This window comes from Carassius auratus, chromosome 16 (assembly GCF_003368295.1).
Source record: "Carassius auratus strain Wakin chromosome 16, ASM336829v1, whole genome shotgun sequence".
Taxonomy (NCBI): Eukaryota; Metazoa; Chordata; class Actinopteri; order Cypriniformes; family Cyprinidae; genus Carassius; species Carassius auratus.
Window position 1 is genome coordinate 20,731,045 of NC_039258.1, and position 288,358 is coordinate 21,019,402.

Sequence of the window (288,358 nt, forward strand, 5' to 3'; positions counted from 1 at the left end):
TATTGTATTATAAAGTTTATATATATATATATATATATACATACACAGTTACAGACACAGTTTCTATAGTATGGTGAAAGAGTCTCTGAGCTCAGAATGATCTAATTTCTGTGACGTGAGGCATTTAACAGACGGTCTGTTTAGCCAGTCTGTCTGCTTCCTGACCTGGGCCCCAGTTAGTCAAGTACAAATTCTAAGACTATGTGACTACATTTCTAGAGAGAAGAGTGTCACCCCAGGATGGATAAAGACCATCTCTTTCCAACAGGTCAGGTCTTTCCCAAAAGCTTGTCCAAGTGTCTATGAATCATATGTTATTCTGTGGGCACCACTTAGACATCCAGCCCTTGAGTGATTAGAGTCTGCTATGTATCTCATCGGCACAGTAAGCAGGGAGGGGACAACAGCATATTACAGCGTCTGACATTGTACTTTCAAGTTCACACACCTTTTTAATGTTATTGTTAGTGAAATAGTGATCTCTGACTGGCAAATTCGAACATCATTAGTGATACATTTGTAATAGTCTGTATTCAGTCTGTTATCAAAAGGTGTGATGAAGTATGACACCACCATAAGGGTTTTTGCTACAAAAGAGATTGCTGTTGATACAATAAAAGTCCTCACTGTACCGTATGACTTAATATGTACTGTTGTTGACCTTTAAACTTGAAGGGTGTGTTAGAGTAATGTGGCAGTTTGATTGTAATATACTTTAAACTTTTTTTTTTTTAAGATTAAACACTTATTTTGTTGTTTGAAAAGAATCCTATGGCATTTTGTGTATTGTACTTACAATGTTTAAAATGTAAAATGCTGTATTTGAAATTTGATAGTAACCGCATTATAAAACTAAACTTTCTTTTGGTGTGAACTAAAGGGCTGAATGACACTAAATATTCTGGGAGCATTACAAGAGATAGAAATGTTGTTTACTTCTTTTCTGTCATTTTTCCACACTTGATTTAGCTACGGCCATCATCTTTGCTTTACAGTTTCCTTTTTAAAATTACACAACTTTTTAAGGGGTAAGATCAAAAACTGATAATCATCATGGTGAATTTCTTATCAAGGGAAAGCATGCAGAGCTAATCTTTGAACTATGATGTTGATCACTTAAGCAAGATGTTGAGTCTACGTAAAACCATTAAGAAACCAATTATTCACACAACATCCCAAACCTAAGGTACGGTTCATTTTCGCCATATGCTCAGTATATTTTAGCATCAAAAGCCTCAAGTATAACGACGGACAGTGCTACAGTGTGTCTCATTTGAGCTTTTGTTTATGTGTCACATCTTGTCAATGTGCTGTGGCCACCTGGAGGGCGGAGAGTACACATGACATGCCTAACTAGCAGCAGGTTGCAATTAATTGAGACTCTACCCTTATTATTTTGCTCATTTGCTGAAAATGGTTGTCAGCTTATTGCTAATGAGCTGCCAAGGTCATTGCTAAACAGCACTTGAAATTAAATGCAAAAGGACAAGCAATCCAGCTGTCTTTTGCTGGCTGAGAAAAGTCATTTTTGTAATTGTCAGTGATTTTATTATGTATCATGGGTAGTGCATATTTTATGTACAGTTCATTGATAACTAAACAGCCAGTCATTACTTTCAAAAGCACTTTAAAGATTGCACATCAATGAATTTCAAACACAGTATATAATTAGATTGGTTTTAATAAGATAAATTATGCATTACCTCTTTGTGGACCTGTGTTTACCTTTATTTATTAGATTTTAAAATCCAGTAAACGCTGTAAATTGACATTAAGATTGTTTCAAATCAAGAGAAGCATAATAATTATGCTGCAGGGGCTATTAATATCCCATACAGCTAGCTAGGATAGATAGATAGATAGATAGATAGATAGATAGATAGATAGATAGATAGATAGATAGATAGATAGATAGATAGATAGATAGATAGATAGATAGATAGATAGATAGATAGATGGGCTTTTATTCAGAAAACGTAAAGAAAACGACACTTACCTGTCTTATGACTTGAAGCAAACATCCATCCCTAATTAAAAGTCTGTGTTAAAAGAGAGCTGCCTTTTGTGCTATTTAATTAGGCCGACTGCTGTAGACTATGTCCATCTTAGGTGTCTTTTCCCTTTATTTTGTATTTGTATATACTGTATACTGTTTGAATGACAGCTTCTTAAATCTGTTTGCATTTAAATATTCAATATCGCTACTCATCATAAGTACTTGTTACATTATCTGTGTAGCGCGAGACATTCAAACTAATAGCAGGTAATTTACATCTCTATGATAATTGGTTGATTTACCAGAAGGGAGACTATCCTCCCTTATGAGGTTTCCTTTCTCAACAATCCTCAATGCTGAAAGTGAACACTTGATGCTGATTGGCAATTTATTTATGTAATTTTTTTTTACCAATGAGGGCACAAGAGCTCAACTCTCTCCCGGCCTCCCCCTCCCCTTCTTTATCGTTAGTAATTAATTATTAGATGTGATTACATCAGCAAATTCGGCACATTTGCAGCAGAAACACGATGCTTTACAACTTAAGTAAAATGTAATGGCATTGCAGCTGTGAAATTACAAAGAAAAAAATTGCACATTCTGAGACATGAACTGAAATGAATTGTGAATTTTATTAAAATTATATCATCCTCATTTTGACCTCAAAATGTTAGGAAAGCGGTGCCTCCATTGCCTACCACAATAAGCCACCACTGATTTTGACAGTATTGCATGCAACCAAAATGTCAGAATAAAGAAACAGGATTAACACTAAATTTGTTGCAACTAATTTGATATAATCTATCAGTTCATCTGAGAATTATTCCAATGATTTTATTCCTCTGTCTCATTAATGGTATTGTTGAGGTGTGGACTGTGGTATTCGTTTAAATTTAGACAGATTTTTAAAACTATACCTTTATCATTATCATTATAGTTATGATCCTTGGTGTGCAGGGGCCTTTTGTGAAGTTTCATAGTCTTCATGTGAGGAGAGCTTTGTGGGGTGATTTTAAAGAATGTGCGGCCTATGGAGCTTTTCAGATCAGTCACTTGTAAGGTTCTGTTTCACTGCTTTAATAGTTGACATAAACCATAATAAGCTCAACTAAGAGCTATGGTCTATATGTGGAGTATGTCAGTAGTACTTATATCTTTAACATGAAGAACAGTTAAACCTCAAAGTCATTTCCTACCTAAGCTCCCAATTATGAGGAAACGTTCATTCAAGTATATCTGTCAGGCTTTTTATTATTATTTCTTCTCTAATTTTGACATGAGAATGATCTTATGTGAGGCCATTGAAGAGAACTAAGACATTAAGAAATGAAACTTCACTGAATCAAACCAATGTATAATACAACACAATTTCTAGAACACCACTGTTATTTCTGCAGTCCAGCACCTGATCATAAAGAACTGTTTCAAATGATGATCGTTAAGCCGGTGTGTGTAATGGAGTGAACGGAGCACACCGTTCTGTCACACGCTTGGCTTTGAGCTGTCAAACAGAGAACGAGTGGCTACACTCCTCCTCATTGTTAAAAGAAATGTTCTCCTCTCAAAGCCCAGCCTCATTATGTCCAGCCAGTGCTTTAGCCACTCTACAGTCTGAAAGATACCTTGCCGAGACTCTGCCAACCCTCCAACTCTAAAGAACCGATGAATTTTACATTTACTGTGAATGGAATGCTGAAAATAACCACTGAATGATTCTTCTTCTGGGCACCTATTATTTTTGATAAATGTGAGCGATATTATCATCCTGGACGAGTATACAGAGCTGCTTTATGAATGTTTGCTACTTCTTTATGTTTAATTACCCAAAACCTATGAACCTTAATTTTTATGTTACTCTGTAATAGATTTCCTGTGCATTGGAGGGATATTTGTGGTTTCAACATTATAAGTGGGTCACTAATCTTTATTGTGTAAAAGATAATGTATTGCTCTAACTTGGATATTTTTTTTTTTCCCCACTAAATTATAAATGTGTGGCAAGTTAAATAATAAACAATAAATAATGTTCCACACCGCATAATTACAATAAGTACTAAAGCCTGGCCCACAACACTTAACTGCCCATGCTAGTCATGCTTCACTTGAAAGCTCTGATAAAGGAGAGTTGTTACTCTTCTTATAGTGGCAAGTGATAAGCATTTATTAAAACCTTACCAAGCCCAGTAAACACTGCTCTGTTTCTCACTGCACGACTAATCATTCTTTAGTGTATGACATTTACATGCATTCACATGGGTTTTTAATGTAAATGTTAAGGGATCTTCAATTGGTATCTTTAAGGCTTTGTATTATGAAGATATATTAGTGCAAACTAAAAAGCACTGCAATTTGTAACTATTTTATGTTTTGGTAAATTGTTGGTGAATTCCTATGATTTGACACATACACACACAAAAAAAATAAAATAAAAATAAAAATATAAATAAACAAATATAATAATACAAAACTTAATGATATATGAAACAGAAAATATGAATTCAATGTTTACCTGCTCAAGACTGCATTGGTTATGCTTAATGGGTCTGTCATGTGATTAACGAAAGACTTGAAAAACCCGAAGACTCAAGAGATAGACTAATCAATTTTTTTTCCGGCTCAGACTGCATTGACTGAAACAGGTGAACTACTAGACTAATTCCAGAACAAAACCTAAAGAATTTTGCGCATGTGCGACTGAACGAATCAATTCCTGAGACGACTCATTCTTCCTAAATCACATTAAAGATTCGTTCAAATGTCATGGTGAGAAAATTTTATTTCACTTTCGATTTCGAATTTGTGATATTGGTGTCATTGTTATACAAGAAGAAGCAGCTTTGACACAATCTTTGTTGTATAAAGTTGAATAAATAAATGTGATTTGACTTTAACTTTATAAGAAAAGATTATTGTCTGCTGCACTTATATCTTTACACATTTAACTTTCTAAGACTAATATGAATGCTTGAAAGGCGGATTCATTTTTATTCTTAATGGAAAGCACAGCAACAGTAAAACAGTACAATAACAAACCAGCTTATATAGCATTTGTTAATAAGAACAAATAAGATGAGACATGGTATACAACACATGGTGCATTACATAACATTCCATAAATAATATTTAAATAAACAATCAATCAATCAAACAAACAATAAATAAAAAAGCTGTCACACTTTATTTTAAGTTCAATTTCTCGCTATTAACAAACACTTAACTATGAATTTTGCCTCAATAAACTCCCAATTTGCTGCTTGTTAATATTTAGTAAGGTAGATGTTTATTCAAGTTTAGGTATTGGTTAGGATTAGGGATGCAGAATATGTTCCCTATAACTACTTATAGTCTACTAGTCAGTATGTTAATAACAGTCATGCTGGAAAGGAACCATTTAATAGTGAGAATGGGTCCCTATACTAAAGTGTTGCCAAAAAGCCTCCCACCTTGTAGTCTAATGACAGGTAAACAGCAAACGTCAACAGGCTTTTCAAAATTAAAACAAAAAGAAAATTACCACTAAATTGGCTGTTGCTTACAGTTCTTATATGCTTTCTTTTGCAAGAAAACCAACATTTTCACCTTCTCGAGTCTAAGACGTGGACTTTAATATCTAAATATCACCAAACATGCAATTTTACATTTTGCATGGAAAACCAATCCTCTGCCATCATCAGAATTTTAATACCCCCATGAACCAGGTTTAACTCTTCATTTGATAAGTACAATTTGATTGCTGTTGCTTTGTTATGGGACTTCGCAGCTGGTTCTGTATGAAGCAGAGCAGCCATTTTCAAATTTCAATTGTAGCAACCATTGTCCAACTGAACGAAATGGGAATGAAATGCAAAATGACAGTGGCATCAGTACAGTGGTGGGCAAGTAATTGATTCAGTCTATGGTTGAAACATGGAGGACTATGTGAAGAGTTCAGATGCAAAAGCCTCTAAATGCCATCTGAAATTTTAATCTAAAATTTTGATTTTTATCAGGCTCCTATATTTATGTTCAGTTATTTTACTTTAATAGCCTGGAAAAGGACCTGCACATTGCAATTAAAGTAAAATGACTCAACCTAAGCATAGGAGCTTGATAAAAATCCTAAATTTAGATGAAAATTTCAGATGGCATTTAGAGGCTTTTGCATCTGAACTCTTCATTTATAAATAGTATATTTATATTGTTACATTGTTACATTTAATTAGACACGTAATCTACAGGGATTGCATGGATTACTGTTGTCTTCACTTTGTGTGTTTTTTGAAGCATCAACTTTGGAGATGCCATATAACTGCAAATGTATCTTACCACTTTTTCTAAAAGTCTCCAATTGAGAGTTCATCCGAAGAAATAATGAAAGCCATATATATCTGGGATGGCATGAGAGTGAGTAAATAATGAGAGAATTTTGGTTTGAGTCTCCCTTAAAATATTAATTTAAACACTCACAAAACTGTCACACTCACGAGTGACAGCTGACCAGCATTGTTTTTTTGATGAAAAGTGGTCTTGCTGGTTAGACATCTGGTTGAGACAAACCAGAACACCGGCATCTAAAGTAGAACATATGCTGGTGACCAGTTCTTCTAATCTTTTCAACATGGTATAAATGAAATAAAAATGAAAGAAGGAAAGAAAATTATGGAATTAAAAAACTGGATTAAAAAACTGAAATCTTTTCATGGGCACTGAGAATTTCACACACACAAAAAGAGTGCCAAACACCCCCCCCCCAACCCCCCCCCCCCGTGCAGATTTTACCTACCACTGAGACGGACAGCTGTACCGAGAGAAAAACGCTATACGAGCAAAGACAAACACACTCGCCGCCTCCTACGAGTATTGTGAAATCAGGAAAAAGTGCCATTTTTGAAAACTACTGCAAACAAATGAAACACAAATGCTATTTGTTCTTTTGATATGTTAAATTCATTCACAACTTTGCAGAACCCTTATGGTGAGGCTGTGCACATTTTGTTTTGTGAAATCTCAGTATTCTACTGAACCCTTGAACAGCAAATAATTAAATAGTAATAATAATAATAATATAAAAATCCCTGTCCATCTTAATTCATTGATTTTCATAAGGGAAATCAAAACAGGACTATTTCAATATCAATGGAAAAAACGGGGGTAAAAGGTTAATAGTTGCCATTTCTCTACAGTGTTTGTTAATTATCCAAATGCCAAACAGGGGAGGTTTAATCAATGCTCGCTGCCATGCATTGGAGTTATATGCCACAGCCTGAATATGTTCATTAGATCCTTCATGTTTTATTTAAGCAATCAGACGGCAATCTTTTCCCATTCATGCCGGTGAGTGGCCGTTTTGATCCAAAAACAAGAGAGCAGAATGAAGTTTATTATCACAACACCCTGACGCCGCTCTTGGATGATTATGACTTATACAACTGGAGATGGGTTATTTGGTATGGGTGAATTATGTAGACAAGATGAATTATGCTTTTGTCAGACTTCATTAGCCATAAAAATGTGCATTCTTCCTATTCAGAATCTTAGAGTGTGAAACTACATGCAAGCCTGTGCAACGTTGTGCTTATTTTGCATGACATGCTTAGACTTATAATGATTTCTAGGGAGGCTGCCTATGAGAAATGTCAATCAATAGAGGTAAACAGCAATATTTTGATGAACTTTCAAGCAAAGTCTGCTTCATTAAGAACATAAATAACATTTTATGATATTTATCAAACTACCTGTTGTCTAATTGACTGAAAAAACAAAAGTGTCTGGCAAATCCAGTTCTTTTTACTGTAACAGGGTATAATATTTACATTCACTATATGAATTCAGCAGAAGCTGTTAGCCAAAGTGGCATTGCATTTCCACATATACAGTACATGCAGTCCCTTGGAATTTTTTACTGGCATTAAATTGACAATTCTCTGTAAAAATAAATAAATAAATACATAAATAATAATAATAATAATAATAATAATAATAATAATAATAATAATAATAATAATAATAATAACTAATAATAATAATCTAGATGTTTTGTGGCTAAAAACTGTGCATTTTATTTTGTATGTATTTATTTATGTATTTAAAAGGAAATTTGCAATTATTTCATATGCTTTATACCCTGATTGCTGTCTATTTAACAGGCTATGGTGACTTGCAAGTGACAACCATGATGGCAAGGATAACCTCAGATTAATTTTTTCTCTTGTCACAGACAGAGCAGCTCAAAAATAATCAGCTGCTGTTAGCTGAGGCCATTAGCTGAAGCCAAAGCTTTAAATAGTTCATTAAGAACATTAAGAACACATTTGAAGTCCACAACATAATGTTCTGGGTTACATAAAGCACATAAAAATGAATAAAGTAAAAATATTTTAAATGATTTGCAGTCTTTGAAGCATTCTGGGACCCATTTGAGCTATGAAATCCTGAGTCACTTATCTTGATAAATTAAGTCAACAAAAGAGAAATTGTCTTATATGAAGTCAAGTGATCCCAAAGGGTAAATCTACTCAACAGAAGATCAATTATAGCATTAATGTATTATATAAAGGATTTTCCGAATGATCCATGGTAATGACATTATGATAAAGTAACCATTCAAAAACAAAGTTAGCATTAAGGCACAACACATGAATGAGCAAAATGTACCTGAGAGAGTGGCAAAATGTATTTTGTAATTAAGTACTACTCAAAAGATTGCATCTGCAGAGGATTTCAAACTTAAAATGCCCCTCCAAGAGAGGGGATGACATTACATTGAAATCTAAAGGGTCTGGTCAGGAATAATAACTTTACCCAAGCGCATTATATTACAACACTTCTGAAGAGATGGCTGAGAAATGGCAGCTGTTGGAAATAATGCAATCCATTCTGTATTGCTTCGGGATACTACCGGGTCCTAAATGAAGCATGTCTTCTATTAGACCCCTAAAGAAACAAACTAATAGCCTGCAAAGCCTTGCCATTTGTAATATGACTATAACTCGCATGATTCATTAAGCAGAAATGGAAAATGATAGTATAGTCTGATTAAAAAAAGACCTTAGGGAAATTAGCACTAAATTTATTCAAAAAAAATCTTAAAGCTGGCAAAAAAGGCAACTTTTCTTCATTGTGATTGTGTTTGGCATTCATATTTGATTGCATTGACTGTCACAGTATATAGGATTTATATCAATATCATCTTAATCATAATTTAATTAATAAAAAAAATATGTTTCTCATTTAAATTATTGAAAGTATGACTGTTGTAGTGTTTTATTTAATTAACAAAAATAACAGTTTTGAACTATACAGGATATCAGGGAAATGCAGACTCTGAGTGCAGAATGCTAATTCTGTAAAACGTTCAGCTTAAAACATTCTCTCAAGAAATGTGAGCAGCTTGGACAAGTATTGTTTAAGTCGTGCATTGTGAACTGAAAACAAATAGGCTAAATATGTTGCTAATAAAACTGACCCACTTTAGCACATTTTTACTGAGTTTTACTGTAAGCTGTTTTATTAAAATCTCATTTTCACACAATAAGTAAATAAATGTTTAAAACATTTCTTAAAACACTTCCTTATGAATGGTCATACTGGAAAAAAAAGGGAATCTTGCTATCTTATTGACATTGCATAGATTTCCTTTGATGTCATATCAGGTTAATGATATTGTCACATGTGCAGAATACTGGATTAAAATAAAAACATATTTTGTCTGATTTATCAGTTAAATGTCCTCACTTGTGGGCTGTCAAAGTATTTTATGAAATATGTGAGAACATTTGCACACACACAAACGCACACACACACACAGTTCACACTGTAGTCCCATGCAAAATCCACAGCAATCCAAAGAAAGCATAAATCACTGCATAAATCTCTACCTCCTCACCAGTGCTGGTCAATCCTGTAGAGAAGTTCTTGAAGCCACCATGGATTCTGAAGTACAGATGGTCTGAAGAAAAAGGCGGAAATATATATATATATATATATATATATATATATATATATATATTGTAATGACCCGGAAGTCAGCACTGGCAGCCAGGTGCATTTGTTTAGTGTTCATTTATGGGTTATTAAAGCAAGATGGTTGAGGTTTTGTGTTAGTAATTTTATGTGTGTTTATGTTCAAGTTAATTTGAGTTGTTTGGGTTCATTTACTTCTCTGTTAAATAAAAGGGTGATTGTCACCGTCATGAAGAGAGATGTGTAGAGGAGTGACTTTTGATATGGCCTTGCCTGTGTAAGTTTGAATACTGAGTTCAGACTTAAAAGAGAGAAAGACAACACTGCCTCCTTCTGGCTGATTTTGTTAATAATTCTGTTCACAGAGACACTTATGGTTGTGCGGTGTATGGGACATGAGTGCTTGCTCTGCCAGCTAGCTAAAGTAAAATGCGACGTATAGGTGCTAGCACCCTGCTAGCCGTTAGATTAGTAACAGTATAACAGCCTAGCTTAGCTCCGGTCAACCCATGGTTATAGGACAACCGCTAGTTCTTACACTGCTGTCAGAAGTGGGATCTAGGCTGTTCAGATGACTCTGTCATGGAACAAAGTGTAGGCGAATTAGACCGTGCCTCCAGAGAGAACAGCATCATGCTGCTCAGGGCTCCGCACGAGTCTGATGGTGCCAGTGTTCCCGGGACTGTGTACTGTTCTCCTGGGCATGGGAAGAACCAACCTCTGGCTATCACACCAACACTCCAAATTAATGGTCAGCCTGGTCTCATCACATGATTAATCGCCAAGCTGCCACGATACAGCAGGTTGACGCCACTGGAGCCCTACCTGGCCCAGGTCAATCTGGCCACTCTCCACGATGGATGGAGTCGCGAGGAGACCTCGACTCACTTGGCCCTCACCTTGGAGGGTCCTGCACTTAAGGTCCTCATAAATCTGTCCCCCGAAGAGTGGCGTGATCTCACCACTGCCCTCAACAGCCGCTTCAGGCAGAGAACCTCCGCAGAACAAGGAGGAGCTTACTGACCAACCTCGATGTGAAGGAGAGAGTGCCGGTGCATTTGCCGCTGACATACGTGTCCATGCTCAGAAAGGCTACCCTACTTTCCCGGCCACAGCGAGGGAAGAGCTGAGCCTCCACGCTTTCCTGCGGGGCCTTAAACCTGAGTGGCTACGCCAGCATGTCTGTCTGTTGTCACCCCAAGATCTGAGTGAGGCACTGAGAGAGCCTGAGCAAGCTGAGGAGGTGCTGCAGGCTGGGCCTGCTGTTGAGGAGTTAGGGCGGCGAAGCAGTGAGCATCTGAGCGTGATGCAGCAGGAGCAGCTGTAATGTCTGTTGAAAGACTTTGTGGACATTTTTGCTGCCCGAGAGGAGGACAGTACCAGGACAGCTTTGGTGCAGCATCACATTGACACTGGTCCCGCTGCTCCCATTCCCATTCGCAGTGTTTTCGTGTTATTTATCTTGTGAGTCGCAGTGTTTTTGTACGTCATCATCGCATTTACCTGTCTGTAAGCATGCATACAGTCGGGAGTTTCTGCTCGATGTCAGCAGAACCACATTTTTATAGTTAAACTCTGCCCAAGCAGAACAGCTGCGGAATCTCCACTACTGGGAGGAAGCAGAAAAATACTGGCTAACTTACGGTCGTTGGACAATAAACTGGACTACATTTTATTACTACGTTCAGCTCAGAGGACTGTAAGAGACTGTTGTGTTTTTGTGTTCACGGAAACCCTTAGCTGGGGATTTCAACCATACTGACTTAAAGAGTGTGTTTCCAAAAATACACCAACACATTAACTTTCCAACACAAGGTAATAACATTTTGGACTTTGTTTACACCACACAGAGAGGAGCTTACAAAGCCTTCCCCTTCCCCAGCCTCAGCTTAACAACAAGTGTATTGATGATGTAACAGTCACAACAAATCACTGTCCAGGCCAATCAGAAGCCATGGATGACAGGGGAGGTATACAGACTCCTGAAGATGCGGAACACTGCCTTCAGAGCTGGAGATGAGGTGGGCCTGAGAACAGCCAGGGCCAACCTGTCCCGCAGCGTCAGGGAGGCAAAAAGACAGCCCTCCAGGAGGATAGCCCATCAATTCAGCGACAGCAGAGACACTAGGAACCTTTGGCAGGGGATACCTGTGATGACAACATCTCTCTGCTGAAAAAGCTTAACACCTTCTTCGCTCACGGTGCGACTGTGGAGAGAGTGAGCAGCACCAAGTTCCTGGGTGTGCACATCACAGAGGACCTCTCCTGGACTGAAAACACAGCAGCACTGGCCAAGAAATCACAACAGAGTCTCTACTTCCTCCGCAAACTGTGAAGAGCCAGAGCCCTGCCCCCCATCATGTACACCTTTTATAGAGGCACCATCAAGAGCATCCTGTCGAGCTGCGTCAATGTGTGGTATGGTAACTGCAACGCTTCCTGCGAAAGACTCTGCAACGCATAGTGAGAGCAGCTGAGAATATCATTGGTGTCTCTCTCCCCTCCCTCAAGCACATATATGGAACCCGTCTCACTCGCAAAGCCCTCTGCATCACAGGTGATCCCACTCACCCATCACACAGCTTCTTCAGCCTGCTGCCATCAGGGAGGAGACTGCGGAGTCTCCAGGCCAGGACCAGCAGACTGAAGGACAGCTTCATCCACCAGGCTGTCAGGAAGCTGAACGCCCTCCCGAACTTGCCCCCCTCCCCTCTTCTGCCCCAGGCACCACTGAACTTTGGCGGTCATATAAGTACAATTTAAATCATGCTAATGCACTTCCATTAATCCCAACAAAGTGTTCAAGTCTATGCAAAATATATATATATATATATATATATATATATATATATATATATATATATATTTTCAATTGTGTCAAACGCAGCACTAAGATCAAATAGAACTAATAGAGAGATACAACCACAATCAGATGATAAGAGCAGGTCATTTGTAACTCTAGGGAGAGCAGTCTCAGTACTATGATTCGGTCTAAATCCTGACTGGAAATCCTCACATATACCATTTTTCTCTAAGAAGTAATATAATTTTGAGGATACCACCTTTTCTAGTATCTTGGACAGAAAAGGGAGATTCGAGATTGGTCTATAATTAACTATTTATTTGGGGTCAAGTTGTGGTTTTTTTTTGATGAGAGGCTTAATAACAGCCAGTTTGACGGTTTTGGGGACATATCCTAATGACAATGAGGAATTAATAGGGTCCAACATACACGTTGTTGATTTAGATGATTTAACAAGTTTATACAATTCTTCCTCTCCAATGGTAGAGAATGAGTGGAACTGTTCCTCAGGGGGTCTATAGTGCACTGTCTGATGTGATAATGCAGCTGACGGCTGAATGGTTACAATTTTATTTCTAATAGTATCGATTTTAGAAGTGAAGTAGTTCATAAAGTCATTACTGCTGTGATCTTGGGAAATGTCAACACTTGTTGAGGCTTTATTTTTCGTTAATTTAGCCACTCTATTGAATAAATACCTGGGTTATGTTTGTTTTCTTCTAAAAGAGAAGAAAAGTAATCGGATCTAGCAGTTTTTAATGCTTTTCTGTAGGATAGGTTACTTTCCCGCTAAGCAATACGAAATACCTCTAGTTTAGTTTTCCTCCAGCTGCGCTCCATTTTTCAGGCTGCTCTCTTTAGGGTGCAAGTATGCTCATTAAACCATGGTGTCATACTGGTTTCCTTAATCTTCCTTAAGCGTAAAGGAGCAACTGTATTTAAAATGCTAGAAAAGAGAGGGTCCATAGTTTCTGTTACATCGTCAAGTTTTGGATATGCTAAGGAATCCGGATACTGCAGGAAGATAACTTAAAAAGCAGTCTTTTGTGTTAGAAGTGATGGTTCTTCCATACTTGTAACAAGAAGTAGAATTTACCATAATGCTATATGAAGTTTGCAAAAAAACTAAATAATGATCTGAGATAGCATCACTTGGCTGAATAATTTCAACACCATCAACATCAATTCCATGTGACAGTATTAAATCTAGAGTATGATTTCGACAATGAGTAGGTCCTGAAATGTGTTGTCTAACCCCAATAGAATTCAGAATGTCTATTAATGCTGATCCTAATGCATCTTTTTCCCTATCAACATGGATATTAAAATCACCAACTATTAAAACATTATCTTCAGCCAGAACTAACTCGGATATAAAATCACCAAATTCTTTAATAATGTATGGTGCCCTGGTGGCCTGTATGCAGTAGCCAGTCCAAACATAACATGGGATTTATCATTATCATTTGTTTCTCTGGATAATGTTATATGAAGCACAGTTACTTCAAACGAGTTATACTTGAAGCCTGCCCGCTGAGAAATCCTGAAAACGTTGTTATAAATTGAAGCAACACCTCCCCCTTTGCCTTTTAGACGTGGCTCATGTTTATAACAGTAATCTTGGGGGTGGACTCATTTAAAATAATGTAATCATCTGGTTTTAGCCAGGTTTCTGTCAAACAGAGCACATCTAGAGCACATCTTTAATGTTATTTTTTGATGATTTCCGACTGGCGAAGTCGAACATGTTTAGCATAAACCCTATGTTTAGCATTGGCCAGCACTTTTAAATTTGCCAAGATGCCAGGCGCTCTGGCTCCCGGTAAACATTTGACTATGGTGGCTGGTGTTTCTATATTCATTTTCCGTACAATAGGCTGACAGAGATCCCACATTGCTGGAAGCCTTCCACTCCTCTTATCTCAACCATCTTATGCCCCAAGGAAAAGGTAGACCACCATAATGTTGGGGTCTCCGGCCCTCAGAAATGTTGCCATGTATGGGAGGCGGGAGGGGTGTACTGTCACAGAGTGGCCAGGCTCACTCACCACCCAATCGTAGCACATGTCCTAATCCTGAGTATTAATTATACATACATTCAACTCGCCAGCACTCTCATAAAGCTGTATTCATAAACACACACCTCACACCCTTCTGGTTTTTGGTCGTTTCTATGTATCTTCACCCTTCATCCATTCCATCCACGATCTCCTGTAAAACCAAAGCCTTCATAACATTCTTCATCAATCCAGTGTACTGCTCCATTGAACTTGCTACTTACCTGCTGTCTTCCCCGTTGCATCTGTTGTAACTTTTGTTTCAGTAAATATTATCCTGTTTATTGTAATCCTCTGTGTGAATCTCGTTTCATAATGACTATAGCACTATTCGGACGGGACTAGTTTTCTAAACTACGTTTGAGTTTCAATTCTTACCACCTGACGTCTGTGATTTTCATGTACCAATTCGGACGGGACTAGTATCTCCGTGTTTATCACAGAGGTGGGAGGGTCTGATTTGTGCATCTGGGCGTCACAGAGATCACGCGCTCTGTATGCGTGCATTGCATTCATTCAGAATGATTGCCTTAGTATTATTACACAATAAATACTAAATGGCTAGTATAACAAAACCATATTAATGTGTGGTTCCTTTAGTTTAACTTGTTTTCCTTCTTTTTTTTTCTTTTTTTTATTAAATGTAATTAAAACATTATGTAACTGAGTACATAAATGAACGTGAGTAATCTTACCTGAAGCGGCGGCGGACTAGGGGGAGGGACGGAGGGTCAGAAAACAGAGACAAACAACCAGGTGGAATGGAGAGACAAAGACAGGACAACCAGGTAAAATGGAAGAAAACAGAGACGGAACAACCAGATGGAATGGCGAGGCAGAAGCAGGAGAGGTGAAACACAAAACAAGGAGTCCAGGAGGGTGGTGGACCGGCGGAGGAAAAACAAAGGGGAGGGACGGAGGGTCAGGTCCAAAGGAGGAAAATAGAAAAACAAATGAAAACAAAAACATGGGTAAATGGAGGACATTAGATGATGCCCACCCAGGCGGAACAGAGGGCCATCACACCCATGTGGTCAGGGCAGAAGACCCCCCAGGGCGGAGCGGAAAAACCACCACCTCCTCATAGTCAAGGCCAGAGTCCCCCAGGGCGGAGCGGAAGACCACCACATCCTCATAGTCAAGGCCAGAGTCCCCCAGGGCGGAGCGGAAGACCACCACATCCTCGCAGTCAAGGCCAGAGTCCCCCAGGACAGAGCGGAAGACCACCACATCCTCGCAGTCAAGGCCAGAGTCCCCCAGGGCGGAGCGGAAGACCACCACATTCTCGCTGTCAAGGCCAGAGTCCCCCAGGGCGGAGCGGAAGACCACCACATTCTTGTGGCTGACCCCATGGGAGGACGAAGATCACCAGTGACTTGACTCAGTCCTCGAAGATCACCGGTGACTAGCCTTGTCTCTGGAGAGTTCATGGGAACCGGACTCGACTCTGGAAGGCCATCGGTGACTAGCCTCGACTCTGGAAGGCCATCGGTGACTAGCCCTGACTCTGGAAGGCCATCGGTGACTAGCCCTGACTCTGGAAGGCCATCGGTGACTAGCCCTGACTCTGGAGGGTCCACGAACACCTTACTCGACTCCGGAGGGTCAACCGGGAACTGACTCAACTCTGAACAGTCAATGGGCACCTGACTTGACTTAAGACTGCCTGTGGAGACGTGAGACACCTCTGCTTTGGGCACTGCCTCTGGAACTGCATCGGGCACCGCCTCGGGAACTGCATCGGGCACCGCCTCGGCCTCGGGAACTGCATCGGGCATCGCCTCGGCATCTCAAACAGCATCGTGCACCGCCTCGGCATCTCGAACAGCATTGTGCACTGCCTCGGCATCTCGAACAGCATCGTGCACTGCCTCGGCATCTCGAACAGCATCGGGCACCGCCTCGGGAACGTCCTCCTGGACGGCAGCGGCCCGCTCGGGAATGTCCTGCTGGACGGCAGCGGCCCGCTCGTGAACGTCCTGCTGGACGGCAGCGGCCCGCTCAGGAACGTCCTGTTGGACGGCAGCGGCCCGCTCGGGAACGTCCTCCTGGACGGCAGTGGCCATCTCGGGAACGTTCTCCGGACCTTGAGTAACGGCAGACGCCTGTCTCCTCCTCCGTCCTTTATGATGGCGAGTCGGTGGCACTCAGGAGACTCAGGTGTTGAATCGGCCATCTTGTGCTGTGGTGCTAGGCTGGCGGCCATCATGGGTTGTGGTGCTGGACTGGCGACCATCTTGTACTGTGGCGCTGGACTGGCGGCCATCTTGTACTGTGGCGCTGGACTGGCGGCCATCTTGTGCTGTGGCGCTGGGTAAGCGGCCATCTTGTGCTGTGGCGCTGGGTTAGCGGCCATCTTGTGCTGTGGCGCTGGGTTAGCGGCCATCTTGTGCTGTGGCGCTGGGTTAGCGGCCATCTTGTGCTGTGGCGCTGGGTTAGCGGCCATCTTGTGCTGTGGCGCTGGGTTAGCGGCCATCTTTTGCTGTGGCGCTGGGTTAACGGCCATCTTGTGCTGTGGCGCTGAGCGGGCGGTCATCTTGTGCTGTGACACTGGGTCGGCGGCCATTTTGTGCAGCAGCACAGGACTGGCGGCCATCTTGTACTGTGGCGCTGGACTGGCGGCCATCTTGTACTGTGGCGCTGGACTGGCGGCCATCTGGTTCCACGGCGCTGGCTCGGCCGATCTGCATTTCCCCTCTCCTCTCGGGACATACTGGGGAACTGGCAGCCCCCAACCGAATCCCGGGTCGACGGGCGCCCACAGTGGAGATCGCTGCCGGACCTCCTCCCGGCTGTTTGTTCCGGAGCGACCTCCCCTGGTTCCCCGGAACACCACTAGGCGAGAGCCCTCGAAGTCACCTTTCTCCCTCTTGCTGGCTGGGGAGAACATGGCAGCAGACATACCGCTGGATCCTTGTTGATGGAGTCCTTCTGTGATGGTTGGGTTTAGGATAAACACAAGGAGAGGGCAGGATCCAATAGCAAGGTATGGGTTTTATTAACAGAAGGGTAAATACAAAATAAACAGTCTTGATAGACAAACAAACCAAAAGAGGGAACCGGATGAAACGGGAAACTCGGAGGAACGAGAAGGTAGGTGAAGTCTCGGGAGACGAGAGCATAGACACATAGGATAAGGACTCCATACAGACAACAGAGAAAGACAGCTATATATAGGGAGACTAATGACAAAGGATTGTCAGAACCTGTGCGATTTAATTGGAGTGCAATTACTGTGACGACATGACCAGACTAGCGGAATTAAAGTGCCTATGATGAAGTGCCTAAGGAGAAGTGAGCTCACTAGGGGACACCCAGGAAAACAGAGACTGACAGCGTGACAATTACAATAGCCGGTATTAACAGTTTACGTGATCTTGCTCTTGATTTTATTATTTGTATTATTTTTTTATTATTATTTATTTGCCGCTAAGCAAATATATCACACATCCGCGCGGTATGAACATCTACGGTAATTCATGTTGGCCAAAACACACATGGAAACGCGTTGTGAAATAAAATATCACCGGCAATCATAGACATTCGCATTCGGACAGGATTAGTTTTCTCAGAGGATCACTGAGTTTGCTGAAAAACGGTAGGTAATTTGCTCTGGAATTATCACAGAGGTTGTGTGAGAAAAACACAGACATGGCAGATTCGGACGGGATTAAAATCACCAAGTACGTCTGTGAAACGCAGATTTCTCTAACGACCCCCTGTAAAACTAGTCCCGTCCGAATAGGGCTTATGTGTCATTTCTTGGATTATCCATGACTGCTTTTATATTTTGTGGTAGTTCATGAGTCCCTCGTTTGTCCTGAGCAGTTCAACTGCCTGCTGTCCTTCAGAAAAATCCTCCAGCTTCGGGACTTTCTTTGGTTATCCAGCATATTCTGCATATGTTAACCCTTTCCAAAAGTGACTATGATTTTGATATCCATGTTTTTACATTGAGGGCAGTTGAGGGACTCCTACACAACTACTACAAAAGATGAAATGTGATATTTTTTTTAAATTCCTGATAATTTACTCACCCCCAAGTCATCCAAAATGTTTGTCTTTCTTTTTTCAGTCGAAAAGATATTAAGGTTTTTGATGAAAACATTCCAGTATTATTGTCCTTATAGTGGACTTCAATGTCTACCAAATGGTTGAAGGTCAAAATTACAGTTTCAGAGCAGCTTCAAAGAGCTTTACACAATACCAGGCGAGGAATAAGGGTCTTATCTAGTGAAACGATCTGTCATTTTCTAAAATAAATAAATAAATGCTTTATAAATGGAAATGTTCACCTTGCACAGCTGTGCGATGCGCATCCACGACTTCACATAATACGTAGTTACGTTGAAAAGGTCATTCTTGACGTAGGCGGAAGTACTGCATTATAGGAAAAGGTTGTCTTGATACTTTAAACTAGGTCAGCCATAGCTACAATGAACCAAGCTGTTTACCTTATGGCAACATGCATATTTTCAGATAAATGGATGCAGGGAATGCTCTAGAGACCATTGAATGACTGAATTCAGAAGGAGGGAAAAAGACTATTAAATAAAGAGCTATTAGTTCTGCATATTGTTGAGTTAGAGTGTGCCGGACCTCCGCTGGACTAATTGTCAGGCCTCCTGCCTTCTGTCTGGAGGATAATTGCCCTCTGCTTTGCCATCGTTCACCTTGCAGCTGTACAACTCCCTGTGTAAGATGAGAAACTACTGCAAAGTGTGTGTGTGTATCCACCTGCGCAGTGCAGAAGTTAGTCCATTCATCACACCACATTAAAACTGCTCCTCTGGTGGTCTTTGCTGTGGGGTCTTTTGAAAGCTATACATCGCCCGTCATGTGTACTCTTTGTTAGCTGGAGCATAATTTGTTAATTACCTAGTGCAGCCTGTCAATGCAGGTCATATATCACTGGCCTCTGGTGTAAACACTAGACTGTCTGATATAGTGAAAGATAAACTTTCACCTGTCTCCTCTTCAAGGGTAAACCAACTGCCTAGTATGAATGCTGAATAATATAATATAATATAATATAATATAACATAATATAATATAATATAATATAATATAATATAATATAATATAATATAATATAATATAATATAATATAATATAATATAATATAATAATTGCTCTATAACAACACTATGGCAGACAATATAATAATCAGTAAACAATTATTCACTTCTAAGCAATGTATCTTAATAACATTATACTTCAAGAGTCCATGTAAAGAGGCATGAAAATTAACTTAATTTGCATATCTACTTCTTCCTTCTCAGTTCACTTGTCTAACAAATTATTTATTTATTTATTACCCCAGCACAGGGGTGATTCATTTTTATTTAGAATATTTATCCAGACAGACATTAGTTTATGTAATTAGTCTTTCAATAAAATATTAACAGACTACTTTTTTATGATAAAACATGCAAACAAATGTTCCAATGACAGTGCAATATATTGTCCTTATTGAATATAAATATATTCACATAGATCATTTAGCCTACAGTATCTAAACTAAATGCATTATCAAAGTACTGTATACAGCAACATATACAAAAATAGTCCTTTATAGATTGGACAGTTTAACTGACTTCAGTTTAAGCTTAAAAACAGTAATGCAACAAATCCAAATAAACACATTGATGTTCTTATGTTTGATAACTATATCTGAAAAGCATGTGCGGTAGAGCAGGGGTGGGTAATCCTGGCCCTTGAGATTAATTTTCCTAAATTAGCTCAAGCCCTTACCAAACTCACCTGAAGGTCTAACCAAAGTCTTGCAAATGTACTTGAAAAGGGTTGGTGTGTTTGATTAGGCCTGAAGTTAATCTCAGCAGGATTGTGGATCTCAAGGGCCAGAGTTGCCCATCATTTGATGTAGAATGGCATCTAGCCAACACCTCACTTATTCCAGAACTACCTTCGTTGCATTACCAATAGCATTCCATCTAGACAAACGTCATGTTCTTTTTTTTTTTTTTTTTTTGAGGTTTGATAACAGGCAGTAGGCAGTGATTCAAGATTTTAATTTTATAGTGGCAGGATGTATATTGACTCTTACCAGCACTGATCACAATAAGGGAGAAAATAATCCCCATCATCCATGTAATCTGTCAGAATGGTATTTGAATTCAGAATCTTGAAATGGTTGGATGAATCAATGCAGCCTTGCAAAACTGTATTCATAACCTGTCTCCAATAGAGTTACATGCGTATATGGCCACACTGGACACTGTTGCATTACAGACTGCAGTTTACACCCATACATAGAAGGATGCAAGCAATACCTGACTGAGTAGCATTGTCCTGCTAAAACTAAAGAGGTGTATGTTGTTCCAAGACATCTTAATACCTACCGAAGTGAATTTCTATTATTTTCTTCTTCTTTTGAACCCAGCCTCTTGCTTTCTGATGTATCAAGTCATTGACCCTGTCCTGTCTCTGTAAATTATGTCACCCATGCAGCACAGCATTAATACAGAGTTTTTAATGCTCCAGGCCCCTTGCCTCACCTAGACAGTTTGGCATGATGTTTTTATTGAATGCTTCTTCAAATATAGAATAAGCTGTATGTTGTCAGATAAATAGATCATTGTGATGAAGAACATCTCTGTTCACAAAACTCAGTTTAATTTGTAAATTCACAGTACAAAATATGCTCTCCAATATATAAAAAAGACAAGGCATTGAATATATTAAGGGCTGGGCAAGTTGTTATTATTAAAAATGCGTTATTATCACATTAACGCATTAATTGTGTAACGCCTGAACTCAGACAAGCACTGTAGATCCAAATGCGAGCTTTATTAAAACACACCGTGGTCAAACAGGCAAGGTCCAAACACAAGCAAACAGGAATATCCAAGGGCAAAACAGAATTGTAATCCAGAAACGTGCAATGGTCAGGGCACAAAACTCAAGGCAATGGTCCAAGGTCAAAATCCAAATGGGCAATCCAAAGTAACTAAACCAACAAGACAAAGGAAACAAGACAATGGCACAAGACAATGGCAATGGCAGGGAAAACGCTTGGTAGAGTCCACAACAGCAAAACAATACTTCGCAGTCTGTGAACATGCTGACTCGTGTTAAAAAGTGCCAGACAGAAAATGATTGTAGAAGCAGAGGGAGCGGTGAACAGTCAGTACTCAGGTGAGGGCTCCCTTTGCTGGCGTGGTGTTACAGACAGGGTTCTAAATTAACACTCGCCAAATGCGGGTTAAAATTCATTTTGGCGGGTGTTAATTAAAACTTACTAGCCAGTTCGGCTGGTGATGCATGACATGAGGCTCTGTTCTCGGTCATTTATCCCCCTGGCAGCACTTCCTACATTTCCCATGAACACTGTGCTGTAATGCTACGTGATGACGTTTCATATGCTCATTGTCTGCACGCAGTTTGCAGTGAAACCAGCGCGAAAAAACATGGAAACGAATAGCGTCCATCAGAAAACACAAGGAAAAAGAACAAATGGAGCCAGAGCAGGGAGCATAGACTGAAAGAGGAGGGAGTTAGCTATTAAAGAAAAAAATTAAGATTAAACTAAATGTGGCGGTGGTTGGGACAGATTTATGGGGGCAAAAAGAGGAATGAGGCAGGGGATGAGGATATTACTGAGAAAAAATCAATCCGTGATGACGGTTTTGCAATCCATCCCCTCAGTTTATAAACTGTACTCACAAATTCATAAACTGTTCCCTCGGTTTAACAAATTGTACCCACGGATTAACAAACCGTGCCCACGAATTCCCAATCTGTGCGCTCAGATTTTGTAAACCGTACCCTCGGTTTTTGAAACTGTACCCACGAATTCATAATCCGTGCGCACACTTTCACAATCCGTTCCCTCGGATTTGTATTTGTAAACTGACACGCATTAGTAGCTCCGCCCCCACCGGCAGGTTCATTTCTGTTTATTAAACATTATTTTTCATAGTATCCAATGAGCCCACGATCAGCATTCACAAATAGTCTTCTTTTTAGCGTTTATTTTAATAGTGATTATTACATTAATCACCAATAGGATAAGACACAGCCGCCTGTATTTTATAAAAAAAAAAAAAAAAAAAAAACGCTAAAAAGAAAATAAGGGTAAAAAGCAATACAAAACAAATAATATGCCGGTTATGTTTTCATTCCTTTTCTCTCTAACTGAATGCAATGTTATTTTCGGCCTCATTATTTATTAATAACATTAACAGTGAAACATGCATCTAACTCCGGCAGGTGGGGTGGATGGAGCTTAGTATAATAAAATCAGAAAAATAAGTCTTCATGCATGATAAGAAAGAATTGTAGATAAGCATTTATAAAACTGTCAAAGTTTATTTAAAAATAAAGAAATTCATGAATTATTTTCTTGTACTCATTTATTTAGCCTACAAATTAAAATGATAAAAATAACTTATATATTATTATATATTATTATACAGGTTATGCATAAGAATCTTTTATCCAAAACAATTTACAACAGAGGAAAAAATTACTCCAGAGTTAGTCACAATGCCAGGTTTATTGTACAATAATAATCAGTTGCTATTATAAGATTATTCCTTTATTATTATTAAACCTATTCCACATAATAATAGTCAATAAAACTGTATGTCAACAGGAGCTTGCTGCATGAATCCGTGAGTACGGTTTACAGATCCGTGGGAACAGATTGCGAAAGTGTGCGCACGGATTATGAATTTGTGGGTACGGATTCAAAAACAGAGGGTACGGTTTACAAAAACTGAGCGCACGGATTGGAAATTCGTGGGCACGATTTGTTAAACCAAGGTAACAGTTTATGAATTTGTGAGTACGGTTTATAAACGGAAGTTTTCCATGCCAACAATGTTAATAAAATGATCAAATGGTACTCATAATTTGTTATTTTTACCGGGAAAAAAAAATGGCTAGTGGAAATTCTGATTGGCTGGTAACTTTAGAAAGTTACCAGCCACATTGGCTGGTGATCAAAAAAGTTAATTTAGAACCCTGGTTACAGAATCCCCCTCCCTATGAGTGCCTCCTAGCACTCAGCGCGGACGTTGTCATGGTCATTGTGCTGGTCGAGCAGGAAGTCAAGGTAAAGCAGAGACATAGACCGACCACTTGTCTGTGGCAGAACAGGCAGAGAGTTTTTGAATGGCCTCCGTGGCTGTAACAGGACAGAAAGTCAGTTCGGGAACGGCCTTCGTGGTTATGACAGGACAGACAGTGAGTTCGTGGATGTACTCCGTGGCCATGACAGGACAGGCAGAGAGTGTGTGGATGGCATCCTTGGCCGTGACAAAGCAGACATAGAGTTCCGAAGCGACCGCCGCCCCCTCTTGGGGCACTGGAGTGAGTTTATGATCAGAAGCGGCCTCAGGAGCAGACTCGTGGACAGAAGAGGTCTCACAATGTGCAGCCCACACACTCAAAATGGTGACCGCCATTACAGGAAGCACTGAGGTCAGTGGAATAGTTTCTGTGACTACTATGACAAGGCGAGGCTCAGGCGTGGCGGCCATTTCAGCCGGGGATTCAGGCATGGCGACCATCTTGGGTGAAGGCCCTGGCTTGACAGGCCTGTCGTGACTAGACTTTGGAATGGTGACCAGGTTGTGGCGAGACTCTGAAATGGCGGTCATGTCGTGACAAGACTCTGCAATGGTGGCCATGTCGTAACGATCAGATCAGATAATCAGTCTTTTAGTCCCTTTCAAAAAATATCCTTAAGGGCAACATCATTAAAGTCCAACATATAGTATACCTCACAAAAATCTGCCACATAATCCTCTATAGCCCGGTAACCTTGAGGAAGACAGAGGAGGTGTGAAACTGCTGGGTTCATGCCAGGGGTTGTGTGTTCAAAGCTACTGGATCTATGGTCTGCAAATTATTCGCTTGGTGGTGTCCGCAACAGCAAAACAATAGTTTGCAATCTGTGAACATGCTGACTCATGTTAAATAGTGGCAAACAGGAAATTATTGTAGAAGCAGAGGGAGCGGTGAACAGTCAGTACTCAGGTAAGGGCTCCCTCTGCTGGCGTGGGGTTACAAATTGATTAACGGCGACAATTATTTAATTTCGTGTTAAAACAGTTTTTTAAATTATTATGAAAGTCCATTGCTCACTGGCTCTGAATACACATACAGAAAATTCATGGGTCACACAAGGGGATGCTCACGATCAAATTATTTAGGCTAAGCATCGGCACAGTGGAGTGCATTGTTTTTATAACTTTCTGGTTTATTATTTTGAGTCGTATGGGATGCGGTAAAACACGGCCCTCTCACAATATGTTGCTTTACACATCTATTGTCTTTCCTCTCAGAAATATTCACACAATCATGCAGCACATATCAGAAGATCTGCACTCCCCCTTTGGGGGTCAAACACATTCCAGGACAGTTAAAATGATCTTGTGTTAGAACACCCTAATTATTTTTCCGCATTCCGCACACATGAGTCTCTACCCTCACATCAAGTGTTGTCCCTCACCGCACTCTGTTGCGATGGGTCCCGCAATCATGCAGGTCTCTAATAGGAAGGTGCCTGTTAAAATGTTATGATAGAGGCTCTGTACTCTGAGCATAACTTGTTTTTCTATGACAAATTATAAAATATTTTCTATAAAAATGTCCTGGCAGCAACAAATAGCTTGTTTTACTGTATATTTAATTTAATAATATTTATGTTATAAGTTAAGATTAACAATAAATATTTTAACTGCTACTATGTAAAAGGAATACTGCTGTACAGTATAAAAGCACATTATTTGTTTAAAGTGTTTGCAAACCATATGTTATTGCATTTGTTTTTCATATAGCAGTACTTTTAAATGAAAAAAAAAATCACAACTTTTGAATAGATTATTGTGCTAAACAATGCAATTAATCTTGATTAATCGCAGACAATCATGCAATTAATCAGGATATATATATATATATATATATATATATATATATATATATATATATATATATATATATATATATATATATATATATATATATATATATATATATATTTGTTTTATTGTTGTCCAGCACTAATAATCATATTACATCATATTATATTAGATATAATAATTTCATCTTCATTTATTACCAAGTTTTTTGTACTTTGAGTCCAGCTTGCCTGGGTTTTCCCATCTTCCACCCAGTCATTATTGTGCTCTCTTTACTATTTTATTGATAAAAATACATAAAGACAAAAAAATCTACTGATGTGTTCTGATACATACGGTTGGTGCAAGGTTTTTGAAACCAGTTTCACTCGTGCACACACAAATTCAACTTGACTGTACAACACTCCTCTGTCACTGATTTGCATATGTTTGGGTGGTAATACACTGAAAGACCCACAGTCATTCTTACAGTTTACTCTGAAGTTTTTGCATGGTGCTGTTCACATGTACATTGTATATAATGCATTTCCCCCCTCACAGTTTAGTCCATTTAAACATGGAAACTACTAGAAATGTGCCTATGTTGCTATATATTTGAAATCTATGCTGCAGGTTTCAGCAACTTTTGAACTATTGTCATTTTTCTACACATACTTTTTGTAAAAACATGTGCAGTGAGGAAAGGTCAGAATCCTTTTTTTAAAACATGAATATAAATTGGTGCTTCAAAATCCAGACTGCAGGCAAACACAACACTTCCCTTCTTTGGAGGTTGTTCAGCATTTCATCGCTGCATTTCAACTCTAACTTTCCTTTCTAATATGTAAAGTAAGCACCCACCTTGTCCATTCTGGAGCAACCTCCAAATCAAAACCTGAAAACAGTGATCAATAAAATCTCCCATTACCCTGAAACATTATCTCTTTTTTTCCAGCAACTTTAGAACTGATAGTTAAAACTCTTCATTTTTGCCACCCTCTTTGTGCTTTTGATGTCCTCAAATGCCTCCAGGTCTTTAGACCCATTGTTTTGCTCTTTGAGAAAAGAACTTCATCTCCGCTGTGAGGTTTAGCATCTTTAGCTGACAATGCTGTCAAAGAAACCTGCCCTCTCACTCACACTCTCCACCTCTAAAGACACCCCAGGCACCAATTTAAACAGCAGCCTTTAAGTGCCAATACCTAGTGACTGCAGATGACAGCCTTAGAGAAGACCGATGGGGCTTGGAAACACAGAATACCTGTTCTGGCTCTGTTTACTGCTTACTGAACTAATCATGAATCAGTATTTTGTCTGTATGTACAAAGTGTGAATGTATATTAAAGAAGGTGAGAGCGATTTTTCGTACCATGTACCATTTCAGCTGAATCCCAGAAATGTGCCTGAGCGTTCAGCCTTGTCATGTTCGATCTTATTATGTAGCTATTGGAGTCTTGAGAAATTACACGTCTCTTTGACAGTTTTGTAAACAGAGTCAGGAGAATGGCTTGCGCCTTTCTTAGGCAATCAGAAAACACTCCCTGCCTGTGAATCATTTTGCACATTTTGGTTTGCTGACATCAGGTTGTCTGACGTGTCTTAGAAGGGCAGAGTATTGGAGAGAGGCTTTGTGGTTGAAGAAATGGAGGTGCTCTAATTCAGTGGCTAAAATATTCTAGTGTAATTGAAGAAAAAACTGGTGTAATCCCATTTTGAAGATATTGGATCCTATTTTAACGTTCTAAGCAGATGATCTAAGCGTATGGTCTCCACTTTTGCTAGTTTAACGACTGGAAAACGGTTGGTGTTCCCGAGCGCATTGGTCGAAATAGGTTGTTCCTATTCTCTTATTGAGTAATGGGTGTTTTTAGGGTGGAACGTGCAAAGATTGTCCGTGTGTCGTCTCCCATTCCCTTTAAAAGGCAGTTGCGCTCGTTCCATGGTGGATTTGCTATTTACATGGTGGAATTGGCAAGCTCAAAGACAGAACACATCTCCAGAGAGGAAGCGGAGCTGCTCGTACACGAGCAAACAGGTAGCCTAATTCTGATACATGCAATGGCTGTCCATTATGACATGTAGGCTTTTTTTATATTCATTTAGTCTACACATTTATAATCTTTAACATTTAAATTTTGTATTGTTTCATATTTAAAAAAATCTTTGTTTGCTGCTGCGTGTCCCCCTGTGTAATAAGCAAAGTGAATGTGACATTGTGGACCCGCTGTAGCAGAAATGAGTCGAACCAGACAAATCAAAGAGTCTATCACAGCTGTGTGCATTGAAACGAGAGCCGAACTCCTCAGGAAGTCATAAATCAGTTCTAGTGCCACAAGAACCAAGCAAGATAACCAACCAACCAACTTGTTCACACAACAGCTTTCAACATTAACACCAATAGAACAATTATTGACAATTTTAATTCGAAGAAGAGATTGTCAAATTTATTGTTCGTGATTGAAATGCAATGCTGGACATCACATGTAAACCCAGGAGATCAAGTTAAATACTTGCATTGACTTCCCCCCAGTCAGCAGAACCAGACTGAAATTCCTAAGGGGGAAGGGCTTTAAACCTTTGTCTTCACAGAAAAGTCCCTTTGCCAGAGAATGGCAAAGAAACTGCTTTTTGTACATTATATATGGACCAGAATGAACTCAAAAAGACTTATAAATGAATCGTTCCATTGCTTAACTCCATATTCATTTATGTGTAACCCACACATTTGACTATCATGTATAATCACTTATTGTGTATGTCTTTTTATAACTATAGGATACATAGTCATGTCTAGTATTGATATAATCGAATTTTCTTGCTTGATGTTGTCCTGACAATCATTTATTTGTAAAATATATCATAATCATGTTATAGGAATCATGTCCAAAATTAGACCCTGTGAGGCAAGAACCACATGCTTGGTAAGATAAACAAATGATTTATGACACCCCAGACCCAAGACCATATCTGATTGGTCAAGGCAACATTTGAGGTGTGGCCAACAAGGAAGTTTAAATACTTTAGACCCCATGAGATTTGGCTTTTAGTTCTAGCATTGCTTGTGCTATCAGTCATGCCTGCTCTTAGCTTTTAGCTTGTAGCTTTGCTACCTAGCTTTAGCTTGTAGCATCTAGCCATGCGGTTAGTCATCATTGTTCTTTGAGCGCGGTTCCAGCGTGCATGCCTGCTGCTACTATGCCACGATGAGAAGGAACACAACCTAGTCTCGTCAAACTTTATTTCTTTTCTTTTCCGTTTGAGAGTTTCGTGTTCTGAGTTAAGTTTTGTAACGTCGACCTCGTCTGCGCGTTTGAACTCCAACCAGCCACACAACTCCAGCTTCAGCCAACGCCCAAGCACGGGCTCCCGAAGAAGTCACTTCAGCCAACTGAACTTCCAGCCAATCAGCGACACCGGGATACCCCTTTCAACTGGAGTCCTTTTCACAGCAAACGAAGGCAACGTATCCCCAGATATTTGTTGTGCTGGTGTATCTAATATAATTTTAACCCCATTGAGGAACTCAATGCGAGCGCTAATTACGTGATTGATGGTTGTTCATGTTTATGCAATTTAACGTTTTGCTGTTAACTTGGGATTCCATATTTCCATTCTCTTAAACTCATCTTTCCCTAACTTTCGACCTTCCTGCAACTTGTGTGAATGTGTGTGTGCGTGCGTTTATGTGTTAGATTAGTTTATATGTCTTAGATTTATCTAATAAAGCCTTATTCATATTGAAAAGAGAAGTATCTTGTGTTTTGTGCTTACAAGTTAATGTCTTAAACTGCCAATCTTGTTACTGTGCTAATTGATAGTGTTTCACTATAGTTTGGATATTAGTATCCAGCGCAGATTTGATGTTAAACGGCTAGTTCACTGAATCGCAGGGCGTCTCCGTGACCAGCCGTGAAACAGTGATTCTGTTCAAATTCCCTTTAAAATCTTAAATGATTCCCTTTGAGCTAAATTGACCTGTTTCCCTTACACCGCCCAGAGGCGTATTTTCTGCTGACATGCTAATTAAATACAAAATATTGCGCCATTGACTTTAGACTTTAGACCTGGATTGAGTTGGTCTATGCCGCAGTCTATTTTCAGTTCCTCAAAATAGCAAAATGCCAACCATGTGCCTGAAAGCACCTATTTTTTTTTTTTTTGACCAGCATGCCCATACAGTAGGTGCACAAATTGGTGCAAATTCATTTGCTATTGATAAAATGCGGCGCATGATGGGAGAATGAAAACTGCGTCGGGCTGAAACTGGCAAAAACACTTGTGCTGTACCTTGCACTGCATTGTGTCGGGTGTATGATCGGGTCCCTTCAGGCCAAAATGGTGTTCAAATTGAGTTCATTTCAAGAGTCGCGATTTGCTGAGCTTGTACAAACATATCCACTTGTCTATAATCACATGCTTTCCCAACTGCTGTGTTCACATCACTGTCATTTTTGTTGTGCGTTAATGTTGTTTCTGAGAAGGACAGCACACATTTATGTATCCACACCTGTGGTCACAGCATAAAAATACTAGTAAAAATGAATGTTGAAAGAATACCTCTTTATATTGCCTGCCTTTCTATTAGTGCAATACATTGAATGACAATCATCTTTTGTCTACCAGTGATGTACTTCATGGGCAGTATGGCATTATGTGACTGAACTCATCTTATTTGATTTGGAACCTGTGCAATGAATTGTGTGTGATTGGAAGACATGAAGGATATACTTGATGCATCATTCAAAATGCACTGAGAGAAAGAGATGAAGGCTGATGTCCAAGGATCCTCCATATTGAGACAGGCTTTGATGGTACTTGATGATGTGGCAGAAGCCTTAGTAGGGCTGTTTTTTACTTGGATTTTATATGCCTTCCCTCGCTAACTTATCTCCTTCTCATTTGTTTTACACCTACTACTGCCAGGATCCTTGCAGTGAATTGAATTAGAACATCCCAAGCCCTTGGTCACATGGAATCGGCAATGGAGCCAAATTAGTATTTGCATGATTCATGATTCTCCTACTATTCTGTGTCCTTGATAATTAAGGGACTTTACAAAGAGACTGCATTTTACAGAGTTGTTTAGTACATAGTGTTTTTGTTGATTCGTTGCGATGACATTTATTTTATCAAGTCAGGTTAATGGTTAAACACAAGTAGTCATTCACATGGTTTTGTTCTGTCATATTGGTTCAAAATAACAATAGTTATAACCGTAAAGTTCTGAGTCATTATGGCCATTGACTCACATAATTGGATTAACAAAACATAATGAGCAATTTCAATGTGGATTTGCATATAATGTCACAGAATTGGGATCCACTTAAGACGGAAACAAGTAAATGTGAATTTTACCTTAGAAAGATCAATGTGAATCAGATATGGTTGATGTCATATGAGTATAGTATTGATGAATTCAGCAATACATATTTATTGATTAAAGTCCATAAAACACACATTCAATGTCCTATTCATTGGCACACAGTTTCCTTACTCCTCTCCTAATGCACTGACAGGATAAAGTATGCTGCATATATTTTGTTTATGTTCAGCTTTATCTAAATAAAGATGGCATAGGTTAACTGGGACTGTTCATTTAACATTTAACCTCAGTGCAATTAAAAAAGAAGTAAACATTTCTGGTGTTGACAACGAGAAGAAAACTCATTGTAATCCATGATCATGAAAGAAAAATGTGCATGCAATTTATTTGCATGTTTTGACAGAATGCCAAAAAAAGGTGATGAGTGAAGCAACTAAGCTCACTGTAAAATTGTATATGGCAAAATTTTAAGAGAAAGCTCAGTTGAATGTATCAGCATAATGATTTTAACAGCAGAGCCACAAAATGTGTGAGATCAACTGTGTAGTTCCCATTTTCTCCAGCATGTAGAATTTAAATTGCCTTTGCATATCATAAGATGATATGACACCTGACAAAAAAAATAAAATAAAAAATAAAATAAATAAATAAATAAAAATCACTGGTTGGTATTTATGAATGCTCAGGAAAGAAATAGTGCAAGTGTGTGAGGAAGAGAAATTAATATTCTGATTGTAGCAATGTTATTCTTAGCCCTTTCAGATGAACATTTCCCAACTAATCAAGCTGTTAATATGAAGAAATCTAAAGCCAATATATATGCTAAAGTCAATTTATTAACTATATAAGTTTTGTTAAAAGGGATAGTTCACTCCAAAATTAAATATTTTTATTATTCAAACCATTCAAACCGTAAGCTCTTGGTGCATAAAGAAGATCTGTAAAGTTGCAAAGACTAAAGTCTCAAATCCAAGATCCGAGATATTCATAATAAAAGTTAATAGTCAACCACTACCCCCTAAAACTTGCATGCAAACATCCTAAAATGATCATGCAAAGAAAGAAGGTGTGACTTTTATTTTCTCTGTTGCCGCCGCTGACATGTCGTGGAGTCGCTGTGTGTTTTGTTGTGAAAGCAAAACTACTTGTTTCGCTTTCCAAAATAGGAAACGACTAGAAATCAGTGGTTAAGTTGTATTATAACACTGTTCCAGAACAGTTCAACCCAAATATTCGGATGTGTGCTGAGCATTTTATGGAGTAGCTTGCAATGCGTCTGCACAGTGGCTGTTTCTATAAAGTTGGGCAGTTCAAACATTGCAAGGACAGTCTGGCGCTTCTGACTCACAGCTTGTAAGTATATTATTTATATTTAAATAAGTTGGCAATGATGATTCAAACGTAAGTTTTGAGCAGGGTTTAAGGGTAGGGTTGTTTGTTGTTTCTCAGATCAAAACTGCAGACATGGATTTATGTTTATGCAGCCCAACACGTAAAAAGACATTATAAGTCATTATAATCAGTAATCATTTCCTAACTGGATGCAAAAATATGCCTTGTTTGTAATGGGTTTTATTGGTTTTGTCTCGTCTAGTGATGTCCATATCGCAAACAAATCTTTCTATTTAAACGGATCTTCTTCAAAGATCTGAATCATTTGAAGTACGCACTAATCCACACATTACTTATAAGTTATTTGGTTTATAAATGTGCCTTACACTTCCTCTGGCACAAAATAAACCAATATCCCGAGTTATTCAGTTACTTCAAACAGTACATTGACTGAACTGCTAAAAAAGAGCAGATGATGGGATGTGCACGAGCAGAGCAGCTGGACTGAGTCTCATGCTGCCGGCCTGGGAGAAGGCATACTGTATGATAAAGACCATAACATTTCTGTCACACGCTTGAGGCATTCGGCCAATCACAATGCACTGGATACCTGGCCAATCAGCACACACCTCGCTTTTTCAGAATGATGAGCTTTGTAAAAATGTACGCCTTTCAGAAAGCAGGGCATAGAGGAGAAACAAAAATGTATATCATATGGAAAATAATGTTTTTTTTTTTTTAACCTTAATCGGCATAAACAAATTGCTTTACTTCAAATACACAAAATAATGTTCTTTGTAGCAGCATCATATGACCCCTTAAACCTGCATCGTCCACAAGAGCACAATCACCAGTGTCATGGGTCCAACCACAATTTCAATTTCAAATTATTGCTTGGGGAGAAATAGTATCTTCTCAGTATGGTACAGACATACTCAATTTTATTCCTTGTATATATTGAACATGTGGCTTTTAATTTACACAAATTGTTGTATGGTCCTGTGAGACACGGCATTTTGTTCCTCTGTATGTCCACACATGTATAGTAGCAGAATGACAATAAAGCTCAACTTGACTTAATTTACACAAAACTCACCTGATAATATTGACTTACTGCATAACAAGTGTAACATTTTCCTTCAGGAATAGTAGAGAAGTAGGTTAGATGATAGAGCTTGTAAAGATCAATTTAATATTTAAACAATTACATATCTTTTTTACAATGGTCATGTATTAAAGTATGTGCCAGGTCATAATAAAAAAGAAAAAGAAAAAACACATATATGCAGCTGAAACAAACATTACTTCTTTATTGCAAGTTAATTACAGAAATTAGCATCAGTAGAAAAAAAAAAAGTTATCATCAGCCCAGCTGCTTCCATCTTGATGGAATGTACTGCTTCCTTCCCTCTCAAGTACCTTCAGTCTAATTAGCCATTTGTAACTGAGTTTTGAGCTTCCATGCTAAACCAAACCACCAGCAGTTACCATGGCAACTATACATTTGTAAACCCCTAAGAATCCCTCTTCCCTTTTCAGAGTCAATCATTCATGATCCTTCAAGTCAAGACCCTACAAGCTTTTCGATCAGGCATCAGTGTTTGACCACATCTGCTCCATCTCTGAATGGTCTGAACCCTTCCTGCCTTTCTGAATTAGCAGCACTCCTGCATTAATGCAGATTCAGTCCCATCACAGCTTGAATGCACATGTAAGTTTTGATAAACTGCAGGAGGAGGGCTGTTTGTGTTGGAGAAACCAGCACAGCATGTCTGCAGCAAGGTTTTTACTTGTCCTTCCAGTTGCTTTTCACCTCTGGAGTCATAATAAATGCACACTAGATTTTGGAAACTTGGGCAATGTGCTCTTGATATAACTTATCAAAAAGCGACTTCTCCCTGCAGCAAAAGAAGTTTAATACCAATTAATCTCAAACTACAGCAATATATTGCCCAAATTAACAAGATGTCTTCTCTTCTTCTTCTTTTTTTTTTTAATGCTTAAAGGGACACTAAGTAGGAATTACTCCCATCTAGTGGTGAAATTGTATTTTGCATTCAAACTAATTTTGCTCTCCAGCGCCTCGCTTTTTCAAATGCGCGTTGCATCTACGGTAGGCGATATGTACCAAAAAGCTTTGACGGGATGTCTTCTAATAGCACTTCGTCGAGTTTTCCTTCAGGTGAACAGGTGTGTTATTTCAAACAAACTGCAACATGACAACTAACAAACGAATGTTACAGTATGAATTACTGACTTAGGAAAACATGAAATATTGTAATTAGTAGTTATGTCTTCTTTATTCATTATATTTTCTGAATAATGTGCATTGTTAGATATAAAAAAAATATTGTAATATAGATTGTAACACTGACTTACCTGTCGAGAAGAAAACTGGCCACTTCAGCGTCTCTTTTGAAATCTTTATCCAGCATTAGCTCTTTCCACCTAGAAAAATCTTCCCCGACATTCACTCTTGTTTTCTGTAATCTACGGTCACGTTTCCTTTTACGTTCTATTTTTGACTGTTTTGGCAACGATGTTTTCTTCTCCTGTGGCGTGGCATATGTATGGTCCATAATAAGAATGCAATCCAGACTTTTAAACTTGCCGGTGCAGTTTCAGGCGCCTCTCACTGCTCTGCACCTGCGTTTCTGGCTCTGACCGAAAACGCGTTGTGGAAACGCGTTGGCTCAGTACTTTTTGTCCCTCTCTGCTGTTTTGCAAGATGGCGGAACTACATGGAAGCCTCCGTCGACCTACCCGTCCCATGTATATAAAGATAATAAATTCTTCATTTACGAGGATTAGTTTAAACACTGGCATAGGTATTTGTACACCATTGAGGGCATATTTATGAATAAAAATATTGATTTTAGATAATGAAATACCTAAAAAGTTACTTATTGTCCCTTTAAACAGAATTCTGTGAGATTGCTTCTGTCATTGTGCAACAGTATATCCAAGGTCAATGTCTGTAGGTAAAAACTTGAATCCATTTTGTTTCTTTTATATTTTTAAATAAATACCTGTTGTTTTTCACTATACATTCTGTAAAAAAAAAAAAAAAGAGGAGAGTTCAAGTTGCTGTTAGAAATAAAATCCCACACTCCACAAAGTTGCAACATGCTATTTCCAAGACCTAGTTTAGTTTAAATAAAATATCTCTATTAAGATACAGATATGAAATATATATATATATATTATACAGGCATGAATTAAAACAATGTGTGAAATAAATACTGTAAATAAGATGAAACATTAGCAGTTATTTATTATTTTTTAAATATATATACTGTATATTTTTTTTTTTTTTTTTTTTTTTTGCTAATGGATCATTGCCAACCCATACACCATTGATTGGTGTTTGCAGCTTCACAAACTTGTTGTAACTGCAGAATTAGTTATATGGGCTGCACAAAAAAAACTCTAAAGACAAACTGAAATAGCTGCCATCATCAAGAGCACTTGATTTCTTCATGGGTGAATGAATGCCCTTTGCATATTATTGGAAGCGTGCTTTTTGGCATCCTCATTAGCCATGTTTGGCCAGTTAGTTTCACTGTCAAAAACTGACTGTCAGAATCACACACCCACTGGTGCCAGGAAACTAAGATAATTGGCAAATAAAAGCTTTGCATATCAGTTACATATTGCTTTGGTGGTTGTTAAGGCAACACATTATGAGGTGATTTGGGGAAAAGCCTCCTGCTGTTATCTTTTTATGTTGTATAAGGAATAAACATCCCCTGATGTTCTTGCAATCTAACGTATTTAAATTTATATTGTTAACTTTATAAAGCTGTTCATTGTGTGTCCTTTAAAGCATTCACACACCAGATAGGAATGTTTTCCAATTAAAGATGCTATCAGAAGAGAGTGTGTGTTAAGTTGAGGACAGCTGGTCACACGGACGGCTCCTTCTTGATCATCAAAGACGGCAAAAATTATGCATACCTCATCGCCTATCAAACACAAAGGAGGATCAGTGTGTCTTTTATGAGACAGCCAAGTGGTTAAAACTGTTAGCGAGTGAGATTTCGTTTTCAGACAAGGCGTACACACCAAAGAGACAAGAGAAGAGAGTAGTCTTTCATGTTCTTATTGATGTTTAAATTGGGCATTTTATACACAGCATGTGCATCCATTACCATCCCACCAAACTATCCTAATACAGCATATGGAAGGCATGAAAATGTAGTGAGAGAGGATGTAATTGTTATAAATGGTATATTTTCATCCATATTTTCATAAAAAAGGCTTTGTGCTATAGTTGTCGAAATTCTGAAGATGAACAAAAGATGTACTGTGGCACTATAAGGTGTAGTGAAACATCTCATTTCTAACCATTAATATAATATATATATTAGAATACCAGATTTAGTTTTATTGTCTACCGTCCATTGTCAAATCGAAGTGAGCAGATGGCTGAGTAATTTATAGCATTTACAGCATATGCAAATAAGCACTGGCAAATATTGTGAAGGTCTGTTTCCTGTTCACCGTCTTCTCTTTTGCCATCTGTTAAATTTGAGCTCAGGTTTCCCTCCGTCTGAATAATAATTGTAGCTTCACCTGAATCAATTGGGTGATGGAAACCTTAAAAATTCTGTTAAAAGTATTTCTTATTTAGTTCCTAATTTAGGGTTCCTTATTGAATCCTCACGCTGCTCATGTAGTGGTAAAAAATTACAGATTTTTTTTTTCTTCCATTTTTCATTTAAATGTACTTTATAAATAATTTTAGTTTAGTAGCATACATTTTGTATACATGTTGTCACGGTAGGAAATCCAGTGTTTCCTCCGTGTCATGTTTTGTTATTGTTTTTGTACTTACGTTGTCTCCATGTGCTCGTTTAGTTGATTGTCATCACCTGGGTGTTGATTGTCTCGCTCCAGCTGATCGTCATCATACCTCTGCTACTTATACTCACCTCGCTCTCTCTCTGTTGTCAGATCCTCTCTTATGTCTCCATGCACTAGATGGATTATCGTCTTCCGTGTTTGTGTGCTGGTTTGGATTCGTGTTGTCGTCCGCGTGTCAGTGTTCCGGTCTGTTCCTGGTTCCAACCATTGACCACCTGCACCGCTGACTTCACCATCCCGCTCTTCTCACGCCACCGTAGACCTTCCTTGCCATTGCCAACACTCTGGACACTCTTTATCAATAAACTACATCTGATTGCCTGCAATTGCTTCCTCCTCTTTTATCTGTCGTTACAGTAGGATCTGACCATCATGGAAGCAGCAGGCGATCGCTCCCCATCTCATCTCGAAGAATTTCTGCAACGAGCTGTGGGTCGTATGGATCGCCAAGACAAGGCGATAGATGAGATGGGTCGAGCCTTCCAAGCAATGGTGACGAAGGTGTCCGAGCTCGTTCTCCAGACGCAACAACAACAACAATCGTCACCCGCTGCGCCTCCCACGCCACCCACACCGCCGATCGTCTCCGGGGGGATTTCCCAGCCCGAACCACGCCTCCCCATCCCGGAGAAATATGCGGGTGAGCCAGAGTTCTGTCGATCTTTTCTGTCTCATTGTTCTCTGCACTTCGCCCTGCAGCCCCGCACGTTCTACACCGAGGAAATGAAGGTGGCATTCGTCTTATCTCTACTTACGGGAAGGGCTGCCCTCTGGGGGACGGCGGTGTGGGAGAACCAAGACAGCTGCTGTGCCTCGTTCCACGCACTTTCGGAAGAGATGAGACGGGTCTTCGACCGCTCCGCCGCCGGGAGGGAAGCGGCTTGGCTTCTCACGGACCTACGTCAGGGGGAAAGGTCCGTTTCCGATTATTCGATTGAGTTCCGCACCCTGGCGGCGGAGTGTAAGTGGAACGAGGAGGCGCAGTGGGATCACTTCCTGCATGGGTTGGCTGACCGCATCCAACAGGAGATCCGCGCCGTCGAGCTCCCCACTTCTCTCAACAGTCTGATTGACCTAACCATCAGAGTGGAGAATCGACTCGAACAAGCCACCAGACGGAGGGGGAGAGCAGTTCTCGCGAACAGACCGGAGGCTCAGTATCAGCGCTCAGATGTTGCGGTCAGCCCACCGGGAGATCTTGAACCCATGCAGGTGGGGCGAGCTCGGCTCTCCCGGGAGGAGAGGATCAGGCGGAGATCCCTGGGACTATGTTTATACTGCGGCAGTCAAGAACATCACATCCAGCGTTGTCCGGTAAAAGACCAAGCCCGATAGTAAGACGGAGGCTACTATCGGGTGGGATCTCTGCCAGAAAGACCTCATCTACATCGACACTCCTTCCGGTGAGTCTACGGTGGTCCACCCACGCACTCGAGCATCACGCCTTGTTGGATTCTGGGGCAGAGGGTAATTTCATGGACTTCCAGTTCGCTAGTAAGCTTAACATTCCTCTCACCTCCCTCAAACACCCCATTGCACCCTTTGCTCTCAATGGACACAGACTACCAGTCATCACTCAGACCACCTTACCTGTTTCCCTCACCACATCTGGCAATCATACTGAGGAGATATCATTCTACATTACGGACTCACCTTCATCCCCCATCGTTCTCGGTCACACCTGGCTTCAGAAACACAACCCCAGCATCAATTGGCGCCTTGGATCTGTGGTTAGCTGGAGCGAGGAATGTCATTTGTCTTGTCTTTTGTCTGCTGGTGTTAATGTTTCTGAGTCTGTGTTTCAGGGGGAAGCAGTGGATTTGGCTAGCGTGCCCGCGGAGTACCACGACCTGAAGGAGGTGTTCAGTAAGTCTCGTGCTGATTCTCTTCCTCCTCATCGTCCCTATGACTGTGCGATAGAGTTATTGCCAGGTACTTCTCCGCCTAAGGGCAAGTTATATTCTTTGTCTGTTCCAGAGACGGCGGCCATGGAGAAATATATATCCAGTTCTCTAGCAACGGGGTTTATCCGCCCTTCCTCTTCTCCAGCGGGGGCGGGGTTCTTTTTTGTGGGAAAGAAGGACGGATCCTTGCGACCTTGCATTGACTACCGAGGGCTGAACAACATAACGGTAAAGAATACCTATCCTTTGCCGCTTATGTCTTCAGCTTTTGAGAGGTTGCAGGGAGCGTCCGTTTTCACTAAATTGGACTTACGTAATGCTTATCATTTGGTCCGCATCAGGGAGGGGGATGAGTGGAAGACTGCCTTTAACACCCCTAGAGGCCATTTTGAGTACTGCGTTATGCCGTTCGGGCTAACCAACTCGCCGGCAGTCTTTCAAGCACTCGTTAATGACGTGTTGCGAGACATGGTCGATCTGTTCATATATGTTTACCTGGATGACATATTGATCTTTTCTTCGTCTCTCCAGGAACACGTGCAACACGTACGACGAGTGCTTCTGCGGTTGCTAGAGAATGGATTGTTTGTCAAGGCGGAGAAATGCGTTTTTCATGCACAGTCTGTTTCTTTTCTAGGACACATCATTTCGACTGAGGGTGTTCGCATGGATCCTGAGAAGGTTAAGGCTGTGGTAAATTGGCCATCCCCAGAGTCTCGCAAGGCCCTGCAGAGATTTCTGGGGTTCGCCAATTTTTACCGGCGTTTCATTCGCAATTTCAGCCAACTAGCCGCTCCTCTGACCGCCTTGACCTCCCCTAGTTTGACGTTCAGGTGGTCAGACGCAGCTGAGGCTGCGTTTGCCAAACTGAAAAGCTGCTTTGTTTCAGCTCCCATTCTCGTCACCCCTGATCGCTCACGTCAATTCATAGTGGAGGTCGACGCGTCAGAGGTGGGGGTAGGAGCAGTGTTATCCCAACGCGCATCCTCAGACGGAAAGGTGCATCCGTGCGCGTATTATTCTCACCGTTTATCTCCTGCAGAAGTTAATTATGACATTGGCAATCGAGAGTTGTTGGCAGTCAAACTTGCACTGGAAGAATGGCGTCACTGGCTTGAAGGGTCGGGTGTACCTTTCATTGTATGGACGGACCATAAGAATCTCGAATACATTAGAACCGCCAAAAGACTTAACTCCAGGCAGGCTCGGTGGGCATTGTTTTTCGGTCGTTTCGATTTTACACTTTCTTACCGGCCGGGTTCCAAAAACATCAAACCCGATGCTTTATCCCGTCTTTTTGAGCGTTCCGATCGTACTGCTACTCCCGAGCCCATTTTACCGGGGACCATCATTATCTCCGCGCTCAGGTGGGAGGTCGAATCGAAGGTGTTGACCGCCTTAGAAGGGGTAACGCCCCCGGCTCGTTGCCCACCGAACCGATTGTTTGTGCCGGAGAGGTTACGGTCAGACGTCCTCCAGTGGGGTCATTGTTCCAGTGTTGCTTGTCACCCAGGGGTTAGTAGAACTAGATTTCTGGTCAAGCAACGATTTTGGTGGCCTGGTATGGCTCGTGACGTCCACGATTTCGTCTTGGCTTGTTCAGTTTGCGCTATTGGTAAGACTTCCAATCGACCTCCAGATGGGTTACTCTTACCGCTGTCTGTCCCTTCAAGACCCTGGTCCCACATTTCGCTAGATTTTATCACCGCCCTCCCGCCCTCTAAAGGCAATACGGTGATTTTAACCGTAGTGGACCGGTTCTCGAAGGCGACTCATTTTATTCCCTTGCCCAAATTACCTTCAGCCAAGGAAACAGCGGTAGCTGTCATTGACCACGTCTTCCGCATACATGGCCTCCCGACAGACGTGGTTTCTGACAGGGGTCCCCAATTTGTGTCCAAATTTTGGCGAGAGTTTTGTAAATTGTTAGGAGCGACTGTTAGTCTTTCTTCCGGGTTCCATCCCCAGAGCAATGGTCAAACCGAACGAGCCAATCAGGATGTCGAGAGGGTTTTGCGATGTTTGGTTTCCAATAATCCTTCGTCCTGGTGTCAGCAACTCTCAGTTGTGGAGTACGCACACAATTCTTTGCCAGTGTCATCTACGGGCATGTCTCCATTTAAGTGTAGTTTAGGGTACCAACCACCTAATTTTGTCAGTACGGAATCCGAGGTTTCGGTCCCCTCCGCACACGCATTAGTCCAGAGGTGTCACCGCACCTGGACCAGAGCTCGCAGAGCTCTGCTCCAGGCTAGGTCGCGCACCAAGGCTAAGGCCGATCGCCACCGGTCGAAGCCTCCCCGTTACGTCGTCGGTCAAAGAGTGTGGCTTTCTACCCAGAATATTCCGATGCGGTCCGTTTCTAACAAACTTGCTCCCAAATTTATTGGCCCGTTTTCTATTACCAAGATTATTAATCCGGTTACCGTGCGTCTTAGCCTTCCTCCGGCGTACAGGAGGATTCATCCCGTGTTCCACGTCTCCAAAATTAAATCGGTGATTTCTTCCCGTCTTAATCCGCCTGCTCCGGTTCCCCCCCCGCCTCGTCTCGTTAATGGGGAAACCACCTATTTGGTTAATCGTATTCTGGACTCTAGACGGAGGGGACGCGGTTTTCAGTACTTGGTGGATTGGGAAGGTTACGGTCCGGAGGAGAGGAGCTGGGTTCCTGCTCGGGACATATTGGATCACCACCTTATAGATGATTACAATCTACAGGTAAAGCAGGCTGGGAACGTCAGGTGACGTCCTAGGGGAGAGGGTACTGTCACGGTAGGAAATCCAGTGTTTCCTCCGTGTCATGTTTTGTTATTGTTTTTGTACTTACGTTGTCTCCATGTGCTCGTTTAGTTGATTGTCATCACCTGGGTGTTGATTGTCTCGCTCCAGCTGATCGTCATCATACCTCTGCTACTTATACTCACCTCGCTCTCTCTCTGTTGTCAGATCCTCTCTTATGTCTCCATGCACTAGATGGATTATCGTCTTCCGTGTTTGTGTGCTGGTTTGGATTCGTGTTGTCGTCCGCGTGTCAGTGTTCCGGTCTGTTCCTGGTTCCAACCATTGACCACCTGCACCGCTGACTTCACCATCCCGCTCTTCTCACGCCACCGTAGACCTTCCTTGCCATTGCCAACACTCTGGACACTCTTTATCAATAAACTACATCTGATTGCCTGCAATTGCTTCCTCCTCTTTTATCTGTCGTTACACATGTACTTTAGTTTGATTTGATGAAACTTTTGATTATTATAAAATGATGATACAATTATATCTATGCAATAGTTATTATTAATTCATTACCTATTTAGCACTTTTTGAGCATGGACCTGGTAATTAAATTCTCAACTGTCATGCTGTCATAAATCTTAAGTGCTTTGGAGCAATTGAATTTTAATTTTAAAGAAGACACGTAACATGGAAATACTATTGATACATTTTATATTTAAAATATATTTTCCAAAACATGTTTTAAACAAGATGTGTTCCAAATTTTATTGTGTTATCTCAAAAAATCTGATTTCAATAAGATTTAGTCTATATGCAGTACCAAACGTCTCCACTAGATGAAATCTGAAATGTACTTCCTATTGGTGTGTGTGATTGTCTCTCGCCCCCTCCTTTTTCCTCCTTTTAGTATTTTCTTTTAACCTTCATCATTCATTCATTCATTCATTCATTCATTCATTTCAGTACACATAGTGTAACATGGAGTAAGAGACGTTCAAATCCATATGCAGTGGTTTAATAAAGAGAATGGTCAAACAGGCAGTGATCAGAGAAAACAGCGTCAAGTATGTCAGGGATATCCAGAATCAGCAACAGTAATAAGCAGAGGTCGGGGTAGGCAGCAGAAAATCAAAGTCGGTATAAACAAAGTCAGACACGGGAGGAACAAACACAAGGAGAAATGCTCGGAATTGACAGACTTCGCAGTGAGTTGGCGTGAGTGTGCTGCTTATGTGTGTCTGTGTGTGTGTGTGTGTGTGTGTGTGTGTGTTAGCTGCAGGTGGGTGTGTGCAATCAGTCCCAGGTATGAGGCAGGATGGGAATTGGAGTTCTGAATGGAAAAACAAAATGCCAGAGTCTGAGTGGAGTGCCTGCTATAGTTCATGGGCACTCCAGCTGGTGATCATGACACATAGCAAGTGACAAAACCTTTAAGGAGTTTTGTACCATCTGATTTTTACATCCAATGATGTAAATATATATATATATATATATATATATATATATATATATATATATATATATATATATATATATATATATATATATATATATATATATATATTACGCCAAAATATTTATTATTATTATGATTAATATTAATAATAATAATAATACACTACCACCACTACTACTACTACTACTACTACTATAAAAAAATGTCCATATAATAATAATTATGATTTATTTATTTATTTATTTATTTATATTTATTCTTTTCTGGAACTGTGTAATCAGGGTTTCCATGTCTAAATCATGTGTGTGATTAATGAGAAAACTTTTCTGTCAGCATTTGTCAGGTGAACTCAATGCTTTAAATATTGGTCTAAAAACCTATAAATTGCAAAACGCTCTCGGAATTATATTAGCATAAAGGCCATCTCTTTGTTAACAGGGTGCTAATGAAACCTTCACACAAAGCGTGACACAATTTATATGTATCATTACAAAATGACTGAAAAGGCTGGGTTTAGTTCAACACAAAAGGCTTGTGCAGTTCAATTATTTAACACACTAATGACTGGTGGATTAAATCAGACTCTTAGTTTCAAAGTTTGTGGTACACTGCTAGCCTCAAGAAAACCACATCGATAAGTTGTTGTCGAGGCACTGGAGTCTGCTTAGCTTTATTTAAGGGGGGGGGGGGGTGAAATACTCGTTTTCACTCAATATCCTGTTAATCTTGAGTACCTATGGAGTAGTACTGCATCCTTCATAACTCCAAAAAGTCTTTAGTTTTATTATATTCATAAGAGAAAGATAGTCTGCACCGATTTTTCCCAGAAAAACACGACAGGCTGGAGGCATGACGTGTGGGCGGAGCTAAAGAATCACGAGCGCCAGTAGGCTTTTGCGTTGAGAGCATGTGGAAGCTGTGCCACAGATCCAGAGGCTGAAATTTAACAAGAGCAGCATCAGCAAACGACGTCTCTATGCAGAGATGTATAGTAACGAAGTAGAACTACTTCACTACTGTACTTAAGTACTAAAAGGCGGTATCTGTACTTTACTAGAGTATTATTTTTTTCTCCTACTTCCACTTTTACTTCGGTACATATTTTCGCTGAGTTTAATAATTTTACTCCGATATTTTTTTTATGTGCTGCATCGTTACTCGTTACAATTATAATAATGTTACGAATCATTCCATTACAAACCACTGCCAGAACTGTAGATGCGAGGTTTGATGAAGCTGGCACATCATTGAGCGAATCAAGCGAGACTGCGCGTGCTGACTGAACTGCTGTGAAGAGTGAGATGAACACCGAGCCGAGCCAGATAACGACTCGTTCACGAGTCAAGAACCGGTTGCATCGGTTCTCGGGTGACCAGTAACGTTAGTTCTTTCTGACAGTTCGATTCAATAAACCAGTTGAAGAAAACAGTTCACCGATTCTTTTGCGCTCGATGCAATGGCGTCATTGGCGTTGACTGCACCTGGGCTCATAACATTAACACAGAATCAGTTCAGAATCAATCACCAAAAGAATCAGTTCGGTTCAGACGCTCTGTGTATCGGTTTGCTTCACGCTAAATCACACATGCGCAGTATCATCAGCCCCTCGCTTCACGAATCAGACCTGTCTGACAGAAACGGTTCTTGACTCGTGAACGAGTCATTATCTGGCTCGGCTCGGTGTTCATCTTCAGTTCTCTCTTCACAGCAGTTCAGTCAGTGTACTGTTTGACTCAATGAATTACTCCAGGATATTGGTTTGTTTTAACTCAGAGGGAGTGTCAGACACATTACACAAGTTAACAGCTTAATTAATCTGTGGATTAATGCGTATTGGAGACGCGAACTGTTTAAAACGATTCAATTTGATTTGGTGGACTGTTTCAAAAAGATCCGGTTACATCGAATGATTCGTTCGCGAACCAGATATCTCAAACTGCTTTGTTTTTAACTGTCTTACAACAGACACGGAAGAGAAGACAATGCTGAATAAAGTCGTAGTTTTTGCTATTTTTGGACCAAAATGTATTTTTGATGCTTCAAAAAATTCTAAATGACCTTTTGATGTCTTACGGGTTTGAAACAACATGAGGGTAAGTTATTAATGACATAATTTTGCAAATTGGGCTAACTAACCCTAGTAACCATTTTGTGTTTACAAGAAGTTACAGTCAAAGGAATTGTGATTGTCCTTTAGGTTAATCATTTGAAATAGTAAAAACAATATGTTCAAACTTTTGACTACTTTCTTTAATAGCTACATAACACAATACTTCTACTTTTACTTTCAGTACTTGAGTAGTAAATTTTAAAATAGACTACTTGCAATACTTAAGTACAAAAAATGTTGAATACTTTAGTACTTCTACTTAAGTGTGGTGCTTAAAGAGCACTTCTACTTCTACTCAAGTCACTTTTTTGATAGAGCACTTGTACTTTTACTCAAGTATGGGTCTCTAGTACTTTATACATCTCTGTCTCTATGTGGTATGTACTAAAACTGTATATATTTGCTTAGCGGTTTTGGAAAATGACTAAGTTCCACTTTATGTCTTCTTTTTTTTTTTTTTTTTTTAAGCTGTACATGTGGAAAGTGCAGTTTGATGACAACATCGCATGTTGTTTACTTGATGTGCTTACACGCCGATAGCTAAGTTAACAACACAGAGATATTTGAAGCAGTTTTACTCACCGCCTGCGGTTCCAACACACGATCGTGACCCTTTTTCGTTGGGACTGCATTATCCTTAAGAAATAAACGATGTGCAAATCCGGCGTCAAACTGGGCCTTGTTTGTAAAACAAGCACCTTTGAAATGCAGGGAACAAACACAAACACTTGCACAACTCCGTTGATGCTCTGTAAAAATAAACTCCATCCACTGGTCCCTTAATGCTGTTTTTTTTTTTTTTTTTGGTAATCTGTGCAGGGTTGTCTTGCCCTGGCAACCAGAAACACACTTCTTTTGTGACATTTCGCGACACTCTCGCTCTGATCAGTGAAGTCTGTTGTGCTCTCAGTGCTCTGCTATACGGGAGCGTGCGCTCTTCCGGCAGAAGTGTCCTCAGGACCCATATAAGGAAATTCCGCTCCATCTAACGTCACACAGAGCCATGCTCGAAAAAAACTTTCCGAAACTTGTGACAAACCGGAAGGGGTATTTTTGGAACAAAAATACTCCTTCAAACATACAAATTAATTTTTGTATGTTAATTAATTTTTGTAAATTAAAACTTTGTCCATGTTTAGCATGGGAATCCAACTCTTTAACAGTGTAAAAAACTCAGTATGCATGGAATAGCATTTCACCCCCCCTTTAAGCATTAGCAGACGATTGACAAATAAAGCGCTAACAAGACTGCGATCAGAGATTCTCAGACTGACAGCCTTGATAATCTGGCATTCCCATTCCATGTTGCTTCCTGTAATCTGACTTCACATAATACTTCTGTGTATTTCGTTTTTATTCCTTCCCAAAGCCCTGATCAAGTAAAACCATAATTATGCCTAATGAATTCTCTCCAGAGCTCCACAGTAAACACTATCAAAAACCATCACACCAATTCTAAGAAGGATAAAGACATCCAGTGAGTAACACAATTAGCAGAGAAGCGATAAATAAATATTTAAAGACGATTTCTGGCCATTCCATGCCTTTGATCAGCCCTGTACAGTTTGCTGAGAATAAAGGAGTGATGCCACGATTTGTCGCTTTGTGCTGCATGAAACTACACTAAGTAAAAATGAATGAAGTTTTTTTCAGGGCCACTAAACAGTTTAAGCAGCATCCAGGAACAACCCAACCAATTAAAAAAATAAATAAATAAATGCTACAAAGAGCCCTTCAATGCAACAAATCAAAAAACTAATTTTTTAAAACACTTTAATGTTAACCAATGTGAATAATCACAATCAATCATTTGGCAGCACTAGTTTAGCCTAACAAAAACATGAATTTGCAAAAGTGATGACGTCATGTGCATGCATATGCACCTACTTGTCTGGCATTCATAGTACAGCATTCTTTAGTCAGTTTTGTGGACTTACACAATGATAACTTGTAATAATCTAAATACAGTATGTTAGTGTAAGAAATTACTGTTTAATCATGCAAAATCCTGGCAACATTACTATTAAATCTCAGTCTTGAGCATTGATTACCAAATAATTACTACACGGATATAGAGTAGTTGTAGCACATATGTGTTAACAGACACACCAAATGTACACACTTTAAGTATTTTAGGCCTATCTATGAGTATGAATGATATCACCTTGATTTTGTTAAAATATTTGCATGCAACATTGACCTTTGAAGAAAAAAAAGAAAAAAAGAAATGTGGAACAATCAAGCCATTGCTTAGGGTGTTTTAAGATGTTGTCATATTTCTTTACAGCTGCTAGAATTGTACGGCCATTGGCTAACTGAAAGACAGAACAACATTCTGCCTCATGTACTTCAATGATAAATCTTCCCATGAGACTGGAAACCACCCTATGCAAATGAGGACATTTTTGGCAATGTGGTATCTGTGTTTCCATTGTGGAAGTAGACATATATTTATGTGCACTTGAGTATTTTATTTTATTTTTTATTTTTTTCTGCCTTTTTAAAGTATAATAGAGGTGCAGCTCTTGATAAAAAAATACACATATATGTAGTTGTTTTCTTGGTGTTTGGCTTAGTGTTATGTTAGAATCATTACTCTTATACCTTTTGTTCTTGTTTGCATTTTTTTGTTTTACTTTTAAATGTTATACGTTTTTAAATTTTGTTGTATGCATTTGTCATTTTTATCTAATTTCCTTATTTTTAAAATGTGTATAGGTAGTATTTATAAAGTGTTAGCTTTTAGTTTTGGATCTGCTTTTAGTTATATTAATTCTACAATTGATTGTTTCTGTTGTCCTCATTTATAAGTTGCTTTGGATAAAAGTGTCTTGCTTTGGATAAAATACTGGTAATATTATTATTTTTTTAATATTTATATATAAACACACACACACACACACACACACACACACATAAACACACACACACAGATGTTTGTTTTTTTATGAAAAGTGGGTTCATCCCATAGGCGTAATGGTTTTTATACTGTACAAACTGTATATTCTATCGCCCTAAACCAACCCTACACCTAAACCTAACCCTCACAGGAAACTTTGTGCATTGTTACTTTCTCAAAAAAACTCATTCTGTATGGTTTATAAGCGTTTTGAAAAGTGGGACATGGGTTATGTCCTCATAAGTCACCCTCTCCTTGTAATACCTGTGTCATACCCATGTCATTATACAGAGTTGTGTCCTGATATGTCACAAAAACATGCCCACACGGTTCACACACACATATTTATATGAACAAAAACTTTTATTTTGGATTTGAGTTTGTTTATTAACATTTACAATTTACTCTTCTACTTTTACAGACACACACACACACAAACTCAAGGTTTATATTGCTCCATATACTTTTCATATTTGGCACAAGTTTCTACTTTAAATCTTGTAGAGGACATCAACAGGAATATTACAGGACTGAAGGAGAGTGTAAAGAAAGTACACTTGTCACCTGAGGCATTTGTGAATAATAAGAAAACACTTTCTCATGCAAGTGAGGAGGCTGAATCCCCTAAATACACTTTCCTATGAATACTCCTGTCACTTTAGTAGTATCCAGAAATGTTCCACCCCACCTTGTGGATGTACAGCAAACAAAGCTCTCTGGTTGTCCATCAAGACACTGTTTGTCAAGGAGAAGCAGTATATACATGCACAGACACATTACATTATTTTATTCTTTATTTTAAATATTCTTGTACGTAGATTTAGATTTCTTGATTTCTTGATTTTTGATAACACATCCCTTCCTGTTTTCACAGCACCAAAGCAAAATGCTTTTTTTTTTTTGTCCGTTTGTCAAAAGTGATTTAAAGGCAGTGAGGCAATCTATCCGGATTAACACACGCCAGCTTTTGTGTGACAAACAAAAACATTCTTTGGAGATCTGGTGCCCTGAGAATAGATTGTCTCCAGGTCATGGTTGTGGATTAAGTTCCTATTGAATGACAAGGCAATCTATATTTATATAGCATTTTATCTGCAGGAGGTCTATCTGATTCAATAGTGGCTACCTCACGGTTCGCTGAAGTCAAGGTTTGCACAAACAACCTCATACAAATCCCCTGAAATACAGCGAGCAATAACAGCAGCACACCGGTTTGACCTTAAAACCCTGTGTGATTCTAATGACCAGAGCCAGGCGCCCTCAAATGGAATGGCCTATGAACTTCAGTAACCAGAACATTTCAGATGGTATTTTCTATTGAGCTTCTCAGGCAGGTAACTAGGGAACAGACTTGGGTTCAAAACAGGGTCAGGAAATGGAAGTAAAGAAGAGTTTAAAAACATGAAAAGATTAAATGATGACACACAAAGAGAATAAATGACAGTATCTTTCAAGGGGTCATATTATGCCCCCTGTACAAAATGTAATATGTAATATATGTCTTCTAGGTGTCCCAGGAATGTGTCTGTGAAGTTCAAAATACGCCACATATCATTTATTATTCCATGCGGTAAATGTCCCTTCTCAGGTGAAAGCAAAAACTAACAAATAAACAAACAAAAACATTGTTTTTTGTGTTTGTTTTATTTTCAGTGCAAAAGAGCTGCTGAACCCCATCCCATTTTCTCTCGGTGGGTGGTGCCTTTTGAAGCTCAGTCAGTTCAAACCAAAGCCTCATATTACTTAAGAAATGCAACATGGTGGAATAGTCCCGGTATAGTTTATATATATATATATATATATATATATATATATATATATATATATATATATATATATATATATATATATATATATATATATATATATATATATATATATATATATATATATACAGGGCCATAGCTGGGGTTTGTGGAGCCCCAGTGCAGGTTGTACCAGTGGGCCCTGTTTGAAACTTCAAATTTGTTTAATTTGTATGTTTGTTCTACGTATTTATTTGTGCTATTTACACAATGTTTATTTTTTTTATTTTTTTTAAGTTTGTAGGTGTCCAGGTATAGAAACCAAATAATAAAATAGCACTGCATGGTCTTCAATGTAAACATTAAATATACATTCAAAACTAAATGTATTCAGACACTTTTTATCATTTCTTACATTATCACAGTTTATTTGCAACACTTTAGATAATGGTGACAAAATATGACAAGAAGAGTTAACAAATTTGTTTTGATAATGTCAGCTACCTTTGATAGAAAGGTATGTAATGGATTACAATCAAGCAAAACTTCAGACAATTGTTAGTATGACAATATATACACAGCTATCGATACTTTGTTGACCAATTACCAAGCAATGCTTAATTTTGTTTGGCCTGTGGAGTTGCATTATCAATTAAGAAAAAAAAATAAAAGGTCAAAGTGTCTGAATAATTTTTGGTCCCAATTTTCTTTCTTTTTAAATTTTTATAATTTTTACTGGTAGTCCACTGTATGAATAATTTTTGGCTATAATATGTCACAGTTTACTTCATTTTTCTGTATATATACTGTATATATAATTATATATGAAGAGTTTGGTTCCAAAGCGCTATAAATCCATTTTGATTAATCTGAGTAAAATGTGTTTTCTTTATCTAAAAAATTTACAAGATGAAAACCTTTCACATAGCACCTTTAGGTTATAAAACATTAACAATTTGAATCCAGGTTTTGATTTTCAAAGATTTATTATGAAATTTAAATTGAATTTAAAATGTTATCCTTCAAAAAACACACAGGCTGACATAAGAAGAAAGCACCATCCTCCTGAGCTGTCAATATAATTTATAAGTCTCAACCATCTCACAACACAATAGTTACACCTTCTCGAAATTCACTTCAGGTGCACAAATTATATTTTACAAATCACAAATCATGAAACATGTTTTGGTACTATTGCTGCAGTGAATGTGATGGAAAACACATTCACAATACCTGCATCAAAATGTGAAGTCACGGATGAATTATGTACATCCGCAAATCAGGATGTGAATATTTGTGTGACATATGGACCAAAAGTGATTTGTCCATCTTTATACGCAACGGTGGGCATTCTTAATTCAATATTTCAAGTCAATATTTACAGTGTTGGCCCTTGTTCTTCAAAACCTCTGCAATTTACTCTGGCATTCTGGATATTAGCTTCTGGGCCAAAATCCTGACTGATGGTGATCCATTCTTGCCTCATTAGTTCTCAGAGTTGATCACAATATGTGGGCTTCTGCTTTCTTTGTGATGTGGTGCTCCGTCATGCTGGAAAATGCATGGAACATCACCAAATTGCTCATGGATTGTTGTAAAAAGTCTTGCTTGCAGGATTTTTTGATACCATTCTTTATTCATGGCATTGTTTTTGGGCAGAATTATGAGAAAGCCAACTCCCTTGGTTGAAACGTAACACCGCACATAGATGGTCTCAGGAAGCTTCACTGTCGGCACGACACAGGACTCATGGTAGCATTCACCATTCCTTCACCGAACAATCGATTTTCCTGATGTCCCAAACAGTCTGAAGGGAGCTTCATCAGAGAAAATTACTTTTCACCAGTCTTCTGCCATCCAACCCTTGTACATCCTGCAGACTTTCAGTCTGTCCTTGACATTTTTCATAGAGAGAACTGGCTTCTTTGCTGCCATTCTTGACACCAGGCCATTGTCCAAAAGTCTTGGCCTCACTTTGCATGCAGATGCTCTCACACCAACTTTAAATCGTCTTAGTCACATTTTAGTAATTTGACTCTTTCATAGTTTTAGTCTAGTTTAAGTCTAGTTTTAGTCAACGAAAAGCCATTTTATTTTCTGTCTACTTTTAGTAAAACTGTAGTTTCAAACATTTATTTTGGTAGCTATTTGGTCTCCAAACTAAAAAAGTAAAGAATTCTTCTCTGGTAGAGTCCTTGAATTTCTGGAACTTCTCCAGGTACTTGCAGCTCCACCAAAAGGGGAAGGTAATATACCACCACCAGAAACTCCCGGTAAGGACTATCCCATCCCCACTTCCCTCATCAATTCAGGCCCAGGACCCATAAACGGTACTCAAGCACAAGCAAAGGTCGAGAAGGTGGAGGGCAGGACCTGATTCTAGTGGTCTCTAGTTTGAAGGGTCTGAGTCTGGTAGTCTCTAGTCTGTTGATCCTGAAGGACCCGACTCTGGTGGTTTTGAGTCCGGTGGTCCTGGATGATCTGACTCCAGTGGTCCCGAGTGTGGTGGTCCTGGAGGGCCTGGCTGCTGTGGTCCTGAGACTGGTGGTCCTGGAGGATCTGACTCTGGTGGTCTTGAGTCCAGTGGTCCTTCGGGACCCAGCCCTGGTGGTCCCAGAAGCTTCTGAACAGTCCACTCCTTTTTTTTTTTTTTTTTCTACCTGCTGACAGACGCCCAAACTAGCTATTCTGATTGGGCAAAATTCTCAGATTTTTGAAGAATGTCTCTACCGATGCACAAATCACTTTTGCACCATATTTCACAGAGATATGTGGTGCAAAAGGGAGAGTGTGAAAAACTTGTAATTTCCAAGCGAAAAACAGATTAGAGACCCATAGCAGCAGATGTATCATATATATATATATATATATATATATATATATATATATATATATATATATATATATATATATATATATATATATATATATATATATTAGGGGTGTAACGGTTCACAAAATTCACGGTTCGGTTCGATACGATACACTGATGTCACGGTTCGGTTCGGTTCGGTTCGATACGTTTTAGATACAGCAAAATGTAAAAACATCTCAACTTTTCAGAATGCCGCAAGCGCACCGCGGGTCATGTGACAAGAACCAACCAATCAGCTTCATCCTTTCCCGTAACAACGTTGAGAGTTCAGCCAAGATGAAGGAACAGCTGATCATAGTTGTATATGGATTGCAATTTTGAAATAAATTCAGTAGCAGAGCTACTGCAAGCGATTTTTAGAGCTGCAAATCCATTTATCCTTCGCTGAAATTTCCGCGTCTCATGGAGAGAGCACGTCATTGTTGCTTAGCAAAGACAGACGCCTCAGGAGAAAGACGCGCTTAGCGTTTTCCATGCGTTTTTAGGCACGATATGTGAACGGCCCCTAAGGCGCTTGCTCACTCAGCACGCGCTGAAGGCTCGTTGCAAAATGTCTAATGCATTTAACAGACCAGAAATATAAGATCCTAAAATAACCAACAGGTCTGGTGTTTGGGTTGGATTCCCTGTAAGCTATAGTGTCTAAATGCTGCAGGGATAGTTTGCTGCGTGCATGTTTCTCCTTTTTTTCGTCTTTTCCCAGATAGTACTGACGCATATATCCCAGATATTCCCGCTGGTTTTTTTTTTTTTTTTTTTTGTAATCCCGCTGGTGTACCCTGTCATGTTGCAGATGCGACATACCGTTGTTTTTTTATCCACCACTCTCTTGCCATCACCATTATAGCTTAAAGGGAATCCAAAGTGCACCCAAACACCAGACCTGTTGGTTATTGGAGCATCTTCTCATTTCTAGTCTGTTAAATGCATTGGCTATTTTGCAACGAGCCTTCAGCGTGTACTGAGTGAGCGAGCGCCTGCTGAGTAGCCTAACATAAACATATAAGATGGTGTTTTTTTCTTCTTCGGGAGTGTCAGGGGCGTTGCCTGTTACGTTGTTTGGGTTATTGGGCTACCTTGTTGAACGCATATCATTATATTTCTTTCTCTCTCTTTTTTTTTTTTTTTCAAATATAATTAATTACCCCAACGAACCGTTCGGTATACATAATGCGTACCGCGTACCGAACCGAAAGCGTCGTACCGAACGGTTCAAACGAATACGCGTATCGTTACACCCCTAATATATATATATATATATATATATATATATATATATATATATCCTTGACATTTTTGATCCAGGTGTGTCAGTGTGTTTTGCCCCATATCCACTGCAGCAATTGTAGCAAAACATAAAATTCTAATAGTTTCCAACTTTTGTCTGTGACATGTTTACTTATGTAGCTATTTCTACAACTACAGATTCTGCAGATATTGTGTTTTACTTCAGTTGTTTTGCTCTAAAAATACCTTTAAGACTGGCCAGCAGATCTGTCTAATATTGAAAATGTATGGCTCATCATGAAAAGGAGAGTCAGTCAACAACAATCACACACTGCTGAGCATCTGAAGTCATGTGTCAAGCCAGACTGGACAAACTTTTTACTTGCAGAACTTTAACAATTAGTATCCTCAATTGCTAAACAATTAAACATTGTAATTAAAAGGACCGTTGATTAGATAGGATTATAACTTTTGCTCAAGGCATAAATCTAAAGCATTGATTGCCTATTTCTCTGGATTGCATCGCAGGTTAATCATGCCCAGACATCCATATTACAACTTTTGAATATCCGCACACAAGGCAGAAAGAAGTCTGATAAGCTTCATTATTGATGTGCTTCTGAAATGCAGATTTTTATATTCAGATGTGCAAATTCATCACCTCTTTCTTTCTTTCTTTCTTTCTTTCTTCTTGTTAAGCATTTAACTGATCTTTATTAGCTATCCTAAGAGAGTTGCATGTTAAGTTTGTTTGCACATAGCACTGGGGTTACAGAGATTGAAAGTGAAGTATTGTAACACTCTGAAAACAATCACAAGCAACACTGCTCATCACTTAAACTGGCATGCGACTGACATTCACATTCCATGTAGGGTACCCAAAATCCAAACCTCAACAAGAAAATGTTTCAAACTAACTTGTTGGTTCAAAAAAAATAAAATAAAATAAAATGTAGAATGACTTGACTATGTAGTGGTAGTTTATTTAATTAAATGTGTTTCAAGGTTAAAACAGCAGTATACTGTTAGGAATGAAATGAGGGTGAGTATAATTATAGGAGTTTAACTTTTTATCATAATAATTTTAATGCATATTCATTGTTGATAAATATACGTTAATGAAATAGTGGTATAGAGTTTATTCAGTAATAATTGTATAATTAATTATTGTATCTCAAAATCTCTGTCAGTCCCCATGAGAACCGAATACACTCATGTTGACCTTCCGTCCTTGAATTAGAGATATTACTGGGATTAATCTGAAAATATTGGTATTTTGTGAGATAAAAACTGAGATCATTATATAGAATAATGTTAGAAGTAGCAGCACAGAATCCATAGACTAGACCCATGAAGAAATGTGACAGAATCTGGAACATTACGGTTACGCAAAATATACTACATAATTGCATGTAGAGCTACAGTTAGGTCAATATATTTGAACAAAGGCACATTTTTTATTATTTTAGCTGCTGATCAAAACATATTCACGTTAAAGATATAATGAAAATGTGCTTAAAGTGTAATTTGAGGGTGTTCTCATGAAATTTGGAGGAAAGGATTAGGAATTACAGCTCTTTAATATGTGTAAAGAAAATCTGCCCCTTCCGTGCCCATATCTGGATGTTGAACAATCAAGTGGAAATTATAAAAAGGAAGAAAAGATAGGAAAAAGGGAGTAGAGGGTAAAAGCAGTCTCTAAGAGAGAGTTGACTAAGCGGCATCTTAATTTATACATTTATTGTCCACAACTGTGTGTTCACATAATAGGGCCTTTGTTTCCCATCGTCTCACTCCTAAATGAACCTTATCTACATTTCCTTGAAAGAACATTGAGTTGACTGTTTTGTTACTTATTTGTCAGCAGTGAGAAATTTGTAACAAAGACATTATAATAATAAATGCCCACCAAATATTCACAAGCGCACGTGCATACACATGCATACATACTAATACACTCAAAATTTGGACTCAGGATATTTGGCCATTCTATGCATTCCATCTTATGTACAGTATGTCTTCAGTCATGAAGGCAAATCTTAAGTACAGTACATCTATCAGTGTTAATCGGTGTTAATCAGCTCTGACTCTCGTAAACTAAACAATTGCATTTGGAAAAGACACAAATATCAGGAACAAACCTGATCCAGCAGATTAAAATAATGACTCATCTACTGTACAAGAAGAGGCTGAATATCATGGCAGTGCATTTGAGTGAGTGGGCAGAAGACTAAAAATGAGTTTCTTCTCCATTCTGAATTTTTTTTTTTTTTTTTTTTAAGAAAACAATCTTGAACTTAACATACCAATGCATTCAACTAAAGAAAGAAAACAAATGATCAAATTAATTAATTAATATTTCTTGATTTAGTAGTAGACTACTAACTGGAAGCACACCTGACTTTCTCCCTGGAAATATATGAAATACAGATAGAGAGGTATTTTATTTAACTACTGGGGACACATATGTGTCCATATGTCAGTTATATCTGAAAAAAAAAAAAAAAAAAAAAAAAAAAACACATTATTTTACCCACATACAGTATGCAAACTGAATAAATTATTTTCAAGCAAATAATAATAATAATAATAATTAGATTGATAATACATTTATTACTGTATTTATTCATCTTCGTTAATGTTAGTTAATGAAAATACAGTTATTCATTGTTAGTTCATGCTAATTCACAGTGCATTAACTAATGTTAACAATCACAACTTTTGATTTAAATAATGCATTAGTAAATGTTGAAATTAACATGAACTAAGACTTATAAATGCTGTAGAAGGATTGTTCTTGCTTAGTTCATGTTAACGAAAGTAGTTAACTAACATTAACTAATGGAACCTTATTCTAAAGTGTTACCTAGTATTGTTAATTGATTGATTTTGTAGGGGTAAGCTTTGTTAAAGGGTCAATCTATAGCCATTATAGTTTATATCATAAATATATTTTAAAATGTTTCATAATGCTTTTGTCTAGTTGCATATACATAGCAAATTGTTTGACCCACAAATAGTATTCATACTGAATAAATGATATGCAAGCAAGAAGTAAATAAATGAAATGAATGAAATAATAATTTGTGATTTTCCAAGAAAAAAGAAAAGAAAAGAATAAATAAAAGAAGAGTGCATTTTATGTTTAAAGCTCTGGTAGGCTGCAGGTTAAAACACCACCAATACTTGATCTCTAAATAATCATGGTGTGTCCTTGATCAAGGTACTTAACCTCCAGGTTACTCCAGGAGGACTGAGTCTGTTATACTGTAAGTGTACTGTAAGTAAGTGGTTCAGACAGTGCTTGCTAAATTACTACTTCATCTCCGACACTTGAGCCTATCACCCACTTTGACTTTACTTCACCATCAAGGCCCCAGAACACCATGCGATCACCCTTCTGCATCTCTTCACTTACTTACAGTAAGTGCCACATACAATCCCTTTTCTGAGTGCCTAATCCTGTTTGTACACACTCAGTTTGGTTATTTACCGAAGTGACAACAACATTCTACCACTCAAATCACTCCCACAAAATTAATTTCAAGCAGTGTAAACTTAAACTTATTTTAAGAGTGAAAAAAAAAGAAAGGAAAAAAAGTATCATAGTAGTATCACAGCTCTCACCATCTCTGTGGTCTGGAGATCATGTATATGTTATGGATCTAGACAAAGTCTGCTGAAAGAAGCATCTTAACAAGCATGAACAAGCTTGCATATGTTTACAACAGTTTACTAACAATTGCAAGACAATAATTAACAAGTCAGTAGGCTCAGCCTCAAATGGCAACCACACAGACCACCCACAATTCTTTCACTGACCATCTGATGTACACTGTAGCAGCTTGAATATGGCCATATTTGTGTGCAATGATCTTTTGTGAGAAAGTCAAAAGTAAAAAACATTACCAAATAAGGAAAACTCAAAAGGAACAGGAGACAAAATTAGGAGAGTAAATTTACTAAGTCCGAAAAAATTATGCTGAATGTTCGTTGCTATGTTATTAGTGATGGGACGCTTGTGGCCCATCTTCACACACGAGTGCTTCAATTTATTGCTCATGTTGTTGCGGAGAATATATATTAATTCCGGGTTAAAGCACAAAACAAAATACACACAAACATGTCCCTGGCTCTTGATACACTATAAACATCTTTGATTTTAATAAGGGGGGAAATATGCAAGGGCAGATTAGAAGCCACAACCTCTGACTCACCTAAGGAGAATTCTACCACGAGATTGTTTAAGGAAAATCCTGACTGATGCATCACTAATTAGCCTAAATAAAAAGCCTCACATTGGAAGTACAGTCTGGGCTGTCCTTTTCAATCAGTTCTACAACAGGCAGGACTCGTCTTTCATAAAGGCCAATGTCAGAGATATTGTGCTTAAAAAAGCTGTGATGCCGGCAACATTGTAAAACATTCTAGATCAATCTAAATCATGACAGCAATGTTAAAACATGATAGCAACATGGCAAATCATGGTAGCAGTATGCTAAATCATGCTAAAACATGTTAGCATCATGTTAAATCATGCTGGCAACATGCTAGAACATGTTTGTAACATTTTACTGACCTCAAGTTAAATATTCAAATGTCAAGCATTTCAACATTATTTCAAACTTTCAAACATAACTTTGTCAAGGCAACATCAAAGTATGTTTTTTTTTTTTTTTTTAACATCTAGTTAAATAATTAATTTTGATCATTTTAAACCATCATTCTTAGTGTACATTTAACTGTGTCCATCTGCTAATAATATTACTTTTTGGTGTTTCAGCTCCTTGCATTTCCAGCAGTTTTCATCGTGTGAGTACATAGGCTGCAATGTTTTACTAATTTAAAGCGTGGGATATGACCGTGGGCTTATAGAAACAGTTCATTAATTCACTGCAGATGGACTGGACCCATGAATGATGATGGACTCAGGATTAAAAGAAACTACACATTTTAATGGGCAAAAATAATAAGATAACATTTGCAGTGTGGAGAATAGAAAGTCAACACCCCCCCCCCCCCCCCTCCCAAATAAGTGACATAGATATTGTGTTTAACAAGCCAATAACACAACCAGGGGAAGATCATGAACAGCCTGAACAAAATCCAAAAAACCCTGAATTTATTCCAGTTAGTTTGAGTTTGACTTAATAAACCATCTGTATGTTTAAGGTTTTATATTCAGAGTGTTGTCAGTTTATTGATTTGCATGCAAACTCTTAAAACAGCTTTTTATGAGCTAGATTTTGACATTCACCAGCATTTGGTTGACATCAATGCACACACCACTCTCTCTCTATCTCTCTCTCTGTTCTCCTTTCAATAATTTTGTAATTATTCATTGTGTAAATTATGCAATGACTCTTTGGAAGGTTGGCTTTATTAAAATAATTTGCATAGGATTTGTTCAGAGTGAAACTTCAGAGAGATTTTAGACATTTATTTTATTTTTCATAATATAGATAGATAGATAGATAGATAGATAGATAGATAGATAGATAGATAGATAGATAGATAGATAGATAGATAGATAGATAGATAGATAGATAGATAGATAGATAGATTTCAGGGCAATACAAAGGTTTTTATACAATTTTCTTTTTTTTCTGTTTGTGTGTGTGTGTGTGTGTGTGATGTATACTATAATAAAGTGATAAATAATGACAGTTCTTGTCATGTTTTGTCAAGGCACTGCCCGATACTGATTGCAACAAACTGCTCAAGCAGCTTACTGTTGCCATGGTTACTTTCTCAGGAGAATGTGACCTCTGTTTTATTTTTATTTATTTTTTGGCATCAGGTGAAAATATGCTCTGGCTAACTTGTAATCTAAGTTTTATGGTTACTAGAATAGTTGGAAAGATATGTTTAGTTTTAGTCAAAAATAATGTAATCAAGGCTTATTGATCACATTATTATTGAAATATTATCAAGAAAATATGAATACAAATAAAACAATATTATAATATTAACATAATTTTATCATAGAAGCTTAACTTACATTCTCAAGATCAAATAGCTGTTGGAAACAACCAGTCTTATACAGTGGCGGCTCCAGACAATTTTGATTGGGGGGGCAATGGGGGGTCCTGGTCTTTTCAAGGGGGGTCTCATGAAAACCAACAAAAAATACAGTGGACATGGCTAATAACTGCTTATTACTGCTACTCAACAACAAAAAACACATTTGCAATGTAAACAAATTACAGGCTACATTTGTTATGCATATCCTTCACACTTCACTTTCATGTCAGGTATATTATAGATTTTTATTGACATTGATATTTTTACATTTATTTCCAGATAGATATTATTGAGTTTACAGGCTAAAGTGGTCTTGCTGTTGTAAACACTGTTGCTATCGTAGAAAAAATATTTGCATCACATTTAAATTATAATTATATTTTAACTCATTTCTGAATTGTTTTTATTTTTATAATGATAATTCAGAGAATGAGAAAATCTGAATAAGCCTTACCAGTGTTGTGATAATTATTTTTACATGTTAAAAATAAATAAGTACTGTAATATAATAAAAGTTTATTCAAATAACATAAAAAAGACCAGACCCCTCGATGCCTGTGAAACTTTTCTCCCTCAAACAGCACGCTAGTGTTACTTCTACACTACAGGCTACACACAGCAATATAAACAACGTATCTGCATGTTCTCACATCACATCGTTCTTGTAAAATAAATAAACATCAAAATCACTTCGCTGAGAATGAAATACCACTTACCAGCTGCCACGATGTTGAAAATATCCTCTAGCAATTAAAAAATGTGCGTGCAGCATGAGGAATCTTCCTGGTTGGATGAGGTCGTAGTCAGGTGAACGGTCATCATGTTGGTCATTTTATTTACGGCTAAATTATTATTAATAAATTGTACTAATATTATGATTGGGCATGGGCAGGCATTCACAAAAGTTTATGTAATTACAAAAATAATTCGAGGAAATTTTGCTTTGACAAAAGGGCACTTAAGGGGCAAAGGAGCAGGTGCTCAAGTGAACCGGTTCTTTTGGACAATTCGATCAAATAAACCAGTTGAGAAAAAAAATGGTTCACCGGTTCTTTTGCCCTCGATGTAATGCCGTCATTGGCGATGATTGCCCTTCATTCAAGATTTTGGTTTACCCACGCTTATAACATTAGCACAGAATCAGTTCAGAATCAATCACCAAAAGAATCAGTTCGGTTCAGATGCGCTCTGTGTCAGTCTGCTTCACACTGAATCACGCATGCGCAGTTATCATCAGCTCATCGGTTCTCGAATCGGACGCGTCCGACAGAAACGGTTCTCGGTTCAGTGTATGAATAAATGTCGGAATAATTATTATTTATTATTGTTCTGCGTAGTTTGAAGAGAAACATTTTTGGATCTTTATCCCGAATATATATATTTTTTTTTAATCAGGAAGAGGCTGGGGGGTCAAATGGGGGGTCAAGGCATTTTTTGGCAGGGTCTTGAGACCCCCCAAGACCCCCCCTGGCGCCGCCGGTGGTCTTATACCGTAGCTTCAAGGCATACAGTTCTTTCAACAAATGCCCTCCAAAACTAACAATGCTGTAGTTTACCTCTGCATCTGCAACAGACTTTCTTGAATCCAAGTGGGCAGAGGATGAAATTATTCATGTAAAGACTGGAATTTCACCTGTGGTTTAGAAAAAAGTATTAGAATGAAAACTGGATATAGATAAACATATGGTGGATTAAATCCAGTTGAACCAAAAATAAAGAGCTTTATGAAAAAATACTGCAGACAGGAGAAGCCGCTACAGACTTGCAGGTTTGAATTTCTTCTAATAATAAAAGCTAGATTTCCTCAACCACCCTTTGTTCCTTTAAAAGTACTTAAGGCTTCCATATTCTAGTATATTGTCAGAAATAATTTATATGTTCATTGTTTTTTTGTTGTTGTTGTTGTTGTTGTTTTTTTTTTTTGGGCATCTACTGATTATAATATTGGTTTGAAAGACACAATCTAATTTTGCAGCATGATTTAATTGCTTTCATGGAACCATGCATTAGTCTTTTGCTTGGCTTAATAAGAAACTGTTTTACTGAGTTTTTCAATAAGAAATACTTCAAAATTCAGTTTGGTACGAAAAACAACAAAATAACTGAGATAATGTACGTATTTACGGTTCATAATTCAAATATCCTACAAGTGTCGCTAAAAAAGTTACTGCTCTATTGTGTTCGAAATATCCCCTACACCAAACCCAACCAACACTACCTACCCGATAGTGGTAACAAATGCAAAAGAGATATAAAAACACATGTGTTGATGTGGCCGTGCTATTTAAACTTCCTTATGTGGATTTGAGCTGTATTGTTTAAATGTAGTTTCAGAGGCTCTTCGTCTCTTAAAAAAAAGGCAGGCCGTGGCTTGAAGGCAGTGGTTTAGAGCACAAAGAGTGTTCATTTAATTTGCTTTAAAGATTCTCTTCCTGCTCTTCTGTTGGACAGTTAAGATTAAACTTACATAAGCTACAGCTTGAGTCACTACCTCCAACAGCTCCTCAAACTGGTCAGACTGTGGTGCTAAGTCCAGTCTCATCTCATCATCATCATCAGACTCTAAGCTGACAGATGGCACTGGATCTGGCAGGTGAGGAAAAAGAAAGAGAACTGCCTGTGTCCATTCCCTCTGCCGATCCCCACGATCAGTGCCGCAGCTCTGCCTCGGCAGATGTGGTACCCGAACCAAGAGGAATACAGGAAAGTATTCCTCTCCAGGAGCGGAGTCTATACTGTATGTCACAAAGAAAAAAATGATTCACTATTGTCACCTGTATAACCCTCAACAGTATGATAAAGAATAGTGTTTTTATTTATTTTTTCTCCAAACAATGGAAGTCAATGAAAATCACCAGTCATCCAGCTATTTGGGAAGAAACAGCACTCCTGCTTGTTTAATATTGCTAAAATATTTTTCTTTTTTTTTACAAAACAAACAATTTATTTGAAAGGATCTTCAATAAAAAATAAATAAATAAATAAATAAATAAAAAACCGTGTCTCAAACACCAAATCATCCTATCAGAATGATTACTGTAGGATCGTGTCTCACTGAATTTATTGTTGTTGTAGTTGTTGTTGTTGTTTTTACTATTGATCACATGAATGAGCCCTGGAGGAATTCTTCTAGTGCTCCAGATGGCCAGTCCAATACTGGGTAATAGGCATATCATTAAATCACAGGTTGACTCAACAGAGATATCTTATCTAAGAACAGAAGCAAGCTAAGCTTTGTTAGGCAATAATAGAGCTACTGTTGTTTACAACAAAGAGTGCCGCGTGCACAAGTCACTCATAACAAGCACTAGCCATCTGTCATGTCTAACTCCATACAAAGACTCCTCCTTCTCCCTAAAAGCTGCTGGGACAATAAATGTTCAGTCCCTTCACTAATGATCTGAGTGTACATGAGTAATCTGCTTCTTTTCTTCATAAGCAACCTGGAGTTGAGATATATACAGTAGTTGTCAAATGTGTGGCTCTTAAATTTGTAATGAAGTCAAAGGCGAACCAGCAGCCGGAGGCATTCTCCCAGTGGAAAGAGGGACATATGGCATGAAGATGGAATAACTTGTTTTCCTGTGTAAGTAATCCCACAGGATCAGTTAAACAGTAATGGTACTATCAAATAAATCGGTGATGTCACAGACCTACAGGTAGTTTAAAAACAAAACAACAACAACAAAACCTTTTGTATTGTTATACATTTAAAGACCTTTATTTCTTATCATTGCAAGGCTTTCAGGCTGTCGGAAATTTGCTTTTGCATCTTGATGGAAAAAGGACATGGCATACTGTAAAATCAAGTTGCAATATTTAAGCTTAAGAATTATACCAGAATTATTTATACAAAATATAACCTATAATTTGCAATTAATTTAGTCACTTACAGCTTAATTAAAACCTTAATTAAATTGAGTTATGACTGGGAATAATTATTTGCTAGAATCATTTAGAAATAAATGAAAGGAACAGTGACATTTTAATGAAATGTCCTCAACCTCAGGTCATTCAAGTTGCAAATGAGTTTTTATTTACCGTATTTTCCGGACTATAAGTTGCACTTTTATTCATAGTTTGGCTGGTCCTGCGACTTATAGTCAGGTGCGACTTATTTATCGAAATTAATTTGACATGAACCAAGAGAAATGAACTAAGAGAAATGAACCAAGAGAAAACATTACCATCTCCAGCCGCGAGAGGGCGCTCTATGCTGTTCAGTGCTCCTGTAGTCTACACTGAAAACATAGAGCGCCTTCTCGTGGCTGTAGACGGTAATGTTTTCTCTTGGTTCTTGGTTCTAAATAAATGAGACTTATAGTCCAGTGCGAATTATATATGTTTTTTTCCTCATCATGATGAATTTTTGGACTGAAGCGACTTATACTCAGGTGCGACTTATAGTCCGAAAAATACGGTATTTATTTACAGTACAGACCAAAAGTTTGGACACACCGTCTCATTCAAAGAGTTTTCTTTATTTTCATTACTATGAAAATTGTAGAGTCACAAAGAAGGCATCAAGGGCTATTTGAGCAAGAAGGAGAGTGATGGGGTGCTGCGCCAGATGACCTGGCCTCCACAGTCACCGGACCTGAACCCAATCCAGATGGTTTAGGGGTGAGCTGGACCGCAGACAGAAGACAAAAGGGCCAACAAGTGCTAAGCATCTCTCTGAGAACTCCTTCAAGACTGTTGGAAGACCATTTCAGGTGACTACCTCTTGAAGCTCATCAAGAGAAAGCCAAGAGTGTGCAAAGCAGTAATCAAAGCAAAAGGTGGCTACTCTGAAGAACCTACAATATGACATATTTTCAGTTGTTTCACACTTTTTTGTTATGTATATACTTCCATATATAATTCCACATGTGTTAATTCATAGTTTTGATGCCTTCAGTGTGAATCTACAATTTTCATAGTCATGAAAATAAAGAAAACTCTTTGAATGACAAGGTGTGTCCAAACTTTTGGTCTGTACTGTATTTTTATCAGAAAATATTTGGAGAAATGGATCACTATGTGACTTGCTCTCAATGGATCATCTGCATTGAATGGGTGCCATCAGAATAAGAATCCAAACAGCTGATAAACCACTCCAGTCCATCAGTTAACATCTTGTGAAGTGAAAAGTTGCATGTTTCCAAAAAAAATGAACAATAATTATAATAATAACAAACCAGTCATTAAGGCATTTTAACCTTAGAATGTCACTAAAATATGAGTTCATAACCCATAATACTATTTCTGCCAGTTACAAAGTCCATTTCCTGTCGTCCTCTCACATCAGTCGACCAACTTATTTGTTTAGAACTGTTTTGGACTGTTTTCACTTGTAAACAATGCTTTTTAAGTCCTTTAATTAAGTTTTAAATTCTCGAAGGTAGTTATATAAAGTATTAGAAAAATATGTATTGATTCCTGCAGTGTCTCAAACAACCTTTCATGATCTTTAAAATGTGCATTACAAGTACATCAGTGCACAGTAGACAGACGAGAACAGCACAGCAGTCGTGATCGCCCGAGGAAGTACTTCGGGGACAGAACACTGATCAAGTGTTCTCTCTTCTCATCAGGATTGCCCAGTATGTCAACAAAACAACCTACCATAATTGTCTCTTTATTATAGATTAACATACAGAAAATCTAATAACAACAACTAATGCCATGTTTTAAAAGTTTTAGGATAGTTGATTGTTGGATAATTGTGCTAGAGGCTCCAAAAGACTATTTGAGGAGTTGTACAAAGATAAACCAGACTGTGCTCTAATTATTACTGACAGAAAGTCCTTTAAAATGTCAGCCCCCCTTAAAGCCATTGTATAATTCTCACACTGAAATCAATGATACTACATTAATAGGCTTGTGCTGCAAAAACTCATTAAAATAATGGCAAAGGAAGGTTTTTTTTTTTTTTTTTAATGAAACCCACAACCCTGAAGATACATCTACATTCAATCGCACACTGACTCACTAAAATGAACCAATCATTACATAAATCCATAATGTATAGAATAATTTGATTAATTATTTCAATTGCATAATTTATTGACTTGCAATCTCTGCAATAGATTATATAAATCATTTTGCATGATAGATTTTGATTGATTGATTGATTGATTGATTGATTGATCAGTTGATTCTTTTCTATTATTCACATATTCAGTAAACTGTTTTCAGTGTAAAATCTGTGATGGGAAAAAAGGACATCATCCTTAAATTCACAGCATTTGAATTAAAATAATATCTGGTCAATTTGATGTATTATAGCAAATAGTAATTATCGTATTATAGTAAAATACAAGGTTAGGCCACGTGGCAGTACATATGTGATGACATATCGTCATGCTGTCCTGCGAATACTTTTCTTGATTTCTGTTAATAACCACCTAAGCTGATGGGAGTGTTACCCTTCACACGTCAAAACCATGAGGCCAAAGGCAAGATCACACTTCTAGATCAATGAATATTAAAACAGCAAATATTGTATTTTCAGTAAGATAAACAAAATAAGCAAATGCCAAAAGTAATAAATGCTGATCTTTTGAACCTTCAAATCATCAATTAATCCTCAGAAAAAACATACAAATAAGCCACTGTTACATATAATTCAAACACATGACCAACGAGAAAACCAGAGCAACGTCGATGCAGGATGTTTCTCTTTTGAGCTACTCTGACAGATCTTATTACACTTCTGGATAGATGGACAATAAAACAGCTGGAGCTATATTTTATATCATCTCAGCCTGATAGTATCTTCTGTCAAGGGCAGGGTCAGTAAAATTCAGCGCAAACATTGCCCCCCCCAAAACTGCCATGATTAACATTGATATTAACCATTCAAAATCCTGACCTTAGAATGAAAGAAGGATAAAAAATAAATAAAACGAGGAAATAAATCTCTTGAGAATGGAGCCGCTGCATTGGGCAGTAGTGAGGCACGTCTGAGTGTGCACATTATCAGCATCCAACATCAGGCAGTTCCCTACAGATATCAGCACATTATCACGGCTTCCACACACACTCTTAATCACAACAGACGCAGAAATCCATTACTTTCTGTCAGTCTCCTCGCAACACACACACACATAGCCTCACGCCGATGAAGCCTGATCTCTATCATCCATTTGAATTTTGTGCTCCCTCTCGCTTCTCTTTCTCCTTTTTTATACCGTTATAACCTTTTTAGCCATACAGCTCAGACCATTGTATCCCGTGTAAAACATTAACTGCTTATATCCATTTCAGCAGTGTGGGTGTAAAAAAATCCCCTCACATCACATCACATGCTTTTCTGTCAAAACCTTTAAATACATGTTGGGCTTCCTGTTAGTAACTGCTCTGACAAGTGCAGTGTTTCAGTCTGGCGGCTGACATTTACTCAAGCACCATTTCCAGCCATGTTAAATTGTGTTTGCGTACAATCTGTAGAGCAAATTATGCTGCGTTGTTGGTATGTCACTGAGCATAAACTCTTCTGCTTTTTTTACAACCCACAACTAAAATGTAAAAACCTTTGAAAAAAATAAAAAAATAATAATAATAATCATTTCTACAATCAGTGTATGTCCAAAGACTAGTGCCTGCAATAAATATTTAAATGATAAATAACAATTCTAATTTGTTTGTTTGTTATTAGTTTTTGCAATTGTATTTGATTCTAAATACCAAATACTGTAAATGCCAATATGGTTTCTTAATCATATCTATGGAACTCAATAATTTAACTATGTCTACCTTGAATTTTTTTTAAAAAATGGTTTTGCAGGCTTATATATTCTAAAACTGCCATTTTTATATTTTATAGGGGCAAAATAGTTAATTTACCCATTTGTTAATTTAGCCATATGTGGTTCAGGTGATGACACTTCAATGTCTTTATGAGGATATTTCTATAAATAACCATATTCAGAAAGTAATTTTTAGTATAAGAAAATCTAAGTAACAGTAATTTAAGGTCACCCACTTTTATTAAAATATAAAAGATCAATCATAAAGAAATAAAAGAGAGGTTCTCAGAAAGTTTGTGGATAATAGAATAGTATGTTGTCTTTGACTTAAAGAAGTGTTAGCAGAGTTTCAAACACTGTTGTGGTGGACTGATCTTCCTAACCATATCCAGACAGACAGCCTTCTTCTAGCTTGTAATATTCTGAACAAAGCATACGTTGGCAGAAGTATTCATTGATAAAGTCTTGATATGCTAATTCTAGACACTAGACACTAGAATGACCCCAGAGAGATCACTATACAGCAGTGTTTATTTGACGATGGTGATTCATGTCCTTGATGAAATTACTTGAATTAAATAAGACTTTTCTCTGTCGACAAGCCAAAGGAAAAAAAAATGTGTGACATAAAAAAGTGAAACGTTTGAGAAAAAAAGAAAGAAAGATACAAACTTTGGGAGATTGTCACCACAACTGTAGTGTATGCATGCCCTGAGAAAGACTATTTTTGCTTATAGAGAAATCGATAGCACTTGAGTTATCAAATCCAGTGTGCTTGGAGAAGAGGTTGAGGGTGAGCAGCTGTAAAAATCGATCTGTAGATATTGCCTTATTGAATAGACGCTGTAAATAGCAGCATTATGATGTTGAGTACTGCTGAAGCTATCAGGAGGACAAGATGAGGGCAGGCAGTGCCCAATCTCTCAGACACATACACACTTTTCACATGATCATCTGTGTCCTTTCCTTCAAATTGAACCTTTGCTCAAAGTAAAAAAAAAAATATGTACCATAAAAATTGACAGTGCTTCAGGAATTTTATGTGAAATGAACACAGTACATGTATTTGTGTAACATTTGGATAGTGCTCCTTTTTGACTGCTCTGTTTCCTGAGATCTACCTTCCTGCAATTATCGAGTGTTGCTGAAGATCTTAATGAGCTGTTTCAGTTGCGTTTGATTAAGCTTGGAGCTGAACTTAACAGGAAGCTAAATCTTAAATGTAAACCATATCTGAAAAAAGAAAAAAAAGAAAGAAAATTGTGTCATCTGAGGCTGAGGCTATGAAGCGGTTGATAATTTATTAAATGTCAACCCAGGCCCATTGTATAACATGTCTGTGGTGATGTTCCCGTTTGGTTTTATCAGAGAGAGATAAATGTGAATCTGGCAAAAAAAAAAAAAAAAAAAAAAAAAAATGCATTTGTTGAAGGAATCAGGATATTTTATTATTATACTTCTTTTATTATCACTTGTCTTTCACAAGACTTGTGCTTGAGTGCTTCTTGTCACAAATGTCCAGTAACTTGTACCAGGTGGGCTACCGAGCAAGTTTACAATGTCAAAAAATCTATATACTGTATATGGAGCTGATTATGTGATGCAAACATCAAAATGCATTAATTTAAAAATAATGCACTATAACAAAAATATTCTGATAGTATAACATAGTATCGTACAAATAGCTATGTGAAAATAAGTCTTTATTAATTGTTAATCTACCTCATTATTTATAATTGTCTGAAAGGAAATACAAGTTGTATATGTTTTACTGCCACTTCAACTGGATACTGACTTGTATTTATTTAGTGAAACAGGTAGTGGGACGTTTACAATGAGGATTACTTTAAAAATATTGATACTATGATTCTGATGTCTACCAGTAAACAGCTTGGACGGCTTACTAGATTATGTGTATGTAAGTGTGGAATTCTCAGGTGACAGTGCAGCAGGAGGATCTGAAACCTCATCTGAAATACTGTTTTATGAATTTCCTCCATCTGTTGTACAGCTTTGAATAATGAGTCCAAGGAACATCTGTCTAAGTAGGGAGTGCCACAGATGGTTCTCAGGCAGAGGGTCACTCTCACAACAGGAACAGGACACAATGTCCCGAGGCCTGTATGGAGGGAAGCTATTTGGCACAAGAATTCATCCAAAGCCACAGTCAGGCATTGATTAGCTCTTATAAGTAGATATAATGCTATATGTCTATAGATCACATTGAGCACATTGACAAATGATATGGACAGTGACAACAGATGATGAACAATAGGCAGTTCTTAAGGTGGTCCAATCAAATGACAAATGGAAAGAGTGAGAAAACTTGGCGTGGACATAAACGGGTAATATCAAGCGCTCTGGGGTTATTTTCTATCTCGGCTCATTCACAAGTAAAGCGACCATTGGGACTTGGCGAGAGCAGCTGCACCTGTGTCTCATAGCCGCCGTTTCAAACTAGAAACTGAACATCGACATGAAGAGTGAAGGATGAAAGAATGAGGAGACCCTGATCTGTGTTCTGGGACCTTCAAAACGTTTGTTTGTCAATCTATTCCATTTATTGCATGCTACAGTCCAGTATATTTAATTCAGATTTTTTTAATTTTTATTTATTTATTAGGAAGTAGTAGATTTCATCATGGATATGCTTAATGGAAGTAGCGTATTTTCCATTAGAATCACCACGATGTTTTGGAGTTCAACCATAGACAAATTGTCAATTTAATCTCTAAAAATAAAAAGCCATCTAGAAGTACAAGCTACACTGAAGATGGAGGCTTGCAGAAGAAGAACAACAACAAGGTAAAGATTAAGGTAAAGACAACACTTGAGTTATAGGTTAAAAGGCATACATCTAAAGGAAAGGAAACCCTTTTATCGACAAGCCAGACTGCTCCCATAGAGGAAAACCTTATGGCCACAGCTGATAAAAACTGAAATAGCAGGTAAACTATCAAAATTCTTTCAAGATGCATCAAACATCCCCATACATGGATGACTACAGCACTGTAACGGTGGCTACATACTGGAGTGCATCAGATGAGTTTAGAATAGATGATGTGGAAAAAGCCAGGTCAGGCTGAAGTCAAGCACAACTAGACTTCAGAAAACACAACTCAACCGTCTGTCTGAAGCTCTTACTTGTCAATGGACGTGAATGCTCATGCAAAACTTTCTCAACTTTAGGCTGCCTTTGAACTAGTAGAACAAGATCACATGACTTTTATACTGACAGCTGGAGAAGCCGAAAAGCGCCACGCTACCAACAGTTTTACAAAAATCAAAAAACATATCTATACTGTACATAAAACTAGCTGCAGTTTACAATTAATATTAATTATTTTGGCAACATAAAACTGACATTTTTTATTTTATATGTTTTAAGAGAAATAATTAATAAAATGGTACATTTTGGCATTTCAAATAACCTGCTCCATGTTTATGCCTTTTTTGATGTAGTAAACTTATTTGGTAGCCCACCTGGTATACATGTAACATTGGTAGCTTCAATGAACACATAGCATCTCATAAATAGAGAGTTTCGTTTAGATCCACTTGCTGGACTTTTCATTTCTGAACTGCTGCAAATAACCAACATGAAATGTTTTCACATTCATGTTCAGAAACTCACTGGATGTTTCACTTCATGTTCATTTTGCAGAAATGTTGTAACAGGCACATTGTTCCAAAGATGTATAACTCTGGCTATGGATTCATTTTTATGTGCGTCATGTTAGTTGTTAAAAAAAAATTATTCTGCGCAATTTATTTTAAGTCATTCATATTCATATAATGTAAACATTAACCTCTTCAGGCCAGTCAAAATGAATAGTCTGACACAGCATAAACTCTAATGTAGGCATTTCTAAACTAATCTAAAATAACTGGCAATGAATAAATGTTGAGTTTATCAAATTAGCCCCTTTTTTCTCTCAGGAAGCGCTCCATCATGGCATTCACTCACATGAGTGTTTCTTTCGGAGCAGCTGTTCGGGGTTATTGATAACCATATTAAAATTCTGCCTGCAGCACACAGTGTGCAACGGCAAAACTTGCCCATATGCAACAACACTAACCGTCAGCCCAGGCCACTCAACAACCTCTCTTGTTGTGAGCTAGCATTTTAGCTGCAAAATGATTCTATGAGGAAAGGAGGAGGAGTTACTGAGGGTCAGCTGTCCGACAGTCCCAAAATGAAGGCTTCTCAGTGTCCGTGTTTAATTATCTTTCCCTGCCAGCACAGAATTTAAACAAAACATTAATTCAAAACTGATCAGTATTTTCTTTTCATGTCCCTGGTCTTGTTGTGCATTGCAAATAAGAAAAAAATATATAAAAATATGTAAAATAATCTAAAATTCAGATTATATATAAAATTCTTTCTAACAAAAAAATATATAACTAAATAAATAAATAAACAAGTGAATATATAAATTAAAAAAAAGAAGAAGAAAGTGACTAGTTTCAAACAAGCCTGGTTTCATTGTCTTACTAATATAAGCCTTACAGTTGTGCATATATAATGAACTCAAATACATGTGGTGTCTATCGTGTTTATGGTGTCATCTGCTTTTTGATGGATTCCCACGTTAGGATGCCATATGGAGAATATAAATTATAAAGCTTGCTATTTCTTACAGAAGACAAGGTATATGGGTTGATCATTACATTTTAATTGGCAACAGTAAAACAGCTCGGCAGTGATAATGACGGCGGTGCACTTTTCATTGGACATTTATAGGCCTTGACATAAAACACTGAAATTTAAATATCACTGACACATTCACATGATCTCTACATTACCCAAATCGCAACCAGTACTTTAATCAAGACAGCAGTTTTAGCAGTATAACTGCATATTTTCACTCCTCTATTAATGGTGATCATGATAAAACTGGATAAACAATCCAATTTAGCAAACAGTCATTTAGTGGATGATTTTATCCAAAGTGGCTTCCAGCATGCTTGTTATAGTGTGTAATCCCCCTGGAGTAAAGTGGGGTTAAGTGTCTTTCTCAAATTAAAGAGCACATGGATGACAGCGTATGCCTTCATTCTTGCAGGGAACAAACCTGTTAGCTTCTGCATGATACTGCTATTATTATTATAATTATTATTATTTGTAAAAAAAAAAAAAAAAAAAAAAAAGTTTTTCATTTGACAGAGATAAATTTGAATGTCTTGTGAGACTGCAGATTTTTATATCTAGTGAGCTTTCTATAATAGACAGCATTTTAAGACATCATAGGGGTGCTGATAATGTGTAGACTGTTAAAGTCTACAACTATACTGCTTTGTACACACATCATTTTGACAGGCTGCACTGATTGCATCCCAAAGACAAAATAAATTGCAATTTCTTTCTAAATTTATTGCATATTTACATTGTTACATTATTTCATTATTACGCAGTTATTATACATTAATTACAACAATTAATTCAAGATTCAAGATGAGTCAGGAAATGTTTACTGTAAATTAATTGCAAAGTATTTTCCAATATATTTGGTAATACACAGTACATTTTTATGTTTCTTTTAGTTATATTGAGTTAATGCCAAACTCTTTTGGAATCAACTGTGAATGGAGTCTGTCATGTACTTCTCACAAGACACACTGAGAAGACACTAGTTCCTGTCTATCCAAAATGTTTCAAATCACTTACTAACTAATGAGGTTCAGTTTAGGACAGATGCCTTAGAAGACATCTTCTTATGACAGCAAACAGCAAGACAGCTTGCTTTTTATTTATTTTTTTTATTTTTATTTTTTTAACAGGGCTTTACAGTCTGACATATTTTGATCGTCTTGAAAGACAGTATAATACTAGGGATCTATCTGACATGCAAGGAGGATAAAAACAAAGCTTTTCATAAGGGAAATTGGCTACATGTAAAACTGAATAAGATACATATAAAAAGCACATACCTTTTACTTATACTGTAGTTTATAATAAATTGCTCTGACAAAATGAAACCTTTTTGAACTCGATTTTAGTACTTTTCAAAATGAACTTTTACTTTCTTGGGACATTGAAGTGAAATGTAATTATGACATATCCAGCAACATGCATAGGCAGAGAACATCACTGCCAAACAGCAGTTTGAAGGCAGAATTAATTGATCTGAACTACTACAGTCTCCGTGAGATAGCAGCCATCGCTGCCAGCACCATCCAACTGTCACTTCCTTATTGAATATTTATGAGGGCTCCACATGACAAAACGTTTGCCTTGTTGTATTTCCCATTTCAGGATGCTCGGCACTGTGTCACACTCTTTACGGTTTGTAAGTGTGACATTTTTGATATTCAAGCAGCTTGTAGGAAGTGGCAGAAAACTTGAGTCAGCAGACAAGAGCTGTGTCAGTGTACAGCTAAAATTGGCCTTACCTCATAAAGTCACTTTGGGTCTTTCTGAAAAGTAGGATGGAAGATAACATCCCCTTTTTTTTGAGGAGGAGATACAGTTATTGGGAGATAGGTATAAACGGAGGTCGGAGCCAGCTCCAAATGGGCGGGTCAGCTCCAAATGGGTGGGACTTCAGCTCCAAGTGGGCTGTACAAACCTCCAGAGCCTTTTGATTGGTTTATTTAATGTCATGGGGTTAATGCATGCTGCGATCCCCCCCCCCCCCCCCCACCAAAAAAAAAAAAGGAAAAAAAGACGACGTCAACTTCCCAAGGCTTTTCAGCGTCAAGAAAGAGGAGTTTGAAGGGGTAAGTTTAGACTTGTACAACGTATTACAAGTTGCGAAAAAGTGCAGTATCTTGGCGGTTGATGTTTTAGTCTTGACATAGTTAAATCATGATTACAAGCTCATTGCATTCAAATTTGAAAATGGGAGGACATTCATGTGCAATTTTTTACCTTCAAAACTCATATTTACGATTATTCCAAGAGCACGTTAAGACAGCATTAGCAGCACATATACATTACATCTTTATTGTGTCTGTTACCCTTTTGTGCTTAATATTTCTGCAATACATTTAAGCTGCAGATTACGGACACTGAAGACTATAAGCAGGTAGGCTATTGTTACTAACGTTACGTAAAATATGCAGACCTATGTATTATAACTGCACTGATATTTAAGCGATCAATAACTATTAATAGATTTAGTACAGTGTTCTATAATAGTTAAAACTCCTAACTGATAATGCTTGACTTTAACAAAGCTGGTCATTGTTTCAAAACAATTTTAAAATGTTATCTATTTTTACGTGTAACGTTAATCCAAATAATGTAATGCAATTGAAACATTTGGTTTAATTACCAAATTCATTTTTCAATTTAATAATCATAACAGAGTGGATATATGAGGATAACTGCAGTGTCCACTACCATGCATTACATATCAACAGGTGTAAAATTAATTTTGTCATTGTAGGAAACACAAACAAACAAAAACATTATGTGTAAACTTTGTGTTACAGAAAGTTCAATTCTGGGTGGCCAAAAGTTATATTTCAGTGACCTGGTTACCTTCTCTCTCTGCAAACCCAAAGGATCATTTCCTGTAAACTTTTTTTGTTCTTTCTATGCATCAAGATGTGTAATTTATTTTTTCTGAAGATTTTTGACTAATGTGTGTGTGTATGTGGGTCTTTGTGTGGATAAATTATGTTCATACTTTAAAGGTGGACATTTGCAACAGTGCTTGTCCCTAAAATTGCTCCAGGGGTATGGTCAGAGACTGTCCTAAAGGACAAATGTTGGAATGTAAATGACATTACATTCTGTGGACGTCTTACATAAATGTGCATTGTACTTTAGTTAATGTTAACTTGTCAACAGTGAATAATTTTACGATGTCATTGGACTGAATGTTTAGTGACTAATGACACTTCATTCCAGTAAAAATATAATCCATAGCATTGGAGTGAAAGCAGCAGCAAAGTGTTCCAATGCTGATAAAATTCAAGCAGGTTAAAACCTCAGGTTCCAATATCTGTTCTACAGGACTTTTTGGGGTTGGACAGATTTTGTTATGGTTTTGAAGTCTGATGCTCACCAGCCCTTCATTTATTTGTTCAGAAATGCAGTAGAAACATTCATATTGTAAATTGTAATAATATTTTACAATTACTCTTTTCTATTTGAGGCAGCAGCGGATCTGCCCCAATCATAACTAACGGGACCACAGTGGAGAGAGTGAGCATCTTCAATACCTTCAAATGCCCTGCAAAGAGTAGCTGAGCACATGTCCAGAACATCTCTCCCCTCTCTGCAAGACATCCAAACCAGGAGATGTAAATCTAGGGATGTTAAGATCCTTAAAGACCCCACCAACCCATCTGCTACAGTCAGGCAGACCCTTCTGCAGTCTGATGGCAAAGATGGAGAGGCTCAGGAGGAGTTTCTTCCCTCATGTTATCAGACTACTAAACATGGACATTAAACACACTGAACTTTATAGACTGGTTGTTTAGGACTACCCAATAACTCTCTGCACACTGCGCTTTTTTGACAACCTAACTAGGTATTTCATCCTCACTGCACATTGTGTACATCTCTGCACATTATCTGTGTAGCAGTTTCTGTGTAGCATCTCTACAAATCATCTGTGTAGTAATACAGTATATTGTGAATATTTCATTATTTGTATTTAATTATCTCCAAAAAAAAAAAACTTTGTATTTTTTCCGGTTGTTTCATTATTTGTATTTAATTTTCTCTTTTTTTTTTTTTTTGCACAGTCTAAAAAGAGTATGCCAGACCTACATTTCACTGCTTTTGCATGTCATATAACAAATAAAACTTGAATTTTTAATGGTTTGGAGCGTTACCTGTAATTGAGTTGGTGATAAAAAGGAGATGGGGAAATGAGTGTCTTAAATTGGACTTTGGTACCAATAATATTTTCCTCTTAAGACTTGGAATGTTTTTTTTTTATTTATTATTATTAACTCTTGTATTACTATTTAGATTTGTTTTCTTTTTTTAAATTAAATGTTTATTTGTAAAATGTACTTCCACGTGTGGCCTTTTGTAATGTTGTTTCACCTAGAGCCAAGGGGGTTGTAACAATCTAAACAATATAATTCTCCCTCAGATTTCAAACTTGCATTAAAGAAAAACATTCACATACAGTAAACATTTTATTGCTCTAAATTACTCATTCATTTTCTTGATACTGATATAATTATAAAATTAATATAATTTAATATACTTGTATGTTTGCAGTTGTCACAAAATTATATAACCTCTTGTTAATAAAATTTAAACTACAATGAAGAACAATAAATCTGTTTTTCATTAGTATCGCTTCTTTATGCCATCCTCATTCGCGCGCACCCCGGCAAAGACGCAATGTGAAATTTCCGCTTAAACCCCGCCCATTTGTAAAATCCCGCCCACTAGCGGCAAAAGTCCCTCCCACTTGGAGCTCTCCGTGAAGTCCAGCCCACTTGCGGCAAAAGCTCCTCCCACTTGGAGGTCTCCGGGCTGCAGCGATACCTACTTGGTTATTGGTGATGTTTCTGGTGAGGTTTGGTGGACAAAGGACAGGGGTGTCCACTCCAAACGCAAAATTTAGTTTCAGCCGTTAATATAAAAACATGAACCAGGTTAATAAGATCTTTTACATTACTAGAATCTTCTGTGTATGCTAGGCTAATTCTGCACAACATTGCAAAGGCATGTCTGAAACTGGCCTTGTTTCACATTTAATGTGTTCTTAATATGTGAAAAAAAAAGCCTAAATTACATCTACAAAGTGTCGTTTCTCTTGACTTGGCGCGGACAGCTTGATTCATATGGATTATGTTCACATGGTCTTCTTGAATTTTGGTGTAATAGACTTTCAGTGAAAAAAATCTCTCCCGTTTCATATAAATATCATAATTTAAAGAAAGTCTTATGGGTCCATTTTGGGCTTTTTGGCTCTTAAGCTATTTAAGAAGCCTAGTGGGGAAACCATCATCTCAGACCGGCATTCAAGAGCAAAATCCAATGATAACCAGCAGGTCTGATGTTACAAATTGAAAGCACTGATCACAAATGCAGGCTCCTGTATGAAGTGAAATCTCTTTCATTGTCATGGCTGCCATTACCGTGCACACTACAAAGCTGTTCAAGACTGAAGCACTTACACTAGTACCAAAACAAAGATCCACGGACATATGCAAGCCGACAGTAGCCATGCTGAAGGACCCACACTCATTCTAAAAGAGTACTGATTATATAAAAACCCTTGGAATGAGTGTGTCTGTTAGAACAATTCCTTTTTTTTATTGCGTTGCTTTAGGTATGTAAAGAAGCAGGAGACTCAAGCAACAATCTCAATTTGATCTTAAAGTAACCTAATTTATGTTTGGGAGAAACATTTTTGAGATGTTAAAGAGATCTCACTTTTGACTTCCCTTTCCTATATGTGATGCTATGTGAGTTTTGACTTTTCCAGAAATGTAGATATAGGCACATACTGTATATCCAATGCTTATGTTTTCATAAATTTAAAACCCAGCAGTTTTATATTTTTATTTTTATGAGTGTGCATTTGCTATACTGTACATTTATAGTAAATGTCATTTGGTTTGATGTTTTTATTTATTTATTAATTTGGCACAGTACACTGGATTGCAAATCGGTCTTCCACCTAAAATGACTTCAGGTTCCAATACAATCCATAACTGTACATTACCTCGATAAAGCTCCTTTCCAAAATTGAAAATAAATGGCCAGCCTTACAGGTTTCTTGGACATCAAAAGACTAGCTGTAGGCATTTGGCAACCTTGGAAAAGACATGCAAGCTGATTTTCTCCTCAAGAAAGGAGGAGGGGAATATCAGAAGTTTGCATTTGATGAAGAGCCTCTTCAGAAACCTGCAGGAGCCCCATAGGAAACAGACACTGAACACAAGGCTTGCCATCTGACATTAACCTCTGTAAATCAAGACTGAATCTGATCAAGTAAATAAGCACAGAAGGATGTGATGTCATAATAAAAACTGCCACCAAATCCACAATCTGAGTTAAAGTAAAGGAATGCCTCACTTTTACACAAAATTCTTGTAGAGAAAAACTGTTTAAAAAAAAAAATAATAATAATACCTGCTGATAAATTTACATCCAGCCTCTTTGAAAAAAAGAAAAGACAAAATACTGAATTAATTCCCAGCAAAAGAAAATGTGTCAGAGGTGATTTATGTATATTAACTTAAATGATTGTTAATGATGGTCATCACACATCAGACCCCCACTGATTTAAAGATGATAGGAGCTCATGATCTCATAGTCCAAGTTATTTTGGAAGTGTATAATAACCACAACCAATTAACATCATTCCCAGCTGTCCATGATGGATAATGTTCCTAATGGTCTCCGAAAATGAATTAAATAAATGAATGTTCTCAAAACGCACATGCTTTGCAATGAAAATATTCAAGATTAATTGTATCTCACCCATAGCTCAAATCAGAAATTACACTCATAAAACCTGACCGCATGAGTTATACAGATATATTAGGTAGGTGTATAATAAGATAACTGACTGAAACTCAACATAAAATGTAAGCTAACAAATGTCAACCCATTGTAGTACAATTAAGATGAGTAAAGAATGTAGGATTCCCCAGAAAGCTCTCTTCAAAATAAAACAGAAAAAAAAGTATGCAAAGAGGCTTATACCATAATGACTCATATGAAAAGTGGAAATGTGGAATATGTTTGAATTTTTCATGTTTAAGTTTAAATAATAAAAGGGGCCATAAGCACCAAATTTATGAAGACACCAGTTGTGTGTAGGATATATATATGGAATATATTAATCACTATTATTCACATCCAAAGTAAATGTTTTTGTGTACATACTATATGTGTGTGTGGGCTGTGTATAGTTATTATGTATAATAAAACACACATATACATGTAAATATTTAAAGGGGGGGTGAAATGCTATTTCATGTATACTGAGTTTTTTACACTGTTAAAGAGTTGGATTCCCATGCTAAACATGGACAAAGTTTCAAAAATTAAGTTGTACGTTTGAAGGAGTATTTCTGTTCCAAAAATACTCCTTCCGGTTTGTCACAAGTTTCGGAAAGTTTTTTTTCGAGTATGGCTCTGTGTGACGTTAGATGGAGTGGCATTTCCTTATATGGGTCCTGAGGGCACTTCTGCCGGAAGAGCGCGCGCTCCCGTATAGCAGAGCAGAGAGAGGCTGTGCACAGACAATCACTCATCACAGCGAGAGCGTCGCGAAATGTCACAAAAGGACAACCCTGCACAGATTACCAAAGAAAAAACAGTTATGAAGGATGCAGTACTACTCTATAGGTACTCAAGATTAACAGGATATTGAGTGAAAACGAGCATTTCACCCCCCCCTTTAAGAAAAATATGTTATGTTTATATGATAAAAATATTCACATGTAATCTAAATTATAGGAGGATCCTAGATTTAGGATAAATTATATAGTCTATGCATGTCTTTACACATAAATAATACATTTACCAACAAAAACTTTGGATGTGATTAATCACGTTTCTGGTTTCATCTATGTACAGAAATTTGTTTTACTATATATATATATATATATATATATATATATATATATATATATATATATATATATATATTTTTTTTTTTTTTTTTTTTTTTTTTTTAAGATACCAGATAACTGACACCAAATTTTAGACAGAATTAGCAGGAACGGCATCTGGAAATGACTCGAGCTTTGTTCAAACTGGAAAGGCGCTGAAGTCAAAGCACGTACACTAAGACTAACAAACATCTTATATTAAGAAAAAGTGCTTGACTACACTATATCAGGCACAAAAGAGTTATTGTTGCCGGCTCTGAGGAGGCTTCCAGTGAGGATAGCATCTGCAGCCCTGCTGGGAACAATATCTCCGGTTCAGTCACCTCCTGGGCCAAGGTGAACACCTCTATCAGAGCAAACCTCCTGCTCCGCTTCAGTGCAGCTGCACCTTTCACCCATGATTCCACACAGATGCGGAGAGCGCTGGCTTAACTCATAACAGGTCAGTGATGCATGGCTGCTCAGCTGCAGCAGCGCTCTGCAGAGACACGGACCAGACCAAGGTCACACACAAGTTAAGGTCATGTGGAGAAACTGCGGGTCTTTCCTGAAAATCTCCTGCTCCAAATGCATTAGGAATATTAGGAGTATTTAGAAATAAATATCAAATAAAGAAATAGAAATGTGTATCTATCTATCTATCTATCTATCTATCTATCTATCTATCTATCTATCTATCTATCTATCTATCTATCTATCTATCTATCTTTTTTCTCCTTTTCTCATGGCCTTTTCTTACCCTGGGGGATTAAATGATGGTGAAGAGTTCATAAATCCCCTCATTACGAGGGAGTTACTCTCGCTCATTATTCACTCACAGACCCGGCACAGCCTGTCCCAGAGCTCCTTGAAATGTTTGGAGAGACGTCTGAATCCTCCTCACCGTCAAGGTTAAATTCACTCCAACTGTCTATCTGCTGCCCCATTTTATTACTGGCAACTTGAAGGTAAATTAACACAAGTAAATCTTCATTAATGCTCATGTGAGACAGAACAGCCACATGCCTGGATTACAGATGCATGCAGAACAGCAAACAACATAGGCTATAAGAAAATTAATAGTATCAACTTGAATAGTATATATCTATAAAATGTTGTTTGAACATTAATTTATCATTTATCTATCAATATGTGCTACCAATGCTGTAGCAAAGTTACAGTTAGAATTTAGAGTTTTTATGTTTCAATCATGCTTAGGAGTTAAACAATAGCCATTTGATCTGATTATAGGAAAATACACTTGCATTTCTTATTTTTAAGTTGTTTGTAGCATCTGCTAAATGAATAAATGCAAAGGAATCAGACCCTTTTACACAGTATCCCCAGTCAATTACCACACAACTACTTATAAACAATACATTTACATTTAGAAGATAAAATCGTTCAAAGTTAAGTCCTTCACTTCTGCCAGTATGGATCGATGATTTTGACAACATCATTCTGCACTTCTGCTTCTCATCATATTTTCTGATCAATATAATATTAACTAGAATCTAAAGCAACACTGAAACTCAGTGTCTGAAAATGATTGCTTCTACACACAATTAGCCTGTTATATATGGTGAATGGCACGAATCATATCAACATGCTTTCAATTGGGATGGGTGGTTTTGTGTCAGTGTCAGAGCGTTTAACAATGTGCTCCAGTCCAGAGACACAATAACGCAGAGAGGATTATATGTGCAAGACAGCACGAACCGCAAAATGGTCTGGATCCGTTTGAATCCTACAGAACGCTGCATTTTAAAGCGCAAAGGAGATCAAAGATTGCAAACAGTAAGAGATACTTGGCATTATAAACAGTGATGATTTGGAGAAGCGAAGTCACACCATGCTAATTTCACTTTTACATATTGTTTGAACATAATTATGTGTTGGCAGTGTGTGTACACATCAACCCTATAATGATAAAAATCCACCCAGTAGTTTTTATTTAATCCCTAAAAATAATATCCCCTTTTTCAAATCAGGTCGTTCTCAATTCTTGTCTGTGTGATGTCACACGGACAAAGGCTTCTTCCACGTTAGTTGATTGACAGTGCCGTCTTATCTTAGCCCCGCCCTGAGTGAGCTGTCATCAGTCCGTCATTGTTTCACCTCCGGAGCAGATGTAGACGAGGATGGGTTCATTTCGATTGAGGTATTCTGTTGTTGGATGTAATAATGAACAGTCGTCATTTACTCCAGACATCTGAGCCGCTGAAAATGCAGAAGATTACTTATTTTTGTGAAGGGAATGAGCCCTCTATACACCTAAATCTGTTTAGGTTTAACGCAAATCATTTGGGATCCAGCTTCCTTTAGAACAGAAGTGAGTATAGGGTTGTTGTTTTTTTATGAATCTTTGCTATCGCTGTCCCTAATAACGTGCTACTTAGCAAGATTTGCGGCTAAAGTAAACAGTTTCTTAGAGCATGGTTCTCATCCCACAGAAGAGAGGGGCGGGGTCAGCAGAGCTCATTAGCATTTAAAGCAACATGCAAAAAACAGTGATTTCTGCAGAACTGATTTTGAGGAGGTAAATGATTGTTTATTTTATTTTATTTATATATATATATATATATATATATATATATATATATATATATATTTTTTTTTTTTTTTTTTTTTTTTTTTTGCACTACCATTGAGAAATTTAAACCAAAGTATGTTTTTAGTAGACTTTTCTTTAAGACCCTAAAGAATCAAATCAACTTGTGGAAAATGGGCACCCGATGTCCCCTTTACGGGGATGAGCCACTTGACATGTCCTGCCCTAACTTTCAGTGGAAAATACATCAACATATTAACAAATCTTGTGCTCTTCCATGGGACTGTAACAGACATTTTCCAGTAAATGTTGCACGTGTATAATAAACAAACAAACAAAAACCCAGTATATTATCCAATGTGTTTTAAAAAAGAAGAAAACGTATTACAGGTTTGAGTGAATAAAAACACCTTTTACATTGATGAGTGAAGCATATCTTTTAAATGTCCTTTTGGTCATACATATATGCATTAGACCTTCCTTTTGCATAACTTCATACGATGCCTCAGAACATTCCAAGAACATTGTGTTTTTCCTCGAACACCATACAAACGTGGGCTTTAGCAATCTACACTCTCCTCTGTTGTTCTTTGAAGTGAGAGTGAAATGCTCTCCTAGCATGAGTCTCTTTATCTGAGAGCTGCTGAGCTCAGGTGGACGCTCACTTCAAAGAGCGCTCCTGCTACAGGCAAATTAAAACACGCCGCACAAGCCAAAGTTCTCCAAAACACTCTTCTCTGTGTTCAGCGCGCCCGATAAAAGACCACATACTGACCTTCTTACACTATTCCACTGCAGATGAAGCAGCACATAGACAAAGAGGGGAAAATCGAATGGATGCATATGAATAAACACCCCAGGCAAAACATCAACAAAACATAAGATTTGTAAAAGTTCATTTCATTTTATTTTATTTTTGTTTCACACAATTTTGTAAAACAGCAATGTTCACATTGTTTTTTTTTTGTTCTTTTTATAAAATAGATGTGTATGCTCCGTAAATAGGACTGATTGATCCAATATCCAAAGTAAATGTTCAATGTAATGCAATTCACACAGATAGAAATGAATACGTCATGGTCTTTCTTCAGTTAGATATGACGGCATGTGTGATAAATATGTTCTTCACTCTGTGTTGCTGCAAATTATACTTAGCCATTAATTACAATTAATGTGTCACAGTGTAAATATATGATTATATAATCCGATTCAATAATAATTTTGTAATCTACCACCATGTATTTTCCAACATCCTTAAAGTGCTAAACACAAGGTGACAGCTCATTATTGAAAGTAAAGGAATAGTTCACACAAAAACGAATATATTATTTAAGAACCTTCATGTGCTTTTTATAATGTTTTGAAAATCCTCACATTGCTCATTTCCATTACAACAAAGCTGACAATGACCAAGTTAGTCAAAAAAAATAAAAAATAAATAACAATAAATAAATATATAAATATTTTAAAGCTAATGCAGATGCCTGTTGCTACTACCAGTTAAAAAAAAAAAAAAAAAAAAAAAAAACCTGCTCACTTTATGATTCACTCTGAAGCATGTGCACCTAAAAGTATGACATGTTTACCAAACAGCCAAGCATATGAAACACAGAGAGAGTCAGTTCACTTCTCAGAGTTGGTGTGGAAGATTGAGTGATCATTTTGAGAAATGTCAAGTTTTTAACACATTTACGAAGCAGAACATAATACTGTAGCTCTGTTGCCACAAAACCTTGAAAGCAGCTGAAAGACTACACAAATGCTATGCGACTATGTCAAAGTGAATCAGCTGGATTTATTTAGTAATTGATATGTTTACAACAAATTCAAAAGAAAACATGTAAGCTTTTAACCATTTTAAAAGATTCCTATTCTAATTCTAAAGATTTTATTTACAATAGTGTAAATCTTTTAATTACATCATTTATATTAAAACTTTCATATTAATCGTCAAATTTTCTCATGTGCAATGCATTCAAATGGCTTTAATTTACAACATATGTCTTATTGCATCAGACATGTCATTTTTCGACGACAAACATTCACACCAATTTCAGTTTCCAGTTTCCACCCAGAATAAATCAGAGCAGTTTATCCTTCTTGAAAGAGATAGAGAGAGAGAGAGAGAGAGAGAGAGAGAATAAAAAGAAAACAAAAATCTTGCTTAAATAAAACAACTTCGGTAGGACAAAAATCGATCTATATAAAGTTTCTACAACCTCTGCTTAATATTCAAAGAGATTGTATGATAACTCACAATGAAAACTGTCAGAATGAAATTTGACTTGAGTGTGAATATGTGGAATGGAAAGTGAGGTTTGAAAACTGAACAAATAAATTTCAGTCTGTTCCTCAAACCGAGATACCATGTGGATTCAGAAGACGTGCATTACTGTCACAAGATTTTCTTTATTTTTTATGTTACGTTATGTTATCCTATGTTATATTGAAATAGCTGTGTAAACATAACATTTTTGTTCCACAACATGAAAAACAGCAATGAAAAGTTTCATTTTTGGTGAACTATTCCTTGTATTATTATTATTATTATTATTATTATTATTATTATTATTATTATTATTATTATTATTTTAATCTTTAATGATATATCTTCCTTTATATAGTTTAAGGGGTCTGTTTTGTAAAATTGTATTTTAAAATTTAATATTTAATTTAATTTTATTTTAATTTTATTTTTTGATAAAGGACAGAGTAAGTGATTAGACATAGATTTGACAATGTATAAATTTCTACAGAGTCTATCGAGCCTTTTGGGGAAATAATAAAATAATAATACATAAGCCAATTATGCTTGATGAGTGTTTGTGGAAAATTACACGGTATACATATACTTTTCTGAGTATTCTGTTATGTGTCATATTTATATACATCTGATATGAGTGCATTATGTTGTAGCATATCTGGAGGTCTCACATAACATCACTCAGAATTCCTATCAACTCCTTCTATCAATGGTACTGAATGTGCTGGAACTGGGGCCCTGGGGCTTTAAATTATCGTTCTTTTTTTTTTTTTTTTTTAGTTTCTCAAGAGTAGATCCTATATTACAATATGCATGTACCACACTCAGTACAGCATTGCACAAATTATCAAGAAGAGAAGAGCTGAGGAAAAAAATACAGGTAAAAATCATCGGTATTTAGCAAAATACAGTAATTTTCTCTTCATCTAATATATACCCTACTTTGCAAGAGAGTGTTAAAATTACACAGAATTTGAATAACACTTATACAATGAGCTTTCACCAAAGAAACATCGATTCACGTGGAGTTATTCTGATCGATACACAATTCACCATAAAAACACAAAAATGCTTTTTTTTTTTTTTTGCTTTTTCTTTTGTTTTCGACACAGTCCGTTAGATTGACCTCACAGAGGTCTGTCATTGGTCGAGCTGCCGTGGGCGGGTGGGCAGCGGGTGAAGACTCTTAGCACCTACACCTCATCATGAGAACATTTAGTAGCTTAGTAGAGTTTCCCATATGTAGACAACACATGGATTCAACTACCTATGAGAACCATCACTAAATGCTCATTTGAAAAAAAAAGATGAGATGAGAGGATCCAGTTTCGTACATCTGTATTGCAGTTTTGATGTTCAACATGCTTGTATTGCAGTTTTACTGTAGCTATCACTCTCTTGAATGAAGAATCAAATTTGCAAATGTGAAAGCCCGTTTACCCTCTTACACCTAGCATCGTGATTATCTGAAATCTTAATGTCAGGTTTGGATACAGGAGGAGAACAGTCATGCAAAATGAATTTGAGAACAGAGGGAAATACTTTGAAATGAAGCACACCTAAATGATGGAATTAAAATATGAACAATACACATGGAACGTGGAACATACCTGATGATTAAGGAATGCTATTACAGATAAAAAGTGTACAGAAAACATGTACAAATATAAGAAATCAATGAATTCACTTAAAATGAATTTTTGATTGGGCCGAGTCACCCACAGGTTGTCATTGTTTACTGATCCTAATATAATTTCAAAGGGGTGAATATTCTTTCTTCTGTGAAACCCAAAATACATTTTTATCAAGAATGTCTCAGCGGGAGATTATTCAGTCTGCCAAACTCCAACAATAACAATAAAGGCACCATAGGCCCAACACCATAGGTTATAACTATAATTAAACGTTTTTTTTTTTTCAGCTGATACCCAATCAGAATCCACCTGACTTTTGGTTTGTACATGGATTAATTTTAAATCAGAGTTTGGTTAATTTGGATCACTGTATTCTGAATGCGCACCCACGTGACACACTGCACAATTTTGCAACTCTATAAGATCAATGCATGTCACATATAAGTGTGATGTGGCTCTCATAAACTTGGCTATGACGTGTGTAGACTGTACAATGATGACACCTATTAACTCATACAGTACAATACGACCTACGTTACTATATACGATTACAACGTCATCAGCATGTTACCTAGTGGTAGCCTAAACAAAAAGAGCATGATAAATCGCACTTTAGCAGTTTGGATAAGAGCTTAAGGTAAACAGTTTTAGCGCCACGTCACATTTTCATTGGTTGGTCAGTAAACCGTACCAGCAAACACACTGTGCAATGATCATGCTGTACTGCAGGCTATCTTTGGTCGCAAGACTTTGACAATGGGTGTCTTTGAACCTCCTTCACTCTACGATATAGGACCACCGATTAGGAGCCTAATCACAGATATCGCCACAATTGTTTCACAATCCTAATCTTTTGTCTGGGACAGCCGAAAATCTCGCAGTGTGTTTTGGGATTAAAAAGGATGATCTGGGATATGGTTAATGCGAACTCTGGTACAGTCTCCTTCTGATTTGAACACAATTGTACTCAACTGAGCTGGGATTTAGCTGCTATTAATGACATATTGGTTAAACTGTGCATTTATGTATTTTCTCAATGCTCACTTGCTTTTTCCTATGAGGTAATTTGTATCTCATTTCTGCTCTCATAAATTGACTCCAGAATTCTTCTGAAACCTGTGTGATAGTCAAGATAAATAGACGCATGTCCCGCTCTGTGTTGGTGCTTTGGAAACAATTTTTCAAACTTCTAAGTACAAAAAGGAAGCAAGCATCCATTTGCTTTGCCTTCTTCTGCATAGTTGTTACCCAGAAACAGAGGTAAACAGCTACCGCTCTGATGACGCAAACGTACCATGGTTTGGAACCAAAAACTACCGTGTGAACACACTCCAGCAGGGGTGTGTGGACAGGGGATCAGTCAAACTCTGGTCTGGAATAAGCAATCAAACCACGTTAATGCACCCTTAAGAGCTTAGCATTTAAAACAGCAGACGACAAAACTGTATGCGCACAGAACATTACACTTTTTGACACAGCTATCATTCCATTGGTGTGGACGCTAATATAGTAATTGGCATAGTTTGTTCCTAGTGTAAATGGGCCTTAAAATTATTCTATACTTGTATATTATTTGCAACTACATGAGAGCTATCTGTGAGAAACATGCCAAAATGCTAAATTCATTATTCAAGATAATCTTTCTCTATGTCATGGCAGAGCCAGGTTTAAGGTGCATTTTAACCTTTTTGAGCTTGGCAGTATAAATCACTTTGAGCTTTCATTGTATAGATAAGTGTGGCTGAAACACTGTCCAACATCTTATTTTGTGTTTCAGGGAAGAAAAAATTAAATAAAAAAGGTTTTGTAACTATGTGATTTTCAATTTAAGTGTATCCCTTTAAGCACATTCATTGAGTTTGTTTTAAGTAATCTAAGAACAAAAAAAAGTGACAACAACAAGAATGAAAGATGGAATAATAAGACAAACAAAAAAACACCCTGATGTTTTCTTATAAAATTTTCTGACAAAGGCCACGCCATTTACAAATTCTGTGATTCAAACAAGTTGACACTGAAAGGTCTCATGCAGATGCAGATGGAGTAAGCCACTGTAATCAAAACAGACTTGTCGAACAGATACTCAGCAAGAGACATTCTCAATCATGTATATCTTAAAATGGTTTAGTTTCCTTTGTATTATCTCTCTACCATACGGCAAGCTCTGTGTTTTTGTCGAATCCTCTGTATGTACCATGTGAAGCGAGTATTCTTGATATGAGGGCTGTGATTCTCAGGAATAACTCATTTAACAAACACAGCGGAGGCAACATGTCACTCGCTCTCTTGTCTGTAGGGGAAGCTGTGTTTCAAGTGTCTAAATCCATTTGGACGACAGATCTTTGGCAACTGTTGTGTTTATCCGTCATTACCATTAGATCTGGCTGTGTAAAAAACATCTGCTGGCAATGTATGAAGCATGAATAAATCAAAATGGGACAAGTCTTGCTCAAAACTGCCGTACAGAATTTTTACTCGTTTTTCAATTTGTTTAGGTGGCTCGAATGAAATCAACCCTGTTAGTTTGTGCATTTCCGTGAGCGTAGGATGTCGCTACACTCTTTGTAGCCTTCAGGAACTTGCTGTCTAAGGGTTTTCTACTATTCTAGCAGGTCACGCTGACTGCTGTGGTGCAGAGTGTTAAACTAAACTGCTCTTACGGTCCGACGCTTACCTGTAATGTACATCGCATTCACAACGCTTTTTTTTTTTGTTGCGTCCCCACCAAAACGCCGAAGCATTTTGACGAAATCAAAAGATAAATCGTCAGAACTCTTCGAAAGTAACTTGATGTGCTATAAATGATACTCTAAGGAAACTACTTCCATTTGAGTCTGTCCGTAGTTTCATTTATTGCCATGCTCAAAAAAAAAAGCCTCTTTTCCACATTTTCACATTGTTCCAATGAGAAACATATATTTTCGTTTGATCGGGGGGCTTCTTCAAGTCAGATCTGAGCTTCGCTTTTGAATGCCGTTTGTAAACATCAGATTCGGGTGCGGATAGTTTCGCAGATGTGGCTCGCTCTCACAGGAAGGATACTGATCGGCCTCCCTCTCGCAATGGCATGGTGGGATACATTGGTTTGAGGATGTGGTCACTACCTGGTTTGCTGCTACTGCCACCGTTCTGACTGGCCATTTGGTGTCGGATGTCTCTGCGGTTGATGGTGAATGCTGTAATCATCTCAGGGCCGTAGTCCCTGCTCTCCGGCATGGCGCCGGGGACGTGCCTCAGGTGGCCGTCGCCCAGGCAAGTCATGGATACACGGGCTTCATCGCGGTGTTGCAGCTCATGTTGTCCTTTCCTGGGAGGCGACGGTCGTTGAAGGAGTGCATGTTGATCACTGCGTCCGTCTTCACCATGGCTGGCGGCTGGTGGTGGAGCTTGTGTTTCACCCGTCTCTCGCATGTGAACGACAGTTTGATCTCTTCCATCACCGCACTGCAGAAAGTCCTCTTGATGGAAAAAAAGGGACATGGTTGGGGGGGGGGGACAAAGAGAAAAGAGGAAGTAAGTACGTTCACGTCCATTAGCTGAGGAAGCCATTCTGGGAGAGAGCTAAAAGTAACTGAGTGTGTCAGGATATTATTTTTTTTTATTTTTTTTTTTCTAGCCTTGCTTTTGAAAGAAGTTTCTTATGTTAACAAAGGCTGCATTTATTTTATCAAAACTACAGAAACAATTAAAAATAAAAAAAAATTATTACAATTTAAAATAGATGTTGCCTATATAAATATATGTTACAAATTAATTTATTTCTGTGATGCAAAATCTTCAGCAACATTGCTTCAGACTACAGTGTCACATGATCCTTCAGAAATTGTTCTAATATGACGGTTTAGTGGTCAAGAAACATTACTGATTATTATCAATGTTGTAGTCAATGCTACATTTTTTTTTGTGTACACCAATATATTTTTTAGAATATTTTAAAAAAATAAGTTACTGAACAACAGCTATTTTGAAATAGATGTTGTAATATTATAAATGTAATAATACTTTAGTAGTATAGCATTATACAGAAGATATACAAAGTTAAGTAAACTTTGTGTTCAAGACAAGTTTTCTTTTGTTTTCTACATGTTGTTCATATATGCAATTTAATTATACTCTAACTTTAGCGCTCACTATTCTAATTCTATTAAAAGCTTTATAATCTTTATAATCTTTTTTCTATTCTATCTGTTTTCTTTTTATTTATGATATTATTTAAAAGCCCTTGCTACGTGTACTGTGTTAAGCTAACTGAGACTTGTCATAGCACTTATTGCTCTTTTGTTGTTTTTGATTGCGTCCATTCTCCTCATTTGTAAGTCACTTTGAATAAAAGCGTCTGCTAAATGGCTAAATGTAAATGTAAATATTAAAGTTTATTTTGAGCAGAACAATAGATTTATATTTTTTTATGTTACCTTTTACATAATTCAGTCTTCAGTGTATAGCTGCTTCTAAATCAGTAAGACCAAAAACATTCCTTAAAATAACCTCCAACATGTGGGGAAATATGACACTGTTCCAGTTCAGTAGAGAATATAATTCATTTTGAGGTGAGATGTCTGATAAAAAAATTAAATAAAATAAAAAAGTTCCCATTTTGGAGTGTGCTTTTACATTCAAGTACATGATCAAAGTGGTTTAAATGTCAACCTCCAGCACTGGCATCTTATCTGTGAAATGTGTCTACATAAAAAGGAAGTGATTTGCGTTTTGCTTGCTATGCTTTTTAATGTTTGATCAGTTAGTCATCTCTTTTCTCAAATAACAGATCCATTCTGTGATGTTATCAGGTTTGAATGAACACTCAGCTTTAGTCAGCGTGCCGAACGTCTTCATTTCAGAAAGTCTAAAATCTGTGAATCTGCACAAGCCCTTGCAAGGCATGCACTAGGGTCTTATCGGTGGTTGCTAGGGTATTGTGGGAGTGTTTTGGGAGGTTTGATAGGAACTTGTTGATAGTTCTGCATAGTTGCTACAGCATTACAAGTTGCTGGGTTGAAAGTTTAAACGCAACTGATAATTGTGTTTTTCTTTGTTAGTCAAGCAGCATATGTTAATATCCATTTCCAATCAATCTCACCTGTTCACGCTCTGCATTTTTTCGCAGCTTATAGATGAACTCTCCTATAGCCACAAACACTGACAGCACCAGACCGGACGCCAAAACAATGAATATGCCGCCCAGATTCTGGATGCCCATGGGACCCGTTTCATACCGCTCGTCTTCCAGACAGCTGCTGCCGCTCCACCACTTCTCTTTGAGCATGTGAAGACGGCCATCTTCCAGGATACCGAGGATGGCAATTGTGATTTTATCCCTGTATGGTGAGCCTGAAAGAAATTTATTAATAGATTAGAATCTTTTTTTGTTTTTTTTCTAAAGGTTTAATTTAAGAAAGTCATCTAATTATCAACTAACTAATAAACTTGACAAATCTGAAAGGTGGAATAATTCTCTCTCACTCTAGCATTTCAACAAAGCATTATACAAACACACAGTGTAACCCACTCCATTTCACGCTGTTTTTATATATATATATATATATATATATATATATATATATATATATATATATATATATACTGTGTAAATCTGCAGTCACACAAGGCTTTAAGCATGTAATATGACTTCAAAGCCCACAACACTGCAAATTATGCAGACTTTAAGTTCTATTAATTCAGCTAAGAGGTCAGTATTTACATCTGCTATTAGTCAAATGTCAAATGTACTATGCATATTCACAGGTCAGAGTTCATTAACTTTAATTTTGATTCACCTGCACAAGAATGGAAGTGAATAGAGCATAAAGTCTGCCGTGACCACAGCTTCACTTACATAATGTGAAAAGCACGGAAACAATCTTCTTATATAGAACAAACTTGAATTTAATTAATATTTACATTGTTAATTGTTTAAAGTCCTAAATACACAGTAATTCTTTCACCAAAATCTATCTCAATTGTGTGAGATAAAAACTATCTAAGTAGAGTCAAATGTGTGCACATATTACCATTCTACAGTACAACTGATTATAGTGTGTCTCATCCAATTAGAGTCAGAAATATATGTGTCATAATGGTTGGTGGTTTTACCTTTTGGGGTGCCGATGCCGTAACCTTTACTGTCGATGATGCCGCCGACTTGCGTGAGATTGCAGTTTCTGCGTGTCACATACTCAATGGTCGTTGACTCCATTAGAAGGGCGTAGTCTGACTTTAACACTCTCTGAATCCCATCTTCTATGGACTTGACAAACGACGTGCTCTGCCTGCTGCTCATGAAAGCCCACATCTTCTCAAATGTAGACACTCTTGATTTCTGAAAAAGAGAAGCGTCTTTTTGTAAGTTTTTAATCAAAAGTAGAAAGTGTTTGTATTCTTTGGAAATCTATCTGGTTTGTGGTCAATACAATATATCTATGGCAAATTTACAAGTAAAACTCAAGAGGGATCAATAGCACCTCAGACTCACAAAAAAACAGTGAAATGATATTACGCTGCTTCTAAGCACTTACTAAACCCTACCCTAAACCCAACCGATAGTGTAAAATATAAATAAAATAAAATAAATAATTAAATAAGTGAGATAAAAAAACAACAACAACTTTGCAGAAGAAACCATGCCATTATAGCTTGCTTATATTCTTATAGTCTTTAAGCTTTTCTCTTCTCTTTTTATGCAGCACAAGTACAGTGAACTACCAAGCAAGTTTTTTTTCACTGGAAAAGCCATATATATAGAGCTGGTTATTTGATACAAATGTCTAAATGTATTTTGCTTTGATATAATATATCATGATTTGTGTAAAAATAAATAGAATTGGTTTCCACTAGTGTCCATTGTAGTTTGAAACTATAGTAAATGATATGCAAACCTTTATGCTTTCAATTGTGCATAGTGAAAAGTGTAGGAAGATAGACATGTTTCCACTGATCTTGTGTTAATTAGTAGGATTGTGTGGCATGGTTGTTAAAGATTCAGGATGATACGTGAAAGCAAGATGCACAAGGGAAGATTCATGCGCTACCACCTGTGTGCCCTTGATTAAGTTACTTAACCTCAGGTAACCCCAGAGGGACTGAACCTTTAATAAATGTACTGTGTATGTCTGTGAAATGCTGGCTGATCAAGCAGAAACAATTTTCCTTGTGCTTATTTTGTGCGAAATAACCAACTCTTGCAAAACTGGAGCTGCATGCTAATTTTTTTCATAAGAATCTATGAATGTGTGTTTATCCTGAAATGGTTTTAAAGGGGGGGGGGGTGGAATGCTATTTCATGCATACTGAGTTTTTTACACTTTTAAAGAGTTGGATTCCCATGCTAAACATGGACAAAGTTTCAAAAATTAAGTCGTACATTTGAAGGAGTATTTTTGTTCCCAAAAAACTGCTGGAAGAGCGCACGCTCCCATATAGCGAGGCTGAGCAGCACAGACATTTCACTGATCAGAGCGAGAGCGTCGCGAAAAGTCACAAAAGAAGTGTGTTTCTGGTTGCCAGGGCAAGACAACCCTGCACAGATTACCAAAAAAAAAAAACAGCATTAAGGGACCATTGGATTGAGTTTATTTTTACAGAGCATCAACGGAGTTGTGCAAGTGTTTTTGTTTGTTCCCTGCATTTCGAAGATGCTTGTTCACAAGGCCCAGTTTGACGATGGATTTGTGTATCGTTTATTTCTTAAGGATGATGCAGAGACCCGGGTTCAAGCCCCGCTCGGAGCGAGTCGTTGCTGCTGCTGCTTTCGTTCAGTTTCAGCCTCTGGATCTGATTCTGGATCATAAATAAACGGCTGAATCTGACTGTAAGCCATGGTTTGTTTTGGATGATGGGTTTTCCCTCACGGTAATGTCACAGCTTCCACATGCTCTCAACGCAAAAGCCTATTCGCGCTCGTGATTCTTTAGCTCCACCCACATGTCACGCCTCCAGTCGGTCGTGTTTTTCCGGGAAAAATCGGTACAGACTATCTTTCTCTTATGAATATAATAAAACTAAAGACTTTTTGGATTTATGAAGGATGCAGTACTACTCTATATGTACTCAAGATTAACAGGATATTGAGTGAAAACGAGCATTTCACCCCCCCCCCCCCCCCCCCTTAACAAAAATATCAGGCTCCCTGCATAGCATGCTTCTATTTCACAATTTTGTTGTGACTTATGACTGTGTAGGACCATCTTCCTACAAAACAAAAATCATAGTTACAAGAATAACATACAGTAGAAAGTGTACTAGCTTTAACATACTGTACATGCACAATATCCTGAAACGCCTACAAAAAGTAATTTCCACATCCAGAGCCTTGGCTCCATTACAGTGACACTTTCCAGCTTCACACTATGACATGCTGGTGTTTGCACTGTTCTCTTAACCTTGAGCACCTGTTATTGTTCCTCCCCCTTCAAACGTTATTTTCCCTGGTGTCTCTCAATATAATTGAAAGTGGCTGGGAATTGGTTTCAACGTTGGACTGCACAAGAATGAATAAGCAACTGGAGTGATACAGCTGACACTTCCTAGATTAAACAGTCACTGTGTACACTGGATTATGGCCATTATAATGCTGCCTTCACCACAGCTGTGCTTGTTTTACTGTATGTAACGCGGCAGACTGAAAACTAGCTGATTACCTACTGATTACTTCGAAGTATATACTGGCAATTATATTTTTTAAATTAATATGTGAAGCAGTATAGGTGGGTTGCTGAACGTATCATGGCATTACTTAAGTTTAATGTCTCACTTTTAAAATTAAAGCACCACCTATACTGAGTCCTACCCTAAACCTAAATGGTAATGTTACACAAGCAAATGTGAGATAAAAATGAAACCATGCCTTTGCGTTCTTTTCTCATGACTTGTATTGTATTGTATTATGTATTTAACAGAATCATTCCTGAGTGCAAAACTTTGTAAACCCAAATCTGTACCAGGTGGGCTACCGGGCAAGTTTACTACATCAAAAAAGCCATACATATAGAGCTGTTAATGTAATGCAAAGTTACAAAATGTATTTGTTTCCACATCAAGTATGGTCTTTCTTTATCAATAATTTGCCTCATAATCATAATTTGTGTGAAAGGGAATAAAAGTTGTTGCCATTTTACTGCCTCTAGTGTTCTTTTCAACTGGAAACTGCAGTGTGTATAGGTACAGTACATGGGAAAGTTGTGGTCTAATGCTTAGAGAGGCAGACTTGCAATTGAAAGGTTGTGAGTTCGAGTCCTGGGTTGGCAGGAATTGTGGGTGGGGGGAGTGCATGTACAGTTCCCTCTCCACCCTCAATACCACGACTTAGGTGCCCTTGAGCAAGGCACCGAACCCCCAACTGCTCCCCGGGCGCTGCAGCCCACTGCTCCGGGGTGCATGTTATCACTGCTCTGTGTGTGTGCACTTAGGATGGTTAAAAGCAGAGCATGAATTCTGAGTATGGGTCACCATACTTGGCTGTATGTCACGTCAAACTCAAAAAATAAAATTTATTAAGAGGATAAGCCCCTTGAGATGAATCTTCTCGTTTACAAGGGGGTCCTCAATTTTCACAAATATATACACAAGCGCCAGATACAGCAGTGCAGTAAATACATCAAAACAATAAAAGTCAGTACAAAAACAAGACAACACAGTCATTCACCCACACATACACAGAACTCTCAGAAGGCTTTCTAACCCTACAACGGTATGCATCTTTCACATTATTCATGTTACAATACTTATTCAACAATGTAACAATGACTTTCCACTGAATTAGATTTAAATGAATATTTGCCACTTTCGTTATTGATTCTAGGGACAACAAAAGATATTTGATCTCCATGGCGTAAACTATATGAGGAGATGCATGGGATTAAATATTGTTTCAGGTAATCAGGATAACTGAAGTGAATGCATTTGAAAAAATAAATAAATAATAACCAATGAACATGACGTCTGGAGGATGGATTAAGCCAGGACAATCATTGATACATAAGGCAGTGGTGATTTCTAAAGGGACAATGAAGATTTAACCTTTCAACATTTCATTAAATGTAGGCAGAGTCACATTTTTACAATAGCCTGGGTTGGATATTTGTCAAAGTATGCTCAAGAAGCTTTCTACACATTTTGACAAATATTCAGGTCACCCTGGTATTCCATGCATACAGAATAATCACATACTATGGACAGTATATCATATCCATAGTATAGTATGCTATTCTAAATATTGAGTCTCCTTATAAATAAGTATATTCTGATTTAGAAGCAGAACCAATTGTATGTGTGTGTGTGTGTGTGTGTGTGTAGCTTGCTGTCTCAGGATAATGAAACTTTAACATCCCGATTAGCACTCGGTTTAAATGGCATTTCATGGTTTTTTAAAGGAGGTCACGTTAGAAACCATAGCTAATCACAGATAATTGTCGGCTCAATTCCATGAAACATTTAAAATGACCCAAGAAAATGAACAAGTGTGAGTGCTCTTTGATTACTCTTGATACAATGTGAAATTAACATTTGATGTTCCAGGTCTGCCGGCTGTAATGCCACATCTGAAGTTTCAGAAAGCAGGAAGAACTGAAGGTGTTTAGGCAGTGACTGCTTGATATTTTAATTGCAAACACCTGTTTTTGTCATCTTCATTTCTAACGCTGCAATCATACACTTCAGGAGACAAAAATGATGCTCAATCAAAGAAACTATGCACGCTAAATGTCAAAGCCATATGGAATCATATTCATTAGATTTATACACTGTGTCGTTTGAAGTTTAAAAATAGAATCGAAATGTACGAATTTTGAACTCAAAAATAGAATGAAGGGCCGAGAGCCGTGGAAACAGTGTGAGGCCGGTGGAGTTAATGATAATGCGCGACACCTGCGCCACTCACCGTCTCGAGTCCCACACAGGAGCTCCGGAACGATAAAAGGAGGAGGAACAACAGTGCAAGACGAGAGAGGACCAGGCCTGGATTTTATTTTTTGTTTTGGTTCTGTTTGTGCGAGACAGTTGTCTGCGATGGGCTGTAGTGCTATTTAGTGTATATTTTATTCTTAAAATATTTAAATGTTCACCAGTTACCGTCTTCTCCTTCCCTATCATAAAACGTTTGTAACAGTCTATATTTTGAAATAATGTATGAAAGTCATAACATTTGCCAAGTATGGTAACCCATACTCGGAATTGGTGCTCTGCATTTAACCCATCCAAGTGCAGACACACACACAGCAGTTAGAAGTGAACACACCGTGAACACACACCCGAAGCAGTGGGCAGCTATAGATCCAGCGCCCGGGGAGCAACTAGGGGTTCAGAGCCTTGCTCAAGGGCACTTCAGCCATGGGTATTGAGAGTGGAAGAGAGCACTGTTCATTAACTCCCACTCACCTACAACTCCTGCCAGCACCGAGACTCGAACATTTCATATCCATATGTATATACACACACAACACTGTGTATATTGTCTGCTTTGCTCTACAGCATCTGAGAGTCAAAACTCAAAGCCATAAAAAGTAAAACCCTGCAGGCAATAGTTGAAACTTTGCAATAATACTAATAAAAAAATAAAAGTAAAAATCATTATGAAGGAACACTTCAAACATGGAAGAGAAGTAAAAGCACGGGAGAATTTACTTTTACAGTGGGAATTAGGATCTAACTGGAAAAGCTGAAAAAATGTTTTTTGTGGAATTACATTGATTTTTTTTCTTTCTCTTTGCACCACTAAATAATAGAAAAGTTGTTCCTTATGTTTGAAAAGTTAGCTAAAGCTGTCTTTCAAAATATCTTCTGTTAGCATTCTACAGTTATTCTCAACACTGGTGACAAAAAGCCTGTAACAAGCTTCAAGACATAAATAACGTCAAATATATCACAAACAGTACATATGACCTTAGTGAAATGCCATTGTGATGTGTTAAAATTACAGACTTTTGAAAAATCTTGATCATTTCAGAGGGCTGTACCTTAAAGAAAGACATGGTTGCTCCATCTTTGACTACGCCGTACTCTATTTTGGTCTGTTTGGCCAGGTCATCGGCTGAGTCCACGGGCGAATCCATCCTCTCTACAGTGAGGAAAGCGGCCAGATTCGCTGTGTAGGAGGAGATGATGATGAGGGTGAAGAACCACCAGATTCCTCCGATGATTCGAGTAGAGAGAGCTTTAGGCATCAGCTCTGAACCTGAACAAAAGTTAAAGGCAAACTTTAACTTTAAGTTCAGCTTATTAAATAACAATTAGTTTAGTTAAAACTTTATATTGATTATAAGAAAACAAAGGGGATGTTTATCAGATTTTTGCTTTCACTGTTAAATATTTTTACATTTTTACATATATATATATATATATATATATATATATATATATATATAATTATAATATTTTACATACATACATATTAATCGTGATTAATTGCATCCAAAATAAAGGTTTTTGTGTATTTTGATTATTTATTATTTGTTTATACTGTATATAAATGCACACAGATACATTATATATTTTAAAATGATTTACAGATATATACATTTATATATTTGTATTATAATATTTTATATTATATATAAATATATTTAATATATAAACATTTTCTGTTTTTATGTATAAATGCATGTGTTTGTATTTATATATACATAATAAATATACACAGCACACACTCATATATTATGTAAACAAAAACATATTATTCTGGATGTGATTAATCGCAATTAATCATTATATATATATATATATATATATATATATATATATATATATATATATATATATATATATATATATACACACACACACACACACACACACACACACACACACACACACACACACACAGGGAGAGAGAGAGAGAGATTTTTTTTTTTTTTTTTTTTTTGCCCCAGCACAAACTTTACAACTATCTAAAGTCTTGATTCATTCGAAGTCCACATGCAGCTCATATACACAGAGAGTCGAACCAAATGAAAACCGGGATGATTTACAAATAGTGAGTTCCTTCAGGATAGGAGCCAGTGAACTATGCATTGATAAGTTAGAAAACTGCAAACTCCTGAGTGTCACACAGACACCCACACACACACACACACACACACACACACCTTTACCTTCACCTTCATTCAGCTCAGGATTGGCTAAAATACAGTTGACAATCTATTTATATATATATATATATATATATATATATATATATATATATATATATATATATATATATATATAACAATCAAATAGGCTTTTGTGAGAGAGGGTCTTTGGTTTGTGGTCTTGCTGATTTGGATGTTCCTTTATCATGTTTCAGTGTGCAAGCTCTTAAAGAAATGCTGATGTCATGACAAACAACCAGCTGCCAGATTTTCCAGCATAACACTAAAGCTAAACATCTGCTTATCGCTGTGTAAAAGTAGGGAAGGCAAAGTTGCTAAACTGTGGCCGTCTGTGGGTTATTCTCTATGGGTTTGCTTCAGAGTGATATTAATTATGATGACCTGCTTTTTCCTGTCGTGTTATTTCATTCACAAGCTCTGAAACACATCAGCCTGGCCGAAGTTTAAGCATTTCCCAATGAGAATAATTACCTGCACTTAACATTCCCACCTTCTTCTCATGAAGAAGAAAGTCACAGTGTGGCTCTGCGCTGGAGGCTATTATTCAATATTCAGCCCACTACTTAGCCCTTTTCACTATCAGTGAGCGCCAAAGCAATAATGTTTTAAACAATAGCATGAAGAAGAATTAAAGATATGTTCAAAATTAAGGAAACTGAGCAAACTGATAAAGCTCAGCAGTCACCAAATTAACATATTGGCAGTAAGCTGATGGTAAACAGACATACCCCTGCAGAAAGAAACCAGCCTAAGATGGTTTGGTGGTTTAAGCGTGTTTAGTTGATCAGCCCCCTCTATAACCAGCCAAGCACCTTAGGTGGGTTTGGTGGATTTTTTTTTTCTTTCAGAAGAAGAAACTTGCAAAAAACAGACCATTTTTCATGTGATAATCTGCATTTTGCAGAACGAAACATCCGTTTTTGTTGAGCGGGCCATGTCTAACCTGAATAATTTTTGGACAGAGATGAAAAATGAGCTTTTGTGCTTTTATCATTTCAGCTGAACTGCCGCGTACTAGCATAAAAGAGCTTCGTGTCTGACAGGACATGTTTGAAAAATGACAATGTTGAAAAGAATTAAGACAACAACTGTCTGGTGTTTTCTGACATGTGAAAACATTTATTTTGTATTCATGCCAATTGCTTAGTGTCTGGTGTTATTCATTCTCATTTTTATCAGTAGTTCCTGCTGTCTTGCTCTAGCTGCAATAATGTTGGATTTACTTCTTGGATTATCATTTCCAGACAATAACTGTATTACTCTTACAGTGTGTCCTATTACGCCATCAACTTCATCTCAAATGTTTCTGTAAAAATTTCTTAGGAGAAACAAAATAAACATAAAATAGACAACTGGCAGAGCAGATAGACCAGGTTTAAGATGCATTTTGCCCCAGTAATTTAATCCCATTGGTGTCTGGAAGAAAATTTTTAAGAAGGAAAGACAAATATACAAAGAAAATTAAGAATAATTACCGTATTTTCCGGACTATAAGTCACACTTTTTTCATAGTTTGGCTGGTCCTGCGACTTATAGTCAGGTGCAACTTATTTATCAAAATTAATTTGACATGAACCGAGATAAATGAACCAAGTGAAAATATTACCATCTACAGCCGCCAGAGGGCGCTCTATGCTGCTCCTGTAGTCTACACTGAAAACATAGAGCGCCCTCTCGTGGCTGTAGACGGTAATGTTTTCTCTTGGTTCTTGGTTTTAAATAAATTAGACTTATAGTCCAGTGAGACTTATATATGTTTTTTCCTCTTCATGACGTATTTTTGGACTAATGCGAGTTATAGTCCGAAAAATACGGTAGTACTCTCTTTCTGACAAGCAATATTGCATCTATACCAACCTTTCACTACCTGCTGTCTTAGCTGCAAACCCACTGAATTCCCTTCTTACACAAAAAAGCATCTTTTTATCACCATCTAACACTAGTTGATCATTTCACAGTACTTCAACTTTAAATTGCTGTTGAACCGTAAATCATTGTCAATCACTGATGCAACTGGAGTAAGCAAAGAATAAATAAAAAACACATCTCACAATGTAAAAAGACAAGAGAGAACTTCTAACTCCATCCAACCAATGCATAAACTGCATGGCTGCTAGATTCGGTAGACTGTTTCAAATTGACAGGTATCACACATATCTGTGGAGATTTCATGCGTAATGAAATGTGTGGCAGATTTGCGCTCCCCGCGAGCAAAGATTCACCATGGGCACAGGACGAGTCTTTTTCTATTTGTCTCCTTACATGAGGTAAAACATTTCATTACTCCCTGGCCTGCTTTATTATGCCATTTGGTTTTGAGGGTATCATTTGCTAATGTGTGCCTGTGAGGGGTGTGAAAACAGCTTCAACCCCTGCGTGTCTTTAATAGCTTCCTCCATCTAATTCTGTGAGGTGGCGCATCAGCACAGAAGCAAAGAAAATATTTAAAATGGTACTAAAGGAAATAATATTTGAGAGAGAGTGTTGTGTTAAGATAAAAACTCAGATTAAAGGTCATTGCACACTATGTCCGAAAATGTCATACTTTACAAAAATAAATATAACCTCTTGTTATATCAGTCAGGTATACACACTGCCTCCGAAATATTTGTCCATCATGAAAAAGCATTTTGAGAGGTGATTTAACAGTTCAGAGCCACCGTACAAGCAAACAACAAAATCCAAAATGGCGACTGTCAAGTTCATCAACTTCTTGCAACACAAAACACTGTATATAGATCCTTGCACACTGACTTCACAGAAATTGCTGGTCTTCTTTGTAATATGTGGCTGTAGTATCAACTTGCAAAAGCATCAAACTGAGCCATTGACTGATTGGATGGACCCAATATTTCCTTACCCCTTTAATGCTCTAATGCCCCCTTCCTCAAATCTTACCCTGGAGGTCCAATGCACTGCAGAGTTTAGCTCCAACCCTGATTAAAGTCCAGCCTGATCTCACAATCAAAACGTACATATTTAGACGTAAATTAAAACTGTCCAATACGTATGTGCCTTTACGTATTTAAAGTGTCATTTACGTATTATCTAGACGTAATTACAGGTTCGATACGTATCGAAATTTACGTAAAAAACAACCTCAAATACGTACAGATAGAACGTGTTCTCTGAACAGTCAGTTATCCATAAAAAAATGCTCATGAAGCTGCTTTTCGATGCGTATCTGATTAATTTCTTTAATATTTATGTATATTTTCCCTTTTTATATATTTTTTTATAAATGTAAGATCCCTATACCCCACCCGAACCTAAACCTACCCATTTTATACAGAATGTTAAAAGAATAAAACATAATAAAACACAATTTAGTAAAAAAATAACATTAAAACGATATTTTGAGCCACTAACGTTAATACTACACCTACCCCTAAACCTACCCATAACCGTTTCTTAAAACTACATAACGTTACTGTTATAAATAAACAAATAACAAACAAACAAACGTAACGTTAATCATTTATTTTTTGCCAAAATATCAAAAGTGGTACCAAAAGTAGTTCAAATGATAATGAGTTCCAGTCGCAGTCCTCTATATAGAGGTAATAGTTTTTATAGGGTACAGAGCAGAATTTAATTTATTAATCCATGAAATTATGTATCTGTCTTCTCTCCGTGAAGGCGCACTGGCACAGTACTCAAATGTCATAAACTGAAACACGACATGTCGCAATCTGTGACGAATTGGATGAGGACCAATGAGCGTTCGATATCAGTGCCGTAAACCATGTCGTAACGTGGCGCACTGGCGCTATTTTCAAATTCGAATCATAACGAGCGCAAGCTTTGACTGTGACGGACGCTGTTGCTGAGAATGAAGATGAAGATCGATTGATATGGATATGTTCCTTGCGAACATCTGGATTGTAAAGATATGCAGTACAGCAAACAAATAAAACTGATGTGATTTGTAATTTTATGCTGTGCTTTTGTGTATCTATGGTTTGCAGCATGCACAGACATGTTATTTCCTATTAAGTAGACGAGTAAACTTCTTTCAATAAATTTAATAAAAAATTTATTGATATGACAATTAAATACAACAGATTTAAATCATTAAAGCCACTATTTTAATGTTAATACATGGGAATTCATATACATTCACACTTTACGTTAGAATATTTACGTTTTTTTAGCTCCTAAAACGTAAATATTTGTACGTTTTACTGCTATAAATACGTCTAAATTGTACGTTTCTATGTGCATGAAAACGTAAGTAAATGTACGTGTGGTAGAACCACATTTAACGTAAAAATACACACGTATTCTCATGAGATCACGTTGTAAAGTCACCTGTCTGCCATTTTCGAATGATCCCAAAGACATTGATTGACACTGATTAGCATGCTCAGGTGTGTTTGATTAGGGTTAGCGCTAAACTCTGCAGGAAAGTGGATCTCGAGGTCCAGATTTGAGGATCCCTGCTCTAATGAATTGGAAATGTCCCCTACAACAAATCCAATCCCAAACCTACCCGACAGTGTTAAAAAATGCAAAACTGATTTAAAAACACATTCACTGATGCCATTAGAACTTCCTGATATACAGGTTAGAACTGGTTTGGTCAACCTTTTTGTATTTATTTATTTATTTATTCGTACCAGAGCGCTGCACCTCTTAAGCACAACTCAATTCTGTGTGAGCTACCGAGCAAACATACTAAACATGAAAACCCATATATATATGAAGCTGAACATGTGAGACTAACCTTTGAGGGTATTGGTTTTCAAATGTCACAGTGTGTTAAAATTGTTTTGAATTAATAACGTACTATTCTTCAAGCAGTTAAAAAAACTAAAATTAGGCTTTATTAATTGAAACTGTAGACCTTCAATCATACTTTGTGAGAAAAGGAATAAAACCTGTCAAAGTTTTACTGCCTCTAGTGTTCATTTCTGGAAACTGCAGCATTCCAAAAGTTTTTATTTTTTATTTTTTATTTTTTTTTATTTTTTTTTGCAGAAACTTGTAAGCGCATGTTTCCTATGACAGTAAGTAGTGTTTATTAGTACTTACAAAGCATATATTAATGCCTTATTCTGCATGACCGTATTTTAGACACAATAAGTAATATTAACAGCTACCTTACTAACCATTAATAAGCAGGACATTAGGAGTTTATTAAGGCAAACTCAAAGTTAATAGTGAGAAATGGATAATGATGAAAATAAAGATGAAACATGGAAAAGTCAGCTTTTATAGCTTATTACTTCATATGGTCTGCACATGGTTTAATAATTCAAATACTCTCGGAATCAGTATTAAAGTGGTACTTCTTGTCTTTCTGTGTGTCCAATACAAAATGAACTGCTACTGTGTTAGGCATGAACATTAGGACTGTTTGAAATCAGCAAATTCTGCGTAGAACTCAAAACTGGCAGGTTGGATATTGGTTAAAACTGCTGCCCAAGTCATTTTAACGTGTTGCGACAGGTGGCGGCAGAGTTCAGAGTCTGGACATCTGCTTTTGCTGGAGAAGATTGCTGGTACACTATGAGAAGTGGGTTTTGCCCGATTTAACTGCTCTTTTCTGTCTCCTTCCCTGACAGTAATTCCACATTCAAAGCGAAGTCATTGGTATCTGAAACGAGCCTATTAATTTCCGTATGATCTCTTTGTGTTACTCTGAAGCCACGTGCTAGCAGTGGTGAATGAATAAAACACTGCATTGAGGCGAGAAATGAAGAAGAACATATAGAGGGCGGTACATCTGGCCAAACGGAGATGAGATGAACCACAGAGATGCCCCACTGTGCATTTGCTGCGATAGAGACAGTCTTCTGTCGACTTTCATCCCAACCTCAAACTCACAATCGTGAAGGTCTCGGATGTGTCAGGAAACAAACGCTGCTGTTATCACTCTAACCTGCCAGTGTGTATGACAGATGTCTGACACCCCTCATCTCCGCCTCACTGACAAGCAAGATGACTACTTCCTCCTCCTGTCACAAAAGTCTGAACTCAACATGGTTTTGACAGGGAAAGGGTGGAAGACAGCCACATCACGCTGTTGTCAGGTTTTTCGGCTTGTTTGCCATCTTTGGAAAGTGCATTGAGTTTGCAGTAGAAGCACTGTACCTTGCTGCATGAGAGAGCCCACGCCGAACCAGAAGCTGTTGAGAAGGGTGAAGTTGTTTTCTACCACGTCGGAGCCTGGGTTACACGGATGGGCGTCATACCACTCATACGGGCTGAACCTGTAGCAGGAATCAAAGAGAGTCCTCAAACATGATCTAACATGATTAAAGGTGAAGTGTTTTTCACTACCAACGACACCAAACAGAACTGCAAAAAGAATAGTTTTTCAGATTTACACATCTAGGGACCATCATTTCAGAGAGGGCTCTTCTGACTTGTGCTGGAACTACTCAGAACATCCCAGCAACTATTGAGCGGAACCCTAAGTACTGCATAGCAATGTGCTAAGAATAGCTCAGAACACTTTAGCAACCATACGCAACACCCAAACATTGTGCAAAAAACCATTTAGTATATCTTCTGAAAATGTAGAAAGATACCATTTTAAGAAAGAAGTACACTGTGACATATTTTCAAAAAAAGAAAGGTAAGAAAACATTTTTTATTCAGTATTGAACTGACATTCATGTTTTTAGTGTCATGTTTTTGGACACTTGATTAATTAATGCATGTTATGCTATAAAATGTCATATTGTGAGATTTGCTAATACACACTCTTATATTACTAGTACTATAAGTTCTATAAGGCTTCTGACTTCTAATTTGAAACTGTCCATATTAAGCACTTTACTTACAAAACTTTAACATCATGCCAAAGGTGTTTGTAACCCTGGGGGAACATTAGAGATTGGCTACTTCAGTGTATTTTGTTGAATTCAAGGCAAGTACTCACTGACTGGGACGAGAGTGCACATCTTGCTCTTTTCAACAGTGTGTTAAACCATAACGTAATTATCTCTGGACACTCCCAGCAACTGCAGATGTCTGTAATTTCCCTTATAACACCTGTCCTTTAACAGTACCTACAGTACAAGGAACATCTCAAAACAGATGCTTCAAAAGATGAGAGACGCAGGTATTGCCAGGGGACTTGTTAGCAGAGCGCAAGCACAGTAGCTGGAAACTCACTGAAGACACATTGTAGGATTTGTCTATGTACATGTTTTCACTTACTGCTTGAATAATAATAATAATAATAATAATAATAATAATAATAATAATAATAATAATAATCAATCTACATGTTAGATAATATATCCATGTGTATTACTCTTTCGCTGTCTTTGTGTAAAAGTCGATGTGTATTTTTTTTTTTTTCAAAGTTAAAATCTCAAACTTATGTATCAATACACGTGAAACATTTGTCTTTTTTCAGGCTGATTATTATTATTATTATTATTATTATTATTATTATTATTATTATTATTATTATTATTATTATTATTATTTTAATAGTTCTATTTGTTTAAACAGCCCAACCAACTCAACATAGCAACACTGAGTCAACAAATGGTGTGAGCAATGGGGCAAGTTATTACACACTTACTGGTCCATGAGTGCTGAAGTCTCTGTTTGTGCTTATTGCTTATTCTTTTGAAACTTCATTAAAATATGGAAATAACTGTATATTATATCTCCAGGCAAGAGCAGTGCCATGATGAGTGGTCCCTCATTTGGCTGATTCATATGCGCTTTGCTAAAGTTTACGCTAATTTCTAAAATAATGTGTTCGAAAACAAACATTCAAATAAATGAATATGTATATAGGCCTATTGTACCAAATGCACACGCTTATGTGCTACCTGTGCTACTTCAGAACTGTTTAAATTGCACTTAAAAATAAAATACAATAAAATAAATGTCTGAGGCTTTTTGACCTGATTCCTAACTGTATGAGATTTGACACCTGAAGTTGTTTTTCATGAGACCTGAAGCCTTTCAGACTGAGTCGTGATGCAGTTTCGCCAAATGGCTGAGGTCTAAGTATGTCCTAATATCCAGAGCGTAAGTTTGACTTCTGTAAAGTCTGTAGTACCTGTACTCTTCATTAATGGACACTCTGAAAGCCCCTTCACTGAGAGGTGCTATACACATTTCTGATTAAAGCACTCTTACAAATAATGACAATGTCACTCAAAGGACCCTTAAGCAGATTGTTAAAACCTGTTTGGAAAGCAGACTTTAAATGGCTGAATGGATGACAAATTGTGTGATATTTTAATCTTTTTATTTTTATTTATTTATTTTTTTCTGCTGCTTGACTATGTGTCACTACAAAGACACCAAAAGCATCCCATGTAAGCCCGTGCAAAGCTTTTGGTGTTAATATAGCGCTAGTATCCGAGTGAGAATGGGTTGTGTATTATCTATATCTAATATACTGTATAGGGAAAACATTTGGACGAGCTACATTTACAGTTGCAGTCTAAACATTTTTGGCAATAATATTTAAAGGCATGAATATTTAAAGTCATCTGAAAATAGACTTAATTTTTTAAATTTTCTTATAAAAACATGAGTGATGCTTATCTGTGTAAAACTTGCAGTCATTATATAAGGATGCTGTTTTTGCTTGTTATGACGATACTATGAAGTTCTTGAATACACAAATGCATTCAGACGTTCTTATTTATTTATTTATGTATATTTGTTTATTTTTTTATTTTTTCACCTACATTGTGCACTTAAAGTGCATGTGAACTATTCAGTTACTACAGCACTCTGGGTGGTTGTTAAGAGGTTTTTTTAATGGCCACAAAAATCCAAGCAGCAGGTCTCTTTGATATTCTATTCCCTAGGTATGGTTTGGTCCCTTAGCCTTAGCAAACATTCACTAATAACACATTACTGTTTGCCCTTTGATGCTTTACCAAGTGAATTCAAAGCAAATATCGGAAGGTACCATGAAGGTTAATAGTTCCAGGTGCACAGGGCACAGGGACAATTGGTTTTCACTTACCTAGCGATGACGAAGAGTACACAGCTGACTCCCAGGTAGGCCAACAGGATGTAGACCCAGATATCTGGGGTCATGGGGTTCATGAAAGAGAAGAAGCCAGAGTTGGTGCTGTTGGGTCTGCGGTACAGGATACTAATGCCAGTGTTCAAGAAAGGTTTTGAGAAGTCGATGGCTTTCTCTCGCATAAAGGTGATTGTGAGAGGAGCCACAGCAAGGTCAGCCCTCTAGAGGACAGGACACAAAAATTTGGATCAAAGAAGAGTTCAGAAACATTGCACAGAGACAGTCTAGTCAATAACATTCTTTAAAAATCAACATGAAACCAAACTGGCAACCCATGTTACTTGCCTAATGCATCAGATTTTCAAATTAAACAATATATTTTACAATATATATATACTATATATATATATATATATATATATATATATGACAAAAATGCCAAAGACATTGCTCCCTGCATGAAATGTCAGTGGCACTGAAAGTTAATGCAGTTTAACAAAAAAAAAAAAAAAAAACATTAAATTAATTAATCTTGTAATGTTGTATTTGTTTGGTTGTTGTAAGTACAGTATCACAGCAGTAATTACATGATCTGTAAGTGGCTGCGATGGAGATTAAAATTCTGTAGCATTTGAAAATAATAGAAGATAGTAAGACATTTTAAAAGTAAATGTAAAAAAATAATCAGTGTGAATCAATAAATTATTGTATAAATATTTAGCTGTCATTGTGTGAATAACACGTAAGCATGTAATCCATAAAAAAGAAACAATCTAATTACGACCATTTTAAAACATAATATAATCTAATAAAAGGTACATATTATCATCATTATTATTTTATGCAATCCAGATTACATTAAATCAGTTACTACCTAGTGCTGGGAACCAGCTACACTAAACCCTACTCTAAACCTCATCGATAGTGTTTATAAAAGCAAACGTGAGACAACCTATTTGCCAAAGCAACCATGCCATCTTAGCTTTCTTTTCATGTGTTTCATAGTGCTCCACATCACAAGTACAATGCAGTACCAGGTGAGCTACCAAGCAAGTTTACTTTGTCAGAAGAGCCTTACATTCGGAGCTGGTTACGTGATGTAGACTTATGTATTACATTTTTCAATAAAAATCAACATTTGATACTGTAGATCATGATATTCTTTTGCACAGACGAGGCTCTGTGCTGGAGTGGTTTGCCTCTTATCTGAAAGGGAGAAAGTTTTCTGTCAAAGTAGGGAATTGTTTTTCGTCCCATGCCCTAATACATCATGGCGTACCACAGGGCTCCATACTGGGTCCTCTTTTGTTTGCATTATATATGCTTCCACTTGGTCATATTATACAGACACACAATTTATCATTCCACTTTTATCCTGATGACACTCAACTCTTCTTTCCTATCAAAATGAATAATGGTTCTTTGTCTGGCCTGTTTGACTGTCTGTGTGACATAAAATGTTGGATGTACATGAACTTCCTATAGTTAAATAATGACAAAACTGAAATTGTTATTTTTGCCTTAACAGAAATGATCTCTGACAGAGTTAATCAGTTTAGTTCTTTATCCTCAAATGTTCATGACCGTGTCAAAAATCTTTCTGTCATTTTTTATTCTAATTTGAGTTTCGATGAGCACATTAATGCTGTTGTTAAAAGTAGTTTCTTTCAGCTAAGATCTATTGCCAAGATGATGCTCTCTAAGAAAGATCTTAGAACTGTTATTCATGTTTTTATTGCCTCAGAGTTGGACTATTGCAACTCTTTATACCTGGGTTTGCCTAATTCAACTGTAAATCATCTGCAGATGGTTCAAAACTCATCAGCCAGGCTTTTGACTGGCACTAAAAAGTGTCAGCATATTACTTTTTTGCTTGCCTCTCTCCACTGGTTACCGGTTAGGTCCCGGATTGATTTTAAAACTTTGCTTTTTGATATTTATGTTCTTCCAATTTACTACTTCTCTCTGTTCCTCGCTCATGATACAAAACTAAAGGTGACCAGGCCTTCTCAGTGGCTGCTCCCAGACTTCCTCTCAGTCTCCCTCTCTATATTAGATCTTCCACTTTTGTTTCTACTTTTAAATCTTCATTAAAAATGTATCCTGTATTCTTTATACAAGTTTGTAGTCAGTTGTGGAAGACTACTTTTGTTCTGAAACAACACATACAAACTTTTGTTTTAGTTTTTTGATTTTATTTCCACTCATGTGAATTTCCAATAACATATGAAACACAGTAAGACACAGAATGTGTATTAAGAAAGTAAAAAGATAAAATTTTAGTTTCATGCTGGCACAGTCGGCGTGCTTCAAAAGGCACAGCACACGATGACTAAATTAGCCAACTACTACAAAATGAACATGATGATTGTCTGAAAAACTCAAAAACTATTGAAATAGATGAAGTCCATTGTTTAAAAATCCATTGTTAATTCTGAATGGAGGTATCTTGGCTCTGTACCGATGTTGGAGAAATTACATGCTGAATAACCATTTGACAAAACAGATCGATTGTTACACATTTATCATTACAATATAATTGTTACCAAAAAATGATATTAAATGGTCTCTCCTGTGATATTATATATATATATATATATATATATATATATATATATATATATATATATATATATATATATATATATATATATATATATAAACCACCCTATCACACGCCGTAGCACAGGAAAATTCACACCCTAGAGGCTCAAAGTCAGTATTGCCAAGGTGACTCAACTGTTGAAACAAGTGGCCTAGTTTCCTCGCTGTCTGCTATTACATTCCCTTCCTCTCTTTGAATCGCAAGAGCAGGGAGGCATTCACTCGCTGATATCTGGCTGCATATCTAGAAGGTCACCATTTACATCGCCTTACCCTGCTTCCTTCTCTCCAGGGTTGGACAGGAGGTTAATGAAACCAGCTGCTTATTGCACGCTTCACTACGTCCTTCCCCTTAACATGATGAAACTCGCGGAGGGGTTCAGACTCTGGTCTTACAAAATACTGCAATCCAACCATCATGGATTGAAGCATTTTCATCACAACGTGATGTCCTTTATTCCTCATACAACAAGGCCGCTGTTACATTTTCCTGGCTTCCTATGACATTTCATTGCTGTGACCTGTCCTGGTGAACTGTATTGCCTTTCTTTGTATTGTTCTATCTTTCTTCCAGGCTGGGCTTTGGTCTCATTCTTTAGGACAGTGGTTATGAAAAGAGCCACAGTTCTGATTGACAGACCTGAGTGCCTAAAAATATAGTAAAGCATGTTGCTAACAAGGGGAAAAGAAAAAGAAAAGAGAGAGAGAGAGAGAGAGAGAGAGAGAGAGAAACTCCAGTGCTCCTACAGGTTGGGTACCTACAATCTTATTAAACATTCAGAATAGCAAAATAATGTTTATATATATATATATATATATATATATATATATTTTTTTTTTTTTTATCTTAAAAAAGGGGGCGGGGCATTTAAGGGATTAAAGGGTGTAGTTATGATCAGGAGAGATTTAGCTAAATATCTGTGTTATTGAAAGAAAAAAAGAAACAATTATAATACATATACATATACATATATAAATTATAACTCCAAATTTTCCAATAATACATCACCCAAGAAGAGATTAAAAAACTTATTTTTATAATAAAAGCTGATTTTATATTTAGAGCCACATTTGAGCCACAATGTTGATATTTGCTCATGGACAATGGCAGTGGCATAACATAGTAATGATGGGCCCCAGTGTAGGCCACTTTTTGCACCATCTCACAGCACGCACGGATGTACCTAAATGAAAGAAGCATCTCCATTCAATAAGAAATTTGTTGGTCTATGTTGAATAACAGGCAATCTATTGCTGGAATGTCTTATGGCGAGTGCTCGTTGACGCTGTTCGTATGGGATTAGATCTCTGCCACATTTCTGCATGTGATATATCAGATTTTGATCATTTTGAGAGTGTTTTGCACATGCACAAACTGAGTTTTTTGGAGAAAATGTTTTTTTTTTTTTTTTTCACAAAGAAGAAAGTAATTTGAGCACATGAAAAATCAATTTTGCATTTAAAATACTTTTTTTCTTTAGATTTGTGCATACTTTGTGCATACGTGTGCAATGTTTCACTAGCTTGCTCACCTGATGCCCACCGTCAGTGCTATCTAAATGCCAATGCCTCTCTCTTACTCAGCACAACCAGTGTTACAATATGACATAAATCCAGCCAATCAGACACAAGGCTGCTAAATTCTGATTGGCTGCCTTAATAATCAGTCATACAATGCCTTGCATTACCGCGCCAGCAGAAGAGGAAAAATACAGTGCATGCATAATTATAATGCAATATGATATTCTAATCATATTTATTTTAAAGCAAATTTTACCAATTACAAATGGCATCAATCTTAATAACTACTATTAATCTTGTATTTAATCATTTATAATTTATATGTAATTATTCATGAAGGCTGGAAGCGAAAAATGACTTATATTCAGGTGTGGATAATTATTAAGCAGATTTTCTTTTTACAGATAAAATGTGCTAAACAAAGATATTTAATTCAGACTGAAAGTCCAAAATTATTAAATGCCAATAAAAATATAAAAAATTGCAAAGTTAATGCACAACCTTTGGACAGCAAAATGATCAGTGGGTCAACAGGGTCAGTCAAAAACATGTAGAAGAAAAGATGAATGTTAAACTAATAATTAGAAATTAAGGTAAATAATTATATATGAAATCACCAGGAACCATTTAGTCTCCAGTGCCACCATTTTCCAGAACTACAACCTACCTGGAGTCTTCAGAAGTTCAAGGTTCTCAGAGACTTAGGTTGAGTATAGAATCCTAAAAAAATTAGCCCTACTTAATAAGAATCACATACTGAAGTGTAGTAAAATACTTGAACACTTGATTATGGCATATTGTAATGATGGGCCATCTGCATTTAGAGAACACTCAGGGTGGGCATCAAGGGAGCAAGCCAGTGAAACATTGCACACGCAAAAGAGAAGGTCTGCACACATCCAAAAATATATTTTAAATATAAAATACATTTATTCACAAAACTCAGATCACGCGCATGCAGAAAGCACTTCTGCACGCAGAAAGCACTTTTGCACGCAGAATTGTGGCAGAGATCTAACCCCATGTGTTATCACTTCTCTTTTGGCACTTCGTTCTGGTAAAAAAAACAAAAAAACACACAATTGACACAAATGTGCCCTTGCTCTTGATATATAATCACTGATGAACATATTTGGATTTAATGAGAAACAAATAAGTAAATAAATGATTAAAGAGTGGATTAGAACCAAGAACCTCAGAAATGCTTGGCAAAAGTTCTACCACCTGACAATGAAAGCATCTGGGCACTAATTATATTGTATTATTAATATTACTATTTATATTAATACAGTCACATAGTCACCACAGGTGGTGTGATGTGGGCAGGGCCCCCGTGCGGTGGGGGTTGGGGGTCCGCAGCGTACGACTGCACTGCCTGCACTGTCTGTAGTTATGCCACTGGCCAATGGAAATATCCGTATCATATGTGATAAAACTTTAAGGATTTTGCCTTTGCTTGTCAGGTCCTAAAAAGAACGATTTAGCTCGGCAAAGTGATCAGGACTATGAAATGTATTAAAAGGTCCTACATAGTCCAAGTCAAAGTTAGTACAGCGAGACAATGAGCCAGTGCTGGTACATAACCTTCCGGCTTATCCACCGAAGCAAAGATTAATTACTGTAACAGGAAGAAATGACATGCTACGGCAGCCATTAACACTGGGCATGGCTGGATGATTTATGAGATCATCAATTATAACTAAATCAAGTATAATAAGCCTGTTGCATCATTAAATGCCTTTACCACCATGACCTTTAGCTTTGGAGTGGGATTTGTAGCCACTTTTGTAAAAAGGAGAAAAATAAACTCTGATGTCCTACTTGACACAAAAACCCTTATGAGTTTAATTAATATCCAGTTGAGTATTTAAGATGAGTTTTGTTTTTGTTTTGTTTTTCTTTAGCACAGTAGCTACTCTTCACAATAAATACATATTTAATATATATATATTTTTTTTGTCTTTATTTTGACAGCATATATTCCACAAGTCTTCTGGAAAGCATCTCCTATCAAATTCCCAGTGATCCATAATCTCCCATAAATCTGTCACAGTCAGTGCAGAAGTCATAACACTATATATCTTATATTATTTATCAGAAACTTATTGTTGACAACTGTTTTGCTGATTATTATATAGCAATGTTTTTTTTGTTTTTTTTTATAAATAAATTGGTAATCCAGTAAATATAAATAGTATCTAGACATCTTTAAAACAACACGATGCATTTATTTCATTACAATTAATTCTAATTTATTTAAATGGAAATGTTCTTATGGAAAAATGGTATTTACTAACCCTAGTCATAAAATTGCTTACTCAAAATCAGGGTTATTTTAGTTGACTCAACCAAAAAACAACAACAACAACAACAACAAAAACAACAACAACAACAACAACAAAAACAAAAAAAAAAACTTAATTTTATTTAAAATTATTTGTAATAAATCAAAAATTACCTTGAAAAAGAAAATTACAAAATGACAAAACCCTACACATTTACTAATCATACAAAAAAGTATGTATACTGAAATATTGCACTGTGAAAGTTTGGATTTTATTTAATTAACTATTTATTTTTCTCGCATAACTGATTATCCTTCATTTCAAGGGGCTTGGTGAACTAAAAAAATGAATGAAGACATTTGACTTATTTTGATAAACCTACACGAGCACTTGCCGTTAAATAGATGTACTAGGGCAAAGGCGTTTGGTTATGAAACCATGATTTATGTGAACATGCGGGGTGACAGGTAAAATGTATCACCCTATGATTTAATGTCACTTTATCAGCCGAAAACAACCTCCTACTAATCCGCTGTTGCTTGTTGTCTTCTTTAAATCCCTCGATGGATGACCCTACACGTGCATGTCACGGGCAGCAATAACACACACTCATCGTGTAAAGAACAATACCGAAGTAATGAAAATTCTGTATGAGCTAATAAAAAATACTGATGAAAATAAATTGAGCTGATAAATAACTTTGACAAGAGCCATTAATAACAGCCTCTCAGTTCCCTGTGCACTAACAACAACGGCTCTTGAGCAACCGAGTTCTTGTCTATAACTGAAAATACTCTGTGTTTCCTGCAGCTTGCCTTGATGTACGAACAGCGAGGAAATTGGAAAAGCCATTCTAAGTTCACGGAAATAACTTCGGAAATCTCATTCCATTAAAAAAAAAAAATTCCTTCTGCGCTCAAGTCTTAAATTGTTTTCATGAAAGGCTCAAGCTGCAACATTTGGTGAGAATCGGTTGAGAAATCACTGAGTCCATAAATCCGTCTTCAGAGATAAGGCTTTGAGTTTACTCACATGAAAACGCTCTATCTAGCTCAGCCTCATGTGGCAGGCCGAGGTCAGGTCCCAGAGCTTGTTTCTTAGTTTGCTTTTCAGGTCTGCTGATTCCAGATCAGCTTATCTATATAGACAGCAGCAAGAGGGGCACTCAGCTGCAAAATGAGTGCTCCTAAAAATACACACTGCACCTTCGATACTGTGCAGGCCATCTGATAAGGCTCAAGTATACTACATACCCAAATCTGTCGCATTGAGCCCAAAGCTTAAAACAGTCAAAATCTTCGGAGAGATATTTATAGAAAAGCAATGATTGAAAACACCAGGAGATCACAGGCTCAAGCCTGGAGTTTGGTTGTGAAAACCATTATAAGTGAGCTTGTTTACTATATTTGAGTCCATTTGCATTAGTCTAGTCTTTTTAGTGTATAAATGATGACCTAGTGTAAAAATTTGGTGTATCTTGTATTAGCTGTGATTGTTGAATGATATAACAGACAGTTTACACCTGTATTTATTACCGTCCACTTGTAATCAGCCAAAACAGATGACAGATTAACATCGGTGTAAACTGAGTCTGTATCCAGTAACAATATCCAGCTCTCATGGTGCAATCTATAAAACAATTGCATTGTCTTGTTTCTCTCTTCTTCGATTAGATTATCCCTAAAGGAATTTCTCTAAATAGTAAGCCAGTTCTCATTATTTTTGTTTATTTTGGATTTTGGCTACACTTTGCTATATATATATATATATATATTATATATATATATATATATATATATATATAGCATATATAGCATATGTATAAAAAATAAAATAATAATTATTGCCAGCATTAATACAGCTAAACAAGATGACTTATTCAACAACATATTAATTAGCAAAACTTAAAGTAAGTCACATTAAGTAATGCATTAACCAACATTAATTAACAATGAGCAACTCTTTATTAATTATTACAAATACAACAGTAACACTATTTTAAGGACCAATTCTCACTTTTAACTAACATTCATATTACTAGCATATTGGCTGTTTATTAGTACTAATAATTAGCACATATTAATGCCTTAATCTTCATGAACATATTTTAAATCTTAAATCATACAACATAGTTAACAACTACCGTACTAGCTATCAATAAGCACAAATTATGAGTTTAAATTAGACAAAAGTCATATAGGTAATACTAAGGTAATAGTGAGAATTTGACCTTAAAATAAAGTGACTAAAATGACTGTATGGGGCATGGTTAGAGAGTTGGATTTGTAACCCGAAGGTCACAGGTTCGAGTCTCAGTGATGGCAGGAGTTGTAGGTGGGGGAAGTGAATGAACAGCGCTCTCTTCCACCCTCAGTACCCATGGCTGATGTGGCCTTGAGCAAGGCACTGAATCCCCCAATTGGAGCATATAGCTGCCCACTGCTCCGGGTGTGTGTTCACGGTGTGTGTTCCCTATTCACTGCTGGCTGTGTGTGTGGATTTGGATGGGTTAATTGCAGAGCACCAATTCCGAGTATGGGTTAAAATCATGAAAAAATAAATGTAATTTATGAAGCAGACTGTCACAAAATTTGGTAGATTTCGCGAGAATAAATCAAAAGTAGAGCTATAAATTGATCAAATTGCAATACAGATGAGTGTCTGTGAACATTAAACAGCTAGTTCACCCCAAAAATGAGAATTATGTGATTAGTTAATCACCCTCACGTCGTTCCAAACCCTTAAAACCTAAGTTCATCCTGGGAAAACAAATGAAGATGTTTTTGCTGAAATTGGAGAGCTCTCTGTTCCCAGTCCCGGAAATGTAGCAAGGTCATCTGTAATACAGTCCATGTGACATCAGTGGCTCAAATTCAGTTTTGGAAAGCTACGAGAATACTTTTTTGTGTGAAATTTTCTTTTTTTTTTTAAATAATAAAATAATTTATTCAACAATTCCTCAATCAACATCAAATTAATGTAATTAGCATTTTTTACATTCAGGAGAAAACGTGAGCGTGTTGATCATGAACAACGCTGATTACGTTGATGACGTTCTTGAGAAAGCGCAAATATGCGTCATGGTACTCTCCAAAATGGTGGAATAAGATAATTCGGGGAAAATAATTGTTGAATATTTATTTAATTATTTCTTGCACACACACACACACAGAAAGTATTCTAGTAGCTTCACAAAATTGAAGTTGAGCCGATGTCACATGCACTGTTTTACAGATGACCTTGCTATGTTTCTTGACCTGGGAATATTGCAGTTGTGTTACTGTCTGTTCAGGGTCAGAGAGCTCTCAGATTTCATCAAAAAATATCTTCATTTGTGATCCGAAGATAAAAGATGGTCTTATGGTCTGGAACGACATGAGGGTGAGTAATTAATGACAGAATTTTCACTTGAAGTGGCCTATCCCTTTAAATCGCAAGACTACTATTGGAATATATAGTCTGCATGTTCTTTAGGTCTGTGTGTGAAGTTTCATCTACTACACAAATTGAAGCGTACATAATGCCTGTGGTGTCCCTATATATATATATATATATATATATATATATATATATATATATATTATTTTTTTTTTTTTTTTTTTTTTTACTTACTTCAGTACATGTAATGTACTTCATTACAACCAAGCTGATTTCGTTGTTTTGATTGTATGATAACATAAACAGGAAATGTGTTAATTGTTTGGCAAAGTGCCTCATCAATCTAAGAAAAAAATGGTTTCTTCAACCCTCATGTTACTTTCCTTTTCTTTCTACTAAGCTGACTAACTAAACAAAAGTCTACCACGTTTACCAGACCTATTGCCTATGTTTGCTTAGTTAGCCTGACTATGCTGAACTCTTTTAGACTCTTTTAATCATTTAGAACCATTGACCAGAACCATTAGAACAATTTTTTTTTTTTTTTTTTTGCATTTCTCTGCTATGCGTTTTTTGAGGAAAAATACCGGATGTCCATATTGTGTCTCTGCTCTGCTCTACCCTCATTAGGCGACTCTGTTTGACCGTGTCAGTGTGTCGGCAGCTCTCCTCTCAAATTATGCGGGGGAGAAGAGATGTTAGCACTGTGAGAGAGTCAAAGGTTTGAGGATACAGTCCTGAAAACACGTGCCCGTCTACAACCCTGTTTGGACTGAATCATTATCTCTTACATATTAAACTGGTTTCATAAGTTGTTAGTAAGATGTGATCCCAAATGACCCCAAATGCATAGACTAATTTGTCATACAAAAAGTTTGATTAAGTTTCACATTAAGGTGTTAAAGTTGATAGACTAAGGTATCCATTACCATTCAAAAGGTTGTATCAATAAGATGAAATGTAAGTAAAGTGTCTAATTGAGATTTCAAATAAGTTTTGGAGGATAAAATGTCAAAATTCAGTTAAAATAATGTTACATTGTCATTCAGTGTGACACAATATTGATATACAAAATTTAACAAGTTAATTATTCTGACGTGTACATATTAAAATATATAAAATAAATTAGTAAAAAATGTAAACAAAACCTAGGATAGTGTAAAATTTTAGAAAAGTAAAATTACAACTAATTAGTATTTGGGGTGAAAGTAATTAGTATTTTAATATGTCATAATCTGATTTTTGTTGTAAATATGCCTGACAATATTGTTACACTGAATGCCATTAGTGGATCTCTTCTGTAAATCATGAAAAAAATGTCTGATATTTCCTTTTTGTTCAGCAAAAAAACAAACAAATTTGCTGTTAAATTTAACAGAAAACTTTTTTTTTTTTTTTTTTTTTGCTGTGTGTGTATGTGTGTGTGTGTTGGGGGGGGGTGTAATATTGCTTTACAATTTATAGCAATATTAAACATTGTAATTGGGTCAAAGACGCAAAAAGGTTTAAGCATAAAAACATTTAAATATAATTAAATTAAATCTTACTGACTACTAACTTTTTATTAGTGAATGTCATTTGTATTTCAGCATACAATTATTGAATAATATCATTATCAGTAGATTGATTATATAATGAAAAGCAGTATTTTAATAAAAAAAATAAAGAAATAAATATAAAAACATGAAAGTCTGCACAATAAAATTAAAGTTCCACAATGCATTTACCAATCAGTGCAAAGTTTAACCAGTCAGGTTTTCATCAGGAATAAAACATTGCACTGTATGGTAAATGTGTTGTTGTTGTTTTTGTATTTTTTTTTGTGTGTTTTTTCACTGTCATTTCAATGTGCAGACAATGTATTCTTTGGTTATTATTTGACTTCTTTGCCCTGAACTTTTTTTTTTACTCCCTAATTATGTAATACTGTGGTTTATGTGTGTAGATAAAATAGTCATGTACTTCTTATACTTTTTAACCTCCAGCCATTTACACAAACACAAATTCCATCTCCATTTTTGACTCTTCCAGCCATAATCCCTTTGTTCCCGTCAAGGTGACTGCAATCGGGCCGGATCTGGCCAAAGCACAAGGAAGATTAAGTGCCGCTGCAGTAAGTCACCTCTCCAACCCTTCCAGCACCTCGCCATTGACTCCCACCATATGACTTCCTACACTAAATGCCACTTAAGCTATTACAGCTCTCCAGCCCCAGGCTTCTGGCGACCTCAGAGGGTGAGGACAGTGAAAGGGCGATGGGATGGGAAGCCAGAGCTTCCTGTGACAGGGCTTACACCCCCAACCTGACAGCACTGAGACTTGAGAGAATTGGCTGGGGGTACATTGAGGGGAATCAGCTTTCAGCATTGTCTAGTTCTGCTGACTCTGTATAGGCATTTAAACGTGTATTTGCTGTGGCAGCACTTGCCGCTGTGTCTTCGCGGTGTCAATGCGATCCAAGTGTGTCCTGTCACCTTTGCAGCATGCATTTTGTAAGAGGAAGCAGTATTGGAGCGAGCAACATGTTCAGCTAATTGCATTATTGTGTCATCTTGCCATTTTGTTTAGACATCAGAAACCAGGAGAATGTCTTTATTAAAGTGAAAGGCATAATTAAAGACGCAGGTACTCGTAAATCTGACTCAGCAGAAACAGCATTAGTGGTGTTTGTTACTTAACTGCTATGATGGTGTTCAGTTTGAATACTTACGTGTTCCATGAGTTCCTTTATCATCCCATTCCACTGGCCTTTATCATCTTGAAATCCATACTTTCCATCAGGCACCAGGTGGATCTCGAAGGAAAAACCCAGAATGCTGGCCAACTCCTTAAGCAGGTCAATACAGAAGCCCTCAAAGCGGTCATTGCCGACGAGTGCCTTGTCAGACTTCTTAAGCATGACATATGGCTCCTCCTGTAAAAAATACAAAATATCCAATGAAAAGCATCTTCAAATGAGCTGAGGTTTCTTATTTGGTTTGCTGCACAAACACCTCGCTGAGTGAGAGTAATCCCAACTGACATCTGGCTGAGTTTCAAAGTCAAACAAATGTACTTTTTTTTTTTACATAACCCATATATATATATATATATATATATATATATATATATATATATATATATATATATATATATATATATATATATATATATATTAGGGGTGTAACGGTTCACAAAATTCACGGTTCGGTTCGATACGATACACTGATGTCACGGTTCGGTTCGGTACGGTTCGGTACGTTTTAGATACAGCAAAATGTAAAAACATCTCAACTTTTCAGAATGCTGCAAGCGCACCGCGGGTCATGTGACAAGAACTAACCAATCAGCTTCATCCTTTCCCTTAACAACGCTGAAAGCTCAGCCAAGATGAAGGAACAGCTGATCATAGTTGTATATGGATTGCAATTTTGAAATAAATTTAGTAGCAGAGCTAGCCTACTGCAAGTGATTTTTAGTGCTGCAAATCCATTTATCCTTTGCTGAAATTTCCGCGTCTTCATGGAGAGAGCACGTCATTGTTGCTTAGCAAAGGCAGACGCCTCAGGGGCGCTTCTGCCCGAGCGGTTTGGAAAGGAGGAGAAAGACGTGCCTAGCGTTTTCCATGCGTTTTTAGGCACGATATGTGAACGGCCCCTAAGGCGCTCGCTCACTCAGCACGCGCTGAAGGCTCGTTGCAAAATGTCTAATGCATTTAACAGACCAGAAATAGAAGATCATCTAATAACCAACAGGTCTGGTGTTTGGGTGCACTTTGGATTCCCTGTTAGCTATAATGTTGATGATAGAATGAATGGTAAATAGTAAGGTCTCATATTCGCGGCTATAATGTAAATGTAACGTAAATGTAGCCTACCAATCGACGCGGTGATGTCTTTTGCCCTGTTTGAGTCAGTTGGAAATGTCTGTCAAAATGCTGCGGGGGTTGTTTGTTGCATGTATGTTTCTCCTTTTTTTCGTCTTTTTTCAGATACTAACACACTATGGTGATGTCGGCGTATATGAGTTGACATGTTTCAAGTATTCCCACTGGTGTTTTTTTTTTTTTTTTATTCCCGTTGGTGTACCCAGCAGATGCGACATACCGTTGTTTTTTTATCCACCACTCTCTTGCCATCACCATTATAGCTTACAGGGAATCCAAAGTGCACCCAAACACCAGACCTGTTGGTTATTGGAGGATCTTCTATTTCTGGTCTGTTAATCGCATTGGCTATTTTGCAACGAGCCTTCAGCGCGTACTGAGTGAGCGAGCGCCTGACTGAGTAGCCTAACATAAATATTGCAGTTGGTGTTTTTTTCTTCTTCGGGGGTATCAGGGGCATTGCCTGTTACGTCGTTTGGGTTATTGGGCTACCTTGTTGAACGCATATCATTATATTTCACTTTTTTTTTTTTTTTATATAATTAATTAGTCCAACAAACCGTTCGGTACATAATGCGTACTGCATACCGAATCGAAAGCCTCGTACCGAACGGTTCAATATGAATACGCGTATCGTTACACCCCTAATATTTATTTATTTATTTATTTATTTATTTATTTATTTATTTATTTATATTTATTTTTTAAGTAAAAAAATATATATGTTTATATAAAAATTGCATCAATCAACTTCTGTGTCACTAGTGGCACCAAATTAAACTCTAGACTGTTTGTTTGGATGGCCTGAGACAGCAATGTTGGCTAACCAAATGATTTGAATATCAGGCTGGTCTGTCTCAAACCACTTTGAAGCAATTCTCTTCGGCACCCCAATGTTTATGTATAGTGTAAAGTAGTTTAATGATCCCATAAAATGGCATTAGATTTCAAGAAATGTGTCAGCAGATGTCATGATTTGTTGGGCTACATTAGGAAACATCAATGAAAATACATTATGCATTCCCATGTCTCGACCTACCTAGACATTATTTTACTCCAATTGTCCATGACAGTCTCTACAGGTCATTATTTTGTCTTGCCTTCTGCATTCCCTCACAATGAAGAAAGCTGTGCTATACATGAAAGACCCCAAGATGTTCCTGGGATTGGCTCATGCAGGAGAGCTGGCATGAGGTACTCAAATGTTGGCCAGAGAGCAGGAGAGAGAGACAAAACAGCCACAACCCTGGAGACACTGGTCCTGAGGGGCTCTCAAAACTGAAGCACTGGCCTTGTTGAGCTGAGTTACAGTGATAAGCCTATATTACCCTAGGATGTTTACGAATGAAACATGTTGGCATGCTTTACATAGAACATCTTCTATGATCCAGACATCCTTAACATGTAAATCCGGAATCCAAAATGTATGCTTGTTGGGAAGGACGTTTTAGGAAAAGCAGTCACATTGGTCAAGCCAGCTGTAATCGCCAGCTGCTAAACACACCTCTAGAACAATTCCCATTATCTGTGTCCATGGAAATATTTGCTAAATTCTAGCCATAATAATCCCAATTGCAGAGGGTTTGCCAATGTAATGTAATACCAATGTTGCAGAAACGGCACCATCAACAGATATTTAATGCTTTTTTTGTGGACATTTCAAAGTGTGGTGATAAAATGTGGAAGTTCAATACGTGACCATTCACACATTTTGAAAAATGTTGGTATAGGCACATATTGAGGCATTTGGATTATTACATTATGTTGCTCCAGATATATCTTGCCCCATTCAGAATTCAAAGGCTGATAATGGAGGAATATTGCTAAAATGTTAGTGCTCTACATCTTGAAACAGTAACAAACCCCCACACCAAACAGAACCCTTAGCCTACCTGATAGTGTTTACAAAAGAGAAATGAAAGCTTTCGAGCAAACTACTTTGTTAAACCCAAAACACACTGCACGATTTTAGCAATCCTGTAAGATCACTGCATGTCAAATTGTGTGACATGAATCTAATAGACTTGACTGCGATGTCTGTTTAGATTGTACAATGACAACACCTATTGACTTGTACGCTACAATGCACATTACAATAAAATAATAAAACGTTATTAGCATTTACTAGTGGTAAACCAAATGAGCATGATATATAACACTTTAGCAGTTGTGTTTTTATGTGCTGAAAAAAAGTGGAAGGGGTGAAAGAGGAAGGCATAAAAGCTTGAGTTAATCAGTTTTATACGCCAAATTGCGTTGATTTCATGTCGCATTTTTATTGGTTGGTCTGTAAATGTGGATTGTACCAGCAAACACGCTGCACAATGATTATGCTGTATCTTTGGTTGCAAGACCATGACAAAGGCCGTCTTTGAATCTCTCTCAGTATATGTGAGAAAAAAATAGTAACAAAGCTAGGCTATATATATATATATATATATATATATATATATATATATATATATATATATATATATATATATATATATATATATATATATATATATATATATATCTTAAGCCCTATTCGGACGGGACTAGTTTTACAGGGGGTCGTTAGAGAAATCTGCATTTCACAGACGTACTTGGTGATTTTAATCCCGTCCGAATCTGCCACATCTGTGTTTTTCTCACACAACCTCTGTGATAATTCCAGAGCAAATTACCTACCGTTTTTCAGCAAACTCAGTGATCCTCTGAGAAAACTAATCCCGTCCGAATGCGAATGTCTGTGATTGTCGGTGATATTTTATTTCACAACGCGTTTCCTTGTGTGTTTTGGCCAACGTGAATTACCGTAGATGCTCTTACCGCGCGGATGTTTGATATATTTGTTTAGCGGCAAATAAATAATAATAAAAAAAAAATTATGCAAATAATAAAATCAAGAGCAAGATCGCGTAAACTGTTAATACCGGCTATTGTAATATCAGCATCAGGTAAGATTACTCACGTTTGTTTATGTACTCAGTTACATAATGTTTTAATTACATTTAATAAAAACAAAGAAAAAAGGAAAACAAGTTATACTAGCCATTTAGTATTTATTGTGTAATAATACTAAGGCAATCATTCTGAATGAATGCAATGCACGCATACAGAGTGCGTGATCTCTGTGACGCCCAGATGCACAAATCAGACCCTCCCACCTCTGTAATAAACACGGAGATACAAGTCCCGTCCGAATTGGTACATGAAAATCACAGACGTCAGGTGGTAAGAATCAAAACTCAAACGTAGTTTAGAAAACTACTCCCGTCCGAATAGTGCTTTAGTTTCCTTTCACGCAGCACAAAATCAATTATATATATGTAATTGTTCTTGTGCTGTGTGAAAGAAAAAACAGACAGGAGAGAGTAGCATCATATTTTTCTTTAGGCATGTTTTACAAAAGCTCAATTTCTTTTTCATTTATTTTGTGAACGTACAGAAAAAAAATCAAACTTTTTTTTTTTTACAATTCCAATTGTCTTTATGACTAAAATTAGTAGTTTTTTCCACATTTAGAAGGAAAAAAAGTAAAAATCAAGTAATTGCGCTGGCGTCACATACGTGCACAAAGTTAAGCATTGCTGCCTTGACAATGCAGCCTGTTCATTGTCATAATAAAATACAGTCAGTCAAACATAAAGAAACCCTGCTCAGTGTATATATGTAGTAAAATATCGCTCAGTGTATATATGTAGTAAAATATCATTTATATGAAAATGTCTCAGGTTATGCAAGTAACCATGGATCCCTGAGAATAAGGAATGAGACACTGTGTCCTCTAGAGGGTGCTTTGGGAACGTTGTCAGTGTGGCCGGTGTCTGAAGTATGAATTAAATAACGACAATAAACTTGACACTGACAGGCGGAAGCCTATGACGTAAGCAAATGAGCAACTGTGGATATCAAAGGGCACCTGTAGAACACATCATTCTCTGTTTTGTCTGAGGAGACACAGGCATAATGCCGAAGAATGGCACTCATGGAACTCACGCTGCGTCCTCTAGAGGGTGCTTTGGGAACGGTATACCCATGTCGCCATGCTGAGGGATAGTGCCTAGGTAACAGTCTCTCCAAGTCAGGACTATAGGAATAGCATTCCTACTAATGAAAATCGCTAGGCTTTAAGTCATGCTCAAGCTCCAACCATCATAGACTAACTAAGAGTGGAGGTCTCAGCATAACGACTCTAACTGAGAGGAGACCAAGATACACTCAATGCCAGAAGCAGTTAGCGAGGCTCAAAAAAGGGCCTACACTCCTTATACTGCCCTAGGTGGAGCTCTGGGGAGTGGAGGCTTCGCGAGAAAGACTCTTTTAAACGAGAGAAAGCCTAGCACTCACCCTCTTAGAAAAGCTCTTAAGCGTGGAGGCCTCAGCTTGGCGACTCTTTAGAATGAGAGGAGACCTGACTACACTGAGCGCTAAAGACAGTAAATGAGGCTGCCGAAAGAAGAGCCTACCATCCAATAGTAATATCCAAGTGGAGCTATGGAGAGAGGAGGCTTCAACAAAATGACTCTCTTACTGAAAGGAAACCTACACACTCAATCCTAGTTTGAGCTCTTGAGAGTGGAAGCTTCAGCATGACGACTCTCTAGAATGAGAGGAGCCCTGACAACACTCAGCCCTAAAAACAGTTAGTGAGGCTCACAAAGGGAGCCTACACACCAATAGTACTGTCATAACGGAGCTATGGAGAGCGGAGGCTCCAGCAGAATGACTCTTCTATTTTACAGAGAGGAAGTCAACAGGAGCACCCTGCTCACCATAACCCTCCATGCTGAGGGGAGCGATGCTTCAAAGTGTGTTAGTAGAGACACAGTGGTTTAGTGTAGACCAAGGTACCAGGGTCTAACCAACCCAGAGAAAGGGGAACGAGTGAGTATGCGGAACCCTTACCGCACAGAATTCCAGACAGTGCACAGAGTTTTGTGTGCATACTGACCACTTATGTGGATTTCAGAATGTATGCCATGTGTTTCCCATGCACTCTTACCACTATAGGTTTCAGGAAGTACACGATGCTCCGCATGTGTACTTATCTTCCTAAGCACCAGATCTGGGGAGCGGAGGCTTCAACAGAATGACTCTCGAAATTAGAGGAAACCTACCATGCTCTTAAGAGTGGAGATCTCAGCATCACTACTCTCTGAAGCGAGAGGAGACCTGGCTACACTCAGCACTAGAGGCAGTAAGCAGGGCTCAAAGAAAAAGCCTACCAACTCATATCACTGCCCATTGATGGAGCTCTAAAGAGCGAAGGCTTCAGCAAGATGACTCACTTAAACGACAGAAAGCCTAACACTCAACCCTCTTAGAAAAGCTATTAAGAGTGGAGGCCTCAGTATGATGACTCTCTAGAATGAGAGGAGACCTGACTACACTCAGCGCTACAGACAGTTAGCGAGGCTCACAACAGAGGGGCCTACACCCCCATAGTACTGTCTTAGCGGAGGTATGGCGAGTGAAGGCTTCAGTAGAAGGACTCTCTTAGATGAGGGGAAACCTGTACTCAATCCTAGTTTCAGCCCTTAAGAGTGGAGGCATCAGCATAACGACTCTCTAAGATGAGAGGAAACCTAATCACACTCAGCGTCACAGGCAGCTAGTGAGACTCAGAACAGAAGAGCCTACACTCCTCTTACTGTCTAGGCGGAATGCTGGGGAACGGAGGCCTCAACAGAATTACTCTCAAAATGAGAGGAGACCTACCATGCTCAACCCTGGTAGGTGCAGTTAGCGAGGCTCAAAGAAAGTGCCTACAGACTCATATCACAGCCCATGACGGGGCTCCGAAGAGCAGAGGCTCCAGCAGAATGACTCTCCTACCCGCGAGGAGTTAAACAGGATCACCCTGTTCACCATAACCCTCCATGCTCAAGGTAGCGATGCTTCAAAGTGTGTTAGTAGAGACACACTGGTTGAGTGGGACCCAAGATACCGGCGTCTAACCAACTCAAAAAAAGGGAAAAGAAAGGGAACTATACTAATATGCGTAACCCTTACTGTACAGGAATCCAGACAGTGCACAGTCTTGCATGTGCACTGACCATTCATGTGGATCTTAGAAAATGTGCAAAGCTGCTAGCGTGCACACTTACCGCTTATGTGGATTTTAGAAAGTATGCAAAGTGTTCACGTGCACCCTAACAACTATGTGGATTTCAGAAAGTACACAGATGCCCAGACTGTGTACTTAATTTCCTAAGAATCAACTCTGGGGAGCGGAGGCTACGCTAGGATGTCTCTCTAACTGAGAGGAAGCCTACTATTCTCAACCCTGGTAGGGAGCTATTAAGAGTGGAGGTCTCATCATAACAAGTCTCTAAATTGAGAGGAGACCTGGCTACACTCAGCGCCACAGGAAATTAGCGAGGCTCAATGAAAGAGCCTACAAACTCATAACACCACCCATGACGAAGCTCTGAAGAGTGAAGGCTTCAGCAGAATGACTCTCTAAAACGAGAGGAAGCCTAGCACTCAACCCTCTTAGAGGGGCTCTTAAGATTGGAGGCCTCAGCATTATGACTTTGTGGAAAGAGAGGAGACACTCTCTTTTTTCAGGATTGCAAAAATAGAGGAGCCTACCTTCTAAACACAATGTTCAAGCGGAGCTATGGAGAGAGGAGGCTTCAACAGAATGACTCTCTTAAATGAGAGGAAACCTACACATTCAACCCTAGTTTGAGCTCTTAATAGTGGAGGTCTCAGCATAAACAACTCTCTTAAATGAGAGGAGACCTAGCCACACTCAGCTTCAAAGGCAGATATTGAGGCCCAACATAGAAGAGCCTACACCCTTCTTACTACCTAGGCGGAGCTCTGGGGAGCAGAGGCTTCAACAGTATGACTCTCTAAAATGATAGGAAACCTAACAACGCTCAACCCTGGTAGGGGAGGTCTTAAGAGTTGGGGTCTCAGCATAACAACTCTCTAAACCGAGAGGAGACCTGACAACACACAACACAAAATATAGTTAGCGAGGCTCATAGATATAGGAGCCTGCATACCAAACTGTCTAAGAGGAGCTCTGTAGAGCGGTGGCTTCAGCAGAAAGATTCTTATAATGAGAGCAAGCCATACACTCACACCCAACAACATTTTTCAATGGGACCTGGTTCCCGACCTTCAGACTGGGTTCTCATCATTAGCAAGGCCTCAGGGTCCCATTCCTAGCAGCTATGAGATTTGGGGGAGTGAACCGTGAGGACAGAAGGAGGCTAACTAGGTACTAATACCAGCCCCAGATGCCTTCCCCTGGCCTGTAGGCCAGAACCGTCCCTTTAGCCCCAGCCTTCTATTTCTACATTCACGCCTCCTCTGCGACCGATTCCTCCTAAGAGGAGGACTGCGAGTAGCCACACTAGCCACCTGGCCTGTCTGTGACCCGCAGACCAGGATGGGCCAGGTCCCTCCTTGTGCTTGGGCGCAGACATAGACCAGCATGGTATAAATGATTTATATGCTGCATACGCCTTCGCCTCCCTGAATTTACCGACCACCGTCTCAACAGATGTGCCGAACTATTCAGAGGGCGAAACCAGCGTATCGAGAAGAAACCATTTCTCTTTCTCCCGGATGGCTGCAAGGTTCACCCACAGGTACCTCTCACCATCGACGCCATCGATCTATCAATTGCGGCAGCTGTCTGCTTAGTTGCCCTGAGGGCCAGGTCGGTGGTGCAGCGCAACTTCGCTTCCACCTTAGGGGGGAGCCCCTGACCCTGGTTTAGGTACTTCAGCAAGTCAGCCTGGTATGCCTGCAGTACAGACATTGTATGCAAGGCAGTACCCGACTGACCAGCTGCCACGTATGCTCTACCATTCAGATGAGATGTTTCATTTAGTGGCCTGGTTGGCAGGGGCGGAGCCTTCAACATGGATGTTACCCCATCTGAGAGGGAGGGAGTATCAACGCATATCCATGCTCTCGCATCCCCTCAATGTTAGCACAACTAGTACGCTGACACTGATGGATATGGGCTGATATTGGTTTATTCCAAGTTTTTTTGATCTCATTTTGAAGATCAGACAAAGAACGTAGGCTCACGGGGGCTGAAGGATTATGTCCAAAAAGAAACCGCTCATCCAGTTTACTGTGAACGGTTTCCATTGTGTCATGCTTCCACTGCATGTCTAACCTAGCAGTAGCACGCTCCATAATCTCCAGCAATACCACATACACGGGGCAGGCTTGCTGAGAAAGCTCAGAAGTATCATCTTCACCTTCTTCAGCCAAATCCTGTTCACCTTGGATAGCAGCCAATGGAGCACTTTCTGCTGGATCAGAAGATGTGAGAGACAACACATGTTCTGACCGCAGTTCACCCTCTTCAGCCCGTGGTGATTGCGGGACATTAACCCCGCCTTCAAACATGTCAGCGAGCTCCATCTATGATCCCCACGATCTCAATCTCAGAGTCGCGGGGCGCAAATGTTTGTCCCAATTCCCTCGAAAAAAGGGACAAACGAGAGCGGAGCTTCCTCACTGAAAACCGCTCACAACACACGAACTGTTCCCTCGAGAGCAGAGCGCACATGCTCCTCACCCAAACACATAACACAGAGATTGTGTGCATCATCCGGTGTCAAATAATGTGGACACGGATCAGCACACTTCCTAAAAACATCTAGGATTAGACATTACCTCTGCTTACCACTCACACTTCACAAAAAACGACCCTGAAGACAAAAAGTGGATGATGTGCTCTACAGGTGCCCTTTTATATCCGCAGTTGCTCATTTGCTTACGTCATAGGCTTCCGCCTGCCTATGTCAAGGTCATTGTCATTATTTCATTCATACTTCAGACACCGGCCATGCTGACAGCGTTCCCAAACGCCCTCTAGAGGACATAGTGAGAGTTCCCTTTTGAAAGGGAACACTTGATTTCCTGCTGAATGAGTGACCCAGTGTTGGTTTCAGTTTCGTTTTATCCAAAATAAATGTTTTAAATTGTCGTTTATAGCTTCTTATATTTTCCTAAATAGGCTACCGTTACATTAAAAGAATTTGTTGTGGAGTGCCAGGAACTAAAATAGTCTATGTTCACAGTATTTATTATAATGTTTGTAAACATTTCACGTCTGTGTTTGGTCTATTTCTGAATGAAATAATACAATTCAACTTATACGCGGCTTGATTTTTGTCCTCTACAAAACCCTTTTTTCCTTTTTGTATATATAATTTACATATAGCACCTATTTAAATCATGTAGCAAACCTTTTAAAGAATTTGATAAATTACTGAAACACTGTATTACACTAAATTAACTTTTAACACTGTATTAATCGTACTTTGTGCGGCCGGTTAACATTTAACTGGTTGAAATGAGCATCCCTACCACCAAGGCATTGCCAATGAGCAACGGGAGCAACAGACATTGCCCTTTATATTCAGACATGCTGATCTATCAACACATAATGGATACTGAGCATGCGCAATATCACCTATATTGTTCACACACTTTCTGACCTACTAGATCTGCAGTAACAACCAGCAATATATATATATAAAAAAAGACATTCACTTGGGTGAACACTCTCATTAAATTAGCAGCAAAATAAGTACAGTACATATAATTTGTGAGGTATTTAAAAGCAAGTGACAGCAGAATGGCTTTTGCTTAATATTGGGGACTTATTGAGGAGGAAAATCATTGGATTAGTCCTTGGGAAATCAGATCCCTTGACCTGTGACATTTTTCATAATGGAGACAGATAAAGATGTTTTAATGAAGCATTATGTCAGCACCAGTGGTTATACAGTTATTTCAGGATTGCTCTATTTATTGCTTGCGGTGCTTCTGATCAAACTTCCTCAAGGTGACCTTCACTATCTGTCTGTCTCAAACATTCTGTGACATCGTTTTAGCCCTGACAGCATTTTCCATTTTAGTCAGAAAATACAAAATGCGGAAATTGTAGCTGGCTGGAAAATCCAAAGTATTCACCTTCCTCCCAGTATTAAACTTTATCCCAAATCAGTTTCCTTTTTTTTTTTCTTCATGAATTGCTTTATAGCATTATATATTGTTTACGCTCAAAGTTTGTCACAAATAATCAGTTTTTTATATTAGTATTCATATAATTTTAATAGAAATAATATCATTTTCTCTGTCAATAACATTTATTCTAATTAGTATCTATAATATAAGCATATTTAATATGTTGCTATTCAAAAACTTCAAAAATACACTGACTGTAGTCATTCATAGTAATTCATTGTAGTTAAAAGTGTGACAACTAACCCTAGTCCCCATACAACTATACAAAAATAACATAAGAACTTAAGCTACATGCAGGTATCAGAAAGTGTTGACATGCAACACACCTAATGAGAAAATAAATGTATTTATATATATATATATATATATATATATATATATATATATATATATATATATATATATATATATATATATATATTTTTTTTTTTTTTTTTTTTTTTTTTTTTTTTTTTTTTGATTTTGAACATTTGGACTTTTTAAGACTTTTTAGGTGTCAGTCTGTTTTAGATGAAACCATGAGCCATGGATTGGATGGAAGTAGAATGAAACAAAACTCTGTACAAGTTGTCCAATTATCTCAATCAAAAAGTTTATGTGGCCAAAAAAAAATATCATCTATAACAGTTACCATCTGTTCTAAGCCCCCAATCTGCAAAATTCCCTGAGGTTCAGTGGTAAACTTTTTTTTATACCTTTTCCCTCTTTTCCTGTATGAGCAGTAACAGAAATGAACCAGTCACAAAAGACTGAAGTAGGAAACAATCTGTTTAATCAAAGCAAGAAAGTGTAAAATGAGGCCTCCATCATTTGAGTGATCACATCAGACAAAAGTTCTTGGCTTCTTAATTGTCAGCTGATGCAATCATATGATCATATTATATCCCAAGATCCACAAATTAGGCAATCTCAGCACCTGTTTGCATTTTTTTCTGAAGGAAGTTGTTGTCAGTGAGCCTTCAGGATGTTAAACCATAATTTCTATTTGTCATAACTATTATGTGTGATGTGTAATTATTCATTTGTCTTCAATAGTTGTCACTTTAAAGTGACCCTTATTCAATACCCCCATATAATGCTTTAAATAATATATATATATATATATATATATATATATATATATATATATATATATATATATATATATATATATATAATTAAAATAGATAGACATTAAAAATGTGTGTGTGTGGTTACTATCTTAAAATAACAATACCCAGGACCTCTGCATGGTACAACAAAATGTCTGATTATATCCTATCAAGACCTTAACTCATAATTATAGTCTTGCTGCTCAATCCACATTTAATGACAGTGTTTATCCCTGTTGATAACTCATCTGCCTGTCCAGAATAAATCCACAGAGGCTGCTGTCAGTACCACAAAATCCCGAAACATTCCTGTGACATGCATAAATTCAGCCCTCGGGGCATCTGTGAGAATGCAGTGTTGAATGGGCACAAATTTATTTTAAGATGTGTCATTTGTGCTATTATCTGGCAAATGACATTGGGTAAAGCAGAATTTCACCCAGCATGCATCTGCTTGTAACAGTAAGAAGTTAAAGCCACGTCTATAGTAAATCTATGAAAATATCCTACGGAGAGAAACCAAATTAGAATGGGTCAGCATTATCCAATAAGTGCGCTGATTTAATTTTAAAATACATGTACAGGGGCTAGCTGCTCAAGCTTATTACTTATTTTTTAAAGCTGTCAATCATAATTTTCAAATCAAATTATAGAAATTAACACAAGTAATATTTTATTTGACAATGTCCTTATTTCACATAACATACTTTATACTTCTGTCCACTTTATCCTAAGCATGGGCACATGCAAGCAATAAACTGGCAGTGAGCAGAGTCACAGATACTAAAACAAAAACAGAGATTCTGAGATGGTTCACATATTTCAAAGTAGAATACCTGTCTGCAAGAAGTTTTTGTTTTTTGTTCTAATTTATTTTATGGGGGGGGGGGGGGTGCGGGGGGAGGGTTAAACATGTATGCAAACTCAGCATTTTTCCTAAATATCTGCAAACATTTTTTTTTTTTTTTTTTTTTTTTTATGTTTGAACTGATATATGTCCATATTAATAATATAGAAGTTTTGTTTCATGTTTGAACTAATATATGTCCATATTAATAATTTAGTATTTATTTCATGTTTGAACTAATATATGTCCATATTAATAATTTAAAAGTGTTTTTTTTTTTTTTTTTTCTAATCAAAAGTCATAAGAAAGACTTAAAAAAAAAAAAAAAAGACTTTTAATTAATCACATTGTAAGTAGTAGCACCTTGGGCTACATCAAATGCTCACTTCCATGTCCAGGAGGAAAATAAAAAAATAATGAAAATGTATTAATGTTTTAATATTAATTGTACTAAGTTACATTTCCTATTTCAAATAGGCAAACTGTGTTGAGAGCTGGTACTGTCTTCAATTCAGGAATTGTTATTCTGCTAACTAAAGCAGTCATGGGAGATTGTTGAGCCTCAAACTTTGTTTGAAACAGGAGGAGACATCTCGTGTTGTTGATTCAGCCAGGTCAATTTATTTCAAGGGACACTGAAAGGGACAGAGCTATTTGGCATTTCTGTGAGAGGAAATGAGAATCTGGAAACTTGAAAAGCAGCCCATACGCTGACCTGAAACAAGGTAAAGCACACTAGAAAAGATAGTGAATTTTGGAAAAAGAGTAAATTAGACGCAGAATGATAAACCAGGAGACAGAACGAGCGCTATACTTCACACATAGCCTCTCAATGACCTTACCAGGATGGTGGTGATGACCAGCGAGCGGTTGGAAAGTGAGTCAGTGATGTTCATGCCGTTCTGCCTGGGGACCTCGGTGATGTTCAGCCCCCCAGATGCACTCCACTTCCCCACCTAGAAAAGATGAAATTTATGTAGTCAGAGCATGTTTCACTTACCTGTGTGACCCATCCACATGGCAATAGCCCATCTGACTGCATTAGCAGCCCTGTGCTGAGCTCATCCAGAAGCATTAGTTGATTGGCTCTTCTGTTTTTATGCCAAAAGGTCTGTGCTTGGGCTCATGAGTAGCTAGGCCCTTGCATACACTCTGAATACATTAACATAGAGGAAGGGCAATTGCACCAAAGGAGATTGTTTTTCAATTCAATTTTCCAAAAAGAAAATGTTGAACAAAGGAAAAAGCAGAACATATGAATTATAATCAGGCAATATTGTAAAGGTGTTATTTATTTATTTTTCTGGTGATCAAATAATAGATTAATATGTACAGTAGCGTCAACTATAAACAAGCCACTAATTGGTTTATTTCTAAGTTGCACTGTAAAAATTTATTTTTCCTAATCGCTATTTTGGTTTTATTTATAGTTTTCCTGTAAAAATGTCTAAACATAAACTTTATAAACACCATTACATAAGACTTATGGTTTTGAATGAGTTCCAATGATTCTTAACTGCACATTGACAAATTTGCATGTTCCAGGATATGTTTGTGTACTTGGGGGGGGGGGGGGGTCAGTTATTTAGTCATTTCTTTACTTTTTTGAACACAACTGTCATTTTAAAACAAATGTTTTGGTTTTCACCATAACTTGGATGAATATTCGACAAATACAATATCTATATCAATGTCATCTCATCTATAAACATTGTTTTCATAATGAGAGGCGCAACGTGATGTAAACAATCAACTCTTCATACAGTGTTGTTCATGTGGCATGATGTGTCTCGTTCACCAGTAGTGTGTGTTACATATTCTATGTTCTCCTGCAAATGTACTTGCTGTAAAGGGAGTCTAGTTTAACTAATCAGCTATCTGAATGATCAGGCTGGTGCTGCTTTAACCTTGTCAGATTAAACATTAAAGCGTTTTAAACTATTCAAAAGCTAGTCAGCACGAAATAGATTTCAATGCGGTACTCACGGGCTGTGACAGATTGTTTCTATGCACACACAAATGCAAAAAGATCTCAGCTCGGACTGCACGTGAGTACCAAACTTAGTCCTCTTTCTTGTTTGCTTGAGAAAATGCACAGAACACGTCAGAATGGCTGTTTTGATGAATATCCATGTAAATGTGATTTGTTTTTAACCCACTCTTCACTCCAAACTAGAGCAGATTCATAAACATTTGCACATATTATGGGCTTAACAGTCAATATAACAATATAACAATATATATATATATATATATATATATATATATATATATATATATATATATATATATATATATATATATATATATAGTGGAATTCACTTGACTGACTGCTTCACTTCCACTTTAAAATGAATCTTTATCATGCATATTATTCTAAAAATCGTCAAGTTCACATTGAACCATTTATGCATTTAAAGCATTTTTAGTTTTTAAATATTAATTCTTGTTATTATCCTATGTAAAGTACATTTAACAATGCTATATTTAAACTGCTATAGTATGATGATACTGCTACTGCAACTACTACTACTACGGTTTCTTGAGCAGCAAATTAGCATATTAGAATGATTTCTGAAGGATCATGTGACTCTGAAGACTGGAGTAATGATGCTGAAAATCCGGCTTTGCATCAGAGGAATAAACTACGTTCAAATATATTTCAAACAGGAATTTTAAACTGTTATACTATTTCACAATATTACTGTTTTTTTTTTTCTGTACCTTTTGATCACTTTGAGACTTTGTTTCTTTCTTTCTTGTTCTTATTATACTTTATTCTTCTTCTTCATTTTTTTTGGCCAGTATTGTATAAAATATAAATTTCTGTAAGTATTGTATTACCTGGTTGTACCTTATCCAAACTATCCAAATGTATCATAAAACTATACTCAAAACAAGAGATGTTGGTCAATATCATATTGTAAGCTAATTTGTTTAACTACAGTGGGACCAATCCAGTTGAGTATCAGTCAATGAATCTATTTTAGCCTAATCGTTCTATCTGCCTCGAGGGATATTAGAAATAAAGTACAAACACACATTAAAAAAAACACACAGCAAACTCATACACAGTAAGAGGCAGACAGCAGAGGGAGTTGAAATGGTTGTACTGTGAATAATCCGTCTAATATCAGCACATAGCGAATCTGAGCAAATTAAGCTAGTTTTGCACAAACAATCCCCTGCAGCGAGGAAAAGGAAGTCCTGCATATTGTCCAGTCACTCCTCAACAAATCATTACTACAAATGGCCTCATAGCTGTCCGTATCCATCTCTGTCTGAGGAAGTGCGGCAATTCCCTCTCCTGCACCGCCACTACTGCTCCCATATTCATAAAGCCACAAGAGCGGCAAATCTTAGTCACGCAGGTGCAAAAATCACCCGATAGAACCTCTCACCTCTCAATGCAAAACCTAACATATGCATATGACTTGACATATTCAAATTCAGGGGGATGCACGTTTCAAATGATATGCTACGCCACTTTATAGGGTGATGTTCCATTATTGCAAATTGACTGCAATTAACTCAATTCAATAAAAGTGATTAGGGCACACTTATTTATTCACACTGCCGACAGAAGACTTTCTTGGGCTTCTCAAAACCTACTAATTCAAATCTAAAATTCAGATTAATTCTCTCTCATTTTATCTCTCTCTCTCTGAATGTCTACTTCTAGAACATGTTACATATGTGGGAAATGCATTAGATTTTCCTACATAACTATGGCTTTTATCATCTTGCATGCTACATGTGCACCTGAATTTGAGTTGTTGATAAAATACAGTTTTGTGAAGGTGACTGGTGCAGTAGAGCTGCACAATGAATCCTATTTTATTTGTGATCATAATTCCTGCTTCTCTCAGTTTATTAAGCATAATTGTTTGCAATATGTGCCCGCTGGGTATCCCGAAAATGTTTAATTTCAGTTTGTAATTTGCATTATCATGCATTGGTAACAAGCCTGCACAAGTTTTCATGGTTGTGGTTGCCAGATGTCAAGCCTTCAAATCCCCCAATTACACACATTGTGTAATTTAAATTTGTATACAAAGTGTGAAAACTAATAAAACAGTGGTGCTAATTTTGCACTACTCACACTTCTTCAGCAGCTACACTTACATACCTCATTACTGCACAAAAGCATGCTATATGCAACTTCAGCCGGTCATTAACGGAGGCTTTTAATTAACAGTACTTTGTACACTAATCCAATTTGCTTTATGATCCACTAACTTATTCGTATGTTTAAACACCTCATTTGCTTCCTTGTTAGCAGCTAAATTAAACGTAAGACACAAATTGCTCTTTATTAGCACAGCAATGGTGACCAAATGAGACAAGGTACAAGAGGTTTGAGTATGCTAGACTGCAAGATCAGAAGGTTATTTGGAGGAAGAAATAATCCTTTTCAATAATGCATTTGTACTTAGGCTGCATGGACGTTTCTGGCATAATCGACTATGCAAAACAAAAGTGAATTATTACACACTGTATAACAGGCGAGCATTAGCAGAAGAAAACAGCTTTTGATCATTTTATCCCTCCTGCTATGCAAAGAAGCATGAAGACACAGCAAAAGCATTATTATCCAATGTGTGCTTTGTTTGCGAGCTATGTTGTGTCTGATTTGAGACAGTTGTTATGTGTTTGTTTAGTGGTTTACCTTTTGAAGGCCATCCTCCTTAAGGCTCACAATGTCAAGATCAAAGTCCGTGCGCAGACCTGTAGTTCTGTTGAAGCACAGCCGTCCCGTCAAGCCATCCCAATGAGACTTCAAAGAACAAAGAGAGAGGTTCAACAATTAAAACACCAGGGTTCTGCGATATTCAGAATTTAATTGAGAATCTTATTTCAATCTCAATTAAATTGTCAAATTTTTATATAAGTTAAATCAACACAGGAGGCAGAACTGAAGTTCTGATTACAATTTGCAAAAATAATAATAATAATAATAATAATTTTCTGAAAATGAATAAATAAATAATTAAGAAAATGGATTTTCTGTTATTTTTGCTGCCACCATATACAGTAAATGCTATTTGAAGTAAGGAGATAACCTATTTAAATGAGCTTAGTCAGGAATGTTATGTTATGTTTATGGGGCATATTCAGAAACATTAAATTATATTAATATTAAACACTGAAATGCCATCCACAGTACAATTAGTATTTAATTTGCCTTCATTATATTTAACACATTACCATATCATGTTAATGCATGCTCTATTTAACCCCAAAGTCTTCAAAATGAGCCAAAATAAAGTTATCTAGAATTGACAATACAGGGGAAAACTGGAATCTACTGATCCTTATTTATTATTAGCACACTTAAATAATGTTGATATGTTATAATAATAAACTAAAAATATTGATATTTTGTGATGTTATGATATATTCAATATTTTGACAGCATTAAACTTGCTTTACAGAAATATATGAAACAAGTTGAGGAAAATATTTTCTATAGGGAGAAATAGGACACATTCAATTATTTTTGATGCGTTTTTGTGTTTTATTGGACTAATTAAATTAATTTTGATTAACAAAAAAATATATAAAATTAGATTTAACTTAATTTTCCGATTCAATACCCTGTGTTGTTTGTCAAAATCCATTCAAATTCACATTCATGAACTGAAAAGGAGTCTCTTTAGTTCTGAATTTTGTCCAAGTATGGTACGCATGTGCTTGCACACACACCCCAATATACATCCTTATAACCACACACACACACACACACACACACACAGCTTCTATTTCCTTTTTAATTACATTTTACATCCCAGTGCCTCAGACACATCTTCCCCAAGACCAAGACCGTCCTAATTAACGACCATCTCACTGGCAAAAATCTCTAGAGACACAGAAAAAATTACATTGCAACTCCTCCTCCCTATTCCTTCCTAAGCACAGAGCTCCTCCCCCAAACAACACATACTGATCTCCAGCCCTCTCTATAACCTCTTTCAAATGAAACACCTCCATTCTTGTTCAGGAGCGAGGACATTTCACAGGAACGCATGTTCTCCGCTATGCCAAAGAAAGACAATGCTCTCCACGCCAACTCTACGGCCCTCATTTTGCTCTTCTCTCGTATGCGCCGCTCCACCGAGCTGTGTTCAACAACTCTAATCTGCCTATTATGAGTCCCAATCAAAGTCTCTCTTGTGAGCTGAAATAAGAGCTGATTATGACGAGCACATTTGCGTGTGAAGCACACGGTGATGAGAAAGTGGAACACTGCGAGTTTAGTAGTGCAGGGCCAGAATAGTACGAATGCAAACTCGGTACAATCAACTTATCTACTGCACGCAAATGAGGCATTTAAAGTGGATGGTGAATAGTGATTGTTTATCAGGTAATATCCAGCATTAAAACTAAAGATTGACTCTGAATAATGATGCAGTATTTATCAGTAGTAGTAAAAATATTTACTGATGACTATTTGGAAAAGGTATTTGGACATTTAGGTCAAAGTTAAATGTATAAGACTGTCACTGAGAAGAAAACATCAGAGCGAGTGTTCTTTATTTCACAGAAAGATACCACAGGCAAACTTTTTATGGTAAAAAATTCAAAAAGATGAGTCTGCATTAAATAATATCTATATCTATATATCAATATATAGATGAATGGATGGATAAATGAGTGTACTTGTTGTGTAACAGTCCGTTCATGCAATTCTAACCTTTTTTTTTCTTTTTTTTTCGTTAGGTTGCGTATTTTCTATTATATAATTTAGTAAATATGATATAAAATAATTTCAGCAATTTCAGCAATTCTTATGCATGTGTTTTTACTATATTTTAATTAAATTGTCATATATACATATATACATACTACCCTGCTCCCTAGGATATCAACGAGCAAAAAAAAAAAAAAAAAAAAAAAAATCCGTATTGGATTATCGACTATTAAGAAATAAAAGCTTGCTTTTCTCTGTATAACTTAAGAATTTGGCTATGTAATGCAATAAAAAAAAACAAAAAAACATTGTATTGTTATATGCAATGTCTTCACTGACTCACTGCAGTAATTCTATGGACCCTTGGCTGACATTACGTATCAAAATAAAATCAATAACTAAATTGGCATTTATAAATGTTTTTTTTTTTTTTTTTGCTAATAATTTGACAAATAACGTCACTGTAAATCTTTTTTCACTGTATACAAATAATGCAGATAAAAACTTAAAAAAAGACAACCTCTTATGATTAGTTTAAACAAGCATCAGAGACAAGTGTTCAGCAAAGAAGCTGAAAATGTGTTATTTAAACAATATCTTATATATTTATATATTGTATTTGGAGAGCAGAAGTGTTTGTGACAGCACTGCCATGAGCGATTGTCATTACCTCTTTAATGAAACTCATGAAGCGTCCTCCGAACCTCCAGGGTTTGTGGCGATGACACTGCAATGAGTTGACAGTCATCTGCGGCGCATGCTGGTAAGAAACCGACACGATGTGGACTGCGTCGTACGTCAGAGCAGCATCTGTCTGGAATAAATAGGGGGGCGATATGTCAGCTGAAATGATCTGACAAGCGGGAGGAGTGCAAGACCTGGCCAGTTGACAACCTTGTCAAACAGCAAACTGGGCCACTGCTCCGGACCATTAGCACACTTAAATCAAAATCTAAGTAGAAAATAACTCCTTAGCCTTTGTAATGATAGTAATCCATCATTGCTTTAACTCAACAATGCTAGAAGTACACGTCTAAACGTTAAATAATAATTGTATGACAACTAATTATTTCTATATTTGTACTATAAAATCAGAATCCAATGTATGAATTGATTCCCGATTGCACGTCTTCAAACTGCGACTAATGGTCACATTTTATGACCTTTCTTCATACTGGTGTGACTAAGTTTTGTTAGCATTTTGTTAGCTACAAAGTTGCCCAACTGTCTTTGATTTTGGGCTGCCATTTTTGATGAGAAACATCAAAAGGCAAATGCTCCAAAAGTGGAACAAAACAGCAGTACTCATTTGAACTCAGAGCAGGTATGTTTATTTGTGGACTGATCTTGATCATGTGATCCAATGAGAACCAATTGAATTCAGCACAGAATTATCTGTTATAACCCCCAGATGTTTTGGTAATTTAAAGCCAAATAAAACAGACTGAACTTGAAAAGAAGATTGAGACTGAACAGAAACGTTGTGGCATGAATGATCCAGTTAGAAGTTCAACAAATTACTTACATTTATTATGGACATTTATCACGTGGAAAAACTATCATTCCTGTAACATTTATTAACACTAACCATGGCATTTTGGCAGAAATATGGTATATCCATATTGAATGTTATTAGATTAACAAAGTCATGTATATACTGTATTATAATATTAGAGGAGTAATGGGACTTTGGTTATGAAGCTGTGGCAGATTTGTTGAATTTATATATACTAAATGTTTTACAATATATAAAATACCACAGTTTTCTAAAAACTGTCAGGAGTCATACCACCATTTTGTATAATTTGATGGGACCGTATCTTTCATATGTTAGAGTTCTGATTTTGATGGATAAAGATATAGGAATCTGGAATCTGCAGTGTCCATCAAGCAAGTACAGCACATGAGAGCAACAAGAGATTTTTGTCCTCCAACCATTTCAGCATCTGTAACCACTGTGACTGGAGTTAATCTCTTTCCACTATCTCTGCATGACAAAGTCAGTTTTCTGAGCCAAATCCAAACACAAGTTCTCATTGAGACACGCTCAGTCTATAACAAACAGGCTACAGCTAAATGTTAAGGACGGTCAGAGACTGCTTCCTTAAGTTTGTTTTCTCTACCATTTCATAACACTGTTTTCCTGTCTACTGTAAGCTCAAATACTGCCAAAAGCATTTTTTTTAAAACCTCTCTAAACCAAATGAAAATGCTGAATACCCTTTGCATGTATGATCCAGGAAAATAAATGCAAATTTATGAACTAGCTTAAGGATGCCCTACATCAGAATACGCTACTATGAAAATGTACTTATAAGATGCCTTAAACACACCTCCAAACACACAAACCCGATTCCAAAAAAGTTGGGACACTGTACAAATTGTGAGTAAAAAAGGAATGGAATAATTTACAAATCTCATAAACTTATATTTTATTTACAATATAGTATATATAATATACCAAATGTTGAAAGTGAGACATTTTGAAATGTCATGCCAAATATTGGCTCATTTTGGATTTCATGAGAGCAACACATTCCAAAAAAGTTGGGACAGGTAGCAATAAGAGGCTGGAAAAGTTAAATGTACATATAAGGAACATCTGGAGGACAAATTTGCAACGTATTAGGTCAATTGGCAACATGATTGGGTATAAAAAGAGCCTCTCAGAGTGGCATTGTCTCTCAGAAGTCAAGATGGGCAGAGGATCACCAATTCCCCCAATGCTGCGGTGAAAAATAGTGGAGTAATATCAGAAAGGAGTTTCTCATAGAAAAGTTGCAAAGAGTTTGAGGTTATCATTATCTACGTTGCATAACATCATCCAAAGATCCAGACAATCTGGAACAGTCTCTGTGCATAAGGGTCAAGGCCGGAAAATCATATTGGATGCCCGTGATCTTCGGGCCCTTAGACGACAATGCATCACATACAGGAATGCTACTGTAATGGAAATTACAACATGGGCTGAGGAATACTTCCAGAAAACATTGTCGCTGAACCAGTGGTGGACATTAACAGAGTAGCTTTACTTCGTTACTGTACTTAAGTACATTTTTCAAGTATCTGTACTTTACTGGAGTAGTTTTATTTTGAGTAACTTTTACTTTTACTTCACTACATTCCAAAGCATAAAATCGTACTTTTAACTTCACTACATTTCATAAAACATATCGTTACTCCCTATAATATATCATGTGCTCCGACACACAGAAGCGGTGTCTGATTCATCATGAACGAACTGAGTCTTTTCAAAATAAACCTTTAAATCGGATCGCAAATTGTACCAAACGATTCGTTTACGATTTAGAATGATCCGATTGCAGCTTACTGTCTATGGATTGCAGCTGTTCTGGAGTCGACCACTCACTGATTCAAATGAGCCGTTTAGTGCGAGTCTACAGAAGAACCGGGAGATCTTGTGAGCGCGCGTGCGTCTGATGTTGCTAAAGTAAGTTATTAATGTTGAAATTTAGGATTGATTATTGTAACTGAAAATCATATTTAGGTCAAAATTGTCAGTTTTTTGGGAAATAAATCCGCTGTAAAGAGTGATCTATTTAAGCCCACTGAAATGCTCGAGTGCAGACGATGCAGACACATCAATCAGCGTCTCTGTGTTTTAGGTAAAAAAAAACAAAAAAACAAAAACAAAAAAAACATTAAACTAACACAGATTATATAAAATAATATTATAATATAATATTAACAGTTTTATTAAAATGCTACCATGCCCTATGTGATGTCTGTTTTATATTGTTCATCAACGGTAACGTTATATTGTTTGGATTAAGACGAGTGGACAAACTTGAATGTGTATTCATAACCGTACTGAAAATAAGTAAATATTGTTAGCTGATGCTAACTGTCTAGCTAACAAGCTTGCTGGAGGTAATTTTTATAAATAATGTCCAAATATTGTTCTTCAACCACCTATATATATATATATATATATATATATATATATATATATATATATATATATATATATATACCGTACATCTAGGGACAAAAGTAAGGATGTGATGTTCAGAACATGTTAACTACAGTAATTATCAAAGAGGGGAAGAGATTTGGCCTGTTTGGCCAGGGGTGTTTTTACACCACAGACAAGATTTGAGAAGGAAAAAATCATTATATAATTATATTTTCCTTAAAATGTTCTTCCTAACTTCAGGCCTTATTATCATGTCATATATAACTGTGATATTCTGTAAAACAACAAACTTTAAATTATTTTGTTCTTACTGGTGAAAATCAGATGGTCATCTCTGTTTTCTCTCAGGTACATCACAGTGTAAGCTTCACAGTGAACATTACTCTCATCAGCGTAGTCCATATCAACAACAAAAATACATCTTGACTCCATATAGTGGTTATTTTTGGAAAATCCCAGGTAATTTGAGCAGTAGGATTATAAAAAATATGTGCTAATATAAAAATAAATTAAGTAGCTTATATAAAATTGCAAACGCTTATCTTTCAGTACTTTTTTACTTAAGTACATAAAAAAATGAGTACTTTTGTACTTTCACTTGAGTAAAATTGAAAAAGGAGTACTTTTACTTTTACTGGAGTAATATTTTACTATACGTATCTGTACTTTTACTAAAGTACTTGATTTGTGTACTTCGTCCACCACTGCGCTGAACACAATTCACCGTGCCATTCGCCGTGGCCGGCTAAAACTCTATAGGTCAAAAAAGAAGCCATATCTAAACAGAAGCTCAGACGTTTTCTCTGGGCCAAGGCTCATTTAAAATGAACTGTGGCAAAGTGGAAAACTGTTCTGTGGTCAGACAAATCAAAATTTGAAGTTCTTTTTGGATAACTGGGACGCCATGTCATCCGGACTAAAGGGGACAAGGACAACCCAAGTTGTCATCAGCGCTCAGTTCAGAAGCTGCATCTCTGATGGTATGGGGTTGCATGAGTGCATGTGGCATGGGCAGCTTACACATCTGGAAAAGCACCATCAATGCTAAAAGGTATATCCAAGTTCTAGAACAACATATGCTCTCATCCAGACGTCATCTCTTTCAGGGGAGACCTTGCATTTTCCAACTTGACAATGCCAGGCCACATACTGCATCAATGACAACATCATGGCTGTGTAGAAGAAGGATCCGGGTACTGAAATGGCCAGCCTGCAGTCCAGATCTTTCACCCATAGAAAACATTTGGTGCATCATGAAGAGGAAGATGCGACAAAGAAGACCTAAGACAGTTGAGCCACTAGAAGCATGTATTAGACAACAATGGGACAACATTCCTATTCCTAAACTTGAGCAACTTGTCTCCTCAGTCCCCAGACGTTTGCAGACTGTTATAAAAAGAAGAAGGGATGCCAAACAGTGCTAAACATGGCCTTGTCCCAAATTTTTTGAGATGTGTTGATGCCATCAAATTTAAAATCAACTAAATTTGTCCATTAAAATTATACATTTTCTCAGTTTAAACTTTTGATATGTCATCTATGTTGTATTCTGAATAAAATATAGAAATTTTAAACTTTCGCATCATTGCATTCTGTTTTTTTTTCTTCACAATTTGTAGTGTCCCAACTTTTTTGAAATCTAGTTGTAGTAAAATGAACTCAAAATTAACAGAAATAAAAGATACTAAGTGAGCCAGTCCAATGGCATTACTGAAAATACTGTATTGTAAAACTATGTGCATTTCATAAGTCTTAAAGGGCTGCTTCATCCCTAATCAAACACACCTGATAAATCCAACCATAAGGATAACTCAGATATTACAGAGAGTTTTGTTTGATTAGAGAGATTAAAATCTGTAAACTCTGTAGAATGAGCTGACCCTTTTAGACCAGAGTTACATATGTCTGCTTTTTAGTGTTGACAAAGAGCATCTTTCAAAAAAAGTTCACAATGTATTCCCCTACATGGCAGGCTAAAAAGTTTTATTTTTCACATTGAATTATGGCAGATATAGCTCCACCAACTCCAGGAACAATGCTGGCAGCATAAAACCTTGTCCCTCAAAGGATTTTAATCCCAAATCATCAAATAACTTTAACATCTACTGTGGCTTGAATGTATATGGTCTCCAGCCCTCTCCAGTCAGTTTCTTTCTATGCATTTAAAAAATTACCTCTAACAAATACCAGGGTTGTCCAATGTGCTCTTGGACGGTCACTGTCTGCAGAGTTTAGCTCCAACCTGAATTTAAAACACACCTGAACCAGGAAATCAAGGTCTTTTGAATTACAAAAAAATAAAAAAATAAAAAAAAATTCCTGTCAGGTTTGTTGGGCAAATCTTTATGATGCTGGGCGTTTAGGAGCAGATTTGAACACCCCTGACAAATAACTTTTGAGAACTGACATGCACAGAGAGAAACACATTCTTGTTCACTGACCCTCATGACCCAAGCAAGAACCAAAATACTCAATATAGACAACAAAATGTTACTTTCCAGCTATGTTATTATCACACCATAAAGCAACAGCTACTGGACTGATTCTTTCTGCAAACACGTTGGACAATGGATAAAAAGCAAGAAAATAACTGGTACACCATCCACTTGCCGATTCTCTAACACATCCTACTGTAACAATCTTCCGGAGAGATGAGAGCTTGAAGTGTGCATTGTTCAGGCAATGTGAGCTACTTTAGATCGAGCGTGTCCGCAGGAAGGAGGACAAGTGCTCACTGAGATGTCCTTGATATCGACCTTGCCATAGGCTTCTTGTAACCAGGCAAAAAGTTGTTGTGATTTGAGAGATGGTTATAATGAGAATGTTGGGAACCAGACAGACTAGACCAGATGGAAAAGTACTTTCAGTCAGTAGTTGGACTGACTAAACTGAGTGGTTGCAATGGTCTGTATTAAAAACATTCAACACACATTTGTGGAAGGAACTATATACCTCACATCAGTCTAGTTAGCTGTTGCGGATCCAGTAATACCATATTTAATGTGTATGCCAGAGTTTTCAACCTTGCACAAAAGACATAAAGCAGTACACATTGATATTCACGTACAGTCAATTTAGAGTAAACGGTAGACCTGAATGCTTTTTTCCCCCTGTAATAACAGTACTCCTCTACATTAAAATAATCAGAAATTCTACAGAACAGTGTAGGAGTATTTGAACTACTGTGAAATAGATTAATAGATATTCACAGAAGCCATACAGTTGAAACCAGTCTTTATGATATTAAGGTATTCAACAATGGCAGTGTGCATGAGGCATACCATTTGGGATTATTAAATCTGAACTTCTGCAGTCTAAAAGATTATATTACCTAGCAAATATACACTATTTAAATCTCAACCATGGCAATTATTATTATTACAGACACAAAATCCATGTGAAATAGCTCACAGAATATATTAAGAAATAAGTAGCTCTTTTAAAGGTTATTTATTTTTAAGAGTATGGATTAACTAAATAAGTATGGCTGTGGATTACATTGGTCACAGTGAAAGTGGAACCTATTCAAAGCTTTTGTGCCATTGTTAAATTTGCCATTCCTTTTTGGGTTAGCTGGCAGTGAATTCAGGGAGAAAATGGAAGCATACCGTCATGATCCCTTCCAGGAGACCGGAATCTGGTTTTGGGGGAATCTGCCTCTCAAGGGACCACTTCTCCACAATGGAGGCAACCTGAGGATTGTCCACGTTTAGGATGCGGAAGCCAGTCATATTGACACCACAGAAGCGGTACGGCTCCAGGTTTATGGCCATGAGATCCTAGAGGAAGAGCAAAAGAGAGAAAAGATCTCAATTAACCGGCCTAAATCGAGCTTCACTGTTGCTGGGTGAGAGCCTTCTTGTCTCTTTGTCCCCTAATAAAAGTAGCAGATAGACAGAGGGTAAAAAAAAAAAAAAAAAAAAAAAAAAGATAAACAGAACAAAAATAAAAGATTAAGGATAATACCGTGCTTTCCAGGCCGCCTGGGTACAGCCAGATGAAGCATAGTAGGACATACACCCCTGTGCCAGCATGTATGATATCATAGACAGTGAGCCAGGAGTCATTCGCACAATAGCTGATTGAAACAGTTATTTCCTCTGTAATCCAGTCTTCATTGCTCCCATCCAGCGTATTGAACCTTAAACACTTAAAACACCACTCTGAATGTCGACCTGACACTGAAATGTATCAGTATGTCTGTGCATTCAATGATTTTAACAGTGTAAATTCTTCTAAAAGGATCCAAATTTCACATTCTCAATTCAATGATGTGGGCTGAAACACTCTGAAAAATGAAATTGCCTGGGTGGAAAATAGCATTAAGATTTAAGTCTAAATTAATCAAGATTTTTTTGTCTTACGAGGTCAAAGCAAAATGCACAGCCATCTAACACAGGGTTCTGTAAATCTGCGAATGAATGGCAAAATGAGCAAGACGGTGTTCATTGAAAGAACTTCCCGTAATATGCTGAGGCTAATTAACGCTCTAGAACAATACCAACACACACCCACACTATGCATGCTATTGTCTGGAATGTTATTCTGAGAACAGTCGCTCTGTTTCTTGTACCATCCTACATATTGCCAAACATGTTGGGAAGGTGGGGGCGGCGAAGAAATGTGGTAGAACATAACAGACTATTTCATTAACACCCTGTGGGTCTGGAACTGTTCGGAGAGAAGCATAAAAAACACATACAGAAAACTGTTTTCCCCAGGAAACAGCACTTTCTGAACTATACCGTAAATGATTTCTCGATAAATGTAGATGTTACGATGGAAGCCTGTTTTATGGCTTCTTTATATCTTCATGATTTACTCTATTAGTGCGGGATTAGCGTATAAGAGATGATTGATGCTCAGATGCTTATAATGTAGTGGGATTCTAGTTGGATTATTGTAGAAAATATCATTACAAAAATAGATGCACTGTTCATTTCATTATGTCTTAGATGAGGAGGTCTTAGCAAAATTATATCATGTAAATCCAACATCGTTGTTAGTCCACAACAAAACTCCAGCAGCAGAAAGGATATTTAGAGTGTTAGTACAATAATCATTTAATATACGGTGAATGTTGTAAACTACATGAAAGACAGATAAGTTGACACTGATTGTGGAATTTGGAAAGCATCTCATAATACAAGGCAAATCGTGAAGGTTATCAAAATATAAGGTTTTGACATTTAACTTGAGACTTGTATGCTGTCCATTGTGTTACAAGGGCATACAAACATACAAACAGTTCGCAAGGAAGTATGCAAGGAAGGATTGTCACAAAATTATTCATGTGTGGACTGTAAAGCTTCCTTACTTCAGAGATTTAGAAAGTAGCTTACATGACACCATATTGCCAGTTTATCAGATTTTGCTCCTTTAACAAAAGTTCCAAACAACTCAAAACAAACACACAGCATTGCACTGCAACACAGCATGCTTCACTTCTGAATGAATCTACATATTTGAATTAATTGGTTGCATGAATGATTCATGACTCACTTATAAGGATACTTGCCGCCACCTACTGGAAAATCACAGTCCATTTAGAAATCCTAAAGCAAAAGGTGCTTTGGACAGACCAAATTTAATCTGCTATAGCACTGTCTCAAACACTTTTTTTCAAAACTAAAAGTTGCATATATTAACTTTATTTTGCATATAAAATAATTAGATCTGAATTCAATGTTTGATTATTTATGACACTTCTAACAGAAACAGTTCCTTTAAAATGTCCTTTCGGGTACCTTCGGTACACACTATGTTACTCCTGTTTACACTGAATAACATCCATAACAATTTGCATTTTGTGAGAACAAGATGTTATTTATAATTGGAGTAAACACTTATCTACCACTATTTTTACACTTAGTTTAAATAGCTAAACTGCCTAAATGTTTTGACAAATCCACATCTTTAGCAAATAAATAAATAAATGAAATAAACACATTTATACACATTTGCTGTGTGTTTCAGGTTTTGTGCAATCATATATAAATGCATATTATAGAACCATATTTTATGCACAAATACCGTCTCTGTTACATACCTAACCATTGTTCCCCGATGGAGAGAACAGAGACATTATGTTGTGATGACATAGGGGGTTTACTTGAGAGGCTCAATACATTCTGACTTTAACTCTCTGAGGTCTAAGGGTAATTTTTTGGGGCCTGGAGAAGTTTTGACATGCCCTGACATTTGTGCTTTTTTACAGTTTCTTATAAACATCTAAATGGCTACTGTCTAATCTCACTGTAATCAGCACAAACTTGGCTATAATAATATGTGAGCAGCATGTATGTACATGATTGTGTGAGAAAAAAAAAAAAATGTATGCGTGGTTAGTGAAAAACTAAAAATGTTAAATCACCTGAATAAGGCCATATCATCGTGTTTACTCACTCACAGGAAACAATATATTGATTAAAATTTTCGAAGACACTTTGTTGATAAAAGTCATATGCGAGTAGGTGTCAACTATCATGAATATCATTGTGATTTACACCTGAGAAGACAAAGACCTACATAATGAGCTGCATAATGAGCCTCAAATCCTGAGGTCCAAATCACATCTTTTTGGGGTGAATTATGTCTTATTCCTCTCATCGCGAAGCAAACAGTAAAATAAAAAAACTTGAAGAACAGTCTCGCTGTGTTGTCTTCTGTTGTGTGGGTGTATTCAAGCCACGTGCTTCAGTGAAACATTATAATCTGAATAGCGTGTTCAGCACAGGGGCATGGTCTCATTAGAAGATAATGAAGGGAGACATAAAAAACGGATATTGCGTTGTTTTCATATGGATTACTTTATCACGGAATATTTGTTTTTGGCAGCACTTATTTAGTTTAAAAGTAGACATGTCAAGCTTTCTATAGATATATCTCTCATGTCTCTTCGTTGAATATTCACTGAGTTAGTTCATTTTAATGACGCGTGTCTAAATGAGGATCACCACAGACAAAGGCTGCAGACAGCACACCTTGTTTGTTATCTTTATTTTATAAATGCACAAAGTTTTGTTTTTATTGTGTCTGTATACAAAAAAAGTAGACCCTTTACAGATTCGATTGATGTTTTGCTCTTATCGGTACAATCAAAACTAAAAGTTATTTCCGGGGTTATCAGGAGAAAATGCCTCATAACGCGTGTATGCGTTTATCGACTCCAGAGGGTTAAGAGAAAATTTAATTTAAATTAAAATTTGGCTATTGGATTTTGCATGCCTGAGCCACTCGCATACAGGTATAAATAGGTGACAAGGGCATCCACTCATTCAGGTTTTATGCTGAGGAGCCAAGAATGTGTGCCTTGTAACCAACGATGGTTCAGTGTTGCGGCATGGGGACATAACGTTTCTGTTTCCTCCATCAGGGAAGGAGGGTTATGTATGTTACCGAGACGATCCCAAACTGATAGTAACTTTGAGTTATATTTTGACAAAATAGGGGGTCCATGGAAAATGCCACAATATGAAAATTGCCACAACCTGAACCCGATCACAACCCTGTGGTATTGCAAATGTTGAGTAGCCGCGTGTCAGACAAATGCTATGCAAAGGTCATAACAGACAAATGCTATGCAAAGGTCATAACCTTCCCAAAGCCCCTGCACAAATTCACTGACCCTGGCGCTTGCAGGGACCAAAAAGTGAGTACATCGCTGCATCATGCCACAGTTCCTATCACATAAAATATTTTCTTAAGAGAAGGGATTTCACACCTTTCCTGTTTGTTGTTTACAGCTTGGCAGTAACTATGGGAAAACTAGCCTTCCAGAGAAGGGCGCTACAGTGGCCACATCCTAGCCGTAGTGATGTGTCATGTGGAGACACTAATATGGACTGACCCAGGCCATGACACCAGCCAAGAAAAGGTGTGGTTGGAACCTTGGGTATATATCCAGGCTATGGTCTCAGGACAACGTAGGAGTAGGCTGGCCTGAACACAAGGCACTCTTCACTCACTTAAAATGCTTTGCTCAACTGAAACAGTGGCTAAAAGGGAACCCTCTGAAGGCCAATCAGGCCAATAGAGAAATCCCAGGATGGCACTAGGGGTGGCCTAGGAGGATTTAACCTTCTGGCACCCCTCAGGAACCTGATGATGAGATTGTGCTTTCCCAGGGACCGGCTGTCCACTGCTTCATGATGTGCTGTGATAGCAGCCACATACACTTTCAATGCAAAGGGTGACAGCCTATGCTCCAACTTTCTTGCGGAAAAGAAAGCACTGCTCCAGTTGCTCATATCTGGGGGTCTTCTTGGTGAAAAGAACACCAGTTCATGGACCGGTTCCTCTTCAGTGCATATGCTTGCCTCTTAGAGGGAGCTCTAACCTGAGTGATGCTGTCTACCACCACTGTTGGCAGGTCACTTAAGGGTGCCATATGGTGCTGAGCCCTGGAGAAAGATAGTCCTTCCCTAGAGGGAGGCAACAGGGAGGGGCTGTCACGAGAAGCATGGGTTCTGAAAACCAGGTCCTGGTGGGCCAGTAAGGCACAACCAGAAAGACCTATTCCATGTCCTCCCTGAAATTTGCACAGTGTCTGTGTGAGAAGTAGGGTTAGGTACCGAACTCTGTACTTTTAAGGGTACCGACCGAACTGCATCGGTACTACTGAGTAATATTGCTACAAGTGTGACTACATCATATAATAATAATTAATTATTAATAATATTAATAATGTTAATCGTCTGGCTGACAACATCTTGTATTATTTTTTCTAAAAAATCCTGTCATACGTGCACAAACTGACAGTCACCTCTTATAAGCTACTACTAAATATTGTAGAAACATAATTTTCAGTAAAGTTGCTTTGTAACGACTTGTATTGTAAAAAGCGCTATACAAATAAACTTGAATTTAATTGAATTTAATTACAGATTCACGTTAAAGCATTCGGTGTCAAATTTCAGTACCGGAGAATGCATCTGGACACATACGCTACAGAGAGAGAGAAAGAGAGACCCTGTGATGTGATGTCACCCTGCTGACCCTGGAGTCTATTCATAAAAACGTAATTTACTATATAGTGTGAAATGCCATGGAATTTGTCAGTTTGAACATTATGAGGGGAACGCATATTTGGGTAGAGCTCGAGGCCAGCTGTGTGCCAGTGTGTCCATGCAGAGAGGGCTGGCAGTGGGAGGACTTGTGGGACGCAAACAGGTCTACGTGGGCTTTCCTGAATCGACTCCTGAACAGCCAGACCATCTCAGGATGGAGTTGCCATTCTCTGGGGAACGTGAGCTGTCATGAGAGCGCGTCGGCTGCTTGATTGAGCTCCTATAAAATGTAGATGGCGCACAGAGGCTTGAGCTGCGTCTGACTTCAGAGGAGGAGATCATAGGCGAGCTGTGACATGCGACTAGAGAGACCTCCCTGCTGGTTGATGTATGAGACAGCTGCAATGTTTTCCTGTGCGGACCAACACGTGCTTGTCTTGCAGCAGTAGCCGGAACTGCCACAAGGCCGGATGCACTGCAAACAGGAACTAAGGCAGTTCAGCACTGGCAAAGCACGCTCATTGGTCAGACACGCAGAGTCTAACGGCATACCAAGAAAAGTGATTGTCTGCACAGGGGAGAGTTTGCTCTTTTCCCAGCTGACCCAAAGCCCCATCTGCTTGAGGTGCTGGAGCACCAGGTCCCTGTAATCGCACAACCGCTTTCATGACCAGGTCATGAGGAGCCAGTCATCAAAGTAGTTAAGGGTCCTGAAGTCCCCTTCCCATACTAGGGCAAGGGAGTCCTCTGCCCTGAGGACAGGGACAGCCCAAAGGGGTGAACCCTGTGCTGCCACACCCAACCCTCAAATGCAAACTGTAGGAACGTCCTGTGTTGAGGAAGAATCAAAACATCAAAGTAATCATCCTGCAGGTCGATCACTGCAAAAAAGATTCAAGATGCGCAGATCTATGATTGGCTGAAGGCCACTGCCTTTCTTGGGCACTATGAAGTAAGGGCTGTAAAACCCTGACTCATCTCAGCTGGAGAGACAGGCTCAATTGCATCCTTCTGCAGTCGGACAGAAATCTTGTTGTGCAGGACTGGAGCATCTCGAGCTGCAACCGAGGTCTCGAGAACGCCGCTGAACCTGGGGACACACCTGGCAAACTGAATCAAGTAGCTGAGTCAAACTGTCCGAATAAGCCAACAAGACAGGTTGGGCAGTACATGCCATGCTTACAAACTCCATGCAAGTAGCACCAAAGGGCCAATTGACATACCTGCAGTGGTGAGAAGTCATTTTAGATGGCACAGAAGGCATCACGTCCTGGCTCATCACAGCAGCATTCCCCATGTCCCCGGAGGGACTGGCCAGAGATAAGTGGAAAGGCAGAATTTCCCCAAGCTGTGATCTCTTGGCTGCACGTGATAGGAGGCGTTGGAGGCAACACATTTAGTTGAAGCACCCAGGGGAATCACTGATTCAACAGGGACAACGCTGTTTGTGCCATAACGCCTACCAGGACCAGCTTTTTTTCTTCCCGTCAGAATGAAAAGGCTTTGTGGAGAAGAAATCATTCACCTACTCGGCTCTGAAGCCAAAAGTGGATGAGTGGATGCACCTGTTGCCAATTTATACCCGTATGCATGGGGAGTGGCTCAGGCATGCAAAAACCAGTAGCCAAATTTCTTTGGCATTTTCTCTTAAAGACAGAGTGGATCGGGGCTCTCAAGTAAATCCCCTATGTAGTCACAACATAACTCGCAGTGACTGACAGATAGGTAACTACATTTACTAAAAAGAGTACATTACGTATGGAGTACATTCATTTGCATCATCTTCCAGTGAAATTCAACTTGCGTATCTCCTCTGGGTGACTGCTATGGTCTATTTATCATAACAAATGATAAATGTGTGAAAACATCATCGATCAATCCACATGGGCAGACAAATGTTTAATGATCTAATGAAAACACACAGTTGATTAGTTTTCAGTGTGTTAGGTAACAATCAAGCCTTTAGCAAGAATTAGTAAACCTCACTCATAACTCAGATGCTTGACATATACTGCACATTACAAGGACACTCAAACTCAAAGTCTAAGTTTAAATAATTAAATAAGTACATAAAAGCCTTTAATATATATATATATATATATATATATATATATATATATATATATATATATATATATATATATATATATATATATATATATAATATATATATATATATATATATATATATATATATATATATATATATATATATATTAGCTCAGCTCCAAAATGGGTTGAAGGGAAATTATATTAGCGAGACTGTGAGGAAATCTCTAAAAACAGTGATTTGCAATTTCTGAGCTTCAAAATCCAGAGGTGGAACACAGTTGTCAATCACTTTGTAGCCTTTGTAAAGACTTTTTAAAGACATTTTTTTGATCTGAGCTTGAGGGAAGGGCTAATGTTTATACCGGGGTGGCGGAAATTCCATTAAGTCTGTTTTGTCAAGTGAAATTTATATTGCAGACTGAATCCAAAACTAATCTGCAATTAAAAGCCATTCATCAAAAAAAAATAAAGTGGGAGCAGCACAAGAACAAATGACATTCAATTTGCTGTTAGTACTGCAGTTACATTACCAGAGTGGTGAAGATGTAGTGATAGTACTCTGTCATCATCCCCATCATCTGGGCCTGGAGGAAGAGGAGGGGTGGGGTAGAAAAAACAATGATAAAGGTCACTATGTCATGTCAGAGTAATTTGCGATCATTGAGGCAGCCAACAACACACAATGACAACAAATAAGATTCATTTAATATAGTGGAACTATGAAGAACAATTCAACTGATTTATCGACATCTCCCTCTACTTTGTTTCTTGTGTCATATAGCACAACAGTTAGCACAGCTAGCTTTAAATAGTGAAAAGGGCCCTTCAAGAGACAGATGAAACCCTCGTATTGTTCCAAATATGACTTTTGTTATTCTAATTAATTTAACAATCTATAAAATAAATTACAGTATTAGTGTCCTATGAAATTTGTTTTTTATTTGTATGTATGTACAGTATTTACGTATGTATGCTACATGTATTCCTTGATTTCTTTTCTCTCCATTGTGACCTAGTTTTCCTGAGTCACATGATCATATCATTCAGGTCACCTGTTGTCTGTTAATCATCTCATTAGTTCCCTTTGTTTGGTTCATGCTTATACTGTAAATTGTCAGTTCTCCCTTAATCTTCATCTGTTCCCCGTCTATATTAAGTTGGTTTATGTGCCTGTTCTCCTGGATTTATCTGATTAAAAGATTTGCAGTTTGTATCACCAACGAGTGACAGAAGAATGGACCAACTACAGGTTTTATTTTTAATTTAAATTTTTTGTTTCTTTTGTGGCCCTGCTATGCCTGAAGCAGCATGAGTGTCTGCTGAAAGACTACACACTGGACCTTTTACACCTTGTGTCCGTGACTCATTACCCTAATCGCTTGCTTTGTTTTTTACCTCGCCAGCCTGAGTGAGCGGTCCAAGGCACCTGCCGCATTCCAGCAGATGGTCACATGGACAGTTTTGAAGCATTGTAAAGTGGATGCTGGAGAATAACTGTATTTCTCCATCTCCACGGCTGATGAGAACATTTCCAGCCCCACTCCCAAACCAGAGGCCAGCCATCCATCACCCCGATACATGGAAGTATTATGAGCCAGTACAGAAACCTGTGACTGAGCAGATCATTACACCAGAGCCTGAGCCTTGAGAGTCTTCTAACCATGGGCGTGAGCTGGCAACAAAGCTTCTGGAGATTGAGAGCTTGGAGGGAAGCCCCGCCCACTTTCCCGCCACTGAAGGTGAGCTGCTACTGGTCACTGGACAGTATTTCGAGGAACTAATGGATGTTTTTCTAGAGGACTTAATAGACTGGTTTTGGGAGTTACTACCCAGTGCTCCTAAGTATCCTATGTCTCCTTTGTCTCTGCTGGTTCCGTCCAGCCCCTGTTCTCCTGTGTTCCCTCCCAGCCTCCCTCTTCCACCTCCTCCCCTAAAACCAGCCAGTTCCCCAGTCCTATCTCTACTGGTACCTGTCAGACCCTCAGCTCACCCTCAGTCTGCACCATCTGGGCGCTCTGATCTGCCTCGGGACTTCCAGTCTCCAGCTCGGCCTAGGCATGAGGATCCCCTGTCTCTGCCTCCAGCCTCCGAGTCCTGGACTCCACCCCAGTCTTTCGACCCATCGGCTCCACCTTGGCTCCTAGCTCCCTCATCTCCAGCATGACCCGTCATTTCACTGGCTCCACCAGACTTGTCTTTGACTCCTCTTCCATCTGCTCCATCTCTGTCAGTCATACCTAGGGTATCGTCAAGGCCTTCTTCACCATGGCTCCTTTGACTCCGTCGTGGGCCCTTGTCCTGGCTGGTCTCTGGACCAACATCTGTTTCCCCCTGTTCCTGGCTTCCCCACTATTGTTTCTTCTGCCTTTCTCCTGCTTAACGCCCTCCTCCAGAGTCCGCACCCTCCCTCCTCAACTGGAATTTGTTACGGCACAGGGATGTTCCTTCCCGGGAGGGGGCAAACTGTTATATGTTTTCTATTACTTCTGTTGTTACCTAGTTTTTCTGAGTTGCCTGACTGTCATTCGGTTCACCTGTTGTATGTTAATCATGTCATTGGTTCCCTTTGTTTGGGTCATGCTTATAAGTCCTCGGTTCTCACTTAGTCTTTATCTGTTCCCAGTCTGTTAAGTTGAAAGACTCTTTGTTTATCTCGTCCTTGTCCAGTTTGAATGTATTTATGCATTTATGAAATGTTGTGTTCTGGATTATTTTTATGGTTAATAACAAATGTAAAATAAATACAAAAATGGTGATAACAGATGCACCACACTTATTTCAGGTGCAAATTTTTTTTTTTTTAATTTTTTTTTTTTTTTGTGCTTCAGTATTAACAAACACTATTCCATATTGAAATCTGATAAATCATAAAGCCCTACTTTTGATTTATTAATCTAAATTTGGCCAAGTTTCATGGCTTATAAGCCAGGTTATCCGGTTCCATTTTTATGTCTGATTCAGTGATTCTGTTTAAATGTTCTGCATTATGGAAATCATAGGACCTAATTCCTGTATTAAAACAAACTGATTGCTTTCTACATTAGTTATAGCTACTCCCAATACATTTTCCTCAATGTTCATACAAATGCTCACTTTTCCCTTGGTGCTCATGTCTGCTTTAATTATGCCATCTGCAATGAGTAAAAATTCAAGGTTATGCTTAGCTCTTTCCCTCTTCCTAATCATTCGAGTTTGTGAAAACGTCAGAAATCGTTTTATTTCTTACAATGGGTTGCAGAAATAGCCCCTTCTATGTCTATGCCTGTACTTTCTATATCTTGAAGTCCCTCTAACACACACACACACCCACGAGCATAGACTGCCTTTTAAGGACTTCTGGGATTTAGCCCACAGACATCTCAGACAGACTCTGTGTCCGACTGCATTTCCTATTTCTTTTTGGCCTGAGGGGGAGTACAAGCACCGACAGAAGTTCAGGAGAGGGTGACAGAGAAAAACGAGCCGCAGACAGGTTGTAGACAGGTGACCACAGGACTAAGCTTATTAAGAGGACTCGGGCCACAGAGAATGACATTTTTTCTCATGTTCAAATTTGAAATAATACAGCCTACAGTTAAACTAGAAGATACATGCAGGGGGCATCAATGCTGAATGAAATGAAGAGCAAAATACTGTCTGGAGAGCCTTTGAAACACATACAAGGTTTAAAGCAGTAGCTGCTTGGACAGTGTTTTCTCTTAGATATAAATAGATAAACATATTCAGTCCCCATCTGACCCGAGGTAAACATTCTCTATAGCACCTGCAAAGTTATCATATGAGCTTTTTTTTGTTTGTTTTTTGCAAGGACAAGTTTGTGAACGCACAAACTAAATCTTCCCTATGCATCTACAACACTGCATTAAAAAAAAAAAAAGCTTCTGACTAAATTTCAGAGTTAAGTTTCTTAAATGACATCTCAGAGCTTGCGCTTTATTTATATTTCAGGATAATAAAAGATGATAAATAAAGTTTTGTATATTGGCCTAAAAAAAGTATTTAGTAACGTAAAACTAATTTAATGGATGAATTATAAAGGCCACATCGCTGACCATGACAAAACCTTGTGACCAAATGACCAGTAGGTAATGCTGTAAGAGTCAGAGACTTTGAATATGTCAAATTTGGTTGACTTTAAAGGTTGTCATTATGGATTGATGACATTTCATAAGTTATTTTTTATATAGTTAAATTTATGAGTTGTAATTATGCAGAAAAGGTTGAAATTTTGAGATGAATAAAATTACCATATTTTCCACAGTATAAGGCGCACCGGATTATAAAGTGCACCTTCAATGAATGGCCTATTTTAGAACTGTTTTCATATATAGGGCACACCGGATTACATGGGCGTAGGTTCGGTCTTAGCTTTGGTGGGGACACCCCCAACCCCCCCCCCCAAATCTCAAAAATGCACTCTCAAAAAATAGAAATCTGAGACTGTGTAATGCTGAAAAACCAAACATTTTATTAAGATAAATTATTATGTACATTAATATTTACACTAACAAAAAATATTCTGTCACAAGGAAACAAATCTAAATAAATAAATATAATAACCTTTTTCTATTATAAACACTAATTACCCTCCAGTACATTCACGTTTATGTTGACTGCAAGATTCTAAGTTAAGGTAACTTACAGGCTAATTGATATTCAGTTACTTGCTAACGTAACATTCTGTCTGGGTAATACTATCACCAGTTAATACTATTTTCCACAGAATATGCATTTGAAAGCCTGGTCAGTCACTACTGCTAGTTTTTTTTTTTTTTTGTGGCTAGCTAGTTATTTTGCCTACTTACACTCTGACTCTGCTTTATGAAAAAGCTTCTTATGTCCCGGAATATTAAAATGTTTTTACTCTGGCCTTTGTATGTGGCAGAGCAACAGCCCTTGTAACTTACCGTCGGCGTCGTCAACATGCGCGCACACACAAACCACACGCTCGCTGCTAGTGCAAGCACAAAAGTAGTCCCGGCCTACGCCCATGCCGGATTATAAGGCGCACAGAATAATAGATACTGCAGTCAAACGTTTGACTGGGTTTGCGTTATGATCCATATATAAGGCGCTCCGGATTATAAGGCGCACTGTCGTTTTTTGAGAAAATTAAAGGCTTTTAAGTGCGCCTTATAGTGCTGAAAATACGGTAGGACAAAATTTTCTTTTTATGTCCTAATTATCCCTTTTTATCTCATATTTATTCACTTATTATGCCACAATTATAACCTTTTAGTCTGATAATTATGATTCAGTATGCCATAATTGTAACATATTATCCCATAAGTTTGACTTGCCATGATTTCTTTCACGCAAATATCAATTTTTTATTTCAGAATTGTGACATGCCATAATTTCAAATCCTGTTAATTATGATTAACAATCCCATTCAGCTTTGTATCTTGTTATGATGTAGTATCTCATCATTTTGACTTTTTATCTCACAAATATGGCATAATTGTATCAATTATATTTATAATCATATACTTTAACATATTATACTTTCAGCTGTATGCATATATATATATATATATATATATATATATATATATATATATATATATATATATATTGTATTTTGTTTTTTGTTTTATTTTTGTGCTATGTGTTGCCATAGACTTAAGCTATGCATAACTAACAAACTTTTTAGGTGCCTACAAAGCTTTGATGTTTAGCTCTTTAAAAAACTTCAAAGCAAATGGAATCTTCAAACAAATAATGCAAGAGCTAAAGCAGTACTAACAACCACAAAGTGACTAAATACTTTTACAGTAGTCTTCTTTGTGAGAAGCATATCTATTGCTTTATCCTCATTTCAAATGTATGCATTTTTTCTGGCAATCAAAAAAATACTACAGGTGCTCTAAAAAGATACAAAATTCAAACATATAACACTGGATATTTCTGTATAAAATTAAAACATATGTTATCAACCAGGTACTTGCATTGATTTGATACAGAGACCTTTTTAGGGGGCTACAAAAAAAATAAAAAATGTGTATCAGCTCATACAGGCCTTCATAAGGATGCCAAAATATAAATTATTGAATGGGTTTTTGCAATGACATTGATACTTTTTTTAAAGATAGCATAAATAAATAGTCAACACTTTTTGGAGCCACTGTGCATGTTCACATTTTTTGTGTAGCTGCATCTCCATTCTGCCTCCAGCAAAAGATATAGCATATTTCATTTAAAACGTCAGATCCTAATCCAAAACAGCTTCTCCACATCTGTACTAAAACATCAAAAAGCCTTGAGTTCTGAGAGAACATCAGCGGATAGTATAATATGAGAGTGCATCACTTTAACACAGTATGAACTCACTTGTTTGAGGATCTGGGCAGCCATTATGTGGCTGCAGTCGAATATAATGCGAAACTCTCTGCTCCTTTTCATCTCTTTGAGCAGAGGTCTGGTGTCCGTGGTGTCCAGAGGGAGCTGTCGGATCTTCAGCCTGATGTTATACCTGGATGGAGCCATGATTAACTCCTGGAGTCTGATTAAACCTGTACAAGAAGAGTTGAGTGCCAGAGTCAATTACTTAGTATATCAGTACCTGCTCAAACCAGCCCTGGGGAGTCCAGCAGGTTTTTGAACAGGATAGCTGATACGTTCTTTGCTGAATGTGGACCAACCAAGTTGACCAACTGGTCTAGACGAAGTTGGATCAATGATCTTGTCTCAGCTAAAAACCGTGTAAAACTTTGATGGAGAGTGATAAGAAAATGAGCACACGACCAAGGCCAGATTCAAGCCCGGGTCCCTTGTGAGCAGATCTACTAAAATGTTGAAAGCAAAATGCTTCCCTCTGTGCCACAGCTCTAAAAAACATGTTCTATAAAGCAGACATTCAATTTAACATGCAGTTATCCTGGTTGTATTTTTAATAATAAATATGTTTTTATCACATATTTAGCATCTCAGATGAATTGCTTTCCATTCCCGCTCCTGTCAGAAGCAGCATTGCTCGATTACTTTGATACAAACTGTTTGTAGAATATCAAGGCCTGAAGACTCATTCTGACAGCAACAGGAAAATTAAGAGACTTCTGCTTCTTATCACTGAAGTACAGAGTCTAAAATACACTTTTAAAGCTGGCGGTTCCACTTTGGCTGCAAGGACTTCATCAAGTAACAGAGTTTACAATGACACACTGACATAAAGCCATTATCTCTCACCTGTGCTGTCATCGTAAACCACAGTGGCTGTCTTCCACTTGAGGAACTGCACCAGGTCTAAGATAGCATAGCTGAGAGAAGAGTAATCCGGGTACAGGTTGGCATAAAATGAATCCCTGTTGTCCATCGGGTGGTGTTTCCATCGCACTTGAATGTGTGGCACCTCCAGGGCATTGCAGATAGACTGCACAGCATTCGATGAGGAGCTGTGAGACGGCCCAAATATGGCAACTACACCTAAAGACAGCTGGTCGCACGCTGGCGAGAGCAGACGGTGGGTCATGTGGTAAGAAATGTCAAAACAGAAATGTCACTGCATACAGAATATTCCTTTGTACGTTTTACAAAGCAGTGGCATGTTTCATTCTATCATAACGATTTGTAGAGATAGAATATTAGTATTTATTACATATATATTCAAATAGGAAATCAATTTTTATATATTTTTTTATTCTTTATAATGTTTCACAATAGTACTGTTTTTACTATGTTTGTAATCAGAACATTAAAGTGGGTTTTGGCCTAAGAAATATATTAGTTAATAAAAGCTATTGATTACTTGTAAAAGAGTTAAAGGATACATTTACTTAAAGGAATAGGTCACCCCAAAATGAAAATTTTCTGAAAATGTACTCACCCTCAAGTTCTAAATAAAAATGCAGGTGTATATATGCAACAAAAGGAGATGGGCTTTTTAAGAAAGCGTTATTAAGGATCATGTGTTGGTGTTTTGTCCAGAAGTGACTGTGTAAGTTAAAAGGTCTAAATAACAGATTTGTTTTTTACAAACTTACAGCCTTGCACTTGAAAAGACGTAAACTGATGGACTGAATTTATGTATATATACTTGTGGATTATTGTTTTTTTTTTTTTCATTTGTTAGCAAGTGATGGAATGCTACATTTCTTATAATCTGTTCCCTTGAACAGATTAACATATATCATGGATAACCAGAGGGACTACATTTTCAACTAGTTTTATTTTTTGGGTGAACTATAACTTTTATTTTTTTTGTAGTCTAAACACAGCAACAAACCTTTACATTTTCACACAACTCACCTTTTCTGGAGGCCTCAAAGCTATCATAGATATTAATCCTCTGAATGTCATACGTTAACGTTGTGTTTGGCAATAATGTCCTGTTTCTGTTGATATTATTAACAGCAAACTTAAAGGCCAGTTCCTCGGAGCTGACGAGCGCCACGGGTCCATCCATTTGTTCAAAAATTCCACCTAAAAACAAGAAAAATCACTGTCAAATGAACCAACGCTGAACCCGGAGACAAAGCCTGGCACCACATCCAAACCTCTGGAGGTGTTTTGCATTTAGAGCTGTCGGCTAGTTCACTTGTGTACTTAAGCAACCCTTTTCGATCTGCTCAGCAGAAAGAAAGAGTGTCTGACAGTCACAGCTCAGGCTTTTAAAGTTCAAGGCCATAATGGAGATGAGGAGAGAGAAAGAGAAAAGTAAATGGCTTCATCAAAGGTACCTTGCCTCCTTAAGGCCTGCAGGTCACCTTTCATTCTCGTATAAAAAAAAAAAAAAACACAAAATAGATTCATACACAGGCCTATAGCTTGTGGATAGAGTTTTTGCACAGAACTTTGAAAGTTTAAAGCCATTTGGGCAAATTCATTTCATAACAACCTGCTGAGATTTTCAGAAATGCATTTTACTGCCAAGATTCCACCAATGGAAGAACTGGAGAAGTAAACTCTGTGTTTATTGACTTTACAGTGCAATAGAACCCTATAAAAACAATAAAATGATAACATCTGGAGCACGCTGAGCAATCTTCAGCCCTTGAGGATTAATGCTGTTAGACCTGCTTCACCCTTCCAGAGTATATCAGCGATATGACAGTCTCGAAGCCAAAGACATATGAGCAGAGAGAAATATTGGAGGAGCAAAGTTTTTTTGGTTGTACAAAATTCAATATCACATATTATCGGTTCATGTTATTTGGGATTTAAAATATTATTAGCCCTTTCCACAAGAAGAGTACAAAATAATGTCTGAAACTAAAATGTGTTAAACTAGTATATAATAATAATATAATATATATATATATATATATATATATATTCGTCTGAATTTTGTAGTGCGTAGTCATACCAGATAAATGCTATGCAAAACAGATAAGAACCCTTGTTTTTTTTTTTTTTTTTTTTATTTTTGGTTTTTTTTGGGCATTCCTTTTTTACATTTTCAATCCTTCTTTTAGAATCCGTAGCATGAAGATCCATGAATGCATGAATATTTAAGAGTTCTTGAGGCAGACCTCAGCACAGGTCAAGAACAACCTGAAGATCGCTGTTATTCTCCCAGAGGAGAACAGCTCAAGTACGAGGCTGCAGGGGAGATCACAGGCTTACAATCCAGAGAACAGCACAGCATCCATTGAGCCATGCACACTATTTATGACTCCAGCGCTGCTTGACTTCTGAAAGGACATGATGCATAAACTCCCTGGAAAGAGCCCTGGCGCATTAAAATAAATGAATCCTGCCGTTTTGTGGGGAAATCACATTAGAGTACATTAAGTAATTGCTGGAGTATATACTAATTTGACTATTAAGAGGATAAAATGTGCATTGCTCGGAAGCACTAAAATAGATTTAATAAAAACGGTAGATCAGCTGCTGCGAGGAGAAAAAAAAAAAGCCCCACGAATAGCTTTACAATGAATGCGGATGTTTCCAGATATACAAACCATAAAACAAAACGCTTGCGAACTTCCATCAAACGGCAGAGAAGAAGCTTGTTTCCGATCAAGAGAATCTCTATGAATAAACAGATACGACAAGTTAATGGTGCAGGATATTTATGCTGATGTACAGCTCTGTGCTAAACGGGGTCTTTAAAGGGCTAAATGTAAATTGAGTTGTAACTTTTGATCTCAGATTTCTTGCACATCTTTCTCTAACATCAGTCAGTTTAAGTTGCAATTAAGTTGTTTCCTGTTTTGAAACAGCTTTACAAAGGCAGCCTAATTAATCTCTTGGGTTGTAGCCTGATAGAGAAAACATGTGCTCATTACAGCTGCTACCTTTACTAATATGGCTGCTAGAAGACCTCTTTACTATGCACTAGTTTTTAAAAAACTGCAAAGTAAGACTGTAAAAAGAAAAACAATTAAAGAAAAGCCCAGTGATTTGCATTGGGGCTGGTGGTGAAATTAATTCTGAATGAATCTCACACTGATATCTTCTTTCTTTTGAAGCATGTTTTTTGAATGTGACACTGGACAATTTTCAATTCCTGTTTGCATTAAGCATCATGTAAAGTGATTTTTTAAGAGGATTTTCTGGCTGTGCAGTTTCACTGCATGATTAAAAGAAGTATTCAGTTCAGGAGAAAAAAGGCTTTTTCCCATATGCATCTAGCAAGATGCAGTACTCATTCCGGTGGTCCCAAATAAACTATTTTAGATGCTCCTGGGGCATATGGCAGCTGCAGTGGCACTTAGACCACTAGGGCTATTGCATATGAGACCACTTCAGCACTGGCTTCATGGCTGAGACCCAATGTGGGCGTGGGCGCAGCACTCACCGTGTCCAAGTTACACCAGCCTGTCACCAAACCTTCAACCCATGGTCATATCTTATGTTTCTCTGGACAGGAGTGTCCCTAGAGCAGGTCTCCAGGCATGCCGTGGTTTACACTGATGCCTCCACCACCGGCTGGGGAGCCAAGTACAATGGGGACGCAGTGTCTGAGGTATAGATGGGCCCCCATCTGCACTGATCTGATCAGTTGCTTTGAATTGTTAGCAGTGCGCCTTGCCTTAAACCGTCTCAAAGGATGCTTACAAGGCAAGCATGTCTGTGAATGGACAATACTGTGACCGTTGCATAAATCAACCAACAAGGTGGTCTGTGGTCCCATCGTGACCACCTCCTCCTTTGTAGTCGGAAGGTTCTGAGATTGTGCCATTCACTTTCCGGGCCTGCTCAACCAAACATCCTACAAGATGTGGATGCGGATGCAGATGCACTGACACACGCATGCATTGGCACACAGTTGGCTGCAGGGCCTGCATAAGTATGTGCTTCCCCCAGTGAGCCTTCTCACACAGATGCTGTGCAAGCTCAGGGAGGACGAGGACCAGTGAGCCTTTTTGGGCCACTCGGACCGGGTTCCCCAAACTAGTGCTCCTCACGACAGCTCCTCCCTTCTGGATTCCTATGAAGAAAGGATCTACTGACTCAGAGACGAGGCACCCGCATCCAGACCTCTTGAAAGTTCAGGACTGGTCCCCGGACAGGATGTGGAGGTTCTAGGTGACCTACCTCAAGAGGTAGTGGACACCATCACTTCAACTAGAGCATCGTCTTTGAGACACGCTTACACCATGGAACCTGTTCATTGAGTGGCATTCTTCTTGTTGAGAAGAACCCCAGAGATATCTGATCAGGGTCATGCTTTCCTTTTTGCAGCAAGGGCTGAAGAGAAGGCTGTCTCCCTCCATCCTGAAAGGGATCAGGTGGTGAACCTGCAAGCATTGTCCTTGGAGTAGGCAGGCCCAGCCCTAGCTTTGCTCTGTCCCGCCTGAACCTTGAGATTCTACATAGACCAGACACAAAGCTTTAGGACCTCAGACCAGCTTTTTGTCTGTTATGGAGAATGGCAGAAGGGGAAGGCTGATGCACTGGATTGTGGATGCCATCACCCTCGCTTATCAGGTACAGGATGTGTACTGCCCGCTCAAGTTGCAAGCTCGCTCTACTAGGATTGCTGCATCCTCCTGGGTGCTGGCTTGTGGTGCCTCACTGACATATATTTGTAGAGTTGCAAGATGAACGACTCCCAACACATTTGCTAGATTCTATAGCCTTCGTAGTGGCACTGAGAGGCCTCAGAGGCTGTATTTCCCCGTCAAACTTCTGCCATTTCTAAGAGGGTTTCAATCACCATTAATTGACCATATGCACCTAAAGTGTATATGGTCAATTATACACTTTAGGTGCATATGGTGCCTGTTCCATGTGGAATGGGCATGTTTTCCCAGTGTTATCAAATCTCACTGAGTGGGTAGTGCTACTACAACGGTGAGTGGTCTTTTTGTTGCGAGCTCAGGCCTAAACCAAAAATGTCACTTCATGCCATTCACATTCCGGGCCTGCTCAACCAAACATTCTACAAGCTGTCTCAAGCTATGCAACCGGGAAAGTGGCGACTCCATCCCGGGATGGTCCAGCTGATTTGGAGACATTTCAGAGCTGCTCAGGTAGACCTCTTTGCCTCTCCAGAGACCTCCTTCGGGAAGGACAGGGCTTCCGTATTGCCACTGTTCCAAGTGGAACGGGTATGTTTTTCCAGTGTTATCCAATCTCACTGATTGGGTAGTGCTACTACAATGGTGAGTGGCGTTCTTGTTGCGAGCCCAGGCATACACCAAAAGGGGCACAAGCTCACACATGGCACTAGAATGGGCAGCATCCATGGCGCTTTGGTAGAGTATCACTATTCGTCGGTCACCAACTTGACGTCGACATTGACCAACTGAAAGGGATTGTCTCAGTTACGTACGCAACTCTCATTCCCTGAAGGAAGGAACGAAGACATCATGTCCCGTCACCACAGCTGCTGTACCATCACAGAGGGGCAGGGTCACCGGCTCAGCTCCCCAGCGAACACCTGGTATGCATTGCATCCGCTGCCTTTTTATTATCACGCAGTCCAACCGCTCAACCAATGATTCCATCACCACTACCCTCCACTCAGCACTCACACATCTGGACAAAAAAGACTCCCTCCCGACCTTGCCACCCCTCCCCTCTTTTTCCCCATGCACCACTGAACTTTGAACCTCAGTACCATCCATAACCCCCCTCTGGAACACTGGGACCTGCACCAGACACTTTGTGCAGCATTGGTCTGCTCACTACCTCATTCAGCATTTAACTAACCTTTTTCAAATACATTTTCAGTCAGTTTAAATTAACAACTGCTCTCTGAGATTTTTGACACTTTAATCAGTCTGAATACACTTGACCAACTAATACTAGCACTTACCTTTTCTTGCCAATCCTATTCTTGAGAAGAAACACACACACACACACACAAACACAGCTACGGGTTCTGTGCTTGACTAACTGAGACTTGTCATGGCACTTGTATACTGCTGTTGTTCTCTTGTTTGTATGACTGCTTCTATTGTTCTCATTTGTAAGTCGCTTTGGATAAAAGATTCTGCTAAATGATTAAATGTAAATGTAAATGAATAAGCTCTTTGCAGTACAATCATTATATATGCACTGTTTGTTTACTTCACTGATTTGCACTCTATCTGCCATGTGCCTTCTGCTGCTTTACTTATCCTTCTTTTTACATGATCTATTTGTATAGTTGTACTTTATATTTTATCTGTATTTTATGTTCAATTGTTAGTGTTATCTGCACCAAGGTTCTGAAAGTAACGCAATTTAAATTATCTGTATGTACTGTATGTACTGTACATGTGGAAGAATTGACAATACAGCAGATTTGACTTTACTTGACTAATGTAACCTCGAAGTAAATTCGTCCCAAATCGTCGGCCATCGATGTGACGTTTACATTCCCTCCTTCAGGGAACGATGTAACCTCGAAGTAAATTCGTCCCAAATCGTCGGCCATCGATGTGACATTTACATTCACTCCTTCAGGGAACGATGTAACCTCGAAGTAAATTCGTCCCAAATCGTCGGCCATCGATGTGACGTTTACATTCCCTCCAGGGAACGAGGGTTACATACGTAACCGAGACTTTCAATAGTATAACTGTGAACTAATAAATAAATACATACTACTACTACTACTACTACTACTAATAACCTACAATCAGAAGCTCCATAGAGAAATGTGTTATGACATTTCTGTTAAATAATTATTATGGCATTTCTGTTACCTTATTATCTCTCTAAAAAATGATCTGTTAAGCGGTACAGATTAAGTGGTACAGATTAAGATGTAGTTAATCAAAGGTATGATAAAGTGTTACTGAGAAAATAAATAAATAAATAAAAAATCTAGAGAGACAGAAAAGAAGAAAAGACATAAAATGCAGTGTATTTTCCTTTTACATACTATATGGTTATTCATAATGTTCCGACTCCCAAAAAAATTAATTTATGCATAAGGCAAGTTTACAGCCATCAACTGACACTGACCTTATGTTCTGGTTCGGGTCTATCAGTGCCTTGTACTCAAATATACTGTACCAGTCTGAAAGCTTACACACTCGCCACACATAGCCAAGCACGGCTCAGCCAAAAGCCCAACAATGAGACAATATCATTATGTTTTGGATGGAAGTCTGCATGCAGGCTGAGCTTTTCTAGAGGGAGCTCTTTTGTAGCACACTACTTCCCTGGTCGCTTTCCCAGCATGCCTGTGAATAGCAGCGCTGCTCCCTGGAAGCTGAAGGTACTCTGCCACACAATGGCAGAAGAGAAAGCAACAGACAATAGCCCACACTAAACAATTACGGCAAACAACCAGCATTGTGCACAACACTGACCAATTAAGGGACGCTGTATTGCCCTGTTATCCCCTTCCATCTGTCTATTCCCCAAAGAAAACAAGAGGAGAACTTGGCGTCTGCCTCGAATGAACGAGTGCAGAAGTCAGTCATATTACAGTGGCAGAAACAGACATAATCTATTCCTCAAACTCGATCTGCCATGATTGATAATGCATAATGACTTTCAGATTATATGAGAAATTGCCTAATGCATTTCTGTCTTTATTTACTTGCAAAAACAATAAAAAAAAGCTCAGAAAAGAACAGAAGGAGAGGAGGACTGTTTATTAGCTTAGTTAGACTCATGCTTCTGTTTCACATTTGATCAATGTCTTTTTCTTCTGGACTTTGGGTTCTGGACACGGGTTCCTTCCTTTATAGTGTAATTATTCCACGGAAAAAAATGTGTCACTGTCTACCAGTTAAATGTCAATCAACTGAATTATATGGTGTGCCTATTAAATAATCAAAATAACCACAAATAATGCATATATCATAGCTACGCACCAAATAAAGATAAAATTTAAGATAACATTACGTTATTGTGGCAATGAACAGATCATACAAGAAGTATCCTTAATTATTTACAATTTACAATATATTGTCTTTTTTGATACCATATGTGCTATGTTTGATGGTATTAAAATAAATAAAAATTTAATGAATGAATAAAGTCACAATATTAACAATCAAACTGAAACTTTTAACACCATAAAAAAGTTACTTTTATGAGATTTATGACTTATGTTTTGTGTGTGTGTGTGTTTCTTTATTTATCTCTGATAAATAAATACAAGTAAGTATTATTGTTACACAATATTAATATTCAAATTGAAAATAGCCCCTTTCTCAGCATTTTATAGCTTTACTGAAAAACCTCTACTCGTCCAAAACGTCCATCCCCACTAACAATGCAATAGAAGTTATCTGAAGAGCGTTTTATGGGTTTTTTAAACTGGGATTTTAGTCAGTTAGAGAGCATTTCAAATTACCATATAAATGACAGCCACCAATCAAGCACAAGTTTAAGTCTGCAGTGATAAAGAGGGATAAATTAAGATCCCTCCTAGTCAAAGCCCCCAACCTCTCATTTATTCAATATGATTAGCAATATTCATATACGTTCCAATGTCGCGATATCTTCTCTGTCAAATAACTGTCAGGTAACAACACATTTGTAAAATCTAATTTTATGCTCAAGTGACTCGTTTTCTCGCTTCTGCAATCTATCACAGCGCTCGCTCTGTTCCTCCCTCTCACACTCCCTCTTGCACACAGCTTTTGTGTTTCTTTCCAGCCCTCCGTGGCTCGCTTGCTTTCCATATCGCTAGCATTGCAGGGAATTTTTATTTGTTATTTTTTTCTTCCCTGAAACACTGCAATTTTTACATTAAACACTTGACAGGATGCTAAACACAGGGACATAAACAAAATTATACAAAGGGGACAAATGTATGGATTTAAATAGATAAAATATAAGCAAGATGCGATGCAGTACAATGGTTAGATTTTATTTAAATGTCATATTTGCTGTTCGAAATTTTGGGTTAGGTAAGGTTTGTTTGTCTGCTAGTTTTTAAGAAATGTACATTTATTTATGTGAGGATACAGTAAATGAATCAAAAGTGTCAGTAAAGACAATAATGTTGCAAATAATTTCTATTTCTTTCTTTTTTTAATTTTTTTTTTACATAACAATATTAAGCAGCGTTTTAGAGAGTTATTTTAAATCAGAACAATATTTCACAGTATTACTGTGTTTACTGAATTAAATTCATCCTTGATGAGCATAACACATACTTATTTCTAACATTTGACCTGTGTTTTTCCCTGGTAATACCAAGTGGTATTTTTGTAGTCAAGACTAAAGTTATGTGCCTATACAGATGTCAACTTTCAGAATACAAAATATAGTGCGGATATAACATTGCAAATGAGGGTTCACCTCTGATATTATACTGCTACACCACAGCCCTTCCGTATCAGCAGAGTAACACTATTGTTGAATGCAGGTGGTTCACTCTGGGTGCCAGACGCCCTGGTCATATTGTGCCATGTAACCTCTGCCAAACTCTGCAGAACAATGAAGGGCACAGGCCAAAAAAATAATGGACCCAAAACACACACACACATACACACACACACACAAAAGAACCCAGAGCAGAGTCTGAGCCTTGGCATCCATATGCATCAAGAGAGAAAGAGAAGGTAGTGCCCAGCAGGCGAAAAGCCAGACTTTTTCATTAGCAGATGCTTTAAGTACACCACTGGGTTTCTGAGCTCAACACTCACATCACGTAACCGTCAATACATGTTCTATGATAAACTCATGTTTTGCAACTGATGTTGACTGATCAATACAGTGGACAATTTGTTGTCCATAATTGATTCCAAATTACATTAAAAATATGTAGTTATTAACATTATTACACGTTAGGACATATTCAGTAAACTGACAACGGTTTGATAACTTTTAGATTACTTTAAGATTGACCTAACACGTTTTTCACATTGAATTAGGATTTTAATTTAAATAGGACAATTTTGTAACACAGACACAGACACACAAACACACACACACACACACACACACAGTATATATATATATATATATATATATATATATATATATATATATATATATATATATATATATATATATATATATATATCACAGAAAAAACAATTCAAACCTTTTGTTGCGTGCATGTCATTCTAACAAGGACTGGTTCTCTAATCTTTTTTTTTTTTTTTTTTTATCTTTGTCGACCTCTAATCTTCTTTCTTAATTTAGACTAACAAGGTCTCCGAACCACAACCTGTAAGTCTGATTGATACATTTTGAAGTTTTTGTGCTAATATGTTATGTATACCTAGTTCAGCTTTATGTTTCCAGGTAAAGCACAATTTGCTGTAGTAGTTGTGATAATTCACTGTGAACCTAATATTTACTAAGAATGTGTCTATTATTGTAGACTGACGTTGTTCTAATTACTTTGTTTAATAATAAAGGATGTACTGTTTTGGTTTACAAACTGTATTGTTTCATCAGTTAGTCACTTTAGCACTTGGCTAATGTATCCATCAAGTGTTCACAGTTTAGAAGTTAATCTTTAGCTGTGTGCACGATTCCCTTGCATACGTGTTGTTGTATTTTATGTTATTATTATGAGAACGGATTAGTATGGAGCCAAAAGAGTCTCAATAAAGATAAATGCATACACTACATTCACATATGCACACACATGATTCATAAATACACACACAGGATACACAAATGCACACAAAATTCAGAAATGCACACAAAATTCAGAAATACACACACAAATCAGAAATGCAAACAGCATTTACAAATGCACTCAAGATTCACAAATGCACAGAACAAGATTCAGAAATGTATTTCTGATGCACACACACATATATCTTGATTTACAAACTGCTTGCGGTCTGTGAACTTCACTGCATTTGTGTGTGAATTTTGAGACTCCTCTGACTTGGCTCGACACACAAATGCATGGAATGATCAGCAACCAGTCAGATGTCTCCCTTCTTTTAGCCAATCACAAGAACGCACTCCACGTGGTTGTTTACTTATAAGCCAATCACATGAACGCGTTCACACAGCGCGATATGCCTGTGGTGCGGCATATTATAGCCTACTTATTTATGAAATTGTATGGAAATACAGATGTTTAGATTACAATTCAGGTTTATTTTTTATTATTTTTTTTACAAAATATAAATTTAAAAATGTCTCAATACATATAGCCCAGACTGTGACTGCAGAAAAAAAGTTAACCATGGATTCATAAATTTGCAATAGGCAATTATTTCATTTTATTGAAATATTTTAATGAAAGTAAAAAAAAAAAATACACTTTTTTAATATTTTAAATATATCTAAATATTATTTTGGATGCAATATAGAAGTCACTTTAATTATAATATTCGGTCCCTACATGAAGAGAGAATCAGTGGTCCGCTGAGAGAGGAAAGTGACTCTGAGAGAGCAAAGTGAGTCGCCGCTGCGTGAGGAAAAGGAATCGTTCGCTCAACTTCGCTGGGTGAGGAAAGTGAATCGTTCGCTGAGGAAAGTGAGTCGCTCGCTGCTTGACTCGTGAGGAAAGTGAGTCGTTCGCTGAGGAAAGTGAGTCGCTAGCTGCGTGAGGAAAGTGAGTCGTTCGCTGAGGAAATTGAGTCGCTCGCTGATTGACTCTAAGGAAAGTGAGTCATTCGCTGAGGAAAGTGAGTCGTTCGCTGCGAGAGGAAAGTGACTCTCCGGCTGCGGAAAGTGAGTCTCCTGCTGCGCAAAGTGGGTGTCCGGCTGCGCAAAGTGGGTCGCCGGCTGTGTGAGGTAAGAGAGTTATTCGCTGAGGAAAGTGAATCGTTCGCTGAGGAATGTGAGTCGTTGTTCGCTGACTGGCTTATAAGTAAACAATCCCCCACGTGGGGTGCATTCTTGTGATTGGCTCAAACAAGGGAGATATCTGATTGGTTGCAGATCATTCCCTGTTTAAAAAAAGGCATTTGTGTGTCGAGCCAAGTCAGAGGAGTCTCAAAATTCACACACAAAATGTGTGTGTGCATAAGAAATACATTTGTGAATCTTGTCCTGTGCATTTGTGAATCTTGAGTGCATTTGTAAATGTTGTTTGCATTTCTGAATTGTGTGTGCATTTCTGAATTGTGTAAGCATTTGTGAATCTTCTGTGTTTTTTAAATTTTGTGTGTGCATTTGTGTATCCTGTGTGTGTATTTATGAATTATGTGTGTACATGTATGAATCCTATGTGTGCATATGTGAATGTAGTGTTTGCATTTATCTTTACTGATACTCTTTTGGCTCCATAGATTGGAGCACTATATTGTTTTATGTAAAGGTGCTTTGTCAATGGTAGCACTCACTAACAATGACTCCTCTCTGTGCCAATCACAACAGACTTGGCCAGCTGACCAATCAGAGCAGAGTAGGTTTGTGGAAGGGAGGGGTTTGCTCCGAACTTGCTTGGGACTAATTGTTTCCTAATCATTGGCAAATTATTCTAATATTAAATGTATATTCTGAGAAAATTACAATGCTTTCTGACCTTTGATGCATTTAAACCTATTGTAGGGGACTCCAACACAATTTTAGGACACTGTAAAATACCATATGACCTGCTCTTTAAGAATCCCTGCAATACATCATACATCATCAAATTCTACTTGCTTGTAGAGACCGCAGACAGACAGAACATAAGCAGAAGCTATAAAGGAAGCATAGACTGCTGGACAATGGTCAATCAAGGTTTAATACCGTTGATGCAAGCAAATAAAGGCCACAAACAAAATGTTGCAAATGTTACAGAATTTGGATGGAAAACATCAAATTAATGTCAACTGAAGATCTTGCAAGGACTATAATGAATTTCAGGAGAAAGGGGAGTGTCTGGTACATAACATGCATATCTGTCAAGCGCCATATAGGACCAAAACAGGATATAAAAACAGCCGAATTAAACATATAAACAGTTTATTAGAATCATGAACCCTGTGGTCAAAATTTTGAAATATAAACACACAATTACAAAGATAAAGTTTATATCTTGCGATTCCGAGTTGTAAAAAGAAAAAAGAAAAGTGAGATATAATTGTGAGATATACATTTAGAATTGTGAGAAAGTATTCTAAAGGCCTGTTCACACCAGGAACAATAACTCTATAAAGATAGCGATAAACATAGTTGTAAAAATCATTCTGAATATTAAAGGATAACATAATCCACACCACAACTACAACGATAAAGGCACAGAGAAACAATATTGCTGGAATCCCTTTCAGAACATTTTTTTTTTTATTATTTTCCCAGCGGATGAGCGATAAAAATATTGAGAGCCAACCAGAATTCATCCTCCTATCAGGAGCTTGAGAATTTCGAGAACATCCATTTCATAGAATTATTCAAACTGTTGAGCTTTTCAAACTTGCATCATGTTTCAGTCACACCAAACTTAAAATTGTGCTATATGGAAAAGAGCAGCATTGTTAATCGCCCAAATTTCTCCTTTTGTATTTTATGTAAAAAAAGGTGAATAAATGATGATATAATTTACTTGGTGAATTTAACTGTGAGTTAATTAACTTTAATATACGGAAAGTAATGTATATCTTAGGTGTAAAGTGAGTGGCCGCTGTGTTCTGCATCTCTGTGGATATTTTTTTTTCAAGCCGTTTTTCAAGTGTCTTACAGTTTGTCATTCTATTCAGCCGAGTATTGACAAAACCACTTGAGACACAAGCCACTGTTTAGCTTCACAGGATAGAAAAGGCTTAAAGGTTTAAAACAAGCCCGTGTGCATGTGTGTGTGCGTATGTGTGTGTGTGTGTGAAAGACAGTGGCAAGGGGAAAGACAAAGAGAGAGAAGGAGAAACCAAACAGTGTGGGTGTGTGTGTGTGCGTACAGGGATTTATTGTAATAGGCCCGTCCATCGCTCAGGGGCATCATTTTCATTAAGGCGACATGAGGAGCTCTTTTAATTCCCAAGTCCTGAACCAACAGCAGAAGGCCTAGACGTTACCTGAGGGTCAAACGCTCCCATGATGAAAATGGATCTCCAAATCAGAGATCACAAGGTTAGATAACCACTAAGCACTACCAATACTCAGGCTAGTGTAATTGCCATTGATTTTACACTTAGGGAAGCAATTAATATTTAGACAGAGTTTGGCCAGTGAATAATAATTCCTATTTTACAAGCAGATGGGTGACATTGTTTACCCATTCCACTTGATTAGCGATCTATGCTAACCTTGCCGGTTCCTGTTTGCGTTTGTGGCAAGACTTTGCAGGCATGCATCTTCTCCTGCTATAACATACTAACCACCGGCATCATTGCTCTTCATAAATGTTAATGAAATCGTAAGGGTTTTAATGACAAATCCTTTTCATTTTTACTGTTGTGTGAAATGTGAAGGTGAAAATGTCTATAAAGCTATGCCGGCTACCACAGAGTCCTAGATTTGGAGTGATAAATGAAATGTTAAATGCACAGTGTGTTATTGCAGAAACTGTGCCATCATCTCTTCAAGATTTGAGATTAAAGAATAGATTCAGTATTGAAAATCAATGAACAGTCAGCACAGATACTGTATGTGAAAGAAGCATTGTGGTGGCACAGAGGACTTTATTATTGAACTAACACAAATGGCCTGTCAGATGAAGCCACTGTGCCTTGTATCTTTCAAAAAGACGAGGCGCGTGCCGTTAGGCAGCAGGTGATATATTGCTACTGGACATAGTAGGGCTATGTACTAGTGTACTGCTTATGCACAGTATCCTAATGAATACTGCCTGTTATTTATTGTGAAACAGTATGAAGAATGCAGCAAAACTTTAGTCATATGAACCAACTGTGATGCATTTTTAGTTAAGGGCTTCTCAGAAACCCGTGAGATAAGATATTGTTATTATGATGTTAACCCCAATGAAGTGATATTACTGCTCGTTCATTTATCACACTAAATTTGCAAAATGCAGTAGCATATTCTGGTATTCCATATATACATGAAACATTTATACTATTTTCTTTCACCACTAATAGGTTAAATGACTTATAAACATACTCTAATACTCTCCTTTCATCCAGAAACCAAAACAGATTCACCTGCACACAGCACAGGGACGGAGCCAACATTAACCCAGGTGAGTGAACAGGTTACTCAGCTTCCAAGGTGCAAGAGGACGGGACTAAATATAAAACTGGCCTACTTATTACTAAAGAGACCATTCCCATGCAAACTTAATGCAGACAAATGGACAGAGGGTCCAGTGCATGTCATTTGGGACACCCCCGGCTAATTTCTAGGACAGGAGCTACTGAAATGGAAATTGAGCATGCCTTACTTTGATCGCTCACACACCCCCTGGAACAAACGCAATAATGAGCGGATAACTTTGGGACCAAATTCCGGCCCTCTGTACTCAAAAAATAGCAGAACCACTAACATTTTAACAAAGTGCTCACATGAAAATGACTCTTAAATTGGGTGAACAGAGTTTGTTTTTAGAATTATGTTGCGGACAAAAACAGGTCAACACATATGATACTTTTAAAACACAACCATATATAATCAATAAAGCACTGTATGTTGAATATGGTAGTAAAGCATATGGGCTATATGGGTACAGCCTACATTAAGAGGACTACTGGGAAATCACTAAAGAGGATGTTAGATGTTTAGAACCTCTTTTTGTAATGCATGAATGTCCCTTCTCTTAGCATTATTGACACTCCAATTTACCTTTTTTTTTTTTTTTTTAATCAGAGCTTTTTTTGAAAACCTGCCATCTGTTATGTTGCAATAAGCCCGCCATGGTGGATGTTTATGTGCAACAATATTCAGTACCATGTATGATTTGCAGCTTGAATAAGGTTTTTTTTTTTTTTTTTTTAAACCAGTAGCACCACACAAACTAGCTTGTTTGCTCATGCTAAACTGGGCATAAAACTGATTTCCGCTGGTGCCAGAGCAGTACTATATGGTTGCTTTGGTGTTTTCTGGGTTTCTGGATAGAAGCTTAAAATGATAGTTCACCCAGGAATTTACATTTTGTCATCATTTACCTTCATGTTGAGTTTCTTTCTTCTGTTAAACACAAAATAAGCTATTTTGAACAATACTGGGTACCAAAATTAATGGTAGGCATTGACTTGAAAAAATAAATAAATAAATACAATTCTATGGAGGTCAGTGGCTACTGGTAACTGTTTGGTTACCAGCATTCTTTAAAATTACTTATTTTAAATAAATGTATACAAGTTTGGAACAACATGAGGGTGAGTAAATTTTGGGTGAACTATTCCTATGATCAAAGTCAAAAGTACTCAGACCCAAGTTTAATGGACTAAATCTTTGCTATTTTATTATATGCAATGCAAATATAATACATTTTGAAAAGCAATACTGACGAGATGCTGAACAGCCAGCATAATTTCAGTCAGTTTCACAGAACAAACAAAGCAAGACCATTTAGACGAATATAAGCATCTTTACTGCAAATATGGCAACATGTTTCCGAAGGAGATCACCCCTCCCCCACACACTTAGGCATGCACAATGAATTTTAATATAACCTGACATGATTTCATATTTACTTTCACTGGGATTCACACATTGCAATTGACACAGGTCCTCAGAGACATGTTTCATTACCTGTTCTAGTCAATTTAAACAAGTGTATCACTTATCTGTGCTCAACACTCTTCATGGAGGAACCTTCTGCCTCACAAGAAAGAAATGAATCCAGAGCATCACAAAATAATGTGGAGATAACACAGGGAAAGCCAGACTCCCACCCCCAGCATCATATGAGGGTAATACTAATAGACCCTTGCCCTTGCTATAATATATAGTCCAACATTTAATGCTGAAATTATGCTGCTATGCCTTAGTGAACATATTTTGGACGACAACCAGAAACACCATTAGACCACTTAGAGGAGGAAAATCCATTAACTTGGAATTTTATTAAAAACCTGCACATAAAAAGCCATTTTTTACACACTGGATTAAAAAAATATAACTAACTACTGACAATAATATCAATAATGATAACAGCACAAACAATAATATTAATATATCTATCTACCTATCTATCCATCTTCACCCCCCCCCCCCAAAAGAAATATTTTTATTTTTTTTGACTTGCCAATATTTTATATAATTAAAACTTACAGCTATATGAATTTCAGTTTTTAAAAAAAATTGTTTAATTTGACTTCCCTACACTTGTGACTGTACATTAGGGCTGTGCGATATGAAAAAAAAAGGACAGAAATAAGTTAAAATAATCACCAAGTAAAGATGTCAAACAAAATGTCTAGACATATGGCAAAAAATAAATAATAACATAAAAAAAAAACATGTCCAGGGATTTTTTTTTTCTTCTTTTTTTGCCATGCAATTTTTTTTTGTCTTAGCATTGTAGCGGTGCCTCAAGTGTTGCAATATATTTATAGCCCAAGGTTCACACATGCTCTGTTTGCAGTACGTATACAGTATGTATACACGGTTCAGAAGCAACAGCGAGAGCACATTATTATAACGCGAAAGCACATTTAAATAATGCACGAGTGCGAACCTCTCCGCTCGCACGCAGATTTCCTTTTCTCTGTTACAACACCCAGACGCGCAAGCTCAGACACACGCTGCTCTCGCCCCAGAGACATGTCTCCTCTCGCTCAACCTGTGTATTATGCACTCACAACTCTCTCTATGCTTATGTGCTAGATATTAAATCATTTCACACATTTTTATTTCTAACCTTTTCTGTTCACATATTTTACTGCCTGCAGTGTGAATGTTCTGATTCGTTAACATGGGCTCGAAAAAAATATGCATCACAGACAGAGTGTGTGAAACTGGAGTTACGTAGGCAAATGCCCAGTCTGTCCTGTTCTCCTGCTCCACTAAGGCGCGCTGCATTCTGATTAGTTCGGATAGCATAATGTAGAAGGTCGGGGCTGTGGAAAATCATGCTATGGAGCGATTTAGAAACCGCGCACACTGAAATCATGATTTTATTATGATTTCGATTAATCGCACAGCCCTACTGTAAATTAGTTAAAATTGATTTCGATGTTGCAATGTCGCAGGATATTACGTCATACCGTCCATCCCTATTATCAGGTAATCGTTTAAAAGCTCCACCTGCAAAACATCAGAACCCAATTAGAGACATGATCTGATCTATATTGAATATGTTAATTTCATAATCAAACATAAATGTGGAAAATCAGTCACAATGTAAGCGCCGGATACTTTGTCATACCATCCAGTGTCTGAGAACAGATTCTCGCACAATTGTTAGAAGCAGCAGTCATGCTCATTGCACAGCACAAATTGTTCACTCTATTCTCTCTGATCTCTGACATACAGCAGGCTACCAAACTGACAGCTCGTATGCCTGATGCTTGACATGCCGCAATGTTTTGTTAGAAGAGTGCTGAATCCCACATGCTCAGCCCACATGCAATGTTTTATCATACTGAGGTCCGGAAAAAAACAAAACCAACATCTGTACGGAAGCATATTTTCCTAAGCTGTTGTTTAGGGGATTTTGCTTCCTTATCTCCTTATATACAGGGTAATAATGAAGGTAATCACCACTGTAGCTGTGGTGAATTTAATGAAAGATGCTGTTTGTAAAAATTGAGCATTTAGAAGCTCGATGAAAACAGCTGCATCTGAAACTATCACAGCCTGTAATCTTCAGATGGTACAGAGGAACTCTGTAGGAAGGGATGGAAGTACATGAAGCTTATCACAAGCAACCTGCACTTTTTAATTGTATTGTATTGTTACAGACTGGCTAAACAATTTACAAAGTGCCCTCTTGTATTTTAGCATCACTTGATTTGAATTAGTGCAACATTGTTAAGGCTTTAATATTGTAGATCATTTTCAAGAGCAACCCTGCAACTATAACATTCCCCATAACATTTATCTGGAGCTTTAACATTTGAGGTAATTCACAGCGGTGCTGCAAACAGCAAACATTATTTGTTTTAAACAAGGGCCAATAAAATACCTGGGGTCTAGTGGGAGTAAGCAGAAAACAGGAATTGCTGGAAAACAAGAGGCCTGGTGTGGCATTTGAGAAATCGGTTGAGGGAATGGAGGGTGAACACAACGCTGAATTGAATAATAACAACCACATCAGGCTCAGAACTCTACAGGCACAAGGCTGACAAGTTCATTACCACTGGAAGTCGCCTGGCTGCAGGATTTTTGATGGAACACTATTGCTGCGTTTTTATCCTCTGAAATTGCTCTGTGTGCAACCACACACAAGCCACAGATGCGGAAAAGAAATGCAGAAAGATCAGATTTTTCAAAATCGTAGCATAGTTACAATCTGTTAAGGTGATGTATAAGTCAGGCAAAATGTTTAGCAATGCATTTCAATTAAATTATTTGAAATTACATTTACAGATACAGTGTTTGGCAGTAAAGCATTACTTAGTATCGCATTACTGTAATCTGATTACTTTTTCTAGTAACAGAATAACAACACATTATAATTTAAAAAATAGTAATTAGAGTATAGTTACAGGCCGTGGTCTCTATACGTTACTGCCACGGTACATTGCTAACAAAATGCATTGTTTAGTAATCTACATTGTAAAAAGGGTGTAGCACATGTCTTGTCGACTTCAGTGCCAGTGGATTAGAGTCCTGCAACAGATTGCGGTGCGGGACAAGAAAGACAAGGCGGCTAGACACTTGTGGGTGTGTAAAATGATTCATGGGACTACAGTGAAATAGAAATATCTAAACATAAAATATGTGAAACAAATACATTTTTATTCATCTGTTGCACAAAAACAACTATATCGATTTATATATATATATTTTTAAAATTTATATATATATATATATATACATATATATATATATATATATATATAAATTAAAAAAATAAATGATTAACACGCAAGCATAGGCAAAATTTCTATTTAGGCTATAACACATGTTTTTGTTGTGTTGAGCAACCTGGATTTCAGTGCTGAAATTTACATGCTCATGAATCTTCTCATTATGACACATGAATTGTAGACATTATGATAGCTTCATATATAGCTTTGTGGGATTGCGATGAACTGAAATGTTATCTGTTTAGAGATTTATAAAAGCAGCGCTATTTGCCAAACCATGTACGCAGCAGCCTATGCTTGCCTTAGTTAAAAACAGCAGTGTTCTGTGAATGTTGATCCTTTAATGACATTTATCAGGAGTGTTTATGCTGGGATCTTATGAAAATTTCATGGTTGTAGCCACAGAAAAATGTAGTGTAACTAGTAATTATTATTGTAAATGTAATTATTATTATTATTATTTTTAATAAAGTAATAAGAACAGTAACGTGATTACTTTTAACAGGATTAATCAGTAATTGAATAATATTTTCAGAGTAACTTTCCCAACACTGGATTTGTGTGTGTGTGTGTGTGTGTGCGTTTATATATATATATATATATATATATATATATATATATATATATATATATATATATATATATATATTAATGTGAATATACATAACCTAATTTGAATAAATATTACCTTTAAACATAAAATCTCAAGGGGTACTTCAAGAAAATATTTTATGTCGAAGGGCTCCAGCTGACAGAAGGTCTGAGGAATCCCTGCTTTAGAACATCACTCAGCATGAACACACATCTTCTGTCCTTCTAAGGACTTAAATGCCAAATGAAGGTCAGCCCATTTTAATATTATGTGTTTTAATTAATTCAATTATGCTTTGTAATAATCATCAGTTCAATATTTTTTTATTGCATTCCCTGCTCTTTTCAAGTGTCCAATTAAACGACACTGCATTGAATATGAATGTAGAGCTATTAAGCAATTTTGAGTAGTTTTAGACCAGGTTTTTATAGTATCTAAATTGGCTTTTCGGCTTTTAGTGATTTAGTGAAAGGAAATTATTTGGAAACAAAGAGGAGGAATGTGATCAAACCTGCAAAGCTCATTTATAAACCACTGAACCTCAGCTCAAATATATAATTTTTGTTATGGTTTGTTATTGTTATTATTTTGGTTCAGCATTAGTTTCTAGTAATTGCACATTATTGACTGTTATTAGTATCTTATTACTACATTAACCCCTTACTGGTTAGCCCCCATTTTCAGACACAACATGCTCATAATTCTTTCATACATAATCAACATATGTCCACAAAGCTGACACTTCAAAGTTTACTGGAATCAGAATTACTCAAACTGTTATGATAATAAAGATATATAAGCTCAAAGATGAAAACAAAAATAACAATATAAAAAAACATTTTTAAAATGTATTAAATATGTTGCTGTAGGATATGCATTTAGAAACACACTGAATCTACAGCCACCAGTCTTCAAATACTTTATTTGAAATTTCAGAACATAATCTCAAAAACTGGGAATTTTATGAAACATTTTCTAAGACCATGTCATGTGTGTTTTAATTGAAAGGCTAATAAAATGTATTTATGAACCCTGTTATTAGTATCTTATTACTACATTAAGACAAACTAAAACACTTAATAAGTGAAATATAACCCAATTCTTGCAAAGAATAATCTCCAAATGCAAAGACATTTTCATGGCCCGCAACAACACTGAATTGACCCATCAGAATCCAGAACCAGAACTGTGTATTTCAGCATGGTATTTTAAGAGTCAACACATATTTTCTGTCCTCGTATCTCCTGTCACCAGAATGCCTAATTGTTCATGCCACCGATTTCACCATAGCTTTGAAATTTGCCAATTTCAAGGGTGCTCCTCAGATCAAGAGAAATGTGAAGATCTAGTCTAGAGAGTGATGAGCAGCAGGCTTGTCATGCTCCATGAATCGGCCTTGATATACCGCTGATATATAGCCTGAATGTCTGCTGTATAAATTGAAGTATTCAACAAGAAAAAGACAAGAAAGAAAAAAAAAACACATCGACAAAGCCTGCTATTATACTCAACAATCAGACCTCTTTGTTGGCTTGTGCCAGCACAGGTTGAAATATACAGTGGGATGAAATGAATTGCACAAAAGCATCAGAAATCTATGTTTGAATCAGGGAAGATTAGGGTGCGCCTTGCAATTGAAATTATGAGCCATTTGGATGCCTGCAATTTTCCAGCTGAATGGAAGGCGAAGTGGCACGTCGCTCGCTTTTCTCTGCGCTCTTTGTTCCTGCGCGCCGCCTGCTCTAGATTCGCTGCCTTACCTGCCTCATCAACACACGTGTCATCACTGATATTCTGCATTACCCTTTTCAAATTGATGTTGGGGATATTCATATTCCTGCGCGAGTCTCTTACGGTACCCATATTCCTACGAAGCCGATCATCCGATGCGCTGTATGCAATATTTGTAATAGTATAGTAAGTGCTCAGGAGATCTCGGTTGGTCTCCTAACACATAAAACTGTTTTGTCATGTTTTCCTTCTCAGACTCTTTTCCTGAGCAACAGTATTCATTAACAGCACAACTTGTGCTCTGGTGCAAATGTTTGACACGCTTGACAAGCTTCGTGTTGATGCTATGTAGTGTTTTCACAGTTGTGTTCACAACCAGCAGTCCACGGTAAATATATCCACATGAGACTTGGTCTATATCTCTATATCTTGATTTATATCTCAATCTTTCCCTGCATATGAATCCTTCCCTACTGTCACTGTGAAAATTAAGGGGTATTTCTGAGGTCATTTAACGATTATTTTAAGTGGGGCTTGTTGGTGCAAACCTCATTGCCATCACTTGAGAGTGCCGTGGTGGTTGCCATTGCATTGTTAAGGCACCTTTTCAATGAAATTGTATTTTTTGTTTCTGCCATAAAACACAAACCTGCTTTCTTACAATTTTAGTAAAATAACATTTCTTAGTAATACATTTGACATACAACACAGTATGAGTCCTAATTTGCTTTTCACACACACATACACACAAAACACAAATGTCACAATCTTGGCCCAAATAGGAAGATTCTCTCATTTTGCCCATGGCTGCTTATTTTGCAATGCCTTGCATCAGTGATTGCTGTATTTTGTGGTCAGTGTGGTCAACAGCTCAATATGTAATGAAAAAGGGTCATGAAACATATGACCTTTAATACTGTTCTGCTACTTACTGGGATAAGTTTTAGTCTCTGGATTGCTAGGGCTACAATGAGCCGGAAGCATGCTGATTTAGCCTGTGTCTTGTCTATCATGATTTATCACAGTTACATTTAGGGCAAATTTGTTTGTCTGGGTGCTGGTAATGTTGCTTTAGGTTCTTGACTACTAACACAAACATTTCATGTTCAATCAAATCAAAATATCAAACTCTTCATGTCCAAAATGGTATAATGCAAAGCATCCTATACAGTAAACACTGACTACCTTCAACTATATATATATATATATATATATATATATATATATATATATATATATATATATATATATATATATATATATATATGCATAATGTAGCATGATTTCTGTGAGGGTTAGGTTTAGGGGTGGGGTTAGGTTTGGTCATTCGAACGAATTGTACACCTTGCAAAATATGTACGAATTACTGTGAGATCGATGTTAAAAGTCCACACATTCCATTTAAATAAACATCCATTTTAATTGGTAATGACGTTATACGTCATTTCATGACGACCGATGCAACGCAATAATGTAATTATTTTTACGCCCACTAGAGGCTGCTTAACTTTAAAATGTAAATATAGTTCGTAATAAGGTGCTTGTACAAACAACCTATATGGTCGTTTTTTGTTGGAGGACAGGCTCATACTATAAGCTTTTAAGTGCCAAAACATCAAATCAGAAGCACATTTTATTGTATATTGTGCAAACATCTAAGCTCTTGAAACACATGTACAAAATTAACAATTTGATCCCATAACCAAATTGTCGATGTTATTGCCTAGCTGCTAGCACAGACATAATGACATGCATGCATGTTCACCGCTCGATTTGTTTCTCAGGCTTTTCTGCTGAGAACGAACTAAACAAACTGAAGCTCGCCATCTGTCTGAGCGTCAGGCTCCCGAAGCTCTGAAAACAACATACACGCTTCTCTTCCACGGTTGACAAGTGTTGGGTTTGTAAGGGACGTTTTGAGGATGGACATCATCCATTATTGGTTTCTCCTGAGAGACTCCAGTACGCTGTTTTACAAAGAGGACAGCGAAAAAATGCAGGTTGGAAGACATTGGGAGATGATGCAACAGATTTAATGCATCTTCCGAGAGCAGAAGTCAAAGTCGTGACTTTATGTTCTGAGTCAGTTTCGAACTTCCTGACCTTAGGAAAAGGAGGCAGGTTCAGTAGGTAATCAGTGTGCAAACTGGCAGACATCACTACTCTAAGGAGAACATGTCTGTCACAGCAGCTTGTTCATTTTCCTTCTGAATGGACTTCAATCGAATAAATCATCATTATCGCACAGAAAAGGATCATGTTCAAATCGGATTTATGCAGGATGGGTTGTCTAAGCACATTAAAAATGCCATTTTGCAACATGAACATGCTTCTTTTCATATTCCTGCAGATATCCTGTCAGCAGCTTCACATGCCGCTCACACAATCGTGTGCATGTCCCTCGTGTGGACTGTCACACAGCTGCATTAAAGACTCCAGCATTAACTCTGTTACCTGCTGTTAAACTCTCCTCCATTTTGTGAAGAACACCAAACGCTGAATCTGAAAGTCGAATGTTCTCGCCTCACAGCACAGACAGGTAATATTTCATAAAGAGCTTAAAGGCATAGTCAAATCAAAAAAGTATCCTGCTTTTGTAGGGTTAGTTCACCCCTAATCAAATCAAACAATGTTATCATTGAGTTCCTCTCATGTACAGAGAGCACATGACATTTGGAGGAATGAAAAAAGATGATTCGTAGCCACTAATTAAACTGTTCCCTCACTTAAAATTAAAACAAGGGAATTAATTAGTACTATGTCACCATGATTTAACTAAAATGAGGGAATGCATTAATTAAAAAAAAAAAAAAAACACACAGTATTGGGTATAATGAGTGGGAATTCATTCTAAATCATGGACACAATGTCTATTTTTTTTCTCTTGGTTATGTCTGTTCTTGCGTCATTCCAAATCCTCTATTTTACTATAATTCCAGAATTTAATAATACAGTACGACTACTGCTTTGCAATACAGGACTACATTTAGAAAATTTTACTTAAGAGAGCAGTTTTTGACAAACAAACAAACAAACACACAAACTTGCTACACATATTGAATTAAGCTAACTGAGACTTGTTATAGCACTTATATATCATTGCTCTTTTTTGTTTTTGATTGCTTCCATTGTGCTCATTTATAAGTCACTTTGGATAAAAGTGTCTGCTAAATGACGAAATGTACATGCAAATGTAAACTTCTTGGTCCCACTTTATATTAAGTGGCCTTAACTACCATGTACTTACATAAAAAAATAAGTACAATGTACTTATTGTGTTCATATTGTATTGTAAAACACTTTTGCTGCTATTGAGGTGGGATGGGGTAGTGTTAGGGAGAGGGTTGGAGGTATGGGTAAGTTTAGGGGTGGGTTAAGGTGTAAAGTATGGGTCAACAGTGTCATTATAAATGTAATTACAGAAATTAAATACAGATGTAATTACATGAAGTTTTTTTTTTTTTAAATATAAGTACAATGTAAAAACATGAATGTACAGAATAAGTACATTGTACTAAATTATTCATTGAAATGTAAGTACATAGTAGTTAAGGCCACTTAATATAAAGTGGGTCCAACTTATTTTGTGTTTTACAGTCTGAAAATGATATTTGTATATGTGTACACACCCACACACACAATTAGCATCATAAGCAAATTGTGCCTTTAAATGCTGTCTCCTCAGCAGCTTAATAGGTTTTGGAATAGAGCACACGTTACTTTCAGTAATGAGGAGGTCATTGTGAATGTATTGCTCTCCTCTTTGACCTGGCTGAGGATGAGGTGGTTCTGTTAGCTCATGTCTATGTCACTGCTCTTGGACGGAGTTAATCTGTTTTCTCCATCAGCGGTTCTAAACCAGTCCACTCTCGTTTTCATTAAGGGCCTGACAGAGTCCGAAGGCGGAGTGGCAGTGCTGGCAGACAACTCAAGACATCCATCTCAGCTTGGCTTAGAACATACAGACACGCAGAAAAAAAATAAAAATAAAAATAAAAATAAACCCACAGTGTACAAGGAATCAAATAATGTCCCAGTCGAAGCTTGGCATGTTTGTATTTTTCTGGCAGAAACATACAGAGTAGGATTTAATATTATTATTAGTAGTAGTAGTAGTAGTAGTAGTTCTGTAGTAGTAGTAGTTAAAAATGTACTCATTCTAAAGCCATCCAACATATAGATGAATTTGACTCTTTTTGGAAACAGATTTAGGAAATGTAGCATTGCATTACTGTATCATCAATGGATGCTCTGTATTGAATGGGTGCCATCAGAAAGAGAGCCCTAATAGTTTATAAAAACATCGCAATAATCCATAATTAACCCAAACCACTCCATAGTCCAATTAACATCTTGTGAAAAAATAAATAAATAAATGTATATACACTGTATAATTATAAGAAACAAATCTGTAATTAGAGCATTTTAAATTTCCACTGTTTCTTCAGGCCGACATAATATTCCACAATCCATAAAGCTTCTTCAAGTGAAAATGTCTTTCTCCTGTTGTTTTCTCACATCAAATCCACCAACATATTAGTTTAAAACTGTTTTCACTTGTAAACGGTGCTTGATCTGTGCCTATTTATTTCCTGATTCAGATGAGACTTTTCACTGGAGAAAGCAATAAAAGATTCATATTTTAGCCTAAAGCAATGGTTTGAAATAATAATAATAATAATAATAATAATAAAATGTCTTAATGATGGATTTGTTTCTTACAAACACACAGCTTTTTGCTTCACAAGATGTTAATTGCTTCACTGGAGTAGATAACATTTGGATTATTGTGATGTTTTTTATCAGCTGTTTGGACTCTCATTCTGACGGCACCCATTCACTGCAGAGCATCCATTGGTGTGCAAGTGATGTAATGCTTATTTTTTTCTTAATCTGTCGAATGAAGAAATTAACTCATCTACATCTTAGATGGCCTAAGGGTAAGTACATTTTCAGCAAATGTTATTTTTTGCTTTTATTTTTGTAGCTTTAAGCTGTCTTTGTTATTCTTTAGTTATGTAAATCGTTTCCATAGAGTCTGCATATGCAATGCATTGTACAAATATTAATTGTAATGCATTAATGTAATGTTTTATAATACACCCTATAAGTTCTTGTAAAAACAGAACCAGTTATAATGCATTATTACATTTGAAGCTGTAATTAAGTGTTTTAAAAATCTTTCTTATACTTGCAAGCTACTCTTTGAAAGTGAAACCATAAATAAGTAACTATTATGATGAATAATATAACTGTGGTTACAATTATTAATGAACAGATGGAAAAAAAATCTGCTTAGAAGAACAAACATAACTATTATAAGGCATTTTAAATGTCTTTATGATGCATTAAATATACAGATTCCAAGAAGGTATTTTTCTGTATTTTTACATATTCATTTTTATTGTAATTGTCTTACTATTTTGAGCTTCTTTACTAGCTGTCTGTGACAACACTAGCATTTTGATCAACACACACACACACACACACACACACACACACACACACATGCTGAAGATGAAAGGCCTGCAGAGATCCATATATGAACCCGCCAAGCAAACAGCTCCACTGTATCATTCCAATCAATACTCTTGTGAATCTTTTCATCCTGTATGAACAAACCACCTCTGAACTCACGGGTCTCGTGCAGAACCACACGGGTGCAGGAGACGCGTGCTGGGCCTCCTGCTTGCTGCGGAAACACCCCTTATTTATCTGAAAGAAAGACAGACAAAGCGAGAAAGGGAGAGAGGGAGGGATGGGTCCTCTCCATCTGTCTACGCTATCTTCCGGGGGCTAATTATCCTAATCCCCGGAATCCAGGATGTGGGATGGTGGCATGCGCCACGTCCCAGGACACCAGCGTTTTGCCTCCCAGTTAAATGTGAAAATTAATTACTGCCCGCCCTACTGCCGAGGGGAGCACGACCATGACAGGAGCGCTGCTCCCGCTCATCACAGGCAGCTACATGAGGGTTTTGGTTCATATGGTCAGTGCACGTCAGACCTAATAACTGTCCAAAGGTAATGCATCCTGAGCAGCAAACAGAACGCGATACTCTTTCGAGCTTCAAACTGATCCAAACAAATGACTGTAATGAGTATCATGGAACCGGCTGGACTGTATATTTGAATCAGGTTATTAATCGCGTTTGCTCTCTAAATCACTATTATTATTGCTTATACTTATTATTAGGGGTTTGTTCACATTTCTTCCAGCTTTAAACTATAACACATAATTTTATTTGTGCTACAGACATATTAGATATTACAAACTGTGTGGCTTGTTGAGGAAAGGTTTGCTATTACTTTTCAAAGCAATTGGATTTACCGTTTTCACATGGCGGACAATAAAATGGGTGAAAAAAAATTTATAAAATACAAATCACATCGACTCACACACTGAAGAGAGACCGGAGCAATAAACAGACCAGAATATCCAATACAGGATCACTGGAAAAATGTGCCTGTGGCGGCATTTTGTCAAAATTATATTATATTGCTTACACGTTTTGGTGAATAGAAAAGAGTGAATAGAGCATTGAGTATTTGTTTGATCAGAAACAGATGAACTTGAATCTGGCATTTTATTATTTATCATGGCATTTTATTATGCAGCATGGCAATTCGGAAAATAAGTGCCCGGTGAACAGTGCTAAAAGATGAATTCCCTACTGCATCTAAAACAAAATGTGTATCACCTACACTAAACCTACTCTAAACCTAACCAATAGTGTGAAAAAAATCTAATCTATTTTATCATGATTTTTGTTTTATGGGACTTGATCCCAGCACTCGCAAGTGCAATGCAGTACCAGTTGGGCTACTGAGCAAGTTAACTGTCATTATGTGATACAATTGTGACAAAGCATTAATTAACAAATCATAGACTATGGTGCTAACAAAAGTAATTGATGTTTTACTGCAACTACTGTTTTTAGCTAGAAACTGCAGTAAATTTTATGTATAGTTATGTTTTTCCAATAAGCTATATGCTGAGAATATTGTACCCTAGGCACCAGCTTTCCCAGAACACCCTAGAAAACATATAGAAACCGTAGCAAATGCATCTTGAAAACCATTTGAAACACTTTAGAATTTTGTAGGGGTGAGCACCATTCAGTTTTACTGAAAATATCTCATTTATGATTCAATCAGTCATCCCGCTGTGTCAGTTCTAATGATTCCTACCAAATGAGCAATACATTGAATTCCTGTCAAGTCTACATTATCAACAGTTCAGGCCAGTCCTCAAGAACAAGCTCTCCTTTAGCTCTTAAATCGTGTTGTCAAAATGAACAATGTGACAATCAAATAGTCTTCTTGTTTTCTGTTGTGCGACCTCCCGCTATGCGGAGCTACGATGCTGTATCACATCCACAAAAGAAATAGAAAAATATATATCTGTGTGGCTCATCTAATGAGCGCATATTTGTAGAACATTTAATATTTACAACGAAATCCGAGATTTTACTTTTAACAAGCTGGCCAAACACGCAATGGATGTGCATAAAAAAATACCCACAGGCAAGTCTCTTATCCATTCCCTCAGTTCTTTCCATTTTTTTTTTCTCTTTATCAATTAAACAAACAACGCTATGATTGTTTTAGTCTCTAGCTGACAGTCACGTAGTCAAACAGAAATGCTTCCCAAACCCGATGCTTCACGTAAGAACAGCTGCCCGCTTTTCTCACTTTAATAACAGCTTAGTAAGTCAAAGTGGATACAAATGTGAAATTGCCTCCAAAAGGAGGAGCGTTTCCTGTCAGCTCGACTTATTTTCAGCTCATGCTCTCAGCGGCCTTCTTCTCCTCCAGACATCGTTCCCTTTCCTGCAACACGCAGCGCGGCCTGTCACCAACCACCCAATCAACTGTGCAGCGAATCAGAGAAGGCATTTTTCCCCAGTGGTGCAATTAACCCCTAGCTGTGGCTAAGTCGCCCCCTTTGGCAGGTCTGTCCAGAAACACAGCGGCATGTTCCTAAAGAGGAAACCCCTCGTATCACGCTACACCCTCTGTCTTGCCTTCAGCATGTCCCTGCCTCACATCTGTGTGTCATGTCACATTGAGAGAGACGAGCCTGATGGCCGAGCGGGAGGCTCATAAAAACAGAGGACCTATTTTTCAGAGATTGAACGCGTCTCTTACTTAACTGCTTTGTAAAATTTAATGTCCTCTGAGTAATTGAGAGCTGTAGGGTTTTCTGGAGAAAGCTGTTTCCTCCCGATCAGATCAGCCAATGACAGGCTACTGTGAAGAAGAGCAGGTGTTGAATAAGGTCGGCTGTCAGCAGGGTCACCGTTAGCCAGGGTGGCAATCGAACAGCCAGAGACAGCGGTGTGCCACGTGTGATAATGCCATTCTAGGTCAATGTCTACATGCAGTGGCCATCCCGTATTCTACAAGATTCTTTCCAGCCGCTTCAATGCGACTTCAAAGACAACCTGAAAAAGTAAACATTCACCCTGTTTAGTTTCCTAATAATCTTGTCATATGTCACCCCAAAGTAAAAGAAAATAACATTTTATTTTCAGTTATATAAGAAAAAAACTATTTCTAAAACATTAAGACTGAAAATAATTTCATTAAAAATAGGCTTCCTTTTCATATGCACAATTTAATTTATCTTGTGAGATTCCTTGTAAACAACTACAATCATTTTGAGAAAAATATTTTTTTTTATAACCATTAAAATAAGATGCTCTGTCTCTGAAACAACTTTTTTTTTTGTGTGTGTGTGTACCCATTTTTACTAGAAAATAGGTTCCACTACATTGAAATTGCATTGTTGAGGAAAAAATTAATAAATGATTATTGTGGAAGTCAAATGTAATAACTCCATTCAATTCTAAACAAATGTATTTAAAGCAAAACTGAAAGTACTTTAGTGTGTGTGAAATGTGCTAAACAAATAAACTTGTGATCACGTAACTCATGTAATTTGGTACAATATTCTAAATGTGTGCTTTTATGCAGGTTTTGCATACTTTATTAGTATTATACTTGTTAATTGCATTATACAAGTCACTTTGGAATATAATTTGCAGCCTGTTTTCTGATAAATAAATAAAATAATAAAAATACAAAAAAAGTGAAAGTGACCTGACATTCAGTCAAGTATGGTGACCCATACTCAGAATTCATGCTCTGCATTTAACCCATCTGAAGCGCACACACACAGAGCAGTGGGCATCAATTATGATGCGGTGCCCGGGGAGCAGTTTTTGGGTTCAATGCCTTGCTCAAGGGCACCTAAGTTGTGGTATTGCCAGCTCAAGGTTCGAACCCAAAACCCTAGGGTTAGGAGTCAAACTCTCAAACCACTAGGCCACGATTTCCCTAAAAAAAAAAAAACTATTCAAAAATTTTTGTCAAAATTTTATAAATTACATTGGATTAAATCAAGAAATTAAGCTCTATCAAGGCAAATTTTGAAAACCTAAAATCATCATCATTAACTCTTCCTGCCTTTGTTTCAAAGCTTTGATGGAGAATTTCAGTAATTAAAAACTTATATCTGTGTTAACACTTCAGTTTAGGAAACCAATTATCACTGCTTTTTGGCATGCCTATTATTAACATATTGGCTGTTTATTAGTAATTTTAAAGCACATGTTCTGTATGATCATATTCTACATCCTTAATCTTACCCAATACCTAAACTTAACAGCTTACTATTAATAAGAAGCATATTAGGAGTTTATTGAGGCAAAAAACATAGTTAATGGTTTGTTAATAGTGAGAATGGGACTTTAAAATAAAGTCAAGTAAAGCATATGTGTATTTTCTCATATATATTACGTCATTTCAGAAGACTTATAGAACACAGATGGTGGGATGACATGACATTGAGTAAACGATGGCAGAATTTTAATATTAAGATAAACCAACCATTTAATTGCATTCAGAGGTGCTTCATGTTGTCTTTAACACATGCAGCCACGTTGCTCCCACTCTGAACTATCTATCTGCAATTATTAAGGCTTAATTGTTTGACAGAAAATCACAAGCTAATTCTGTAGCATGGGGTTGATTAAGGTAACAGGTGGTGACGACCTTGGTTGACTACGAGGACTTTTCTACAACAAAATGAAAATAGCATTCTCCATAAGTGTGCATGCTGATCTGGACAGATAGAGGTAAGATCCCACCATTTTAAAAAGCCCCATTAGAATGTTTTTTTTTTTTGATCATTAGCTGCGTAAGTGCCTTAATTGATGCTCATCCCACAGACAGATGATTTTCTGATTAGCAAATGCCATCTTCTGCTTGCCAGGGGAACAATGATCTATTTGTTCTGTACGAGTCTCAAAGGTGCTATTGCCTGGAAGTGGTCAAGTCGGTTCCTGCTTATATGACACCTTGTGCAGGCAAAGAGAGGCCTGTGAGCCTGTGGCCAGAGCAGTTAGAGCAGTTCATAACTGGAGCTTCTCCAAGCTCAGGCTTGCTGTACACTGAGAACTCTTCCTCAATAGTATACATATTTACTTGAAAGCAGTGTAAGTGTTATATTACTTAACATATGTTTTAAATAGTAAGCTTAAATGTGCGATTTCAAAGCAAGCTGTGAGAATAATATCTGTTTTCAACCAGCATCTGCCATTAGTCAGACAGACAAATGGCCACGCCCAAAACTCACGCCATTGGAAGAATTAGTGTTGAAAAGTGTGAACAGTTATTTTTGCACCTGACCTTACTGAATATGAATTTGTAGGAGTTTCTCTTTCAGACCGAAAATTTATTGGAGCGAAGTATTAAAATGAATCATGCAATGCAATTTACTAATGTTTGCACTTGTCAAATTAGTAGTATTTGATCCATTATTTAACGGCAAAAAAGCCTATGTTAAAATATTTTGTGCCTGTGTCTTAAGGAGATCACCTGCACCTGATGAGCATCGGCTCTACTTATTTGCAACTACGTTCATTTGCTGTGCGTTTGTTATACTGCATTGGACGATTAGTAAATGATATGTTGTGTCTGTGTATTTTAATTTGTACGTTTTCTGTAAATCACCACAGAAATGTCCATGCCCATCAGTCTTGTTTTAGAATTGCACCTTTTGCTCTAATTTGCCCTGTCTGGCTCATAGTTTCTTGTTGGTATGTCTTATAGACTTATAGATCACACTTTTGGGCACAATGAGAAAGGTAACACTGAGTATCAGCACTGCTTTTCAAGAGTGAGATTGTACATACATTTGTAATGGCACCCCGGAGTATGACATTAGAGGGAACCTGGAATGAATCAGATATCACATAAAGCGAAAACGACAGGGAAGAAATATAGTGAAGTAGTCCACAGATGCCATGTTTATTACAGCAGCATCACAGAGAAATTAAGTTGTCAAGAAAGCGGCTGCGCATGTGTATGGGAGTAAAGCGTATACCAATTACATAATGCTTAACTTGACAGCTTTCTGTTGTCCGTCTAAATGAACTATAATTATCTTAAATTAATTTTGATCTCACATAAATTAATTAGAAGAATATATTACTCCACCACCTGCATGTGATGCCATTAATGTTACAGTCATATATATTTGAGCAGATTTGGTTCAGATGATGGAAATGCGACCATATTTATTGGGAAATGGTTGTGACTGGTTAGTTCGTTTCTCCAATGATACATATGGCTGAAACATACCAGGTAAAAAAACAACACAGAAATGTTGTCCATCTTCGAGTGCACTCAACAGACAGGTTAATTCCTGTCATTGACAACTGTCTTTGGTCTCCATTGGTTTACATTATGGACATGTAGCATTACGGTATGTGTTTTAACTGACAACACAACAAAATAAAACAATGCATCCATCACCAACGACCTTTTTATTTTTATTTTTTATATACTTGCATTTTATTATGAGTTTAACGTTGACTCATTTTCCATGAATCTATTGTGATTAGAAATGTGTGCAAAAGACTGAGGCTGATTAGAGGACACAAAGGATGCACTCCAAGTATCCTTCAAATTCAGACACTGTCCCACGATGCTTTATGATGTGCAGCCAGGATATGTAGGCTTACTTCTGATTGAAAAACAACCACGATGACCTCTCAGTGCAGGTAAATCGATGGTTTCCTCATAAAAGAGAGAGAGAGAAAGAGAGAGAGAGAGAGAGAGAGAGAGAGAGAAACACTGTATATCTGAAAGTGACGTGAAATGTAATTCATTGGGGCGGATATATGTAAAAATCAAATTTCATACACTAATCTAAATAGTACAGCTAGTTTGAGACCAATACACTACAGGAAACAAATAAAGTTTAACAGCAGTTCCATTGATCCTTAAAGCTAGACAGCTATCTGTGCTCAGCAGCATACGCTTGTCCCCCATGTTTGCACTCGGGCATTCAAAATTACATTAATTACCATCTGGAGAGACAATCTCTACAACAAAAAGAGCACAACAACATCTAACTGCCAGGTACACCGCAAGGCATATAATACGCTAATGTATCCCATTACACCCCATTTGGCAGAATGGGTATTCTCTTTGTTGAATCCCAACACCGCTCCCAGATTTCGCATGGACTCGGTATAATGGTTCTGGGCTTTATTCTCCTTCTTTATGAAAGATACGCGGGTAACCCTGCTGAGAGTCATTAGGAGAGCATTTACGCAGGCCTTTTTACCCTTTTTTTACCCACAGACATTTGCAGTCTTGTTACCGTGGCGCTTTGAAGACTCCACAGAGATGCTCCGCCTGTAAAAAGAGGCCTGGAGCCACTCGAACAACACACCAAAAGACCATCCAGCTCCTGCCTGGATACCCTGGTGATATTTTTAAAGAAGGTATGGACTCTGTAATACCCCTTAAAGTAGATAGGCTTTGGGAAAAAATGGAAGAAATCCCTGGCAGCTGAGGGTTGGACATATAAAAAACGGTCGTTTGGCCTGCTTTTGCAGAGCATGAAACATGAATTAGCACGCTGTGACGCTGGTGGTGTGGGGAAAATCACAGCCTTCTCTTCTCTGGCCGCCACATTACCATTCTGTCCTAAAATTGAATCTGCAACTGATTTGAATTCCACCACTGTATAACCTCTTATTTATTCATTGCTTTTCTCCCCCTACATACCATTAAATCTAATAATTCGTTTTCAATACTGCTACAGCACGGTCGGCCAACTCCACATCCTGGGGCTCGTGCACCAGCCATGAAGAGTGAAAAGAAAACGAATGAGAACATGATCAATAATGTTTTAAATACCATATTCCGTCATTGCTTTGATAGCTAATGTCGAGGTTGTTCGTGCGAGGCCTCGCAAGTGTGTGCGAACTGTTGCTTTGGCCGAATATTTAGACATCCCATGTGGATCATTTATTATTGTAATGAGAACAGCAGATTTTGTTAACATTTTCTTAGACACCTGCAACCTTAGGAAACTTACTGTATCATCTAATTAGGCTTCTAACTGTAAAAAAACACCAGGAACTACCGAGAGTATAGCTTATGCTGGTAAAAATAATATATCACTGAAAAATGATGTGTATTAATGCTATTATATAAGACAGTCTCAAAATGTCAGGTTGACAATGAAAAGTTTGTCTTCTCAACAATTCAAAGGAGGTAAAAAAAAGTGGATCCAAATTTAATTCATTCTCAAAATAAACAGATGATCACCCAGCACAGTGAAAATGACAGTAACTTTTTTTGATGTAAAAATATATTTTCACATTCACACTGGAATTGATAAAACACTTATGACAAGCTTCCAGACTTGATCAGCAATTTCATTATAGAAATGCATCATAAAGGACATTGTTCTAAACATATTTCAATGAAATTAAAATAAAATAACATAAATATTATTTTCTGACCTACGGTTGTTTAAATTATGCCAGATAAAAAATATGTCACATTATGTCAGATAACAGTTATCAGCGTGACATTTCAGGGACACTTACTCATACAGAGCTGTGAAATCCTCATGTCAAAATGACACTGTGGAACAAAGTATACAAGCTTACTCTTAAATTCACATTTTAAAAGTCTGCCTGCATGGGTTGCATTCTGCACTCTGAATATAAATGCACAAAACAAACAATCTGAATGCATTGCAGCAAAGCGCACAAAATGTTATTTATTGTTTCTATTTATTTATTTATTTAATTATTTATTAATCCAGCCATACATTAATGGGCAAACATGTCACATAAGACTTATTCTTCAATTACGGTGGCATAAAGCAATGCTCCTGCAGTATTCACGGCCTGCCCATGGACATTACTCATGCTAAACGCTCATTGGTAAATTGGCAATGAAATGATACAAACTAAAAGCAGCTTTACTGTGCTCATTATTATACGATCAATAAAATAATAATAATAATAATAATAATAATAATAATAATAATAATGAAACAATTAAATTTAGTGGTCCAAAGACCAAAAGAACAAGAGCAAATGCTGCTTGTACATCATTACAGAGCCATTGTAAGAATAAAAGGACTATGCACAAAACAATAATGCAATTCAAATGGCAAAACCTCCAAAGAGGCCCGTGTGCAATTACATTGAAGCATGTTTAGAAAATTTAAATCAAAGCTCTACAACACCTGCGATCGTCTATTGAAATACAAAGTGAGATTCCCGCTTGAAATATTGCCATAAAACCACTACTCAATCACACATCACAGCAAATCAGCAAAGTGGTCTCTCCCATATTTGCAAGCTAGAGAGCACTGTGTGACATAGACATCATTGTATTCAGTATATATTCTGATCTGTAACTACATACACATTTAGACATTCGGTTTCACAATTCAAAATGACACATCCATAAACTGACAGCAGCTCTAGAATTGTTTCCAGACTAGCGCCCCTAAAGGGAAGGTCATCTGAAGTATGCACAAGTATAAAACATACAGCATACAGCCTGTTGTCCTGATTCTTTTATTTATGAATTTAGCAGACACTTTTATCCAAAGCAATTTAAACAGCACTGAAGGTATATACTGTATATTTTTAGGAGGTTTTGCATTCTCTAGGTGTTGCTAGTGCCATGCTCTGTTATTTGAGCTTCATGAAAGCTCATGGCAAGGTGGTTTACATGGTTTATGTAGTAATTTAAGCCAGAAAGCATGCTTTAAGAAAGCAATAACTCAAAAGGAGGCTGCACATAACATTTTTGCAAAAAAGGATAATGAATGAAATCCATTTTAACCAATACTGTAAAATGGATATAACAGTGTGTTTTTTTTTTTTGCTTAATAATATAGTTTGACTACTTTAAACAAGGCTCAGTTTAGAGTCAGTATGATCAATTTAAGGCAAGGAACACGTGAATAGGGTAAAATTGTGTAGCTGTTACCATACTTTCCCCAGTTGATTAATCATGGCATATTACTTTTTTTTTTTTTTTTTATATTAACTTATACATTTTCTGAAATGTATATATTCATGTAAAAAAAAAAAAAAAAAAAAAAAGAATATGGATGTTTGGTGCATATAAAGTGAAAAAAAAATAATTCAATTGAAAATCTACACAAGCAACTAGGTACAGTGTACTAAATCAAACACTTATGCATGTATTTTGGATGTTTTCTTCCCACTAGTCTAAAAAAAATTGAGTTATGGAAGCAACATCGCCCAAAAATCTCAAAACTGACCAGTGCCTGAAAAAATAAAAAAATAAAAAAGGGTTTTGCCTGTAGTGTCTTGCCTTCCCTTTGCATTCTCTAGAATTGGCATCAGTCAGAGTTTTTGTGTCCTGCCATAGAGGTCCATGCAGGTCAACTGTCCAAAACTATTTTTCATCAGCAATGTCTCCAATATAACTGAGTGCAAAGGTTTAATCTGGTTTGCTTTTAGTCTGGGATTTACTGACATTTAGAGTAGACTTTTTTTCTTTCTTTCTTTCATTCTTTCTTTCTTTCTTCTTCTTCTTTTTTTTTTTTTTTTTTGTCAGAATGCAAACAAATCTTTGAAAAATCCAATCTTACATTCACCAAATCTTGACACATAAGACAAACCGCTTTCAGCTGTCACTTATGATGTCCCTCCGATTATTATGCGGTTCAGGAATATCCATCCATTTTTAAAGGTCCTCACCCAGTCTTCACTGAACAAACATGGAACGCTACTGCAAACTAGTCTTCTGCAACTGACTTCCACTTCTTATGTAAATGCAGTTTAGAGAGCAATTGGGATTTATTTTCCTCACCCTCTCCTCTCAGGTCTATCATCAACACAGACACGTAGTCCTCCGCACTAGCACGTTTAATTATACAAATTCAGTATTGTCACATTGTAATCTTCTCTGAGGGGACAATAGGAAGGAAATTTTCACAGGGCAAGACAGGGAAACTAGAAAAAACGACTAGCATGCAAATGCATGAACAATGTATGAACTAGATAATTGTAGAGGAAGAACCCGAGACAGGCTGCAGGAAGAGAGAGCTCATCTCGTCCTCTCAAACGGAAAGAGAGAATGTGTGAAGAGATGCCGTTGACAAAAACATTAGGGCACAGATTCAGCTAGACACAATTCTAGCTTCCACCCGAAGGGCTGCGGGGTAGACATAGAGAGTTTGGGGATGATGGAAGAAGAAAAAAAAGTCGGCCTCCATTTTCAACTGAACACAAACTTGCCTGCAGCTACAGTCACCACTTCATTTAGAAAAAGATTAGATAATAGTTGGCAGCCGATGAAAAGCAATTGCACACATCAAGAGGGGAGACAGTAACCTTAAAAATAAAAATTATGCATTTTTTTTACAAGATATAGAGATTATCCTACAAAACTAAGAGCTTATGCTTCCATTTAAAAAATAAATGAAGAAAAGAACACCTACTCAAAACCATTATTGTGCATGGTGACAACCTACAACACTTTAATTTTAATTGGAACATGATCATTAGAAATAAGTGAGAAAATGAGATGTTTGTAATGCTTTTTTTTTTCTTCAGTTTGTGTAATTTAGAATTAAATTCATCTTAAATTTTGATATAATGTTCCCACAATAGTCTGGTACAAACTACAGTTGTTTTGAAGTCTACAGCTTAACCCTACGTAAATTAATCATTATTAAAATAACTAAGTGCTGTTGTTATTACCAACATTCCTTAGTTTCAACAGCAGGTTTTGAGGGTTGTAAAACACACACAAATACGCATTATTTAGTTTTAAAAAAATACTTTGTTCCAAAAAAATAAAAATTATTATTATTATTATTATTATTATTATTATTATTATTATTATTATTATTCCAACTCCCATCAACCCATTTCCCCAAACATCCATTTAATTTTAAACATTTATTTATTTATATTTTATTTTTTTATGTCAAATAAGTACATATTTTAAATAAAATTGGGGGAAAAACAACAACACAATACATAAACAAAAAATATGTACATACACAAAACTGTGTGTCACTTTCAAAATTGTGTTAACTAAAAGGGAAAGATAGAATTACACATCACAGCTCTATGTCGTCTGCCATATTTATATATATATATATATATATATATATATATATATATATATATATATATATATATATATATAAATATATATATAAATATATATATAAATATATATAAATATATATATATATATATATATATATATATATATATATATATAGGTTTAAATTTGTTACAACCAGCCAGTATCTCACCTACTTCAGTAATAATAATAATTATAATAATAATAATAATAATAATAATATATACCTCCATCAAGGCACTGGTTAGATAACAGTTTATGATGGGTTGGAATGGAAAGGTCATTGCAAGTTAACCTTGAACTGCAAACTGTAACTAGCTTCTATCCAAACCGTACATCCAGCACCTACTGGCTATTATTAAAGTCAATATTGAGAGTTTGTCCTCAAAATATGTTAACGACATTCAGAGTGATGTTCTGTATTTAGTATTCCCTAGCAGTTACCACCCTACAGAGGAAATGCATTTCCATTTTTCCCACATTGTCTGGTGTGAGCTTGTTCCTCTATTTGTCTAGTTAATGTCTTAAATGTTCTGATGGATAGTCTGAGATTCAAGGCAAAAGTAGATATCACAATGAAATGAAACTTCCGTGAATACACTCTCCCACGAGAATAATACACTAAAGAAAAGAACACTGAGTCCTTCATATAGATTAACAAGAGAGAAAATAGCTTTTTCTTCCTTTCATTTCCACATTCTCTTACTTTCAATCATGTCTTCAAATGAAATTATTGTGAATGCTATTAGAGATATTCTATTAAAATTGCCTTGCTAAAAAAGTCATTACAAGCGCCTCCATTTTGTGGACGGACCATGTGACAGTTGAGAAAAAGCTGGTTTCCATGTCAGTCATTGCTCAAAACCTGACAGCCAGAGAGAAACTAGCACTTATCTGTTCTAGCCATACATTCCCACAATGCTCTGCTCTGACATTAGTGCAAATCTGGCTGATGTCTGAGCAGAACATTGAGATTTCATCAGCTGACCCTAACAAAGTACAGTTTGCATTCATTCAAAGTCAATGTGTTGTTGAACAAAAGAAAGTGAAAAAAGAGAGGGAAAAAGTGGTTTGATGTGCTCATCCTAAATGAAGGACATTGTGGGGAGTTCACAAAGAATAGCACTGATTATTCACTGGAATGATTACTTTATGCAATTCACATAGATATAATTCCTGAGTGTGAAGTTGTAGCTGCAGACTACTGCAATCTGTCATACTTTATTGTACTGTATTGCAGCCCTTCCCAAACTGAAAACATTTGGCTCACACTGAGGTTACATATTAATTGTTTATACTGATGCAAAATATATTTGATATTGTATCAGTATGTGAGCTGTATGCAGAGTTTAAAGGTTGAACCAAAGCATAAAAATGCTAAAAATGACAAAACATGGTTTAAAAAGAAAGAAATAAGAAAATATGAATATATTTTTAAAAAACAATATTTAAACAAAAATATAACAATAATAACGCTCCAGACACTTCTGTTGCAATGTTCACTAATTTAAAATATACTAAATTGTAGTGCTTCCAACACACGTACAGTCTATTCAGTTGGATTGTTTGTGACACATTTATTATTTGATGCATTTATTTTTATTTGTGTGAAGATTAAGGGTGTACTCACACTAGGCACGGTTGCCATGAACCGGGCCCGAGTACGATTGTCCCCCCTCCCCACTCCCCCTCTGGCCTGCACTCACATATAGGGTTTCAGCATTCGTGCCGGAGCACGCTTACGTCATTATGGTGCGACGGTTTCGGGATAAACAGGAAGAGCGGCGCTCTCTGAACACAATGGAGTGCATCGCTCTGTTTTCTTTGTGGATAATTTTGTGTTGTTTGGTCCACAGCCTGTTGTTAAACAGATGTGTCGCCTTAGTGGCGCGAACATTTTCACGTAATCGTGCTGCTCGTATGAGGATGTTTGCAAGATACCAGCTGAAGTGCAGCAAGGACTTTGCAGTTTTTAGTTTTTTTATGCGTTTTGCACCTCTGCCGTAGACCAAAGCGACCCTTTCCCTGCCATTTTGGTTTTGGAGCGTCGCAAAACCGTGATGCAAAGCGTCCTTTTCTGTGCCCCGGCACGGTTAGCGCTCACACTGCATGCGAACCGCGCCCGAGTCCAACCTGACCGTGCCCTGGCCCACCTTTTCCAAGCGGGCCAGGGCCGGCCAATCGAGCCGCGCCCGGGCACGATTCGGAGCACTCACACTAGTCAAACGAACCGCGCTTTGGTGGTCAAACGCACTCGGGCACTGTTCAAACTGGCAGTGTGAGTACACCCTAAGTTATATGAAAAACAGCCAGAGCTGTGTTTCCAAAAAGCAATGCAAGCCAAAAATAGATCATAGAAACCATTGGCGGCATGCTTCGGAACCATGTAAAAATGCTTATTTAAAATCTTGATATGTTCATACAAAACTACATTTTAAACATATTTCACTGCCTTACCGGCAAAATATAATACACATACAGTGTATTAGGCAGTCACTACAAATTTCAGCAGGTAAGCTATACTCAAAGAATCTTTAGAAATGCATGGAAGAATTTGCCAACACAATTGCACAGTGCAGCCTACTACTGGTGAATAATAAAATTGCACTGAAAATAGGAAAAGAAAATATATATATATATGAAGAGTTCAGATGCAAAAGCCTCTAAATGCCATCTGAAATTTTCATCTAAAATTGGGATTTTTATCAGGCTCCTATATTTATGTTCAGTTATTTCACTTTAATAGTCTGGCAAAGGACCTGCACATTGCCATTAAAGTAAAATGACTCAACCTAAGCATAGGAGCTTGCTAAAAATCCTAATTTTAGATGCAAATTTCAAATGGCATTTAGAGGCTTTTGCATCTGAACTCTTCATATATATATATATATATATATATATATATATATTTTTTTTTTTTTTTTTTTTTTTTTTTTTTGACAAATTTCAATTCAAATCACCAAAATGCAATAATAAACATTTATTGGACTACAGCATCACTCCACAACTGCAATCAAAGCTCCTGAATTGACTCTTTAAAATGGTGAAAGTGCACTCTTCTATATCTGGATATATGCCTAAAATGCTCTTCTCTGTCATTTAATGAATGAGTGCTGCCATGATCAATAGAAATTGTAGACAAACGTCTCTTAAATATAAATCAGTTCTGCTTGCATTCTGTTAAAGCACATCATATTTGTGGCAGAAATCTAGCTCTGAGATTTGTGAAAAGGCAAATTAGGCAAGATTGCACAGCACAATTTTAGCGCTATTTCAAAACATTTAGCACCTGGTTAAACTGGATTGCAGGTGGGTTTGGTTTTGCAGTGAAATACACATCACAACTGTTCACCACTTTGACATTTTCTTGGTTTGCTGAAAAAAAAAATGGAAAGAAAAATTGAAAAAATGCAATAAAAGTTGTACTCCAAAACAACCAACCAAAGCTAAAAGCTGATAGTCTGAATACTGTGCACATAGAACACAGGACAGGTCATTTATACCCTGATATTCGGTCACCAACTCATCTCTTCATCTTTCCAAATATTGTATATGGTCCGCTGGTAGAAACATCTATCACCCTTTGATAATCTAACATGGACGCAACAGTTGTGAACTGGGGCAAATTCACACAAGAGAATTGATATACTTCAGGCTCGGAAGGGCAGAGAAAGTCTTCCAATCATGAAGACTTTGTCAGGTGTAACTCCGCTACACAGCTAACATGTCAGCCAGCACTGTGAGGGCCAAGAAGCCAATCAGTCCCCAGAGGAGCACGTTCCTTCTGTGGGGAGAACACTCCGACTTGCCATCAAGACCTGGGGAAGGCAATCAGCTTTTATTCCATCTAGCTGAGACAAATCAAGCTACTCAGATTACTGGAAAATCACAGAAAATGCATACTTTCGGCATGACAGAGTCAATAACTGTGTCACAGATGGTACAGTAGTTTGGCTGGTTGGTTAGTTGGTTAGCGAATGAGTGAATGATTGATAAGCTTATTGGATGGTTGGGCGTTTGATTGAATTGAAGCACTTATGTCACAGACTGCAGATGCTATGATTGACAGGCTGGTTAGTACAGTAGTTTGGGTGGTTGATAAGTTGGTTAGCTAAATGATTGATTGACTTGCTTGTTGGAAGGTTGGGTGATTGATTGATTGATTGATTGATTGATTGATTGATTAATTGGTTGGCTGAGGGGGTGAAAATCATTTTTATTTTTATCTGCTAATAAAATCCTTAAAAATGCACTTGAGTCTGTTCTGTTAAACTCTGCATAGGATAGCGCAGACCCAAATGGCATTAGGGCCATTATATAAAGATGTGTAATTGGCAATCATTACTCAGATAGAGACATTATAATCCAGCCAGATGAGGCAGGGGTTGGATGAGAAGTGAACAGACCATTGTGTCCCAGTGGGGATTACAACCATTTGCACATGCTGGATAGGATTAAATTTGCAATTTGACAGGATGAAGTCTACTTTGCAGTTGAGTCCCCCACAAAAACACTTTCCGTTTCAGAAAACGGGGGGTGTTTTTCCACATGACTTTGAAACGCTCAGCCCTGCATCACTGATCTCTGAGGAAAAGAGATGAGAGGGCCGAGAATGTGGACGTGGAGATCGAGGGATGAAGGAATGAGGAAAGAAAGCCACTGTATACCATCAGAAGGCCTCTGAAAAAGAAGTTGACGTGTCGAGAGTATGAAAGGGCTCAGCCTTCCCAGTCCCACTCGATCACACTGGTCAGGAAGCCCCATAATTGGAGGTAATATCTTCTCAAGTCTTTCTTTTCAAGTCTGTCAGCAGCTCAAACAGATCTTGGTCTCTAATAGGCCCCATCCTGCAGACGTTCACTGTGTGGATTCTGTCATCTTTGTAGAGTTGCAGCCACACCGGATTCAGCCCAAGCGCTAATGCCTATTTCTATGCACGAGGCGTTCCAGATGTCATTACCGGCTGGGAAAACGGCACAAAGACCCACTGATTGTCCCCTGGCCTAGACGTGCCTCTTTCTTTTCAATCACTGCTTCGTTTCATGTTGTTCAATCACTGGGTTTCATTCATCCTTTTTAAAACCCACAACCTGGAGTGAACTAATGTCAAACACAACCGATGATTTATCACTGAAACTTTAACGTGTTCATGTATGGATAATGACTTTTACGACTACAGACAAGCGTGCAGATGCAGGCACGTACACTGGTCTGCTTTTCTTTCTTTTTTTAATACCCAAGTCACAAGCTACAACGAAGACAAATCCGAATTATGATAAACGTCATATTTACAACAATATTGAACTGTACTTGTTTACATTCAAGAGGCGCTTGTGTGCGGCTTTCAGTAGAAACCTTGTCTTCTGAATCATTTGACTGTCCATGACATTTAAATCCAAATCAATTTAGGCATTTCAAAACATTGCTGTTTCTGAGCTTTATATTGGTCCAATCTTTATGCAGTACCTTGCAAAGTCCAGACGTCACATTATTGTCAAGGGCGGCTGCAAAAGCCCTTGTTTTCTTGTGTTTATTGGTAATCTTTTAGCTCCCCAGATCAGAGTTCACCTTGCCGCTCTCATCTCCTGCCTGAATGACTCTACACTACCCCTGACATTTCCCATATTAGCTGTTGGCTTACGGTTCAGTAATGCACATTTTATAGACATGGCAAGATTTAAATATTGTATGTCTCAAAGCAATAAATAATTTCAGTCTACCAATTTCATGAGCTGCATCAGGAGTCTTAAATGTTGCCCTACAAAAACTAAATTCCAAAGTTTATTTGTATTGCACTTTTTACAATACAAATCGTTACAAAGCAACTTTACAGAAAATAAAGTTTATGCAATATTTGAATAAACCAGTGCAACCACAACAATGCATGTCAAATTAACAGCAATTGTCTCACAAAATTCTTTTTGCCGCAGGATCAGGAGAAGAATGAATATTTTTTTATCTTCCTTTTTAAAGCTAAATAATACACATTGATTACCAACTATGTATATTCATGCAAATTTCATGATCTCAAGTTCAAGTCTGATGTCGATCAATGAACAGAGTGTTAATTAATTCAGCTAATTATTTGGTTTTACCATCATTCTGTATTCAAACTTATTGTTCAACACAGTCTGTTTCCATGAAGGGGATTGTTTTTTATTGAATTTCTACAGTGCTGATGATCTTTTAATCTACAGTTTATTATTATTCCTACAGGCAAGAGCATAAAAACTGCACAAAGTTGCACAATGAATGACAACAGAAAGTGAGACTCTTGTGATTGGTTATTGTTCTTAAGCAAACAACACCGTCCAATACTGCTGCATATTCTCACCAATGAAAACTACACAACTTTGAATTGTTTAAGTATCTTCTTTTCCAGAAACATCATATAACTTATATAATAGTTCACCTTTTCACTTCGAAGGTGCTTTTTGGAGCATCCATTTGAGAAGTTCTGGGACTTGTGGGTCTCTTGACCTTCACAACCGCTTTATCTGAGGTCAACACTCTCTGCTCTACTTCAATCTCTACTGCTACAAATGCACAGATAAGTATACAGAGAAAAACTGGATGGATCCATAAAAAGCCTTGTTACTCTTTACTGGATAGCTTTTAAAATGGGCATTCAAGTGGTTGTTCAAACAAACCTAGAATTGCCTATCTGCATTCAATTTATGAACGTTTTAGTCCAACTTCCGCTGTAGAATTTCTCAATAAAATAAGTATCTTATTGGGAATGCTGAAACACAATAGTTATATTCTCTGTTAATTGCATGCCTTCATAACCGGAAATGTTCAACAGCACTTGTGGATTCTCAGAAGGACAAAGGAGAGGTGGGAGAAAAGAGCTGTTGCTCAATAGAAATTCAAAGGCAGCTCTCATTCAGCTAAGCTCTAGTTGACCTCCACAGACCTCTTTGAGTGCCAATGGACTGATGATCACAATAACTTACGTCTTGTCTGTAGATCACGGATTAGCGGTTGTAACAGGAACAATTTAGAATAAATAACAAATTGTGTTAATTTCCAGGTACTTCAGACTGACCATCAGGTATATGTCAGCATTCCTCCACTCATGAGTTGCTATTTTTGACAAGTTTTAATTTGTGTGTTGGTATTCAATTCGAAAAAAATTGCTACCATTTGTTATAGGATTGTGTACCTTTGGTCAGTCATACATTTCTAGCCATGTTGAGACTTTTTTTTTTGAGAGTTAACGCTCATCCAAAATAAACATTTTATTCTGATTCTCTTCCATACCTTAAGGTTGTATCAAATGTTTCTTAAAAATGTATACACAGCATAAAATTTTACATAAAACAAAATCAATTTAGCTACAAAGCTACAAAGTGTGGATAGCATATCTCAAATAATTTGATCTTGAAAAAAATAGACCCTTGAAAAAAATATATAAGAAATTCTCGCTTATTGCAGATTATGATGTGTTGATACGTTTGAGTACCATTTGCGATTGTTTCTTTAGATCCATTTAAGAGAAGGATGTAAAGTGCGTACTTTCTGGATTATAAAATAATCACTGTTTTCCAACAGACTTCCAAAAATTAACTTACCCTGTCTAATGCTAGTTGCCCAAACTTACACACAATTGGGTCAAAATAAAAATCAGACTGCATTGATCATTTGTCTAGGCATTACCTTTAACTGGACAGTAGATTTCTATTTCCCAACATGCTTCGTGTGTGGCTGCATCAAGACATTAAATGTTGAAATTAAGTGTTATTTTATGTGATTTTAAGTAATGGGGAGGACTTATTGTTTATTGTTCTGTTTGTGTTTGTGTGGTGTGCTTGCTAACGTCACTGAAGTGACCAATGTTGCTTACTTTATATTCTGCAATTCAACATTATATGTGTGTGTGTGTGAGTGTGTGTTCAGTACATCAAATATTTTACTCATTTAAAATCAATCAATCAATCAATTGATCTCATGGCCAAGTAGAACCAACTGAGATAAAATATTATCTTTTGTGAATTTTTATTTCAAACCAATGAGAACTGCATATCACGATTTCATGAAGTTAAACCAACCGACTCCTTTTAGTGCCTCAGATATTTCACACATTAAAGACATTGCACACTTAACCTTCAGAAATTTAAACAAAAGTCTCCATATGCTGTCAGTTTAATCGTATTGTCTAGAAGAACTGTTTGAGAATAATAAAGGAATCTCTTTAGTGAATTACCTCTTCACAGAATGTACATTTAAATCAATGTACCTCAATGTCATCAGTGCTCAGTGAAGCTGAAGGAAACGGACTGACGCTGTATTATTGCAGAACTGGGCGATCTAACGTGCGTTTTTGCGGGTACAGGGCATGTCGGCAGACAGATACGGCAGTTCGCCTCAAACAGGAGGGAGTATGTCAAGGGGGAGGACTTGAATGCCACACTATTTGAAAAGCAAAGGGGGGAAATGGGCTCCGTTTTATTTTGCTCCAGGCAATGCACAAAAGAGGCGAGCGCTGCAACGTGGCAGGTTTTTAAATTGGGATCAAAAGGTTCGAGCTAATTAACAAACTAAATAAGAGTCTCCCAAGCTTGCTTTCTCCTTTCACTGCTTCTCAAAGGCAGAGTCTCAGCAGATATTTAGCTGGCACATGAGCGTCGATCGGAGCTCTTGTCTGGTCGCTCACATGACTGAGAAACGGTGCAACGGCATCTCGCCGCGTCTTCGTCTTTGTTTATCCGCCTGCCGCTGTGACCTGCGATCACATAGCAAAACATGGTGGGGTTTTCCCGTTTGGACAGTTTAATTCTGTTTGACTTTCCCAGCAGGGGCCGGCTGACGGGAGTGAGTGGGAATCGGATGCGATAGACAGGGGCTCGTAATAAAGACAAATAGGTGGACATGAAATTTGATTCTGTCTGCTGGTGTAGCACCTCCCACAACAACACAAATAAAAAGACTAACGGAGAAAAAGAGTGAGATTGAAAGAGCGAGACGGAGAAAACAACTACATTGACAAGCTATGTATTTTCTGAGAGCTGTCATGTTTGGAAGGTCACACACATCCAGGGACAAGGGCCCACCATTTCTGTTGATGAGATCATAGACTACTTGCATATTATTTGATTCTAGCCCACCCTTTCCTCTCCAAGGAGATGTACACTTGCATCGGTGTAAGATTAGTCAGCTTATTAATTATTATAAAGAACATATGTTCCCGAAAGACCTAGTGCTGTGGAGCGCACACTTTGTAGTGTGATATGAAAACACCATCTGTCCTGAGAACAGTAGAGGGCTCCTGGAGAAAGGGAAGACCTCATGTGTCAGTGAATTAGTTCACTGTTGTGCTATCATTGTAATGTTATCTCTATTTCATGTTGACCATCTTGTTGGGCAACTATGGAAAGAACAAGGCAGGTTTGCATGAGGAACTTAAAGACGGCATTTGATTGGCCATGCATGTCTGAGCAGTAGAGGGCGCCACTCAAACAAATGGCATGAAGAATATGACTCAGGAGAACATTATTCAGCAATAACAAAAATAAATAAAAAAATATAATTTTTGCTTAGTATGGGAAAACTGGAACATCGAAGGTCAATAGCAAAGACACTGATTAATAAAATGGGATTAAATACATACATGATATTTGTATTATTTGACATATTTAATCATTTAATATTTTTTTAATATTTGAATAAAGTTGAAGTTGAACGTTTTTTATTCATTTTGAGGAATACTGAATCAGTTTTTGTGCAGTGAGATGAGTAAATACATGTTCATATTTAGTCTAGAACTACAGTGACATCATGTTCACACAGCGCACACAACGCTTCTGCACTTCCTCCCGATTTCTCTCAACATGGCAACACCAGAGCTGTCAGTCAAGATACAGGAAACAAAGTAACTGGTGTTAATTATTTGAAAAAGTGTATCAGATATTTTCTTCTAAATAAAAAATAAAAAAGGAATGCATTACTTTACAAAGTAATTTGATTCCTGGTAATGCATTTTCCCCAACACTGTTGGTGACACAGTGACAAAAGCTTGATGCTTTTACCCTTTGGGAGTATTTTCATTTTTGGAAAAATAAATAATAATAAATACTGTATAGACAAAAGATTTGGTCTAAAATGCATTGGAAGTTATTCCTTATTTATTGAACTGTTGTATAAAAAATACCATACTCGCCGCCATGCTGTTTTGACCTGTGGCCCTGAACAATAGCACTCTGGCTTATGCTATATTTTCTAATTATTAGACTATGATGTTGTTGTTGTTGTTTTATCCTTTCTCCTACTTCCCCAGCTTAAATTTGTGATGTAATGGAAATAACAACCAATATTTTCTCCCATATGGTTATTGCTATTCAACTGAAATGTATTACTAAAAAAAAAAAAAAAAAAAAACGTAGAGTGGTAGTTCAATCTACTGTTTATTTATTGTATGGAGGGAGATCTTTACGCAAACTTGCAGTCGACTGTATGAAAAGGGTTGAAAGACAGATATGTCACCTGAGAGAAGTTAGTCGTTTCACTGGAAGCTTGAGATATGACATTTTGATACTACCGTGGAAAAAAATAAAACACATGCATGGATGAATCATTCTCAATAAGCATGCTTTTAGAAAAAAATAAATAGGGTGAGATTTCCAGTTCACAACTTTAATAATCTGAGGCAACAATAAGTAAGTCATTTGTAAGATGACAGAAACATTGACTCACAAATGGTGTGAGACTACATATCTGTCCAACCATATGCAGATGAGGCTAATCTGTTTTTATTTTTTAGAAATCTATTTGAAAATGCAATTATTGCATAAATGCTATTATTTAAGTGCAAATCCATTTGTCCATGCTGGTACTATAGTGCACGTATTACACACTTCACCTTACCCTATTGCCAAGATTTTAAATGACCTAAAACATTAATATAAAGCAATAGCTATTTGCCTATGTCTCATTTAACCAAGAGCCTGCACAAGGTGATAGTAAAAAGTAAAGTAATTTCAATCACAAACACGCTTAAAGAGTAATAAAGACAGGGCTGTGTATTAGGAAAGTAAAATGAGTCTATTTCAATTCTTAATGCTGTGATAAGTCATACATGGTTATAAGCGCCCAAGGACCCATGCCTTCTTTTCAAATCAAAATTCTTTATTATTAATTCTTCGGGAGTGTCAAAGTCACACCCTCTCTCCAAAACCTCAAGTTCTCATATTTATACTGTACCTAATGTATAGATTTTTAGATTAAGCTTCAAACTCGTGTAATGGAGATTTTCTGCTGCATTAACGTAATCAAATCATGCCACATGATGTGTGTCACTATGCACCATTTGGTTTTCTTTTCATTAGTTTATTCTGTATGGGTGTGTGTGTGTGTACATACTGCATTTATGCAAAAACCTGCAAGTGTGTGTGTGTATGTATGTAGTCAGTCCTTTAGTAGATCTCAGCTTCAGAATAACAGAGTGACACTGATTCGAGAGAAGAGAGCACGGAGCATTTGATTCAGGGTTGCATGCGAACAAAAACGACATCTGCTCGCTCTCATTAACGGCACTGAAGCTAATCGGCAGGCCAGAAGTGTGCTGACTCTGTAAATGGAAGTGCGTGTACAACAGCATAAGTGAAATCACACAGCTGTGTGCATGCGTACAAACCACATGCTTTTCGGTATGTACGTGTGTGTGTGTGTGTGTGTGTGTGTGTGTGTGTGTGTGTGTGTGTGTTGTTTGTGTGAGACGCTGCTGTCTCCCCACATCTCCACTACAGTAGACAACGGTGGGCATCAAAGAACTTGTGCACTGGGCTCGAACCCTTCCGTGCAGTGTCTTACACTTCACACACACACAGCACACACACACACACACACAGCACAGACGCATCAACCTCTCTGCCAGAAGAATTCTGTCGAAGCTCACCCACGACAGCTTTCTAGATTAAATTTGCACAAAAATTAAAAATTCATTTTCACTGTGCGTCTGATGGCCTTTTTTTGGCACAATTTTTGTTGTCAGCTTCTTTAGAAATGTATCTCTATTTCCTTTGCTCTTTTGTCATGCAGAAATTCAGTTGCTCACTTGAAACACGTTGAAGGGACACGCCTCACAAACAATCATGTGCTTTTAATGTGAAGAGCATTTTAATCGCTGTAAAAATCCTGTGCTGAGATACTGTTATATGAAGCAGCATGTATAAGCAGCCATTTGACAAAAGGCAAAAGACTTTTAGTCTTTTCCAAATCCAAGTGTGTGTAACCTAATGCTTAAAGATTTTAAGAAAGTTAAATGATTCAGTATTTTTTACAAAATACAACTAAACTGATTACATAAAGATTCAATTATTAGTAGTAGTATTGGATGAAATTAGATTAAACTCTCTAAGATAGCAATGCATGCTTTTATTGACATTTTATACACTGTAAAAATATGTGAAAATATGTCTTTAAAGGGAAAACAGAAAGAGTGATGAAATCGTGTGTGAGATTGATTAACTGTTCATAATGAAGCACTGTAACTCTTAGGTTGATAAAGCGATTGATTTTTCGATAAATCTTTCTCTGGCGCTGATTCTCTCATTTAAAAGGCATTCAATTTATTCCATTAATCGTATTCTTGAACAACAACCGACACAGCCTAAATGCACAAGCTTACCTTTAAAAAATAAATAAAATAAAAAATAAAGGATATTGAATTTATGAAGCCGCGTGTGTAAATGTGTTACCAAGGTTTTAGACAAATCTCATTCAGTTGGCTCTTTCTAAAGGTCAAATGACGCAAGATAAATTCCTTAAAATCAGGATTACAAAAAACAAACCTCTTGAGAGTTTGTCATCATTTTCCAAGACATATGAACTACTCTGCAGTGACATTTGGATGCCGTCCAGAGCCGTTCGTGCCAAAACTGGAGTGGATTCTGATAGGCTGCAGCTGCCCTGAACAATATTGAAAGGTTTGAGTGGCAGCGGCGAATCCAAACTAGCCTGAAAAGTCAAGCTGGGTATTAAAAACCCATTGAGTTTGACCTCAAAGGCTGTTTTTGGATCTGGACGACTGTCATGTGACACGCTGTTTGGAGGAGCACAAAAACACGTGACCCTACTGAGGTCGTTTCAGCACATATGTGAAAATACACGGTCGTATATTGTCCGATTTGCAGTTCTTCCCCTGCACTGGTGATGCATTATATATTGCTCAGCTACTCCAGGCTTCTCAGTACCGTATCAACCAGATCACAGTTTCTGCCGAGCGTTCAACCGGTTCCAAACAACACAGATCTAAATACTTTGATTCTGCAAAATCCTACAGCTCTGCCATAAACAAACGTCGTAATGTTATAATGAGCTAGCGCATTGTCCTTTTCAAAGCGTTTCCCATTTTAGTTTCATAGCAGGAGGGCAAGACAGCTAATAACACACAGGCACAGCAGAGACGCTCTTCCCCTCGACATTTACAGTCTTGCGGAGCGAGTTTGATCGACCATCTGGCCTCTGAGAAGTGCGTTGTAAAAACAGTGAAATCAATGGAGGCATGTCTACTGTGGATGCCCACCATTACACAAGCCGTGTTGACACTTAAGCTAGCTCACGGCGAGCGGACACGCATACAGCCTCCCCCCTGCAACCTGCCTGCTCTCTTTGGACACAAGCCTCTCTAATGAATTTCCGTGCTATGATGTTTGCGATGTGGCAAATAAAACCTCACGCAGGCCCGCGGGGGAACAGTAAGCCCTCTGGTGGTACCACCGAACGCTTGTTGTACACATATCATGATATCAGTTATTCCTCTGCGCAAATTTTGTGCAAGAAAAAAGCACAGGCGATATTTATTTAAGCACTCCCACAAAGTCATGCATTTTGAAAATCACATTTACAGGATACTTTAGAAGTATCCGCTGCACACTGATCAAAAAGAATACAACATTTCAATTGCGTCGTGTCTGGTATTTTATTTTATTTATTTTTTTTGCATTTTAAAAGCAGATTTTGCAGAGATCTGTCATATTTGTTTTCTTTTCATATGTGCAGTGGAAATATTAAAGCAGCTGTTGAGAAAACATCACCGTTTACACTGCCGAAAAAAAAAAAAAACTGAGATCTGAGCCGTCAAAAATCACAAATCTCAAGCACAATGTCATTGAAGTCACAGTCATCAATCACATCCGTAGTGGGGGAGAACCAGAACATAAAGTACTAAAGAGTCCTCAGAATAGGGTGCATTATTTTAAAGAATAAAAAGGATGAAAATGGAGGTTGACATCAAAGTAAATCTTTTAGACTAAATTTTGCCTAGTTGGAGAAAAAAAAATGCATAAATTAATTTAGTGCAAAAGTAAAATGGAATTAAGTAAAAATGCAACTACATCAAACAAAAGCCAAACCTTGAGTATAAATGGAGCATTTTAGTATGATGTTTAAATTATGATTAAATCCTGTTTTAGTGGCATAGATGCAACACTGTCTCTTTTGTGTTGTTGTTGTTGGGGAACTTAAAGGCTGTGCTTGGACATGTTAATGCCTCATAATGACATTTAGAGCCATTTTTCTGCATGGCATCGAACCACTTGTCAAAAGTGATCTGCCTTCAGACAAAACTGTATTGATCTTTATTGGGCTCCTGTCTCCAGGCGGCACACATATTTCAGCTTCTCAGACCGAGGAAAATCTTTCTTTGTCAGAGTGCATGAGTGCCCCATTTTTGACCGTATTAACGAGAACCTTCAGTCTGGCTACACGGTGCGTAAAGGTGAAGTTTCCAGGCAAACTTCTGCGCAACGTTTCCCAGATCACCTGTTATTACTGTGAACTTGTGTTTCAGGCGGATTTTAAAAGAAACACCGCAATTCCCGCGTGCTTTCCAAATGTCACTCGTTTCTAACGTGCTACAATTTTAACAAGGAAAAAAAAATCTTAGAGGTTCCAAATGTTTGTGAGATACACGGAATCGATGCAGCACCATCTGTTCCTCAAACGCGCGGCGTGCTGATGGACGCGCAACTACATTCCCAGCGCTTAAACAGCTCCGTGCAAGACATTTATTCTCATTTTCCACAGAGTTGTTAAATGCAAAATGTAAACTAACAGCAGCTGGACTCAAACGACAAGCACAAACACTTTCAACACTCACTAAAAACATTCGTTTGTTCAGTTAAAGAGTCTGTATCCATTACGCACTCTCTTACCTATCCGTATGACATGGGGCATCCCGACAGAGCTGTGAATCCAGAAGAGAGACACTATAATCGCGCTCCAGTATTCCACATATTCCCTTCTGTTCTTCATGACTGGAAAACACTGGGATCAATCCAAGGAGCTCTCCAAAAACTGCTCATCAAATTTTAAATGGCTGGGAGTCATATGATGATTGGACTGACTGCGACAGATTTGCTCTCATTGTAGTTGGTTTGAACACGAGCTCGCTGTATTAATTATTTTATTTATTAATTTGGGCGAGTGAGTGAGTGCGCGCGCTCGGCTCTCAGACGAAGCTCCGGATCGGTGCGCGTCTCCACCTGCGAGTGCTGAGCTGCTGAAATCAGCCTGCAGGAGTCCCTGTATCCCCTCTGTATCTCCTCCTACCGCTGATGCCGCAACAACCGGGCTGGAGTCCCGCGTCAGTGAGGATTGGGGACTAACGCTTCACGTTACGCCGTCCGCGTTGCGCGGTTCGCAAATTGCGCGTTACTAGAAATGCAATGGCGTTAAGAACCGCCAGGCATATGCAGGGTCACTGCGATGTGCACTGACAATTCTCGATTATATAGCCTATACAGCAGGGTCCAAAAGTATCAGATCAGGGATCTTTTTAATTTAAACTTCAATAAAAAAAAATAAAAAAAAAGTTTTAGGATTTTGAAAATGTAAATCAAACAATCAAACATAAAACGTTATGATGCGATTTTAAAATGACATAATTCAGATTTAGCACTATTTCTAAGGCACTTATCAACTGAAGGCGTGTTTGTGATATTATCCATGCACATTTTGCATAAAAGGTCGGTGTTTGTTTTTTGTTTGTTTTTTACAATACAGATTTGTAATGAAGCAAGATCATGCTGGATAACGTGGATCATCATGGAGTGCTGCAAGTAAATAAATACATGAAGATATATATATATATATATATATATATATATATATATATATATATATATATATATATATATATATATATATATATATATATATGATTAGATACCAGATATTAGATAAAATTAGATATCAATTAAGATTAATTTATTAAGATTTAGTCATTCGTGCCATTTTTATTATGCACTCTTTAAAATGCAAACACTGGCAATTTATTTAGAAATATTTAAAAGGTTATTTATATAGTTATATATTTATTGTTGGTAGCCATTGGCTTCCGTAGTATTTCTTCTAGACTATGGAAGTTAATGGCTACCAGCATCTAAGAATGGAGTTACTGAATTTTGTGATATTAGTTGGTTGGTATCATTCTGAACATTTAATCTCATAAATCAACACAAGCATATTCATGTTGCAGTGTTCAGATGTTACAGTGTACAGTGTAAAGTGTGACTCCAGAGGGTTTTCTTGACAGTGTCAGCAGGGCTGATGATAACACACCATTTTCTGCACAGATCCGTGCTTGAGTGTCCTCTCAAGTGCAGGGCGGCATGTCAAACAAATATTTGCATGAGTAGAGGGGCTTTGTTTTCATGCTGAACTCAACAGCGACAATGAGGAGCGTAGAAAATCTTGGCATTTGAAAAACAGCTCTTTTAACCCAGTGTGTTGAGTTAACTTCATTTGATCGAGTTTCATAAAGACCTGATTAAATGATGGTCTTCGTAATTGCCTCTGGTGTTCACACTTTGCATGAAACGTTTAGCAGTGATACCATCGCCCGTGTGCCACCTGAGGCTAGTGCAATATTATTACACAAATGATCTGTAAGATGCCCTAAAATACCTATTTAATATCTATTAGTATCTTCATATATGCCTTAACTAAAAATGAGATGTAATATTGTGACTTAGCTTGACTTCTCCCAGTCTTTCTAAATTACATTTAAATTGCCAGAAAGAAAGAAAGAAATAAAAAAAGTAATTATAATAGGACACGATTAAGCTGCATCAGCATAAAACACTTTTAGAGTGACAAACGCATATAAATAAAATGAAACACAATAAACTAAATGACATACAGAACTTAAAGCTAATAAATTAATAAACAAGTAGATTTTTGACACATGGAAAGTCATGCAAAGACTTCTGGGAATGCCACCTTCTTTATACACACATTGTTAAAGCCTGCTATTGTTACCTTAAAGAGCCTTTCTACCTAGTTTTGTTGGAATAAATTATTGTTAATATACAGTAGGTTGGTTCAGTGATGTTAAATAATATTTGACTTGAATAAAGCCTGATAATATTAATCATAAGCCATAGTTATCATTTTTAGGTTACTTTTTTTTTTCTTCTGTATTATATACAGAATAATAATAACAGATGATTGGGAGCACACACACACACACACACACTGGGAGAAATAAACTGACAGAGGATTAGAATGCTTATTAATTATAGCTAACTTGTCCGCAGCTTAAATATTACTTAAAAATTACTGAACTAATAATAGCTTATTCCACAATTCTTATTCTTATTAATACCTATGTTCATTAAATGACATTGTGTGTACTGTGACACGACTTCCGGTGATATGATCCATGTTTCTAGTATTAACTTCATTCCCTGTCACTATAGTTGCATGGTTTACAGCTTTACTGAGAATATAAAAGAAGCTTGACTTGGCTTACTCATTCATTGCCGACAGACAGTAAAGCTGGCTACTGTGAGCTTTTGAACAGGACGATTTAAGATTGAATGTGTTAGTTGACAATCCCCAGCACAGGCTGTGTGAACGTAACCTGCATGCTTTGTGCATAACAAAGGTATTAGACAGGCGTCGATGTCTTTAAAACCCAGCTAAAACTAATCAGCTTGTTCTTAGAGACAAAGATTAATTCTAGGTGACGGCCCGGTGGAATGAAGAAATACGCCAAACCATTAAAATGATGGAGAAAGATAGCACGGCTACAAGGGAAGAAGCTGTTGACAGAGAACGCCACTTACGCTCTTTATTTGTGCCACTTGATCTGTGTCAGTGAGTACATTAGGCCCACATAACTGCTCATTGTGCTTATCTGTCTTTCCATTTCTCATGTTTTATGTGATGCCGTCAGACGCACGCCGCAGGTGAATCATGAAGGTTTCTGCGCAGAATACCTGTAGCCCTTCCCCCAGCACCATAGACTATACCTCTGAGTAATAAAACTGAATAAGTGTATTTATTCCTGTCTGTGACATGAGCAGTTCATTATGTCAGGATGCATTCCTAATAGTACGTGTTGGGTCTTTTACAGTGCAGAGTGCATTCATCTGGCCATCTGTTGGGAGAAACTCTGGGGTTGCTCTTTCATTGCTCAAGAGATTTCAAATGATGTGTCATTTAAGTATCAGCCTTGTCTGATTTGACTTTCCTGTAGTTCCTTAGCGTAATTAGACAGGTGGTGACATATATATCTATAAAATTAATGTGTATGCATTAGCATGGCTCAGATGATTTGGTCTTCGAACAAATTAATAATAATTTATTTTTATTTATTTATTTATTTATTTTATTTTTTATTTTTACAGTTGGGTAGTTATTTATAAATGATGTCTATTAGTTTACTTTACATTTACAGTATTTATTTGTAAACTTGCAGTTGAACTTAGCAATCAGTGATTATCAGTTGAAATACACCCTTTTGAATTTATAGTAATGACTGGAAGTTGTTGTCACAAACGAGACAGGAGGCAGACAGGATGGACCGTATGTGAGTTTTATTAGCAGAATGCTCCGAACCAGACGGGAATGTCAGAGTGAGAGCGAGTATGGACCAATATCAATACAACGGAACGATCTCTGATCACAGTAAGTGGAAGTGGAATCACCGAAGGAGGACTGAAGACAGAAGAAGATTGGCCGATCTTTGAGGGTTCTCAGAAGATTCGCGGATTCTCAGGCGAGTGTTGAGATAGAGTCTGTAAGCCATGTAATGACGAGATCAGACGGAGACTGAAGGTTGAGAGTGGGTATATAAGGGTGAGCAGTGATGAAGGATAGCAGGTGATGGTGATGAGGATGAAGAGATGCAGGTGATGACAATTAATATTCAGGGGATGACGAGCGAGTGGGTGGAGGGAGTGATGATGATGGTGGTGGAATCCTGACAGTACCCCCTCCTCCCGAGGCGGCTCTTGACGCTTGAGAAGAGGGGCATTGGCGACGGCGAGGCCTACCACGACCTCTGGGGGCAGGACGATCAGGATGGTCTGCATGAAACTGGGTGAGGAGGGTTGGGTCCAGAATGTCTTCGCGGGGTACCCATGAGCGTTCCTCGGGGCCATAATCCTCCCAGTCGACTAGATATTCCAGCCGGGGGCCTCGTCGCCGCGAATCCATGATGTTGCGGACACGGTAGATAGGCTCCTCTTCTACTGGAACGGGAGGAGGAGGTAAGTCCCTAGGTCCTGGATCTGAGGGAGGAGAAGTGACAGGGTCAATGAAGGGTTTTAACAAGGAGACGTGAAATGAGGGTGAAAACTTGTAATGAGGTGGGAGGTTGAGCCTGTAAGTGACTTCATTCAGCTGCCTCTGCACGGTAAAAGGTCCGATGTATCGGGGACTCAGCTTACGGCAGGGCAGGCGAAGGCGGATGTCTCGGGTTGAAAGCCACACCTTCTGACCCGGTTGGTACTGGGGAGGGTCTGTCCGTCGACGATCGGCTTGGGTCTTGTGCCTTCGCACTGCCTGTTGGAGGTGAACGTGAGCTGAGTCCCATACCCTCTCGCTCTGATGGAACCAATAGTCAACGGCTGGGACCTCCGAGGGCTCCCCAGACCAAGGGAATAGAGGAGGTTGAAAACCCAGGATACATTGAAAAGGAGTGAGCCCGGTGGTGGATTGCCTGAGAGAATTCTGGGCGTATTCAGCCCAGGGGAGGTAGCGGCTCCAGCTGTCCTGGTACTGGTGGCAATATGACCTGAGGTACCGTCCTATCTCCTGGATCTTCCGCTCAGTCTGGCCGTTCGTCTGAGGGTGGTATCCTGAGGATAGACTAACAGTTACCCCAAGTAGTCGGAAGAAGGCTTGCCACACCCGAGATATGAACTGCGGACCTCTATCCGATACTATATCTTCGGGAATTCCAAAATTTCTGAAAACATGGTGGAACAAAGCCTCCGCGGTCTCAAAGGCGGTAGGGAGTCCAGGTAAGGGGATCAGCTTGCAAGCCTTCGAGAACCGATCCACTGCTACTAGAATACAGGTGAAGTTGTTAGATTTAGGAAGGTCAGTCATGAAGTCTACACCTAGATGAGACCATGGACGACGGGGTATAGGAAGAGGTACGAGTTTACCCTCCGGGAGTTTTCTGGGAGTATTAGAGATGGCGCAGACTGAGCACCCTTGGACAAACCGGGAGACATCTTGGGAGATAGATGGCCACCAGTACCGTTGACTGAGGAGCGAGAGGGTACGCCTGCTACCTGGATGACCAGAGCCCGGAGCTGTATGAGCAGAGTCCAGAAGGGTGGTGCGGAATTGTTGAGGTACAAAGGTGAGCCCCTCTGGACCTCCCGGCGGAGCGGGATGGAGACGGTTTTCCTGGGATATCTGATCGTCTATGTCCCAGAGGATTGGACAGGCGAACACGGCTGGAGGGAGAATGGGTTCAGGGCGGTACTCCTCAGACGAGGAATGATGGAGGCGAGAGAGAGCGTCAGCTTTTCCATTCTTACAGCCGGGTCGGTAGGTAACAACGAAATCAAAACGGGTGAAGAAGAGAGCCCAGCGGGCCTGACGAGGATTGAGCCGCTTGGCTTCTTTGAGGTATTCCAGATTACGATGATCGGTGATTACTTGAAATTGGTGATTGGCTCCCTCCAGCCAATGCCTCCACTCTTCCAAGGCAAGCTTGATTGCAAGCAGTTCCCGATTTCCGATGTCATAGTTTCGCTCCGCCGGGGACAGCTTCCTGGAGAAGAAGGCACATGGATGGAGTCTGGAAGGTTCACCCTGCCGCTGGGAGAGGACTGCTCCTACTCCAGTAGAAGACGCATCAACCTCGACGACAAATGGCAGATCTGGATCAGGATGGGCGAGGACGGGAGCGGTTGAAAAGGCGTCTTTTAATTGTTGGAAGGCTTGGATGGCTTCGGGGGAGAAGGATAGAGACTTGGTCTGGCCCTTCAAAGAGGAGGTCAGAGGAGCACTGATAATGCTGTAGTTATGGATGAATCTCCTGTAAAAGTTGGCAAATCCGAGGAATCTTTGAAGCTCTTTCACTGTAGTGGGCTGCGGCCAGTTCCGGATGGTATCCACCTTCCTCTGGTCCATCTGCACACCATGCTGATTTATGATATAGCCCAAAAACTGTACCGACGTGGTATGAAATTCACATTTCTCCAATTTCAGGAATAAGTGATGGGCTCTCAATTTCTGCAGGACCAGAGTGACATGGCGTCTGTGTTCAGGAAGTGATGATGAATAGATGAGGATATCATCCAAGTAGACTACAACAAATCTATTGAGGTACTCTCGGAACACTTCATTCATATAATTCTGAAAGACTGCAGGGGCGTTGGATAGGCCGAACGGCATTACCCTGTACTCATAGTGGCCGGAAGGGGTGACGAAAGCCGTCTTCCACTCGTCACCCCGACGGATACGGATTAAGTTGTATGCACTGCGCAGGTCCAACTTGGAGAATATACGGGCCCCACGTAGTTGTTCCAGGGCTGCTGGGACCAGAGGAAGGGGGTAGCGAAATTTGACCGTTTGGGAGTTGAGATGGCGGTAATCAATACACGGTCGCAAGCCTCCATCCTTCTTGGCCACGAAAAAGAAGCTGGAAGCGGCAGGTGAAACCGATGGTCGGATGAACTGCTGCTGAAGGGCTTCTTTCACATACTCCTCCATGGCCTTCTGTTCCGGGATGGAGAGAGGGTAGATACGGCCTTTAGGTAGAGTGGCTCCAGGTAGCAGGTCGATGGCGCAGTCCCATGGCCGATGGGGTGGTAACTTGGTCGCCAACTGCTTGCTGAACACATCCTGGAACCCCCTGTACTCAGCAGGAATCTCAACTTGATGCTGGACTTCTGGACTCTCAACTGAAGTCGAACAGACTGGGAGTTTGGGTTTGAGCACGGAGGACGAAGAAGAGGGAGAAGATAGGGCTTTCTTCTTGACTGGAGCTAGACAGGTATGTGTACAGTTTTCTCCCCAACGAAGAACCTCCCCGGATTTCCAGTCAATGGTGGGCTGATGTTGGATCAACCAGGGGCGTCCCAGGATGAGCTCAGCAGTAGACTCCTCCAGCACCAGGAATGAGATCTCTTCTGTGTGTAAACAGCCAATGCGGAGCGTTAATGTGGGAGAGACATGACTGATTCGACCTCGACCCAGCGGCTTTCCTTGGATGGTTTGAACTCTGAGCTCTTGAAGGCTGCGGTGCTTGCGGACGTTCAGTTTTTGGAGGAGCTGGGTTGAAATGAAGTTCCCCGCTGAACCGGAGTCGAGAAGGGCTTGCGCTGAGACACAGATATGCGGGGTTAGTAGATGAACCATGGTACGATTTAAAGATTCCACTTTAGGAGGGATCTGAATGGAGCTTACCGCAGAACGTTGAGGTCGAACAGGACAGGAGCAGATGAGGTGATTGTCGCTCCCGCAGTACAGACAGAGGTGAAGCTGGATACGACGCTGGCGCTCAGAAGGAGTGAGATGGGTGGAGTCCACTTGCATGGGCTCAGGTGCTGGAGGAGAAGCAATGGGAATCGAGGACGGAGGACTGACAGCGGTAGACGGATTGTCACAGGCAGATAAGCGTTGTGAAACTCGAATGGTCTTCTGAATGAGGTTCTCAATTCCCATGGAGTCATCATAAACAACCAATAGCTGACGGATGTTCGGATTCAGGCCGTGGCGGAAAGCGGTAATCAGGGCCGACTCGTTCCAGCCACAGGATGCCGCCAGGGTGCGAAACTGGAGAGCATACGTACTGACAGAGGAGTTTCCTTGACGGAGATTGTAAAGCTGATCGTGAACTGAGAGATCTGAAACAGCCTGGCCAAAGACTTCCTTAAAATGAGACATAAAACCTGACAGGGACTTTAACACTGGGGAGTCTGAATTCCAAAGAGATTGTGCCCACTGGAGAGCTCTGCCAGAGAGTAGAGAAATAATAAAGGCCACCCGGGCGGAATCATCGGTAAACTGATGTGCTTGCATTTGGAAATATAGTGAAACCTGAAGCAAAAAACCGCTGCAATCCTCCTCCTCGCCACTGAATGGCGCTGGTCGGGCCATGGGACTCGCAGAGGCAGCCGGCGAAGTAGCGGGTGTTTGCGGAAGTTGATGTTGGCGTGCAGAGTGAAGGATTGCTTCAGGGATGGCGGAAGGGTTGTCCGGTAAAGAAGAGAAGATTGACTGGCGCACTGCTCGCACTAGTTCGGCAAACGGGTCTTGAGATGGATTTCCCCCAGGCTCCGTAGGATTCTGCATCTTTGGTCTGATCTTCTGTCACAAACGAGACAGGAGGCAGACAGGATGGACCGTATGTGAGTTTTATTAGCAGAATGCTCCGAACCAGACGGGAATGTCAGAGTGAGAGCGAGTATGGACCAATATCAATACAACGGAACGATCTCTGATCACAGTAAGTGGAAGTGGAATCACCGAAGGAGGACTGAAGACAGAAGAAGATTGGCCGATCTTTGAGGGTTCTCAGAAGATTCGCGGATTCTCAGGCGAGTGTTGAGATAGAGTCTGTAAGCCATGTAATGACGAGATCAGACGGAGACTGAAGGTTGAGAGTGGGTATATAAGGGTGAGCAGTGATGAAGGATAGCAGGTGATGGTGATGAGGATGAAGAGATGCAGGTGATGACAATTAATATTCAGGGGATGACGAGCGAGTGGGTGGAGGGAGTGATGATGATGGTGGTGGAATCCTGACAGTTGTGTTGGCCAGAAACAGACAAATTAAAAATAAATCATTAAATACTCCAGCAATGTTTCTGGTATTACGAGATGGCAAATTGTTGCCTGCATATTTTACACATTATATATTTCAGTGAGTGATATAATGTGAATAAACCTGTATTTACTCACTCTCAGACCATTCAAAATGTGGATGTACAGTTTGTTTATTTTTTTATAACGTCAGAGCAGATTTGGAGAAATTGAGCTCCACATCACTAGCTAACCAATGGATCATCTGCAGTAAATGGGTGCCGTCAAAATGAGAGTCCTAATAACAGATAAAAACATTTAAATAATAGAAAAAATAAAAATAAAACAATAATCCACATGTAATTACTGCTCCAGGCCATCAATAATGTCAATTAAAATACCAGTCCAATACATGGTAATTCTGATAAGTTATATTTTTAAACCATAAATCTGACATAAATCTATCTTTAGTAAACCTTATGCAATTTTTCACTTTATAAGATAACTTTTGAGTTAAACCATTTGTTTTTAATGTAGCCATTTTACAGCCTTTTTCTATAAGATTACAGAATGGAAAAAGCAGCTTTGACATTTTAATAATGTTTCAATGTGAAAAAAAAAAAGCATACAAGCCTGGACTGACATGAGGTGGGTAGATGTTGACAGAATTGTAGGTGATTAAAAAAATAATAAATAAATAAAAATTAATGCAAAACAAGTTTAGAAGGGCTACTCACCTAAATTTGGAGATGTGAATGTGGCACAGTAGTTTAGACAAACATATTGAATGAACAAGACGCTGTTTTAAGGGATACTTGATTTGAATGTGAAATTAAAAATCCATTTACCATAATTATTGCTTTTAACTGTATAGATATCTTAAATGACCTCAAGCATGTTATGTTATATTTATTTTTGAAGTTGCTGTCAAACTGTTTGTATCATTGAAACTCTCTGCAGCCGCTGGAGTTGACTGTCAATGCATATTCATGTCTCCAGACCCAGATTTATAACTGCCTGGCACAATATACGTAAGGGCTATCAATGTGAGTTATGTGCCCAATGCTCGCACATTATCAAGATTCATTGACTGCCACTTTCAGAAATACAAAATGTACACTGCTTTGGCAAACAAAATGTTGTGCGAAGGAGCCTGGCCCCTCTGTCAGGAGGCCTGCGTCTGGCCTGTTCATTAGCCTGAGCGATAAAGGGAACTGATCAATGATTCTGATCAGTAATTTTGGCAGACGGATGCCAGACGGCATGTGAGGGAGGGACAAAAGGAGAAATATGCCATTATCATCATTTAGCTCTCTTCTATGAATATTTTTTCCTTCCATGGAAGCATCATCCCACTAGAGCAGATATTATTAAACATATGCTCTGTCATATTTGTGAGACCCGTGAAACTATTATAGAGGAGAAATGATCATTTATAGTGCTTCTACCCATTCTGTCAGTAGTCTGTGGCACATTGTTTGGTCACAGTTTTAATAACGTCCTTTAACAAGAACTACTGACACTTCTAATTGATCAGTGATATAGAGCTTTTGTATGTACTGGCAATATTACTGTGCTAGTTTAAAAGGGTCACACCATGCAAACAAATAAAAAATGTTTTTTTTTGGAACAAAAGTAGTGATAATTTGGAATTTATTTATTATTTTTCACTGCTGTTACTTTAAGATTTCTACGTAGCGTCGTTCTTTGCATGTGAAATGACATGCAATGCTTCAGGCTGCTGGTTTGTTGTCATGTCCAATATAGTTGGAAAAGCACAACAGTTGTTGGACTTTGTCCATGTGTTGCTGTTATGTAACTGTAATAATATTACGTTATTTTGGGGTTTGAAATATCTTGCTTCACTATTATTTTATCACTGGTGAATCATATGTACCCCCTTCCCCTTTTTTGTTTGGAATTAATATGATTTACTGCAGAACTTCTGACGTGTTTCAGTTTAAGATAAGTCACGTCAAAGTCTGCAGTGATTAGAGATGTGTGTATGATGATAATCACAGTGTGTGCTGGTTAATGGCTCAGAGAGCTCACTACTCTCTTTGTAAAGCCTGAAACACTGACAAGTTCCACTTAGTTGACCGGATTGATCAGCAGGCATCATTTCGTTCTCGAGTGACCGCAGCCGAATGGAGAGGCGATCAATTCTTGATAGGTGTCCTGAAGTTTCTGCATGAACTCCCATCCTGTCATCGGCTAGCAGGAGTGATGGCCGCAAACTTGTAAGTCTGTTCATAATTGTTTGGAGGAACAGTGGAACTCGTATTGAGCATACAAAAAGAGTCTAGTGAAACATTTTTTTTCTCATTGATTTTCATTTGCTCCTTTAGAAAAAATATAAAAGACTTCTCCACCCAACTGAAGATAATGTCAGAATAGAATGCCTCTCCACAAGAAAAGACTAAAATGAGCCAGTCTTTTATATTTAATGTGGCTGTGAATAGAGTGTCATTCTCTGGCCTGCTTTTGAAAGAATAATTGCTTTTGTTGTGCTGTGCTGAGTGTTTTGTGTACCCTCCACCTTATTTATTTATTTATTTGTATTTTTTTAACAATGTGCAGTACATTCAGTCAACTCTAATAGAAGTTTACTTGAAATAATTTCTGAAAAAGAAACTAGCGCAGTGAAATGGTCGACAAAAGATCGTTTGCATTTCATTTGTACTACATTAATCATTTTAAAAATTTGAATCACAAACACAGTCACAACTATGTGGAATGCATTGTACTTAAAGGTTGGGTTTTTATGGGTGATCATACTGTAGAATTTTCTTTAGTTCAAAATTGTTCAAAATTCAATGTTTTTGTTTGTTTGTTTGTTTTGGAGCAATAACTATTTTGAAAATGTATAATAGTCGTATACATTATTTAATATTATCTGTGAATCAAAGCTCTCAAGAACTCATTTTTATCAAAGTAAATTAAAAAATTATCATAATGAGAAAATCAATATGAAGACCATATTACCATGCTTTTAATTTAGAATTGTGATTAAAGTGTAGAAAAGTGAAAGTGACATACAGCCAAGTATGGTGACCCATACTCAGAATTAGTGCTCCCCATCCAAAGTGCACGCACATGCACGCACGCACTCACGCACACACACACACACTCCCCCGGAGCAGTGGGCAGCCATTTATGCTGCAACGCTCGGGGAGCAGTTGGGGGTTCAGTGCCTCAGTGCCTTGCTCAAGGGCATCTCAGTCATGGTATTGACAGTCCAAGACTCAAACCCATAACCTTAGGGTTAGGAGTCAAACTCTCTAACCACGACTTATTACAGTAATAAGAATCATAAACTTGAGGAATGATAATTACAACAAGGAGAAAATGGCTGCTTAAAAATGCTCATAATTTCAATGGTTACTCTTTTTTTTTAAATACTATGGATATTTTACTATGGTTATTTTAAGTTTTACTCTGTACCATTTGAATAAGTGCAAGTGAATAAGAAGTCGTCTAATTTACAGTCTAATTTACAGTAAAAAAAAAAAATAAAAAAATAAAAATAAAACATCAAATCAACTATATTGATAGAATTATTAAAATTATATTTGTGGCAGCTCATATTAGATGGTTTATTATTAATTTAATTGCATTTTATTGCATTTAATTGTATTGTTTTATTTATTTATTTATTTATTTATTTTTACTCTTATGAATGTTGAAATAAATGTTTATTGCATTATTGTAGTGTCATGCATGTTACCCTGATGGTGTTTTAACCTTCTAATATAATATTTACCTCAGCTTAAAGTGCCCCTATTATGCCATTTATAAGGTTGCTAATATTGTTTTATGAATCTCTTAAAACAGGTTTACATGCATGCAAGGTCAAAAAACACATTAGTTTTCTCAGAAATTAGATTTAATTTGACCTCATTTCTAAATGATTCATAAACTACTCGTGCAAAGCAGTTCACAGAACCAGTCTCTCTAAACCCCTCCTTTCCATGAGCCCTCACTGCTGTGATTGGTCAGATGTGGTCAGCAGTCCTTTGTGATTGGTCCAGAGCCGTAGCTCTGGATTGTTCTATCATGTACAGCGCATGTCGGAAACGAAACACTCATTGTCATGATGGAATGACAGCCCTGGAGACTTGTCAGTACATAGAAAATAATCTTATGAATATAGGTTTTATTTTTCTTTATGGCAAACATTTTGGGTGGTTTTTTTTTGATCCCTGCATAAAATGAACTGAACATATATCTATTCACCCTGGACATGGAATTGTCTGTGCTTTTAAACAGGTCATCTATTTTTATTTTGCCAGAAATATAAACTTTTCTGAGTTTACTCCTTTCAGCAGTTGAGTGTCTGCTTTAGTGAGCTATACTATTGTCCCTGTGTGGCAGTTATCTCCTGTTGCTCTAATGTCCTTGCAGCGTTAGCAGTTAGAAACAGATGATTAAGTGTCTATTTACTCACCTATGGTTTACGATAGCAATGTTGCCACTTTTCCCAATGCTGACAGATTAGACGTGGACTGTGGCCTCGTACCGCAGCACTCAAGGCAAACTGATGTCTCTAAGCCAGTACATGAGGAATCGTCCTAATTTTCACATTGATCATTGTGTTAGCCTCAGCGCTGGCCCTTTCCAGCCAACCGCGAGAGATGGCAGATTCATCCCCACTGCTGGAATTCAATGAGAGGACTCAGGTTAAGAAAGATTGTTAAGGTGCAGGTTAAGAGACCGGGCTCTGTTTATCAGCGGCTCAGGGATGAAACTGTAATAATGAGGCCTGAATACTCACGAGTGCTTTATTGGCTGGCTTGATGTTATTTGAACAAGAGCAGCAGTACTAGAGGATAAATCAATAGTGCTGAGAGAGGAAGGACCCCACGGCGTTGCCTCAAAGGACACACTGCAACAGATACCTGATCACCGCTTCTATGGATTCTGCACTGTTTGGCCATTAGTCTGGGATAATACTTACTCATGTGGGTGTGATACCCAAATGGATCTTAATGTAAAAGCAGAAACTCTTTAAAGCCTTGTTATATTAATGGTGACGTTCCTTTTTGCACTTCACTTGGGGTAAAAAGATGCTGGAAATACCTGAGCAGTGGTTTACTGTTAGCAAACAGTTTGTGCTGCTGAGAAGAGCATCTAGTGAGCATTTACCTTTTGCCCATTAATTTAAACAACAGCATTTTGGGAGCCTGAAAGTGCTAACTTTTAAGAGTGGATTTCATACATACAGTAGTGTTATGACTTTAATTAAAAACATTGCGAATGCTTATTTTGGGAGTATTTGCTGGAAATTAATGCAATATAGAGCTTTCAATAATTGAGATTTTGTTGTGTGTTCCTTTTAATTTGATATTTAATCAAGAAACCAATGCACCCTTTCCAGCATGTTTTCTTTTCTGTTGTTCAACAACATGAGATTCAAACCGTTTCAGGCTTTACAGCCACAAAAATAGATCTGACTGCTATCAGTATGGCAATGCAAGCATTCACAAAGAAACCTAACAGCGGTCTCAATATTTTGAGGTTATGAACCTTCGAGAAGGTTCTGTCTATCTATCTATTATGCAACTGCATGAGTTATAAAGGATTGTAGAGTGGTTTACAGAAACGAAAAGATTATTACTGAAATATAAATTTCCTTGTAGTCAAGCACTCACTGTAATCTTGAATAAAGTAGTAATATTCCAAACATGTAAGAACAATTAACTTCATGTAGATATATGTTTGTCATATGTGCCATCTCTAATAAGACAAAACAAATCACATATTATTATTATTATTATTAATGATATGATACGTGATTTCTGTTTAGGTAGTTTTGTATCTCTAACTATGGCGACAACACAGTGGTCACTAACATAATTTGCAAATACAGAAGCCAATGAATATTTTTGTGGAACATTTGTAAAAATAAGATCAGTTAATGTTGGTCAAATTTGGTCTAGTGGGCAACTCAACTAGCTGAGAGAAGTTAAGAGTATCACACAGTAATTTAAGACCATCAGAAGCTGACTGCAACCAATTCACATTAAAATCACCCAGTATAAGACGCTCCTTATAATCCAATGAAGTCACTGTGTGCATCAGAGATGAAATGGTGTCATTATTAGCGGAAGGAGGTCTATAGCATCCAACTACTGTAAGATGTACAGTTTTAGAAACTATAAGAGTTAAAGCTAATAATTCATATTGTTTAGCCACTGATTCAGAAAGTAGTACAGTAGCTTCAAATCTATCCTTGTTATAAATTGCTACCCCAACTCCTCTTTTTGGCCTATCGGCCCTATGGACAATATAACTATCGATACCAATAGCTTTGTCCGGAATGGATTTGTTAAGACACGTTTCAGATAATACTATAATGTCAGCATTGCTATTTTTTACCCAGATACGCACCATGTCCAACTTAGGAAGCAAGCTTCTCACATTAATATGAATAAAACCCAAACCTGATCTAGATTTGAGATCAGTAGGAACATAAAAAACTGAGGTACTGTCATTATAAGGTCCGGGATTTGGTGAAACATTGCCAGATATCAACAACATAAGAATTATAAAACTCCGTCGTTTAATTGTTTTACTTTAATTTCTAACAGATGGTGTCAAACATTTAAAGTGGTTGACGAAACTGATTTCTTTTCCAGCATGAACTGACTTAATAGAGTCCTCATACACAAAATTTGAAAATAACAGCTTCAGTCGATAGTCCCGAAAAATATGAATGTTTGTGTATAAAGTTACTCCAACATCTATCCAGTTTGCCCAATTTAAAACTGTAGGGGTATCGTAATACGAGTCATACCTGTAGCTGAAGTTTTCCAGGTTGGATATCAAAAGGAGTGAAGCTAACAAAGCCACTCGATCAGAGAATATATACTGCATTGCCAAACCACGGTCCACATGCAGCCACAAAAATCTAAGTATAATCGTTAATCTCCTAGAGATGCACGCCAAAATCCACCATGTAGTGCGCGCGCGTCCGCATCGATGAAATCAACCGGCCGGGTCCCAGCGGCTGATGTTACTCGACAACCTTGTATGGAAATTCCCACGGAGTCCACTGAAGCACCACAGCACCAACAAAACACTGAAATCTCAGTGCTAATCCAGAGTCACACCCAAAGAACAGCAACAAAACTCGGATCAGGAGTAGAAACGCCGACCCGTGCAGACACGCCCAAGTTCAAAGACGCTGATCCACCGTAGAGACACAGCATCTCCGCCAGGCCGCGAACAGACCCAGGTAAAGTTGGAGAGCTTTGAGAGCTTTGAGATTAATTGCGTGGTTAATACAGTGTTTCATATAAATTTCATATAATAAAATAAATCTAAGGTTTGCTGAACATCTCTGCAAATTCACCACTACCAAAGTGAGACTTAAAAATGCAGAAGACGCCAAGATTACTTTAAAATAAAGAAGGACAAAAAACGACAAGACATATCAGGCTGCCATCTTGGTCTACATTAACCTAAATGCTGGAGTGGCTAACAGTAAATATCTAGCTGAAGGGGCAAACACCTAGCTCTCAACTGAGAGGGGAGCTCGACCTACCGCTGCTCTGGAAAAACAGAGAACTCAACCCTCATGTGAGATGATAACTCTGAATTCAAAAAGGGAATAGTGGACTCTCAAACACTGGTAATACTACCACGACAACATGCCATGGAGCAAGGAATCCAACTCCTCAGAAGGGGAGAGAACTGGAGCGCTCCAGAGGAGGCACCATGCTCACAATAACCTCCAATGCTGAGGGGAGAGATGCTTCAAAGCATGTTAATAGACACACTGGTTGAGTGGAGCCCAAGCTACCGGGGTCTAACCAGCTCAGAGAAAGGGAATGAAGCTAATATGCCTAACCCTTACCGTACAGGATTTCAGGAAGTCTTGTGTGCACACATACCACTTATGTGGATTTTACAAAGTTCAAAATGTGCTCAGCGTGCACACTTACCACTTATGTGGATTTTAGAAAGTGTGCAAAGTGTTCAATGTGCACACTCACCACCAGCATTTCACAAGAAGCTTCTCGCATATGCCACCTATACTTCGCGCTCTCTGCCTCAGCCAGAGGGGATATCCTGGTGACCAGAAAGCCACTCAGGGCGACCTATTCGGACATCCAGGAAATTTTGCAGTGCCGTGCCAGGGGCCTGATAATCAAGAAGGCTTGGGCAGAAGCCTATGACCTGATCGTATGATCCAGGAAGCATAAAGCCAGAACCAGGACTATCATACCGGACACAATATTGACAAGTGGAGTAACACTGCAAGTCAAGCACCCAGTTTCTAAATCCAAGGGGGTGCTCACAGAAGACCTACTTTAGAAAGGACAGAATCCCACAGGTCCCAGAAAAAAACAGCAAAGAAATCTCACAGAAGGATTATGCACACATAACCACCAGCACATTAATACATACATACATATTAAGAGTTTGAAAAGTACCGGCGACAACAGCAACCAATGACATCCTGATTGGCTGTAAAAAACAACAGTTGTTGATGACAGACAAATCATAAAAGCTGTGGAAATGAACCCTAAAATACATGTCTGTAAAATCACCAGAGACAAAGATTAACCTTTATATAAGTGTTTGTAAAGCAAAAGTGTGGAGAAAAAAGGGAACTGCAAATGATCCTAAGCATACAACCTCGTCTGTAAAGCTTGGTGGAGGTGGTGTCATGGCATGGGCGTGCATGGCGGTCTCTAGAACAGGACCTCTTAATTTTAATAATGACTTAATGTATGATGGCAGTAGCAGAATTAATTTGGAAGGGTATAAAATCATCTTGGCTACCTATATTCAAGAAAATGGCACCAAACTCATTCGAAAGCACTTCATATTGGATCAGGAGAATGACCCAAAACACCCTGCCAGTTCAGTCAAGGACTTTATCAGGGCAAAGAAATGTAAAGTCTTAGATTGCCCAAATCATTTTCCAGATTTAAATCGAGGGATCTGCAACTAAATATAAGATTTTAATATTTTACATCTGCCTTATATTAAACTGTTCCAATACTTATGCTCACATCAAATAGTGGAATGATTTGGCGCCTAAACTCTGGAATAACCTACCTAACATTGTTCGAGAGGCAGACACACTCTTGCAGTTTAAATCTAGATTAAAGACCCATCTCTTTAACTTGGCTTACACATAACATACTAATATGCTTTTAATATCCAAATCCATTAAAGGATTTTTAGGCTGCATTAATTAGGTAAACCGGAACTGGGAACACTTCCCATAACACCTGATGTACTTGCTACATCATTAGAAGAATGGCATCTACGCTAATATTAGTCTGTTTCTCTCTTATTCCGAGGTCACCGTAGCCACCAGATCCAGTCTGTATCCAGATCAGAGGGTCACTGCAGTCACCCGGATCCAGTACGTATCCAGACCAGATGGTGGATCAGCACCTAGAAAGCCCTGAAATACAGCGGAGACCAGGACAACTAGAGCCCCAGATACAGATCCCCTGTAAAGACCTTGTCTCAGAGGACCACCAGGACAAGACCACAGGAAAAAGATGATTCTTCTGCACAATCTGACTTTGCTGCAGCCTGGAATTGAACTACTGGTTTCGCTGGTCAGAGGAGAACTGGCCCCCCAACTGAGCATGATTTCTCCCAAGGATGTGTGTTACCGCTTCCCATATGACTCAAAATAATAAAACACAAATTAAAAAAAATATTCACTTCACTGAGTTGAGTGCGCTTCTCTGCTGTCTTCACCTGCTATCAGAAATGGAGTGGCTACCAGACGCTACAAGACGTGACCGACAAAACAAGAGACCAGGAGGGAGGTGGACAGGTGGCGGCTCAGGGGGAAGGACGGAGGGCCAGATAAAATGAAGAAAACAGAGACAAGAGGAAGATGTAAATTGGGGAAAAAGAGACAAGAAGTGAAAAAACAAAACAAAAAAACAACTACAACAACACAACAGGAGACCAGGGTGGGTCAGGGCATTCAGGTACCCCGGACAGTGCCGACAGGGCAGGATTCCAGGGTGGAGCAGAAGAACCCACGATATCCGTGTGGTCGAGACAGAGGCCCACCCGGGCAGTGCAGAGGACCACCACATCCGTGTGGTTGAGACAGAAGCCCACCAGGGCGGCGCAGAAGACCACCACATCTGTGCGGTCAAGACGGAAGCCCCCCAGGGCAGAGCAGAAGACCACCACGTCCGTGTGGTCGAGACAGAAGCCCCCCAGGGCGGAGCAGAAGACCACCACAGTGGGATCGAATTGACAGGAGAGCAAGTCTGGTTAGGTAAGCCTGAAACAGAGAACATGAACAAGTTAAGGGTAGCCTCCGTGGCCACGACAGGATCAGTCGAGCGCTCAGAGAGTTCGGCTGATATGTGACGAGGCTCTGGAAGTTCTGCAGAGGCAAGGAGAGACTCTGGTAGTTCAGCCGAGGCGAGGAGAGGCTCTAGTAGTTCAGCAGAGATGTGGAGAGGCTCTGGTAGTTCAGCAGAGATGTGGGGAGGCTCTGGTAATGGTGTTTAGACTGGATTCCAGAAGATCAATGCTGTCTTGACTCTGCTCATGAAGATCATTGGTGACTTGCATTTGTTCATGAAGATCATTGGTGACTTGCATTTGTTCATGAAGATCAATGGTGACTTGCATTTGTTCATGAAGATCAATGGTGACTTGCCTTTGTTCATGAAGATCATTGGTGACTTGCCTTAGTTTATGAACATCAATGGTGACTTGCCTTAGTTTATGAACATCAATGGTGACTTGCCTTTGCCCATGAAGATAGTCGGTGACTAGACCTTGCCCATGAAGAACACTGGTGATTTGCCTTTGTCCATGAATTTCACCGGTGACTTGGCTTGACTCCGGAGTGTCAACGGTGATTAGCCCTGACTCTGGAAGGTCAACGGTAACTAGCCTTGACTCTGGAAGGTCAATGGTGACTAGCCCTGACTCTGGAAGGTCACTGGTGACTAGCCCTGACTCTGGAGGGTCAACAGTGACTAACCCTGACTCTGGAGGGTCCATGAGCACCTGGCTCAACTCTGGAGAGTCAACTGGAGCCTGACTCGACTCTGGAGGGTCCACGAGCACCTGGCTCGACTCTGGAGAGTCAACTGGAACCTGACTCGACTCTGGAGGGTCAATAGGAACCTGACTTGACTCTGGAGGGTCAACGGGAACCTGACTCTACACCGGAGGGTCAACAGGAACCTGACTCCACTCTGGAGGGTCAACGGGAACCTGACTCCACTCTGGAGGGTCCACGGGAACCTGACTCGACTCTAGAGGGTCAACGGGAACCTGACTCGACTCCGGAGGGTCAGCTGTGGCTGTCATCCTGTGCAGTGGCTCCGGGCTGGCAGCCATCTTGTGCTGTGGCGCTGGGCTGGCGTCCATCTTGCCTCGTGGCGCTGGGATGGTGGCCATCTTGTGCAGTGGCGCTGGACTTGAGGCCATCATGGGCAGTGGCATTGGCTCGGCAGACGTGCGCTTCCTCTCCCTTCTCCGTCCACCATGGTGAAATGGCGGCTCCGATCCGTCCCACACGAGCCCTGGGTCGAAGGGGGGCCATGGTGGAGAACAATGATGGACCTCCTCTCGACCACTCACTCCTCTACGACCTCCCCTGGTCCCACGAAACACGACCAGGCGGGTTCCCTCAAACTGACTCTCTCTCCCGCTCGGTGGCTGGGGAAGAAACATCAAAAGACAAACCGCTGGATCTGTGACGGAGTCCTTCACAGGAAAACACAGAGAGAGATTCAAGTGCAGTTATGTCTTTTATTGGGATAATCCAAATCGTTATCCAGTCCAGGCAGGGGTCAAAACTAAAGTAGCCAATCAACATAAACAGACACTAAAACACACAGGCAAGAACAAGACTTAGAATAGTCGTGAAAACTACAAGGACTCCGTGACACATACTAAAATAGACAGGGTATAAATACACGGGGAAATGACAGTGCTAATGGGGAATTGGCTGTGTGCAATGATTAATGACCAGTGACAACATGATGATGAGACGCTGTGTTTAAGGATACCACAGAAAGAAAAAAAAACAATTCAAACCTTTTGTTGCGTGCATGTCATTTTAACAAGGACTGCTTCTCTAATCTTGTTTTTTTTATCTTCTTTTATCTTCTTGGCCATCTTCTTTCTTAATTTGGACTAACAAGCTCTCTGAACCACAACCTGTAAGTCCGATAGATGCATTGTGTACATTTTCAGTTGAGTGTTCAAACAAAGTTTTTGTGCTAATGTGTGATGTATACCTAGTGCAGCTTTAGGTTTCTAGGTAAAGCACATTATCACTGTCTTACTGAAGTAGTTGTGATAATTCGCTGTGAACCTATTATTTCCTAAGAATGTGTTGATTATTGTAGACTGACGTTGTTCTAATTACTTTGTTTAATAATAAAGAATGTAGTGTAGCACTACATAGTCATACTACGTAGTCTTTATAATCATTGTGAAATTCCAGTTTATTTTGCTGCACCGACAGTTATAGGGTTAATGCGGGAGAGATGAGGGAGTTAGTTAAGGCTGGTGCTCCTGTGATACAGCTGTTCTGTGTTCTAATTAAAAAAAATATTCTGTCTGTCATTCTTCAAATGTTACATAGACATATTTTGGTTTAGAAACTGTATTATCAGTTTGTATTATCAAAATTGTATTAATGTATATTAAATCAGTTAATCATGTTAGCACTTGGCTAATGTATATCCATCAAGTGTTCACAGTTTAGCAGCTAAACTTTAGCTGTGTGTATGATTCACTTGAACAAGTGTTTTGGTATTTTATGTCATTATTTTAAGAACGGATTACAGCACTATATTGTTTAATGTAAAGGTGCTGTATCATTGGTAGCACTCGCTAACTGGCTCAAGGACTCCTCTCTGTACCAATCACAACAGGTTTGGCTAGCTGACCAATCAAAGCAGAGTAGGCTTGTGGAAGGGAGGGGTTTGCTCCGAAATTGCTTGGAACGAGTTATTTCTTAATCACTGGCAAATTGCTCTGATATTAAATGTATATTCTGAGAAAAGTCAAAATGTTTTTTTTTTTTTTTTTTTTTTTTTTTTTAATTTTTTTTTTACCTTAGATGCATTTAAACCTGTTGTAGGGGACTCCAACACAATATTAGGACACTGTAAAATACCATATGACCTGCTCTTTAATTGTGATCAGTTTTCATATTTCACCCATAGCATCAAGATATTGGTATGAAGGTATGAAGAATAAATGACCTGTATCACCATTTCCTGCATTAGTAGCCTTGTACATATGTACTTAGACTAATGGCACTGCTAGGTTGGCCAAGAAAGGGCCAAACCACCTGATGTCGCTGTGACAGAAAAAGATGGGAACCCAGCTCGACCAAAGTGATTATTAGCCCAGGGGCAAAGCACCTAGCTCTCAAAACTAGAGAGCAGGACTCACATAATCTGCCAGGACTGGCGAGCACTTCACAGAATCCTGTTCTCATTTGCTCTTGGATTCACCGTTACCTGACTCGGATGTTGACCAACATCTTTGTCTGTTAAATTCTGCCTGGCTGGATACTGTCACTACGCCACTCAAGCCTTATAAGCCTAAACCTAAATCAGAACCGTGGCTCAATCCTGAGATTCGACTTTTAAGACAATCTTGTAGAAAGGCCAAACATAAATGGAAAACATCTCAGGATACGCATGTAACCATGGTTCCTTGTGAGAATGAGACACTGCTTCGAACGCTATGGGGAACACCCTATTTATGACCACGCTCTGAATCAAATGTGTAATCAGCCAAATGAAAAAGCAAGAAATCACAGGGGGGTGACATCATCGTCAAGGAAGATTGAAAGCCTATGCGGCAGTCCCGGCGTTAGCCTCTGGGAATGAAGCAAGCCCTGGCAGGGGTGCCGGAAGTATGGCATCGAGACGCAGCATCACACCGCCACACTTCCAAGTCCCTACCTAGTGTGTATCCAAAGAGCACATCTGAAGTGAGAGAACCGAAAAGCCTGGTGTGGCTCGCATATAAAGGCCATAGAACCTCACAAAGGTGGAGGGCGTGGACCACCCCGCAGAGTTGCAGATGTCCTGTATCGACACACCTGCTAATAAGGCTCTGGAGGCTGCCATACCCCATGTGGAGTGAGCCTTGACTCCCTTTGGTTAGGGGAGGTCAGAGGACTCATAGGCCAGGTTGATAGCCTCAACTATCCACCTGCTGAGGGTCTGCTTAGTTGAAGGGAGACCCGTTTTGGGAGAACCATAACACACAAGCAGTTAATCTGTCCTTCTCCACAGGGCAGCCCTGTGGACGTATGTGTACAATGCTCAAACTGGACACATACAATTAAGTTTTTCTGGTCGGGCTCCTGGAAGAGAGGAGGACAGAAAGCCTGCAGTCCCAGGGGAGCTGGATGAAATAGAGAGAACCAGAGGGGACATTGCGATATCTCCTGAGTCGCAAAAAGGTCCACCTGAGCCTGGGCAAATATTCTCCATATCTGCTTCACCACCTCGGAATGAAGCATCCCTTCCCTGGGCTTCAGCCCCTGTCTCAACAAGATGTCTGCTCCCACATTGAGATGTCCAGGAATATACACTGCTCTGAATGAGAGGAGTTTGTCCTGGGACCACACAAGGATCTGGTGTGACAGTTTGTACAAGGGTCGCGAATGCAGACCTCCCTGGTGGTTGGTGTAAGAGACCAATGATGTATTGTCAGTGCGCACCTACACATGGTGACCTCTCAAGTCTGGGAGGAAGTGTTTTAATGCTCGATTCATGGCCAGCATCTCCAGACAATTGATATGCCATGTCAGATGATGACCACTCAGCAATCTCTGAAACTGCTTGACAGTGAGTGACTGGCCTTTTCTGACTCTCATGACTGACGTGAGGATCGACTCGATACGAGCAAGGGACAGACGTACCTGCATCGTGGTCGAATCCCACACCACGCCTAGATAAGTGGTCCTCTGTAATTTAGAAAGTACACTTTTCTAGGCGTTCAGTCTTAAACCCTGCTCCCCCGTATAGGCAAGAATGATATATCAATGTCAAACAGTCATTTGCTCCCACTGAGCTAAAATAAACCAATCATCTATAAAATTTAGTATGCGGATGCCCTGCAGACACAGTGATCCAGAGCAGCATCCATACACTTCGTAAACATGAGGGGTGAGAGTGCAATGCTGAATGAAATTATTCAATATTGGTCTGCTTCACCACAAAAGCAAACCTCAGAAACTTATTGTGTTGGGTAAGGATGGCGACATGGAAGTGTGCATCTTTGAGATCTATCATGACAAACGAGTCCATGGATCTGATTTGAGATGCAACATGCTTGATGGTGAGCATCTTGAACTTCAGTCACCTGACTGAGCTGTTCAGATGACACAGAACTATTATAGGACGCATCCACCATCCTTCTTGGGAACTATGAAATACTGGCTGTAAAACCCAGATTCCCTCTCGTGAGGAGGAACCACCTCGATGACCTCCTTCCTAAATAGAGTATTCACTTCCTGTTCCATAACAAGAGCCTGCTCCGGTCTGACCAACGTCAGTATAACCCAGTTAAATCTTTGCAGTGGAGAGCTGAACTGAATGTGATAGCCTTTTTCTACCATGTGCAGGACCCATTAAGATACATTTGGTAGTAGTTTCCACTAAATAATCTACTAAGGGAATCAGTCTCTCAGTGACAGTTATGCAGGCAGCTAGAACGCTGCTCTGAAGTGGCACACCGGCAAGGGGAAACCGGTCTAACTGTTTTAGAGACACCTGAAGGGGTAGCGCGCCTCTCAGCTCAGCTCTCAGCCAGGGCAATCTCATTGTAACCGCGTTGACTCAACCCTGCCACATTTCCATGATAGTCACAACCAGGGATGAAGAGTTGGGCTGAGAAAGGCTTAGCTCACGACCTCAACACCTCTGTGTAGAGGTCAGAGAAAAACGGCAAACACCGGCATGGAGGCGGTTGCCTCGACTGCAGGAAGCATTCATCCAGCTTCTTTCTCTGCGGCTCATCTTGACTTTTGTTGGCCAATAGATTTTTAACCGGGCTACTGCACGAGTCATCACCTCCAACAGCTCCTTGTACTGGGGTGACAGAGGGGGTGAGACCTCATCGACACTCTCCATGTCAACTTCCTTATAGGAAGATAGGTGAAGTATTGAGTTTTCACCCTGGGAGAAAGTAGCTGCAGTGAGGGCTTCCAAAACCCAGAGATTGGGCAGATCTGGTGGGTGAGGAAGGAGATAGGGACATGCCCGTCTCCATTCCCTCCAGCAGATTTAGCTGTGAAATCCATGAATGCAAAATCCATGAATGCTAATGCCGGCACTGCTGCACATGCTTTTAAGCTTCCTGGTCGATGACTTCACCCACCTATGATGTCTTGCTTTTCCATTGGGCTGATTACACGTGTGATTCAGAGCTCAAATTCCTTAAGAGGAAAGGACATTTTACAAATTTCATTCCAGTTGTTTAAAGAAAGTTTATTGGTTTATCAGAGTGCTGTTAAGTCTGCCAAAGCTACATATTTTTCTAATCTAATCACGGAAAAATCACTCTAGACCTAAGGTTTTATTTTCTATTATTAATTATGTTCTGAATCCTCTTATTAATACCCCACATAGCAAATGGATTTGCCCAAATGTGGCCTCAAGCTGGCACTGCTGGCCTCCTGTCAGCAATGGCATTTACCCTTTTAAGCCAGAGCTGGGCCATGTGTGGCAATTACAGCATGGCGTGGATCAGGCAAACAATATGAGGGCCAATTGTTGGTGGGAGGAGTGTGGCCCAGATCAGTCAGATGGTATATGGCCCAAATCAGGCTAAGATCTGGCAGCATATTATGTGACACATGGTAAAGAAGATAAATACATTATTGCATGATAATGGTTAAATGATCACATGCATTTTAATGAAGAGTAGTATTGTTAAAATGTAATCTTCGAAATGGATTGTGACATGCCGTGTTTCCGGTGATGCGTGTTTTGAATAAGAAACGTGCGCCTTGACAGAGTGGATTGGGATAGTATTTTCAGTGTTTTACAACTTAAATTATTCCCTGCTCTTCATGATTATATGATATTCTGCCAGAGAGAACTGTAACTGCAATGTATCTTCATTTGGATTGCTGTGGTACTGCTCTTTGAAACATCTGCAATAAATTATTATGATTAAGTCACACGTGTCTATCGGTTACGTTTCTCTTATAGACTGTATACTTCATACACTCACTCTTTATTGGTTGATTTGTTCTTTATAAAAAATAAATAGAAAAAAAAACAATGCTATAAGTTGTTTTTTTATTGCACAGTTACATGATTTGTGGGTTTTAAGTCTGATTTTCTAGTCAGTTTAATGTACTGTATTGGCATAATTTGTGTGTACATTCCCAGACAGCAAGCAGTTTCAGCACAGATCCAGCCGACATTTGGACTGCATAAAATCCATGCTGGCCAGATGTGGGCCTGATCTGGGTCAAAACTGCTTGCTGTCTGAGTTGGGTCTGGGCTATACAAGACTCAGGTGTGGCTCAGATTTGGGGATTCTGGTTTACATAAGGCTGAGAATTGGAACCAATAATAAAACATGTTTTGGCCCAGTTCAGGGCCAGTTAAGGGTGATTAACTGGGTGAGATGCGGGACGGTTATGTCCATGTGTGGCCCTTGTCTTTAATACAGTTCTGGGCCACTTCAGGGTTGTCATTCTTTGTGGCACTTGGGCCGAGTGAAAAGTGATTTTCTGGCCCAGATTTGCTATGTGGGACATGTCTACTGCTTCTGAGGCTCTATGTGAAAGCTTCATTTTTTTATTGATAAAATCTCCAATTTGAGACATAATTTAAGTCCTTCTCAGACTGAACCCCCTATCACGTTGATGCATTTTTCTTACTGGGATGTTTTTGAATCTATTTCTCTGCAACTACTTAAAGAGACCATTGTTAATATCAAATAATTTGTTTGTTCTTTTGATACCATACTCCCTAAATTTATTTAAATCAATTGTTGATTTTGTTGGGCTGGTTTTGGTGTCTCTTTTTAATAAGTGTCTTTGTACTGGCTCTGTCCCTGCTGCCTTTAAAGTGGCTTCTGTCACTCCTATACTCAAGAAGCCTTCCCTGGATTCTTCTGTTCTGAATAAATTTCATCCTGTGATGATATTGGAGAGAGAGAGAGGACTCAAATGCGAGTGCAATGATAACTGTCTTTTAATGATACAAAGTCTGGCCACAGGTATTCCAACAAAAGCAAGGGAGAAATAGACAAACTGAAGATGACCCGTAGACTGGGTAGCATAAATGAACTGAGAAGACCTCTGTGGCAAGGGTGGCCAGCTGACTGGTGAGGCGGAGGTTCTCGAGACTCACGAAGGAGCAGGCGGTCGGTGCTCACAGAGCAGGGAAGCCGAAGCAGCTCTCAGCAGGTAAGGTTCTGTGGGTGCAAATGATGAGCACAGAGTAATTCCAGCAGTGGTAGAGAACTACTAACAAAAGCATAGGATGGGACAGGACAAAACTAACGTGAAGACGCCAATGGTCGATACTCATCGGTGACATCAAACAATCTGACAACAAGAAAAAGAGAGGGTTGAAGTAGCCAAGATAATGAGACAGGATGAGAAACAGGTGGAGGGAAGCGAGCCTAATGGAAAGTGGAAACAGCTGTCATTAAAGAAACGGAGAGTGATGGGAAAAGGAGAAGAGAGTTACCAGCAGAGTGAGACAGAGAAAGAGACAAAATCATGACAGGATCATGACAGTGCCCTCCCCTCAAAGAGCGCCTCCTGGCGCTCCAGTGGAGGAACTCTGGCGAGACCGGAGGAAATCATCAATGAGCGAGGGGTCTAGGATGTCCTTGGGAGAAACCCAGTTTCCCTCCTCAGGACCAAACCCTTCCCAATCGACCAAATATTGGTGCCCAAGCCCCAGACGGTGCATGTCCATGATCTTGCGGAAAAGTGTAGACCAGGGAGCCTTCAATACGGACGGCGAAGAAAGAAGCGGTAGGGGGGGAGCGGGAGACCGGCTTAATGCTGGCGGTTGAAGAATCGAAAAGACGGGACAACGCGCCCTGCTTACGGTTCTTAGAGCCCGGGCGGTATGAAATGACAAAATCGAAACGCGTAAAAAAAAGAGCCCAACGAGCTTGACGCGAGTTAAATCTTTTGGCGGAACGGATATATTCTAAATTGCGATGGTCAGTCCAAACAATAAAAGGGACAGTAGAACCCTCTAACCACTGTCGCCACTCACCCAATGCCAGGCGGATGGCGAGGAGTTCACGATTACCGACATCATAATTACGTTCTGCGGGGGAGAGATGGAAGGAAAAGTATGCGCAAGGGTGTATCTTGCCATCAGATGCTGACTGCTGGGAAAGAATGGCTCCCACCCCTACCTCAGAGGCGTCGACCTCGATGACAAACAGTCTCGAGCTATCTGGAGTGAGGAGGATAGGCGTGGAAGTAAAAAGAGTCCTCAGACGGTCAAAAGCAACCTGCGCAGACCCGGACCATCTGACGTATAAAGCGACGATAGAAAATAGCAAACCCGAGAAAGCATTGTAGCGAAACGCGAGAGTCAGGGACTGGCCAGTCGACCATGGCCTGGACTTTAGCAGGGTCCATACTAATCCCCTCTGCCGAATTAAGGAAGCCAAGAAACGTTATTGATGACGCATGAAAGGAGCACTTCTCGGCCTTGACAAAAAGTCGATTCTCAAGCAAACGTTGGAGGACGCTGGGAACGTGCTGCACATTAATCTGGAGAGAGGGCGAAAAAATCAAAATATCATCGAGATGATATTGAGAGACAATAACAAATAAATTGAGCATATCTTGAAGGAAGTCATTGATTAGTGCCTGAAAGACAGCGGGGGCGTTAACCAATCCGAAGGGAAGAACCCTATACTCAAAGTGTCCGAGGGGTGTGTTAAAGGCGGTCTTCCACTTGTCCCCCTCCCGAATACGCACAAGATGATAAGCATTGTGGAGGTCGAGTTTGGTAAAGCCCTTTGCCCCCTGCAGGATATCAAAAGCTGAGGACGTCAGCGGCAGGGGATAATGATTCTTAACGGTGATGTCATTCAGCCCCAGATAATCTATGCAGGGACACAAAGAGCCGTCTTTCTTTTTGACAAAAAAAACCCCAGCGCCGGCGGGAGACGAAGACGGAAAGATAGTGCTGAGAGATTCGGATAAATAATTATCTAATACCTCCCGTTCAGGAGCCGAAAGGGAGTGGAGCCTACCCTGTGGGGGTGTGGTACCCGGGAGAAGATCAATGGCACAGTCATATGGGCGGAAGAGACATAGCTCAGGAATTACTGAAAACCCCTCGCAAATCGTGATACTCCTCCGGTACTCCCGTCAGTTCTCCCATCTCCTCCTGAAAAACAGAAACAGAAGACGCAGGGGGAACAGCAGAGACTAAACACTCAACATTACATGACAATTTCCACGACAAAATAGATCCCTTAGCCCAGTCAATGTGAGGATTGTGGAGTTCTAGCAAGGATGGCCCAACACTATGGGAGTAAAAGGAGACTGGAAAATAAAAAAAAAGAGATTGTCTCTTTGTGGTTACCAAAAATGGTCAGAGTCAATGGAGTCGTCTCTTTCTGTATCCTAGGTAGGGAACTGCCATCAAGGGCAAATAGAGGGGTGGAGTCTCTTAGATGTGTGAGAGGAATACCTTGTTGGAGCGCCCACTTCTCATCCACAAAGTTCCCCTCGGCCCCAGAGTCGATCAAGGCAGCGCAGAAAGCTGACGACCAAGCCCACTGGAGATGCGCTGGAAGTGTCGTACATGAACTAGAAGGGATGGCCTTAGTGATGGCGCTCGCCAGTAACCCTCCTCCTACTGATGAGCACTGGCTTTTACCGGACATGAAGACACAAAGTGAGTAGTGCTGGCACAGTACATGCAGAGACGATTCAAAATCTTCCTATCACGATCCTTAGGTGAGATACGAAGACCTCCCAGCTGCATGAGTTCGGGGTCCGAGTGGGCGGAGCTGATGAGAGACGGAGAGAAGAGTGTGTCCTCCAGGCGGTGAGCTCGGCGCCATTGGTCAAAATGCCTCTCCACCCGAATGGCCAGGTAAATGAGATCGTCGAGCCGGGTGGGGATCTCGCGGACGAGGACCTCGTCCCGAACAACAGGAGAAAGCCCCTCCAAAAAACAGCAGATACACATCAAATTTTATTTAAAGGTCCCCTTCTTCATGATCCCATGTTTTAAACTTTAGTTAGTGTGTAATGTTGTTGTTAGAGTATAAATAATATCTGTAAAATTCTAAAGCTCAAAGTTCAATGTCAAGCGAGATATTTTATTTAACAGAATTCGCCTACAAAAAACGACCCATTTGGACTACAGCCCTCTAGTTCCTGCAGTAATGACATCACTAAAACAGTTTTTTGACTAACCTCCGCCCACATGAATTCACAAACAGGGGGGCGTGGCCTTGTTGCACTCCGATGGAGAAGGAGGAAGAGCTGCGTTTGTTTGTCAGCATGTCGTAGAAACGCAGTTATTTTAATCTCTGAGTCCAATCATCTTTGTCTGGGCTTCCCAGGGATGCTATACTTGGAGATTAATGGTTACAATTTATGTTTAACTTGGTTCCCGAAAATTATAATCCACATGTAAAAGTATGTGCAGCACATTTTGCTGAGGACAGCTTGCTGAGGACAACTTCCTCAATCTCAATCAGTTTAATGCCGGTGTTCCGGTTTAACTGGTTACCGTGTTATCTGGTGACCAACTTCCTGGTTTAGGTCTCCGCTGCAGATGTGATGGAACGACCGCAGCAGATTCGCCGATTCTGAAAGCACAAACTGACGTGATATTAAGTGTCTAATAAACGCAGACTTGCTCATTGCATGATTTTGATATTCTTGCAGAAATAACAAGTTATAGGTATGATAGCCCGTAGCAGCAGAATTAAGTAAGATAAAAAAAATAAAAACAGATAGGTGAATTGTGTGAAAAATACTATTTTTTTACATGCGAAACATGAACACGTTATATCGCACACTGTAAACACAATCAAAGCTTCAAAAAAACGCGAAAAACGGGACCTTTAAAAAAATCTATCCCTTTAATGTGCGGAAAATCTTATGGATGAACCACACTTAGATATGTACAAGAATTAAAGTTGTTAATGATGTATTAGGCTAACTAATCCATGATCAAATCCATTAATACAGTGGATTATGTGCATTAATGTGCATTAAAATACTAATTACATACAGGCATCACAATATTACAGAATTCAAACCACATGCAGTCTGCAAAACTTTTAGATAAGTCCTTTACAATCTAATGGATACTGTATTGATAATGAAAATCTTTAAAATCACAACATATAAAACTAACTTTTTTTTTACTAAACCAGACATTTATGAATAATCACTCTCCTGAAAACAGTTTCACAAACATATCTTGTTTTAAACCAACATTCAAATGTACATCTATAAAAAAACATGCATTTGTGATATCTTGACACCCACAAACAAACCACGAAACAATAAGTTATTTGAGACCAATTTTGCTCATGCAGGCAATCTGCAACATTTGTTCAATTGTTAGAGTCAACCACTGAATTTGGCAGACCCTCCATCTGCGAGCAATAAAGACAGCGGGTATCTGATTAGCCGCATTGTCTCCTAATATCTGTCAGGCGCTTCAGTGAGACTGACTTTGTTTTTGTTTATTCTCTGTTTGCCTGTCATTGGCTGACATAACCTGCTGCCATCTATTTTAATATTAATTAAAGACGATATACTGTATAGGCAGAAAGTGTGGCTCTCTGCCAGTGTTTTGAAGTAAGACTCAATTAACCTGAATGACCCTAGCCAATACAAACAAGGCAAATTAATTACATTACATCTATTCCACGAGAGCATAGCGAGCTCTGAATGGCTCTTAAATACTTTAGGATGTAATCTCTCTTGTTTGATTTATACCTGACTATTTGTCAAGCCATGCAAATCATTAATGATACCAGAGAATGAAAAATTCACATCAAAGCAGTCTACACTGATGAGCCATTACCTCTATTGTTTTAACAAATGCTTTATGCTTTGTTGTGTACACTATTATGTTTTAGGGGATTTTGAGTTATTATGTGAATTTAATCAAAACTGAATAAAGACAGTCAAACAAGTGTAACTGACAACCCCCCCCCCCCCACACACACACACACATACACAAAAAATTGTCAGAAATTAATATTACATTTCGCAAATAATTACAAGGTTGCAAGTAACATTTAATATGAAATAAATGTTATAAATGTGTTTTATTTATAAACTTGCATTTATTTATTTTTTTATTTTTTTTGTACATGTGAAATTAGGCCGGTGCTGAGATTTCATGCAACATTTCATTACACAGGTATAACGGAATTTCAGAAATGAAATGTCAGGTGTGTGATGCTAAAATATTAATGCTCTATCACGTTTGAAAATTAAGTACCAATAAACAAGCACATAAATAGATAAATAATAATAAATAATGATGCTAAATTACATTTCCTGAATAAAGACTTGAAGAAGCAAGAACAAATACCAAGGTTAAAGTTTTTTGACCTTGATTAGAGTTTAATGTGACCTGACACAATGCTGTACTGGGTGAGCCACCAAGCAAGTTTACCTTGTCACTTTTGTGTGAAAAGGAATACATGTTGTTGATGTTTGACTGCCTTTAGTGCTCATTACAGTTAAAAACTGCAATAAAAAAGTAAACCAAGTGTATTGTAGTAACTGGACATTGAGTGATGATCTAACTCAGTATAAAGATTGTTCACCACTCAAAAGAAAATTTAAGATGCAGAAAGAGACTACGAGTTCCTGCTTATCTCCAGCATACACACTTATTGATAATTCTAAATTATATGTTCGGATTTGGTTGCTTTCTTTTGAAATAGATAAAAAAAATAAAATAAAATAAAATTGCTGTCTTGGCTAAAGCCAGTGATTGATTGATTGATTGATTGATTGATTGATTGATTTTTATTATTATTATTATTATTATTATTATTATTATTTAAAAGTATATAACTACTTTTGATGTTTTCTTGCTTTCAGTGGCCAATAATCAACAGCAGTTCATCCTTCACTGCAGGTAAATGTGTATTTTATGTAGCTTTTGGCATCTGCATAATTTTAGCTAGCTACTAAGTGACAAATGTATCTGTGCTAAAATATACAGTAGAGTTTTATTGAACACACAAACATTGCAAAAATATGGGAAGCATTTCCTCCCTTTTTAAAGCTAATAATCCCATTTACTCTGCTGTCCTATCGATGCACAATTGTATGGTAACTGTCTGCATGCTGCTCATGACCCAATCAGAACAGACCTGCAACCCATTTATAGTTTAAAAACCACAAATATAACAGAAAATAAACAAATTGTCTTAACTTACTCAATTATTGTAAAAGCTTAATGTCTGTCATAATGTCTTTATACTGTTTTTTCAACAAAACCCAGATGACGAGTCTATTCCAGGCTTAAAGTAATACTAGAACTAACAGATTAAATTAAGACCAGAACTAAAATGATTAAAGGACTTTATTTGGTCAGTGTAATTACAAATGATTGAATTTCTTTGAAAAGTTGGATGGAGAAATAGACGGAAGGATGGATGGATATTATTAATGTTGCTACTCAATAAACAAGCTATCTGCCTCAGCACCGTTAAAAGACAAAATACTAAGGCGGAACCATCTTTTCACTTTTCCGCTGTGACTGCAGACATGCCAATGACATCTGCTGCTACAGAAAGTCTTTTAGCGGTGCATGGCTCGTTGTGTGTCAGGTAAAAACACTTGAGTCACAGCTGATATGACTGAAGTGTTGCCAATACAAGAGAGAGGACATCTGTGTGTGACAGAAGCACTACTGAACTTAAAAAGAATCTCTCTGCGTCTTAGACGTCAACATCACAGACACTGGGTTGAAAACGCAAAGAACTCATCATACAGTAGGGCAAGAATTTAGGTTTGAGAGGTTAAGTTTTTATTTTTATTTTTTTATTAAATTATAGGGAATAACTGGCAGTCAGTCTAACTATAACATCTTAAGGCATTAGTAAGCTGCCCTGTGCTTTCAAATTGGATCTTCATCCTGATATATGATGAATAAACCCACAGCTGTGAAAAACAATATTTTTTTTGACTCTTTCATCTCAAATCCACTGCTGGCTTCATTGAGAATGTGTTCGTGTAGTACAACAGAACATTAGAGCAGGTCACAACGGGACGGATGAAGGAAACTAAAGTTGGCAATACAACAACATTTACCACAGCACTACAACAACGGAACTCAAATATTTTTGACAACAGGGCATGTCTGAAAGCAATTCATTGCCTGCCATATTGCAACAATGCGTTTGGACACAAAGCAACAGCTCACAGCACAACAGTAACAGAAATAAAACATTTGCAGAGTGGCACACTTACAAAGAAGAACACAATGTTACAGGCAGCAAGATGACAGAGCTTAGACCGATGGATCATATGAATAATGACTCAAACATGGAGCCAGTAAATGGACAATGTGATTTGTAAAACAAACAAAATGACATCAGCGAACCACAATTTCCCTTCTGTATGTGTGAGAGTCATATTCGACATTTGAACAACAACTCTTCCATCATTCTCAAAATATATCTTAGCCACTATTTTCATTGTTATGAAAGGGAAGGAGAACTAAAGCTGTATTAGAGCTGTCAAGATCATCAGAACAGATTTGGACTTTCACAAGCTCACCAATGGATCCTCTGAAGTGAATGGGTGCCATCAGAGTGACAGTCCAAACAGCTAATAAAAACAACACAATAATCCACAAGTAATCCACATGACTTCAGTCCATCAGTTTACATCTTTTGATGTGAAAAAGCTGTGTTTGTAAGAGATACATCCATTATTAAGATGTTTTTAACTTGAATATGAATCCTCTATCCATAATATTGCCTTCTCCAGTGAAAAAGTTATCTTGCATGAATGTTTATATCAAAATCAAGTCAATCAAATCAAAACCAGTCATAAGTAGCACATGCATATTTGTAGCAATAGCCGACAATATATTGTATTGGTCAAAATGATTGATTTTTCTTGTATGCCAAATTAGGATATTAAGTAAAGATCATGTTCCATGAAGATGTTTTGTACATTTCCAATAGTAAATATATTAAAACTTATTGTTTGATTAGTCCAGTAATATGCATTGCTAAGTACTTATATTTTCTCAATATTTTGATTATTTTATTTTGAGTTTCAAATAATTATATCTCCGGCACATATCCTATAAACAAAAAAATAGACTGGCTTTGTGGTCCAGGGTCACATATCTTTAAATTGTGAGAAAGCTTTTCAAGACAAAAGGTGTTCATGTAAACATACACTAAGTGATGAACACTTGTATGTTGTCTAATTTCCCCACAGTGATGCTGTAAATAGCAAATAAATCTGAGGAATCTGGGGACTACTTTGCTATTTTTGTTTTAAATGGCTCACTTTTATTGCAGTGATGATTTTGGAAAACCAAGCCAGACAAGTTCAACTCAGTTCACACTGGTTAACAGCTCACTGGATTAGAACATTATCAGAGAAAAAAAAAAAACATACATGTTGGCCTGTGCATCACACAAATCTATCACAGTGCATCAGAAGAGTTAGAAATATATTACACGAGTCAAATGGACTACTTTCATGGTGCTTTGCATTTAGCGAAAGCGAAAGTGACGTGAAATACAGCCAAGTGGTGACCCATACTCAGAATTTGTGCTCTGCATTTAACCCATCCAAAGTGCACACACACAGCAGTGAACACACATATACACACACACACAGCAGTGGGCAGCCATTTATGCTGCGGCACCCAGGAAGCAGTTTGGGGTTCGGTGCCTTGCTCAAGACCCCCTAAGTCGTGGTATTGCCAGCCCGGGACTCGAACCCACAACCCTAGGGTTAGGAGTCAAACTCTCTAACCAGTAGGCCATGATTTATAAATTTTATTTTTAAATTGTTAGGCCCTATTTATTATGACTACATGGTTAAAATTGTTATTATGCAAAATATCTCCTTGTGTACTGCGGAGAAAGAGTTTGCAACAACATGAGAGTGAGTAAATGATGACAGTATTTCTATTTTTAGATGAACTATTTCTTTAAGACGCAGTCGCTGCCCTCATGTCACCTCAAATCAAACACTTTCTCTGAAAATGAATGACTTCTAGTTGCTTTGTCACAGCAAATCATTGTCTATTTAAACACACCTTCAGGTTGACAGACAACATTCCCAGAAAACACAAAGGCACATATCCAATTTGTTAATTTCTTCAGCGCTAACACTTAGCAATTGTTTTCCCCAATACATTTGCATGAAGAAATGCAAGTCTCTGTTATCCAGCATTAGCTCTATTGCTAAAAAGCCTAGACATACATCTGCTAACACAACTCCCATATTACTTTCTAGTTAGTATAATCACATAATAATTCCAAACAACAACTCAAAAAAAAAAAAATAAAAAATAAAAAAAATGATTCAGCTATATTTAAAGCATTTAATTGAATGCAACAATGTATGTATTGCCAAAGCGTAAACAGAGTGCTAGAGGTCTGGAACACTTGAGTGACTGCAAATTAAGTTTTACAAATGTTTAATTTCTATTAAATACTGTTAATGCCATTGTGTTGTGAGTTTTGTTTGCTTCTTCATTATGTTGTGATCCTCAAGGCCATAGTAGGAAATTCAGTTATGTAATTTTACCTGAACACACTGCTAGTCTATAACTTCAAAATAACAATAATCCAAAGGCTATACGTGGTATTTGCTAAAGCAAGCCTCACTGTTACTATTTATCTTAGTTTGAACAAACCCATATCCTAAGTATTAAACCCGAGCACGTAACTTGGGTTGCAGACATGAATGATTCCTCAATGGCTTGCTGTGGTGTGCTATTACTTTTCTAAGCAATTTAACACACGGCTTACAAAAACATGTCTGGCAACCATAAAATCATAAGCTCTTTTGACTTGGGTCAGTAAACAATCACTTATCAACCATTCAGAACCTTACAGATAACTGTAATATGCTATAACACCTTAGAAACCTCATAGCAACCACTCACAAAAGTCTAGCACCGAAGTTGTCGAGAACATACAATTATTCAGCTAGTGAGGTTTTCGAAATAAATGTAATTCAAAATGAAAAGGGCTCTTTTTTTTGTCACTTTCTGACTTTCAAGTTCTTTGACATTTGAATTGAAATGAAATAACTAGAATTAAAACACATTATTGGTGATCTCCTCAGATGTGTTTTAAAAAGTGGATGCACTGTACAAAAGTTTTAACTGAATATAAGCATTTTGTTTTTCATTGTGTTGCAAAAGTAAAATGGTGCATTCTCCTCCATACTCTGCATTCCTGATTGACCACAGTTTGAATCAGGGGTGGAAAGAGCACACCAGTCACTGAAATTATCCCCGCCAGAGATCTCACAAATCACGGAGCCAGAGGAAAAAGGTCATTTGTGCACCTGTTCTCTCAATCAACGCACCAGACGAGGCACATAGCCTGAACTTGGGCAATCACTGGAAGAGAAACTTTACATGATTTACATTTGCATTAAATTTGAAATACAGGAGTATTTTTTTTTCTAATGCCTGAATCTATGAAGCCCCAATCAAACTGCAGCAAATGGCTACATCTGGTCAGCTGGCATCAGCATTCGTCAATGTCTGAACAAATTCAGTTGCTATACCAGCAGACCGCCAGTTATACTTAACAAACCTTCAAGATCTACCTGCTCATGTACTGTCCTTTACTAAGAAGATCTTCCATATGGTAGCTTGTAGGAAAAGTATTTTGCTGTCAAGCCATTGTGTTATTGACAAAAAAAAATGCAATTACATCTCCAGTATAATTATTATTAAAGAGGTCGCATGATGCGATTACTATTTTTAATTTCTCTTTGGAGTGTTACAAGCTCTTGGTGCATAACGAATATCTGTAAAGTTGCAAATACTAAAGTCTCAAATCCAAAGAGATATTATTTATACAAGTTAAGACTCGTCCACACCCCCCTGAAACAGCTCATTCAAACACACCTCCGCATCTCTACGTACTGCTTTTTTAAGTAATAGTTTATATGCTACTCCGAGTCTCTACATACCATGTTTATGTTACTGTAGGCTACCTGATTTCCTTGATTGGCCTACGGGTGAGTACATTTTCAGCAAATTTTACTTTTTAGGTGAACTATTACTTTAATGTAAGAATGCAAAACGCAATCTACTGTAATTACCTACATTGTGCTTCACTAGGCCACACCATGCATGCAAGCCTGAATGAGTTTATACTGGAGATGGAGGAGAAGAGGTTATAGTCTGGAGGTCTGTATGGTGTATTCAGTATGAACAGTTCTGTAGCCTCAGGGTTTATTTTATCAGTCTGTTTTTAACACAGCTACACGCTCTTGAGCCTGAGGACCTGATGGTTGAGCAACCCTCTCAGAGCTGTCAGAAATGACGTTCACAAGCTTTACTAATATTTGTTACACCCATCTCATGAAAACTTTACTGCAGGGCTGAGCAGTAGCAATCAAGGATGCAGTGTTAGATTTATTTTTTTAAGGTGCCTCAGAAATGGTGAGTTTTAAAGCAAGCTGTCCAAACTGCGGCAAAAATGCAGGAAACTATCAACAATAGTTAAACACCCCATGCTCAACACAATTATGATGTTCAGTTTTTGAGCAGTGTGTACTAACAAGAGCACAATAGTAAAATAAAAAAATATCTGTGAGTCACCATGCAAAATACCTTAAATAAATGGTTAACCCCAAAAGTTAAGTCCTGTCAACTCACCCTCCTATCAGTGCATTCAAACATTCTTTCTTTTATTCAGTGAAACATAAAAATAATGTTGCATTGTAAGATAATGGGTTCAAAAAGTTCCAAAAATGACATAAAGCTAATGTAAATGTTATATACAACTATGACTGAAGTGAGACAATCCCTTTCTAAGATGAACTTCATTGGTGTCATATTGTTAATTCATGCTACTTACTTTGGAGTCATGACATGCGTTCAACTTGATACAGTGTTATTCAGACCGATCTGTGTCAGAGATGGCTGGATTTACTGATGAAAACTGTTGAGTGTCTTTCAGATTTCAGTTCAACTTATACTCAAAAATGCATACTAACATGCAAAAATATATTTAATGTAGCTTTAATGTTATATTGTGTCATGTTAATCAAAATTATTAAATATGTAGACACCTTTTTATTGGTAATTTAAAAACACTGGCTTATTTTAACTTTATTTTTGTATACAGAGGTGCTGCAGAACATATATTGTAAAATGAAAAGTGTTTTTGTTGCTTCATAAAAATGTCTGAAACATCTGCAAAAACAATAAAATTTGATAAAACAATAATAAAAATAATAATTTATTATTATTATTATTATTATTATTATTATTATTATTATTAAATATTTGTTTATTTTATTATAATAATTTTTCAATTTGTATGTTGCTTTATTAAAAGAAGCCAGCTGCTACAAGCTGTGCAGGTAAACCTCACTCCCCTGGCATTTAGTGTCCTTGTTCGTGTGCATGACTTCTATGCCAGCTGTTGCTGGTTCAAGCCAGTTCCTCTCTGAACCGATCACATTGGTGCCATGACCCGGATGGCAATGAGTGTGAAGGAGCTTATCTGAACTTCAGGAAAACTCACTGCAAGGCCTCAAAAGACATAGTAGTTAGCACACAGTCAAACAAAAATATTTTGTTTATTTGATAGCATGTGTGAACCTGTGCAGAGTGAGCTGCAAAGTACAGTGACTATGAAATTCACATCACGCACGCTGTATGCATTACCCAGCATATGCATAAAAACTAGGACAGCCCCCTAAAAGTCGACTAACCATTAGTCAACCTGAAGAGGCATGGTCAACCAAAAATATATTAGTAACTTAATCACAGAAAATAAATAAATAAATAAAAATCCACATTGGCGAAGTCATGCGGATCATTAAAGGTTGGTCCATGTGGTAATTCAGTAGGCTACATCTGGCAGGACATCCAAAAACTAGCCTATCATTAATCGACCTTAAATATGGCTTTTTTTGTATCAGCAATGTAATTAGAAGCAGTGTTACATGGCCGCTCAATCCAATGTTACCCTAGAGAAATGTGCGCTATTGAAGTGTCTGTGTGGAGTGTGAAGGCTGAACACTAACTGCATGAGAGATGGAAGCACCGGTGCGCTCGCTTGTTTTTAAAAAAACTCTGATATTTTTGCTCGTACATATAAGAGTAATACATCTTTCATTTGTACGTTTATTTTTACGCACTCACAATAACAACAAAACATTGTGCTTTTGTAAAATAATGAAAGCAAACAGGATGCACTTTCTCGCTTCATAGTGTGACGCCTCGTAAAAGAGGAGGAAGCAAATGCAGTCAATCAGAAATGGTTTATTGAAGATGGTAGTAAAACACAGCAATGAGTACGATGAAGACTGAGTCCAGAATGTAGGCAATGGTGATAGAAGGTCTACGGTGGCGTGAGAAGTGCTGGATGGTGAAGTCGGTGGTGAATGTGAAGACGGTCAATGGATGAACCCAGAAACAGACCGGAACACTCACACGAAGACGACAACACGAACACAATCCAGAACACGAACACGGGAGACGGTAATCCAACTTGTGAGGCTGTAACATGAATGAGGATCTGACAACAGACAGAGAGATGAGTGAGTATAAGTAGCTGAGTGGAGATGAGGATCAGCTGGAGCGAGACAATCAACACCCAGGTGACAACAATCAACCAAACGAGCACATGGAGACTACGTGAGTACAAATACAAACACAAAACATGACACGGAGGAAACAATGGATTTCCTACCGTGACACATAGTCTCTATGAACTTGAGTGCAAAATGTCAACTTTCAAATAAGACAATTCAAATTAAAAACACATATTCTCAGATTATGTAATCAGCATTAAAAGTGCAGACAGATGCATCCACTGCTGCAAAAATGATGAGTCAGTTTTGCATAATTATAATTTAAATTGTTTATTAATAACTGTGTGATTAGTCTAGTAATGCTTTAAATGAACGATTAATAGTCGACCAGAAAAAAACTTTAGTCAGGGGCAGCCCTAATATAAAGTAAAAACGTGCTTTAGTGTGGCTTACCTGGCTAACTTTCATGCAGGTTTGAGTCTCATTTGAAACCTGCCGCACAAAACAATATTGGGTCCCACTTTATATTAAGTGTCCCTAATATCTGAGTACTTATATTGTAACTAGATGTGTACATAGTACGTAAACCACAGTGTAAGTACTTAACAACCCACTGAATGCTATGTGTAAGTACAAATGTGTAACAGGACATAGGTAACAACAATTTTTAGTAACGAAGGTACAAATGTGTAACAGGACTAAAAGCACTTTTTGGTAAAGAAAGTGTTTCACTGTATATTAGATTTATCACATAATTACTCTGATGTTACACAGCAGTGGCTATTAAGGCTTTACATTCAAACTGTGGTTGGTGACCAGAATGTTACACATTATATTAAGTGGACAGGTCCTGAGGAGTTATCATGTATGTACACTGCTGCACATTTAGCAGCACCTAGTGAGCATGAATACATGCTCATTATCGCAACACAAAAATTCTCCTAGAATTCACACTTTGCATTCAGTTAACAGATCCATACGAATCATGCATGAAATAAAAGTTTATAAAGTCAAATGATAGCTTTATGTGCTTTACAGATGAACTTGAAGTCTTTATTCATTCAAATGTTCAATAATAGATGATCTTTGGTGCGGTAACGCGAGTTCATGATCCGATTCGTGAACAGATGATTCTTTTGAGTCAATCTTTTAAAAGAATCATTTATTTTGTTTAACAAAACCAGTTTGGAAACCAATGGTTCATAAACTGGATATATCTCAGGTGTGTTTCTCAGAAGCACCGTTAGTGAACTGTGGTTGTTAAATATTGAACTATAATAACGGCATTGCGTGCGACCGTGGGAAACGAGCCCTGTCAATTTTGACTCAGCAATTATTTTGTTCTGATGCTTCTCTATAGAGAGGATTATCATCACTTAAAGTATGACAATTAAGTTACTTTTATTCTTAAATTAATATTACAATTGTTTTGCCCAACAATATTGCCGCAATATCACCGCAAAACTGACGCTGCGAGGTTAAGATTATTCTAGTTTACTCCTTATTGAAAATGTTTTTAAAAATGTCTTTCAAAACAGGTCTTTTGAGTATAGGCCTATAAAATCTATGTGCACTTTTAATGCAGTTTCAGATGCCGAAACCGCCGTCACTTTTTACTTTCACTTTCTAGTGAATCAACTGAGATTAAGAAGTTCATCATAATTCTTGAGCAAAGTTTGCACGTTGCTTGTGTGATAGCCATTGGCTCACCTTCCTGGTTTAAAACAAATATTTACAATATTGTGACATAACCAGCCCCCCTCCCACACCGCACACTTGAGTTCGCGGCTGGGGGTAGCAGATTTGCGCTATGCCACTGGACTCCGTCCCTTAGTTAGCCTAGTGCTCGCTCACTTTTGCCCAGGCCCGCCTAAAAAATTAAATTCTGGCTATGCCCCTGGTTTGGTGTGTCTGGATTCGTTTTGAAGCTTGGAATGCAGCATGAAACAGCACGGAATTCCATTGATTGTATTCCAATCGAATTTCTATTGATTGGAAGATTTAAATGACATAAAATGTTTTGTTCTTCATAGAAAATCTGTGGAAAATTGTTGTTTATGCAAATAAAACATAAATCTTATCATTTTTATTTAGAGTTGGAAAGCATAAAAACAAGACATTCAATTAATATGTTCCTTTGTCTGTTTTGTAGCTTAAGTATTTCAAAGTATTCTAAAGTATTTAGGTTAAGTTACTAAACCTGAGTAATCTAAAACATATATATTACTGATTCCTTTTTAACCTGATAAATGTCACCGTCCCGTATACGGGACGCCTAAATTTACTTCAATATATTACAATTATATCCTAATCTAATAATGACAAACTATATATCGTTGGAAAGGTCTAAGACTCCTAAATAGATATTTGACCACGTTTTGTTGTTAAAAAATTATGAAGGAACAGTAAACGATTAATTTATAAAAAGAGTGCACCTCAAAACATATACATCATAACTGGAGCTCTGACCTTTGTTACAAAAAATCTATTCCGCTTCCTTTTTCCCTATCACATATTTTAGTAATCATCATAAATTATATATCATTTGATACATAATGGTAACACTGCGTTACCATGGAAATCATACTTTAAAATCTTTTAGCGTGGTCCTCCCCCTTAGTGGGAGGGGTCATATTCCAAATATATTACGGTCTTTTAGAATCAATACTTTTCATAATCTTGACAAAATACATATCGTTGGAAAGGTCTGAGTCTCAAGATTCCATATTTGGTGGTTATATACATAATATTGAGAGAGAAATTGATACATTTGTAACAAACAAATGCATCCAAAAAATTCAATGGAGTTTCAATGGCCCCCGGTGGCTTTTTGTGGTATAACGCCTAAACAAAATTGCATATGAACCTACATTTTTTTCATATCAACTTCAAATTTGGAACACAACTTATTTAGACATATGGCTTTAATTTTATAGCAATTTTGGATTAAAACATATTTTATTAAATATTTATTTTATATAAAATTATAATAAAAATAAAATAATAAACGTATTTACAGTAAATTTAAACTTCTAAAACTTTTTTATGCTTTAATTTTTTTTAATGATTTCACTTCTGCAATAATCTGCAGATTGTCTTCTTTAAAAAGACACCAACCTTTGGTCTGTATTTAAAAGCGTTTATGATTTATAACAATTTAAGTGTGAATAGTGTACTTCCACGTCTATGTTCAAAAATGGGGGTGACAGTTAAAAGGTTAAAGCTTGTATTCTATAATCTGTAGTGAAATACATTTTAAAAGTAACCTTCCCAGCCCTGTCCCTAATCCTACCCATCTCCACCCCCTGGATCCAATTTCCACCCCTAAACCTACCCATCTCCACCACCTGGTCAAATGGTTACAATTACTCTTATGCATATTGTTGTTACAAAATGTAGTTATGATTCCTGTTACACAAGTATTTAGTGAAGTGAAAAAAAAAAAAAAAAGTTGTTACCAATGTCCTGTTACACATTTGTTCTTACACAAACCATCCTGGGGGTTGTTACATATGTGTAGTTATATAAATATTACAGCTGTAGATACTATGTAATAATGTGTACTTACAATGCAGTTACATGCTACATACACATTTATTTACTATATAAGTACACAGGTATTAAGGACACAATATAAGTGGGACCCAATATTGCATATGAATACGCCATTAGTTTTGAATAGTAATCAGTGGAGAAATGCTGGCTGAATTCAAAAAAGCATAAAAAAACCTTACTATTTTTAAGATATGTCTAAATGAAAGAAATGCAATCATTTTAATTAGGGAACACTATTCACTATTTACTGGTTGCTTATTAGCATGCATATTACTAGCATATTGGATGTTTATTAGTACTTATGAAGTACTAATAAACTATGGCTTATTAATGCATAACTCTGAATGACTATGGACCAGTTCCATAATAGTCCATATTTACTTATTTTGAACCTGAAACATTAGGCCTATTCTAAAGTGAAAATATTGGGAACCCATTAGTAATTAATAAAGAATTATCAGATAATTCCTGAAGAATTACCTAGAATCTGAAACAGTATTCTAAAGTGAAAACATAGGGAACCCATTAGTAATTAATAATTAATTATCAAATAATTCTGCAGGATTTAGTTTGAGCCTGAAACATTAAGCCTATTCTAAAGTGGAAATGTTGGGAACCCATTAGTAATTAATAAAAAATTATTAGATAATTCCTCAATAATTACTTAGAATTTGAAACAGTATTCTAAAGTGAAAACAAAGTGAACCCATTAGTAATTAATAATTAATTATCAAATAATTATGCAGGACTTATTTTGAACCTGAAACATTAGGCCTATTCTAAAGTGAAAATATTGGGAACCCATTAGTAATTAATAAAGAATTATCAGATAATTCCTGAAGAATTACCTCGAATCTGAAACAGTATTCTAAAGTGAAAACATAGGGAACCCATTAGTAATTAATAATTAATTATCAAATAATTATGCAGGACTTATTTTGAACCTGAAACATTAAGCCTATTCTAAAGTTAAAATGTTGAGATCCCGTTAGTAATTAATAAAGAATTATTCAGGTGTGCAACGTGATCTCATGAGAATACGTGTGTATTTTTACATTAAATGTGTTTCTACCACACGTACATTTACTTACGTTTTCATGCACATAAAAACGTACAACCTTGACGTATTTATAGCAGTAAAACTTACAAATACTTACATGTTAGCAGCTAAAAAAACGTAAATAATCTAACGTAAAGTGTGAATGTATATGAATTCCAATGTATTGATATTAAAATTGTTGCTTTAATTATTTAAATCGGTTGTATTTGTCATATCAATACATGTTTTTAGTGAATTTATTGAAAGCAGTTTACTCATCTACTTAATAGGAAGTAACATTTCTGTGCATGCTGCAAACTCGTTTCGGGGATTACATAATGTTAAACAAGACTACACTTTGAAATCTTAAAATGAATACAATTTATGTAATTGTTTAACCATTTTGTAATATTTTGCTGTGCAATTCTCTCCTATCCAAAGACTGGCATTACAACCATAGATACACAAAAGCACAGCATAAAATTACAAATCACATCCATTTTATTTGTTTGCTGTACTCCATATCTTTAGAATCCAGATGTTTGCAAGGAACATTTTCAAATTCACAAATTCAGCCCTTTATCAATCGATCTTCATCTTCATTCTCAGCAACAGCGACCGTCACAGTCAAAGCCCGCGCTCGTTATGATTCAAATTTGAAAATAGCGCCAGTGCGCCATCCATAGACAGTAAAAGAAAGGCGCCACCCTCGAGAAACGTTACGACATGGTTTACGGCACTGATATCGAATGCTCATTGGTTCTCACCTAATTTGTCAGAGATTGTGACATGCCGTGTTTCAGTTGATAGACATTTTAAATCAGTACTGCGCCAGTGCGCCTTCACGGAGAGAAGTCAGATTCATAATTTCACCGATTAATAAATTAAATTCTGCTCTGTACTTTATAAAAACTATTACCTCCGGAGAGGACTGTGACTGGAACTCATTATCATTTGAACTACTTTTGGTACCACTTTTGATATTTTCGCAAAAAATAAATGATTAATGTTACGTTTGTTTGTCTGTTATTTGTTTATTTATAACAGTAGCATTGTTAGTTTTAAGAAATGGTTATGGGTAGGTTTAGGGGTAGGTGTAGGATTAACATTAGTGGCTCAAAATAACGTTTTAATGTTATATTTTTACTAAATATTTTTATGTTTCATTCTTTTAACATTCTGTATTAAATTGGTAGGTTTGGGTTCGGGTGGGGTTTAGGGATCTTACATTTATCAAAAAAATATATATATATAAAAAGGGAAAATATACATAAATATATAATTTTGAAAAGCAGCTTCATGAGCAAATTTCTATGGATAACTGACTGGTCAGAGAAGCCGTTCTATCTGTATGTATTTGAGGTTGTTTTTACGTAAATTTTGTTACGTATAGAACCTGTAATTAAGTCCAGATAATACGTAAACGACACTGTAAATACGTAAAGGAACACACGTATTGGACAGTTTTAATTTACGTCTAAATATGTACGTTTTGATTGTGAGATCAGGCTGAATTATTAGATAATTCCTCAAGAATTACTTAGAATCTGAAACAGTATTCTAAAGTGAAAACATAGGGAACCCATCAGTAATTAATAAAGAATTATCAGATAATTTTGCAGGACTTACAGAATTCTAAAGTGAACCTATTAGTAAATAATAATAAACTACATCATTTTGACTAAAAACAAGCTATAAAAGTAATCATAAACTTTGTAAAATACTCTCATCTGTTTATTTCAGATGAGAACATTTCTTAATACAGCATATTTTTATTCCATTTTAACATGTCCACTGCCCACATTTGAACTAATTTAACAAACATTTCATAATCAAAAGTGAAACATTTAGAAGCAAACAAAATACATATTTCATTTCCATTATAGGCTAATAAGTGGGCTGTAACAAAGTTGCTACTGTATCTGTACTTTTACTCAAGTACTTGATTTATGGGACACAGCCTGATTATTATAGTGTTTTTTTTTTTTTGCTTATAACTGTTCAGTAGTAGTTATTTCATAGTTATTTTTCTTGAACCTTAACTAGTAGATAATTAATATTAGTTCTTCAGGAGGTATCACAGAATATATTAGTTATTGATTAGCTAACTGTTACTTAACATAATCATAAAATTATATTACATACTGATTAGTTAACACATCTTTCTTAGTAGTTAACAGTAGTGAGTTAAGTGTTAATTAATAATCACCTGTTAGTTCTTCAATAATTCCTTATTAGTTATGTAGTAAGTAAGAAACAGTATTGTTTCCCAAGTTAGTAGACATGTGCTGGTATTCGCTAGTGTAATATATCACTGTAATGAATATGCACATTGTTAAAAGTGATACCTATTGGACTTTATAGTTCTTCTGCACTTTGACCTGTATAAAATGTTATACATTTATACATGTTTATACATTTATACATGTTAAAAACTTTATACATGTTTCTGTATTGTTTTATTGTATTTAAATATTCAGTTATTTTTGATATAAGAAAAAAAATCTGTTATACTGTATTATGACCACTTTTTTAAAAACTAAATTTCAATATTGTGATAATACCATATAACGTGATAAAAGCATTAGCAATTAATTGCAACATGAAAATTTTATATAGGCATATCCCTACACTTCAGTAATAAATTTTTTAGGACTTAATTCAACTGCATTCAATTGTAAATTAGTCTAAGATGAATAAAAAAATAAATCTGATAACACATTTGTTAATCTAAAAAGCTTCAAGAAAAATGTTTTTGTAAAAGTAATACTGTAGTATGCTGTTCCGAATTCAACTTACTTTTTCCATAATTTAACAGCGTAGTTAAGGCCTTAACCAGCAGGGGCTAGCAGCTCATGCTAACCAGTAAATGCTGATTAGCATGCTGTGGACATGAAGAAATAATTAAAATTATATTGCTTGCAACTAAAAAGCCCTGAGAACAACCTCAGTCAAATGGATGCAGTGGCTTATATTGTGTTTTGTGGAACATCTGCTTCTGAAGTGAAAAAAGTCAAACTTTGCCCAAATCAAGTGAAGTTTTTCCATTCCCTTCTATGTTATAGTTTCCTGCTCCACGCACCAAAGCTTGAGGCACAATTATGCAGCTGTTTCGTGTAACTGCTTAGAAGGAACTGACGCTACAGCTACTGCGAGAGACAGAGGATTCAAATGAAGCCTCCCACAGGAGCTCAGCAAAGTCTTTGTTTCCCCAGTAAAAGCTGTTCCCATTGCTCTCGCTGTCAGAACCGACAGAAGCACACTCTGAAATTTTTTGAGTTTGGTGGTTGAATTCCTCGGGGGAGTGTCATTAGGAAATCTCTCTAACTCTCTCCGGCACTAATTAGCATGTGGCTCAATGTGGCATTTGGAACCCTCTGTTTCAACCTGGACTCACGGGCCTCCAGTTATAAAGAACTATGCAGATGTTTAGAGCCCTCCCTTGATTTACCAAGCAATGCTATGGGGGAAAACAAAAACATCCAGCATTCACCATAATTCACACTAGAAATAAGTTATGGCAAACAACAGCATTTTAGTTTGAAATGAAGTCATTGCAGCTCACTAGAACATAGAGGTTGATGTCTGGTTAAAGATAGAAAGACATGAAAATGTTTATATTTAAAGTCAACTTAATTTTATAATATGATGTTTTTAATATTCCATGCAGAAAGCAGTTTTGGTTATAAAATAACTTTTTTATGTCATAAGAAATAACTGGTTTCTATGGCTTTCATACTTCATACTGCACAATAAATAAATAAATACATTTGCAAGTGATCAGGGCTGCATTTCCTGATAACACTGTGTCTTAATACACTATGAAGACTCTAAAGGTAGGCTGCCTGAACTAAAGGTGTACCATTTCCAGGTGTGTTTGCCAAGCTATACCTTAGGAGGTTGCTTGAGATACATTGTCTTATGTGCAATGTTACCAGGTGCTGTCCTTGACGTTGGTGCTGAATCGGTTTATATCAATGGCCTGAGAATTGATTATTCATGCACAAACTGCATCACTGCATTATGTGAGAAAACGGTATTCTTTACAAAAGAAGTGTTGATTTTAAATAAAGACACAGAACTTTATCCTGTTACAACGCATTGCTGCCATGCTGTCAAATTTGAATTTGTATTTATTTTTCCTAAAGATTCAGTGGACATGGTTCTTTGGATGGTGCCGTCTTTCATTTTGCACAAATATTATATTTGTAGAATGAGAGGTACAGAACTGTGAACTGTCAAAAGTGATAAGGTATAGTTAAGAGTGATCCAGACCAACCTTAAGAAAGTATGACTTAACTAAGAACATTTAGTGAAACACATATTAATGATAAGGTAAAAGTTAAAGTACAACTTAAGAATAACATAGCACTAGGTTTTGGGAAATGCAGCTCATATCTGTTTAGTCACACAGTGTAGGTAAAATCAAGTGCATCAGTTGCGATTGTAAAGATTTAAACATAAGCATGGTGCCAAGAGATGTAGGAGAGTCGCTGTCATTGTGGGAAGAGATGAGGGAAATTGAACATTTGGCATATGTGCGTATCCATCATGTCCATTTCACAGTGGCGATGAACTTTGTAAGCTGAAAAGGAAAGTCATTTCAAAGGCGGATCAGGTTAGTTATATTGATGAAAGATTACAAAGAGAGACAAATAATGTACCTTAATAAAGTTAATAGGTTTAAACTAGATTTATTGTTCACTTATAAGGGTTGGACAAAATACAACACCTAGGAAATGTTTTAAATGTCCAGTTCACTTTACTTCACAAATTTACCAATACCCAATTAAAAGTATTTTATCATATAATTTAGGGATTTAGAAGATGGTAATGCAGACTATGTGTTTTTTAAGCACTAATAAGCAGCCAATGTATACATGGTAGGCATGCTCATAAGCAACTAATAGTGGGAACTGGTCACTTTACTGTATTGTTACTGCATTTGACTTATACCATTACAATTCTGAATATTATTATTATTTTTTTTTACTATGTAATAATTGATGTTCAACATTATATTGTCAATCCCCTTTAAATTTGAAAAGATCAACAATTGTTTAAGGATGTCAGGGCCCAGCATGTTTCAGTTCTAGTTAACTGAAATCAAATTATCACTTTTTTTTTTTTTTTTTTTTTTCAGGTTGTCTTCTCTACATCCACAAACCCTTTACAGACATTCTTATAAATGTTTTGAGAGTGAATGTTGTTGGTTTTCACATGATAACCTTCTGTTTGCCGTTCCATTTTCACAAGCCTCCTGATTATAGTTACATTTAGTTGCCATGGTTACAGAGCAAACTTTTATCTTCTTGTGGTTCGGACATATAAGTTCAGTGCATGAGCTGGAGAGGACCAATACAGCGACTATGTTAACACTGACTGAATCAAAACTTAATATATCTCCTACCTAATAATAATAATAATAATAAACACTGCTGCGCATCGTCACGAAAGCTTATCTTTTTTCACATGTTTTTATGCCTTACCGCTTGCCAATTTAAACAGTAAAGCATTCAAAAACTAGACGCAGAAAAGCTGAACGGAGTAGCTGGTTGCTCGCTCGCTGTGTTCGGTGCGGAGAGAGAGAGAGAGCTGCGTATCATGGACAGCGACACTGAACCGAGCTCTCTTCTGCGAAGAGAAAGGCGTCTCAAAACACTTGAACATCAAATTTGCAAATACATACAAAATAAGTCAAAATATCCACCTTGGATTTTTGATGTGTATTATATTGAATGCGTTCATCGTCTCTTAAAGGGACCACGCCTAATTTAGCTACTGGCTGCTGTAATGTTAATCCAAGAAAATGAAAGAAAATCACTCACTGCTCTTGACTTTGTAGTTTTAAAGTCCCTGTGAAACGGAAGTTGCAAACGACTTTTCTCCAGTGTTGTGACGTATTTCAGAGAGAAACGGAATAATAAATGAGGAAAATTGTGGGCGTGGCTTATTTTCCAACTAGCACCTGATTGGATCTAGATAAGTAGGTGTGTTCAATTGCATGAGACAGGGTTCATTTCAATAAGTTGTTCTATATTTTTCAACATAAGTTACCCTTTGTAAAGTGTTAGAGATGACCGTTATGTCGAATCTGTCTTGATTTAAGTGGTGATGTTGGTTTTTGGTGCGCACGCGCCAATTCACGCGCAATAAACATGTATTTAGTTTATTAAGCATAATATGACAAAGTTATGTTGGCAGCCCTGTATGATGTTCAACGTCTCAAGAGCTTGGTTGTAGCTAGTTCAACTCACCGTCAAACTTTGTGAGGTACCAACTCTGTACACTGACGGGACAGCGTTATCTGTTAATGACAGATATCTCACAAACCCCATTTCGTGTTCTGTCCAATTTTTTAAGAATTCGCGCGTGAAGTTCCTCGAGCACATCCGTGACCACTCTGTTATCCCTCCTTCCTCGAAATGTAAAAAAATCGAGCCATCTGGACCGTAGACGAGAGAATTTTAGGGAAAGGGAAAAGTGTTCTGTGAGTTCCACAACCAAAAATGCACCTCCTCGCCATCTCTCCTTTCACGCGCTGTCAATGCTCGCAAACACACAGGCAGCCTGTCTACTGTCAGTTGGAGGGGCGTGGTTACGGATTAAGCAGACACCCAATTCCTCAAGCCTATGTCATCAGTGAAGGTCCTCCAATGCAGAAGAGAGGGGCATTTTCAGATTTTGATTAAAGATTATGAAGCCAAATTTTTTTTTGGTGTGTGGATTGAGTCGCATGGATGAATTGTTCAGCACAAAACGATCAATTTAGGCGAACAAAGTAAATATAGTCAATTTTGATTTCATGTGGACTTTAACAGTCAAACCAAAAATTATTCAGACACCAGGTATAATTGTTTATATATATATAAAAAACTGTAATAATGTGAGAAATGTTGAAGGTGTCTGAATAAATGTAGGTTTGATTGTATATTTCATTTTTACATTGAAGACTAACCAGTGCTATTTTACATTTAATTATTTGGTTTCTGTACCTTGACACCTACAAACTTGAAAAAAACTTAAACATTGGTGTGAAACAGGCGTAAGGTTGTTTACACCTTGTGCAATGTGGAATTAGTTTACAGTCTTTTCAAGCACTTTGTGATGTATTTTGGAAACCGGAGATGAGCTCCTTTTCTAACGCACCACCTAGCTTGATAAAACCCCTTCTCAAGGACTTACTGTTTGTCAATTTTATTTGGGTAACACACATATTCTGAATGCCTTCGTCATCATTCGAATGAGCCATTTTAATCTAGATTAATCTAGATTAACCTAAATTAATTTCAAGATCACAGCGAGATTAATCTAGATTAAAAAAATTAATCTATGCCCACCACTAATATATATATATATATATATATATATATATATATATATATATATATATATATATATATTATGTGAATCTCATGCAGTGTAAACAACATTATTGCTATGTGAAGAGTGCCAATTTGTGTCAATGTAACCATAGCAGCGAGAAGTTTGTGAGTTCTGTCAGTGGTCCTGTCAGAGAAAGTCATGAGTCCACTGAGTAAAGAAGTTAGGAAACTCAGTATGGCACCCCAGTGTGTAATTGGCATGTTTGGCTTTCTGACACATCTAATATTATGCCAAGAATGCTGTCTTCTTATGGTGCTAACTTTACTAAACAAAAGATGAGAATTAGAAGCATCTCCACGAAACTTGTGTAAACATATTAGCTGCTTGCCCATTCCTACTTCAGTAACTATAGACTTCTATAAAAGAAAAAGGGTTGGTGTGAGAATTTGCCCTGATGGAGTTCATGGTTTTGATATAAAAACTGAATATTTGGAATGACATTGCGTTTTTATATTGTGATTTAATGAAACAAGCATGGCCTCTGCAGAAAATACGGTTGAAGCCAAACACTTACTAATGCATGTTGCTATTGCTTTATATGGATTAGGTTCTTGTGCCAAGTTTTGTATCATATCAAATTAATTTGCTTTTTCTAAAAGCATTCCAAAAATGCATGTTCATTCTGCAAAGGAATACAATGTTTGTCCATTTGTATAAGATATTTTATAATATGATTAAAAAGTAATCAGAATTCACATTTTTATAATTTGTCCATTGAACAGCTTAAGATATACCATCTTAGTCTCTTCTGTGTACTGCATTTCTACACCATTACTAACCAAGTAGCAATACATTAAATATTTATTTGAGTATGAATTATTTTGATTCCACATATATGACATTCCACATATTGATTCCAGTATAACTATCAATTTTATTGAGCAATTTATGATATAATGCTAAATTATTTGATACAAATTAATAAGTACATCACAATAAATTTTCTAGAGAGCCTTAGAATAATGCATGTCCTGTGCACTTTAGCTGATATTAAGTTACATTCAAATCTCATGTTGTTAAATGACAAATGCATTTGTATTTTCAGCTATAAATAATGCAATAGTTTGAGGTTTTAACCCTTTTACAGGTTCAAATTAAACCAAGGAGCAATTATATTATAACAAGTTAGTGTACATTCATATCTGTGTTTATTGATAGTTGCTTTTTTCCAGTTTGATGTCCATTTGCTGGAAAGCACCAAAATGCATCTTAAATGTGTTTTATATAATCCAATATCACCAAATTTATATTAATAGGTATTTCTGTGTGTTGCTTTAGCCTGCATTTATGTTTGTTTCCGGGTAGACACTTAAATGTGTCAATGTATTGACAGCATCTACAACATAAACTCTTTTATGCATGAACAACTCACAAAGAAACTTTATGAAACACTTGAAGATAGAATATAGGGTGGATATATTTGATTTTATATGGACATATAACAAATGATATTGGTTTATTTGATGAATTTTACAGTTAATACAATGATATGATGTGTCATTTAAAGGCTTTAATTTTGTTCTGGGTGATTTCTAATGCATGGTCAATAATTGTGACAGTACAAATATACATAAATCTGTATGGGCTGAGCACATACTTATGCTACATTGTATATTAGGGTAGACTAAGTACAGTTTTACTGCAAAAAAAAAATTGTCCAGAATAATTTTTTTTTTCATTGCCACAGTTCTTCTGGATGTAGTCTGTCTCAGTTTGTTCTGTTTCCTTATGTTATTCCAGACAGACAAAATAATGATGAGATCTGATCTCAGTGGAGCACTGGCTGCTACTTATGCAAACCAAAAATCTCACTGGATTATTACAATTAATGGTTTCTGTGAGGGCAGGTTTAGGTGTGCTCATTCGTCCAAAATTCATATTAATTAGCCATCTAGTAAAATATGTACGAATTGCCATGAGATCGTGATGGACCATGTAAAAAGTCCACACATTGCTTTTAAATACGCATTCTGACTGGTAATGACAGTCATATGTCATTTCATGACACAGATGCAACACAACACTGTCATTATTTTTACGCCTGCTAGAGGGCACTTAACTTTAACACATACATATAGGTTGTAATAAGGTGCTTGCACAAACGACCTATAGGGTCAACCTATACTGAAAAGTTCATGCAATTTCAGTTCTGAATAATCTTCACAAGAAGCAATAGTGGTGTAGAGGCAATAGTGTGTGTAACTGATCTGCAAAGTTACAAAGCACAGAGTCCACACCAAAGTTAGATAACCTCTCATAAACACCTTGCCTGAACCACCTCATTGATAGTCCTAACATTATTTATGTAACTAGATCAATAACACAAGTGGCTACAGGTTACTATAGCCCCGTTTCCACCGCAGGAACTTTCTCCAGGAAGTAAGGACTTTGGGCTGGTATCAAATAAAGTTTTACTAAAAAAAAAATTGTCCCTCAAAAAGTCCCTGCTCAAGGGGTAATACTTTTTCAAAGGTCCAGAACTTTTGGGGGTGGGACTGGGGGCTAAACATGCTTATTGGTTGAGTTCACAGAGCACTGAATTTAAACCACCATATATTTGCATACATTTTTACAAAAAAATATTACTGATATGTAGTTTTGAAAGTATTTCAGGTGAGATTGTAATTGTTCAAAACTCAAATCTGCTGTTTATTTATAAAGACTCCTATTTAAAAATGTTATTTGCCGATTTCGGAGACGTGAGCTCCAGGTGGCCAGCGGGCATTCAGTGCTCATGTTTCCCAACCAGAGCAGCCTCAACTTGGATAGTCCTTCTGACATGTCTCTGTAGTGAATTAATCATATGTATTGTAATTAATAAAATGTCATTCGTTTTGGGTCAAAACCCAAACAGGTAATATTTGGTCTTTAATCTATTCATCTATCAATATTTTATTGTAATGTATGTCCCTGAACTAAATTAGTAAGTTATTAATATGTTTAAATTAAATGAAAAGAGAGAGGGGTGTTTGATATCATATTTCGTCTAAATACTGTGATTTAAGTAAAAATGTAAGCAGAAAATTTAAGTAGTCAAGGTGAGCTGACTGATGTTATTAAAGGCGCAATATGTAATTTTTCTGCTGTAAAAATAGCAGAAATCACTATATCTATGTTATATATATTTTTTAGTTGTGTACTTACATCATCCCGACAGTTTCCACGAACTTTCAAATCCAGAGAAAATTATAGTTTAATTCGAAGACACGGCACGTTTCTTTATTTCCGTTTTGTCGCCCGTCTATGACGTCATATAAACTTTGACCCCTCTAGTTTATCTAACTTCCTGCGGAACCGCCAAATACAAAGGTGAACAGAAACAAAGACGAGACGCAGAAGAAAAAGTAGTAGCCTTTATCGAGACTATTATTTCTTATATTTATATTGTTTATATTCGTATTTAAACCTCAATCAATAACTTAGTTATGGATCATGATTATGCTTTGCCTGCACGTTCTGTGAAGCGCAAACGCACGGGTGAAATAAATGACCCGAGATGGTTTTGGGACAAGAGAAGCAACAAGACACGGGTAAATATTGGAGTTGCATTTCCAAGATAGAGAGAGCTTTGTGACAAGCTGAAACTACAGAGAGATGTCGAACTCGCTTGCTTTCTGATAAACAGGTATGCATCCATTCAGCTAACTGTATCTATCCGTATATTTTGTGAAACGATGATGTCTTGTGTAAAACGCAGACGGACTAGCTCTCATGTAAATCTACATTTGTTCTATATCTAGCTGAATAAAGTAGCTTCAAATGCAGTTCTCTAACTTGTTCGATATCATAGTATAACGTAATTATAATTATTAACGAAAGGCGGCCGTGTTTTTTAACATATATTACTACTAGCTAGATGGAATATTGATTTGATAGGGGTCTCATAATTCATATAGACGGTTTCATCGGGCGCACGGTCGTGTATATCGGTCTGGCTGCGGTGCCTTCTACAAACGCAGTTAAAGGCAAGGTTATGAGTAGACTGAAGTTGGGCTCAGGTGGATGTGCTGCAGGATGTGTTTCCCATACATTTATTTATTTTTTGAGACTCGCCACAATTTTAAAACTGATCTTTTTTCAAAAAGACTTCATTGAGTAACGTTGCGTACCGCACGTTTAATAATAATAATAATTCCTTACATTTATGTTTAAATATCAAAACGAGGCACAGGTGTTTTTATATCGCTGTATTTCTGAAGGAAGACTTGCATGTTATATGCCTGATAGCAGTGTGTGAGCGTACCAGCACTGCTTCGTTTACAGCTGTTACTGGGGAAACCTCTATTTCTCACGCTTTATGTCTGTGCTTTAAAACATCTCCTGTTGGCAAATAATGAATTTGCATTTTCATTAAGTCCGCCTGATCCACGCAGCAAACATTTTGTTTGTTATCAAAAAATATCTACTCTAGAGGGACTTTGCTGTTGTTATTGATTCTATTTGGAAGTCTACCGGAAGTTAAGTTATGTCCACAAAAGCGCTCATGCGCAGTAACGTTTGTTTATGTTGTTGCCGTTGAAACCGTCTATATCCCTCCGTTCGAAAATACGTGATTGTCAAAATACTAAGTTAGAATGAGTGAGGAATGATAAGGAGCGACATGGCGCGTGTTCCAATGAACAACAACTCCCATGAGCCTTACGCTCTTTCCCAACGTCATCAAAGTACGTCTTATGTTATTATTTTGATTGAGTGACCCCTGGTGGCCAAAAATTCCATACTACACGTTTAAGTACACTGCTGTTTGCAGAATTACTGGACTTGCGTCATTTCATCCAAGGGAGTTCACTCTCCAGAGTCGAACTCACGAAGTCCGAACTACCAAGGATCTAAGTCCGAATGTTGCTTATTGCGAAACGCACGCAGACCTACGTCACCAGACTATTTGACTGATCGTCTGTGTACTTCAGACTACAATGCAAATGCAGACAGGTGGAAAAGTGGCTTATATTTAACAATTTAATTCATTGTGAGGGAATAGTGGTTAAAAAGTATTGTTAACACTGTTCCTCAGTAGTACAATAACAACCTGGGTTTTTTATTTATTTATTTTATTTTTTTAAACAGCTGCTTCCTGAGCCGCTGCAGCTTAATGCAGTTCAGTGTTGTTGACAGACATGTAGTTTTTTACTGTGATAATGAAATGTCCTCCATGTCATGCTTGTGAAAGTGGTTTGACTTTTTGCTTGTTCTTCTTGAGATTATTAAACTTGGTCTTGAGCTGATACAGCAAAACTGATGCTATTGTTAGCATAGTCATGGTTGTATTTACTACCAGTTAGAGCAATCCCAACAGACTTTGGCCAGCTGACCAATCAGACCAGGCTAGAGTTTTTGGAAGTTTGTATTAAAAAAGCGTTAAGAAGACAGGTGAAAACAGGTGCTGCAACATTGCAAATTGCAAGAAAATTGATGAGAAGGAAAAGAAATGAGGAAGAATGCAGATGCAGCCAAACTATTTTCATTTTGACCACAATCTAACCAGAGCGAACAAGCAGAGCTTGATATTTAGGTGCAATTCTACTAAATTTACTAACAACAGTTGCAAAATTGGTTTAAGATATGCATTTTGTGCATTGAATAAAGGTGAATATACCAGTAAATTGACTACCACAAACCTTGGTAAGTCACATTGCATGATTAATATAAATACTCTCCTCCCATAATGTTGTGTCATCTTATTGGCCATATTAATAACACCAGATAGTCATGTGAACATCATTTAAAAACTTGATTTTCACCAGAGTGGTCGTTAATGTGCTGTTAATATGTTAATATTGCTTCAAAGTCTATAAAAAATGCATATATGTGTGCTTTCCATGATAATTCCTATGAATATGAATGATTACAAATAATAAGTAATCACACTCCACTCAGGAATGCTGACCAGGTAGTGATATGGTATTCAATCACAGCAATCACATTCTGCTGCTCCTCGGCTCCTCCCTCATGCCACCAAAACCACATTTATTATTTATCTGACCTCTTGTGGAGTGAAACTTGAGAAAATGTATGTGTTTTTGCCTGTATTTCCTCTCGTGTTAAAGTTTAATGAGAACTCTATGAGACGTCTTGATGCAACGCATGCTTGGAAAGTCAACTAAATGTGCCACACACAAAGACGGACACAAGGCAGGGAAACAGCACAACAATGTTCTCAAGGATTGTGATAAGATGCTGACTTAGCACATTTAGTTCCATCTCTGAAAGATGGGATGGGCGCCTTTGAACCTTTGCCACTGATCTGTGCCAACTGAATCCATCTTATTCCCTGTGAGTAGGTCCACTGGCAGCCGCCATCAGCCGTCCTGTCCACACATCATCCCCTCGAAATCTTCCACCAGCCCACACTCCTGCAGGGGATTAGAGAACCTGAGCAATCGTGCAGAAGCTTTAATAATATGCTACACAATAAATGTGTGAGGCTGACGGTGGCTGTCTTGACATTTGCCTAACGTTGCTTCACTAGGCGTGTAAAAAAAAAAGAAACTAGAAAAAAGAAAAAACACTCTTGTGCATGGTAGACTGAAGATAACGTGTGCTACAAGGGCTGCCACCCCCCTGAGCATTGTTATTATCATCAGAGACAACCCTTTCCAATGTGTCCCCGCCAGACATTGGCTCAGTGCAGGACACAATGAAATGCCAAAACAGGAAATTCTGACGCTTGCAGACAGGTTGGAAGCATTCTGAAAGAATGCACTTCTAAGAAAAGAAATGTAGTCTTTTATCCCTCTTGTTGTAGAAACTGCGTTTACGCACAGAGCTTGTTTGCACGGTCACATGTCTTGTGATTAATGTTGCTTGTTGCCCATTTGAAACAAGGACTTTGGAAAATGTGCATGTTTTATTGTTAAGTCGGTGAACAAGACAGCATTGCATCGTATCAGACAGTGTGGAGGGCACAGTCAGTAAATGCTGCTCCATCTCTGCATCTGCTCTGTGTCATTTTAATACGCATTTGGGAATGCAACATGAACCAACCATTATGCCAAACTTGTAATGAGAAGTGCTTATCAACTAAAGAGAAGCTTTAAGAACTCCATGCTGTTTTCCATCAAATTTAGATGGATTAAAAATATTAAAATATTATTATATTATATTTTTTAGACAGCCATAAATATTACTTTATATTACTATACATATACGTACAATTTTAAATCACAGTTTAAATCATGACTTAAAACACATTTTTAAATCATAGTCTTGAATTATCGTCAAAGTCCCAACTTTGTAATCCTATCCCAAATATTCCATAGTCTAGGTTGTAAAAATGTCAAATTAAATGGTATCTTGAAACTTGGCAGTGTTGCATTTCTCATCAGGCACATTTGGATGTAGCATTTTACAATTTCTCTCATTTGGATTCAGTGCTGTGCTTTCACAATAGTTAGCATAGATCAGTGCTACTCAACCTTGGTCAGGTCAGGAGCAGAGAGGACAAATTCCCTTTGTTAGTAAGTGGCACATTTTAATGGATGGCGTTCCTACCAAGGACAGATTGTGGTCCTTTATAGAGGTCCTATATTCTCCAAATAAAAATAAATTACTTTGCAAATATTAAAAAAAAATCCAATTGTTAGAAACAATAAATAATGTTTATAGAACATTGTAAAAGAGACCATGAGTATCCTGCAATATGTTGCTGGGAGGGCATTGTTACAGCAGCTTGTAAAGTAAGGGAATTTGCACCTTTGGATAAACTCTGAAACACAATATAGACATACTGACAGTTTTTGAAATTATAACATGATGATGTATTTACAGCTTAAGCGATGTTAAATATTTTTTAAATGCATTTATATAAAAACATTGTTACCATTCTATATGCTTTTAAAAGTGTTTTCATGTAACAATTGGTCAACACACACACACACACACACACACACATCCTGTACAGAGAGCTCTCAGATATGGTAAAAAACATACTTTCTTGTTTATGTGTGAGAACAAACCTCATTGGTTGTTGTGCATCAAACACATACAAGAGAGCTTACAGAATCAGCCACTAATAGAATTAAACCAGTATTTCCAGAAATTCAGTATTCACAGAAATAGATATTCCTAAACATTTGAAAGTCGTGAATGTCTAATTAATTTGTTTTAGATGATGTCAGTATCAGGACTGCAAATAAGTAAATGTACATGTAGGTTTAGAACAACGCTTTCCATAAACTAAATACAAATATTTATGAGAACATGTTGGTTATAAGGGCCAGTAAAAGTTCGCATTTCTTTGTTTATTTCACAGGTATACACTGGTGGTCTATAAATTTTACATCTGCATTGGGTTGTTTCCAGGTTTCAGGCCACTGCAGGCTTCTGGACCTACTGGCCCTGTCCATGAATCATCTTTTGCATTCTTAAGATACTGATCTTGATATATCCAGGTGATGTTAATGTTAATTAAATTTAGTCTAAGACATAGATTGCAACAGTTGGGCACAGGAATTAAAAACTGCACGGGGAAACTGACTTTTAATCATGTATAAACCTTTAAAGGGGTCATCAGATGTCATTTAAATAATATTTACTTATTCTCGCTTCTTCTGGAGGTGAAGCTGGATCACAAATGATTCACGTGAACATAGAAACATTTATGTATATCGGAGGTACATCCTCTTCAAAAACAAAGCTAATCCACTGCGTCTTCAGTGGCTCAGGTTATTGGCAATAAATGATGACTGCTATGTTCATTATTACAGTAGATCCAACAACAAAACACTTTAATTTCTTAGGAGTCATTCTTGTCTACATCTGCTCCATTATTGAAACAGTGGCACACTGATGACAGCTCACTCAGGATGGGTCTAAGGTAAGACACCAGTCCAGTCTGTGCTGAAACACTCCTCTCAATCAACTATCGTGTGAGAGCTTGGGTCTGTGTGACGTCACACAGACAAGAAGCTGAGAAGGCTTGATTTGAGAAAGGGGTCGTGATTTTAGTCGATTAAAGAAAGAAAAGAAAACACACTGGGTGGATGTTTGTCATTATTGGGTGGTTGTGTATACACACTGTCAACATACGTTTATGTTCAAACAGCATGTTGAAGTGCATTTTGCATTCGATGACCGCTTTTAAGAAAGACCTACTATGAGTTTTGTGGTTCTTAACCGATAATATTTTTCAAAGGGATCCAAAGCATAATATTGTACAAAAAAAAACAAAAAAACAATCATCATTATCGAGTCATGGCAATCAAATGTACTTGGAGGGAACCCTCATTACTAAGAAATATATACCATATATACCAGAATATATAGGAATGTTTCTTATGTTATTTTCATGTCTTTTGCAATGTTACATAAGAGGGGAACTTCTTCCCTCACTAACGAAAAGTCTAGTCTCTTGGTTCCAGAAGAGTCATCATGAGATTACAACACCGAGATAGAAGACAATTATTTTCAGCAGTGTTTTGTTTAGTGATGTGTCATTTTGAACGAATCTTTACTGTGACTCGGGAAGAACGAGTCGTCTCGGGGTTGAGTCGTTCAGTCGTGCATGCACAATATTCTATAGGTTCTGTTCAGTAATTCATCTGTGTCAGTCAATGCAGTCTTGAGCCGGAAAATAGAATTGATTAGTTCATAGTTCGGGTCTATCGGGTTTTTGACTCGTTCCTTAATCACGTGACAGACCCATACGCTAAACCAATGCAGTGTGAGCCAGAAAGAGAATTGATTAGTTCATCTTTCGGGTCTTCGGGTTGTTTGTTGTTTTGTCACGTGACGTGACAACCTTGGCTAGAGTAATTACTTAATTTACAACCTTCCTTACAAATGGGTGCATAGTACTTATTATTGTTTTTTTTTATATAATTATTGGTTATGCTTTAAATGTTGTCCATATGATGGCTAAATCACTTTAATAAAGAAGAGATTTTATATCAGTGTTTTGGTGTTTTTCTTTTTGTTTTTTCTTCAAAAATGCCCTTGTTGTATGGAAAAGCAATTATTATACCAGTAAACTCAAAATTGGCTTAAAAATTAACAAACTAGGCTATAAGTACTTTGTATTGTAGGCTTGGATTATTATATTATTATATAGCCTAGTTTTTATTTACTGAAGAAACAGTAACAAAAACATAGTGACAAAAATGTCAGAAATAGCGTATGGGTCTGTCACATGATTAAGGAACGACTCAACCCGAAAGACTTGTCAGACAAGAGAGGAGATGAACTAATCAATTCTCTTTCCGGCTCGGACTGCATTGGTTTAGTGCATAGATCTGTCACGTGATTAAGTAATTACTTGAACCCGAAGACTTGTCAGACAAGAGGGGAGGTGAGCAAATCACAGACTGAAGACCCAGTTAAAGAATGAATTAATCTTTTCTGTATCTTATAGCATTTTAGATTTGTATTGTTTGTAGTGTGATCAACGTTTGCGTAAGTACTACATGTGTTGGGGAAGTAACATGTAACATTTTAATTACATTTTGCTAAAATGAACGAAATGACTCGAAAAGAAGATTTGTTCACTTTGCTGAACGAGACTCAAAAGTCAGAGTCGGTAAAATGATCTGAACTTCCTATCACTAGTTTTGATGGAAACTTATGCCAATAATACATCTTGTTTACAAAAGCTACCCTAAAATCTTTTGGATTTCAATGTTGCCAATCTAGATATTAAGTGTGGTGTTACGGTTATGTGCTAATGAGACAGTCACATAGAAAAGAAGCTTTCGTGTTATTTTCATAAAGGTCTTCACTTTACTGTCTTCGGTGTGCAAGATAAAATGTCTGAAATCTGTGGGCCTCAGGCTTGAACTTCTACCAGTGTTCAAGACATGATGTTCTGTGAAGATTTTTTTTTTTTCCATACTCTTATTCCACATTGTTTTAGCAGTGCATTTTCCAAATTGCTTAGGTAGGATTTCGTTGTTCTTTGGAGCATGACTGCTTAGGCCACATAACAAGCTAAATCATAACATGATTGTGTCAAAGTTTTATCATGCAAATTTGATAGGTAACAATGCATTCAGCCTTTGAATGTTACAGTGACTTTGATGAATGTCTGTGGTTATATTCTGCATGAATGAGATTTTTGTATTGACTTTTTTAGGTTATTTTGCATTTACAGAGGATCCAATATGCTGTGAAACCAATGTAATATCTTGCCTTTTTTTGGATTGCATGCAGAATAACAGACAGCAACAAGAGAATTTAAAAATCAAGGCTAAAAACAGACCTATGCTGTCTCTTTTCCACTGTACAAAATGGTACGAGCACTCAAACCCCTTAATACAAAGTGACTCATATTTTATAGCTGTATTTACATAATCATATGACTGTTTATACTTGGTTTTCTTTCTTTTTTTTCTTATAGATCAGCTAACATATGTTAAATATCTATACAGGGTTTAGTTTTACTGTTTTTTTATTATTTATTTTACTTTCTTTTTCTTTTTCATAACAAATTTAAAACACACACACACACACACACACATGCACATGACAACAAAACTACACACTATTGCAAGTTAATGATTTTGGACATTTGTCAAATTTTTGGACAAAGCTAATATTTTATTCCTTCTGGCACCACAAAAATAAAATATGAGTATCTAAGATGTAATTTTTGCTGTGTGGGCGCAAGTGAGAAAGTTTGGGTCATGTCTTGTAACTCTTGTTCTTTCAGTGTTTATTTGGCATCCCACAACAATCCGACCTTTAAGCCCAACCTTAACCATGGCGGTGACAAATGCAAATCTGACAATTTTCACAGTATGTGGCTTAATATCTCGCTCCAAAAATTTGATTAAGTTCATATCAAATAGCTAAAAGGAGGAAATCAATGGAAAATGAGCCAAACTATTTCATGCTCTTGAGTATGGGTGTTACAAAATATATAAAATACTACTACTACTACTATTACTACTAATAATAAAGATTTACCCAGCTAACATTCTCTACATTTTTGTTAATGTTCTTTCAAGGTTCTCACAAACCTATAAACAAACATTATTCAAGTAACATTCCTAAAATGTTCCCTGAATGTTATTTAATAATGTTCTCAAAACATTAGTGTCATTGTGATGCAGGCAAACCAGGAACACAAAATACACACCAATAATCAATTAACATCAATTATAACCGACAGACTCAATCTACAATCACAGGGTGATATATGCACAAGTAACAGAGAAACTAAAACAAGAGAGAGGTGAATAACACAATCAGTAACCTATGGACAAAAAAAATAAATAAAAAAAATAAACAACCTTAGCTTAGACAAAAGCCATTTTTCTCAAACATTGAAAACTTTGTATGCTTTTCGGCTGTTCATTTACATTGGGGTGTCCAAACCTTTTCCAGGAGTTTAGTTCCAGTTTGCCTCAGCACACCTGCCTGAAAGTTTCTACAGTGGAGATCAAAAGAGAGCAATCTTTAAATACTTGACATTTTCTGAAATATTGTTAATCTTCATTGCTTAAAGTTTGAAGGAATATTAGCTGTGTGTGCATCACTGTTATACTATCATGTTTGACAAAGTTCGTCAAAACCCTTTCTTTTGTGGAAATCACAGTGATCAAAATTATAGAACAGTAACCACTGTAGCATGAAAAAAAAATTACAACTAACATTTTGGATGGTTACAGCTGTCAGAAAATAGTAGAGAGTGTAGAGGACCTTCCTTTCAATGCATTCAGCACACGCACAGGATATCACTATTTTTCACACTGCGCAGGTGTGATCTTGGTCCACTCTTTCTCCAGTCTCTTCCATAGTGTGGTAACTTTAGTGGGTTTATTAGCCATAACTTTGTCATCAAGAATTTTCCAGAGACTTTCAATAAATAAAAATTGCTGTGGACCAGTTATCCTCTCTCCACACAACATGCTCCTCAGCAAAGGTGAGCATAGCATTTTGATTCTTTTTAGCTAATGAGAATTTTGGTCAATGAAAAGTGCACTTTCAGTCCAACTTCCCTTAAATGTGCCAGATCCATGTGCTGTTCAGCACTGAACTGGAAAGCAGTTCCAGCTGCAGTGTTGAACCAGTTCCCAATTTTGGGGGGAAATGAGCAACTTACCTAGCAATGGCTGAAAGGATCATCCCTTTGGCCTTCATCTGGACAACTTCCTGTGACAGGGTTTCAGTCACCTTCGAGCATTCCAACATCTTGCAATCTCAATGAAAATTGAGATTTTCAAAATTGGTGATTTTCGTTTTTTTGCAGAATCTGTTAGTTGATATCACAAAGAAGCCTCTCCGTGTTTAAGATAGCAGTATTGGTATATTTAAAAGCGTACATTTTGAGGTTGAAATCAGCTTGTTTGTCGGAGATTCTAGCACGCAGTAGGGGCGTTTTATTGTCTGTCTGTATTTCCATACTGGATAAGCCGGCTTTTGTTTCTTTTGTTATTGCCCTCGCCCTCTGAGGGAAGCGTGGCTACTTAGTATGCAGCGCTCTGGCCGGCTCTAGCTGATATCAAAATTCAATGAAGATGGACGCCGCAAAGATGAACGCAGACGAGCTGAACCTTTGGATGTTACACCGAAAATGTTTCAAAGTACTTCTTCGACAAGCCGGATGCTTATAAACAAGCGCTCACTGATTCTGAAGACGATCTGAGTGACGATGAAAGCGGCAAAATAAGACTGTATAATATCCCTAATCTACAACTGAGCGAAGATGACGACGAGGAAGAATGTATTGGACTGGCGTCAGATGAGTTTGACCGTAAGATATCAGGGATAAAGACAGAATACTTTTGTTTCTTATGGGGTGAGTTTCCATAAACATCAAAGTTATCTACCATATCTACCTATTGTTATTAGCTAGCTCATCGGTTATCACAGAATCCTGTTAAAAAAGTCCTAATGCTACACAATGAAATCAATTCATCAAGTTTTATGTAGAAAACCAGCAAATAACAAATAAAATTAGCATCAATATGTACTTTTTGTTTACATAAACATTAAAATAATAACATTAAAAATGATGGCCACATTTGAAAGATTAAAAAAGATAAAACTCACATATTTCATTTTTATAAAAGTCAAAAAAGATAAATTACTGACATTTACAATACACATTCTCCTTTATTATTAATAGTATGCGGTCTGATTTTTCCCGTTGTGTCTGTCGTTGCTATGCAGGGGGTATGGCTTATCTAAATGAGATGTAAATGAGCCAGTTTCAGAACTTTCAGAATCTGAGAATGGTCACATATATATATATATATATATATATATATATATATATATATATATATATATATATATATATATATATATATATACAGTGCTTTAAGTGGCCCAAAAGAGGTGCCGGTACTCTATTATAGCCTATATATATATCCATCCGGCGGGGGCTGGTTGCAGGACGACTCAACCTCCGCAGACAGTTTTTAATGTTTATCAGACAATAACTACTCAAGATTTTGCTCTCGGTGGGACGAATTAGGAAGCTTGCATTGTGAAGGGCGCTCTGAAAACCAGCAGCGCAGGCAGATTAAAACCTCTATTAAAACAGATGTCCAAATGGGCGTACCGGTATGCTAAAAGCACGTTCTGGGCGCACGGAAAGGTGGCGGTACGCTCAAGAGCTATATTTGGAAGTGGCGGTACTGAGTACCGGTGCGTACCGGCCCACTTAAAGCACTGTATGTATATATATATATATATATATATATATATATATATATATATATATGTAGTGAGTTCGTGTGGGCAAGGAAGAGGACAAGGGGTCGGCTGGACTGCTGACGAATCTTTATTAAGACAATTCACTCTCTCTCTACCGGCGGTGTCAACTACACCAAACATATACACCATTAACTAAACTACTTTCATATACTGGAGGCTTCTTCTGCAGCGATGCTTCACGTCATTCTCTCTCTCCCCTGCTTCCATTTCTCCTGGCGTTTTATACCCTCTCCACGCCAATTACTAGAACAAGAAACAGGTGATAATTGATAATAATTTCTGCCCAAACCACTCGTCTCCTGATCCTCTCTCCCGCTGCAGACTTCGCTAAACCACGCCTTAAATAAATTTCCTTAAATAACCAATAAGAAAAGTTTAGAAAACACTTTAAAAACTGCATGCTTTGAATGTTCAGCTTAGTATTTATGTTAGCAAAACATTCTGTTAGCTTGTTAGTGGAGTATGTATGTAACATCCCTGCTGAAAATAACAATAATAAAAAAAAAACAATAGAAACCATCATAGAAATTCTAATGGTTTCCACGACAAACAACTTTACAAACATAACAAACCATCAACTTTTAACCATTAAAAACAATACAAATGTTTTTTTTAGTGTGTTTTGAGACCTATTCCATTGGGATTTAGTGGTTTTAACAAGCCACCAATATAAGTCACCAGTTACCAGTAGAAACCCACAGGGTCCATTACAATTTCCATTTAACAATACAAGTCACATTATAACCATTTAAAGGTTTTATTTATTTATTATTATTATTTTTTCAGCAGGGATGACAATGTTTTGGCTGAATCTGAGATGTTCAAGTGAATTTGAGTGCATCTCCCGTGCTTCCATTTTCACACAAAATGTGTTTTCCTTATACTTATTATGGGTCAATACTGTCTGATACAAAAAAAAAAAAAAAAAAAATATGTGTCAAAATTTGTATTATAAATATTTACAGAACATTTAACGAATTAATAAACTGAATCTACTGGATGGATCCAAGCTAATTTTCAGCTCCATGTATTGAATTGTCACAACAGTCAGAAACAAATTTGGCTTTGACAAAACACATGCACTGTAGATGGGGAAATGTATCTGATCTCAAATGAGCAAATCCCATTTTTTGTTTTGTTTTTGTGACAGAGTTGATGCATCATTGTTGTATATAAAAATATAAGGGCAAATATTATTTGTTAAATGATCCTCTTCTTTAGACTTCTTTAGATGGATTTATGTGTATAAAATAATGTAACCGTAATGTTGTATTATGATAATCCTTGATTAATCTTGATTAACCTTGCTGAAGCTTGAAAATTAATAATTAAAACTGAAGCATTAATATAATACATTTATAAGGCCAAGGGAATTAGTTCCAAATATATTTACAGTCTCTTTAACTGCCATCACACTAAGCGAAGCTCCACTACAGCTGCAATGTCTCTGGAGAAATAATAACACACTCCAAGTAAAGGTTCTGGTATGTAATTGTATAATTTGTCATCTCAAGTTTAGCAGTTTATGCAGCTGGATTTCTGTGCAGCCTGAATGTTTTATTAAAGCCATCATTGCCCTGTGGCATCGCATTTTCTTCGGAGACAAAAAGAGGAATGGTTTTGGCACCATCCTGTCAAGCACCGATGCCTTTTTTGACTTGAATAAATTCTCACTTCATTCCCCACATTAGCCTAGACTCTGAGTGCAAATGCCCTCTCCTCTCTAACCAGGGCTTGAGTTATTTGTCAGTCTGATTTACATATCTGTGCATGTGGGACACAATCTGACAACCATAAACCGCACGTATCTGCCAAATGTTTAGCTTGAGGCTGGGAGCTATAAGCAGGGCTGGGGAGCAGGGCTCTCTGCATGATGTGATCTCGACATCTTCTGGATCAGTGCACACACAGCACGGATCCCCGAGCCCGGCCCGAACGTCTCTACGCAAGCCCTGACTGCAGGGGAACGCATGCATGTGTGCTCTCAGCATCCCGCTGAGGAAATGCAAAACCACAATCCCAGCAAATCTGGAGGGCTGATGCACATGTAAAAACACACAGGCGTGCACATCAGCTGAAATCTCTCAACAGTCAAAACCCATTTGCATGATGTTACGCTATACGCTTGTGTGGCATACGTTGACGTACTTACATTTACATTTAGTCCTTTAGCAGACACTTTCATCTAAAGCGACTTACAAACGAGCAGAATGGAAGCAATCAAAATCAACAAAAGGGCAATGATATAAAGTGCTAAAACAAGTCTCAGTTAGCTGAATGCTGTAAATGTAGCAAGGTTTTTAAAATAATATAATAAAAAGAATTTAACTAAAATATAACTAATTTAATTTAACTAAAATATAAAATAAAAGAAGATAGAATAGTAAAAGAATAGAGGAAGCTAATGTTAGAGGTGCTTTTCTTAATTGTACAATAAATAAGAAAATAAAACAAATAGAATACAACAAGATTAAATAAACTCATGCTAGTTTATTTATTTATTTTGTTTTAAAAAAAACAAGTTGTTAGTAAATAAATAGAGTGCAAGTCTAAAAGAGGAATTTTTTCAAATAATATAATTAGAATAGAGAGTGACAGGGTTAAAGGGCCAAATAAAGATGAAAGAAATGTGTTTTTGGCCAATTCTTGAAGATGGCTAAGGAATCAGCTGCTCAGAATGAATTGGGCAGGTCATTCCACCAGGAGGGAACATTTAATTTAAAAGTCTGTGAAAGTGATTTTGTGCCTCTTTGGGAGGACACAACAAAGCGATGTTCGCTTGCACAACGCAAGCTTCTAGAGGGCACATAAGTCTGAAGTAATGAATTTAGGTAAATGGGTGCAGAGCCAGTTGTGGTTTTGTAGGCACACATTAATGCCTTGAATTTCATGAGAGCAGCTATTT

At 37.7% G+C, this 288,358-nt stretch overlaps 1 protein-coding gene across 1 annotated transcript; it reads right to left on the reverse strand.

The window, feature by feature from the left end:
* Window positions 1-86,300: 86,300 nt before the first annotated feature.
* On the reverse strand, window positions 86,301-218,323 carry grik3 (glutamate ionotropic receptor kainate type subunit 3). The gene is made up of 16 exons (XM_026284710.1): window positions 218,224-218,323; window positions 164,423-164,596; window positions 163,364-163,621; window positions 162,509-162,690; window positions 156,709-156,762; window positions 148,727-148,897; window positions 141,852-141,995; window positions 139,160-139,267; window positions 135,333-135,446; window positions 121,402-121,605; window positions 108,901-109,124; window positions 106,041-106,159; window positions 98,811-99,028; window positions 92,956-93,181; window positions 91,943-92,193; window positions 86,301-90,318 (listed from the first exon to the last, which is right to left on the reverse strand). The coding sequence occupies exons 1-16, from the start codon at window positions 218,321-218,323 to the stop codon at window positions 89,890-89,892; spliced, it is 2,976 nt and encodes a 991-aa protein (XP_026140495.1). The 3' UTR covers window positions 86,301-89,889.
* Between the last annotated feature and the right edge of the window lie 70,035 nt (window positions 218,324-288,358).

What these genes read in the sequence shown, in the direction of transcription:
- grik3 (XM_026284710.1), bottom strand. Translation starts at nt 218,323, where the DNA reads ATGAAGAACAGAAGGGAATATGTGGAATACTGGAGCGCGATTATAGTG. An exon ending in CTGCCCAGATCCTCAAACAA is followed by an intron (nt 156,763 to 162,508) that starts GTGAGTTCATAC and finishes CTCTTCCTCCAG; the next exon opens with GCCCAGATGATGGGGATGAT. An exon ending in ACTACATCTTCACCACTCTG is followed by an intron (nt 148,898 to 156,708) that starts GTAATGTAACTG and finishes CTCTTCCTCTAG; the next exon opens with GATCTCATGGCCATAAACCT.